The 288358-nt window shown below is 39.8% G+C and overlaps 1 protein-coding gene and 1 long non-coding RNA gene across 3 annotated transcripts; one reads left to right on the forward strand and one right to left on the reverse strand.

The window, feature by feature from the left end:
• Window positions 1–35713: 35713 nt before the first annotated feature.
• On the forward strand, window positions 35714–169133 carry LOC127101976 (uncharacterized). Its single transcript, XM_051039402.1, has 4 exons — window positions 35714–35759; window positions 38209–38580; window positions 40855–41105; window positions 169023–169133. Exons 1-4 carry the CDS (start codon window positions 35714–35716, stop codon window positions 169131–169133), a joined length of 780 nt encoding a protein of 259 aa, XP_050895359.1.
• A 57925-nt stretch (window positions 169134–227058) lies between these two features.
• Window positions 227059–228528, reverse strand: LOC127107323 (uncharacterized). Of its 2 annotated transcripts, none has more exons than XR_007795680.1 (4): window positions 228170–228528; window positions 227929–228070; window positions 227697–227849; window positions 227059–227326 (listed from the first exon to the last, which is right to left on the reverse strand). It is a non-coding gene; the product is annotated as an uncharacterized LOC127107323 (long non-coding RNA). The 2 variants fall into 2 exon arrangements; XR_007795679.1 differs by having other exon boundaries at window positions 227059–227380.
• Window positions 228529–288358: the final 59830 nt, after the last annotated feature.

Genomic DNA, 288358 nt, shown 5'->3' on the forward strand with positions numbered 1-288358 from the left:
ATTCAATCCACATCAACTCAAAAATATTTCAATAAATCCCCAAAACATTCATGGTTCAACAGCATTCATAACATGATATACACACCAAATTTCAAATCATTTGGACCAAGGGAAGCAAGTCAATTAAAATCCATAAGTCAAAGCATGTTCAAACAAGCTCATACAAGGCACCAAATCATGCATTAACTTCAAGCAAGCATAAAACAGAATTGGCATAAGATAAATGAACCAAATCAAAGCCATGGCAAACTTCAAGGTGTCTAGCATCATTCCACAAAATTTCAAGTTCATCCAATAAACAACAAGAATTTCACAAATCATATAAGATCATGACTCACAAAAAGTCCACAATTGGTCAAACAGAGAAGAAAATCTCAATCAAATTGGAAATGCCCTCAAAACATCCACAAAAATTCATATTCAAACTTAACATCCAGAAGATTCAACATGCAAAAATTCAGATCAATTCAAGTTCATATGGCATGGTAATGAAAATCCACAAATTGGACAAGAAATGGTGTGACACAAATTGTCACACCTCTATTCAAAAAATCATATCTCATCAACCAGAAATGCAAAAATCATAAACTATATACCAAAATGCTCCTCAAGGTGTCTAGTTTACACATATAAAATTTCAAGAATTTTGGATTAAGCATCATCATTTCATGATCAAAATAGCAAGCAAGGTGTAAGTAACCACATGTATGAGCAAACCCTAGCCAAAACAGAAATCCACACGTGCACAATTTTTGCAAAAATCATCATAAAATAGTAGACATGGCAAGGATCATCATGGAAAAAATCTCATATTAATTGGACAAAAATTCAAGAAGTTATGAATTTTGGAATGGCATGAAAAAAAATATAAAAAAAGATGAATGAAGCATGGTGAACATGTGAAGCATACAAGAGAAAATACAAAGGCCAAAGTGAGAATGTCTTGAGCGGAGGATCGAACCTCATCCAAATTCAAAAACGCGCGCGTTATGATGAAACGTCGCGTTTCACTAATACAGGTGGCGCAACTCTATTGGACGCATGGCATACAAACACAAAAATCATGCAATCACACGGTAACATGGATCAAATACGAATCTGGAAATGGATTTCTAGGGTTCTTCAATGTTCATACGTTCTTCACCACTCAAGAACACTTCCTCACCAAAATTAACAAACAACATACCGTTGAACTCGTCTTGCAACATATATTAACAATCTAACAACAATTAAACCTAATTCTAATCACATCAACCAAATCGAGCAAAGAAAGTTTTACATCTCAAACTTAAATTCATGATAACTCATTCAATTCTCAATGAAAATCAAAAATATAAAGTTCAGCATGCTCCACAATCAAGGATCTATAAGAACCATAGCATAATTTCATGAATTGAGAGCATCGAATTCCAGCCTCTATGAAGATGCAGAGCTGGAATCGTGAGTTTCAAGGCCTTAAAGGTGAAAACAGATGTTCCTTGATGCTCCAGTAGATGAATGAGTGCAAGAGTTTAGCTCAGCAATGCTCAAACTCGAAGGAATCTCCAACTGCCATGTGAGGTGCTTGATGCAATAGTGCTAGGTTTGGCTCGAAATTGAGGAATCCTTGCTTGCAGAAAGTCCAGTGATGCTTGTAGATGATAGATCAATGGAGAACAATGCAAGTTCTTTGGAAAATTTGCAGAAAAAATCAAGAGAAAAAGTTGAGAGAATTGGTGATTTGGATCTAGATCTGGTGCACAATGAATGTTAATCACAAATTCAGTTAGAATTATCTATTTATATGTGCTGCTAATCAATTTTGTTAATCAAGCTTAGCCAAAACCAAAGTGATTAGTGAAATGAGTTTTTTTGTGCAAAATTGGTCAAGACACCCTCACGCATGGAATGAGCTGCTACAGTGCATGAATTTCTTGCTAAACACACTCCAAATGTGATGTAAGACCAATTGCAAGTGAAAATATGTGTGGAAAATGCATAGTTTTGAAAGTCACTTTTTCCCTCCCTTTTTTAAATTCAAACCACATGGAAAATGCCATTTTTGTGTGATGATTTTTGATGAAATGTAATGAATGATTTAGATAGAGAATGTTAAAAGGAGATTGTAGCAAAAAACCACACATGATTTGGCCAATTGGTTTGAAAGTTATCCCACTTTGAAGTTCAAAATTTCTTGACAATGATTTGATCATAACTTGCCAACCAAAAATGAGAAATGGATGTTCTTGGACTTTTTGGAAAGGTAAGAGCAAGATCTTCAACTTTCATGTTGGACAAAATTCCATTTGAAGCTTTTACGATGATGTAAATTTGAGGAGAAGACCTTTCCATTTTTGGCAGTTTGAAATTACAAGTCACTTACTATTTTTGGAAACTTTTCATCTGACCTCAAATTCTTCAATCTTGATCTTTGAAATGTCAAATGAGACTTGTATGGACATGAATGAGGCCTCTCAAACCATCTCCCACCTTCAAATCCTTGATTTCAGATACAGTTGACCACAATTGACTTTCTAGGGTTTCAGAAGAAATTCAGCTTGAATGTGGAGCTTTGATCATCCAATCTTTGGCCAAACCACTTCAAAATGATCTTTGAATCATATGAACTTGATGAACCAACCATAGGGCTTTGCTTCAATAGGAAATGCACTTGCTTGTTTGCACAACTGATCTCCTGATCATCTTGACCTAATCTTGTCTGATGACTTGCACTTGGGCAAATGGACAATGCAATGTTATGCAGTGGACAATGTAATGTTAATGACCTAATCATGAAAATGTATGTACAAATGGGAGGTGCAAATTTGAGGTGCTACAGTTGCCCCTATTCAATCAACTGGGAACCCGAACGGATGAGAGCAACGGCTGTCATACTTTCAGGGTAAACAGGGATTGAATACCAAGAACCGTAGAAATTTGCACACTGCGGGGATCCACCAACGGAAACGTCCACTGGGATCTGATATTTATCACTGGGTATTTTGTTTTTTCTCTCAAAGGTAAAGCCACATCCAGACATCACAAGACGATGAATGGGAAAGAAATCTCAACTAGATGCCTACGGACAACTAGGAAAAACTCGACGTTTATCGAAACCAACGGAGAGGTAACAGACATCAATGGATGACTGGAAGAGATACAACCACATGTCAGCGGACATAGTGGGAAAAACTCGACGTTTACCGAAACCAACGGAGAGGTAACTCTACTGGGGACGACCAAGAAAAACTCGACGTTTATCGAAACCAACGGAGAGGTGACCAGCCATCAACGGATGACGGGTGAACTGGGAAGACTCGACCAGACGTGAACGGACGAAAGGGAGAAGCTCGACGTTTATCGACACCAACGGAGAAGGAGACTTACTGGGGAAAGTACAACTAGATATCAACGGATAACTAGGAAAAACTCGACGTTTATCGAAACCAACGGAGAGGTGAAGCCACTTCACTAAGGAAGGGGGATGACAACCGGAAACTGAATGGGACGTCCACCGACGACTCTACTGGGGATTCTGGCTGGGAAGCAACCAGACATCAACGAATGATTGGGGAATAGGATATTCAATCAGACGTCACCGGACGAATGAGAAAAACTCAACGTTTATCGAAACCAACGGAGAGGTAACTCTGCATGGGGAAAATGAACGCAACCAATCATCAACGGACGATTGGGAAAAACTCAACGTTTATCGAGACCAACAGAGAGGTAACTCTGAGGGGAATCAACAGCCACTAACGAATGGTCTGTAGGGAATAAGCAACTATACATCAACGGACGCATAGGAAAAACTCAACGTTTACCGAAACCAACGGAGAGGTAACCCTGGGGAGGGTAAGGGATGTTACGAACATCGAAAGATGATGTTTACCGACATCAAAGAAGACCAGACATTAACCGATGACTGGGGTGAGACTCGATGTTTACCGACACCGAAAGATGGTGTTTACCGACACCAAGCAAAGACGACCAGACATTAACGACTGACTGGGAATTACGACTCGATGTTTACCGACACCGAAAGATGGTGTTTACCGACACCAAGCAAAGACGACCAGACATTAACGAATGACTGGAAAATACGACTCGATGTTTACCGACACCGAAAGATGGTGTTTACCGACACCAAGAAAAGACGACCAGACATTAACAAATGACTGGGGAATACGACTCGATGTTTACCGACACCGAAAGATGGTGTTTACCGACACCAAGCAAAGACGACCAGACATTAACGACTGACTGGGAAATACGACTCGATGTTTACCGACACCGAAAGATGGTGTTTACCGACACCAAGCAAAGACGACCAGACATTAACGAATGACTGGAAAATACGACTCGATGTTTGCCGACACCGAAAGATGGTGTTTACCGACACCAAGCAAAGACGACCAGACATTAACGAATGACTGGGGAATACGACTCGATGTTTATCGACACCGAAAAATGGTGTTTACCGACACCAACCAAAGACGACCAGACATTAACGAATGACTGGGGAATACGACTCGATGTTTACCGACACCGAAAGATGGTGTTTACCGACACCAAAGAAATAACACACGCGGGTGTTGACATGACACCGAAAGACCAGTATCACAAAATGACATCTACACATGCCAGGGCAAGGCTAAACACTTGCTGGGATCTCACTGGGTAGAAACAGGCTTTCCTTTTGCCAACGGATGAGGAAATAAACCTCTCTGTGGTATCAATCCTGCATGCTGTCAGGAGCAACTATAGCAAACGTGTCGTACAGATGTTGAACAAAGATCCGCCTCTGCCGGGGATACGGTATGAATGGTTTCAAACACCTGAATGCATATGTTTGAATTTCTCTATGGTGTAATGCTCCATATGAAATGGAAATGCTACGCGATTTTGAGGATGCAATGATCACTATATGCAAAATGCAAAATGATGAACTCTGGCTGGGGAGCCAAACTGATCAGATACTCCGACTCTGTGGGGAGACTCTGCTTGAAGAATACTCTGCGGGGAGAGCACCGACTTCTCACTCATGCTGGAGAAATAACGATGTTGCTGAGGAAAGGATAGACTCCGCTGGGAACATCCTTCACAGGACCCAATCCACTTGGGGACTCCGCTCGGGGAAACAAACAATACAAACTTTGTTGAGGACTACCCAACGGCGACTGGGCCGAGGAACCATCAATACTACTCCACTGGGGGAAGTAAACAAGGCAACTCTCTGGTGAAGTAATGAAACTACTCGCTGGGGAGTAACAAGGCAACTTTGCTAGGATAACCAGGCGACTTCACTGGGGAAAGCCAACCGATCCACCAATAGGATAAACTCTGCTATGGGAAATGAATGCTACTCCGCTGAGGACGACCCATCTAATCCATAAGTAGGATAGACTCAGCTGGGATGCAAATATCATTCCGCTACGGAAAACTCATCCACCACCGGTAGGGGAAATGCTGGAGATAAACTTCTTTGAACCCGCTCCACTCGGGGACTAGCTAGGGAAAAGCAATCAACACAAATCTCTGCTCGGGAGATCTGCTAGGGAAAACAACTCTGTCGGGGAATACACACCATTCTGCTGAGGATGAGCAAAACTCTGGTGGAGAAAGCAAATATACCAGACTCTGTGCTGGGGAGAAATATCCACAACCCTGCTGGGGAACAAGCGCTCACGACCACGCTGGGGGACAACAATACTTCAAACCTGACTGCTGGGGAACAACACTCCACTGATACCTCCGCTGGGGATACCACACCCTTCATACTCAGTGGGGAACTCTCCTGGGGAAATATTCGCTGGGGAATAAACCCACTTCCATGTCTGCTGGGGAAGGCACCATCCACAGATGTCTCTGCAGGGGAAAATGCAGCTCTGATAGCTCTCAAACTTGCTTGGAGAAGTATCTGCTGGGGAAGCATTCTCACAGACAACGACCTGCAAAACAGCACAACAAAATGCCCCAGGGGATACATGGACAAGATACGCTCAAGTGTCCTCAACATTCAAAATGATTTTCAAATGCTTTATCTTTCTGCAAGTTATTGTTCAGCCTTCACGTTTTTATATGCAATGTTTATCAAAAATTCGGACGTTTTTGCAAGCAAAACAGTAAAATAAAAACAAGAGAGCTATTTATCTGAATAACGACTTTTATTGATTGAAAATGTGCCTGAAAAGGCGAATACATTGGGAAGCAATTCCTAGAAAGAGGTAATTGCGCACAAAAGGAAAAAATCTATCCTAATGGCAATGTGAACACGGCATCCACTATTTCCCAATTCTGTTATAACTCATAGATCATCAGCTTTCCTCCCAACTTCCTTGCTTTCTGAGCAGAATGACTGGACCGATCACATCTTTCGAGATGGCAGACGACAAAACACGATGAAGTACATATAACTCAGACTGTAGTCTTCGCTTTAATCCCTCTTTTGGCTGGATCGCCCTTTCGGGTTTTCAATCCACCAGGATACCCATTTTTGCCTAAGCCGCCCTTGCGGGTTTTCGACTTACCGGGTGTACAAATTCTTTTCATTTTTATCCCTAACTTTTGCCCGAACCTTTTCTTTCTGTTTTTTGGTTCGCCGGGATGCCCTTTTTTGCCTGGACTCTTTTATTCTTTTTGTCCAGCGGGTCAATTTATGCGAAGTATTTTTTGACTACATCTGAGTTAACGGGGGACGAAAAATCTTCACCATCCATAGTTGTAAGTATCAAGGCTCCACTAGAGAAGACCTTCTTCACAACATATGGACCTTCGTAATTAGGAGTCCACTTGCCCCTGTTATCTGTACCGGGAGGAAGGATCCTCTTCAAAACTAGATCACCGATCTGATAGCTTCGAGGACGCACTTTCTGATCAAAGGCTCTCTTCATCCTTCTCTGATATAACTGCCCATGGCATACAACTGCTAACCGTCTCTCTTCGATAAGGCTCAACTCGTTAAACCTTGTCTGAATCCACTCGGCTTCGTCCAGCTTGACATCCAACAAAACTCTCAGAGAAGGAATCTCCACTTCAACTGGCAGGACTGCTTCCATACCATACACAAGGGAGTAAGGGGTTGCCCCGGTCGACGTACGTACTGAGGTACGATACCCATGCAAAGCGAAAGGCAGCATCTCATGCCAATCCTTGTACGTCACGACCATCTTCTGCACAATCTTCTTGATATTCTTGTTTGCCGCCTCTACAACACCATTCATCTTCGGTCTGTAAGGAGAAGAATTGTGATGTTCAATCTTGAAATCTTTACAAAGTTCTTTCATCATCTTGTTATTGAGATTCGAACCATTATCAGTAATGATTCTCTCAGGAACTCCATAACGACAGATGATTTCTTTTTTGATGAACCGGGCAACCACTTGTTTGGTAACATTAGCATAGGAAGCTTCTTCCACCCATTTGGTGAAGTAGTCAATCGCAACCAAGATAAAGCGATGTCCATTCGAAGCAGTAGGCTCAATCTTCCCAATCATATCAATGCCCCACATGGCAAACGGCCAAGGCGAATTCATGACATTCAGAGGGCTTGGTGGTACATGCACCTTATCAGCATAAATTTGACACTTATGGCACCTCCGAGCGTATTTGAAACAATCGGATTCCATAGTCATCCAGTAATAACCGGCTCTCAACAACTTCTTCGACATTGCATGACTACCAGCATGGGTACCAAACGATCCTTCATGCACTTCTTGCATCAACATGTCTGCTTCGTGTCTGTCCACGCATCTGAGCAGAACCATGTCGAAGTTTCTCTTATACAACACATCATCCTGATTCAAATAGAAGCTTCCAGCTAGCCTTCTCAGGGTTTTCTTGTCATTCTTTGACGCACCTTCAGGATACTCCTGGCTTTTGAGGAAGTTCTTGATATCATAGTACCACGGCTTCTCATCAATCACAACAGACTCGGCTGCAAACACATACGCAGGCCTCTCGAGTCGATTCACCACAACATGTGGCACATGATTCCACCAATGAACTTTGACCATGGAAGACAAAGTAGCCAAAGCATCAGCCGTCTGATTCTCATCCCGGGGGACATGGTACAACTTCACCTTCTTGAAGAACGTCAGTATTCTTCTGGTGTAATCTCTATAAGGAATCAAATGCGGCTGGTTCGTATTCCAATCTCCATTGACCTGGTTGATCACTAGAGCGGAATCTCCATAAATGTCAAGCGTTTTGATCCTCAAATCAATGGCTTCTTCTATCCCCATGATACAAGCCTCATACTCAGCTTCATTGTTGGTGACGTCAAAAGTCAATCTGGCAGCAAAAGGTATATGAGCACCTTTAGGATTGATCAACACTGCACCAACACAGTTACTATTCACATTCACAACCCCATCAAACATCAATGTCCACTTGTCATCAGGATCCGGTCCTTCCTCGACAAGAGGCTCTTCACAATCCTTCATCTTAAGATACATGATGTCTTCATCAGGGAATTCAAACATCATAGGTTGATAATCATCGATCGGTTGCTCGGCGAGGTAGTCTGACAGAACACTACCTTTGATGGCCTTCTGCGACGTGTACTGAATATCATACTCTGTTAAAATCATCTGCCAACGGGCAACACGTCCGGTGAGAGCCGGCTTCTCAAAGATGTACTTCACTGGATCCATCTTAGAAATCAACAAGGTAGTATGGTTCAACATATACTGCCTCAATCGGCGAGCAGCCCAGGCCAAAGCACAGCAAGTTTTCTCAAGCTGTGAATATTTGATTTCACAGTCGGTAAACTTTTTGCTAAGGTAGTATATGGCATGCTCTTTTCGACCAGACTCGTCATGCTGACCTAATACACACCCCATCGAGTTCTCGGTCACTGACAGGTACATTATCAATGGTCTCCCAGGAACTGGAGGAATCAGGATTGGAGGTTTCTGTAAATACTCTTTTATCTTGTCAAAAGCTTTCTGACAATCATCATTCCACCTGATTGCTTGATTCTTTCTAAGCAATTTGAATATCGGTTCACACGTGGCAGTTAGGTGAGATACAAACCTTGCAATGTAGTTCAATCTCCCTAAAAACCCACGAACCTGGTTTTCTGTTTTCGGTTCAGGCACTTCTTGAATAGCTTTGACTTTTGCTGGATCAACCTCAATCCCTTTCTGATTGACAATGAAGCCTAACAGCTTCCCTGATCTCACGCCAAACGTACACTTGTTTGGATTCAGCCTCAGTTTGAACTTTACCAATCTGTCAAACAATTTCTGCAAATTAACCAGGTGCTCCTCTTCTGTCTGCGACTTCGCAATCATATCATCCACGTATACTTCAATCTCTTTGTGCATCATGTCATGAAAGAGAGTCGTCATAGCCCTCTGATAGGTAGCACCAGCATTCTTCAGCCCAAATGGCATCACCTTATAGCAGAACGTGCCCCAAGGTGTAATGAATGTCGTCTTTTCCATGTCTTCTGGCGCCATCTTAATCTGATTATAGCCCGAGAAACCATCCATGAAAGAGAATACCGAGGATTGAGCCGTATTATCAACCAATACATCAATGTGAGGTAATGGGAAATCATCTTTCAGACTCGCTCTATTCAAATCCCGGTAATCGATACACATTCTGACTTTGCCATCTTTCTTCGGCACAGGAACGATGTTGGCCACCCACGGGGGATAAGTGGTTACTGACAAGAAACCAACATCGAACTGCTTCTGAACCTCTTCCTTGATTTTCACTGCCATATCAGGACTCGTTCTATGAAGCTTCTGCTTGACCGAAGGACAATCATCTCTGAGAGGTAGTCTATGCACCACAATATCAGTATCCAACCCAGGCATATCTTGATAAGACCAGGCGAATATCTCTACGTACTCTCTCAGCATCTCGATCAACCTGCTCTTGACCTCTGTCTTCAATGCAGCCCCGATCTTGATATCTCTTCTGGCGTCCTCAGTACCAAGATTCATAATCTCCAATTCCTCCTGATGAGGTTGGATGACCCTCTCCTCTTGCTTCAACAATCTAACCAATTCCTTAGGGAGTTCACAGTCTTCCTCACTCTCCTCTTCAGCTTGGTAGATGGGATTGTCGAAATCATACTGAGCCATAACAGAACTGTTCATAGTAGATGCCGTGATATCACTTCTGCATGTTTAATGCTTTGTTTTAGAAAAAGAGTTCAATAAAGTCACAAAAACAAAAAACATTGCCATTTTTATTTTTTTTGAAAAAGTGAAAACAAAAATAGGAAGACAGGGATCACAAAATTGTTTGCAAAACGTCCTTTATTAATGATAAAAATTGTAAAACATGATGTGGCCCTACAATGAACCACTACGTCTTGGGCAGAACGTAGGGTTTTGTGCAGAATGAAAAAACAAAAGGAAATTACTCTGTTTGAAGAGTAACTTGGACTACATCCTCTGCTGTCCAATTGCTGATCACTTCCCCTGGTGCACTCGGGCGAACCCAGCAGTCGAGATCACAATCACTGTCACCATCTTCAACATCAGCTGCAAAGACGTCACCGTGATTCATCAGCCCAGCGCTGGTAAAGGTACTTGGACCTGCTCGACCACCCTGCTCTGCTTGCAAAGGTTGATAGCCAATACCAAACTTGTCCTCTTAAACCGGCAAATCCACCATTTTGCCCCAGCCTTCAGCTTTACCGGAGTCAACAACCTCTTTGGCCTGCTTTTACGAAGCAATCGAAGCACCCGGCTTCCTCTGATCAGCATACGCCACCCCTTCGAGAGCAACCGTCTCAAATGCCTGGCATAAAGTTTCGTGGATCTCGCCATCCACCTCGACATATTTGAACGAGGATAGGTGACTCACCAAGATATCTTCTTCATCGTACACGGTCACAATCTGACCGTTCTAGACATATTTGAGCTTCTGATGGAGAGTCGACGAGACTGCCCCTGCTGCATGTATCCACGGACGCCCCAACAAACAACTGTAGGCTGGCTGGATGTCCATAACGTAAAAGATGATGTCGAACACCTCTGGACCTATCTTCACAGGTAAGGTAACTTCACCAAACACAGAACATTTGGATCCGTCAAATGCACGAACTATCAGGTCACTAGGAGTAAGCACAACCCCTTCAACAGATATCTTCTTCAGAATTTGCTTCGGCAAGACATTCAGAGAAGAATCGGTGTCGACCAACACGTGAGACAACACCTCCCCCTTGCACTCCATAGTGATATGCAAGGCCTTGTTATGGTTTCGCCCTTCAGGCGTCAGATCAAGGTCTGTGAAACCCAAGCCATGCCTGGTGCTTACGTTGGCAATAACCCCCTCCAATTGGTTGACGGAAATCTCTTGAGGTACATACGCCATATTCAACATCTTCAACAAGGCGTTGCGATGTGCCTCAGAGCACAGCAACAAAGAGAGAATTGAAATCTTGGACGGAGTTTGGTTGAGTTGATCTACGATCTTGTAGTCACTCTTCTTGATGATTTTCATGAATTCCTCCACGTCCTTTTCAAATGAACCCTCAGGCACTTCCTTCTGAGCAGGTTCCTCGTCAACCACGGCCTGTTTGCCCTTCGACTTAGCAGAAGCCTCAACATTAGCATCTTTCAACGGCTGAGGAGCAAACAGTCGTCCACTGCGAGTAAAGCCTCCCGGTCCACCAACATTGTCCACGACTGGACTCACAACCGTGGGAACTCTACTAGGTGCAACAATAGTTACTGGAGCCTGATTCGACGGCTTGACCCGATTCTCAGCCCTTCGATTATTCCGGTAGGCATTGTCGTACCTCCAAGGCACAACCTTACTATTTTCAACAACAGGTCTTCCACCTGATACAGCAATAGTAGTTGGAGTGTTGACAGTTACTGGTGCGGAGATGGTAACAGGAGTACCACTTGTTGTAGGCGCACTGACCCTCGAACCACGTCCTTCAGACGGTTTGAAAAAGATAGTGACAGTTGACACTGCCCCACGATCTCTATTATCAGCCCGACCAAACTGAACACAACCCTCGTCCATCAGCTTCTGAATACCGGCCCGCAACTGATCACACCCATTATCAGCTTCAACACAGCCCATACAATCTTCATCACAGCCCGGGTAAACACCCCCACTCAGCAAACGGCCCTTTACCACAAGCAGAGAAGTCTGAATCTCATCAACACTGACCATCAGAACCTCGACTTTTTCCCCTTCGACATTGTTCACCCTATGCCCACCATGCTGAGGCATAGGATTTTTCACAACGTTAGGCACTGGAGCGAAGTTGATCGTCTTAGAATCGATCAAATCTTGGACTTTGTGCTGGAAAGCCCGACATTTCTCAGTATGGTGTCCTGGTGCACCAGAGCGAAAATCACAACGGACATTGGCATCGTACCCGGGAGGCAATATTGTCGGAGGAGCCATAGTCCTCAATTCAACGAATCCTAGTCTGAGCAACTCAGGCAGTAGCTCAGCATAGGTCATCGGCAAGGGATCAAAACGTCTGTCGGGCATCCGTTGCCTCGGCTGATACGGACGCTGCTGTTGTTGTTGTTGTTGTTGTACTCTCGGTTGTTGCGGAGGTTGACGTTGTTGAGGTGCAGGAATGGTCACTACAGCGACCTGACGGTACTGATTTCTGTTCTGAACCCGGCGATGTTGAATAGCGTTAGTCTCACCCTCTCTTCTGCGAGGTGCCCCAGCAAAAGGTTTCTTGGAAGACGAGGAACTAGCATCATTGATCTTACCAGCCTTGATCAAACTCTCAGTCCTCTCTCCATAAATGAAGACATCAGAAAAACTACCGAATGGGCAGCTCCCCATCCGGTCCATGAACACACCTTGAAGAGTGCTGATAAACATGTCAGTCAACTCCCTCTCCAGCATAGGGGGTTGAACTCTCGCAGCCAGTTCACGCAACCTCTGGGCGTACTCCTTGAAACTCTCATTGGATTTCTGACAAAGACTCTGCAGCTGAGTCCGGCTCGGCGCCATGTCCATGTTATGCTTATATTGCCTCAAGAAGGCTTCACCCAGATCCCTCCAGCATCGGATCAAATCTCTCTTCAATTCCATGTACCAGTCCAAAGAAGCCCCAGATAGACTATCTTGGAAAAAGTACATCCACATCTTCTCATCATCTGTATACGTAGAGATTTTCCGATAATAAGCCTGCACGTGGGTGCGAGGGCAAGAAGTGTCGTTGTACTTGTCGAAGGAAGGTGCTTTGAACTTATATGGGATTCTCAAACCTTCAACCAACCCCATGTTGGTCACATCGAACCCAAGGGAGTTTTGACATTCCATCGCACGAATCTTCTCAGCCAGGGCATCAACCTTCCGATCCCTATCCTCAACTCTGACCAACTCATCATCTTCACTCAGCAATGTGAACATGTCCTCTTGTCTGTCGACAATAGGAGCTGGATGACGAACCGGAGCCCGGGTAGCTCTAACATTGACAGTCTCAGCAGCAAGAGGCTGTCCATTAATTCTTATTCCTCTCAACTCATCCCCGACGGCATAGTCGTTAGCGGGAGCAGCAACATTGATATTCTCATGAGCAGGTGCAACAACAGGCGAAGCACGGTTGGACGTCTGAATCACGGTCTCCTGTCTCTGAACCAGGGCTCTAAGCTCCTCCTGACCTTGCGCAACCCCTTGCATCATCGTCATAAACTGGGCCATGTTCGCCCTCATCTCAGCCAACTCATTCTGAACCTGATCCATACTTCTCTGTTGATTGAGTCTGGTAGAATACCGGTGCGATCTTCGATCAGCTATCCTGCCTGACACATGAACCAGAGTGAGAAGTCGGGAACGAGAACACCTGTTATGCAAGATGATATGAGTATGATGCTAATGCATATGATGCACATGATATGTTCATTTCTCAGGCATTCAAAGAGCCTGATTCATCTTCAAAAGATGGCAACCTGCAACAAGAATCAACACAGGAAGCATAGAACAACATACAAGAATAATGAGTACAGAGATAAAGCCAACAACCTCATCTATAAATGAGCAACAGGATCAAACAACAATGTCAACAAAGATCCAGATACATCAAAGTACAACAACGAATCCCACCCGACAGGCCTGGGGGTGATTCTCAACATATACATCAGGAATACAAGCTAAGAAAACGACTTCCAAGAATGAGCATCTTCAAGTAGTGACACTGGTCTATCAATAGGTCACACTCTGAACATTCTGGAAAGGGAGTGATCTTCTCCTTCAACTGTCTTCTAAGCTTGACAACTTCTGCTCCAAGTTGGTCTTCTAATGCAAGTCTCTGGTCGACTTCCTTCTTCAACAGGATATCTTTGTCTCTGAGTTGCTTCTCCAAGTCTCTGATCTTCTTCAGATAACTAGCCTCAGCTCTCTGCAATCTCAAACACTCTTGGTGCCCTGCATTCAGCAAGTTCTCCATCTCTGCATAAGATCTCTTCTTGATCCTTACCCCACCCACATCTGCACTCTGGACATCTCTGAGTTGATGAGTTAGGTTCAACCTATCAGCTTTAGCCTGGTACAACTCCATCTGGGCATCTTGCTCTTTCTCCTTCAATCGGCGATTCTCCATCAGGGCTTGCTTGTACTGCTCAGCAGGTACACTCTTAGCAAGGATCAAAGGCGGTTGCACTTGCAACGGATTCATCCTATCGTAGGGCAACAACAAAGTTTCCACTCTCTTCTTGACCCAATCAGTGTAATCAGGCATGGCAATGGCAAACTTCTTCCCTAAGACAGATCCATTCTGGACACCAATAGACTTCCAAGTTCTTCCTATCTGCTCCAATCTATCAGGGTCGCTTCGCTTCTCAAAATACACACTCTCGGCTATCTCGGCATCAAGTGGTCTTCCACTCATCACAAACCCTAACTGGCGAAGAGAAAGAACCGGGTTGTAATTGATGCAACCCCTAGTCCCTACAAGTGGCACATTCCAGAATTCTCCACAACTCATAATAACATCCCGTACGTCCATCCGGTAAGACTGCCATCTGATATCATATGAAGTAAGAGACATAACCCTCTGAGTCCACCTATGAGTGCTCTAGGCATCCACAAACGGTCCACTGACTGGTAGGAGAGACAAGAACCATCTGAGCAAAAGTGGAAGGCAACATCTGATAGCCCCACCCTTACCATGCCTACTGTGGATGGCATAATAAGTGTCAGCTAACAGAGTAGGAACTGGATTTCCTCCAATGAAGATACAAACTGTAACATAGTCCACAAAGTTGGGCATACTTGGAAACAGGACGATCCCAGAGATCATAACAGCTAACTAAGCATGGAAAGCTTCCCAATTCCCTTTCTCTGCTTCTCCTCTGGCTACCCTCAGCAGAAACTTCAAAGGCATACCCACGACATCCCCACTGGACTTCCAACTATCACTGATCTCCTTGATACCCAAACGGAGAGCTCTAGCAACAACTCTGAACTCGACCTCCTTAGGCACGTCCAAGAAAGGAACCTGATGCTGAATCGGGACACTCAACAGAATGGAGTACTCCTCGAGAGTAGGCGCCAACTGGTAATCCTGAAAGGTGAAGCAACGAAGCTCTGGGTCGTAGAACTGAAGAAGAGTCTGCAACGGCACCGGATCAACTACCATCTTCAACAGTGTCAGAATATCCCCATACTGATCCACGAACCCCCTCAGATGATCACTAGTCACAAGGTTGCTCAACTCTATCAGCGATGTCAAAGGCTCACGGTGAAAGCTGTAGGAACAAGTCTTCTGCTTCGGCTCTGGGACTGTTGCCATCTCTATTAGTGAACCGACTCTGGAATGTACCTAAGAAATGACATGCATGCAGGGATTAGTTTTTTCCTTTTCTTCTTTTTTTTTTACAATTTTTTTTTTTTGAAAATAAACATGCTATGATGCAGATGATGCAGACAAGACTGGCAGGCTATGCATCTCAGAACACAGGATCGAAACTTCGGCTCGAACTCGGAGCCACAATTCATCTGAAACCCAAAGTCAACTGATAAACTGTCATTTGAACCCAATCTGAGAAAACCGAGTCACCAACAGGACCACAGGTCACCAACTAGTCACCGACAAGTCACCAACTGTACCTGTTAAAATGATCATTCCCTCCCCACTCACGGGTGTCATCTAGGCCAGGGTAAGGTCGAGAGAAACGCGGCATAAATAACCTTTCGCAGAATATCATCATATACACACCCGAAGTATGTAATGATAATATCCCACCAGGGTCTGACCTGCTCGTGATATCAATGCTCCGCTAAGTGGCGCATACCACCCGCTTCCCATGAATCACTCTATTCCTAGGTTTCCTAGATTTCACTCATAGCCTGGGTATTGGGCCTTTTACCTCGAGTAACTCCCACCCCAAACAGAGAAACACAGCACAGCCAGCACAGATGAATATGGATGAATGCAAACATTAATGCACACATAAATGCAAACAATAAATGAATGAATGCAATAAATAAAGCAGCAAACAGCAACCAAAACCCTAACCTAGAGGGCGCTAGGAGAGACTCGCTTAGGGAAGATGGACCAGCAAGAGGTCAACTTCTCCACTCCCCAGCAGAGTCGCCAGCTATCGCATTACGCGAAAAACCGGCGGGAAAACAAAACAACAGAGCCGCCACCGTGCGTTATTTATCCCAAAAGAGGGAAAGGAAACGCTCGAAGTAAACCTGGGAAAAGACATGGTCTCGCGACCAAAGAGAGATGGGATCGGGAGTCGGTTATGCGAAGGGAAGGTATTAGCACCCCTACGCATCCGTCGTACTCGACGGGATCCACGCACAAAAGGAAGGAATATGGTTGCTAAAACACTGCTCATAAACAAACACACTGGCTGAAAGAGACACAAGAAAACAAGAGAAACTGACTCGGCAGGATATCGCATCCTAGGCCTACTTAGTCTATCATACATAGACATCATAGTCGAAGTAGTTCGGACTGGGAGAAAACATGCTCGCTAGGATGTCGCATCCTATGCATACGTATCTTCTCGGACTAAGAAGAATCTGAGCATCCGTAGCTCGGCTCACGCACGCCAAACACAACAGACACAGGCAAACGTGGAATCTGAATGCCAATCGCTGGACTTACATCAGATTCCGAACCAAAACAACCCACACTGGAAACCAGATGCCACTTGATGGACTTATACCGGACTCCAAGCACACAACAAGAATAGGATACAGAATGCCAATCGCTGGTCTTACATCCATCTCCTAACACACACAAGACAAAACCAAAAGGGCGCCAGGAGAGATCAGCTCATCTCCTGCCTACGTACCTCATCTGGTATGAGGATCAGGGCGACGTAGTTCCCCTACGCAGGGACAAAGGACTAGCCTAACCAGATAACAAAGGGAGACACAACTAGGGAGACTACGACTCGAGCCTAGATGTTATCATGCATATCATCCCTAAGTTAAGGTTGCTATCTAACTTGCACAGGGAGCAAGCTATCCTAAAGCACAGGCAAAAGCAAAGCAAACAATCACAGATAGCACACACTATATACACACCAAGTGGGACTCAAACAAAGGTTAGGCTGCAAGAGCAAGCCAACTGTATCAGGGTGATGTTAGCTCTTAACCCTAACATTGAGAGTTAGGGTGAAGCTGATTAAAGGTGAGTGAAGATGAGACTTCATAGCTCTTATCCCTGGCCTGGGAGAGCTTCAGACAATGAAGTGTGGCTCCAGAAAGTGGGAACCCTTCTACACTTATGACACTGACTCAACTGTACAACTATACAAGGATCTTGGGTTAATATCCCAATGCATCAACACAGTGGTGTGAGCAGAGGGATGACTCAACAAGAATAGCAGGAGATGGATTGCACATCTCTTGTGTCTTCCAATTGCCTTATCAAAAGGTCTTTTCCTGCTTGGGGACAAAAATAAACAAGCACAAACATTGCCTCTTAAGGAGGACTTCAGACAGGTGCCTGGCCAAGTAACAGGCCAGGTCTTCCAGACTACATGGAGTTAGAGTCATTATACCTCAATGCTCAAGCTAGCAAGCAAAGCAAAAGCAAGTTCACAAAGGAACTATAGCAACTAAGGTACCTGAAAACAATCCAACATAATCAGTACTCAGCTCAAACAAAAGCCAAACAGACAATGGTCAACAGTTAACTGTACATAAACAGACAAACAAGCAAAGCAATGCACAAAGGTGCAAGCCACAAGGCCTAAGCTCAAGTCTCAAAGCCTACAAAATAAACTCAAGGTTAATCATAAACAAGCAATAAACCAACTCCAGTTGAGTGCACATCATCAAGTATAAGCAATTGTGCTCTTTGACCTGAAACAAAACTCAAATGTGAGATGCAAACCTCTAGGACAAGGCCTAGGGTCAAAATGAGAGAAATAATTCACAACAGAACATGAAAATTATCCAAAATCAAGATCAATCAAATAAGAAACAAATCCAAGTGGTCTCATATTCATATCATCAACCAATATCATTTCATGAGGCAAAGAGTGCAAAGCATGCAATTTGAAGCTCATAGAACCAAACAGAAAGATTCAATCCACATCAACTCAAAAATATTTCAATAAATCCCTAAAACATTCATGGTTCAACAGCATTCATAACATGATATACACACCAAATTTCAAGTCATTTGGACCAAGGGAAGCATGTCAATTAAAATCCATAAGTCAAAGCATGTTCAAACAAGCTCATACAAGGCACCAAATCATGCATCAACTTCAAGCAAGCATAAAACAGAATTGGCATAAGATAAATGAACCAAATCAAAGCCATGGCAAACTTCAAGGTGTTTAGCATCATTCCACAAAATTTCAAGTTCATCCAATAAACAACAAGAATTTCACAAATCATATAAGATCATGACTCACAAAACGTCCACAATTGGTCAAACAGAGAAGAAAATCTCAATCAAATTGGAAATGCACTCAAAACATCCACAAAAATTCATATTCAAACTTAACATCCAGAAGATTCAACATGCAAAAGTTCAGATCAATTCAAGTTCATATGGCATGGTAATGAAATTCCACAAATTGGACAAGAAATGGTGTGACACAAATTATCACACCTCTATTCAAAAAATCATATCTCATCAACCAGAAATGCAAAAATCACAAACTATATACCAAAATGCTCCTCAAGGTGTCTAGTTTACACATATAAAATTTCAAGAATTTTGGATTAAGCATCATCATTTCATGATCAAAATAGCAAGCAAGGTGTAAGTAACCACATGTATAAGCAAACCCTAGCCAAAACAGAAATCCACACGTTCACAATTTTTGCAAAAATCATCATAAAATAGTAGACATGGCAAGGATCATCATGGAAAAAATCTCATATTAATTGGACAAATATTCAAGAAGTTATGAATTTTGGAATGGCATGAAAAAAAATAAAAAAAAAGATGAATGAAGCATGGTGAACATGTGAAGCATACAAGAGAAAATACAAAGGCCAAAGTGAGAATGTCTTGAGCGGAGGATCGAACCTAATCCAAATTCAAATACGCGCGCGTTATGATGAAACGCCGCGTTTCACTAATACAGGTGGCGCAGCTCTATTGGACGCATGGCATACAAACACAAAAATCATGCAATCACACGGGAACATGGATCAAATACGAACCTGTAAATGGATTTCTAGGGTTCTTCAATGTTCATACGTTCTTCCTCACTCAAGAACACTTCCTCACCAAAATTAACAAACAGCATACCGTTGAACTCGTCTTGCAACATACATTAACAATCTAACAACAATTAAACCTAATTCTAATCACATCAACCAAATCGAGCAAAGAAAGTTTTACATCTCAAACTTAAATTCATGATAACTCATTCAATTCTCAATGAAAATCAAAAATATAAAGTTCAGCATGCTCCACAATCAAGGATCTACAAGAACCATAGCATAATTTCATGAATTGAGAGCATCGAATTCCAACCTCTATGAAGATGCAGAGCTGGAATCGTGAGTTTCAAGGCCTTAAAGGTGAAAACAGATGTTCCTTGATGCTCCAGTAGATGAATGAGTGCAAGAATTTAGCTCAGCAATGCTCAAACTCGAAGGAATCTCCAACTGCCATGTGAGGTGCTTGATGCAACAGTGCTAGGTTTGGCTCGAAATTGAGGAATCCTTGCTTGCAGAAATTCCAGTGATGCTTGTAGATGATAGATCAATGGAGAACAATGCAAGTTCTTTGGAAAATTTGCAGAAAAAATCAAGAGAAAAAGTTGAAAGAATTGGTGATTTGGATCTAGATCTGGTGCACAATGAATGTTAATCACAAATTCAGTTAGAATTATCTATTTATATGTGCTGCTAATCAATTTTGTTAATCAAGCTTAGCCAAAACCAAAGTGATTAGTGAAATGAGTTTTTTTGTGCAAAATTGGTCAAGACACCCTCATGCATGGAATGAGCTGCTACAGTGCACGAATTTCTTGCTAAACACACTCCAAATGTGATGTAAGACCAATTGCAAGTGAAAATATGTGTGGAAAATGCATAGTTTTGAAAGTCACTTTTTCCCTCCCTTTTTTAAATTCAAACCACATGGAAAATGCCATTTTTGTGTGATGATTTTTGATGAAATGTAATGAATGATTTGGATAGAGCATGTTAAAAGTAGATTGTAGCAAAAAACCACACATGATTTGGCCAATTGGTGTGAAAGTTATCCCACTTTGAAGTTCAAAATTTCTTGACAATGATTTGATCATAACTTGCCAACCACAAATGAGAAATGGATGTTCTTAGACTTTTTAGAAAGGTGAGAGCAAGATATTCAACTTTCATGTTGGACAAAATTCCATCTGAAGCTTGTATGATGATGTAAATTTGAGGAGAAGACCTTTCCATTTTTGGCAGTTTGAAATTACAGGTCACTTACTATTTTTGGAAACTTTTCATCTGACCTCAAATTCTTCAATCTTGATCTTTGAAATGTCAAATGAGACTTGTATGGACATGAATGAGGCCTCTCAAACCATCTCCCACCTTCAAATCCTTGATTTCAGACACAGTTGACCACAGTTGACTTTCTAGGGTTTCAGAAGAAATTCAGCTTGAATGTGGAGCTTTGATCATCCAATCTTTGGCCAAACCACTTCAAAATAATCTTTGAATCATATGAACTTGATGAATCAACCATAGGGCTTTGCTTCAATAGGAAATGCACTTGCTTGTTTGCACAACTGATCTCCTGATCATCTTGACCTAATCTTGTCTGATGACTTGCACTTGGGCAAATGGACAATGCAATGTTATGCAGTCGACAATGTAATGTTAATGACCTAATCATGAAAATGTATGTACAAATGGGAGGTGCAAATTTGAGGTGCTACAAAGAGCACTAAGGCTTTTCATTACCAATGGGAGAAAACTCAACCTGAATCAACAATCCACCATGCGAGGACGGCTTCAACATACTAGTGAGGGTTTAACCCTATAATAAGTATGGAAGACTTACAATCAACTCACTAAGGAAAAGGTAAGGTTTACATCAACCACTATGGTAATTGAAACCTATGACTAATGTATGAAAACATATTAACAATGGACGAAGCCACAAAACAATTGAATGGGTGAAGTTAATTGATTATGAGTATTTACAAAATATGGTCAAAGCATGATTAAGATTCAATTCAGAGAAATGTTATGAAATGGAGTTTGAAAAAGTCAAGGACTTAGGGTCCAGGTTTCTAATTTGAAAAGAGATGAGAATGTTTGCACAACATGTATTTATAAGTTTTAAAAGTCAACAAGTGAAAAGGTTTAGGACAAAGAGGGTGTGGATGATGGAGTGTAAAACTTCCTAGAAGTTCACCTCTTGAAATCATATAGAAGATGATTCAAGTGTGTCCTTTGGAATAAGGCAACAAAACAAGCAAGCAAATAAAAAGCAAGGTGATACCGGATGCCATCAATGGACTTATACCAATCTCACAAACAAAGGCGGATACCGGATACCAATCAATGGATTTACACCAATCTCCTAAAACAAAACAATGATACCGGATGCCAATAAATGGACTTATTCCAATCTCACAAAACAAACACGGATATCAGATGCCAATAAATGGACTTATTCCAATCTCCTAAAACAAAACAATGATACCGGATGCCAATAAATGGACTTATACCAATCTCACTCAACAAAACAAAACATGGATGTCAGATGCCAATCTATCTGGGCTTATACCAACCTCCAAAGGATGATCATAGCAGTACAAATGCCAACAACATGGTCTTACAATTGAATCCTCACATACAACAACAAACACAAGCATTAAGCAAAGAGGACATAAGTGGCCAATGAAAAGGTCTTATACTTTATCCCTTCCAAATCATAGGAACAATGGCCAATGAATGGTCTTACTGTTGATTCCTCAATGGGCAATCAAAGATGTGTCACAAAGATATGAAATGATGATCATACAATAATGAACAATTAATGATGATAAATGCACCATGGCAAACAAGCAAGCATGCACAGATGAATCAAGCAAACAATCAAGCAAGGTCAATTAGCACCCACTATATACAAGCAATTAGGCTCAAGCAAGGGTTAGACCTGAAAGTCAACTGGAATGGGGTAAGTGGTGCTCTTAACCTTAACATTAAGAGTTAAGGTGAAGCAGATGAAAGGATATGAGGGGTGTGCCTCATTGCTCTTATCCCTGGTCAGGGAGAGCTTCAAATAATAGAAGGTGTGGGAGTTCAGAAAGTTGGAACTCTCTCCACAAGTTAAGGACTCTATAGATCTTGGGTTAAGATCCACAATGCTACAACATGTAATGTGAGCAAAGGGAAGACACACAAAATAGTAGGAGATGGACTACACATCTCTTTTAGCTACCAATTGCCTTATCAAAAGGACTTTTCCTGCTTGGGGACTAAGATAAACAATCACAAACATTGCCTCTTAAGGAGGACTTCAGACAGGTGCCTGGCCAAGTAACAGGCCAGGTCTTCCAGACTACATGAAGAAGAGATGTTATACCTTAATGCTTAAGCTATCAAGCAAAGCAAAAGCAAGTTCACAATGAACTATAGCAACTAAGGTACCTGAAAACAATCCAACACAATCAGTATACAACTCAAAAAAAGAAAGTCAACAGACAACAGACAATATACTGTACACAGACAATGCATCAAGCAAAGCACAAGCTCAACTCAAGGGAGCTAAAAGCAACCTACAAAACAAGTCAAAGTTAGTCCATAACAATCAAACAAACCAACTCATGCCATGTGAATTAATCTCCTTAAAGCCATATGCTTCTTAACCTGAAAACAAACTCAAACATGAGAAGCAAACCCTTAGGCCAAAGCCTAGGGTCAAAGAAGAAGAAATATTCCAAAACAGAACATGAAAATTTACAAGAATCAAGATTAATCAATCAAGAACAATATCCAAGTGGTCTCATGTCAAAAGCATCAACCAATTTCATTTCATAAACAAATCATGTCAAAGCATGCAAGTTGGAAGCTCAATGATGCAAACAGAATGATCACAAGCATATTAATTCCAAAATGACTCAATAAATTCCAAGAAAAATCATGGCTAAACAGCACACATCCAATGATCAGCACACCAAAAGTCATGGCATTTGGACAAGTATAAGCAAGTCAATTAACATCATCAAGTCAAAGTAAGCATAAACAAGCTCAATGGAGGCACAAATGGATGCATCAACTTAAGGCAATCCTAAAACAGAGATGACAAGTGATAAATGATTCAAACCAAAGCCAAGACAAACTTCAATGTGTCTAGAATCAATGTACAAAATTTCAAGCTCATGTGATAAGGCATGAGAATTTCACAAATCATGAAAGTTCAACACTCAACAAAAAGATGATTGTTGAACTCTGCACGCAGTTCAAAATAAAACACCATAACTCTTCTCCGTACCGGCCAAAGATGAATGGCGCCGTGGAGGCTGCTAATAAGAATATTAAGAAGATCATACAAAAGATGACAGTAACATACAAAGACTAGCATGAGATGTTACCATTTGCTCTTCATGGTTATCGTACTACAATACGTACTTCAACAGGGGCAACCTCATTCTCCTTAGTCTATGGTATGGAAGCAGTTCTGCCCATTGAAGTTCAGATCCCTTCCTTAAGAATCATGAAGGATGTAGGCTTGGATGAAGATGAGTGGATTCAGACTCGACTCGACCAGATAAATTTGATTGATGAGAAGAGGTTGGCAGCTGTTTGTCATGGTCAGATGTACCAGAAACGGATGATCAAAGCTTTCAATAAGAAGGTTAAGCCAAAGGTATATCAGGCTGGTGACTTGGTAATCAAGCGTATCATACTACCACAGGGTGATCCTAGGGGTAAGTGGACTCCTACATATGAAGGACCATTCGTGGTCAAAAGAGTATTCTCAGGAGGTGCCATGATGCTTACTACTATGGATGGTGAAGACTTTCCACAGCCTGTAAACGCAGACATAGTTAAAAAATACTACGCATAAAAAGAGACCCGCTAGGTTGACTGGCCTAGGCAAAAATAAGGGCATCCCGGCAAACCAAAAGGGTTCGGGCAAAAATTAGGGATATATATAAAACAAATATACACCCGGCAAGTCGAAAACCCGAAAAGGCGGCTTGAGCAAAAAAGGGTATCCCGGTGGATTGAAAACCTGAAAGGGCAATCCAGGCAAAAGTTAGGGATTAAAGCGTATGACTATGTCTCGTTTGGATGACTCATGTAACTTCAACTAATGGTGCTACCTAAATCAAGTTCAAACAGATAAAGATCAATCCAATCGTTTCTGTCTCAACAGCAGAAGATGAGATATTTGAAGATAATGGCAATAGTAGAATTGAAACTCAATAGGATCATTTTTCACATAGCTGTTTTCTTTGTTTTATAAAAAATTTACGACGAATTCCTCTTACTAGGATTTCTGTCTCCTTGTACAAACTTGCCTATGTATAGGTCACTTTGTGATATAAATAAAATTTCATCTTTGAATCCAGATTTACTTTTACTCTATTTACATAAGCGAAAACGTCCATTGGTTGTGTTTGAATGTATGTATGCTTTTGAATACGATTGATGTTTACCAGAAATGCATAAAATGCAGTAATAGTATTTACTAAGGACGAACGAGGGTAGTAGTTCAACGAAGCTTCGCCGGTTCATCCCCACTACAAATCCCCAGTAGAGCAAATCTATCTTTATAGATGCTTCGAATTACGTCTCCCCTTGAATTTATGTCCATCTCTTTTATCCTCAGTCGGGATACTCAGGAACTTATTCCTTCAATATAAGTACGAAGAACGAATACGGGAAGTGACAAATACTATACTATCAAACAAGACGGGAACGAGTTCCTCATATTCTTCAGCAACGAATCGGGATTTATTTTCCCTAGCCAGCAGTTGTTATACAAAGATATCCGGACGCTTCAGGCCGCATGATTCATACATACATCATTTACATCATACCATGGCATATCCATAAGTGCATAATACATTTACTTAGATTCACCATGCCATGCATGCAGACATATTGCATAAACTAACCTTTTCCTTGCAGGATGGTTATATACAGATAAAATACTATCAACAATTCACAACAGGTCAGAAATGATCTATACGAAGATCTAGTGCTGATACTTAATCATTACTCAAGGTGTCCTTGGATAGCAGGCAAACGGTCTATACGAAGATCTATTCCCTAGTCCAGGATGTCTTCAGGAGAGTTAATCCTGATACTCTTTTGTCCTCAGATAGTAGGCAAACGGTCTATACGAAGATCTATTCCCTAGTCCAGGATATTTTCAGGAGATTTCATCCTGACACTCTTTTGTTCTTGGATATTAGGCAAACGGTCTATACGAAGATCTATTCCCTAATCCAGGATATTTCCAGAAGAGATAATCATCACGAAGATTTATTTCTATTGGTCTATTCAACAATTCAAAACAGTTCAGAGACGATATATATGAAGGTCTAGTGCTGATACTTAATTCAGAAAGAAATCGCCACGAAGATTTGGTTCTGACACTTAAATTAAAAGTATGTTCTTAGATACGATTCAGAGACGGCCTATATGAAGACCTAGTACTGATATCCAGTATCAACATCAAGATATTATCACCTACTGATATTATGGATGGCATCTATAAGCCCATCTCCAGTTCTTCCAAGTGGCATCTTCAAACCCACTTAAGCATATACAACTAGTCATCAGTGTTACTTTACGCACCGGCGAGTGCAAATTTTTGGGCTTTTGTGTTCAATCCCCTTCAACCTTCCAAGTCACGAATGGCACACAGGCCAATCTAACTCCTCAGGTTTCAGAAAATTGAACAGGGGCAGCTGTTGCACTCCAAAATTTGCCCTCTATTTTTAAACTCTAACCAATTTTTTGTTTCACATTCATTTGCATCATCTTCATAGCATAACATTTTTTTCTGTCTTAATATTAGCCGGAATAATTTCTCGGAATTTACAAACAGACTGGTCAAATTAACTTTTTAACTGTGCCTAAAATTAGTCAACGAAAAAATGTCAAGTTTAAGTTTGCAAATGTCGGTAACATTAATCTGCGGTTCACGTGGTTTAATTTGACATGCTAAAAATATTTTTACGACTATTTTTGGTCATATGTTGATCAGTCTGAGCAGTTTAAACGGTCATAATTTTTATTTCAAAATCCGACTAAACGCTGTATTTTTCCGAGTCATTTATTTCGCGCTGATTATTTTGACGTGTTCATTTTATTTTTTCGAGCATTTTGGTGCCCGACTTTTATTTTTTTTGAGTCTATTTATTTTTATATTGGGTCTAGAATAAATAAATAGGTTAATTAGTTTTTATTTTAATTTTAACTATTTTAATTATTTAACTTTATTCCGTTTTTAATTTAATATTGAGTTTCAAAATAAACTTAGGCTCATTATCATTAACCTAATTTGTTCCTATATATATTTACTAGCATGACTGATAGAGAGAGGCCAAAAGACAGAACCAAAAAGAGAAACTGAGAGTGGCTGATCTATACTATCGTACACACAGTTTGGTAATAGTTTATATATGATATATATTTTATCTATTTTGTTGATATATTTGTTACTGTGTTTCAAATACATGTTCATATGTGTGACTGTGTTATGTATTCCAGATACATGCGGTTTGGTTAAATATATATATATATTTCTATTTTATGTTATAATTTGATTATGTTTTCGGATCGGATCGTGTCAATACGCTGTTTTCACATATACATGTATGAGGCGTGACATTTGTGTTATCCGATCCAATTGCGATGATCGCAATTTTGCGCTAGCAACGCCGTTGTTTTTTTTATTTATTCATTTTTTTTATATACATATATTTAGATCTGCACATTTTTTTTATAACTAACTACCCTGATTTTTCCTAAACCCTGACAATTTCGCCACAAACTCTAAATTTCAAACCTAAAACTTTAACCGTGTTGTTTCCTCTAAACCATAAACCTTTTCTTAAACCTTAACAAACCTTATTATTATTTCCTATTTTCGCTCATATTTATGTTATTCATACATTGTAACTGCTTCGCCCCTTGTAATATTTTAAGTTTTAACTTGTAATATTTTCAGTTTTACTTTTCGCCATCTTTATTATGTAACTGCACCAAAGCGTTGTAACAATTAGGGTTTTATTTTCTCCCATTGATTTTTCTGCCATTTAAATTCCTGACATTGATCCTATATTAACTGCGTGGTTTAGTAATGTAGGGCGTGAAAACCTACTAAATTAATTATTTAATATTTTTCTATAACCTTTATATTTTTTGTAAATAAATAATAAATACTAACTATTTTAATAACTTTTTTTTATTACTTACTTATAATAATAAATCCTTATATATTTTGTAAATAAAATCTAATTGACCATTTTTCTAATTGAATAATAATAATAAACCTATTAATCTAATAATTTGATATTTTCTATAATCTTTATTTATTTTGTAAATAACTAACTTAATATTTTTCATATAACTCTTTTATTTTATAATTTGTACATTAGTGTATTTTAAATTCTTTTATTATTACTAATTTATTTTAAACTCATATTTTTCTAATAACTTCTAAAAAAATCTAACTTGTTTAACCTAAAATAATTTCTTTTAAAATTCTAACCTTTTTATTATCACTTTATTATTATTGTTATTTTATTATTGCTTTATTACCATTGTTTATTTACTATTTTATTATTATTTGCTTTTATCTATTCTATTTTTGCTTCATTATTTTCCTTATTTTAATTTTGTTTTATTTATAATATTATGAACAAATGTATAGGTTGTAAATTTATTCTTTCTCGTCTGATTATTATGTATATGTCCCATAGCCATGTAATAGTTTAGGAATTTATTTTTCTTGCTTTTATTTTTGTAAATATTTATTGCGTGGTTAGTAATTTAGGGAGTGCAAAAAAAACTAACTGTAAATAATTGAACTTAGAAAATTAAATTCAAGACAAATATCTGAAAAATAACACTCACACACGTAAGTCGATCTTTGATCGCCATCTGTACTTCCTAGGGTATTCCTCTTGGTTGCCTTCTTTAAATGGTCAAGTCCCTCGAAAATAGGGGTGTCTTAAGCAAAGTCCCTTCAAACAGAAAAATCATCAAGTCCCTATAAACTTAAAAGATCAAGTCCCTACGAGGTTGTCTACGATATAATGATCTTGTCCCTTCGGTAAATATGATGATAGTCCCTACGAGTTGCTAAAAACACCCCTTATGTTGCCTTCATTGACCATACGATGACCCTACGCCCGTCCCTTAAACACATCCAAGGTAATGACTACCTATTCCTTAATAATAGGGACAGTCTTACCATTGAAAGAATATACGAGAACACGAAAGACTTAATCTAGGGTAGGTATCTCATAGTTACTTGCTCACACTTTTCATAATTACTTTTACACCTCACAATTTCTAAACTAGGCTTTGTATACACCCATACGAGGGTCATTACAAAGTACTTAAAGAAATTTTTTCTAATCACACACTACACTCTTGCAAACAAACAAAGTGAGCTAAGTAACTAAGAGCCCATGGATAACCATGGATATAAAGGGTGCTAATACCTTCCCTTTGTATAACCTACCCCCCGAACTCAAAATCTTTTTAAGGTCTTTCCTGTTCTTTTATGTCCTTTCCTTTTGGATAAAATAAAAGTCGGTGGCGACTCTTGCTATCCGCAACATTTAACTAAAGTCAGTTCTCCCACCGTGTTACAATAAGCAAGTCAATTAACATCATCAAGTCAAAGTAAGCATAAACAAGCTCAATGGAGGCACAAATGGATGCATCAACTTAAGGCAATCCTAAAACAGAGATGACAAGTGATAAATGATTCAAACCAAAGCCAAGACAAACTTCAATGTGTCTAGAATCAATGTACAAAATTTCAAGCTCATGTGATAAGGCATGAGAATTTCACAAATCATGAAAGTTCAACACTCAACAAAATTCCAATTATGACCAACCAGCAAAGAAAATCTCAAACAAATTGGAAATGGATCTAAAAATTCTACAAAAAATCATGATCAATCCTAACATCCAGGAGTAGCATAATGCAAAAATTCAGAGCATTTAGCATTTATTTGGCAAGGTAAATAAAATCAGCAAATTGGACAAGAAATGGTGTGACACACATTGTCACACCTCCATTAATCACATCATATCTCACAAACCAGAAATGCAAAAATAACAAACCATATACCAAAATGACCAGGAATGAGTCTAGTTTATGCATGTAAATTTTCAACTTCATTGGTTCAAGCATCATGATTTCATAAAAGAAATGGCAAGCAATGTGCAATGAATGACATGCAAGAACAAACCCTAGGCAATTTAAAAATCCAACCGAGCACAAATCTTGGAAAAATATCCATAAAAAAGTAGACATTACAAGGAACATTACACAAAAAATCTCATGTGAATTGGATCATTATTTTTAGAGTTATGATTTTTTTTATGGAAAGAAAAATTAAAAAAAAAGTGAAAGGAGCATATGAATATGAATAGCATACAAGAGAAAATACAAAAGCCAAATATGAGAAATGTCCTTGGTCCGGATTCGAACCGTGCTGCATTTGAAATTGTGGCGCTCACTTAATGAAACGCACCGTTTCATTAAGTGAGATGGCAAGACGCGACTGGTGCATGGGAGACAAACAACCAAAAGCATGCAAAACGCGGCCAGGCAGATCAAAATATTTCTGGAAACACAAAACCCTAAGATTCATCGCGTGTTCATCATCATCATGATCCAACTTGCACAGAAATTCATCATACATATATCATTCGATTCATCTTTCATCATACATCAATAATACAACAATAATTTGACCTATCTCTAACTGTAGAAAATGGATCGAGCAAAACAAGTTTCAACATCCAAACTTCAAATCATGATAACTAACTCAAAACAGCATGAAAATCCACGATCTAAAGTTCAACATAATCAGCAATGGAGGATCTACAAGATGCACATCATAATTACATGAATTAGAGCGATCGAATTCTAACCTCTATGAAGATGCAGAGTTGGATTCGCTTGATTCAAGGCCTGGAAGTGTGAAACAGATACTCTATGTAGCTTGGAGAGGTGAATGGATGTAATGAAGTAGCTCAGCAATGCTTGATTTTGATGAAATCTCCAACTGCCATGCGAATGCTCAAGCTTCAACAGTCACAATTCTTCAAGAATTTTTCACAATCTTGCTTCAACAGATCTTCACAATGCTGGTAAATGATGAATAGATCGAAAAACAAGCAAAAGAAATGAAGGAAAATGAAGAAAAAAGTTGAGAGAATTTGAGATGAAAAATTTTGGATCTGAAATTATGGAGTTGTTGTTATGAAATTCCGTTAGAATTAGGAATATATACCCTCTGCTAATCAAACTTGTTAATCCCAATTAGGCTAATGCAAAAAGGATTAGATGAAATGAAGTGTTATGCAACTTGGCCAAAATACCCTCACATGTGCATGGCATGCTACAGTACTCGTGGCTGCATGAAAATGCACTCAAAATGTGATTTTTGAATCAAATGCAATGGAAAAATGTAATGGCAATGAATATTTTTTAAATTGGAGATTTCCCTCCAAAATTCAAAATGAATTCAAGTGAAAAATGCATTATTTTTGTGATGAAAATTTGTGAAATATGATGCATGATTATGATAGTAGAGATCAAGAGTGAAATGCTCCAAAAAGAACCACTTGAATTGGCCTTTTAGTTCAAAAGTTATGCTAGCTTGAAGTCCAAAAATCCTTGCCAATGATTTGATCATAACTTGCCAACCACAAATGAGAAATGGATGTTCTTGGACGTTTTGGAAATGTGAGAGCAAGATCTTCAACTTTCATGTTGGATAAAATTTGATTTGAAGCTTGCTTGATGATGTAAAGTTGAGGAGAAGACCTTTCCATTTTTGGCAGTTTGAAATTACAGGTCACTTACTATTTTTGGAAACTCTCCATCTGACCTCCAATTCTTCAAGGTTGATGTTTGAAATGTTAAATGAGACTTTTATGGACATGAATGAGGCCTCTCTAACCATCTCCCACTTTCAAATCCATGATTGAATGCACAGTTGACTTGTGTTGACTTTTCTAGGGTTTCAGCTGACCGAGCTATGCTCAGATGAAATCCAAGCCTCTTCCACTTGAGATCTTGATTCAAAATGATGTCATGGTTCATATGAACCCTTGTGAATGCTCATGGTGCCCAACTTCTTCAGAATGGCCACCATCTATGGCTCAATGACTGCCTTTGACTGGCTTGACCTAGTGTTGCTTTATCTGCAAGTAACAAGGTTAGATGACAATATTTTTGTACTTTTGGGTTAGTAAACAAATGAAAAGCAATGATATATAAATGCTAAACATGCTTGGTGATCAAGAGCCACACAAAAGACAACCCACCCACAGGGAAGGAGGCAAGGTGCACAAAGATCCTTGAGGTAATGATATGATATGATATGATGCCATGAGGGATCTTAGGGACAAAATTGGGGTCTTACAGATGCCCCTATTTAAGGTCATTCTACCCGGAGAAGTGAAGTTTAGAAATCTTCATCTCAACGCGGTAGAATGGGCTTAAATAACAGTAATGAGACAAATTTTGGTCCCTAAGAGACCTCATGATGCAAATGTATGCATGCAAAAAGACACAAACTCTGTGGGGATATGGTTCACACAGAAGAAAAGACAATCCATCGGAGTAATACACTCACCAGGAACAGAGACTCTAACAGGACTCTTACGGGGACTCTTATTGGGGATAGAAAGAAAAAGAATGCGTGAGCAGGACACGACTCTGATTTAGGGAAAAACAGAAAACAGACTGGAGACTTTACTGGGGGAGTAAAGGACTCAAGCTGGGGATCAGAGGATTTCCAAAGGACGATACATCCATATGGAAAGACACAAGCTGACTCAAACTATCCACAAGGGATACTTCGGATGAAAATCCGGACTCGGACCAGGAAAAGATTCACAAAGAACCTCCCCGCTGGGGAAAAAATCGCATATATTGGGGAAAACACCAATACAGCAAGAGGTAAAATCCCAACAGAAATTCCACCGGGAAAGGTCTAACAAAGAAACTCTCCTGGGGAACAGCAACAAGATGAGGTGTTACCGGTATAAGGGTAACAAACTCAGGAAGAATGAATATCTATGACCGGTATAAGGGTGAGAGATATCAATCAACCAAACATCTGAGAAAGACCTGAAAAAGGTATATCGACTCAGGAAAATCTGACTCCACAGAGGACCAAGGTCATAACAGGGAGCAGAAAGGAAGGAACACCAGGGATACCAAAGTATATAATAGGTGACCGACCGAAGCGTGAATTGGTATTTACTGCCAAAACACTCATCATCCGAAAGGAGGGCTTGAAAAAGCAAATCGACTTACAGGATGGACATTCGAATCCACAACGGGAAGACGAATCTTACTCAACTGGGGACACAAACCCAAAGAGTGCATGAGATATAATATCCATTACCGTCAGAACGTGGATAGAATACTCGCATGAGATATATTATCTATTACCGTCAGAACGTAGATAATACACTCGCATGGTAAGAAACACCAAGGATACCGGTTACTGGGTATATAATAGGTGATCTACCGAAAACATGAATTGGTAAATACTGCCAAAACACTCATCATCCAAAACACAAACTGGTTAAAGGATGGATATTCGATTCTACAAAGAATACGAATCTTACTCTACTGGGGAAAATCAACAAAGGATTCCAACCAAAGAGTGAAGGAGATATATTATTCATTACCTTCAGAACGTGAATAATAAGCTCGAAAAGGAAGAGACACCAGAGATACCGGTTAGGGCATATAATAGGTGACTAACCAAAAGAGAGGCAATCGATACCAAGCATCCGGGTAAATGAAAGACAACCCACAAGGATAAATTGCAAGCATCCGACAATTATCCGAGAATAACAAAGAAAATTCGATTCCGCAAAGGGAAACAACGAATCTTACTCGACTGGGGAAACACAAAAGGCTTCGACTGAAGAGTGCATGAGATATGTTATCCATTACCGTCAGAACGTGGATAACATACTCGCATGGAAGATTATCCACTACCAGTTACTGGGTTAACAAAGGATAAATCGACCGAAAAGAAAAGGCATCGGGATACCAAACTGGGTATATAACGATGACCAATCAAAGAGAGCAACAAACATTACCAAGCAAACGGGTAAATGAAAAACGACTCAACTGGGGATGAATTGCAAGCATCCGGCAATTACCCACAAGAACTAGCTGGGGATATATTGATAAACAATCAATAATCCGGGGAACAAATCACTAGCAAACGGTGAAAGAACCCACTGGCGACTTCAAAAAGGATAAAATTGCAAGCATACAACAATTATCCACAAGACTTGCTGGGGATACAATTGCGAGCATACGGCAATTTCCCAAAAGTAAAGAAGGAATATCAACATCGAATCTGAATGAAGATAACCACAAAGAGTAACCGTCATCGGTTAGGATGAACAACAAGGTTAACTCTGCCAAGGGGAGAAATTAGGGTTTACAACTATCGAATACGGGGTAGAATACCAAAACTCTGGCTGGGGATAAAATTGCTAGCAACCGGCAATTATCCACCTGTACCACAAGGCACAAACTCCGCTGGGGGAGAAAAACACAACATCATAACAATCCGCCATCAATCAGATCGAACCACAAAGGTTACCTCTGCTAGGGGAAAAAAGATAGGACTTACGACTACCGAAAACGGGGTAGTGGCCAAATCAACTCTTGCTGGGGAAAAGGGTATATAACCACAACTTCCACCAAGAAGAGGGAACATAGGACTTACAACTACCGGTTACTGGGTAGAGGCCCCAAAAAGGTTCCGCTAGGGATAAAAGAATTAATGTCGGTTACTGGGCAATTCATTCGTTTATTCCACAGGGAAGCACGAGAAACAGCCGACAAATAGCTAATTCGGGATCAAACCGAAAAGACAGACTGAACCAAGACTCGTCCTATGAGGATATAACTCAATAGGAAGATCCATCCCAATATATATGTTGGGAGGAAACGGAAGAAACCGTCATCCACGAGGATAATCTCAGTGGGGAACTGCATAAGGAAAGACAGACGCTTTCTGCTTATGGGTTGACTCTATATGGAGAGATTTAAACACCCAACATCTGCTTGGGGGAGATCTATTGGAGATCTGTACTACCCATAGCAGGAGAACAACAAACAAAAGATATATGGCAAAAATGCAACATGAATATCTGAATGTTTATGAGTATGCATGAATATGCGTAATTTATGTTTGATGAATGCTGACAAAACAGACATATCTAACACAAACAGGGTACAGGACTCAAACGCCCGGTACTATACTTCCAGGGGAAGAACCAACTAGAAAGCCGATCTGCTGGAGATCTACAAGCTGAGAAGCAAAGATCTGCGGGAGGCAAAAGATCAGAGATATCACCAAATCTCTGAGCAATGGATCAACAATCACCCAACTGGAGTACAGAAAGTCACAACAGGCAACAACGACCACAAAGACAAATCTGTTGGGGAATGGGGGAAATCCCGCGATATCTGCAGGGGAATCCTCAGTATCAAAAGTTCACTGCATAAGCGAGAACTGCTACAAAAGCAAATCCATACAACTCCACTGGGGAACCACCCACTGCGGAAGAACAGACCATCCATGTAGAATCCACTGCACAAGCAACTCTACCTGGGGAGAACACAAGTAGCCATTCCATCGGGAATACAACCCACTGGAGGAAAGAACAGATCACACAAGTAGATTCTGCAACAAGCCACTCTACTGAGGATCAGAACAATCAGGGAATCAACCCAATCTCTGGATGATAGACCACCAACCAAGCTGGGGAAACAGGGATTTCAACAAGCAGAAACTGCCACAAAATCAACTCTGTCGAGAATACCAGTTCTGACGGAGGCTCTGAGGGGATATCACAGATACAATCCTGATTCTGTTGGGGATACCAACCCCAATGGGGATTTTGCATAAATACAATCCTCCAAACCACAAATCTACTGGCAGATCTACTGGGGAAATCCACTGCGGGAACCCACTGGGGATATGGAAGAGATCTGGGGATCAACCACTAAATGCTGACTCTTCTAAAGAGAACATCCACAACTGATGAGGAGGAACACAATCACTGCTCTGTTGTAGGGATAAGCGCACTGATGGGGAGATATAGCAACTCCGCTGGCGACTTGGCCGGGAAAAAGGGTACTGCTGGAGCAAACAAAATCTTCCACAAGTACTCTGCTCTGGGAATATATCACAGATTCCACTAGCGACTGTGCTAAGAAAAGATAGCAACAACCCTGCTTGCGACAATGCTGGGGAAAACGGTAAAGTACCGAGATATCAATCCATCATCCACTGAATCTTTAACAAGAAAGCAACCATGCTGAGGAGAGAACCAACAACTCTGCTAGCGACTGCATTGGGGAGAAACGGAGTACCTGGGTTTCCAACCACTAACTACCGAATCTTCCACAAGGAAAACACCCATACTGGGGAGAATACTGCTGGAGAAGAAAACGAAGTCCTCAACAACATCTGCTTGGGGAACAACCCCAACAAACATTCTGCTTGGGGAACAACCCCAACAACAAAGCAGGAGAAAGAGGATACAACCAAATGCCAGGAATATGAACAAATGTCTTACCTGTTGGAAATCATGCCACCCTTGGGAGAGCACTGAAAAATTCTTGAGTATCCTTTCATCATTGTGAATGTTCACTTTGTTTAAAACAACAATTTGAAAAATTTTATTTGTTTAAAACACTGACATTTTATCAATTAAAACATGCAAAACATTTGTTGAATTGAAACAAATAAGAGTGCAAATAATTGGATAAAAAGCTCAAATTGATTTGATGGAATGGTAGCCTGCAAATGGCAAGACTCCACAGATCTGTACAAATTTGAAATCAGTGATATATATTGGAAGAGGGCTACATTGAACATAATGATCCTTTCTCTACCAATTTGAATCTCGATGTATGCGAAGCTTCAGTCGACGACGAATCGAGAACCTCTGACGAAAAGATAGCTGCGGAACAGAAAGTCTTGTCAGGATGCAGTTACTTGCCGAATCCCTAATTTTTGCCTAGATTGCCCCAGGGTGAGGTACTCAATCTAGCGGGATGCAAATATACTTCTTTTTTCAAGTCTCTAACTTTTGCCTGGATTACCCGTTCGGGTTCTCCACCGAGACGCTCATTTTTGCCTAAGCCGCCCTTTCGGGTTTTCAACTTAGCGAGCTATTCTGTTTTTCATTTGCATATACTTTTTTTTAGGCGAAGTATTTCTTGACTGCATCTGAATTCACAGGACGAGTGAAATCCTCCCCATCCATTGTTGTAAGCATCAAAGCTCCGCCTGAAAAGGCTCTCTTAACAACATATGGACCCTCGTAGTTTGGAGTCCACTTGCCCCTGGAATCGGGCACGAAAGACAAGACTTTCTTGAGCACGAGGTCACCTTCTCGGAATACACGAGGCTTGACCTTCTTGTCGAATGCTTTCTTCATTCTCTGCTGATACAACTGACCATGGTGTCGCACCCTAAAATTTGACTTTGGCTTTGTTGACCACATCTTGATTAATCTCGTTGTCTCGTATTCATCTCAATTTCTTAAACTTCGCGTGACAACTGGTTTGATTAGGTTTTGTATGTTTTCGTTGCTTACCGTGTTGTATTTCGTTGTTTTAGCAAAACCTGGCCGATATCGTTGCCTCGTATTTATCTCGTTTATCTCTTTTGTGTGTGGCATCGCTTCGATTAGGTTTTGTGCGTTTTTATCTATTTAATTGTTTGTTTGTCGGTATTTTGACTGTATTTCGAATATATTAGAGTTTTCGTATTGTCCGATTATTTGTGATTGTGTTTGTCAGCGTTTTCGTGATGTCGTGTTGATTTTATTATTGCCTAGGGTTGTTTATTTAATTACGTGTTGTGCCGTGTGATTTAATCGAGTCTGTTTGAGTCGTGTTGTTGATTTTACTGGTTTACCGGTTTACTGGTTTATTGGTTTTATCAATTTGTCTGTTTTGCTGTGCAAATTGTCATCGTTTTTATCGCGTTCGTGTCGCTCGATTTTATCGTATTTTAATCGTGTGCCGTTTAATATTATTTGTGCTTAATATTAATTGTGTTTAGTTGTTAATTAGTTTATTTAATTAGGATTAATATTATATTAGTTTATTATTATTATTATTATATAATATATAAATTATATTATTAATTTATGTTAGATATTTTTTTAGGTTTCTTATTGTTTAAGTAATCTAAATATATATTATTAATTTATGTTAGATATTTTTTAGGTTTCTTATTGTTTATGTAATCTAAATACATATTATTAATTTATGTTAGATATTTTTTAGGTTTCTTATTGTTTAAGTAATCTAAATATATATTATTAATTTATGTTAGATATTTTTTAGGTTTCTTATTGTTTAAGTAATCTAAATATATATTATTAATTTATGTTAGATATTTTTTAGGTTTCTTATTGTTTAAGTAATCTAAATATATATTATTAATTTATGTTAGATATTTTTTAGGTTTCTTATTGTTTAAGTAATCTAAATATATATTATTAATTTATGTTAGATATTTTTTAGGTTTCTTATTGTTTAAGTAATCTAAATATATATATATATAGATGTGGTTAGTAAGAAAAAGGGAGGAAGGAAAAAGAGGTGGATCAGTAAGGAAAAAACGTGTGTTGAGAGAAACAGAGAATTGAAAAGAAATATTTTTCCAAAAGCATTACCGTATTTCACTTGTTCTTCATTTTCGGTAACCCAAAATCGTCCCGATTATTCACCGAAACACAAAACCGATTTCATATCTTTGAAGTTCGTTGAGTCCAGGTCACAAATATCCAAGGTTCATTTCATTCCGGCGTCGTTTCACCGATCAAAAGCGACGTTGAAGTCAGGTACTCACGAAGGCAGCCAGCACTGCGTCGGTGACAGTTTCCAGCTTTCGGTCGATCATTTGGACGATCAGAAGTTCATCCTCTTCACACAAGGTAATATTCTTCACTTATCTCTGAAATCGACAAAGTTCCGGCTTGCCGACATGTGTTTTAATATATTATTTATCTAAATATACATATATATATATATATATATATATATATATATATATATATATATATATATATATATTATTTTTGTCTATTATATATCTAAATAAATATATATATATATATATATATATATATATATATATATATATATATATATATATATATATATGTATTATCTTTGTCTATTATATATTATTTGTATATATATATATATATATATATATATATATATTATATATATATATATATATATATATATATATATATATATATATATATATATATATTATTTTTGTCTATTATATATTATTTGTCTAAATGTACATATATATTATTTTTGTCTACTATATATTTATTGTCTATAAATAAATAAATAAATAATATATATATATATATATATATATATATATATATATATATATATATATATATATATATATATATATATATATATATATATATTACTTTTGTTTACTAAATATTGTTTATCTTTTATTATTATTTTGCATATATGTTTTATTTAAATGTTAGTTAAATTAATTATTTGTTTAAATGTTTATTTTAATTAAATGTTTATTTTAATTAAATGTTTATTTATATCAAATGTTTATTTTGTCTAAAGTAAATGTTTATATTGTTTTTTTATATATTTGTTTATGTTGTTACTAACCGTTTCGTTTCAGTTTCAGCTCGATTAACTCCACTAACTATTCGTAATACTAACTATTCATAGCTAACTGTGTTGTAATAATTTACTTTCTCGCATTTTTTATGTTCTGTATTGTGTGTTTAATCGTATTGTTCACGTTTTATGTTAAAAAATCGAAAAATCCAAAAAAGAGAAACCCGATGCGATTCCAACGGTCGCCGTTTAAGAAACCCTTTTCACACACTCACAAGCTTACTTTTGGGCTTCCTTATAATGAGCCCATTTATGCATTGTTTCAGGGTTTAGGCTCATTCAAATCTTTTGCCAGCTTTGGCTTTTCAGTTTAAAAACATTTTCAAAAGGACGTGTCAGTCTCGAAGCCTCTCGCCTAGGTCGAGCAAGAGATGGCAAGACACGCCAATCTAAAATCAACAAAACAGACTTTCCCCTTTTCTTTTGGGAGAACTACGTGGATTCTGATTTCTCCATTGCGCCTTAGAGATACGTAGGCATGAAGTCTACGACTTTATCGAGTCCAAAAACAATAAAATCAAGTTCTTTTCTCATCTCCCCAATCAAACGATCAAAGCGAAAAAAGCAAAGCATTCACATAAACATAAGCAAAAAGGTTCCTGTGGAGTACCACAGATGTAGAGGGTGTTAATACCTTCCCTTTGCATAACCAACCCCCGAACCCGTAACTCTAAAGGGATTTATCGTTATTTTTCCCTTCCTCTTTTTGGATAAAATAAAAGACGGTGGCGACTCTTGCATTTAAAATATTTTTCAAACGGGTTAAGTTCAATCAATACTTAATCTCGTGAAAAATCCCGCCGCGACAGAATGGCGACTCTGTTGGGGATACAATGCTTAAACTTATTTGAGGGTTTAGCCTATCTTTGCTTGTTTATATGTTTGCTTTGTGAATATTTGCTAAATTGTATTGTTTGTAATGTTTGTTATTTACGGTTTTGGGGGATACTTGTGATAAATCCTATACCCGGATTTGGGGCACATTTGAGATAGGATGGATGATAATTCAGGTTGACTTGATAGGAGACAATCCTTACCGAGTTGACTTGAGCCTTTGTCCGCTTGGTGGAGGCCTCTTTGAGGGTGATAGTGCTAAAACAAGTCATTTGTGAGGCATTGTTGCTTTCGACGGGCCCGTGAAGCCAAGGACCTTAGTTTACCTTTACCCCATCTTGGCCTTACTTAGGATGTGATGCGGTGACCACTTCGGACCAAAAGTCTGGTTTGGTTGATACGCGATATCACACTCAAGCGAGATTCTTTTGAGAATAATATTGGAAAGCGAGCAGTTGCTTAACCCGGTATTATCCGAAGAAGGATCCATAACCTTGGGAACTTTTAGAACCCGTTTGCCAGGTGAACCTTAGAACTTATCTGGGGGCTTTGTCCTAAACTCCATGCTGGTGATGAACTTTGAACCTTGTATTGTTTGACCATGTTTGTGTTTGTTGCATTCATGCATGACATGCATTCATTCCCATCATTTCAACCTTTTTCCAAGGAACTTAAAGTGAGGATTGCAAATATTGCAGGAAACATGGATTTTGGACGGAGAAGTGTGAAAAGGTACAATCTCATCAATCCAAAGATAGATGAACTAAAGAAACTGGTTTCTTCGATCGCAGATCCTATTGGTTTCAGAGACAAATATGGGGCACTTATATCTTTATTGACACTTAGGATGGAAGAAGGGTTATTGCAGACATTAGTACAGTTCTATGATCCAGTCTATCACTGTTTCACATTCCCAGACTATCAACTCATGCCTACATTGGAAGAGTATGCCCAGTTGCTTCACATCCCAGTTGCTGATACAGTACCTTTCTCTGGTTCAGAAAAGTTACCCGAGCACAGTTCTCTTGCAAAAGTGTTGTACATGAAGAAGTCAGAATTCAAGAATAACTTCACCACCAAAGGAGGACTTCCAGGTTTCACTGCCAAGTTCTTAATGGGGAAGGTTTCTTATTTTGCCAGTCAAGGTTGTGATATTATTGTGGAGCATCTGTTCACCTTGTTGATCTACGGTTTGTTACTATTTCCTAATATTGAAGGTTTTGTGGATTCATATGCTATACGCATCTTCCTAAGTGGTAATCTTGTTCCAACTTTGCTCGGAGACACCTATCATTCCATCCATTACCGTACTTTGAAAGGAGGAGGAACCATAGTCTGCTGTATACCGTTACTCTACAAATGGTTTGTCTCTCATCTTCCTAAGTCAGCTACTTTTTGGGATCGCAAGTCAGGACTTCAGTGGTCACAGAGGATTATGTCTCTTACCCAGTCAGATATTGCATGGTATAGTAGAGTTTTAGACGATGTGAAGATCATTGATGGTTGCGGGGAGTTCCCCAATGTGCCCCTCATGGGCACAAAGGGAATCATTTCTTATAATCCAGTACTGCTAGGAGACAACTCGGTTACCCTATGAAGGACAAGCCTCCTAACATTCTTTTAGAAGGTATTTTCTTGAGGGATAACGAGGAGGACCCTACTATGAAAGAGAGAGTAGTAAGAGCTTGGCATGGTGTTTGTCGCAAAGGGAGACTTGAATTGGGTAAGAAAGATTGTACCTCCTATGAGCCGTACCTCCAGTGGATCAGAGCCAGAGCTATACAGTTGAAAATGCCATACCCACATCATGATCCTATCAAACCCGCTCCGTTGAAGACCCTCTACCTTCCGCTAGATGACAAAGAAGAACTCCAAGCCACCTTGGAGAGGGTCGAGAAAGAGAGAGACGCTTGGAAGGATAAGGCCCAGGTGCTCGAAATGGAAAATGAAGAACTTCAGAGACAGTTAAAGGAGTAGAGTGGAGAAGATCGTGCAGGTAAACGTCCAAGGGTGCAAGAGGATTTATTTTCCTCATGCACAACAGATTACTCCCAGATTCCACAGTCCTCAGGTGCATGGAAAGGTCTTGTAGACAGTTTGGTGAAGGAGAAAGCTTTTATGCAGAAGGCCTATGAAGAAAGAATTGAGAGACTTGAAGGACAACTCCTACTTGTTTATGCTCGTCCTGATGACACATGTCTTTAAATGGTTTTCTTGGTTGTATTTTGGGTTGATAACTTTGTTTTGTTATCAAAAATGTTTGCAATTCTATCTTTTCCTTCACTTAGAGTTCCTTGGAAAATCATTCATTTTGCATATCCATGCATCACGTGCATACAGGTTGTCTGTCTTGGTCCAGTCTTCTAACAGTTGCTTCCCGCCAGCAGATCCATTTCAAGCTGACGCATAATTACAACACAAGAGCCAACTATAAAAGAAGGCCCCAGATTTGTGACACCAGGAGTAGTTATGAAGAACTAGACCGCAGTTGACATCCCACATTGTGTCCACATATCAAAGTAATTAAGCTTTTCAGTTTTCAAAAATCTTCCGCTTTAGCCCAAAGCGCGAAGCATTAATTTTGTAAAATGGGCACTTTTGTCAAAAACGTACTATCCATGAAAAAGATCTTTTGTGTTCCTATACACTTGTGTCCTTTTATCTTTTCAGCTTTTTCGGAAAATGGTAACACAAAAAAACCTTAAAAAGAACACATTTTTGCATGTCATGGTCAGTCCTCTAAAAACAATTGTTTGTACAGGTTACTTAAACCCGTTGAACACAATAACATCATGCCCTCTCCCAAACTTTGAACATTCTGTATTCGAAGCTGAAGAGGAAGAGTGGGATGAGATTCCAGAAGAGGTCGCCCGCCAGCTTGAAAATGAAGAAGACACTATTCAGCCATATAAGGAGCCTTTGGAAACAGTCAACTTGGGTTCGGAAGAAAATGTGAAAGAAGTCAAAATTGGAGCATTGTTATCCCCACAGGTCAAGGAGCAATTGATCAGCCTGTTGAAAGAGTATGTAGATGTGTTTGCTTGGTCTTATCAAGATATGCCTGGTCTCGACACTGACATCGTAGAGCACAAGCTACCTTTGAAGCCAGAATGTCCACCGGTCAAACAAAAATTAAGAAGAACACATCCAGATATGGCCGTCAAAATTAAAGAAGAAGTTCTGAAGCAAATAGATGCTGGTTTTCTTGCCACTTCAGTGTATCCATAGTGGATAGCAAATATTGTGCCAGTTCCTAAGAAGGACGGGAAGGTACGAATGTGTGTCGACTATCGTGACTTAAATAGAGCAAGCCCAAAGGATGATTTCCCCCTGCCTCACATTGACATGTTGGTAGACAATACAGCAAAGTTTGACATATTCTCCTTCATGGACGGATTCTCCGGGTATAACCAGATCAAAATGGCTCCCGAAGACATGGAAAAAACTACATTCATAACACCATGGGGAACATTCTGTTATCAAGTAATGCCGTTTGGGTTGAAGAACGCAGGTGCTACTTACCAGCGAGCCATGACAACGCTCTTTCACGACATGATGCACAAAGAGATTGAGGTTTATGTGGATGACATGATTGCGAAGTCTCGTTCAGAAGAAGGTCACTTAGTAGATCTATTGAAGCTGTTTCAACGATTGAGGAAGTTCCGTCTTCGCCTCAATCCGAACAAATGCACATTTGGCGTCAGGTCAGGTAAACTCTTGGGCTTCATTGTCAGCCAAAAAGGCATTGAAGTTGATCCAGATAAAGTAAAAGTTATCCAAGAGATGCCCGCACCAAAAACACAAAGGCAAGTGAGAGGTTTTCTAGGACGATTGAATTACATATCCCGGTTTATTTCTCACATGACTGCCACTTGTGAACCTATCTTCAAATTGCTGAGAAAGAGTCAGAATTGTGTTTGGACAGAGGATTATCAGAAAGCATTTGACAGTATCAAAGAGTACCTCATGGAGCCTCCTATCTTGTTACCACCTGTTGCTGGAAGACCGTTGGTTATGTATTTGACAGTGCTTGAGAATTCTATGGGTTGTATTCTGGGTCAACAAGACGAAACTGGAAAGAAAGAGCATGCCATTTACTACTTAAGCAAGAAATTTACTGACTGTGAATCACGATACTCCTTACTCGAGAAGACATGTTGTGCATTGGCTTGGGCTGCTAAGAGATTGAGGTAGTATATGTTAAGTCACACCACTTGGTTGATATCCAAAATGGATCCAATCAAGTACATTTTTGAGAAGCCTGCACTCACTGGTAAGATTGCAAGATGGCAGATGCTGTTATCAGAATACGACATTGAGTATCATACCCAGAAAGCTATCAAGAGCAGTGTGTTGGCTGAGTACCTTGCTCACCAACCCGTTGAAGATCACGATGATAATGAGGATGAGTTTCCTGATGAAGATGTCATGTTCCTAAAATCCAGAGATTGTAAAGAGCCACTTCCTGAAGAAGGACCTGAACCAGATTCTCAATGGGGTTTAGTATTTGATGGAGCTTCCAACGTTTATGGACATGGAGTAGGTGCAGTCATTATCACACCAGAAGGTTCTCATATTCCTTTCACGGCAAGAATTTGCTTTGAATGTACAAACAACATTGCTGAATATGAAGCCTGTATCATGGGTCTTGAAGAAGCCATTGACCTCCGCATCAAAAATCTTACTGTTTATGGTGACTCAGCGTTAGTTATCAATCAGATCAAAGGAGAATGGGAAACACGCCACCCTGGCTTGATCCCATACAAAGACTATGCAAGAAGATTGTTGACTTTCTTCACCAAGGTTGAATTGCATCACATTCCTCGGGATGAGAATCATATGGCGGATGCTCTAGCTACGTTGTCTTCAATGTATCAAGTGGGTTTTCCAAGCGAAGTACCCAGAATTGTGATCAAGCGACTTGGTAGACCAGCACATGTGTTTACAGCTGAGGCCAGTTTTGATGATAAACCATGGTACCACGATATCAAGCATTTCCTTCAGACTCAGGAGTATCCTCTTGGAGCAACAGAAAAAGATAAAAAGACTTTGAGAAGATTGTCAGGCAGTTTCTTCCTTAATCAGAATGTGCTCTATAAGAGGAATTATGACATGGTCTTACTCAGATGTGTTGACAAAAAGGAAGCAGAAATGTTGATGAAAGAAGTTCACGAAGGGTCCTTTGGTACTCATGCAAACGACCACTCTATGTCAAGAAAGATGTTGAGAGCTGGTTACTACTGGTTGACCATGGAATCAGATTGCTGCAAATTTGTAAAGAAGTGTCACAAATGTCAGATCTACGCTGATAAGGTTCATGTACCACCAACCTTTTTGAATGTGATTTCTGCTCCTTGGCCATTCTCAATGTGGGGCATTGACATGATCGGTATGATTGAACCCAAAGCTTCCAACGGACACCGTTTCATTCTCGTGTCAATTGATTACTTCACCAAATGGGTGGAAGCAGCTTCGTATGCAAAGGTGACAAAGCAAGTGGTGGTCAGATTCATCAAAAATAATCTCATTTGCCGATATGGCATTCCAAACAAGATCATCACTGACAATGGCTCCAATCTGAACAACAAAATGATGGATGAATTATGTGAAAGTTTCAGGATCGAGCATCACAACTCTTCTCCTTACCGTCCCAAGATGAATGGGGCAGTTGAAGCTGCAAATAAGAATATCAAGAAGATCATTCAAAAGATGGTTGTTACCTACAAAGATTGGCATGAAATGCTGCCTTTTGCACTACACGGATATAGAACATCAGTCCGTACTTCAACTGGGGCAACCCCATTTTCACTTGTATACGGTATGGAAGTTGTGTTACCGATAGAGGTTGAAATTCCATCAATGAGGATACTAATGGAAACTCAGTTGTCAGAGGCTGAATGGTGTCAAAGCAGATACGATCAATTGAATTTGATTGAAGAAAAAAGAATGACTGCCTTGTGCCATGGACAGTTATATCAAAAGAGAATGAAGCAGGCATTTGATAGGAAGGTTAAGCCGAGAGAATTCAAAGAGGGTGACCTTGTGCTCAAGAAGATGATACTATTTCACAATGATTCTAGGGGCAAGTGGACTCCTAACTATGAAGGACCCTATGTTGTCAAGAAAGCCTTCTCAGGCGGTGCTTTAATTCTTACAAACATGGATGGTGAAGAGCTTCCACGTCCCGTGAATACAGATGCAGTCAAGAAATACTTCGCCTAAAAAATGAAAAGAACAGCTCGCTAAGTTGAAAACCCGAAAGGGCGGCTTAGGCAAAAATGAGCGTCTCGGTGGACTGAAAACCTGAAAGGGCGGTCCAAGCAGAAATTAGAGACATAAAAAACCAAAGAGAATATTATCCCGGTAGATTGAAAACCCGAAAGGGCAATCTAGGCAAAAGTTAGGGATTTCAGGCAAGTAACTGCATAATAGAGATAAGATCATTGAAGTATCAGAATATTTTCAACAGTTCTCCAACTTTCTCAAGGTTGCAATACAGATCAAAAGTGGAAGAGAGAATGATGTCATTGTAGTTCAACGTACCCTTTTTCCACGAAATTACCATTTTCCAATTTGTAAAGATCTATGGAATCACGCTGTTGGCTGATTACCATCCTATCAAATCAATTTGAGCCTTTCTATATTTCTTGGCACTCTTAATTTTCATTTCAATTTATGAAAGTTCTTTTACTTTGACAGATATGTTTTGAAACAAAAGTTTTGAATTAAAAACAGTTTTTGAAAAATATAAAGATTATTTATTTTGATTTGTGGACATCAATAAAAGGATTGAGACATGTGGTCCCAGTAATTCTGAAATCATGTAATTCCAACTAGACATGTTCATATTACTATCCTTATATGTATATGATGAAAAAATCTCCACAGGTGTCTTGGCAGTAATATTTCTCCAGCAGAGGTTGTGATTCTGGATATCCTCAGCTATGCTTCCTAGTTTTCCTCAAGAGATCATGCAAGAAATATTTCAAGAAGTTTATTCCCTTCACTTGGGGCATGAAGACTCCCCAGTTAATTGATCATGAAGACTCCCTAGTTTAATTGATCATGAAGACTCCCCGGTTAATTGATCATGAAGACTTTGATCCAGGTTTTAAGTTACAAATTTGGCCTATGGGATTACTACAGGTATTTCCCCAGTAATTTATTAAAGCGGGATCAGCAATGTCCCCAGCAGAGGATGAGAAGGAAGATTTGATTTCCCTGAGCAGGAGTAATACAGAGGTCTCCATCCCTCAGCGAGTGAAGAAAGTTGATATTCAGAAACTACAGGGAATCTCCTGTTGTTCTCTGTCCATTCAATAGAAGGATATGTCTCCTCCTCAGTAATGTTTTGTAGTAAAAGAAGAGTGTGTTATGGATTTTAAGCAAATTCAAGAATTGCAGGATTTCTCCTAAATTCTCATTTATATTCAAAGGTCAGACATCACTGTTCCCCGGCAGAGTCTCCTAGAGGAAAGATCTCGTAACCAGATATCAGACACCATTATCCCCTGCAGAGTCTTCAGATACAGAAAGTCTCCATGATAATTAAAGCAAAAAAATCAAGGATAGATTTCCCCTATATTCTTATTCCCTGGAAAGATACCACCTATCCCCAGCAGACTTTATCCCCAGCAGAGTCTTCCAGAAGAATAATCCCTTCTGCATTATCAGCAAATTCAAGAATTGCAGGACTTCTCTTACAATATCATCTTATTTCCAGAGGATAACACCTTGTATCCCCAGCGGAGTCCTCAGAAAGGTCCAATCCTCATATACCTCACAAATTCAAGAACCACAGGGAATCTCCTGCATTTTTGAAGTAGAAGGCATCTCCATTCTTCTATGGAATCCTCAGCAAAGACAAACTTTTAAAGAAACCTGGATATGGTGCTCTTGTACCAATTCCCCAGCAAGTCTTTGTACTACTCCCTAGCGAGTCTTAGTGCAAATCTCCAGCAAGTCCTTATGCAGCTGTTAACATTTTCAGTTATTCCTAGTTTTGTCTGTCCATCATGCATTCATTACTAAATATTCATGCATATCTATGACATATCATGCTTGCATTCATATGCACCTTGTTTCCTTGTTTATATTGTGGGTTGAGTCAATCTATCCATATAGAGTATCCTCATAAGCAGCAAAATACCTTTTATTGGTCATGTTCCCCACAGAGATTTATGCCTCGTGGAAGATGGTTGTTTCAGTTGTAAATCCTGATGAGTTCATTCCTCTTCAGTTGAAGTCTTGTTTGACCGTTTCATTCTAGTTATATCCTAGTTTGAACCTCGTGTCTCCAGATAAAGCTCAGAAATTGCCAGTAAAAGAAGGCAATAATATAGTCTTTGTGACTCTCATTCAGTAAAACAGACATGACAGATATTGTGTCCAAGTCCTTTATACCTTCATCTTTGAGTTGGTACCCATTACAAACTTGAGTTACCTACATCCATGAGTGGTAACCTTTGTTATCCCTCGGATAAATTAATTACTATCTCCATCTATGAGTTGATAACATCCTCACAGAAAGTTCCATGGTTCTACCTGCAACTTTGAGCTGGTAGCGTGCTTTCGTCTTTGAGTTTAGCACAGATTCCTTTTGATTCCACCTTCGTCTTTGAGTTGGTGAAGTACCTGCAACTTTGAGCTGGTAATATGCATTCATCTTTGAGTTAGCAAGATTTCTTTTGATTCCACCTTCGTCTTTGAGTTGGTGAAATACCGTCATCTATGAGCTGGTAGTGTGCATTCATCTTTAAGCTTGCACAGTTTTCTTTTGATTCCATCTTCGTCTTTGAGTTGATGGAATGCCTTCATCTATGAGTTAGGTACACTTTATCCTGTTACCTTCATCTTTGAGCTGGTAACGTGCTTTCGTCTTTGAGTCGGCACAACTTTCTTATGTTTCCATCTCCGTCTTTGAGTTGATGGAGTACCTTCATCTATGATTTAGGTACATAGTGAGCCCTCATCTATGAGCTGGTAGTATGCATTCATCTTTGAGTTCGCACATTTTCCTGTGATTCCATCTTCGTCTTTGAGTTGATGGAGTACCTTCATCTATGAGTAGGGTATGTTTGATCCTTGTTGAACTGATAGTGTGCTTTCATCTTTGAGTCTGCACAGATAACTTCTGATTCCATCTTCGTCTTTGAGTTGATGGAGTACCTTCATCTATGAGTTAGGTACATTTTGTCCTTCCACCGTCATCTTTGAGTCGGTAATGATAAACATCTCCAGGAGAATATGTTCTAAATTCTTTTAAACACCTTTGTCAATGAATCGGTGGTTGCCTTCAACTTTGAGTCGGCATTTCTCTGTCTACCTCATCAATGAGTTGGTAGTGTGCATTCAATTGTAAGTCTGCACAATGATCCTTAGATCTGATTCTTCATCTACACCATTTTCCCTAGCAGTGTTATTATCAATCTTTTGAAGCTTGCCTTCAACTTTGAGTTGGCATGTCCTGTTTACCTCATCAATGAGTGGGTAGTGAGCTGTCAACCATGAGTCAACGCAGTTCGATTCTTATTATGCCCTTGTTATACCTTCATCCTTGAGTTGGTATTCATCTTTTCTGTTACCTCCATCTTTGAGTTGGTAATGTACTGTCACATCAGTACTCTTGTTATATTGATCTTTTCCCACTTTCATCTATGAGATAGTGATGTATCGTTAGCATTGAGTCGATATCTCTTTTCCTCCTATTTTCCATCTATGAATAGGTAGTGAATCTTCCCCAGCTGAGTGTTCTCAATGTTTACCTTCATGCATTGAGTCGGTGTATGTCCTTCCCTAGTAGAGTTTGCACTCTTGTGTCTCTGTGTCTGTCTGTCTTTTGCATCATGCATACATGCATTTGCGGTCAAATTTTGTGGCGTTTGTCATATTTAATTACCTTACGCCATTCGATAGCCTCCGGCTATCTGGCCTAAGTTAATTAAATAGGGGCATCTGTCGCACCCCAAAATTTGACTTTGGCTTTGTTGACCACATCTTGATTAATCTCGTTGTCTCGTATTCATCTCAATTTCTTAAACTTCGCGTGACAACTAGTTTGATTAGGTTTTGTGTGTTTTCGTTGCTTACCGTGTTGTATTTCGTTGTTTTAGCAAAACCTGGCCGATATCGTTGCCTCGTATTTATCTCGCTTATCTCTTTTGTGCGTGGCATCGCTTCGATTAGGTTTTGTGCGTTTTTATCTATTTAATTGTTTGTTTGTCGGTATTTTGACTGTATTTCGAATATATTAGAGTTTTTGTATTGTCCGATTATTTGTGATTGTGTTTGTCAGCGTTTTCGTGATGTCGTGTTGATTTTATTATTGCCTAGGGTTGTTTATTTAATTACGTGTTGTGCCGTGTGATTTAATCGAGTCTGTTTGAGTCGTGTTGTTGATTTTACTGGTTTACCGATTTACTGGTTTATTGGTTTTATCAATTTGTCTGTTTTGCTGTGCAAATTGTCATCGTTTTTATCGCGTTCGTGTCCCTCGATTTTATCGTATTTTAATCGTGTGCCGTTTAATATTATTTGTGCTTAATATTAATTGTGTTTAGTTGTTAATTAGTTTATTTAATTAGGATTAATATTATATTAGTTTATTATTATTATTATATAATATATAAATTATATTATTAATTTATGTTAGATATTTTTTTAGGTTTCTTATTGTTTAAGTAATCTAAATATATATTATTAATTTATGTTAGATATTTTTTAGGTTTCTTATTGTTTAAGTAATCTAAATATATATTATTAATTTATGTTAGATATTTTTTTAGGTTTCTTATTGTTTAAGTAATCTAAATATATATTATTAATTTATGTTAGATATTTTTTAGGTTTCTTATTGTTTAAGTAATCTAAATATATATTATTAATTTATGTTAGATATTTTTTAGATTTCTTATTGTTTAAGTAATCTAAATATATATATATAGATGTGGTTAGTAAGAAAAAGGGAGGAAGGAAAAAGAGGTGGATCAGTAAGGAAAAAACATGTGTTGAGAGAAACAGAGAATTGAAAAGAAATATTTTTCCAAAAGCATTACCGTATTTCACTTGTTCTTCATTTTCGGTAACCCAAAATCGTCCCGATTATTCACCGAAACACAAAACCGATTTCATATCTTTGAAGTTCGTTGAGTCCAGGTCACAAATATCCAAGGTTCATTTCATTCCGGCGTCGTTTCACCGATCAAAAGCGACGTTGAAGTCAGGTACTCACGAAGGCAGCCAGCACTGCGTCGGTGACGGTTTCCAGCTTTCGGTCGATCATTTGGACGATCAGAAGTTCATCCTCTTCACACAAGGTAATATTCTTCACTTATCTCTGAAATCGGCAAAGTTCCGGCTTGCCGACATGTGTTTTAATATATTATTTATCTAAATATATATATATATATATATATATATATATATATATATATATATATATATATATATATATATATATATATATATATATTATTTTTGTCTATTATATATCAAAATAATATATATATATATATATATATATATATTATATTATATATTATTTGTCTATATATATATATATATATATATATATATATATATATATATATATATATATATATATATATATATATATATATATTATTTTTGTCTATTATATATTATTTGTCTAAATGTACATATATATTATTTTTGTCTACTATATATTTATTGTCTAAAAATAAATATATATATATATATATATATATATATATATATATATTACTTTTGTTTACTAAATATTGTTTATCTTTTATTATTATTTTGCATATATGTTTTATTTAAATGTTAGTTAAATTAATTATTTGTTTAAATGTTTATTTTAATTAAATGTTTATTTATATCAAATGTTTATTTTGTCTAAAGTAAATGTTTATATCGTTTTTTTATATATTTGTTTATGTTGTTACTACCCGTTTCGTTTCAGTTTCAGCTCGATTAACTCCACTAACTATTCGTAATACTAACTATTCATAGCTAACTGTGTTGTAATAATTTACTTTCTCGCATTTTTTATGTTCTGTATTTTGTGTTTAATCGTATTGTTCACGTTTTATGTTAAAAAATCGAAAAATCCAAAAAAGAGAAACCCAATGCGATTCCAACGGTCGCCGTTTAAGAAACCCTTTTCACACACTCACAAGCTTACTTTTGGGCTTCCTTATAATGAGTCCATTTATGCATTGTTTCAGGGTTTAGGCTCATTCAAATCTTTTGCCAGCTTTGGCTTTTCAGTTTAAAAACATTTTCAAAAGGACGTGTCAGTCTCGAAGCCTCCCGCCTAGGTCGAGCAAGAGATGGCAAGACACGCCAATCTAAAATCAACAAAACAGACTTTCCCCTTTTCTTTTGGGAGAACTACGTGGATTCTGATTTCTCCATTGCGCCTTGGAGATACGTAGGCATGAAGTCTACGACTTTATCGAGTCCAAAAACAATAAAATCAAGTTCTTTTCTCATCTCCCCAATCAAACGATCAAAGCGAAAAAAGCAAAGCATTCACATAAACATAAGCAAAAAGGTTCCTGTGGAGTACCACAGATGTAGAGGGTGCTAATACCTTCCCTTTGCATAACCAACCCCCGAACCCGTAACTCTAAAGGGATTTATCGTTATTTTTCCCTTCCTCTTTTTGGATAAAATAAAAGACGGTGGCGACTCTTGCATTTAAAATATTTTTCAAACGGGTTAAGTTCAATCAATACTTAATCTCGTGAAAAATCCCGCCGCCACACATGGCACATGGCAGTCAATCGCTTCTCTTCAATCAAATTCCACTGGTCGTAACGACTCTGAATCCATTCAGCATCTGTCAACTTGGCTTCCATCAAGACTCTCATTGATAGGATCTCCACCTCTACTGGGAGAACAGCCTCCATGCCGTAAACAAGAGAGAAATGGGTTGCCCCTGTTGAAGTGCGGACAGATGTACGATAACCATGCAAAGCAAATGGTAGCATCTCATGCCAATCTTTGTACGTAACTGTCATCTTCTGGATAATCTTCTTGATATTCTTATTAGCAGCTTCAACAGCCCCATTCATCTTAGGTCTCTAGGGAGAAGAATTATGGTGTGCAATCTTGAATTCAGCGCATAACTCATCCATCATCTTATTATTTAGATTAAATCCTATATCAGTAATATCTTGTCTGGCACACCATAACGGCAAATCAGTTGGTTCTTGATAAACTTCACAACCACCTGCCTGGTCACGTTCGCATACGAGGCGGCTTCAACCCATTTGGTGAAGTAGTCAATTGCTACGAGAATAAATCTGTGTCCATTGGACGCTTTCGGTTCAATCATGCCGATCATGTCAATTCCCCACATAGAGAAAGGCCATGGTGATGAAATCACATTCAGAAGTGTCGGAGGAATATGAATCTTATCCGCATAAATCTGACACTTGTGGCATTTCTTCATATATTTGCAGCAGTTAGACTCCATTGTCAGCCAATAGTAGCTTGCTCTCAACATCTTTCCAGCCATGGCATGTCCATTGGAATGAGTACCAAATGAACCCTCATGGACCTCAGTCATTAGCAGGTTTGCTTCGTGTCTATCCACGCATCTGAGCAAAACCATGTCAAAATTTCTCTTATACAGCACTTCACCACTGAGGTAGAAACTGCCTGACAACCTTCTCAAAGTTTTCCTATCTTTCACAGATGCCCCAGGCGGGTAAACCTGGTTCTGGAGGAAATTCTTGATATCAAAATACCAAGGCTTGTCATCATTCACTTCTTCAACTGCAAACACGTGAGCTGGTCTATCCAAGCGCATCACGGAAAGATTGGGAACTTCATTCCAATACTTGACAACAATCATGGAAGCAAGCATAGCAAGAGCATCTGCCATCCGATTATCCTCTCGAGGAATATGATGAAAATCAACTTCTGTGAAGAACGTTGAAATCCTCCTTGCATAATCTCTATATGGAATGAGCCCTGGCTGATTCGTCTCCCATTCTCCCTTGATCTGATTAACAACCAGGGCCGAATCACCATACACATCAAGATGCTTGATTCTCAAATCAATGCATTCTTCCAGTCCCATAATACAGGCCTCATACTCAGCCATATTATTCGTGCATTTGAAAGTTAGCCTTGCTATAAGCGGAATATGTGTGCCATGAGGAGTAATGATTACTGCCCCAATTCCATTTCCGTACTGATTCACAGCGCCATCAAACACCATCGTCCATCTGGAACCAGGTTCCAGACCTTCATCAAGTGTAGGCTCATCACAATCTTTCATTTTCAAATACAGAATCTCCTCATCAGGGAAGTCATACTGAACTGATTGATAATCTACAATTGGCTGGTGCGCTAAATGGTCAGCCAAGATACTACCTTTGATAGCTTTCTGAGCTCGATACTCAATATCATACTCAGACAACAACATCTGCCAACGGGCAATCCTCCCGGTTAATGCAGGCTTCTCGAAAATATACTTGATTGGATCCATTTTGGATATCAACCAAGTTGTATGATTTATCATGTACTGGCGCAAACGCTTAGCAGCCCAAGCCAAAGCACATCACGTCTTCTCAAGCATAGAGTACCGAGACTCACAATCAGTAAACTTCTTACTGAGGTAGTATATAGCAGATTCTTTCTTCCCTGATTCATCTTGTTGACCGAGTACACAACCCATCGAGTCTTCAAGAACAGTCAAATACATAATCAGAGGTCTTCCTTCCACAGGCGGAGACTGTAAGAACAAAAATAGTTCTACAATAGATTCCATGATTTTGATGATAACAAAGGATGAAACCAAAAGTGGCACCCTAACGAAAAGTTTCTAAGTGTGCAGGGTTCTAAAGAAAGAAGAAATAAATCTGATGATGTCATCAGATGTACAACAAGATCAGATGCAAAATCTCAAGTATCAGAAGCATCTAAAGTGGAATCTCATTCAAGAAGCTCTAACTCTGGACAAAACTGCAAGTATCAGAAGCATCTGAACATGAAGTAAAGTCTAGAAGCTCTGACTCTGAACAAATGCCTTCTGCAAACTCTGAAGTTTTCAGCGCCATCTGAACATTCAAGAGATAACATCAGAAGCCAGTTTCTCCAGATACACAAAGACTCTAATCAGAATTGTTAATCATGATGAAGTAACGTTTAAGCCAAGTTAAAGTTCTGCAAATGGATTTCCTCAATTAGAAAGAGACGTTAATCTCCTCTTCCAAGAGAAAAGATACTAATTGTGGTAAGTAGTCACTTCTAAGTGAAAAAGTCTACTGCAGAAGCTATTAATGGAATGGCGTAATTACATCTCAATATCCAACAGATTTCAACGCTACTTCAACTCTACTTCAACTCCTATAAATAGAGAAGAAATCTCATTCAGTACATACGAAGAAATCACTAGCCAAAACTATACTGAAATCATATCACGCTCAAGAAAATCATCTTTGTTCTTCAAAGATTTTCACTAAGCTGTTGCTTATCAAGTGAAAAATTTGTTCTTAAGTTTGTAATATTTGCTTTCTTAGAAGCACTCTAGATTACACATCTTGTATCTTATTTCTATTTGATTTCCTCAAGTGACTCTTTGTAGTCTGTAGACTTGAGAGGACTAAGAGATTTTCTTCTCTCTTAGGGGTTGTTTGTAATCTTTCAAGATTAGTGGATTAAGTCCTTGTTGAAGGCGAAATCACCTTGGCCGGGTGGACTGGAGTAGCTTTGTGTTATAAGCGAACCAGTATAAAATCATTGTGTGATTTCATTTTGCAAAAGCGCTTATTTTTCAAACAATTCAAACCCCCCTTTCTTGTTTTTCTCACCTTCAATTGGTATCAGAGCTCCGGCTCTGTTATTGATTTTCAAATCAAACACTTAACCGTGTAGAGAGATCCAGTGCGAGAAAAACAAATGGCCCACTCAAATGAGAAAGATTCTTACAATGCCAAGCCTCCTGTTTTTGATGGAGAAAAGTTTGATTACTGGAAAGATAGAATCGAAAGTTTCTTTCTGGGTTATGATGCTGACCTCTGGGACATTGTCACAGATGGATACAAACCTCCAACCTTAAATGGAGCTGAAGTTCCCAGAAGCAAAATGTCAGAAGATCAGAAACGTGAGTTCAAAAATCATCACAAGGCCAGAACAATACTTCTAAATGCTATATCTTACAACGAATACGAAAAGATCACCAACAGAGAGACGGCTAAAGATATACTTGACTCTCTGAAGATGACCCATGAAGGAAACTCCCAAGTCAAGGAGACGAAGGCTCTGGCGTTGATCCAGAAATATGAAGCCTTCAAGATGGAAGATGACGAAGCTATAGAAGCTATGTTTTCCAGATTCCAAACTCTTATTGCAGGTCTTAAAGTGCTAGACAAGGGATATACGACTGCAGATCATGTTAAGAAGATTGTCAGAAGTCTGCCAAAGAAATGGAGACCAATGGTTACTGCTCTGAAGCTATCAAAGGATCTGAACAACATCAGCCTTGAAGAACTTGTTAGCTCTCTCAGAAGTCATGAGATAGAACTAGAGGAGGATGAGCCTCAGAAAAGGAACAAGTCAGTGGCGCTGAAGTCCAGACCTGAAAGACGGAAGTCAGACAGAACCAAAGCTCTCCAGGCAGAAACTGCAGATACTGACGACTCTGAACCTGAAGACTCTGATGATGAAGAAGAACTGTCCTTACTAACCAGAAGAGTTAAGCAACTCTGGAAAAGAAGGAACAACAACAACTTCAGAAGATCAAGACCCAGAGGGGATAGATCAGAGTCAACTTCAAAAGGTAAACCTAATAAAGATATTACCTGTTTTGAATGTAAAGAAACAGGTCATTATAGAAATGAATGCCCCAAGCTGAAGAAAGATAACTCTAAGAAAGAAAGCTTCAAGAAAAATGCCTTCAGAACAAAGAAGGGATTAATGGCGACCTGGGACGATAGTGAATCAGGATCATCAGAATCTGACTCTGATGAACAAGCCAACGTAGCATTTATGGCTACCACATCCAGCAGCTCAGATGAAGAATCTGAAGAGGTATTTTCTGAACTTTCTAGATCTGACTTAGAATCATGTTTATCAGAAACTCTTACCTCTCTTCAGAAATTAAAACAAAAAATTAAAAGCATTAAAGGCCTTCTTAAAGCAAAATCTGAAGAATGTAGTGAACTTGAGACAACAATTCTAGCACATGAAGATATAATCAAATCTTTAACGTTAGAAAGAGATGGAGCTAAAACAAAAAGCTTAAAATTAGAAGAAGTGTTGTCTCAAGCACCACAAACTTCAAATGAAATTATTTATAAATATGAAGAAGCCTTTCAACAATTTCTGAAGAATGGGATAAATAGGAGTATTATGGCATCCATGATTTATGGAGTAGGTCAGAATAATAAAAGGGGAATTGGGTATGATTCTGATTCTGATAAAACTTCTACCAGTAACCAAATTAAATCACCTTTTTCATACCACTATACACACACACAAGAACACAAATTTAAAAATGCTAGAAGACCCAAAGTTGTAAGAAACTCTGGGAAAACTAATCTGAAAGGACCCAAGAGATTCTGGGTACCGAAAGATAAGATTATCTATGTTGCAGATATCCTATGCAGCAAAGTTCAGACACCAGTCATGGTACCTGGACTCTGGATGCTCGCGACATATGACGGGAAGAAAGTCTATGTTCCAAAGCCTGGAACTTAAAGACGCTGGCTTTGTAGGCTTCGGAGGAGATCAGAAAGGAAGGATCAGAGGCTCCGGAACTATTGGTAATGGTACTCTTCCCTCAATATCTGATGTTCTTTATGTAGAAGGTTTAATGCATAACTTGTTATCCATAAGTCAATTAAGTGATAACGGTTATGATGTAATCTTTAATCAAAAAACGTGTAAAGCCATTAATCAGAACGATGGCTCTGTCCTTTTCACAGGCAAGAGGAAAAACAACATTTATAAAATAAATCTTTCTGATTTAAAAGATCAAAATGTTAAATGTTTAATGTCAGTTCACGAAGAGCAATGGGTATGGCATAGACGCTTAGGCCACATTAGCATGAGGAAACTTTCTCAGCTAACTAAACTTGAGTTAGTCAGAGGCTTACCTAAACTGAAGTTTTCTTCAGATGCTCTGTGTGAAGCTTGTCAGAAAGGAAAGTTCTCAAAAACATCTTTTAAAAAGAAAAATGTTGTTTCTACCTCCAAGCCTCTGGAGCTTCTTCACATTGACTTATTTGGTCCTGTGAAAACAGCATCAGTCAATGGAAAGAAGTATGGACTTGTAATCGTTGATGATTACAGCCGCTGGACATGGGTAAAATTCCTAAAGCACAAGAGTGAGTCTCACTCTGTATTCACCAGTTTCTGTTCTAAAGTGCAAAAAGAATTTGACTCTAAAATTATTAGAGTCAGAAGTGATCATGGTGGAGAATTTGAAAATAAAGATTTTGAAGAATTATTTGATTCTAACGGAATATCCCATGATTTCTCCTGCCCTAGAACTCCACAACAAAATGGAGTTGTAGAGAGGAAGAATAGGACACTCCAAGAAATGGCCAGAACCATGATCAATGAAACAAATGTAGCAAAGCACTTTTGGGCAGAAGCTGTAAATACAGCGTGTTACATTCAGAATAGAATCTCTATTAGACCTATTCTGGATAAGACTCCCTATGAACTGTGTAAGGGAAGAAAACCCAACATTTCATATTTTCATCCTTTTGGATGCCTTTGCTTTATATTAAATACTAAAGAACATCTGAACAAGTTTGATTCCAAAGCACAGAAAGGTATTATGTTAGGATACTCAGAACGCTCTAAAGGCTACAGAGTATACAACACAGAAACCAAAATTGTGGAGGAATCAATTCATGTTAGATTTGATGATAAGCTTGACCCTGAAAAGTCAAAGCTAGTTGAAAAGTTTGCAGATTTAGAGATCACTCTGGTAGAATCTGAGAAAACTCCAGAAGCACCTGTCACTCCAGACTCTGAAGAAATTAAATCTCCAGAAATTCCAAGGAAAGTCAAGAGTCGTAGCAACGTATCTGAAGATTTGATTCTGGGAAACAAAGATGAACCTGTTAGAACCAGATCTACCTTCAGAACTTCTGAAGATATTCCTCTGGGACTAGTGTCTCTGATTGAGCCTACGTCCTGTGATGAAGCTCTTCAAGATAACGATTGGGTGGCAGCTATGCAAGAAGAGTTAGATCAATTCTCCAAGAATGATGTCTGGGATCTTGTTCCTAAACCCAGAGGCACTCATGTCATTGGAACCAGATGGGTTTTCAGAAACAAACTGAACGAGAAAGGAGAAGTTGTCAGAAACAAAGCACGACTGGTAGCTCAAGGTTATAGTCAACAAGAAGGTATTGATTATAATGAAACTTTTGCTCCAGTCGCAAGGTTAGAGTCTATTCGTCTTCTTGTATCATTTGCTATTAATCACTCTATAAAATTATACCAAATGGATGTCAAGAGTGCATTTCTAAATGGTTATATTTCAGAAGAAGTGTATGTAAATCAACCTCCTGGTTTTGAAAACTCAAATTTTCCAGAACATGTTTTCAAACTTAAGAAATCCTTATATGGACTTAAACAAGCTCCCAGAGCTTGGTATGAACGCTTAAGTAATTTTCTTCTGGAACAAAATTTTATCAGAGGGAAAGTTGATTCTACACTCTTCTGTAAAAATCATAAAAATGATCTCATGATATGCCAAATTTATGTTGATGACATTATTTTTGGTTCTGCTAATATCTCTGTTTGCCAAGAATTTTCTAAGTTAATGCAGGCAGAATTTGAAATGAGTCTAATGCAAGAACTAAAGTTCTTTCTGGGAATTCAAATCAATCAAACTCCAGAAGTCACGTACATTCATCAAAGCAAGTACATTAAAGACGTTCTAAAGAAGTTTGATATGTCTGAATGCAATTCTGCAAAGACTCCCATGCATCCAACTTGCATTCTGGAGAAGGAAGAGGTAAGCAACAAGGTTTGTCAGAAGCTCTATCGAGGTATGATAGGCTCTCTTCTCTATCTGACTGCTACTCGTCCTGATATTCTCTTTAGCGTCTGTCTTTGTGCCAGATTCCAATCAGATCCTAGAGAATCTCATTTAACAGCTGTTAAGAGAATTCTTAAGTATCTGAAAGGAACCCCTAATCTGGGCCTGATGTATGAGAAAACATCAGAGTATAGGCTTTCTGGTTATTGTGATGCAGATTATGCAGGAGATAGAATAGAACGAAAAAGTACATCTGGAAATTGCCAGCTTCTGGGAAACAATCTAATCTCCTGGGCTAGCAAAAGACAGTCAACTATCGCTCTATCAACTGCAGAAGCAGAATATATCTCAGCATCACTGTGCACAACTCAGATGCTCTGGATGAAACATCAGCTAGAAGATCTACAAATCTTTGAGAGTAACATTCCTATCCTTTGTGATAATACTGCTGCTATTTGTTTAAGTAAGAATCCCATTCTACATTCCAGAGCCAAACACATAGAAATAAAACATCATTTTATTAGAGACTATGTTCAGAAAGGGATAGTAACGCTGAAGTTCATTGATACAGAACATCAATGGGCAGATATCTTTACTAAGCCTCTAGCTGAAGATAGATTTCGTTTCATCTTAGAAAATCTGAACATTAAAAATTGTCCTGAGTAAAATTTGGCTCTGAACATGTAAAATGAGACTCTGATAAAAACAAATATACTTCTGCCTCTGACTCTGATACTTCTACCAAGTTAAGAAGATATCTGAGTTAGAAATCTTCAGAAATCCTTTGGTATTCCTGAAGATCAGATACATCAACACGTGGGGAACATGCGTCTAAACCTTAGAACTTCTAGACAGCTGTCAAGAGAAATCAAAGGTCAGAACGCTTGAAATCTCCTCGAGCAGTGTGCTTACTGTTGGGATTAGACATTCATTTATTAGCTATAATCATTTTTCCTCCCCTAGCGTGCAAATCTTGTGTTCTGTTCCAACGCAATTAAATGTGTCGTTTTGCATGTGTTTTTACCCTTAGTATATAAACACTTTTCTCACATTTCACACACTTATCACTCTCACTCACTCTTAAACCCTAAACCCTCTCTCGAAGTTTTCTCTGCAACCTTCTCAGTTCTTCATTTTCTTCATCATCTTCATCATGAATCCTCAAGAACAAGCAGTTTTTAACTTCTCCCAACAAATGGAAGCTGCTTCTAACCCCCAAACCTCAAACACTCAAACACCCATGGTTGTAGATGTCACCACGACCCCAGTTTACAAAGAACCTCACATTTTGGAACGCGAACAACACATAAACCTTTCAACTCCCTTTGAAGGTTTGGATGTTCTATGTGAATCGCTGGTAGATTTTGAAAATTTAAGAAGAAATGGCGTTGATTTAACTGAAGATCTTTGCAAGCAAGGTTGGGAAAACTACTTCAACAGATTGTATGGTCCAATCTATCCTCTTCTGGTGAAGGAGTTCTGGAGATGTGCAGATGCTGATGACCAGTTCATCGTTTCTTTTGTTCTGGGTGTGAAGATTGTCATCACTGAAGCATCAATTGCTTCCTTGCTAAACATGGAGAGAACTGGAGGTAAAAGGATTTACAACATTCCTCCAAGGTCCAAGCGCATCACAGAAGTCATTAACCCTACAATCTTCAAAGCAAACGTTGAAGGAAACCCCTCTAAGAACAAGGAGCTTCATCAGAACCTCCGAGTTTGGTTGAAGATTATTCTGGGAACAATCCATCATCGTCCAGCCTCCAACTCTTCAGATTATATCAACGCTGATCAGAAATGCATCCTCTACTGTATTCAGAAGGGTATTCCGATCAACCTCCCTGTTCTTCTCTTCAGATATCTGAGGGATTCAGTCAGAGAAACCAGGAATAATATGAAGCCCAGATCCTACGTTCCTCTGGGAAGATTGCTCTCTGACATCTTCATTGAGCATGGACTGGTAGATGCTCTGGAGAAGACCAGATGTATGGATGATCTGGCAATTGACGTTGGAAAGCCTCTGAATGCCAAAAATCTGAGGAGTATGGGAATCATCAAAGACATCAGAGTCAAGCCCACTATGAATGTGACCTGGGAAGCTCTGAAGGATCAGAGGAAGATGCCTCATGGCCTTGAAAGGTTCTTCAAGAATGAACCCAGAGATGCCATTGCCATCTACCTTCAGGATCGTCTGGATGAAGGCATTGATGTTTCTGATTTCCGCCTAGAAGACTGTCTGGACTCTGTAGAAGATCTGGTCAGATACAAAAGAGGCCTTTCTGAGAAGAAGATAGCTGAGGAAGCAAGGAAGGCAAAGAAACCCAGAATTGGAGAATCCTCTGGAACCAAAGCTCCTCTGAAAGTCTCTTCTTCTTCTGGTAAGTCCATTCCTCCTGTCTCTTCTGAATCTGTAATGGCTTCCTCTAACCCTCTCTCCTCTCAACCAATATATACCACCTCTGAAATACCACCCTCAATCACCAGAACCTCTCAACCTCCACCTGTTCTAAAAATTGCCCGCAATTTCACAACAACCTCTGACCCTAACCAACTATATCACCACAGCTCCTCTTCATCCTCTGAGTATGAATCACCCCCTTACCTTTCTCCTTCTTCTAACCAAGAGTCTTCTGATCATGAGTCCTCTGATCAAGAACACTCTGACCCAAACTCCCCAACAATAGCTGAAATTTATGCTAAAAATTTCGCCCCACAAACTCAAACACAAACTGAAGTAACCTCTCCCCTCCAAACTTCTATTCCACAACAAACAACCACCATTACCTCTGAAAATCAAACTTCCCTTCCACCACAAACAACCACCACACCCTCTGAAACTCAACCATCTGTAATTCGCCCATCTGAACCTTATATCACTCCACCATTAATTCCCGCTGTACCTAGCCCAGACTCTGACCCATTAGATGTAAACCCACTCTATGCTTCATCCCCCAGTCTTCAACCAGACCCAGATTCTGAACTTCAACCAGAAGCAGAATCTGAACCCCAGCCAGAACCAGAAACTGAACCTCAACCTCTAAATCTCAGCCCTCAAAACTCTCCACCTCATTCACCTGAACCTGAACCTAAAATTATCATACCTACCCTTGAGGAGGCCATTATACAGGTTGCAGAATCCTCAGTCCAGAAGATCAAGTCTCTGGCTAAAAATTCTGAAGTCAGTGATGATCCTAAATCTGTTAGGACACACTGGAACAGAGTTATTAGTTGGATGACCTCTGAGTCTTATAGGCTGAAGAGTATCTCTGAACAAGTCAGAAATGGCTACATCAGAGACTCTGAGGAAAGACTTCAAGAAAGACTGGCTAGAGAAGCTGAGGCCAGAAGGTTAGAGGAAGAGAGACTGGCTAGAGAAGCTGAGGCCAAGAGATTAGAAGAAGAAAGGTTGGCTAAGGAAGCTGAAGAAGAAGCTAAGAGGTTGGAAGAAGAACGCCTGGCAAAGGAAGCAGAACTTCTGAGAATTCAGGAAGCTGAAGCCAAGGCTAAGGCAGATGCAGAAGCCCAAGCTGCTGCTGAAGCTGAAGCTCAGCAGGCTCTGATTCAGGGGGAGTCTTCCTCTGCGATCCCTCTGATTCTTAACACTCTGAAGGAGATCAAGCAAGATCAGAAAGAGATCAAGCAAGATCAGAGTGAGCTCCGGGCAAGGATGGACAAGCAAGACGCTCTGAATGAAAACCTCCAGAATATGTTTGCTATGCTACTACAGAGACTTCCTCCTCCTCCAAACCCTTAGGCACTTAGGATCTCTTTTGTTTGCCTAGTGTTTCTGCTTCTGTTCTTTTCTTTTTTTAGCTCTGATTTTCTTTGAATCTGTTGTTTTTGACTGCTGTTTGCCTTTGTGCTTTTTAATGAAGTGTTTTTCTCTCTATTATTCTTTTTATTTTTTATGCCTTTTTGATTATGCCAAAAAGGGGGAGAAATTATTAAATAGCTCTGATGAAAATTATGTCTAAAACCTTAAGCATTCTGCAAACAATTATAGAAATAGTTCTGATATAAATAGCTCTGATTAAATAATAGCTCTGATTAAATAACTCTAACTTTAAAGTTAAGCATTTGCAGAAAGTTTTCAGAAACCTAATTACTTGGAAAGCTCTGGTAAGAACTTCTGAACTCCCTAGTACTAACTCAGGGGGAGCTTTTGTCTATCTGATCTAATATTTTTCATGTTTCATCTGATAATTTTTATTTGTTTTGTCATCATCAAAAAGGGGGAGATTGTAAGAACAAAAATAGTTCTACAATAGATTCCATGATTTTGATGATAACAAAGGATGAAACCAAAAGTGGCACCCTAACGAAAAGTTTCTAAGTGTGCAGGGTTCTAAAGAAAGAAGAAATAAATCTGATGATGTCATCAGATGTACAACAAGATCAGATGCAAAATCTCAAGTATCAGAAGCATCTAAAGTGGAATCTCATTCAAGAAGCTCTAACTCTGGACAAAACTGCAAGTATCAGAAGCATCTGAACATGAAGTAAAGTCTAGAAGCTCTGACTCTGAACAAATGCCTTCTGCAAACTCTGAAGTTTTCAGCGCCATCTGAACATTCAAGAGATAACATCAGAAGCCAGTTTCTCCAGATACACAAAGACTCTAATCAGAATTGTTAATCATGATGAAGTAACGTTTAAGCCAAGTTAAAGTTCTGCAAATGGATTTCCTCAATTAGAAAGAGACGTTAATCTCCTCTTCCAAGAGAAAAGATACTAATTGTGGTAAGTAGTCACTTCTAAGTGAAAAAGTCTACTGCAGAAGCTATTAATGGAATGGCGTAATTACATCTCAATATCCAACAGATTTCAACGCTACTTCAACTCTACTTCAACTCCTATAAATAGAGAAGAAATCTCATTCAGTACATACGAAGAAATCACTAGCCAAAACTATACTGAAATCATATCACGCTCAAGAAAATCATCTTTGTTCTTCAAAGATTTTCACTAAGCTGTTGCTTATCAAGTGAAAAATTTGTTCTTAAGTTTGTAATATTTGCTTTCTTAGAAGCACTCTAGATTACACATCTTGTATCTTATTTCTATTTGATTTCCTCAAGTGACTCTTTGTAGTCTGTAGACTTGAGAGGACTAAGAGATTTTCTTCTCTCTTAGGGGTTGTTTGTAATCTTTCAAGATTAGTGGATTAAGTCCTTGTTGAAGGCGAAATCACCTTGGCCGGGTGGACTGGAGTAGCTTTGTGTTATAAGCGAACCAGTATAAAATCATTGTGTGATTTCATTTTGCAAAAGCGCTTATTTTTCAAACAATTCAAACCCCCCTTTCTTGTTTTTCTCACCTTCAGAGACAAGATCAGAGGTTCAGACAGATACTCTTTAATACTGTCGAAAGCTTTCTGGCAATCCTCGGTCCAATCATGAGACTGATCTTTCTGAAGGAGCTTGAATATCGGCGCACATGTGGCAGTCATGTGGGATATAAATCTGGAAATATAGTTCAAGCGGCCAAGAAAACCTCGGACTTGCTTCTCAGTTTTGGGTGCAGGCATTTCTTGTATTGCTTTGACCTTTGCAGGATCAACCTCAATACCTCTCTTGCTAACAACAAAACCCAACAACTTGCCGGAACGCACTCCAAATGTACATTTGTTCGGATTCAAACGAAGTCTAAACTTCCTCAGACGCTGAAAAAGCTTCAACAAATGCTCAACATGTTCAACTTCCGTTCGGGACTTAGCAATCATATCATCAACATAGACCTCTATCTCCTTGTGCATCATATCATGAAACAAGGTAGTCATAGCACGTTGATACGTGGCTCCGGCGTTCTTCAAACCGAAGGGCATCACTCGATAACAGAATGTTCCCCAAGGTGTGATGAATGTTGTCTTCTCCATATCTTCGGGTGCCATCTTGATTTGATTATATCCGGAAAATCCGTCCATAAACGAAAAGACTTTGAATTTAGCTGTATTGTCTACCAACATACCAATGTGTGGTAGAGGGAAATCATCTTTAGGACTAGCCTTATTCAAATCACGGTAATCAACACACATACGGACTTTTCCGTCCTTCTTAGGCACAGGCACAATATTGGCCACCCATTGAGGATATGTAGAAGTCACCAGAAACCCCGCATCAATTTGTTTCTGAACTTCCTCTTTGATCTTCACTGCCATATCTGGATGAGTTCTTCTGAGCTTCTGCTTCACAGGCACGCACTCAGGCTTCAAAGGCAGGGAATGTTGCATAATATCTGTATCTAGACCCGGCATGTCTTCATATGACCAAGCGAAGATATCGAAATATTCTCGTAGCAACTCAATCAATCTCTTCTTGACAGACTCTTCAAGAAGTGCCCCAATCTTCACCATACGAACACAATCCTCAGACCCCAAGTTGACTGTTTCCAAATCTTCAAGGTGCGGCTGAATGATCTTCTTATCGTGCTCAAGGAGACGGGTAATCTCATCAGGAATCCCTTCAACATCATCTTCCTCTGCCTCGAATACAGGGAATTCAAAATTGGGAGATGGCGTTGGATCATTATGCTCAATGGGTTTTAGGATCAACCTGCATAATGATTTTAGTTAATAAAAAACTTTAGAATTTAAACAAGCAAATCATTATGCAGATGAAAAATGTTGCTTTTATTCTTGTTTTTTTTTATGGGTTTTTTGTGATCACTGATTTCATGCAAAAGCAAAAAGTGAAAACAAATGGAAAAACAAATGTTTGACAATGCATTAATTGAATGAAAACATCATTGTATATATGCTGCCAACAATGTCATCACTTCTCCTTTTGGCGTGGGAGAAGGGTTTTAAACAAAGTGAACAATTACTCTGATCTATGGATGACTGTAGGAACATCTACAGCGACCCAATTATGGCAGACACCACCAGGTATGATGAAGATGTTCAGGTCCTCTGCATCCTCTTCCAAGATAGCAGCAGCCTCTTCAGGTTGATCAGCATGGATGAATCCCCCACTCTTGAACAGCCCAAGCTCGTTAAATGCCCCAAAGGAATAGCCAATGCCAGCCCGGGATCTGTTGTCTTCAAGCTCAATCATCTTCCCCAAACCAGCAACTGCACCACATTCAATGGCCAGTTTTGCATCACGGTAGGAAGCAAATGAAGGAGACTTCTTCTCAATTGGTTCATCAATAGACAAAGCTTGGAAAGGAGTTCCAACTTCATCCTCGGCATCAATATACGAGAAATAAGACAAGTGGCTAACCAGGAGAGCCTTTTCTCCCCCTACCACAACCAGTTTCTTATTCTTGACAAATTTCAGCTTCTGGTGTAGGGTGGATGTCACGGCGCCAGCCTCGTGAATCCATGGTCTACCAAGGAGACAACTATATGACGGGTGGATATCCATAACCTGGAAGGTAACCTGGAAATCACTAGGTCCAATCTTGATTGGGAGATCAACTTCCCCAATCACAGTCTTACGCGATCCATCAAAAGCTTTCACAACAACACCACTCTACCTCATAGGAGGACCCTGATATGACAATCGAGAGAGTGTGGTCTTTGGCAATACATTAAGAGATGATCCAGTGTCCACTAGCACGTTGGACATGGCATCAGACTTGCAGTTCATAGAAATGTGTAAAGCCATGTTGTGGTCTCTTCCCTCCTCAGGGAGATCAGCGTCACAGAAACTCAAAGTGTTGCAAGCAGCAATGTTTGCAACGATACTATCAAATTGTTCTATTGTGACATCGTGATCGACATAAGCCAGATCCAATACTTTCTGCAGAGCCTCCCTATGGGGTTCTGAATTTCAAAGCAGAGATAAAACGGAGATCTTGGATGGCGTTTGTAGAAGCTGGTCTACAACATTGTACTCACTCTTTTTGATGAGCCTCAGCATCTCATCACATTCTTCATTCACGGTGCCACCCGGGCCAACAGAAGAATCAGGAGTCTTTTGTACAGAGGAGGGTTTGGCAACAGGTGCCGGATTCTGAACATTAACAGCCGTCCCAACCGGACGCTCAACAGTATCAGAAGCAACAACTCTAGCCTGAGGCTTAGGCGCAGAAAATACACGACCACTCCGGGTCAACCCACTTACGTCAGCAATATTGGTGACAGAGGTAGAAGGCAACGACACTTCTTTCCCATCTTCAACAGCAACGGGGTTATATCTGAACGACACAGCTCGGTCAGAAGAATAAGGCACAGGGCCTGCAGGCTTAATTGTTAGAGAAGGAGAGACCTTCAGCTTGTTGCCATCATAACGAATGACAACAGGCTCAGGCAGTTTGAACACAGGAGAAATAACGTTGACTTCTGGTTCATCTTCATCAACGTTGCGGTTCTGAAGAATCTCTATGGTTCCTTCGTCTAACAGCTCTTGAAGCTCTCTTCGCACTTGGCGACAACCCAAACGGTTAACCGAACAGATGCGGCAACTATCATGGTCATGCTCCATATGGCTGTATTGACACAGCAAACGATGTAATTCGACCAATGATTGTCTAATATGACTGACATATTTGACTTTATACTTCCCAGGGCACCCCTGGACCATATTCACAGATTTCCCATGCTCGGGCAATGGGTTCTTGGTAACATTGGGGCCTGAGTCCTCGAAGCTCAGGATACCGCACCGCATAAGGTCTTGAACCTTGGTCTTCAATGGAAAGCAGTTTTCGATGTTATGACCCGGAGCACCGGAGTGATACACACAGTGTTGGTCTGGCTTATACCACCACTGAGGATTTGCAGGAACAACTGGAGGATCCCTGGGACTAACCAACTTCCTTTCCAACAAGGAAGGATACAACTCGGCGTATGAAATAGGAATCGGATCGAAACTGATCTTCTTCCTATCATAATTCAGATTAGCTTGGTTGGTATTACTGCTACGAGGCTGGTAAGCCTGTTGCTGTGGACGGTGCTGCTGCTGATATTGAGTTTGCTGATGCTGATGCTGATTGGGCTGCTGATATTGAGCATTATCCCTGAAAACAGGTGCTATGTGAGCCACCTGGTGCTGATTATTTGCACGGCGTGCAGGCTTCCTCTGAACAGAGGGTCTTCTGGATTTAACATGGGACTGCACAACATGTGCCTCCCCATCTTTCTTCTTAAACGCCTCATACCGTTTAGAAGAGCTCTCATCTTTAGCCAATCGTCCTTCACGAACTCCTTCCTCAAGACGCATCCCCATGTTCACCATCTCGGTGAAGTCAGAGGGAGCATTTGCTACCATCCGCTCATAATAGAATGAGCTAAGAGTCTTCAAAAAGATCTTAGTCATTTCTTTCTCTTCTAGCGGAGGAGTGATCTGAGCAGCCAACTCTCGCCACCTCTGGGCGTACTCCTTAAATGTCTCCTTATCCTTCTGGGACATAGCCCTGAGTTGATCACGGTCAGGCGCCATATCAACATTGTATTTGTACTGCTTGACAAAGGCTTCGCCAAGATCATTGAAGGATCGGATGTTCGCACTATCAAGGCTCATATACCAACGAAGAGCCGCACCAGACAAACTATCCTGGAAATAATGGATCAGAAGCTGATCATTATCTGTTTGTGTAGACATTTTTCTGGCGTACATGACCAGGTGAGCAAGAGGGCAGGTGTTCCCCTTATACTTTTCAAAGTCAGGCACTTTGAATTTGATCGGAATTTTCACATCGGGAACAAGGCAAAGTTCAGCAGCAGACTTGCCAAACAGATCCTTCCCTCTGAGGGTCTTCAATTCCTTTCTCAGCTCAAGGAATTGGTCGTTCATCGCTTCCAACTTCTCATTAACATCTGGGCCCTCAGACGGCTCAGAATGATAGAAGGTGTCGTCTACCCTCGGAATGGTATGCACGACAGGAGGAGCAGCAGCAAGGACCGGGCTAGATGCCGGCATAGAAGAAAAAGTCGGCGCAGGAATATCTGGCATGAAACCCGGAGGCATACCCCAAGGAAACCCGGCTGGCATGGCATTGGGCACAAAATGGGCACTGGCAGCTGGCACAGTCGGAGCTACAATCTCTGAAATAACCGTCCTCTGGACAGGAGTTGCAGGCGGTTGAGCAGGTTGATTCTGGGCAGCAAGGAGTTGCTCCATCAAAGCGCCAAGTCTGGCGACCTCTTCCTTCAGTTCACGGTTCTCTTGTTCCAACTGATCCATCACTCTGGCAGAATTGGCTCTTGTATAGTACCGGTGAGTCAGCTTGTCTTCAAAATAAATGAAGAGCACAGAGTTAGGCCACAGACAAGAAGACCAAGAACGACACCTGCTTATGCAAAATGATGCATGCAATGTTCGTGCATATGCTTTATTTTATTTTCAAGGAACTTTTAGGGCATTTATTTGCAAATTTTAATCATTTAAAGAATTTTGATCTCATATGGAAAATATCTCATTCAATATATTTTGAACAAAGAAGTACAACATTTTTTATCATTATAAAGAGAAAAGGAAAATAAACATCCTATGGATCCCTAGAAGCTCGGGATGCTGGAAGACGAGATGCACACAGCTTCTTGATCTCTCTCTCATAGGCTGCTTCCATGTCCGCTTTCTCCTTCGCAAGTCGGTCGTACTTCCTCTTCCAGAACTTGGAAGACTGAGGAAGCAGAGAAGTCCAAGTATCATTCGGATCGTCGATCACCTGATGCTCGAGAAACTCAATCAGAGCGTCCTTCTCCTTCAGCTGATGAAGCAACTCCTCTCTTTCACGGATCCAAGCACGTGAAAGGTCTTCTTCTCTTAACTCCTCTACATCTTGGGTGGGGAGGGTTGAAGGCCCAGCCACATCCATAGGTGTAGGTCTCGGATGATCATACGGCATCAAATATACAGCAGCTCTCTGTCTGACCCAAGAGGTGTATGGCTCCAAAGCGATGCAGTTCTTCGGACCCAATTCATTCCTACTCTTCTTGCAGATCTTGCGCCAAGCGCGGACAAATCTGGCTTTCAGGCCTTGGGGATCTTTACCCTCCTGAAAGAATACACCCTCTAACAGAATGTTATGAGGTTTATCCTTTAGGGGGAACCCAAGCTGACGACGTGCTAGGATAGGATTGTAGTTGATCCCACCACATGTACCAAGAAGAGGCACATTAGGGAATTCACCATAATAATCAATAATCTGCACAGTATGATACACGCGATCATACCAAGAGATATCATCTTTAGTGAGAGACATGAGTCTCTGAGACCACCGTAGACATCCCTTGTTCTCCTTGAAAGCAATTGTCTGCGGTAAGTGCGAAATAAACCACTTATACAGCAGAGGCAGACAGCACACAATAACTCCTCCGCCCTTTGCATTCCTCAGATGCAAAGAGAAATAGGCATTACCCAACAGAGTCGGAACGGGATTAAGAACTGAAAAGATCCTAATGGCGTTCACATCCACAAATTTGTCGATGTTGGGGAATAAGACCAATCCATAGATGAGCAGCACAAATAAAGCCTCAAAGGCATCCTCACTCATGGCCTTCCCATAAACGGTAGCTTGAGCAATGAGGAAATCAGAAGGAAGACCCTGAATTCCACCTTTGGTAGTCAGATTAGCTTTAATCAAGGCTTCATCTATGTGCAACAAGTCTGCGATCTCTCGAGCAGTCGGAATACTCTCTAAGCCACTGAACGGCACCTGATCCAGAATCGGGATCCCAATAAGATGAGAATACTCCTCCAAAGTAGGCAACAACTGGAAGTCCGGAAAAGAGAAGCAGTGATACAGAGGATCATAAAACTGAGCCAAGGTACTCATCAATCCCTCATCAACCTGAGTAGTCAACAGAGGCAGAAGCTTCCCATAGCGAGCTTTGGAACCCAAGGGATCTAATACATAAGATGTCAGATTCCTTAACTCTTTCACATCAGGTTGTCTAAAGCTGTACTTCTTTGTATGCCTTTTTGGTCTTTCCATGTCTGAAAATTTTGCAAATAAACCCTTTAAGTTCCTTGAAAATTTTCTTTTTTCTGATGACATGAATGCAGATGAATGCATGAATGCATGAATGCAACAACCACACTCAAGGATCAAGCAAGTCACACCAGACAAAGGTCATGGGAAAGCTCGTTGTATCCCTAATATCAATCATCCATTTTGGTGGATTTTGGTTTTCACCTTATCAACACCCAAGTTCCATTGATATTAACGGTACATGAACCGGCTCAATCATCCTTAATATCAATCATCTATTTTGGCAGATTATGGTTTACACCTTATCGACGCCCAAGTTCCATTGATATTAACGATATTTGAACGACTCAACCACGAATCACGGGTTTGCTGAGAGTCACGAGCATGGAGTCTCGGTTAAGAACCACCCAAAGGGAGTGTACTAGGGTTTAAACCTGCCGAACATGTTCTACCAGAGGTTCCCATAATCATCGTCCCATCTTTCGGATATTATCGGAGGAACGAATACTCGTATTCCAAAAATATTCTCAAGAGAGACTCTTATGAGTGTAGTATCGCATAACAGTCGCATCAGATCTGACATCTGAACGACCTCCGCACTACGTCCTAAAAATAGGCCAAGATGGGCTTGGTAAACTAAGGTCCTTGGCTTCTAAGGCACATGATTGAAAGAATAATGCCTAACCACAAATAACTTGTGTGACATTATTAATCCAACATGACCTCCACCAAGTGAATGGACTCGCAAGTCAACTGGCTAAGGAATACTCCACACCAGTCAACAAGACTACGCCATTCTCCTATCCTAGAGTGCACTCGAGTTCGGGTATAGAACTCATCTCACAGAGATCACCAAAGCAAACAGCAATTGTATATCAAGCAAATCAAACATTACAATCAATACAGTTATCCCAAATTGTACAAAAATATGTCAAATAACAAATAACAATATCATACAACAAGGATGAAAAGTAGGCAAAACCACCAAGGAAGGTCTAACGTTTTTCCCCAGTGAAGTCGCCACTTTTCTGTAGCGGTGTATTCGTCACTTTATGATTTATTGACTAAATCAAAAGCAAAGCATACAAAGAATCGAGTCGCCACCGCACTTTTATTTATCCAAAGGATTGGCTAAAAAGCGAACAAAAGCCTAAGAAGTTTTACACATAGAAAACTAATGAAAAGATCAGAGAATCTGGGTAAGGGGTTAATTACGCAATGGGAAGGTGTTAGGCACCCAAAACGTCCTAGGTACTCCTAGGGAGCCCTTTTCACACTTGTTGTATAAAAATGTTTATTTGTTTATGACATATTGTGCAAACATGAATGGGAAGATGAGAAAAGAATATACAAGTTATTATTTTTGTGTTTGAACAGATGAACCCGTTGCCTACGTACCTTTCCATAAGAAGGTAAAGGATCAAAACGCCGAAGTTCGGCTAAAAAATTTCCAAAATATGAGTGGGTTCATTTTAAAACAAGAGCACTAAGGCTTTTCATTACCAATGGGAGAAAACTCAACCTGAATCAACAATCCACCATGCGAGGACGGCTTCAACATACTAGTGAGGGGTTAACCCTATAATAAGTATGGAAGACTTACAATCAACTCACTAAGGATAAGGTAAGGTTTACATCAACCACTATGGTAATTGAAACCTATGGCTAATGTATGAAAACATATTAACAATGGACGAAGCCACAAAACAATTGAATGAGTGAAGTTAATTGATTATGAGTATTTACAAAATATGGTCAAAGCATGATTAAGATTCAATTCAGAGAAATGTTATGAAATGGAGTTTGAAAAACTCAAGGACTTAGGGTCCAGGTTTCTAATTTGAAAAGAGATGAGAAGGTTTGCACAACATGTATTTACAAGTTTTAAAAGTCAACAAGTGAAAAGGTTTAGGACAAAGAGGGTGTGGATGATGGAGTGTAAAACTTCCTAGAAGTTCACCTCTTGAAATCATATGGAAGATGATTCAAGCGTGTCCTTGTAACACCCCAAAATTTGCCCTCCTCATTCATGCATTCATTTAGCATTTCATATTGCATTTCATCATGTCAATCAGAATTAGATCCGAAAAAAAAAAAAAAAAAAAACGAAAAAAAAAAAAAAAAAAAAAACGAAAAAAAAAAAATTTACAAAAAAATAAATAAATAAAAATAATAATAAAAAAATAAATAAAATATAATAAAAAATTTTGGACTTGGGTCTCTCTCATTTGAGCCCACAAAACCATGAAATTCAGTCTATAAATACCAAGGCTTCACTTGAGAAAAGAGAAGAGAAGCAAAATACTCTGAGGTTTCCTTGGAACAAAACCCTGAGGAAAAAGATAGTGAGAGAAGACCTAACGGAGTTCAGAGCAGCCTCCAAACCCTGAAGGGAACTCAACTGCACAGAATCACCTCTGCCTCAAATAAACCCTAAAGATTGTTTTGTAAACCTCACGGGTGCAACTCAATTTCAATCAAGCTCTCCAATCAGGTTTGCCCTATTCCCATTGTTTTACGCCTTCAATTTGAATGTTTTAAATGTGTGATGTATTATGAATGGGTGAAACCTATGCCTTGAATGTTTAATCACATGATTTCTGAAGTGTATGCCACAGGGTTTGAGGTTTCTGAAACCATACCGTTATCCATGAAAAAAATGCTTATGGTGTTTCACTAACCCTTTTGTTGAGTTTTTGTGAGGGCTCACATGACTTTTGTAGGGATAACTTGCGTGGTTTCCCACTTTATTTGTGGGATAACCCCTGGAGATTCATTCCGATTACCTGTACTGACCCACTTTCTTTGATGATGTTAGCTTGGAAGGATCTCAGGGTTTCCCATTCCTCTAATTGCTGTTACTTCGGATCATTATCCGCGTGGTACTTTTACATTTTTCCCGCATTTTACTGCTTTCCTAGCTGGAAGACCTCGATAGGAGGCAATGTTTTTGTGTTTACTTTATGCAGGTTCCTTTGTCCAGGGTTAAGAGCTATGAGGTCTTATCCTCATTACCCTTTTGCATGCGCGTTCCTACAATGCAAACAAACCCTTCATTGATTTTTCTTCTCCATAACACACGTTTACTCCTTCTACTACAGGCGAGTAAGTCTCCAAAGGTCGAGCATCCGGTAGATTGCGTAGTGACGTCGTTCGTCCAAAACCCAATCCACAACCCCGTAGTTAGCCGAACTACGACTTGCTCTGATTCTCATTCCAGATGAGATACGTAGGCATAAGACGCGATGTCTTAGCGAGCACACATCCCCCAACCCATAGGTCAGCCGAACTACGGCTTGCTCTGATTCTCAGGCCAGATGAGATACGTAGGCATAAGACGCGATGTCTTAGCAAGCACACATCCCCCAACCCATAGGTCATCCGAGCTACGAAGACTCTGATTCTCATATTCAGATGAGATACGTATGCAGTGGATGCGACATCCGCGCGAGTCATTTTCATTTAACCCTTTTTTGTTTTTTTTGGTAAACAGCACAAGATAAACTCACACCCTTTAGACAAAAACTACAAAAGTGGATCCCGTAGAGTACTACGGATGCGTAGGGGTGCTAATACCTTCCCTTCGCATAACCGACTCCCGAACCCAAGATTTGGTTGCGAGACCCCGTCTTGTCCTTTCCTTTTTCAGGTTTACTTCGAGCGTTTCCTTTCCCTCCTTTGGGATGAATAACGCACGGTGGCGACTCTTCTGTCATTTTCTTTCGCAGGTTGTTTTTTTCGCGCACTGTATTTTTTAGGTTGCGACAGCTGGCGACTCTGCTGCGGATTAACAAGTTGACCTCTTGCTGGTCCATCTTCCCTAAGCGAGTCCCTCCTAGCTTGTGTGGTTTCTTGTTTATTGGGTGTTCATGCTTTTGTACATTTATTTGCTTACCTGCTTGCATGCATCTGTTGTATCTATTGGATCTGTTTGTTTGTTTGTTGGGATGGGATGTTCTATGAGAGATAATCCCATTACCCAGGCTTGAGTGTACACACAGGTTTTAGAGTGGATGATCATGAGGCTTGCGTGGCATGTTGCTACGTTAAGTCGTTCGTGAAGAACCACACCCAGACGAGGTTTCTTTTGGATATATTATGTCCTACGGATGTTCCGTAACGACATGGTGTTCCTTTAGAAATCGTCGACTCTGGTGACCATTTCCCGAGAACTCAGTCGAGGCCTCTCCTCCGAGACGTGATTATGTTAGCTCTGGTGGGCGCATTCTCGCTGATCAATCCGAGGACCCCGAGACTGGGAACTTGCTTTAGGATGTCCTGTTGAGGGGAGTCAGTGGAGGTCTTTTATCCCGTAATAATGCCAAACCTTCAGTGGTAAACGTATTATTCGCGACTGAAGGGCTGAAGCTGACGAACTTCTGTTCTTAGAACCTACCAGTGAGGGGTGGGCTAAATTCAGGAAACCTTAAGCTCCAACCAACCCGGTTTTCTGGAGCAGAGTTTTGGTCTTGTATTATATTCCTCAGTGAATTTCTCTCCAGGAAGTGCAACCTGACAGATGTTCAAGCGGATCCATCAATTCTGATTGACATGCCTTTGCATTTCATAACATCATCTGCATATTTGCATCCAACATCTCATGCTTATTCATTTGCAGGGTATTCCCTTTCAAAACGGGGGTGCCTTAAAACTGAACAAGCAGTGCATCGCATACCATGCATATTAACCCTTGTCTGTTTTGCAGGTGTCACCGCAGTGTCTAATGTTTGTTCCCTGTATCAGGCAGTTATTGGTCCCAAGCGAGTCCACAGGTACCCGACAAAGGAAAATCGTCCACGACTAGCGATGGACCAAGTACAGAAAGAGCTGGCTGATATGCGTGAAAGGATGGATCAGTTCATGACATTGATGACTGGTATGGCAGCAGGTCAAGAAAAGCTTAGGGAATTGGTTGAGCAACCGAGACCCGATCCGGAGGTGGAGATACCAAATGCTGAGGGAAACCCTAGTAACCCTGGGAACGCTGATAACCCTGTGAACACTGGTAACGCGGGTAACGAAAATGCTGATGGAAACCCGGGTAATGTTGGCAACACAGGGAATGTTGGAAATGGTATTGGCGGAAGGTACAATGTGAATCAAGGAATTCGGATTAACGGGCACCCCGTTACTGAAGATTATCAGTATGATCAATTTTCTTTGCACGACGAGGCCCTCGAGACCACTCGCCGTATGGATGAGCTTGCTGAGAAGCTCAAATCTTTGGAGTCTCAAAATTCCTTAGGCTTTGATGTCACAAATCTTGGTCTGGTTCAGGGAGTAAGGATTCCTCACAAGTTCAAACCCCCTACTTTTGAGAAATACAACGGGGCTTCTTGCCCACGCACTCATCTCCAATCTTATCTGGGAAAGTTGTGGATGTACTATTTTGAAGACAGTCTAACTGGAGCTTCTCGTGAATGGTATTCTCATTTGTCTCGTACTACCATCAAGAGCTGGAAAGACTTGGCGGAGGCTTTTGTCAAGCAGTATCAATACAACTTGGACATGGCTCCAAATCGGACCTTGTTGCAAGGTATGTCCCAAACTGCCAAGGAGACCTTTAGAGAATATGCTCAGCGTTGGAGACAGATTGTTGCGTCCGTCCAACCCCCTATGTCTGAAAGGGAGATGGCGGACATGTTCATGAACACTCTTCAAGGCAATTATATTGAGAGATTGGCTGCTTGCCCGTCAATCAGCTTTGCAGAGATAGTAATTGCTGGAGAAAGAATCGAGAGTCTGTTGAAGATGGGTCGAAGTCAAGACAATAGTGTTTCCAACCCATCAGGTCCCAAGAGACCGTTTGCTGGTAACGGTCAGCGAAGAAAAGAAGGCGAGGCAAGCATTGTGTATGCCGGCAGAGGCAGGAGTAAAGGACGCCCTAATTATTGTCAAGATCAAGTGGCCGTAGTCACTATTCCAACACCTGTTCCTCAACCACAAAATCATCTGCAACAACAACCCAGGTACAACAATCAACAACAAGGAGGTAATCCGGGTCAGCAGAGACACTATCAACAACGTCCAAGGCAGACGGACTGGGTCATCGAGCCAATCCCAATGCCTTATTCAGTATTACTTCCCAAGCTGATTGACATGAATCTGGTTACATTGAGAACTCTGGCCCCACCAATCGATCCCAATAATTTGCCTAGAGGTTATGATGTCAACGCCAGATGTGCTTTTCACTCCAACGCACCTGGCCATACTACAGATAATTGCATGGCTCTCCAGTTAAAGGTACAAGATTTGAGAGATGCCCAGGCTATCAATTTTGCTCCGGTGCCTAATGTTATCCAGAACCCGATGCCGGCTCACGGCGGGCAGAGGATTAATGCTGTTGACAGTGGGGAAACTTTGAATTTGGTTTTTGATGTGACTAAGGTGAAGACTTCGCTATCGGTGGTTAAAGACCGACTTCTGAAAGGACAGATTTTCCCGGGCTGTGGGGAAGAGTGCAGAAATTGTCAAGCTGCCAAGAACGGATGTGACAGTTTGAGAAGGGGTATTCAGCAGCTGATAGATGAAGGTTGTCTTCAGTTCGATCAGGCCCGTCCGGTGAAGAATGATGTATCGACGGTGACGTTTTATTTCACTCCTGAAGAAATATATGTTCCCGAGAGACTTGCTCCGACAACAATATATTTCCCAGAAAGTACAGAACCAGCAGCGGTGAACATCGAAAGTTCAGCACCAGTTGCAATTTACTCTGACAGCCCTCAACCGACTTTGGTTGGTCCAATCACCATCACGGTACCAGGACCTGTTCCGTATGAGAAAGACAGTGCTATCCTGTGGCACTATGGGGCTGATATCTACTGCCAGGGGCAGAAAGTTAACGAAGAAGACATTGACATTGGTAGCTCCGCTGTAGACAATGTTGGAGGGGTTGGTGGCTTCACTTGCAGTGGACGCCTATTTGCACCATCAACATTACGCGCGAATACTGAAGCCGAGGCAGCTGCCAAGGCTAAAGGGAAACAGGTATCCACCGAAGAGGTTACTACTGAGGAAGATCCTCCTAAGACCGCATTCGAGAAGGAAGTGGATGAGTTTATGAGGATTATTAAGAAAAGTGACTACAAGGTAGTCGACCAGCTAAATCAGACACCCTCAAAGATCTCCATTCTCTCACTATTGCTGTGCTCTGAGGCGCACAGAGCAGCCTTGTTGAAAGTACTGAATATGGCCTATGTTCCACCGGAGATAACTGTTAACCAACTGGAGTCGGTAGTTTCCAATGTAAACGCTAGCCGGGGGCTAGGTTTCACCGATAATGACCTGACACCTGAGGGCAGGAATCACAACAAAGCCTTGCATATCACAATGGAGTGCAAAGGGGTGGTTCTTTCCCATGTTTTGGTTGATACAGGCTCTTCTCTGAATGTTCTTCCAAAGAAAGCCTTAATGAAGTTGGATTGCGATGGCATCATCCTGAGGCCAAGTAACTTAGTTGTGAGGGCTTTTGATGGCTCTAAGAGAGTTGTTTTTGGCGAAGTTGAGTTGCCAGTTAAGATTGGACCGCAGGTGTTCAAGAGCACCTTTTATGTGATGGATATCCAGCCTGCCTACAGCTGTCTGCTAGGTCGGCCTTGGATTCATGCTGCCGGTGCTGTTACTTCTACCCTCCACCAGAAGCTCAAATATGAACTAGAAGGTCAGATCGTCACTGTATGTGGTGAAGAGGATATTTTTGTTAGCCACTTGTCTACATTTAAGTATGTAGAGATGGATAGCGAGATGCATGAGATGCTGTGTCAGGGCTTCGAAACTACAAACATCAATGAGGTCGTGCCCGAAGCTGTCTTTTCACCTGAGTTTGAGAAGGTCGGGATTTCTATCTCTTCATACAAGCAAGCTGTCGAAGTGGTTAAAGCTGGTAATGCCCAAGGCTGGGGAAAATTTGTGGAGCCAGTCATCAAAGAAGACAAGTTTGGATTGGGGTATGCTCCGGGATCTCAGAAGAATGAAACCGGTACTCTCTCCAGCGGGGGTTTGGTTTCCCCCCACATCGTCAATGCTGCAGATGAAGACAAGGCTGACAGCGACTGTGACTTAGATAGCTGGATTTGCCCGTGTGTCCCGGGAGAAAAGCTCGACAATTGGTCGTCTGAAAAAACCGTTCGGGTTACTCTGCTGAAAGAGTGATTTTTATTGTTTTCCTTTATTACATGCATAATAAAGTCTTACACTTTGCCCAAGGTGTAACGGCTCATTTGTAGGGCCATCCATTTAGTTACGTTTCGCAATTATTTTTATCATCAATAAAGGACGGCTTTTGCAAACAATTTTGTGTTCTCTTTCTTTCAGTTTTTTTTACTTTTTACAAAAAAAATGGCAATGTTTCTTTTTTCGTTTTTCCTTTCTTTCAAAAAAAAATCTCTCATTCTAAGGTAAAGCATGATCCTCCATCATGCAGAGCCGACCACTCGGATCTCACTGCTAACGACACTGCTATGGCCAAGTATGACTTTGACAATCCTATCTATCAAGCCGAAGAAGGGGCTGAGGAAGATTGTGAATTTCCTGAAGGGTTAGCCAGATTGTTGAAACAGGAGGATCGAGCTATTACACCTTATCAGGAGGTGGTTGAGACCATCAACGTTGGTACCGAAGACGACAAGAAAGAGATCAAGATCGGGGCAAGTCTACAGGCCGAGAGGAAAGACCGTTGATCATGTACTTGACTGTGTTAGAAAGGTCAATGGGTTGTGTGCTCGGTCAGCATGACGAGTCAGGTCGAAAAGAGCATGCAATATACTACCTTAGCAAAAGTTTACCGATTGTGAACAAAGATACTCATTGCTCGAGAAAACTTGTCGCGCTTTGGCATGGGCTGCTCGCCGACTAAGACAGTATATGTTGACTCACACGACTCTATTGATATCAAAAATGGATCCAGTCAAGTATATTTTTGAAAAGCCATTACTTACCGGAAAGGTTACTAGGTGACAAATGATACTGACAGAGTATGACATCCAATACACTTCACAAAAAGCCATCAAGGGAAGTGTCTTGTCAGACTATCTTGCAGAGCAACCGATTGATGATTACCAACCTATGAGGTTTGACTTTCCTGATGAGGACATCATGTTTCTCAAATCGAAAGATTGAGAGGAACCACTCCCGGAGGAGGGGCCTGACCCTGAATCCAAATGGGTTATGATGTTTGATGGGGCGGTCCACGTCAATGGTCGCGGAGTTGGTATAGTGTTGATCACACCGGAAGGGGGTTCATATGCCATTTGGTGCCAGAATAACTTTTCCCTGCACCAACAATGAAGCCGAATACGAAGCTTGTATCCTAAGACTTGAGGAAGTCGTCAATATACAGATTAAAACCCTGGATGTATACGGGGATTCAGCTTTGGTCATCAATCAAACCAACGGGAAATGGTGCTATGCTGGAACTACGTACCCAGAATTGACGTATCTCGGTCAGAGACGAATGAAGAAAGCATTTGGTCAGAAAGTGCGCCCTCGGGGGTATCAAGTCGGTGAATTGGTACTCAAAATATTTCTTCCTCCCAACACAGATCACAGGGGCAAATGGACACCAAACTATGAGGGTCCGTACGTGGTTAAAAGGATTTTCTATGGCGGAGCTTTGATGCTAACAACCATGGATGGCGAAGGATTCCCGTCCCCTATTAACTCAGACGCAGTTAAAAAAAATACTTCGCATAAAATAGACCCGCTGGACGATAAAAAGAATAGTCCATGCAAAAAAAAAAGGCATCCCGACGAACCAAAAAAAAGAGAATAAAGAGGTTCGGTCAAAAATTAGGGATATAAAAAAAGAGTACACCCGGTGAGTCGAAAACCCAAAAGGGCGGCTCAGGCAAAAATGGGTATCCCGATGGATTGAAAACCCGAAAAGGGGGCGATCCAGGCAAAAGTTAGGGAATAAGCGAATGATTGTGATCTGAGTTCATCAGTGTTATATCACCGTTTCATTCAATCCGGCAATCTTCGAAGGTTAAAGATCGACTAATCATCCACTTCAGAAAGCAAGATGAGCAGAGCGTCTTGAGGACATACGAGTCATAGCAGAGTCGAAACTCAGTGGGACCCCGTATCCCCGTTGTCATTAGGATAGTTCTCTTTTTATAGCGATCACCTCTTTTCAGGGATCAGCTTCCTGATACCCTCGCCTATTCCTGGCACAAATTTTCTCCCCATTAAGAGTCGAATAATTCAGTTAAAGAGCCTCTTTATTTTTCATTTATCAGTTTGTTTGCAAAAATGTCCGAATTTTTGATAAAACACATTGCATATGAACATAATGGTGGCTTTTGCAGATGATTTGCACAGGAAAACATTTAAAATTGCTTTGTTCAGCAGAGCATGTTCCCCAACAGAGTTGACAGTATCCAGACTGTCTATCCCCAGTAGAGTTGACAGTATCCAGACTATATATCCCCAGCGGAGTTGACAGTGTCAGACTGTATCTTCCTAGCAACAGCGGAGTGGTTGCATAACCAACAGATGAGAGGGTGGCGTTCCCATTGTTCATCTCATTCCCCAGCAGATTATTTTTAACAGATTTGTTAATCCCCAACTTGAGGGCGATTAGCAAGTTCATATCCCCAGCAAAGGCCGTTTCCTACGACATTTCCCCAAGAAGTGTTTTCCCCACAGACTCTCCTCACAGAGCCTCGCCGAACAAAGTTTCCATAGTTGATACTCCCCCCGCAAGGTCAACTTTTCAAGCAGTCAATTTATTTTTGGTGGCTCATTGGTCCCGGCAGACGGATCATTCCCCACAGAGCATTCTAGGATTGATACAGCGATCTGTTCCCTACCGAAGTTTGCTTCCCCAAGCAGATTTCTTTTTACACCATACATAACATTTGCATTTGCATGCATATCATATCAAGCATACACATAAGCTGATAAACAGGTTCTTCCAAGCAGACTGAAGAATTACTTTACAACCAAGGTCATGAGATCCAGCCAGAGGATCAAGCGTGAGTGATCCAGCCTGAGGGTCGTTTTGAAGATTCAGCCTGAGAATCGTTTTCCAGTGATCCAGCCTGAGGGTCATTTTGAAGATTCAGCCTGAGAATCGTTTTCCAGTGATCCAGCCTGAGGGTCATTTTGAAGATTCAGCCTGAGAATCGTGTTCCAGTGATCCAGCCTGAGGGTCATTTCAAAGATTCAGCCTGAGAATCGTGTTCCAGTGATCCAGCCTGAGGGTCATTTCGAAGATTCAGCCTGAGAATCGTGTTCCAGTAAGCCAGCCTAAGGCTCAATTTGAAGATTCCCCAATGAAGTCGCCTACAAGCTTTATTTCCCCAGCAAGCCCAAGTCTAATTGAGGAGTCGTTACAATATGTTCTAGCCCGAAGAATATGTACGAAGCCCAAAAGTGGAATATTCTCGAAACTGCATATCTAATATGAAGGTTGGGTGTAGATTTCAAAAGAGGGTCAACCAGCGCATGCCTCAGATGCGGGATCCTAATGACGGGAATTTATCATCAAAACAATCCAGATCTAGCCAGAAGATCGAAGTAGATTCAGCCAGAGAATCGAAAAAAAGAAGATCTAGCCAGAAGATCGAAAATCGCAACAATTCAGATCTAGCCAGAAGATTGAAGTAGATTCAACCAGAGAATCAAAGGAAATAGATTCAGCCAGAGAATCGAAACGGAGGAGATCTAGCCAGAAGATTGAAGAAGATCTAGCCAGAAGATCAAAATCGTATCCAGCCCGAGGATCAAAATTAATATCCAACCAGAGGACTAAATTGAGTATAGGTTCAGCCAGAGGATCGAAACTCCAGATTAAGCCAGAGGATCGGAAGAAAAATAAACAGCACGGTGTATTTCCGTGTTTTTGTGGTGTTCTTAGAGCGCAAATTTTCGGTCTGTCTTTGGTATTCAATCACAGCTCACTCCGTTTTTCTGATAAGCTGTTCGCTTTCATCCTACTCGGTTTAGCTGATGATTGAATAGGGGCAGCTGTAACACCCCAAAATTTGCCCTCCTCATTCATGCATTCATTTAGCATTTCATATTGCATTTCATCATGTCAAATCAGAATTAGATCCGAAAAAAAAAATTTACAAAAAAAATAAATAAATAAAAATAATAATAAAAAAATAAATAAAATATAATAAAAATTTTTGGACTTGGGTCTCTCTCATTTGAGCCCACAAAACCATGAAATTCAGTCTATAAATACCAAGGCTTCACTTGAGAAAAGAGAAGAGAAGCAAAATACTCTGAGGTTTCCTTGGAACAAAACCCTGAGGAAAAAGATAGTGAGAGAAGACCTAACGGAGTTCATAGCAGCCTCCAAACCCTGAAGGGAACTCAACTGCACAGAATCACCTCTGCCTCAAATAAACCCTAAAGATTTTTTTGTAAACCTCACGGGTGCAACTCAATTTCAATCAAGCTCTCCAATCAGGTTTGCCCTATTCCCATTATTTTACGCCTTCAATTTGAATGTTTTAAATGTGTGATGTATTATGAATGGGTGAAACCTATGCCTTGAATGTTTAATCACATGATTTCTGAAGTGTATGCCACAGGGTTTGAGGTTTCTGAAACCATACTGTTATCCATGAAAAAAATGCTTATGGTGTTTCACTAACCCTTTTGTTGAGTTTTTGTGAGGGCTCACATGACTTTTGTAGGGATAACTTGCGTGGTTTCCCACTTTATTTGTGGGATAACCCCTGGAGGTTCATTCCGATTACCTGTACTGACCCACTTTCTTTGATGATGTTAGCTTGGAAGGATCTCAGGGTTTCCCATTCCTCTAATTGCTGTTACTTCGGATCTTTATCCGCGTGGTACTTTTACATTTTTCCCGCATTTTACTTCTTTCCTAGCTGGAAGACCTCGATAGGAGGCAATGTTTTTGTGTTTACTTTATGCAGGTTCCTTTGTCCAGGGTTAAGAGCTATGAGGTCTTATCCTCATTACCCTTTTGCGTGCGCGTTCCTACAATGCAAACAAACCCTTCATTGATTTTTCTTCTCCATAACACACGTTTACTCCTTCTACTACAGGCGAGTAAGTCTCCAAAGGTCGAGCATCCGGTAGATTGCGTAGTGACGTCGTTCGTCCAAAACCCAATCCACAACCCCGTAGTTAGCCGAACTACGGCTTGCTCTGATTCTCATTCCTGATGAGATACGTAGGCATAAGACGCGATGTCTTAGCGAGCACACATCCCCCAACCCATAGGTCAGCCGAACTACGGCTTGCTCTGATTCTCAGGCCAGATGAGATACGTAGGCATAAGACGCGATGTCTTAGCGAGCACACATCCCCCAACCCATAGGTCAGCCGAGCTACGAAGACTCTGATTCTCATACTCAGATGAGATACGTATGCAGTGGATGCGACATCCGCGCGAGTCATTTTCATTTAACCCTTTTTTGTTTTTTTTGGTAAACAGCACAAGATAAACTCACACCCTTTAGACGAAAACTACAAAAGTGGATCCCGTAGAGTACTACGGATGCGTAGGGGTGCTAATACCTTCCCTTCGCATAACCGACTCCCGAACCCAAGATTTGGTTGCGAGACCCCGTCTTGTCCTTTCCTTTTTCAAGTTTACTTCGAGCGTTTCCTTTCCCTCCTTTGGGATGAATAACGCACGGTGGCGACTCTTCTGTCATTTTCTTTCGCCGGTTGTTTTTTTCGCGCACTGTATTTTTCAGGTTGCGACAGTCCTTTGGAATAAGGCAACAAAACAAGCAAGCAAATAAAAAGCAAGGTGATACCGGATGCCATCAATGGACTTATACCAATCTCACAAACAAAGGCGGATACCGGATACCAATCAATGGATTTACACCAATCTCCTAAAATAAAACAATGATACCGGATGCCAATAAATGGACTTATTCCAATCTCACAAAACAAACACGGATATCAGATGCCAATAAATGGACTTATTCCAATCTCCTAAAACAAAACAATGATACCGGATGCCAATAAATGGACTTATACCAATCTCACTCAACAAAACAAAACATGGATGTCAGATGCCAATCTATCTGGGCTTATACCAACCTCCAAAGGATGATCATAGGAGTACAAATGCCAACAACATGGTCTTACAATTGAATCCTCACATACAACAACAAACACAAGCATTAAGCAAAGAGGACATAAGTGGCCAATGAAAAGGTCTTATACTTTATCCCTTCCAAATCATAGGAATAATGGCCAATGAATGGTCTTACTGTTGATTCCTCAATGGGCAATCAAAGATGTGTCACAAAGATATGAAATGATGATCATGCAATAATGAACAATTAATGATGATAAATGCACCATGGCAAACAAGCAAGCATGCACAGATGAATCAAGCAAACAATCAAGCAAGGTCAATTAGCACCCACTATATACAAGCAATTAGGCTCAAGCAAGGGTTAGACCTGAAAGTCAACTGGAATGGGGTAAGTGGTGCTCTCAACCTTAACATTGAGAGTTAAGGTGAAGCAGATGAAAGGATATGAGGGGTGTGCCTCATTGCTCTTATCCCTGGTCAGGGAGAGCTTCAAATAATAGAAGGTGTGGGAGTTCAGAAAGTTGGAACTCTCTCCACAAGTTAAGGACTCTATAGATCTTGGGTTAAGATCCACAATGCTACAACATGTAATGTGAGCAAAGGGAAGACACACAGAATAGTAGGAGATGGACTACACATCTCTTTTATCTACCAATTGCCTTATCAAAAGGACTTTTCCTGCTTGGGGACTGTAGCACCTCAAATTTGCACCTATCATTGTACATACATTTTCATATTAGGTCATAGCATATCATGGTCCATTGCATAGCATTGCATTGCCTCTTTTGCCTCAAGTGCAAGCCAATCAAGAAATTAGGTCAAACTGATCAGGAGATCAGTCAACCAAGCAAGCAAGCACAATTCTCAAGGAGCCAAGGCCTTAGGGTTTGTCTAACAAGTTCACATGACTTGGAGGTCCATTTTAAGTGTTCAAGTCAAGGGTTGAAGGCTTGGAGGTCATCAGTTCATACACAGACAGTCAAAAACCCTAAAAGTCAACTGTTGGTCAACTGTCCATTTAATCAGTGATTTAATGAATGGAAATGGTTTGGGAGATCTTATTCATGTCCAAATAGTCTTCATATATCATGTCAAACACCATCATGGAAGAATTTGAAGCCAGATCAGAAATTTCCAAAAATGGAAACTGGACCTGTAACTGAAACTTACCAAAAATGGAAAGTCTTGATCCTCAAACTTACATCATGATACAAGCTCCAAGTGAATTTTTGCCCAACATGAAAGTTGAAGATCTTGTTCTCCCATTTCCAAAAAGTCCAAGAACTCTCAATTTCCATGTGTGGTTGGCAAGTTATGATCGAATCGATTTCAGAAATTCTTGAACTTCAAAAGGCCATATCTCTCAAACCATTTGGCCAATTTTGGTGGGGTTTTTTCCTACAAGTCACATTTGATCCCCTCTTTCCAAAAATATAAATTTCATGAGCCAAAACTTCACCAATCAAAATGGCATTTTTTGACTTATCTCATTTAAATGCAAGTTTGACCAAGGGTTGACTTTTTGATTTATCATTCTTTAAACCACTTGGCCAATTGAAATAGCTCAGAAATGTCATTTAAAGTATGTTTGCAAGCTCAAATTATGCAGTACACATGGCCATGCTTAACTTGCTTGGAATTTGGCTAAAGGTACATTTTCACCCATGTTACTCCATGCTTCCATAAGCCATACCTTGTACATCAAAACAGAAGATTTTCTGTCATTTGTAAACCAGAATTGGAACCTCATTTGCAGCCCATAACCAACAAAAAAAAGGGGCCATTCCTTGCTTGCTTGAATTTTGGAAGAAAGTACATGTTTTCACCAAATTCATCTCACAAACCATGCTTTGTACCATGACATAGCAGCCTTGTTCATCAATTTTTCTGTCATTGGAGTACACTACTAGCAGCAAAACCAACAGAAATTCATTCATGCTAAAAATCACTTTTGGCCATTTTCTAAAAAACCTGTCAAACTCCAAAGAAAAAGCATGGCAAACAATACCAAACAGCACACCTTTTCATCATTTTGAAAGAAGCTAGCAGTGATACACAGCAGACCAACCAACTTCATTCATTCTCAAAAAAACATCATCTTGGATGCATTTCTATTTTTCTGTCCAAAACTTCCAAAAAGACCAAGCATTGCCTTACCACAACAACATCAAACAGCAGATAAAAACATGACTTCCTGTCAATTGAAACACTAGCTGCAGCCATCAAAGAAGAACTCATTCATTTCTCTCACATTCACTAAAAACTTCACTCTTAGCATTTTTCCAAAACAGTCCAAACTTCAAAGGAACCTGAGCCTGGCACTTGTTTTTTCAACATTCATTCATCACTTTCTGTCAAGTGAGAGCCCTGCTAGCAGCCACTTGGTCAAGAGAAAAAAATAGAAAAAACTCACTCAAGGAGCATCTCATTTTCTGGACTGTTGAGCCTCTCCCCCAAAAACTCCAAAAGCATTCAAGTCCTGGTCCTTGCATCGTCATATATCAGCATTCAGGAAGCAGTCTTGGAGCATTGTTCTTGACAGTAGGCCAAGGAACCCCCACTGCATCAACAGCCACCCTTCCATGGCAGAAGTTGCTTGAGACCATTTCAAGCTACTGCAAGCCAAAGCACCTTCATCATTCATCATTTGAAGGCCTAAGGTGCAACTGTTTCACTTCAAAACAACCAAACAACATCAAGAACACAACTGTCCTTCAATTTTTGGTATGGATTCGACCCCCCCCCCTTTTGTTAAATCAATACATGCTTTTAAAAGATCTTTTGATGCTGAGTTCAGTGGTGGTTTTAGTTTTAAGAATGGTCAAGTAATGGTTGAGATATTTTGAAATGAACATTGATGATCCAAACATGTTTTGCTTATTCCTTCTAGCTTAGCTCGATTTAAGAAAAATCAATGCTGGATTCTTGTTGTTGGTTGATTGATGAGTCTTTTGGTGTATTCAATTGAGTTTTCTGGGAAAAAATGTTGAGCACGATTTTGGGAGGGATGAAGATGATTCACTATTCATAAAACCCTAGCTGCCCAGATTTTTCCCCCCATTTTCACGTGCATGCGTGGCTTTGAACTCAACAACCAATCAAAACATTTCCAGCCATGGCCCAAAACGGCATCGTTTCAATTAGTGGATTCAAATATTACAACTTTGCCATTCTTGCTTTATTAATTCAAATTAATTTCTTCATTTTATTTCACTTTGATATCCAATCTTCCAAAAATCATTGTGCCTTCAATTTTAATCCAAAAATCATGGGGTTTTTTGCATCATCTTCATCATGATCCCTAGTTTTTTATCATTGTTTTTCCAGAATTTTGGATGAGTGGTTTTTAAATGGCCTTAGGGTTTGTGACATGTGACCAATTTTTGTACACTTTGCCAAATCAATTGTGAAATGATGAGAATGTATCCAATGGCTCCCAAATTTTTTGTGCTCAAACTAGACACAATCATGGTGATTTTTGTGTAGAGTTTGTAAATTTATCTTATGTGGTTTGTGAGTTATGATTTTTTGAATTAGGGTGTGACAATTTGTGTCACACCATTGATGTCCAACTTCATGATTTTCATTACCATGCTTCTTGACCTCCAATTGATCCAATTTTTTGCATGAACCTGCTCTTGTAGGTCTAGTTTACATGTGAATTTTCTTGGAATTATTTGTCGCATTTCCTAATTGTTTGAGATTTTCTCCCCTGCCTAGTCAAATGTTGACTTTTTGTGACACATGTTCCCATTTCATTTGTGAAATTCTCATACTTTATTAGATGGACATGAAATTTTACATGAGATAACTAGACATCCTCATCTTTGCCATGGTTTTGATCCCATTCATTTATCATATGCTATCACTGATTTATGAATTTTCTAAGTTAATGCATGTTTGGTTGACTTCTTTGAACATGTTCAAAATTGCTTTGACTTTCTGATTTTCATAGACTGCCTTCCACTTGTCCAAATGAGATGAAATTTGACATGCTTACCATGCTATGTGTTAGGATTGATCATGATTTATTTGGTGATTTTTGGAAATGTTTAGGATTGCTTTTGAGTTAAGTCTTGCTGTTGACTTCTATGAGCTTCTAAATGCCATACCTTGACCTAATTTGTTCATGAAATGATGATAGTGATTGATATGAATGTGAACCCAATTGAGTTTGTTTCTTGAATGTTTAAACTTGACTTTGATTGGATATCCCTTGCTGTTTTGACTTTCTTATTCCCTTTTGACCCTAGGCTTGCCCTAGTGGTCCTGTTACTCACCTTTGAGCTTGTGTTTTCAGGTTGACCAACAAATGACCAATGAGACCAATTCTTTTTATTGAGCTTGCTCAAATATCATTGTCTAACTTTGTTTGTTTTGTAGGTGGCTTGGCTCACATGCCTTAAGCTTTGTGCCTTGCACATTCACTTGCTTGTGTTGACTGGTTGATGTCTGTTTCATTTTGATTTAACTCTGACTTGTATACTAACTGTGCTTGACTGATTTCAGGTACTTTAGTTGCTTTTAGTTCCTTGTGAACTTTTGCTTTGCTTTGCTTGTATAAGCAATTTGCATTGAGGTATGTCTCTTTTTCTTCATGTAGTCTGGAAGACCTGGCCTGTTACTTGGCCAGGCAACTGTCTGAAGTCCTCCTTAAGAGGCAATGTTTGTGGATGTTTAATTTTGTCCTTGCATAGAGTCAAAGTCCTCCTAAGTGAAGAGGCAATTGGTGGAAGGTAGGGATATGCAATCTATCCCCCACTATTCAGTGTGTCATCTGCTTTGCTCACACCACTGTGTTGATGCATTGCGGATACAAACCCAAGATCTTGTGCAATTGCACAGTTGAGTCAGTCTTAAATGTGTAGAAGGGTTCCCACTTTCTGAACCCACACATTCTTGTCTTAAGCTCTCCCAGGCCCGGGATAAGAGCTGTGAAGTCTTATCTTCACTCACCTTTCATCTGCTTCACCTTAGCCCCTCAATGGCAAGGTTAAGAGCAACCTTTGACCCTATTCCAGTTGGCCTCAGTGCCTAACCCTTGTGTGAGCCTCTTGTGTGCATATAGTGTGTGCTACTTGTGCTCGTATGTTTGTTTGACTTGCTTCCTGTGCAAGTTAGGGTTAGTTTAGACTTGCTTCCTGTGCAAGTTAGGTTTTGCTTGGCTTGCTCCCTGTGCAAGTTGAGTGTGTGTGTGGCTTGCTTCCTGTGCAAGCCATGTTTAGGATAGTTTGGCTCCCTGTGCCAGTTAGCTAGAAACCTTAACTTAGGGTTGATTTTTGCATGACAACATCTAGGCTCGAGTCGTAGTCTCCCTAGTTGTGTCTCCCTCTGTTATCTGGTTAGGCTAGTCCTAGTTCCCTCTGTAGGGGAACTACATCGCCCTGATCTTCATACCAGATGAAGTATGTAGGCAAGAGATTGAGCTGATCTCTCCGGGCGCCCTTTTTCTTTTTTGTGTGTGTTTGACAGTTATAGGCTGAGTCCCCGACTCCCTATTAACTTGTTTTGTGTTGTTGTGTGCTTGGAAGCTGATATAAGTCCATCAAGTGGCATTCGGGTTCCAGTGTGGGTTTGTTTGGTTCGGATGCTGATGTAAGTCCAGTGATTGGCATTCGGGCTCCACGTTTGCCTTCTTGTGTGTGTTTTGGTTCGGATGCTGATGTAAGTCCCGTGATTGGCGTTCGGGCTCCACGTTTACCTTTGCCTGTGTTTGTTGTGTGCGTGTCAGCCGAGCTACGAATGCTCTGATTCTTCTCTCGTCCGAGAAGATACGTATGCATAGGATGCGATATCCTAGCGAGCATGTGTCGTTTCCCCAGTCCGAACTACTTCGACTCTGATGTCTATGCCTGATAGACTAAGTAGGCCCAGGATACGACATCCTGCCGAGTCTGTTTCAGTCTGTTTCTTGTGTCTCTTTCAGCCAGTGTGTGTGAGTATTTAAGCAGTGTTTAGCAACCAATTTTCCTTCCTATTGTGCGTGGATCCCGTAGAGTACTACGAATGCGTAGGGGTGCTAATACCTTCCCTTCGCATAACCGACTCCCGAACCCATTCTCTTTGGTCGCGAGACCATGTTCTTTCCTAGGTTTACTTCGAGCGTTTCCTTTCCCTCTTTTGGGATAAATAACGCACGGTGGCGGCTCTGTTGTTCTTGTTTTCCCGCCGGTTTTTCGCGCGATGCGACAGCTGGCGACTCCACTGGGGACCATATAGAGAAGTTGACCTGTGCTGGTCCATCTTCCCTAAGCGAGTCTCTCCTAGCGCTCTCTAGGTTAGGGTTTGGTTGCTTTGTGCTGTGTTTATTTATTGCATTCATTATTTACTGTTTGCATTCATTGTCTATTTGTTTGCATTTATGTTTGTAATTATGTTTGCATTCATATTCATCTGTTCACCTGGCTGGTTGTCTGTTTCTCTCTGTTGGGGTGGGAGTTACATGAGGTAAAAGGCCCAATACCCAGGCCATGAGTGAAATCTAGGATACTTAGGAATAGAGTGATTCATGGGAAGCGGGTGGTATTGCGCCACTTAGCGGAACATTGATATCACGAGCAGTTCAGACCCTGGTGGGGCATTATCGTTACATACTTCGGGTGTGTATATGATGATGTTCTGCGAAAGGTTATTTATGCTGCGTTTCTCTCGACCTTACCCTGGCCTAGATGACACCCGTGAGTGGGGAGGGGATGATCATTATTACAGGTACTTGTTGGTGACTTGTTGGTGACTTATCGGTGACTTGTGATCCTATTGGTGACTATTGGTTTAGAATTTTGGGGTCCCAGATGACTTTGGGTTTCAGATGAATTTGTGGTTCCGAGTTCAAGCCGAAGCTTTGATCCTGTGTTCTGAGAGACACAGCCAACCAGTCGTGTCTGCATCATTTGCATCATAGCATATTTATTTTTCAAAAGAAACGCAATAAAAAAGATACAAAAAAAAAAGAAGAAAAAGAAAAAAAGGGAAAAGAAAAAAAACTAATCCCCGCATGCATATCATTTCTCAGGTACATTCCAGAGCTTGTTCACTGATAGAGATGGCAACAGTCCCAGAGTTGAAGTGGAAGACTTGTTCCTACAGCTTTCACCGTGAACCTTTGACGTCTCTGATTGAGTTGAGCAACCTTATGACCAGTGGTAGCCAGAAGGGGTTTGTTGACCAGTATGGAGATATTCTGACACTGTTAAAGATGGTAGTCGATCCGGTGCCGTTGCAGACTCTTCTACAGTTCTACGACCCAGAGCTTCATTGTTTCACCTTTCAAGATTATCAGTTAGCGCCTACTCTTGAGGAGTATTCCATTCTGCTGAGTGTCCCGGTCCGGTATCAGGTTCCTTTCTTGGATGTGCCCAAGGAGGTTGATTTCAGAGTTGTTGCCAGAGCTCTCCATTTGGGTATCAAGGAAGTCAGTGATAGTTGGAAGTCCAGTGGGGATGTTGTGGGATTGCCTTTGAAGTTTCTGTTGAGGGTAGCTAGAGAAGAAGCAGAGAAGGGAAGTTGGGAAGCCTTTCATGCTCAGTTGGCCGTCATGATCTATGGGATCGTCTTGTTTCCGAGTATGCCAAATTTTGTTGACTATGCTGCAGTCAGTATTTTCATCGGAGGAGATCCAGTTCCTACTCTGTTGGCTGACACTTACTATGCTATTCACAGTAGGCATGGTAAGGGTGGGGCTATCAGATGTTGTCTCCCGCTTTTGCTCAGATGGTTCTTGTCTCTTCTGCCAGTCAGTGGACCCTTTGTGGATGCTCAGAGCACGCATAAGTGGACTCAGAGGGTTATGTCTCTTACCTCCTATGATATCAGATGGCAATCTTACCGGATGGATGTGCGTAAAGTCATTATGAGCTGTGGAGGATTCCGTAATGTGCCACTCGTAGGGACTAGGGGTTGCATCAATTACAACCCGGTTCTTTCTCTTCGCCAGTTGGGGTTTGTGATGAAGGGAAGACCACTTGAGACTGAGGTAGTTGAAAGTGTGTTTTTTGAGAAGCAGAGTGACCCGGCTAGATTGGAGCAGATAGGGAGAGCTTGGAAGTCTATTGGTGTGAAGGATGGATCTGTCTTAGGGAAGAAGTTTGCCGTTGCTATGCCTGATTACACTGATTGGGTCAAGGAGAGAGTAGAAACTTTGTTGTTACCCTACGATAGGATGGAGCCGTTGCAGGAGCAACCACCTTTGATCCTTGCTGAGAGTGTGCCTGCGGAGCACTACAAGCAAGTCCTGATGGAGAATCGCCGTTTGAAAGAAAAGGAGCAAGATACCCAGATGAAGCTGTACAAAGCCAAAGCTGATAGGTCGAACTCAGCTCATCAACTCAGGGAAGTGCAAGGAGAGGATGCTAGCAGAGCAAGGAACAAGAAGAGATCCTACGAGGAGATGGAGAGCATGTTAGATGCAGAACACCGGGAGTGCCTGAGGTTGCAGAGAGTTGAGGCCAGCTATCAGAAGAAGATCAGAGACTTGGAGAAGCAACTCAGAGATAAAGACATCCAGTTGAAGAAGGAAGTAGACTTGAGACAGGCATCAGAGAACCACCTTGGAGGAGAAGTGGTAGAGCTTAGACGACAACTGAAGGAGAAGATCACTCTTTTACCAGAATGTTCAGAATGTGACCTGTTGATAGACCAGTGTCAGTACTTGAAGACTCTCATTCCGGGAGGCCGTTTGTCTTAGTTTGTATCTTTGATGTGTATGTTGAGAATCACCTCCAGGCTTGTTGGATGGGATTCATTGTTGTACTCCGATTGTTTGGATTTTCTTTGTCAACTTTGTTGTATGATCCTGTTACTCATATAGATGAGGTTGTTGGTTTCACCTTGTACTCATCACCCTTGTGTATGTTGTTTCTGTGCTTCTGTGTTGTTCCGGCTGCAGGTTGCCATCTTTTGAGGATGACTCAGGCTCTTTGAATGCCTGAGGAGTGAACATATCATGTGCATCATACGCATCATTAGCACCATACTCATATCATTTTGCATAACAGGTGTTCTTGGTCGTGACTTCTCACTCTTGGTTCCTGTACAAGCAGGATAGCTGATCAACGTCCGCACCGGTACTCAACAAGACTGAATCAACAGAGGGGTATGGATCAAGTTCAAGCTGAGTTGGCCGAGATGAGGGCAGACATGGCCCAGTCCACGACAATGATGCAAGGAGTTGTTCAGGGGCAAGAGGAGCTGCGTGCCTTAGCCCAGAGACTGGAAGCCGTGATTCCACCAGTCCACCGTGCTCCACCAGTGGATGTACCCGCTCATGAGGATGTTGTTGTCACCATTCTCGTCGATGATTATGCCGTGGGTGATGAATTGAGGGGGATCAGAATCAGTGAACAGCCTCTTGCTGCAGAGACTGTTAATGTCAGAGCAACCCGTGCTCCGATTCGCCATCCTGGCTCTTCAAGTTCTTCCGGTTCTAAGAAGACATACTCTGGGGCACCCAAAAGGGGAGAGTTTGAAACAAATGCTGTGCACCGACGGAGGAGTGTGAACAGAGGACAGTATCGTCAGGCTGTTGGTGTGACTATTCCAGCAACTCAACCTCAACAACAGTAGAGAAGGTCAATTCAGCAATATCAGCGTCAACAACATCGTCCTCAGCAGCAGGTTTCCCAGCCTCACAATGGTAATCAAGCCAATACAAGTAATGAGAGGAAGAAGATCATTTTTGATCCAATCCCCATGTCCTACGCCGAGCTGTATCCCTCGTTGATAGAGCGGAACTTGATTACTCCCAGAGACCCGCCACCCATACCCGTCAACCCTCGGTGATGGTATAGGCCTGAACGACATTGTGTGTATCATTCGGGTGCTCTTGGTCATGATGTGGATAGTTGTTTCCAGCTGAAGATGAAGGTTCAAGACCTCGTGAAGTCAGGTATTCTGAACTGTGAAGACTTGGGTCCCCGTGATAATCAAGCTTGAAGATAACAAGTCCTGGGCTGGCGCCGACTTTTTTTCTTCAGAAGGGTTGTTCAGAAAACAGAAGCTGCTGATGCAAAGGATACTGACAGTTGTCATCCTCGGTGGGATCTATCACAATTGGGTCACTGTGGGCTTTTCTACAGTTGTTCATAAGTCAGAGTAATAATCACTTTGTTTAAAAACCCTTCTCCCATGCCAAAAGGAGAAGTGATGACATTGTTGGCAACATTTTGTGCAATGATATTTTCATTCAAATAATTCATGTTAAACATTTGTTTTTCCATTTGTTTTCCCTTTTTGCTTTTTGCATGAAATTGGTGATCACCAAAAAAACCTTAAAAACAAGAATAAAAGCAATCTTTTCATCTGCATAACGATTGTCTTGTTTGATTTTCAAAGAGCTTTTCATCTCTAAATCATTATGCAGGTTGTTTCTCAAACCCATTGAACGTAATGATCAGACGTCATCTCCCAATTTTGAATTCCCTGTATTCGAAGCGGAAGAAGATGATGTTGAAGGGATTCCTGACGAGATTTCCCGACTCCTTGAGCAAGAAAAGAAGATCACTCAGCTGCATCTCGAGAATCAGTAGAACAGCCAGCTGGGGCATCAAAAAAAAAAAGAGAGAAAAAGAAAAAAAGAGAAATAGGAGGGTGCAAAATCAAAAAAATCAATCAAAAGAAATCAAAAGAAATCAAAGAAAGAAAGAAACAAAAGAACAAAAGCACCCTCGAAGTCCCAAGTTGACTGATGTTGAATTCGATCAACTGCCATGTGTTATGGTCAGTCATATCAGCAGAGAGTGAAAAAGCATTTGATAAGAAGGTCAACCCTCGTGTGTTCTGAGAAGGTGACCTTTTGCTCAAGAAAGTCTTGTCTTTTGTGTCCGATTCCAGGGGCAAGTGAACCCCCAAGCTATGAACGTCCGAACGTTGTCAAGAGAGCCTTTTCAGGCGATGCTTTAACACTTACTACAATGGATGAAGAAGTTCACTCGTCCTGTGAATTCCAGATGCAGTCAAGAAATACTTCGCCTAAAACAAAACAAAAAAAGCAAAAGCTCGCTAAGTCGAACACCCCAAAGGGCGACTTAGGCAAAAAGGAGCGTCTCGGTGGATTGAAAACCCGAAAGGGCGATCCAGGCAAAAGTTAGAGACATTGAAAAAAAAAGAATTTGCATCCCGCTAGATTGATCACCTCACACTGGGGCAATCTAGGCAAAAATTAGGGATTTGGCAAGTAACTGCATCTTGACAAGACTGTGCTCTATATCTGTCATCCGTCAGGGATTCTCGATTCATCGTCGACTGAAGCTTTGAATACATCGAAAATTCAGAATGGTAGAGGAAAGGTCATTATGTTCAACGTAGCCCTCTCCAATATATATCACCGATTTCAAACTTGTACAGATCTATGGAGTCTCGCCCTTTGCAGACTACCATTCCATCACATCAATTTGAGCTTTTCATCCAATTATTTGCACTCTTATTTGTTTCAACTCAACAAACGTTTTGCATGTTTTAATTGATAAAGTATCATTGTTTTCAAAATACACAAATTTTTCAAAAAAATTGTTCTTAAACAAAGTGAACATTCACGATGATGGAAGGATACTTAGGAGATCCGCAGTGCTCTCCCGGGGGTGGTATGATCACCAACAGGTAAGACAATTGTTCGTATCTCGAGCGTGACTGTATCTTTGTCCTACAGAACCTCGTATGGTCTTTCCTCAGTGAAGTTGCCCGACGCAGTGTTGTTTGAAGATGTTCATCTTCATGTCCCCAGTAGTGCAACACTTCTCCCTCCAAGTCCCTATTAGCTCTATTGTGGGGCATCCCCAGTAGAATGCTGTTTGAGCCCTATCATGGGGCATATCTGGGGCACGTTTTTTTATCTAACGATCTCTTGTGCAAGTACTGTTGGATATATTCATTCACTTGTCGGTGGTGATGTGAAGCCTTTATGACAAGAGATCCCTGCAGAGCCAAATCAGGGGCAAGGGATAGTTGAACGGTGAAAAGACAGTGAAGGATTACGACGACGGTCCTGGAAAATTAATCAAGAAGACTCTTCAAAATCTGATGATTGGAAAGTTTGTATGAATACCAGGAGCTCGATCCCCGTGGAGTACGGACGAGAGTTGGAATACAAGATGATGGAGCAGAAAAGTCCAGAAGAGTCTGGGAGTTCTTAAAAGTGGAAAGGTCAACACTATGGGTGGATGATGGATACCAGTGTTCGACGAGTCGACCGACATCCCTGTCAAACAAGCTGTATCTCCCCAGAGGATTGAGAGTGTGATCTCCCTGGCAGATTCGAGATCGTTGTCTCCTCAGCAAGCCTGAAGGTTGTCACGTCCCCAGCAGGGGCAGGGGCAGGATGTTTCTCAGGGTGGAGGACGTCCCCAGCCCAAGCCAGTATTGAAGCTATCAGAATTATTTTCCCCTGCAGAGATACCTGTGGACAATACCTTCTTTCCCCAGCAGATCCAAGGATTGCTTCTCCCCAGCAGGCCTATGCTTGCAGATTTCCCCAGTTGAGAATCCCCGCTGAGCGCCTGGCAGTTATTTCCCTCGGGAGCACCCCAGTGGAGTTTTTCTGTAGACCGTTGGTGTGTTCCCCAACAATTGGTTTTGTGATGCTGTTATCTCCAGTATGGCCGTGAGTGCTTATCCCAAGCAGGTTTGTGGGAATTCATCTCCAGTATGATATGACGTGTTATCATCCTCAACAGAGTTGTTACTCTCACCATTATGGTTGTTCTCTCCACTAGGATCGTTCTCCCCAGCAGAATGGAAGTTGACGTGGTTATAGGATCCCCAGCACAGTTCTTGGAGTTCCCCGGTGTTGTCTCTAAAGGAGACGTGTGTTTATGCATTCATCATTTAGATAAGCATAGCATATCGCATCATTAGTGCATAGCATTTCCATAATCATGGGGCATTGTGTAAAGCAAGAAAAGACTCATGCATCAACATAGCAAGCATATCCATTAGCCCTAGGCCGTGGCGACCAGCCGAGGTTGGGTTGTTGGAAAGAGTTTAGCATCGCGCCATTGGATCGGCTTCAGGATTGGGTTCATCAGCATGGTTGAGAGGTTGGTGTTTTCCCAACAAGTGATTCCTCAGTCGAGTGGGTTTCCCCAGCAGTGTTACTCCCCAATTGTTAGCATCTTGCGAGCTTGGATCTTTTTTCCTTAAGCAGATATGGGTGTGTCTGATCTCTCCATGTAGAGTCTACCCCTTAAGCAGAAAGTGTCAATCTTTTCCTGCCATTTCCCCACTGAGATACATCCTCGTGGATGACGGTTGCTTCCGTTCCCTCCCTAATGGGATGGGTTTTCCCTATTGAGTTCTTTCCTCATTAGGATGAGTCTTGTTTCAGTCTGCCTTTTTGGATCGATCCTAAATTGGCCTCTTGTTGACTATCTCTTGTGCTTCCCTGGGGCATAAATGAATAGTCGCTCACTAACCGGCACTCATTCATTTCATCCTCAGCGGAATTTGTTGGCTTCTACCCACAACCCGGTAGTTGTAAGTCCTATCCTTGTGGTTTTCTACCTACAAGCTGGTAGTTGTAAAATCCCACTTTCACCCCCTTGATTGAAGTTAACCGTTTGTGCTCATCCTATCGATGACTGGTTACCTTTCTGTGGTTTTCTGCCTACAAACCGGTAGATGTAGTCCCCTCTTTGCAGTTATCAGTATCCGGTTCGTGATATTGACATTCTTTCCCCTCTGGATACCTGCCTTGATCAAGCAGTATTGTCCCCATTGGGTCTTCCCCTTCTTTTTGGATACTTGCTCCGAATAAGCAACTTTATCCTCTTTTGATTGGTCATCTTTTGCATACCTAGTCTGGTACCCAGATGCCTTTCTTTTCGGTCGATTATTCATTTAACAACCTACAACCCGGTTATGGATAATCTTCCATGCGAGTGTATTATCTACGTTTTGACGGCTATAGATAATATGTCTTATGTTTTCCGGTATTCAGACCGAAGGAGTTTCCGACGATCAGGTCGATGTACTCATGGCACTCAGGCCAATTTTCCGGTATTCAGACCGAAGGAGTTTCCGGCGATCAGGTCGATGTACTCATGGCACTCAGGCCAATTTTCCGGTATTCAGACCGAAGGAGTTTCCGACGATCAGGTCGATGTACTCATGGCACTCAGGCCAATTTTCCGGTATTCAGGCCGAAGGAGTTTCCGACGATCAGGTCGATGTACTCATGGCACTCAGGCTAATTTTCCGGTATTCAGACCGAAGGAGTTTCCGACGATCAGGTCGATGTACTCATGACACTCAGGCCAATTTTCCGGTATTCAGACCGAAGGAGTTTCCGACGATCAGGTCGATGTACTCATGGCACTCAGGCCAATTTTCCGGTATTCAGACCGAAGTGGCGTTCAGGCCAATCCGATTTTCAAATCGAAGTAGAGTTTCCTCCTCTCCGTTGGTGTCGATAAACGTCGAGTTTTTCCCGATCATCCGTTGATGATTTGGTTGTGTCCTTCTTCCCTAGTGAAGTATTCCTCCTCTCCGTTGGTGTCGATAAACGTCGAGTTTTTCCTATGCGTCCGTTGGCGTATAGTTGATGTCTTTCCCCGCAGGGCCGTCCCCAGTTAATTCCTCCTCTCTGTTGGTGTCGATAAACGTCGAGTTTTTCCTATTCGTCCTATGACGTCTAGTTGTACCTATCCCCATGTGGATTTACCTCTCCGTTGGTCTTGGTAAACGTTGAGTTTTTCCCATTTCGTCTGTTGACGTATGGTTGTATCTTTTCCAGTCATTCATTAATGTCTGGTCACCTCTCCGTTGGTCTTGGTAAACGTTGAGTTTTTCCTAGTTGTCCGTTGGCATCTAGTTGTGATTTCTTTCCCCCATTCATCGTCGTTGCGATGTCTGGATGTGGCTGTACCCTTTAAAAACAAAACCAAAAAATATATACCCAGTAATAAATATCAAATCCCAGTGGACGTTTCCATTGGTGGATCCCTGTATTGTGCAAATTCTACGGTTCTTGGTATTCAATCCCTGTTTACCCTGAAAGTCTGACAGCCGTTGCTCTCATCCATTCGGGTTCCCAGTTGATTGAATAGGGGCAGCTGTAGCACCTCAAATTTGCACCTATCATTGTACATACATTTTCATATTAGGTCATAGCATATCATGGTCCATTGCATAACATTGCATTGCCTCTTTTGCCTCAAGTGCAAGCCAATCAAGAAATTAGGTCAAACTGATCAGGAGATCAGTCAACCAAGCAAGCAAGCACAATTCTCAAGGAGCCAAGGCCTTAGGGTTTGTCCAACAAGTTCACATGACTTGGAGGTCCATTTGAAGTGTTCAAGTCAAGGGTTGAAGGCTTGGAGGTCATCAGTTCATACACAGACAGTCAAAAACCCTAAAAGTCAACTGTTGGTCAACTGTCCATTTAATCAGTGATTTAATGAATGGAAATGGTTTGGGAGATCTTATTCATGTACAAATAGTCTTCATATATCATGTCAAACACCATCATGGAAGAATTTGAAGCCAGATCAGAAATTTCCAAAAATGGAAACTGGACCTGTAACTGAAACTTACCAAAAATGGAAAGTCTTGATCCTCAAACTTACATCATGATACAAGCTCCAAGTGAATTTTTGCCCAACATGAAAGTTGAAGATCTTGTTCTCCCATTTCCAAAACGTCCAAGAACTCTCAATTTCCATGTGTGGTTGGCAAGTTATGATCGAATCGATTTCAGAAATTCTTGAGCTTCAAAAGGCCATATCTCTCAAACCATTTGGCCAATTTTGGTGGGGTTTTTTCCTACAAGTCACATTTGATCCCCTCTTTCCAAAAATATAAATTTCATGAGCCAAAACTTCACCAATCAAAATGGCATTTTTTGACTTATCTCATTTAAATGCAAGTTTGACCAAGGGTTGACTTTTTGATTTATCATTCTTTAAACCACTTGGCCAATTGAAATAGCTCAGAAATGTCATTTAAAGTATGTTTGCAAGCTCAAATTATGCAGTACACATGGCCATGCTTAACTTGCTTGGAATTTGGCTAAAGGTACATTTTCACCCATGCTACTCCATGCTTCCATAAGCCATACCTTGTACATCAAAACAGAAGATTTTCTGTCATTTGTAAACCAGAATTGGAACCTCATTTGCAGCCCATAACCAACAGAAAAAAGGGGTCATTCCTTGCTTGCTTGAATTTTGGAAGAAAGTACATGTTTTCACCAAATTCATCTCACAAACCATGCTTTGTACCATGACATAGCAGCCTTGTTCATCAATTTTTCTGTCATTGGAGTACACTACTAGCAGCAAAACCAACAGAAATTCATTCATGCTAAAAATCACTTTTGGCCATTTTCTAAAAAACCTGTCAAACTCCAAAGAAAAAGCATGGCAAACAATACCAAACAGCACACCTTTTCATCATTTTGAAAGAAGCTAGCAGTGATACACAACAGACCAACCAACTTCATTCATTCTCAAAAAAACATCATCTTGGATGCATTTCTATTTTTCTGTCCAAAACTTCCAAAAAGACCAAGCATTGCCTTACCACAACAACATCAAACAGCAGATAAAAACATGACTTCCTGTCAATTGAAACACTAGCTGCAGCCATCAAAGAAGAACTCATTCATTTCTCTCACATTCACTAAAAACTTCACTCTTAGCATTTTTCCAAAACAGTCCAAACTTCAAAGGAACCTGAGCCTGGCACTTGTTTTTTCAACATTCATTCATCACTTTCTGTCAAGTGAGAGCCCTGCTAGCAGCCACTTGGTCAAGAGAAAAAAATAGAAAAAACTCACTCAAGGAGCATCTCATTTTCTGGACTGTTGAGCCTCTCCCCCAAAAACTCCAAAAGCATTCAAGTCCTGGTCCTTGCATCATCATATATCAGCATTCAGGAAGCAGTCTTGGAGCATTGTTCTTGACAGTAGGCCAAGGAACCCCCACTGCATCAACAGCCACCCTTCCATGGCAGAAGTTGCTTGAGACCATTTCAAGCTACTGCAAGCCAAAGCACCTTCATCATTCATCATTTGAAGGCCTAAGGTGCAACTGTTTCACTTCAAAACAACCAAACAACATCAAGAACACAACTGTCCTTCAATTTTTGGTATGGATTCGACCCCCCCCCCTTTTGTTAAATCAATACATGCTTTTAAAAGATCTTTTGATGCTGAGTTCAGTGGTGGTTTTAGTTTTAAGAATGGTCAAGTAATGGTTGAGATATTTTGAAATGAACATTGATGATCCAAACATGTTTTGCTTATTCCTTCTAGCTTAGCTCGATTTAAGAAAAATCAATGCTGGATTCTTGTTGTTGGTTGATTGATGAGTCTTTTGGTGTATTCAATTGAGTTTTCTGGGAAAAAATGTTGAGCACGATTTTGGGAGGGATGAAGATGATTCACTATTCATAAAACCCTAGCTGCCCAGATTTTTCCCCCCATTTTCACGTGCATGCGTGGCTTTGAACTCAACAACCAATCAAAACATTTCCAGCCATGGTGTCGCATCCTGCGAAAAATCAACCGGCGAGCTAAAAATAAAAAAAACACAGAGCCGCCACTAAACGTTATTTATCCCAAGATAGGGAAAGGAAACGCTCAGAGAAACCTGGAAAGACATGGTCTCGCGACCAAAGAGAAAAGGTTCGGGAGTCGGTTACGCGAGGGGAAGGTATTAGCACCCCTCACGTCCGTCGTACTCGACGGGATCCACGTTCTAAGAAAAGAAAAGGTTGCTAAACATCACGCACACACACGGGGAACACAGGTGGGGTTAAGAGAAACGGGCTCGATAAGGCGTCGCACCTTATGCCTACATATCTTGTCTGGAACAAGAATCAGAGCCACTGTAGTTCGGCTTACGCACGCCAAACAACACAAAACAACACAAACATGCAAGGGTGGCAAACATGGAGCCCGACAACCACTGGATGGAATTATGTCAGCATCCGAACCAAAACACACTCAAAACGGCAAACGTGGAGCCCGACTGCCAATCACTGGGTTTACGTCGGCATCCGAACCCAAACATACAGTCAGATAACAAGTAAACACACGCAAAAAAGAAAAAGGTTGCCCGGAGTGGTCTCGCACGACCACCTGCCTACATACCTTGTCTGGAACAAGGATCAGGGCGATGTAGTTCCCCTGAACGGGACTAAATTGCTAACCAGAAACCGGGGAAAGACACACAACTAGGGAGCTGAGACTCGAGCCTAATGTTGTCATGCATCGTTAACCCTAAGTTCGGTTTTCCATCCTACTTGCATAAGCAACTAACCTAACCAGGAAAGAAGCTAGCACACAAGCATACAAGTATATCAACATTAAATGAGAACAGGCATCTCAAACAAACATGTCAATCAAATAATCACAAAACACCCACTATAGCCAAACAAGGGGCTCAATCAATCAGGTTTGACTGCCTAAGCAATCGTCTGTACAGGCTGTGTTTGCTCTTAACCTTGCCATTACGAGGCTAAGGTGAAGCAGATGAAAAGGCGAAGTGAGGATCAGACCTCACAGCTCATATCCCTAACCAGGGAGAGCTGACAAATGAGCATGGGTCCAGAATGGGGGAACCCTTCTATACTCGATGACTCTGACACAACAGATCTTGGGCTTTTGATCTCAATGCTACAACCATGTAATGGGAGCAAGGAGAAGACTCAACTGAATAGTGGGGGACAGACTGCTTGTCCCTAACTTCCACCAATTGCCTTCTTTGAAGGGCTTTTCCTGCTTGGGCTTAAAAATAAACATACACAATCATTGCCTCTTAAGGAGGACTTCAGACATTTATTTGCCCGACCCGGTAACAGCCGGGTCTCCAGACTACATGAAGCTTAGGAAGTTACCTCAATGCAAGTTGCTTAAGCAAAGCAAAGCAATAGTTCACAAGGAACTGAGCAACTAAAGTACCTGGAAACAATCAAACTCAGTCAGTATTCAATCAGACAAACTATACAGCAAACAATCAAACAGTTTAAACAATACAACACAAAGCAAGCTCAAGGCTTAAGCCCAAGCTCCAACACCTACAAAACAATGTTATGTTAGTGTGCAAACATCCACAACATCAATTAAAACCAACTTGTATCATTCTCCATGTACATTGCTTTTTTGATCCTGAAAAATCAAGCAAATATTAGCAACTAGACCACTAGGCCAAGCCTAGGGTCCAAAAGCAAGAAAAAAGTTAAAACAGCAAGGTATCCACCATCCAACATCAAATTATCATCAAACAAGAGCAAACATCATTGGTCTCATGTTTATATCATCCATCATGCTCAATTCATGCACAAAACAATCCATATGAGGTCAAATGAACCACCAAGCATACAAACAGAAGTATTGCATTCAAATCCCTATCAAAATAAATCCAAAAATTCTCAAATTAAATACACCTAAACAGGGGATAATCAAGGTCTACCATGTCAAATTTGAGCTTAATTGGGCAAATGGAACCATGTTAATGAAAATCAACAAAAACAGACACAATTTCATGCTCCAATTCACACCATCAATGCATACATCCACTTCAAAAATTCATATCTCATTGAAAACAAAAAAGAAATGGATGGGACCAAAACAGGAATGTCACATTATGTGTCTACAACATGCATATCAAATTTCATGACCATACAATTCCATATGAGGATTTCCCAATCATTCTACCAACCTATGTCATATGAGCTTGCAATTTCAACCACCAGAAATGAAAAATCATGATCAAATTGAAAATGCAATGTAAAATTCCACAAAAATTCATACAATACCTCAACATGCTAACTAACCATCATGCAAAATTTCAGCCAATTCTAACATGTATAGGTCACTCAAAAAAAATCCTGCAAGTTGACATAATGAGGTGTGACACAAATTGTCACACCTAAGTTCCAGAATTTGCTGCTCTCTAACCAGGTATCCAAAATTCATGAAATTTACATATAAATAATCCTCAATGAGTCAAGAACCACCACAAAAATTTTCAAGAATTTATTCTACATTATGAGCATTTCATGATCAAATTACAAACATGTATCAAAATGTGACATACATGAGAAAACCCTAGGTCAACTAAAATATTTGCCAAGCACAACTTTGACCAATAGGTCAAAAAAATCCTACACAAGTCAACAAAGTCAAGGAAAAAATCTCCATATTTTTAGGAATTTTTTACTATTTTTTATGAATTTTTTAATGTGTTAAAATATTTTTTAGAAATTAAATGAAATAATTAATTAAACCAATAGCACTTTTGCAATTATTTTGAGCGGGAGCGGGAAACTCCCTATTCGAATTTTCAAACCACTTTTTGGATCAAACAGCCTTTCTATCATCACTTTCAACTCAGAAATTTCCAGAAAATGAGAAAAACGATGAACATCAAAAGTTAACGAAAATGGACATGGCCATATCCGTTCGAACCGTCTCTTCAAGAGGAACATGAATATCATGCTATTACATCCTAAAAGTTCCTAAATCTCTCGAATCGACTCACTTAGGGTTTGTGTTCATACTTTCAATTCAAGATTTCTCCCTACTCAGTTCACTATTTCATAAACCACAAGCATATTCGTGACCTACGTGACTAGCACTTTCAAACGCATATGAACAATCAAAGAAACATGAGATTCGAAAAACCTTCAAACCTGGATATGGCAGTGTAATTCGCGCGCTTTTAGAGCTCAATTCATGAAAACAGCAATAGTAGAGGGATATAGAAGGTGATTGGAGATGCTAGCTTCAATTGCCATGGCTTCCATTGCTTGAAATCATCATTTCACCATGGATGCTCTTGAAAATGCAGTCACGATTCCATCCTTCTCCACCTTCGAATTCCAAAAACAGTCCAAGGTAATGATGCAAGGAGTCCAAATCAAAAAGAATCACGAAAAATGGTTGAGAATTGATGAAGAATTTTGAGATTGAAAGTGTTGTGTTCTTGATGAAAATGGAGAGAATGAAGAGTTTCTAGATCCAATCTTGGAGAATGTGTTTTTCTGTTATGATTAGAATGTGTTTAGGTTTATATATGTGAGCTTAATCATTCCTTAATCATGTAATTAGCCAAATTGGAATTGTTAGTGAAAATGTGAAATTTCAAGTGAGGGCAAAAATGGAATTTCCATAGGACAGCTCATGCCAGCTCACAATTGGTTTCAACATGTCCAAAACACCATATGTGAAGTGTAGAAACAATTCCCATTGCAATTGGTCATGTATTTCTCAAACTCACCATGTATTTGCAAAATGTCCATTTTTGTCATTTCCATTTTTCATGCCAAAACTCAAACCATGTGCATTAACCATGAAATGAATATTCAAACACACTTAAAATGCCATTCCTGAGGTGTTGGAAAAAGTCCCATTCAAAAATTCCCAATATTTTGACATTTGGACAATTTTGCCCCTGGTCCAATTCAGCTGTCCAGTTGAAAAGTGACTTTTTGCCTGGGCCATTTTTGGGAAAATCCAATGATGCACCCTCAAAGTACATGTCAAATGGAGTTTGTGCATATAAAGAACTTGCAATTTGGACAAACCGTGTGGAAGTTATGGCCTCCTGATTACGGTCTTTTCTGAAATTCACTGAGCCATATCTTGCAAACCGTACATTGGATTTTCAAGTTCTTGGACTTTTTGGAAAGGTGAGAACAAGATCTACATCTGTCATGTTGAACAATTTTTCATTTGAAGCTTCCTTGGACTTCTGTTTTTGAGGTCAAAAACTTTCCATTTTTGGAAACTTCAGTTACAAGTCGCTTTCTATTTTTGGCAGTTTTTGTCCTGACTTGATTTTCTTCATTTTTAAGCTTTGAGATGTCATATAACACTTGTTCCAACATGAATGAAGTGTGTCTAACTTGTTTCCACCTCCAAATCCATCAGATCATGTACAGTTGACCACAGTTGACTTTTCCATCTGATAGATGAATTTGGCAATGCATTGATCAATTTAAGCCCCAATCTCCAACTGAAATGGCTCAAGGGTGACACCCTAGCCTCAATAATCACAATATAATCACAAAATTATCCTCATCTCCTTCACAAACCCCATCTCCTGATCCAGCCCTGATTGGCCCAATACAACTGATTAGGGTTGACCAGTGGTCAAAACCCTAATCTCAAGGAATCTTCTTCAATCTTCTGATGATACCCAACCATGATGATGATGATGATGTATCAATTCAATCAATATGAAGACCAATACCCTTGGGAATCACAAAACCCTAATTCACAGTCCAATCCTCAGATGGCCCATGATCAATCAATAAAACCCTGGCTTGCACCTTCTGACTTCCTATCTCCTGATTAAGACTTGGGAAGATGGCTTGCACACTGTAACCACATGATATGCAATATGAAATGCCTAATGTCCTAAAATGATATGCAAATATGTTAATGCTAGTCCCAAGAGAGGAGGGCAAATTTTGAGGTGTTACAGCTGCCCCTATTCAATCCACTGTGAACCTGTCGATACGAAATAGCCTCGGATTTCGGATGATCAGGATGAAGAGTGATTGAATACCAAGAACAGACGAACAATTTGCACTCTGATGGGATAATAATTAACAACGCCTGTCAGCATCGGCGAAGAAAAACTCGAAAAACCGACGACCTGGATGCCAAAATAAATGGTAACGCAGGGATGACCATGGTCTGAACACCACATCCACTCGGGATTCTCATTCTTTTTTTTTTATGCTTTTCTTGAACCCCGAAATTTCTGCTTGTGCAAACGATCCTCAGACCTCTGCATTTGAACCCCGGAAAATGCCTCAGCACTCCTCTTTTTGCCAACATAATGAACCCCGATCTCCAGTTTGAACCCCAGTCGCCTGACGATGACTCGCGATCGCCAATATGAACCCCGTTCTCCAGAAAATGCCGCAACACTTCCTTTTCTCCATTTGAACCCCATCTCCAGAAAATGTATCCACATTTCCTTTTCTCCATTTGAACCCCGTCTCCAGAAAATGTATCCACATTTCCTTTTCTCCAATCTCTCGTGATAATTCCGTTGGCAACGTCGGAAATAACACCCAACCACTCTGAGGGCGACATATCAGAGGGTACACCTTCACAAAAGGAAGGTGACATGTGCATCTCTTCTTCCGAAGACACCCGTAATGACCTCCACTGGCATCCGCCAAAGTCTAAGGTGACACATGAACAGAAGATAATCCTAAGGACCTCATCCCGGATATAATCTTCAACTCCATCTCCATTTGAACCCCGGAACATGCCTCAGCATATACTCTTCTCTGATCGAACCCCGATCTCCAGAAAATGTCGCAACATCTCCTTTTCTCCATTTGAACCCCGGAATCGCGCTGATCGCGTAACGTCTTCTGATATCATTTCCATCTCTGTCCGACGGAAACATTTCCTCCAATATCGCACTACTGGGGAACACTACTGATCTGACGTCATGGTACCACACTCCTCAGAGTAACACTTTCAACCAGACACTGACTGATGACTGGGAAGAAACTCGACGTTTACTGGACATCGAACAATGATGTTAACAGGACATCGAACAATGATGTTGACAGACATCGAACAATGATGTTGACAGACATCGAACAATGATGTTGACAGGACATCAAACAAGGATGTTGACAGGACATCAAACAATGATGTTGACAGGACATCAAACAATGATGTTGACAGACATCAAACAATGATGCGGACAGACATCAATCAATGATGCGGACAGACATCAAACAATGATGCAGACAGACATCAAACAATGATGCGGACAGACATCAATCAATGATGCGGACAGACATCAAACAATGATGCAGACAGACATCAAACAATGATGCGGACAGACATCAAACAATGATGCGGACAGACATCAAACAATGATGCGGACAGACATCAAACAATGATGCGGACAGACATCAAACAATGATGCGGACAGACATCAAACAATGATGCGGACAGACATCAAACAATGATGCGGACAGACATCAAACAATGATGCGGACAGACATCAAACAATGATGCGGACAGACATCAAACAATGATGCGGACAGACATCAAACAATGATGCGGACAGACATCAAACAATGATCGACCAAACACTTACTGATGTCTGGGAAGAAACGGTGGTTCCAAACTCACAATGCTGAACTCCTCGGAGTATCGTCTTCGCTGTCAGACAAAACCAAACCTCAAGCGGTAATCACGGCTTGAATCGCGCTGATCGCGTAACGTCTTCTGACTGTATCCCCATCTCTGTCCAACGGGAACATTCCCTCCAGTATCGCACTACTGGGGTACATCTCTGATCCAATCATGAGGCTAAACTCTTCGGAGCAACACTTTCATTTTCTGGCAAAATACCTCTCAAACAGTAACCACGGCTTGAGACTAGCTGACGTTTGCAATGATGCATGCTTGATTTCTTCTGCGTAATGCTCCATAATTATGGAAATGCTACGCGATTATTTATTTTTCTATGCAATATGCCATGTTATTTTTTTTCATGATGAATGCATAAAAATAAAAACATCCCCCTCAAGGGACTCTTCTGGGGGAGTACGAGACACTCTGCTGAGGAACTCGCCATTGCTCCGATTTCCACCCTGCCGGGGATAGCACTGCTGCTAGGAAATAGACAACCCTTGCTGGGGATACAGATCCTTTGCACCCAACCCTCTCGAGGACATGCTGAGGAATACCTCCTTTGCACCCCACCCTCTCGAGGACATGCTGGGGATACAGATCCTTCACTGCACTCTGTGGGAATACCACAGTCTTTGACTTGCTGGGGATATAGATCCCAACTCTGCTTTGGGAACCCTCACAGATACTCCCGCTGGGGAAAAGAGCAATCTTCAACCTGCTGGGGGAATACCATCCAGACCCTGCTAGGGGAACGACAACTACTCCGCTGGGGAGGACCCAATCAATCCACATGTAGGATACCCTCGGCTGGGGATGCAGATATTCGTCTGCTACGGAAACTCGTTCAATCCACTGGTAGGATGAACACTGTTGGAGAAATATGTCATTGAAAAAAACCCGCTCCACCCGGGGAATAGCAACCTTCTGGCCTGGCTGCTGAGGAAACACCGTTGCAAACCTGCCGAGTATAACCATACTGACTCGGCTGGGGAAGCACAAATCTGGAATCTGCTGGGGAGTTGGCTCCCTAAACTCTGCTTGGGGGACTAGCTGGGAAATGAGAAAAGTTGGCACAGAACACCCGTCGACTCGTCGAACCACGGTATCCACCTCTACTACTCGTATTCGCTTTCCACTTTTGAGAATTCCCAGACTCAACTGGACCTTTTCTGCTCCATCATCTTGTATTCCAAATCGCCCCGCGCTCGACGGAAAGCATACTCCTGGGATTAATACAGAAATTTCAATTTTCCGACTTTGAAGTGTCTTCTTGGTTAATTTCAAGGGTCGTCGGACGTCCCTCCGTCGTTTCCCCGTTCCTCCTTCGTCCCTGATCGAACTCTGCGGGGAATCTCTACAAACTTTCAAATCTTTCGACTTTGAAGAGTCTTCTTGATTAATCATCAAGGATCGTCGTACGCCTCAACGCCTTCGTCATTTTTCATACACTCGTCCCTGACCGGACTCTCTGGGGATTTACTACAAAGCTTCCACATCACGACCTGCAAGTGAGTGAAAAGTATCTAACAGTTCCTGCAAAACAGATCGTTAGATAAAACCGTGCCCCAGGCGTGTCAAGATTTCAACACTTGGGTCACTCAACCTTCCAAATAAGATTTCAAGCATTCAATCTTATAAACATGCATTGGAAGGAACCTGTATGTATAAAAATGCAAAATTCTTTATCAAAATAATCGGATGTTTTTGCAATCAAAGCGGTAATGAAAAACAAAAACAGAATTATTTGACCGAATGTGCATTTTGTTGATTTGAAAAGTGTGGCTCAAATGAGCAATACAAAAGGAAGCAATTCCTGAAAAGAGGTAATTGCGCACAAAAGGAAAAATCTATCCTAATGGCAACGTGAAACCCGTGATCTCATCAAGTTCCAACTCGGTTACACCCCATATGTCCTCAGACTCTCCGTGCTTTCTGCCTTCTGAACAAGACAATTCCAACTGATCCCTACCGGGTATTATCCATGATGCTTCAATCAAAGCGCAAACGATCATGCTGGACGCAGTTGTTCATTTCAATCCCTCTTTTGCCTGGACCGCCCTTTCGGGTTTTCAGTCCACCGGGATACCCATTTTTGCCCAAGTCGCCTTCTCAGGTTTTCGACTTGCCGGGTGTACATTTTTTCATTTTTATCCCTAATTTTTGCCCGAACCTTTCTTTCTGTTTTTTGGTTCGCCGGGATGCCCATTTTTGCCTGGACTATTTTGTTCTTTTCGTCCAGCGGGTCTCTTTTTATACGAAGTATTTTTTAACTGCGTCCGCATTCACAGGGGATGGGAAATCTTCACCATCCATGGTCGTTAACAACAAGGCTCCGCCAGAGAAAACCTTCTTGACCACGAATGGACCTTCATAATTCGGTGTCCATTTGCCCCTTCGATCGTTTTGAGGAGGAAGGATCCTTTTCAGCACCATATCACCCACATGATACACCCGAGGTCGCACCTTCTTGTCAAAAGCACGCTTCATCCTCTGCTGGTACAACTGCCCATGACAGATGGCTGCTAGCCTCTTTTCCTCTATCAGGCTCAACTCTTCGTACCGGGTCCTTACCCATTCAGCCTCTTGCAATTTCACGTCCATCAGGACTCTCAAAGAGGGAATCTGAACCTCGACAGGTAGTACAGCCTCCATCCCATATACCAACGAGAACGGAGTTGCCCCAGTAGATGTGCGTACCGACGTTCGATACCCATGCAATGCGAACGGCAACATCTCATGCCAATCCTTGTAGGTTACCACCATTTTCTGCACAATCTTCTTTATATTCTTGTTGGCTGCCTCAACCGCCCCATTCATCTTCGGACGATAGGGAGAAGAATTGTGATGCTCAATCTTGAATTCCCGACACAGTTCTGCCATCATCTTATTATTCAAGTTAGAACCATTATCAGTAATGATTCTCTCGGGAACCCCATATCGGCAAATGATGTCTCTCTTGAGAAATCTGGCCACAACCTGCTTCGTCACGTTCGTATAAGAGGCTGCTTCTACCCACTTAGTGAAGTAATCAATAGCCACTAATATGAACCGGTGCCCGTTCGAAGCCGTAGGCTCTATCTTTCCAATCATATCAATGCCCCACATAGCAAACGGCCACGGAGACGACATTAAGCTCAATGGATTTGGAGGCACGTGCACCTTATCAGCATAAATCTGGCATTTACGACACTTCCGCACGAAATTAAAACATTGGGCCTCCATTGTCATCCAATAATAACCTGCTCTCAGCAGCTTCTTTACCATGGCATTCCCACTGGCATGGGTACCGAACGATCCCTCATGAACCTCTTTCATCAATTGGCTTGCTTCTGCATCATCAACACATCTGAGCAAGACCCAATCAAAATTTCTCTTATATAAAACCCCATCCTTATTCAGGTAGAATACCATGGCCAACCTCCGCAGAGTCTTTCTATCTTTCTTAGATGCTCCCTCAGGATACTCTTGCGTCTCAAGATAGCGCTTGATATCGTAATACCACGGCTTCTCATCATCAGGCGCTGTATCAACAGCAAACACATAAGCCGGTCTATCCAGACGTCCCACTTCAACACTGGGGAACTGATTCCACCTCTGCACCTTGATCAAGGCAGCCAGAGTAGCCAAAGCATCTGCCAAAGGGTTCTCCTCTCTGGGCACGTGATGCATCTTCACCTTGGTGAAAAACGTCAACAATCTTCTCGTATAATCTCGGTACGGAACCAAATGAGATTGATGCGTATACCATTTTCCGTTAACCTGATTTATCACCAAAGCTGAATCTCCATATATCACAAGGTTCTTGATCCTCAAATCAATCGCCTCTTCGATACCCAATATGCAAGCTTCGTATTCAGCTACGTTGTTGGTGCACTCAAATGTTAGCCGGGCAGCAAAAGGAATGTGGGATCCTTTCGGCGTAACCAAAACAGCACCAACACCGCTTCCATTCACGTTAACGGCCCCATCAAACATCAGAATCCATTCGGATTCAGGGTCGGGCCCCTCCTCCGGGATCGGTTCCTCACAATCTTTCGATTTGAGAAACATGATGTCCTCATCAGGGAATTCAAACTTCATTGGTTGATAATCATCAATGGGTTGCTGAGAGATGTAATCAGACAACACACCCCTTGATTGCTTTCTGAGCGGATCACAAATCAGTCAACATTCTTTTGCACTCTCGCAACCCGTCCGGTCAATGCTGGCTTTTCAAACACATACTCGATCGGATCCATCTCGGAAATCCACAAAGTGGCATGAATCAGCATATACTGTCTCAGTCGGCGAGCAGCCTATGCCAAAGTACATCAAGTTTTCTCGAACAGTGAATGTATTGTTTCACAGTCGGTAAACTTTTTGCTAAGGTAAATTGCATACTCTTTTCGACAAGACTCGTCATGCTGACCCAATACACCTCGTAGACCCCTCGAAGGCCGTCAAGTACAGATTAACAATTGTTCATTCCACATGAGACATCGGAATCAGAGGTTCCTGCAACTTTTCTTTTATTTTTCAATGCCCCTTGGCAATCATTATTTCACCTGACCGTTTGATTCTTTCTTGAATTGGTTCCCACATGGATGTTAGATGAGATGTGAACCATGACAGGTAGTTCAATCTATCTATGAAACCACGAACCTCTCCTTTATGTTCTCGGTCCAGGCGTTTTTTTTTTTTTTTTTTTTTTTTTTTTAAGCAGGATCAACCTCGATTCCTCTCTTATAATGACCCCCCAACATCTTACCGGATCGCACTCTGATAGTGCACTCATTCTAATTCAACCTCAGTCTGAATTATCTCCACTGGTCAAACGACTTGCCCCCAGTCTGCCAGATGCCCCTCTTCTGACTGGGACTTTGCTATCATGTCATAGCATCTGATTCCATGATGAATCATATCATGAAACAAAGTCACCCTGATACGCGGCATCGGCGCCCTGCTTCTCAAGAGGACAGTCTTCTCTCCGTGGTAGCTTGTGAGCAACGATATCGGTGTTCGACCCTGGCGTATCCTGACACGACCAAGCGAAAATATCCACATGCTCTTTTAACAGGGCTACCATTCTGCTCTTGACTTGCCTCTGAGGCGGCTCCAATTTCAATTCCTTCCTGACCTCGGCGGTGCGTGGAATAACAATCTCAATCCGCTTCGCCTGCGGCTGAATCACCTTCTCCTCTTGTTTCAACAACCTGGCTAATTCCAGCAGATCACAGTCTTCTTCGCCTTCTTCTTCAGCCTGATTGCTCGGATTGTCGAAATCATACGAGGTGTAACCAAATTGTTATCAACGAGATCCGGAGAATTATTTTTCGAAGTCGGGACGAGACAAAACAAAAAGATAAAAAATGAAAATAAACATTGCCATTTTTATTTGTTTTTAAAACTGCAAAAATAAATGAAAAACAGGGAACACCGCTTTTTGACTGAAAAACATCCATTTATTAATGATGCAGAAATGCAAATTTAAACATGAGGTGGCCCTTACAATGGACCATTACGTTTTGGGCAAAACGTATGGCTTTCATGCAAATAAAATTGAAAACAGGAAATCATTACTCTTCAGGACGAGTGTCAGTGCTGATCCTGTTTAAGCCTTCCAGCTTCCTGGTACGCACGGCTTTATCCAACCACTGAACTTGCAGTCACTGTCAGTCTCTCCACCTACCGCACAGGCGCGATCTAAATTTTCAGCAATTGCACCCACCATCGCCTGACCATGTGCCGGCATGGGATTAGCATTAACATTCGGTGACGGTGCAAAATTAATAGCCTTGGAGTCTACCAGATCCTGTACAACATTCTTGAATGCTCTACAGCCCTCAATGTTATGCCCCGGTGTTCCAGAATGAAATTCGCACTGGGCGTTCTCATCATAGTTAAGCGGCCTCTGATCTGTTCTCATCGAAACCATCGCCCTCGGCTGAACCAACCCAAGATCCATCAGCTTCTTGAACAAAACAGCATATGTCACAGGCGGCTTGTCAAAATGGCGATCAACTCCTTTCCCTTTCACCTGGTACCCGGCTCTCGATTGCGGTGGCTGACGTTGCTATCGTACTGACTGATTACCAGCAGGGATGGTTACAGCAGCAATGTGCTGGTAGTAACGATCCCTATTGCGTCCTCTCTGGGCATACACAGCACTCGAGTCACCCTCATTCTTGCGCTGACCGTTCCCGAATGGTTTCTTCGATGCTGATGACAAAGCACTACCTTGAATCTTCCCCATTTTCAGCCAACTTTCAATTCTTTCTCCAGCCACCACAATGTCGGCAAAGTTGGTAACCGGGCATCCAACCATCCTTTCAGCGAAAACCCCTTGCAGGGTACCCATGAAGAGATCAGACATCTCTCTGTCCACTAGAGGAGGTTGCACTCTGGCAGCCAACTCCCTCCATCTTTGCGCATACTCTTTAAACCCTTCGCTTGACTTCTGAGACATACCCTGCAGCTGGGTACGACTAGGAGCCATGTCAGCATTGAACTGATACTGTTTAAAGAATGCATCTCCCAGATCCTGCCAGTTCTTGATGTCAGCCGATTTCAACTTGGTGTACCACTCCAAGGATCCTCCAGACAGACTGTCCTGGAAAAAGTATATCCACAGTTTCTGATCAGTCGTGTATGCAGAGATCTTGCGGACGAAAGCTTGAAGATGAGTCTCTGGGCAAGAACTCCCGTTGTACTTGTCAAATGCGGGCGCTTTGAACTTTTGTGGGATCACAATCCCCTCAACCAGCCCCATGTTGGACATGTTGACAAATCCCGGAGTGGCATGGCTTTCCAGAGCCCTTACCTTCTCTGCCAGCAACTGAATCTCTTTGTCTTGTGGTTGACCACCATATTGACCCAATGGCTCGTTGTGCATGGAGAATTGATCAGCTTCTCGGTCCTCCTCCCTATCCTCATCGAAGCCATAAAATGGAGGTACAAAATTATCCTTCGGATTCTGCCCCAGACCGGGTCCAGGTTGACCACCAGCACCAAAACCAGCAGCATTATCATTCACCAAACCCACGGTCGCTCTTTTTTCACCGTCTTTGGATCCACCCAGCCCCTGATTGGAAACACCATCCAGGTTAACAACACTGTTAGCTGCAGAAGCCCGCTCGAGCTTCTCAACCTTGTCTGCCAGAGCCTTCTGATCAACTGCAAAACCCTTCATGATGTTGATCAGCTCAGTCATCTTATCTTTCAGCTCGAGGATATCTGTGTTGGGAAGATCCATGAGTCTAGGAGTATTGCGTCTGGTGAAGTATCTGTGAGGACGGGTCGAGTGCAAAGGTACAGTTCTGCGAGCGCGAGCGATGATTCCTGCAAAACAGCAAACAGGTTAATATGCATGAATGCGACGTCCGTCCATATGAGGAAGCTTCTGTCCTTTGATTCTGGTTTCATCGAGACAAATAACATTTCACCAATAACATTTTGACATCTGAGATGTCTCTCGACCAGATTCTCAATCCATAATATTCCCCATATGGCTAGACGTGGGTTTGGTGCCGATGAATGCAAAATGAGAATGATGCAGATGAATGAATGCAATGGGCCATCCTCCCAGTCATCTGATCATCAACGGTACAGAAGCCTGGTCTCTGAACTGTTCATACCCATCTGAGGAAACTGTAACCACAACTCTGACCCTCGGGTTCCGAAATAAACGGAAGACAGATACATCATCATCATCACTGAACCAAACCATCTTTAAGCAGATATTCGCGACCATCTGAATCGGCCCGGGGAATCCAGAAATAAACGGATCCCCACTGATAAATATCTCGGCCCGGGGAATCCTGAAATAAACGGATCCCCACCGATAAATCACGGACAGCACTCCGGCGTCTCTGAAATAAACGGCCATAAATCCGACTTATAAATAAGACTCTGATCCACGGAACAAAAAGTCACCATCTGAGTCACCATCTGTACCTGTGATAAAGATCATTCCCTCCCCACTCACGGGTGTCATCTAGGCCAGGGTAAAGTCGAAAGAAACGCAGCATAAATAACCTTTCGCAGAATACCATCATATACACACCCGAAGTATGTAACGATAATATCCCACCAGGGTCTGAACTGCTCGTGATATCAATGTTCCGCTAAGTGGCGCCATACCACCCGCTTCCCATGAATCACTCTATTCCTAGGTTTCCTAGATTTCACTCATAGCCTGGGTATTGGGCCTTTTACCTCAACTGACTCCCACCCCAAAACAGAGGAACCACCTGTACAGAGGACGGCAACAATATGATAGTATGATGCATGCAGACATTAATGCAAATATATACACAGGTTAGAATAATAAATGCAATAAATAGAACACAACAAGCAACCTAAACTAATCCTAAAACGCTAGGAAGGACTCGCTTAGGGATGATGGACCAGCATAGGTCTACATCGGAGATCCCCAGCAGAGTCGCCAGCTGTCGCATCCTGCGAAAAATCAACCGGCGAGCCTAAAAATAAAAAAAACACAGAGCCGCCACTAAACGTTATTTATCCCAAGATAGGGAAAGGAAACGCTCAGAGAAACCTGGAAAGACATGGTCTCGCGACCAAAGAGAAAAGGTTCGGGAGTCGGTTACGCGAGGGGAAGGTATTAGCACCCCTCACGTCCGTCGTACTCGACGGGATCCACGTTCTAAGAAAAGAAAAGGTTGCTAAACATCACGCACACACACGGGGAACACAGGTGGGGTTAAGAGAAACGGGCTCGATAAGGCGTCGCACCTTATGCCTACATATCTTGTCTGGAACAAGAATCAGAGCCACTGTAGTTCGGCTTACGCACGCCAAACAACACAAAACAACACAAACATGCAAGGGTGGCAAACATGGAGCCCGACAACCACTGGATGGAATTATGTCAGCATCCGAACCAAAACACACTCAAAACGGCAAACGTGGAGCCCGACTGCCAATCACTGGGTTTACGTCGGCATCCGAACCCAAACATACAGTCAGATAACAAGTAAACACACGCAAAAAAGAAAAAGGTTGCCCGGAGTGGTCTCGCACGACCACCTGCCTACATACCTTGTCTGGAACAAGGATCAGGGCGATGTAGTTCCCCTGAACGGGACTAAATTGCTAACCAGAAACCGGGGAAAGACACACAACTAGGGAGCTGAGACTCGAGCCTAATGTTGTCATGCATCGTTAACCCTAAGTTCGGTTTTCCATCCTACTTGCATAAGCAACTAACCTAACCAGGAAAGAAGCTAGCACACAAGCATACAAGTATATCAACATTAAATGAGAACAGGCATCTCAAACAAACATGTCAATCAAATAATCACAAAACACCCACTATAGCCAAACAAGGGGCTCAATCAATCAGGTTTGACTGCCTAAGCAATCGTCTGTACAGGCTGTGTTTGCTCTTAACCTTGCCATTACGAGGCTAAGGTGAAGCAGATGAAAAGGCGAAGTGAGGATCAGACCTCACAGCTCATATCCCTAACCAGGGAGAGCTGACAAATGAGCATGGGTCCAGAATGGGGGAACCCTTCTATACTCGATGACTCTGACACAACAGATCTTGGGCTTTTGATCTCAATGCTACAACCATGTAATGGGAGCAAGGAGAAGACTCAACTGAATAGTGGGGGACAGACTGCTTGTCCCTAACTTCCACCAATTGCCTTCTTTGAAGGGCTTTTCCTGCTTGGGCTTAAAAATAAACATACACAATCATTGCCTCTTAAGGAGGACTTCAGACATTTATTTGCCCGACCCGGTAACAGCCGGGTCTCCAGACTACATGAAGCTTAGGAAGTTACCTCAATGCAAGTTGCTTAAGCAAAGCAAAGCAATAGTTCACAAGGAACTGAGCAACTAAAGTACCTGGAAACAATCAAACTCAGTCAGTATTCAATCAGACAAACTATACAGCAAACAATCAAACAGTTTAAACAATACAACACAAAGCAAGCTCAAGGCTTAAGCCCAAGCTCCAACACCTACAAAACAATGTTATGTTAGTGTGCAAACATCCACAACATCAATTAAAACCAACTTGTATCATTCTCCATGTACATTGCTTTTTTGATCCTGAAAAATCAAGCAAATATTAGCAACTAGACCACTAGGCCAAGCCTAGGGTCCAAAAGCAAGAAAAAAGTTAAAACAGCAAGGTATCCACCATCCAACATCAAATTATCATCAAACAAGAGCAAACATCATTGGTCTCATGTTTATATCATCCATCATGCTCAATTCATGCACAAAACAATCCATATGAGGTCAAATGAACCACCAAGCATACAAACAGAAGTATTGCATTCAAATCCCTATCAAAATAAATCCAAAAATTCTCAAATTAAATACACCTAAACAGGGGATAATCAAGGTCTACCATGTCAAATTTGAGCTTAATTGGGCAAATGGAACCATGTTAATGAAAATCAACAAAAACAGACACAATTTCATGCTCCAATTCACACCATCAATGCATACATCCACTTCAAAAATTCATATCTCATTGAAAACAAAAAAGAAATGGATGGGACCAAAACAGGAATGTCACATTATGTGTCTACAACATGCATATCAAATTTCATGACCATACAATTCCATATGAGGATTTCCCAATCGTTCTACCAACCTATGTCATATGAGCTTGCAATTTCAACCACCAGAAATGAAAAATCATGATCAAATTGAAAATGCAATGTAAAATTCCACAAAAATTCATACAATACCTCAACATGCTAACTAACCATCATGCAAAATTTCAGCCAATTCTAACATGTATAGGTCACTCAAAAAAAATCCTGCAAGTTGACATAATGAGGTGTGACACAAATTGTCACACCTAAGTTCCAGAATTTGCTGCTCTCTAACCAGGTATCCAAAATTCATGAAATTTACATATAAATAATCCTCAATGAGTCAAGAACCACCACAAAAATTTTCAAGAATTTATTCTACATTATGAGCATTTCATGATCAAATTACAAACATGTATCAAAATGTGACATACATGAGAAAACCCTAGGTCAACTAAAATATTTGCCAAGCACAACTTTGACCAATAGGTCAAAAAAATCCTACACAAGTCAACAAAGTCAAGGAAAAAATCTCCATATTTTTAGGAATTTTTTACTATTTTTTATGAATTTTTTAATGTGTTAAAATATTTTTTAGAAATTAAATGAAATAATTAATTAAACCAATAGCACTTTTGCAATTATTTTGAGCGGGAGCGGGAAACTCCCTATTCGAATTTTCAAACCACTTTTTGGATCAAACAGCCTTTCTATCATCACTTTCAACTCAGAAATTTCCAGAAAATGAGAAAAACGATGAACATCAAAAGTTAACGAAAATGGACATGGCCATATCCGTTCGAACCGTCTCTTCAAGAGGAACATGAATATCATGCTATTACATCCTAAAAGTTCCTAAATCTCTCGAATCGACTCACTTAGGGTTTGTGTTCATACTTTCAATTCAAGATTTCTCCCTACTCAGTTCACTATTTCATAAACCACAAGCATATTCGTGACCTACGTGACTAGCACTTTCAAACACATATGAACAATCAAAGAAACATGAGATTCGAAAAACCTTCAAACCTGGATATGGCAGTGTAATTCGCGCGCTTTTAGAGCTCAATTCATGAAAACAGCAATAGTAGAGGGATATAGAAGGTGATTGGAGATGCTAGCTTCAATTGCCATGGCTTCCATTGCTTGAAATCATCATTTCACCATGGATGCTCTTGAAAATGCAGTCACGATTCCATCCTTCTCCACCTTCGAATTCCAAAAACAGTCCAAGGTAATGATGCAAGGAGTCCAAATCAAAAAGAATCACGAAAAATGGTTGAGAATTGATGAAGAATTTTGAGATTGAAAGTGTTGTGTTCTTGATGAAAATGGAGAGAATGAAGAGTTTCTAGATCCAATCTTGGAGAATGTGTTTTTCTGTTATGATTAGAATGTGTTTAGGTTTATATATGTGAGCTTAATCATTCCTTAATCATGTAATTAGCCAAATTGGAATTGTTAGTGAAAATGTGAAATTTCAAGTGAGGGCAAAAATGGAATTTCCATAGGACAGCTCATGCCAGCTCACAATTGGTTTCAACATGTCCAAAACACCATATGTGAAGTGTAGAAACAATTCCCATTGCAATTGGTCATGTATTTCTCAAACTCACCATGTATTTGCAAAATGTCCATTTTTGTCATTTCCATTTTTCATGCCAAAACTCAAACCATGTGCATTAACCATGAAATGAATATTCAAACACACTTAAAATGCCATTCCTGAGGTGTTGGAAAAAGTCCCATTCAAAAATTCCCAATATTTTGACATTTGGACAATTTTGCCCCTGGTCCAATTCAGCTGTCCAGTTGAAAAGTGACTTTTTGCCTGGGCCATTTTTGGGAAAATCCAATGATGCACCCTCAAAGTACATGTCAAATGGAGTTTGTGCATATAAAGAACTTGCAATTTGGACAAACCGTGTGGAAGTTATGGCCTCCTGATTACGGTCTTTTCTGAAATTCACTGAGCCATATCTTGCAAACCGTACATTGGATTTTCAAGTTCTTGGACTTTTTGGAAAGGTGAGAACAAGATCTACATCTGTCATGTTGAACAATTTTTCATTTGAAGCTTCCTTGGACTTCTGTTTTTGAGGTCAAAAACTTTCCATTTTTGGAAACTTCAGTTACAAGTCGCTTTCTATTTTTGGCAGTTTTTGTCCTGACTTGATTTTCTTCATTTTTAAGCTTTGAGATGTCATATAACACTTGTTCCAACATGAATGAAGTGTGTCTAACTTGTTTCCACCTCCAAATCCATCAGATCATGTACAGTTGACCACAGTTGACTTTTCCATCTGATAGATGAATTTGGCAATGCATTGATCAATTTAAGCCCCAATCTCCAACTGAAATGGCTCAAGGGTGACACCCTAGCCTCAATAATCACAATATAATCACAAAATTATCCTCATCTCCTTCACAAACCCCATCTCCTGATCCAGCCCTGATTGGCCCAATACAACTGATTAGGGTTGACCAGTGGTCAAAACCCTAATCTCAAGGAATCTTCTTCAATCTTCTGATGATACCCAACCATGATGATGATGATGATGTATCAATTCAATCAATATGAAGACCAATACCCTTGGGAATCACAAAACCCTAATTCACAGTCCAATCCTCAGATGGCCCATGATCAATCAATAAAACCCTGGCTTGCACCTTCTGACTTCCTATCTCCTGATTAAGACTTGGGAAGATGGCTTGCACACTGTAACCACATGATATGCAATATGAAATGCCTAATGTCCTAAAATGATATGCAAATATGTTAATGCTAGTCCCAAGAGAGGAGGGCAAATTTTGAGGTGTTACACATGGCCCAAAACGGCATCGTTTCAATTAGTGGATTCAAATATTACAACTTTGCCATTCTTGCTTTATTAATTCAAATTAATTTCTTCATTTTATTTCACTTTGATATCCAATCTTCCAAAAATCATTGTGCCTTCAATTTTAATCCAAAAATCATGGGGTTTTTTGCATCATCTTCATCATGATCCCTAGTTTTTTATCATTGTTTTTCCAGAATTTTTGGATGAGTGGTTTTTAAATGGCCTTAGGGTTTGTGACATGTGACCAATTTTTGTACACTTTGCCAAATCAATTGTGAAATGATGAGAATGTATCCAATGGCTCCCAAATGTTTTGTGCTCAAACTAGACACACTCATGGTGATTTTTGTGTAGAGTTTGTAAATTTATCTTATGTGGTTTGTGAGTTATGATTTTTTGAATTAGGGTGTGACAATTTGTGTCACACCATTGATGTCCAACTTCATGATTTTCATTACCATGCTTCTTGACCTCCAATTGATCCAATTTTTTGCATGAACCTGCTCTTGTATGTCTAGTTTACATGTGAATTTTCTTGGAATTAGTTGTGGCATTTCCTAATTGTTTGAGATTTTCTCCCCTGCCTAGTCAAATGTTGACTTTTTGTGACACATGTTCCCATTTCATTTGTGAAATTCTCATACTTTATTAGATGGACATGAAATTTTACATGAGATAACTAGACATCCTCATCTTTGCCATGGTTTTGATCCCATTCATTTATCATATGCTATCACTGATTTATGAATTTTCTAAGTTGATGCATGTTTGGTTGACTTCTTTGAACATGTTCAAAATTGCTTTGACTTTCTGATTTTCATAGACTGCCTTCCACTTGTCCAAATGAGATGAAATTTGACATGCTTACCATGCTATGTGTTATGATTGATCATGATTTATTTGGTGATTTTTGGAAATGCTTAGGATTGCTTTTGAGTTAAGTCTTGCTGTTGACTTCTATGAGCTTCTAAATGCCATACCTTGACCTAATTTGTTCATGAAATGATGATAGTGATTGATATGAATGTGAACCCAATTGAGTTTGTTTCTTGAATGTTTAAACTTGACTTTGATTGGATATCCCTTGCTGTTTTGACTTTCTTATTCCCTTTTGACCCTAGGCTTGCCCTAGTGGTCCTGTTACTCACCTTTGAGCTTGTGTTTTCAGGTTGACCAACAAATGACCAATGAGACCAATTCTTTTTGATTGAGCTTGCTCAAATATCATTGTCTAACTTTGTTTGTTTTGTAGGTGGCTTGGCTCACATGCCTTAAGCTTTGTGCCTTGCACATTCACTTGCTTGTGTTGACTGGTTGATGTCTGTTTCATTTTGATTTAACTCTGACTTGTATACTAACTGTGCTTGACTGATTTCAGGTACTTTAGTTGCTTTTAGTTCCTTGTGAACTTTTGCTTTGCTTTGCTTGTATAAGCAATTTGCATTGAGGTATGTCTCTTTTTCTTCATGTAGTCTGGAAGACCTGGCCTGTTACTTGGCCAGGCAACTGTCTGAAGTCCTCCTTAAGAGGCAATGTTTGTGGATGTTTAATTTTGTCCTTGCATAGAGTCAAAGTCCTCCTAAGTGAAGAGGCAATTGGTGGAAGGTAGGGATATGCAATCTATCCCCCACTGTTCAGTGTGTCATCTGCTTTGCTCACACCACTGTGTTGATGCATTGCGGATACAAACCCAAGATCTTGTGCAATTGCACAGTTGAGTCAGTCTTAAATGTGTAGAAGGGTTCCCACTTTTTGAACCCACACATTCTTGTCTTAAGCTCTCCCAGGCCCGGGATAAGAGCTGTGAAGTCTTATCTTCACTCACCTTTCATCTGCTTCACCTTAGCCCCTCAATGGCAAGGTTAAGAGCAACCTTTGACCCTATTCCAGTTGGCCTCAGTGCCTAACCCTTGTGTGAGCCTCTTGTGTGCATATAGTGTGTGCTACTTGTGCTCGTATGTTTGTTTGACTTGCTTCCTGTGTAAGTTAGGGTTAGTTTAGACTTGCTTCCTGTGCAAGTTAGGTTTTGCTTGGCTTGCTCCCTGTGCAAGTTGAGTGTGTGTGTGGCTTGCTTCCTGTGCAAGCCATGTTTAGGATAGTTTGGCTCCCTGTGCCAGTTAGCTAGAAACCTTAACTTAGGGTTGATTTTTGCATGACAACATCTAGGCTCGAGTCGTAGTCTCCCTAGTTGTGTCTCCCTCTGTTATCTGGTTAGGCTAGTCCTAGTTCCCTCTGTAGGGGAACTACATCGCCCTGATCTTCATACCAGATGAAGTATGTAGGCAGGAGATTGAGCTGATCTCTCCGGGCGCCCTTTTTCTTTTTTGTGTGTGTTTGACAGTTATAGGCTGAGTCCCCGACTCCCTATTAACTTGTTTTGTGTTGTTGTGTGCTTGGAAGCTGATATAAGTCCATCAAGTGGCATTCGGGTTCCAGTGTGGGTTTGTTTGGTTCGGATGCTGATGTAAGTCCAGTGATTGGCATTCGGGCTCCACGTTTGCCTTCTTGTGTGTGTTTTGGTTCGGATGCTGATGTAAGTCCCGTGATTGGCGTTCAGGCTCCACGTTTACCTTTGCCTGTGTTTGTTGTGTGCGTGTCAGCCGAGCTACGAATGCTCTGATTCTTCTCTCGTCCGAGAAGATACGTATGCATAGGATGCGATATCCTAGCGAGCATGTGTCGTTTCCCCAGTCCGAACTACTTCGACTCTGATGTCTATGCCTGATAGACTAAGTAGGCCCAGGATACGACATCCTGCCGAGTCAGTTTCAGTCTGTTTCTTGTGTCTCTTTCAGCCAGTGTGTGTGAGTATTGAGCAGTGTTTAGCAACCAATTTTCCTTCCTATTGTGCGTGGATCCCGTAGAGTACTACGGATGCGTAGGGGTGCTAATACCTTCCCTTCGCATAACCGACTCCCGAACCCATTCTCTTTGGTCGCGAGACCATGTTCTTTCCTAGGTTTACTTCGAGCGTTTCCTTTCCCTCTTTTGGGATAAATAACGCACGGTGGCGGCTCTGTTGTTCTTGTTTTCCCGCCGGTTTTTCGCGCGATGCGACAGGGACTAAGATAAACAATCACAAACATTGCCTCTTAAGGAGGACTTCAGATAGGTGCCTGGCCAAGTAACAGGCCAGGTCTTCCAGACTACATGAAGAAGAGATGTTATACCTCAATGCTTAAGCTATCAAGAAAAGCAAAAGCAAGTTCACAATGAACTATAGCAACTAAGGTACCTGAAAACAATCCAACACAATTAGTATACAACTCAAAAAAAGAAAGTCAACAGACAACAGACAATCAACTGTACACAGACAATGCATCAAGCAAAGCACAAGCTAAAAGCAACCTACAAAACAAGTCAAACTTAGTCCATAACAATGAAACAAACCAACTCATGCCATGTGAATTAATCTCCTTAAAGCCATATGCTTCTTAACCTGAAAACAAACTCAAACATGATAAGCAAACCCTTAGGCCAAAGCCTAGGGTCAAAGAAGAAGAAATATTTCAAAACAGAACATGAAAATTTACAAGAATCAAGATTAATCAATCAAGAACAATATCCAAGTGGTCTCATGTCAAAAGCATCAACCAATTTCATTTCATAAACAAATCATGTCAAAGCATGCAAGTTGGAAGCTCAATGATGCAAACAGAATGATCACAAGCATATTAATTCCAAAATGACTCAATAAATTCCAAGAAAAATCATGGCTAAACAGCACACATCCAATGATCAACACACCAAAAATCATGGCATTTGGACAAGTATAAGCAAGTCAATTATCATCATCAAGTCAAAGTAAGCATAAACAAGCTCAATGGAGGCACAAATGGATGCATCAACTTAAGGCAATCCTAAAACAGAGATGACAAGTGATAAATGATTCAAACCAAAGCCAAGACAAACTTCAATGTGTCTAGAATCAATGTACAAAATTTCAAGCTCATGTGATAAGGCATGAGAATTTCACAAATCATGAAAGTTCAACACTCAACAAAAATCCAATTATGACCAACCAGCAAAGAAAATCTCAAACAAATTGGAAATGGATCTAAAATTTCTACAAAAAATCATGATCAATCCTAACATCCAGAAGTAGCATTATGCAAAAATTCAGAGCATTTAGCATTTATTTGGCAAGGTAAATAAAATCAGCAAATTGGACAAGAAATGGTGTGACACACATTGTCACACCTCATTTAATCACATCATATCTCACAAACCAGAAATGCAAAAATAACAAACCATATACCAAAATGACCAGGAATGAGTCTAGTTTATGCATGTAAATTTTCAACTTCATTGGATCAAGCATCATGATTTCATAAAAGAAATGGCAAGCAATGTGCAATGAATGACATGCAAGAAGAAACCATAGGCAATTTAAAAATCCAACCGAGCACAAATCTTGGAAAAATATCCATAAAAAAGTAGACATTACAAGGAACATTGCACAAAAAATCTCATGTGAATTGGATCATTATTTTTAGAGTTATGATTTTTTTTATGGAAAGAAAAATTAAAAAAAAAGTGAAAGGAGCATATGAATATGAATAGCATACAAGAGAAAATACAAAAGCCAAATATGAGAAATGTCCTTGGTCCGGATTCGAACCGTGCGTGCATTTGAAATTGTGGCGCTCACTTAATGAAACGCACCGTTTCATTAAGTGAGGTGGCAAGACGCGACTGGTGCATGGGAGACAAACAACCAAAAGCATGCAAAACGCGGCCAGGCAGATCAAAATATTTCTGGAAACACAAAACCCTAAGATTCATCGCGTGTTCATCATGTTCATCATCATCATGATCCAACTTGCATAGAAATTCATCATACATATATCATTCGATTCATCTTTCATCATACATCAATAATACAACAATAATTTGACCTATCTCTAACTGTAGAAAATGGATCGAGCAAAACAAGTTTCAACATCCAAACTTCAAATCATGATAACTAACTCAAAACAGCATGAAAATCCACGATCTAAAGTTCAACATAATCAGCAATGGAGGATCTACAAGATGCACATCATAATTACATGAATTAGAGCGATCGAATTCTAACCTCTATGAAGATGCAGAGTTGGATTCGCTTGATTCAAGGCCTGGAAGTGTGAAACAGATACTCTATGTAGCTTGGAGAGGTGAATGGATGCAATGAAGTAGCTCAGCAATGCTTGATTTTGATGAAATCTCCAACTGCCATGGGAATGCTCAAGCTTCAACAGTCACAATTCTTCAAGAATTTTTCACAATCTTGCTTCAACAGATCTTCACAATGCTGGTAAATGATGAATAGATCGAAAAACAAGCAAAAGAAATGAAGGAAAATGAAGAAAAAAGTTGAGAGAATTTGAGATGAAAAATTTTGGATCTGAAATTATGGAGTTGTTGTTATGAAATTCTGTTAGAATTAGGAATATATACCCTCTGCTAATCAAACTTGTTAATCCCAATTAGGCTAATGCAAAAAGGATTAGATGAAATGAAGTGTTATGCAACTTGGCCAAAATACCCTCACATGTGCATGGCATGCTACAGTACTCGTGGCTGCATGAAAATGCACTCAAAATGTGATTTTTGAATCAAATGCAATGGAAAAATGTAATGGCAATGCATATTTTTTAAATTGGAGATTTCCCTCCAAAATTCAAAATGAATTCAAGTGAAAAATGCATTATTTTTGTGATGAAAATTTGTGAAATATGATGCATGATTATGATAGTAGAGATCAAGAGTGAAATGCTCCAAAAAGAACCACTTGAATTGGCCTTTTAGTTCAAAAGTTATGCTAGCTTGAAGTCCAAAATTCCTTGCCAATGATTTGATCATAACTTGCCAACCACAATTGAGAAATGGATGTTCTTGGACTTTTTGGAAAGGTGAGAGCAAGATATTCAACTTTCATGTTGGACAAAATTTGAGTTGAAGCTTGCTTGATGATGTAAAGTTGAGGAGAAGACCTTTCCATTTTTGGCAGTTTGAAATTACAGGTCACTTACTATTTTTGGAAACTCTCCATCTGACCTCCAATTCTTCAAGGTTGATGTTTGAAATGTTAAATGAGACTTGTATGGACATGAATGAGGCCTCTCTAACCATCTCCCACTTTCAAATCCATGATTGAATGCACAGTTGACTTGTGTTGACTTTTCTAGGGTTTCAGCTGACCTAACTATGCTCAGATGAAATCCAAGCCTCTTCCACTTGAGATCTTGATTCAAAATGATGTCATGGTTCATATGAACCCTTGTGAATGCTCATGGTGCCCAAATTCTTCAGAATGGCCACCATCTATGGCTCAATGACTGCCTTTGACTGGCTTGACCTAGTGTTGCTTTATCTGCAAGTAACAAGGTTAGATGACAATATTTTTGTACTTTTGGGTTAGTAAACAAATGAAAAGCAATTATATATAAATGCTAAACATGCTTGATGATCAAGAGCCACACAAAAGACAACCCACCCACAGGGAAGGAGGCAAGGTGCACAAAGATCCTTGAGGCAATGATATGATATGATATGATGCCATGAGGGATCTTAGGGACAAAATTGGGGTCTTACACTTGTATGCTTGGTGATCTTTGTGAGATGAGTTCTATACCCGAACTCGAGTGCACTTAGGATAGGAGAATGGCATAGTCTTGTTGACTTGTCTGGAGTTATTCCTTAGCAAGTTAACTTGCAAGCCCATTCACTTGGTGGAGGTCATGTTGGGATCAATAATGTCACACAAGTAGTTGTGGTTAGACATTACTCTTTCCAATATAGACCTTAGAAGCCAAGGACCTTAGTTTACCAAGCCCATCTTGGCCTATTCTTAGGATGTAGTGCAAAAGTCATTCAAGTGTAAGATTTGATACGATTGTTACGCGATACTACACTCATAAGAGTCTCTCTTGAGTATATTTTTGGAATACGAGTAGTCGTTTCTCCGATAATATCCGAAAGATGGGATGATGACTATGGGAACCTCTTGTAGAACATGTTTGGCAGGTTTAAACCCTAGTACACTCCCTTTGGGTGGTTCTTAATCGAGACTCTATGCTCGTGACTTGCAACAAACCCTTGATTCATGGTTGATCCGTTCTTGTATCCTTAATATCAATGGAACTTGGGTGTTGATAAGGTGTAAACCATAATCCACCAAAATGGATGATTGATATTAAGGATGACATGATCCATCCCATGACCTTTGTTTGGTGTGCTTTTCTTGATCCTTGAGTGTGATTGTTGCATCCATGCAATCATGCACCCATTTGCATCCATATAATCAAGAATGAGGAAATTTTCAAGGAACTTAAGAGGTCTATTTGCAAATTTTTAAACATGGAAAGACAAAGAAGGAATACAAAGAAGTACAGTTTCAGACAACCCGACTTGAAAGAGCTAAGGAATTTGACATCCTATGTATTAGATCCCTTGGGTTTCAAGGCTCGTTTTGGGAAGCTTCTATCTATTCTGACTACTCAAGTGGGCAAAGGATTGATGAGTGTATTGGTGCAGTTTTATGATCCCTTGTACCGTTGCTTCACATTTCCGGATTTTCAGCTTTTGCCCACACTTGAGGAGTATGCCTACCTTGTGGGTATACCTATTCTAGACCAGTTGCCGTTTAGTGGCTTAGAGAGTGTTCCTATTTCTCAAGAGATAGATGATATGTTGCATATAGATGAATCTCTGGTTGGTGCTCATATGACTACCAAAGGTGGAATTCAAGGTCTCCCTTCTGAGTTCCTCATCACTCAAGCTACTATGTATGGAAAGGCCATGAGTAAGGATGCCTTTGAGGCCATATTTGTACTTCTCATCTATGGGCTAGTGTTATTCCCCAACATCGACAAGTTTGTGGATGTGAACGCTATTAGGATTTTCTCTACTCTTAATCCCGTTCCAACTTTGTTGGGTGACACTTACGTTTCTTTGCATATGAGGAATGCAAAGGGTGGTGGTACCATTGTGTGTTGTTTGCCTCTGTTGTACAAGTGGTTTATTTCGCACTTTCCATAGACGGTCGCCTTCACGGAGAATAAAGGATGTCTATGGTGGTCCACGAGACTTATGTCTCTCACTAATGATGATATCTTTTGGTACAACCGTTTATATGATGGTGTGCAGATTATCGACTCTTATGGTGAATTCTCCAATGTGCCTCTTCTTGGTACATGTGGTGGGATTAACTACAACCCTATTTTGGCACGTCGTCATCTTGGGTTCCCCCTAAAGGATAAACCAAATAACATTCTGTTAGAGGGTGTGTTCTTTCAGGAGGGTAAAGATCCCCAAGGCTTGAAGCGCAGGATGGTCCACGCTTGGCGCAAGATCCATAGGAAAGGAAGGAAGGAGCTAGGTCCGAAAAACTATATCGCTTTGGAGCCTTATACTTCTTGGGTTATGAGGAGAGCTTCCGAGTACCTCATGCCTTATGAGTATCCGAGACCTACACCTTTGGTTGTGGCTGGGCCTTCAACCCTCCCCGACCAAGGAGTAGAGGAGTTGAGAGACGAAGACCGTTCGTGTGCTTGGATCCGTGAACGAGAAGAGTTGCTTCAGTAGATCAGAGAGAAGGATGCTTTGATAGAGTTCCTTGAGCACCAGGTTATTGACGATCCTGATGATGCATGGACTTCTCTACTTCCTCAGTCTTCCAAGTTTTGGAAAAGGAAGTACGATCGACTCGCCAAAGAGAAAGCAGACATGGAAGCAGCCTACGAGAAGGAGGTGAAGAGGCTTCGTGCATCTTATCTTCTAGTCTCCAGAGCTTTAGATGATTACTTCTAGGGTTTCATAGGATGTTCATTTTCCTTCTCTCTTGTATTGTATTCGGTTACCAAGACTGTACTTCTTTGGTGTAAAAATATTTTCCAGATATTATTGATGAGACATTTCCATATGTGTCTAAATGATTAATATTTCCAATATTTGCAAATAGGACTCTAAAGTTCCTCTGATATAAAAATTAAATCATATGCATTGCATGCATCATGTGCATAAGCAGGTTTTACTCCAGGCTTCTTGTTCTATGGTCTAACTCTGTGTTCTTCATTTATTTGGAAGACAAGCTGACTCACCGGTACTACACCCGAGCCAACGCATCAAGACTAATGGATCATTTGGAACAAGAGAGTCGTAAGCTTAAGGAGGAAGTAGCCAGATTGACTGCCCTGATGGAGTCATTCATGGCTGCCCAGAGCCAATCGTCTCCGACACCTTTAACTCCTCCCCAGAGGACAGTCATCTCCGAGATTGTCTCTTCAACAGTGTCTGCGGCCAGCGCCCACTTCGCACCAACAACCATGTCATCCGGGTTTCTGTGGGGAATGCCTCCCAACTTCATGCCTGAGGGTCCTGCACCCACCTTTTCTTCTCTGTCGGCATCTAGCCCGGTCTTCGCCGTTCCTCCTCCTGTCGTGCATACTATGCCCAGAGTAGACGACACCATCTATCATTCTGAGTCGTCTGAGGGCCCAGATGTCTACGAAAATATGGATGCATTGAATGACCAATTTCTTGAGCTCCGCAAGGAATTGAAAACTCTTCGAGGAAAAGACCTTTTCGGCAAGTCTGTTATTGAACTCTATTTGGTCCCTAATGTGAAAATCCCTGTAAAGTTCAAGGTACCTGACTTTGAAAAGTACAAGGGAAATACTTGCCCTCTCAGCCACCTGGTCATGTATGCCAGGAAAATGTCGACTCAGACCGACAATGACCAACTTCTCATTCACTACTTCCAGGACAGTTTGTCCGGTGCTGCCCTAAGATAGTATATGGGCTTGGACAATGCAAACATCCGATCCTTCAATGACCTTGGTGAGGCCTTCGTCAAGCAATATAAATACAACGTGGATATGGCTCCCGATAGGGATCAATTGAGAGCCATGTCCCAGAAGGACAAGGAAACTTTTAAAGAGTACGCCCAGAGGTGGCGAGAGGTAGTAGCACAGATTGTGCCCCCGCTGGAGGAGAAAGAAATGACCAAGATCTTTCTGAAGACCTTGAGTTCTTTTTATTACGAGCGGATGATTGCCAGCGCTCCTTCCGACTTCATCGAGATGGTGAACATGGGGATGCGTCTGGAAGAGGGAGTCAGGGAAGGGCGCCTGACCAAAGAAGAAGGCTCTTCTGCCAAACGGTATGGGACGTTTAGAAAGAAGAAAGATGGCGAGGCACATGTTGTGACCTCCCATGTTAAACCAAGAAGACCCTCTGTGAGGAGGAAGACCGTGCGTCCTGCCGTTAACCAGCACCAAGTGGCTCACATAGCACCTGTTTTCAGAGATAATCAACAGTATCAGTATCACAATAATAATCAGCAACAACAACATCCGCAATATCAACAACAGCAGCACCGTCCTCAACAGCAGGCCTACCAGCCTCGAAATAGTAATCAAGCCAGTACAAGCTACGAGAGGAAGGGGGTCAACTTCGATCCTATTCCTATGACATATGCTGAATTGTATCCCGCTTTGATAGAGAGGAAGTTGATTACTCCATGAGACCCACCGGCTATACCTGCCAACCCTCAGTGGTGGTATAAGCCCGAATTACATTGTGTTTATCATTCTGGTGCTCCCGGACATGACGTGGAAAATTTCTACCCACTAAAGACCAAGGTTCAAGACCTTGTGAGATGTGGTATTCTGTGTTTTGAGGACGTAGGTCCTAATGTGAAGAAGAACCCATTGCCCGAGCATGGGAAATCTGTCAACATGGTCCAGGGCTGCCCTGGTAAATACAAAGTCAAATATGTCAGCCATATTCGACAATCTCTGGTCGAGATGCATAGATTGCTGTGTGAGTATAGTCATTACAAGCACGACCACGATAGATGCCGAGTTTGCACTGTCAATCGAAGAGGATGTCGCCAAGTTCGCAAAGATGTTCAAGAATTGCTAGATGAAGGAGTCATTGAGATACTTCAAAATAGAAATGTTGATGAAGATGCTGATGAAGTCAATGTAATTTCTCCAGTATTTCGGATCCCTGAGCCTATTATTATCGAGTACGATGGTAGCAAGCAAAAGGTTTCTCATTCTTTGACCATTAAACCAGCTGGCCCTGTGCCATACTCTTCTGAGAAAGCGGTTCCCTATCGCTACAATGATGTAGCATTAGAGGATGGGAAAGAGGTTCCCTTGCCCTCTACCTCTGTTGTTAATATTGCCGACGTCAGCGGCCTGACCCGTAGCGGTCGTGTCTTCTCGGCTCCGCCGAAACCTCAAGCTGATGTTCGAAGGGCTGATACTGCTGATTATGCTGAACGCCCGATTGGGATTGCTGTGAATGCTACGAATCCGGCACTTGTTGCCAAACCTGCCTCTACAATGAAAACTTCTATCTCTGTTGGCCAGAGTGGCAACGCGAAAGAAGACTGTGATGAGATGCTAAGGCTCATCAAAAGAAGTGAGTACAACGTGGTAGATCAACTTCTACAGACGCCATCAAAGATCTCTGTATTATCCTTGCTGATGAATTCAGAACCACACCGAGAAGCTTTGCAGAAGGTGTTGGATGTGGCGTATGTAGATCATGACGTCACAATAGAACAATTCAACAGTATTGTTGCAAACATCACCGCTTGTAACAATTTGAGTTTTTGTGATGCTGATCTCCCCGAGGAGGGAAGGGACCACAACTTGGAATTACACATATCTATGAATTGCAAAGATGATGCCATGTCCAATGTGCTGGTGGACACTGGGTCATCATTGAATGTGTTGCCAAAGTCCACTCTTGCAAAATTGTCATATCAGGGGCCTCCCATGAGGCAGAGTGGAGTAGTGGTGAAAGCTTTCGATGGGTCCCGTAAAACTGTGATTGGAGAGGTTGAACTCCCAGTCAAGATTGGGCCAAGTGATTTCTAGATCATCTTCCAAGTCATGGACATTCACCCATCGTATAGCTGCCTATTGGGCAGACCATGGATTCACGAGGCAGGCGTCGTGACATCCACCCTTCACCAAAAATTGAAGTTTGTCAAAAACAAGAAGGTGGTAAGGGGAGAAAAGGCTCTCCTGGTTAGCCATTTGTCTTCCTTCTCTTATATAGGTGCTAAGGATGAAGTTGGAACTCCGTTCCAAGCTTTATTGCTGAGCCTATCAAGAAAGGAACTTCTTCATTTGTGTCCTATAAAGATGCTAAGTTGGCCATTGAGCATGGTACAACTGCTGGATTGGGGCAAATGATTAAGCTAGAAGATAACAAATCCCGGGCTGGAATAGGGTATTCTTCTGGTGTCTTCAACAAGCAAGGGTTGTTCAAGAGTGGTGGATTCATCCACACCGGTCAAAACGAGGAAGAGGCTGCTATTTTGGAAGAGGATGCAGAGGATTCTGGCAACTTTGTCATCCCTGGAGGGGTCTGCAATAATTGGGTCGTTGTTGATGTCCCAAGAATTATCCATAAGTCAAAGTAATGTTCATTGTGTTTAAAAAACCCTCCTCTCATGCCAAAAGGAGGAGTGATGACATTGTTGGCTCATAAATACAATGATATTTTCATTCAATAAATTCATGTTAAATGTTTGTTTTCCAATTGTTTTCACTTTTTGCTTTTTGAATGAAATCGGTGATCACATAAAAACCCTAAAAATAAAATAAAATCAATCTTTTCATCTGCATAATGATTTGCCTTATTCGAATTCTAAAATCTCTTTTATATCCAAAATCATTATGCAGGTTGATCAAACCCATTGAACATAATGATTCAACACCATCTCCCAACTTTGAGTTCCCTGTATTTGAGGCAGAAGAAGATGATGTTGAAGAGATTCCTGATGAGATTACTCATCTACTTGAGCATGAAGAGAAGATAATTCAACCACATCTTGAGAATCTGGAAACAGTCAACTTGGGGTCTGAAGATTGTGTTAGAGAAGTAAAGATTGGGGCACTCCTGGAAGAATCTGTTAAGAAGGGGTTGATTGAATTGCTACGAGAATATGTCGACGTCTTTGCCTGGTCATATGAAGACATGCCTGGTCTAGATACAGATATCGTGCAACATTTCTTGCCTTTGAAGCCTGAATACATGCCTGTGAAGCAGAAGCTCAGAAGAACTCATCCTGATATGGCAGTGAAGATGAAAGAAGAAGTTCAGAAGCAAATTGATGCGGGGTTTCTGGTGACTTCTACATATCCTCAATGGGTGGCCAATATTGTGCCCATGCCTAAGAAAGATGGAAAAGTCTGAATGTGTGTGGACTATAGAGACATGAATAAAGCTAGTCCGAAAGATGATTTTCCTCTACCACATATTGATATGTTGGTAGATAATACAACTAAATTCAATGTCTTCTCGTTTTTGGACGGATTTTCCGGATATAATCAGATTAAAATGGCACCTGAGGATATGGAGAAGACAACATTCATCACACCTTGGGGAACATTCTGTTATCGAGTGATGCCCTTCGGTTTAAAGAACGTCGGAGCCACGTATCAACGAGCTATGACTACCTTGTTTCATGATATGATGCACAAGGAGATCGAGGTATATGTTGATGACATGATTGCAAAGTCAAGAACGGAGATTGAACATGTTGAGCACTTGTTGAAGCTTTTTCAGCGTTTGAGGAAGTATAAGCTTCGTCTGAATCCTAACAAGTGTACATTTGGAGTCCGTTCCGGAAATTTATTGGGCTTTATTGTCAGCGAGAGAGGTATTGAGGTTGATCCCGCAAAGGTCAAAGCAATACAAGAGATGCCTGCTCCCAAAACTGAGAAGCAAGTCCGAGGTTTTCTTGGCCGCATGAATTATATTTCCAGATTTATATCCCACATGACTACCACATGTGCGCCAATATTCAAGCTCCTCCGGAAAGATCAGTCTCATGATTGGACCGAGGACTGCCAAAAGGCCTTTGACAGTATTAAAGAGTATTTGTCTGAGCCTCCGATTCTATCTCCACCTGTGGAAGGGAGACCATTGATTATGTATCTGACAGTTCTTGAAGACTCAATGGGTTGTGTCCTTGGTCAGCAAGACGAATCAGGGAAAAAAGAGTATGCTATCTACTACCTGAGTAAGAAGTTCACCGAGTGTGAGTCTAGATACTCGATGCTTGAGAAAACATGTTGTGCTTTGGCTTGGGTTGCTAAGCGCTTACGCCAGTATATGTTGAATCATACATATCCAAAATGGATCCAATCAAGTATATCTTTGAGAAGCCTGCTTTAACTGGGAGGATTGCCCGTTGGCAGATGTTGTTGTCTGAGTATGATATTGAGTATCGAGCTCAGAAGGCTATAAAAGGTAGTATCTTGGCTGACCACTTGGCACATCAACCAATTGAGGATTATCAGTCTGTTCAGTATGACTTCCCAGATGAGGAGATTCTGTATTTGAAGATGAAAGATTGTGATGAGCCTATGCTTGATGAAGGGCCAGAGCCTGGTTCCCGATGGAGCATGGTGTTTAATGGCGCTGTGAATTAATATGGAAATGGTATTGGGGCAGTAATTATTACTCCTCAGGGCACACATTTTCCTTTTACAGCAAGGCTAACTTTCAAATGCACGAATAATATGGCTGAGTATGAGGCTTGTATCATGGGATTGGAAGAATGTATTGATCTTAGGATCAAGCATCTTGATGTTTATGGTGATTCGGCCCTAGTTGTTAATCATGTTAAGGGTGAATAGGAGACGAATCATCCTGGCCTCATCCCATATAGAGATTATGCGAGGAGGATTTCAACATTCTTTATTGAAGTTGACTTTCATCATATTCCTCGAGATGAGAATCGGATGGCGGATGCTCTTGCTACACTTGCTTCAATGACTGTGGTTAGACTTTGGAATGAAGTTCCCAATATCACTGTGATGCGCTTGGACAGACCAGCTCATGTATTTGCAGTAGAGGAGGTGCAAGATAACAAGCCGTGGTATTATGATATCAAGTGTTTTCTCCAAAGTCAGATTTACCCGCCTGGGGCATCTGTGAAAGATATGAAGACTTTGAGGAGATTATCTGGCAGTTTTTATCTCAATGGCGATGTACTTTATAAGAGGAATTTTGACATGGTTATGCTCAGATGCGTGGATAGACACGAAGCAGGCCTGTTAATGAGTGAGGTCCATGAGGGTTCGTTTGGTACTCATTCCAACGGACATGCCATGGCTAGAAAGATGTTGAGAGCAGGCTACTATTGGCTGACAATGGAGTCTGACTGCTGCAAATATGTGAAGAAATGCCATAAGTGTCAAATTTATGCGGATAAGATTCATATTCCCCCGACACTTCTGAATGTGATTTCATCACCATGGCCCTTCTCCATATGGGGAATTGACATGATTGGCATGATAGAGCCGAAAGCGTCGAACGGTCACAGATTTATTCTCGTAGCAATTGATTACTTCACCAAGTGGGTTGAAGCGGCGTCATATGCAAATGTGACCAGACAGGTGGTTGTGAAGTTTATCAAGAATCAACTCATATGCCGTTATGGTGTGCCGGATAAGATCATTACTGACAATGGATCTAACTTGAACAACAAGATGATGAAAGAGCTGTGTAGCGAGTTCAAGATTGCACATCATAATTCTTCTCCTTATAGACCCAAGATGAATGGGGCTGTTGAAGCTGCTAATAAAAATATCAAGAAGATTATCCAGAAGATGGTTGTTATGTACAAGGATTGGCATGAGATGCTGCCATTTGCTTTGCATGGATATCGTACATTTGTCCGTACTTCAACAGGGGCAACCCCTTTTTCTCTTGTTTACGGCATGGAGGTTGTGCTCCTAGTAGAGGTGGAGATCCCATCAATGAGAGTCTTGATGGAAGCCAAGTTGACTGATTCTGAATGGGTTCAGAGTCGATATGACCAACTGAATTTGATAGAAGAAAAGAGATTGGCTGCCATGTGCCATGGTCAGTTATATCAACAAAGGATGAAGAAAGCCTTTAATAATAAGGTCAAGCCTCGTGTATTCCGAGAAGGTGACCTTGTGCTCAAGAAAGTCTTGTCTTTCGCACTCGATTCCAGGGGCAAGTGGACTCCAAACTACGAAGGTCTATATGTTGTTAAGAGAGCCTTTTCAGGCGGTGCTTTGATACTTACAACTATGGATGGGGAGGATTTCACTCGTCCTGTGAATTCAGATGCAGTCAAGAAATAATTCGCCTAAAGTAAAAATAGAATAGCTCGCTAAGTCGAAAACCCGAAAGGGCGACTTAGGAAAAAATGAGCGTCTCGGTGGATTGAAAACCCGAAAGGGCGATCCAGGCAAAAGTTAGAGACATAAAAAATGAATATCTATCCCACTAGATTGAGCACCTCACCCTGGGGAAATCTAGGCAAAAATTAGGGATTTGGCAAGTAACTGCATCCTGACAAGACTTTGTTCTACGAGCTGTCATCTGTCAAAGATTCTCGCTCAGTCATCATCAACTGAAGCTTCAAATACATCGGATTCAGAGTTGGTGGAGAAATGGTCATTATGTTCAATGTAGCCCTTTTCCAATATATATCACCAATTTTAAATTTGTAAAGATCTATGGAGTCTCTCCATTTGCAGACTACCATTCCATCAAATAAATTTGAGCCTTTATCCAATTATTTTGCACTCTTATTTGTTTCTATTCAACAAATGTTTTGCATGTTTTAATTGAGAAATATCATTGTGTTAAAATAAATAAATTTTTCATAATGTGTTTTAAACAAAGTTAACATTCACAATGATGAAAGGATACTTGGGATGTCTTCAGTTCTCTCCCAAAGATGGTATGATTCCCAACAGGGTGAGACATTTGGTCCTATTACCAACATGATTGTATCCTCTTTTTTTGGAGCCTGTTTGTGTTTTTCCTCCCGAAGCAGAATGGTTGATAAAGGTATTCATCCTTCTTTCCTTCAGTGGAATAATGAACCTTCCTCCTCACAGATGTGATTTTGTTAGTAGTACGATATATGGGGGTGACCCTGGAGACTTCTGATTGGTGGTTGTTCCCCACAGAGTTCCATCTTCCCTTCTGATAAGTTCCCTAGTAGAGTTGCTTCCATGACGGATTTTATCCATGTGTGGCCCCTGCCCCCAGCTGGGATGACTGATGCTCATTCCCCAGAGATCTTTGTTTCCTAGTATCTCTTGCCCCCATCAGATTGGATGTTCTCCAGTGGGCCTGGCTTCCTCTCTTAAGATGTAGTACCGGATGTTTAATTTATGGACATGTTTGTGTTAGATATGTCTGTTTTGTCAACATTCATCATACATAAACCACGCATATATGCATAATTTCAACATTCAAATATTCATGTCACATTATTTGCCATAAATACCTTTGTTTGTTGTCTCCTGCTATTCGGTGATAAATATTTCACCAAGCAGATGTTTGTGTCTAATCTCCCCATGTAGAGTCAGCTCCATAAGCAAAAAGCGTTTATCCTTTCTTCCATATTCTCCACTGAGTTATGCCCTCGTGGATGATTGTTGTTTCTGTTTCCTCCCAACACATATATTGGGATGGAGTTCCCTAATGAGTTATATCCTCATAGGGATGAGTCTTGTTTTATCGTGCCTCTCTGGTTTGTTCCTAGATTGGCTTCTCGTGATTTTCCCTGCGCTTCCCCGTAGTTTAGATGAATGATTGCTCAGTAACCAGTAATTGTCCATCTTTTCCCCGGCGGAGTCTGTGGCTTTCTACCCTCATACCGGTAGTTATAAGTCTTATTGCTGTGGTTTTTCTACCCTCATACCGGTAGTTATAAACCCTATTTCTATCCCCTTACAGAGTTAACCTTATCTTTGGTCATCCTAACCGATGACGGATACTCTTCCGTGGTTGTCTACCTAGTATCCGGTAGATGTAATCCCCTCTTTGATGGTTATCTTTATCCGATATTTGGTATTGATATTCCTTCACCTTTTGAGTATATCTCCCGGATCATTGCCTTTGTCAATGTATCCCCGGCGGGTCATCTTTCATTTACCTTTTATTGGCAATGATTGTTTCTCCCTTTGATTGGTCATCATTTTATACCTAGTATTTGGTATCCTGATGCCTTTCTCTTTCGATCGATTTATCCTTTTTTAACCCAGTAACGGGTTATGGATAATCTTCCATGTGAGTATGTTATCTACGTTCTGACGGTAATAGATAATGTATCTCATGCACTCTTTGGTCGAAGTCTTTTGCTCTTCCTCAATCGAGTAAGATTTGTATCCCCTTTACGGAGTCGAATGTCCATCCTACAATCGAGCTGACTTTTTAGCCCTCTTCTGGATGATGAGTGTCTTGGAAATATCCCCCAATTCACGCTTGGTCGGTCACTTATTATATGCCCAGTAACCGGTATCCCTGGTGTTCCTTCCTTTCCTACTCCCTATTATGACTTTTGGTCCCCTATGGAGTCAGATTTCCTGAGTCGAGTATACCTTTTAGGTTTTCCTCAGATGATTCTGGATGTTTGATATCTCTCACCCTCATACCGGTCTTAGATACTCATTCTCCCCGAGCATGTTGTTCTTTCACCCTTATATCGGTGTTTCGATCACATGTCTCCTTGAGCTTATTACCCAGTAACCGGTAATACCTCATCCTGTTTTTCCTCAGATGAGTCATGTTTTGAACATTCCCCAGTTAGGTCCCTTAGTGGATTTTCCCCATCTGAGTCCGGATTTTTGTCCGAAGTATCCTCTATGGATAATCTTGTTGTATTGGCATATTCCCCAATACTTGCATCTTTGAGTCAGCTCGAGTCCTTCCATTGATTTATTTTTCATGGAATTCCTCCTGTGTCTCTCGGTAAAGTTTTAAGTCGTGACCTGCTCACGCAATTTATTCCCTTTCTTATCCCCATTAGAGTCCCCAGAGTCTTTATCCCATTGAGTGTATTACTCATATGGATTTTCAGTCTCTTCTGATTTATTTTCTCCTTTGTGGACACAGATATCCACAGAGTATTATCTTTTGCATACATACATTTGCATCATGAGGTCTCTTAGGGACCAAAATTCGTCTATTTGTTATTATTTAAGCCCATTCTACCTCGTCAAGACGAAGATTTTAACCTTCACTACTCCGGCTAGAATGACCTTAAATAGGGGCATCTGTAAGACCCTAATTTTGACCCTAATATCCCTCATGGCATCATAGCATTGCATTTACATTGCCTCAAGGATCATAAGTATCTTGGCTCCTTACCTTTGGGTGGGACCTCTTGTGAGTTGGTTTGAGATCACCAAGCATGTTTGAATTATATATCATTGCTTTTCTCATTTGATTTACTAACTAAAAGCACAAAAATATGTCACTAACCTCTCTTGTTTGTAGCTTGAGTAGTCACAAGGTCTAAAAACTTCTAGGAGACCCTATGTGCATTGATATGGCCAAAAGAAGATGAAAGCAAACATGGAAATGGTTCCCAAAGCTCATCATCCATAAAATATGCCTCCTAGTGTCTCAATTCATCATTTTTGATCAAATCAAATCAAAGGGCTTGAGGTTTGTTTCCCAAGGAAACCCTAATTCATCTGTTCATCGACTGTGCCTTGCTCATGAAGCAACCTCAACCCATGGTCAAAAACAATCAAGGGAAGTTCTTTAATTCATCATTTTATGCATATTTGAACTTATTTGAGTACCCTCAATCATCAACTCATCAAGATATGAGTTTTGGACTTGGGAAGTTGATTAGTCAATTCATCTGACTATTTTGAACTACACTTAGACCTAACTTTTGATGCGTTTGTCAAATGGAGATGACCCCAAGATCAAAACGGTTCTCAAGAACCATATGAACAACTTTCATGTTCATCAAAAATTTATTTGAAGCTTGGAAGGTCATCATCCATTCCAAGACATCATAGGTCATTTTGACTGAAACCCTAATTTTGGGTCAATTTCCCAAGGACATAACTCCTTCATTTTTTATGATTTGGAGGTGAGATCAAATGAATTGGAAAGATTAAGATGTCTACTTAAAATGTTATGTTGAGTAAAAGTTCAAAATCTCAACAGAAATACATGTGATAATGCAAAACATTATAGGTCACTTTGGACCAAATGCATTGAAATGTGAAAAAGTCCAACTTCAAGTGCCCATAACTTCTTCATAAAAATTCCAAATGATGCAAAATTTAAGTCCAAATTGATTTCCTTGAAAAGATCTACAACTTTCATGTTGAAGATTTTGTCATTTTGAGCTTACATCGATGAGACAGAAGGGCTTGAACTTTGATCAATTTTGAAAATTCCACATATGCATGTTTTGCACCCTACACTTCAAGTTCAATTTTCACTAATTTCCAAGGCCCAAATGGAGTTTTTATCAACATAACATTTGTTCCTTATGCAATAAGCTTTCCAACCATTACTCATAAGGTTGCATTTCAATTTTGGACATGGCATTTTCGAAGACTTCAAGGTAATAGAGCATTTTTTGGAAAATCATTTCAATTGCCATGCATGAGCTGAAACAATTCAATATGCACGTCCATTCTACTTACATCATGCATAAGCTTTCATTTCCAGTTGGAATTGGGCCCTCCATGCACCCTTACAGGCCCATGCATGGAGGCCCTTTCCATCCATGCACACGATTTGATCATGCAATTCAGCCTTGCTCAGCTATAAATACAATGCCTTGGCCTCTCATTTTGGTAACATGAAGGTGCCCCAATTGCTGCTGAATTGAAATCCTAGCTATCACTAAAGGAACTATCTCATTTCTCTTCCAATTTTTCAGATCTGAATTTTGATTTCATTGATCAATCTTCAGATCTCAAAGTTCCTAAACCTTCTCTACTTAATCCATAGTCCTAACTGTTTGCAAAAGAATCCAAAGATCTTGACTCAAATCCTTGCAATTCAAAGGTTTACTTCAACTTTTATTTGCTTCGAACCAGCTTGCATATTGCTCTATTTGCTTTGTTCTTGTGTGATCTGAAGTCCTCTGCATAGAGGCAACATTGCTATGCTTTCAATTTTTGAAAATCATTAAGTTCACTTGAACAGCACAAAATTTCCACTTCTGATTTCTCTCAATCTAGAGATCTAGAATGGAATTGAGTGGTACAGGGGTGATGTACATCACCCCAGCTTTCGAATGATGCCTGGATCGTGCATTTTGATTACTATTTTAAGCTCTGCATTTTTTGGCTTGGCCAGAAGTTGGTCGGAGAAGACGGTGGCGCTGGACACCGTCTGTTCTCCAGATTTCATCAGGACTGTTTGTTCATGTTTCCAGATGCAATCTCACGCGTCCCTTGTTATGACTTTTTTTAATGTTCCATGTATCTCCCTTGACTCATGTGTTTTGTGAACGCGCGCTTCTAGGTCATGTGATGATCCACGTCAATTAATGAAGGATGATCCAATGGCTCACGCTTTTTCCTATTTTTGATTTTCTGATTTTTATTTCTTTTATTTCTTTTAATTCCATTTTATTTCTAAAATTCATATTTCTCTCATTATTGGTCCAAAAATTATGGGACCAATTTCATTCTTCTCCTTTTAATTTCTACTTTCTAAAAATGATTTTTAATATTTTTTAGTAATTTTCTCTTTTCTGGTTATTTTTAATTCATTTAAAATAGTTTTTGATATTCAAAAAATACAAAAATATTTTTCTAACCTCTTTGAATGATGATAGATCTATGAAAAATATTCTCATCAATTTATTAATTGATTTGAGATTTATTTGAGATTTTAGTTCAATTAGGTTATTTTTATGCATTTTTAATTGATTTAAAATAGTTTCTGACTTTTAAAAATGCTGAAATTTTTTGTCAAACTTTGTTTGACCATGTTGAACTTGGGATAATTCACTTGGACTTTTCAAAGTTGATTTGAAGTGAGTTTGAAGTTTGACCTTTCTTTATTATTTTAATTCAAGTTTTATTTTAATATTAAAAATGCCAAAAATATTGTATTTGTTTCTTGACTTCTAATTCTCATTTTACTTCTGTTTTCTATTGTTTGACATTGATCTTCTCTATCTTTGGTCAATACAAGATCATTTCTCATCTTCTTTTTGGCATGGCAAGTTGTTGGAGTTTGATTCACTAATCAAGACCTCTAACTTGTGTTGTTGCCTACATTATTATTGACCGGCCTCAGATAGTTGTGACTTCTACATAAGTCCAATTACGATTGCTTAACATAGCGCTAAATTTGCCTTATGGCACACTAACTATTAACATTAACCATTAACCATTAACATTTAATTCTTCCTCTTTACATTTATGCAATTTACTATTCTTGTACATATTATTCATTTGTTTTGCTCTTTGCTCACTTGAGCACATGTTTATGTTAATGTAATTTGCCTTTTGCTCACTTGAGCACATAATTGTGTATATATTATTGTGCTTGTGTTTTATTTTGATTGTTGTGGACCAAATGCAAAGAAATGGAAATGGACTTAGTTTTTAGGACTTTCCCTATGCAAATTGGAGTAAGAGGACCTTAATGTTGAAGATGGATTAGAAGGACCAAACCTCTAAACTCACTCTTGTCCATTCTTGATTTGCTTCATAAAACTCTTTGATGTGTGTGTGCTTTTGTGCTAGGGGATCCTATGAGAGATCAAATTGAAGAACCATTGCCATGTCCATCCAAAGTGAAAGATACAAGAGAATTGGGGATCTTCTAAGAGCTTGTTTGATTATGTTGATTACTTGAGCTTTCTATTATTCTGCTTGCATATTCCAAAGGTTGGGAGCTACTTGGATCATCAATATGATCTCAAGAGAGGAACTCCATTTGTGGTCTTATTTCTTATCCCTCATCTCTTGTATGATTAGGACTTTAGCCATTCTTCTTCTTCCCTCCACTCTAACCCAAGCCAAAACTTTTGTGCAAACATTAACACTTGTTTTCAAACATTAGAAACCTAAGCATTATGCTTTTGATTTTCAAACTTTCTTTTCATAACACTTATTTTGAATTGAATCCTAAGTCAACTTTGACCACATTTTGCAAATACTTTTCATTGGTAAATATAACTCATTCAAATACTTTTGTGGTTTCAATGACCACCTCCTTAATCAAAACTTTTCATAACCTTTAGCTATTAGGTTTGAGTTATCCTTGAGGTAGATGTAATACTCACCTATATCCTTAGTGATGGACAATGAGTCTTCCATGCTTATTATAGGGTTAACCCCTCACTAGCATGTTGAAGTTATCCTCACATGGTGGATTTGTGGTTTTTAGGTTGAGTTTTCTCCCTTGGATAACAAAAGACCTTAATGCTTTTGGACCAATTAATTCACCAACTTGTTTTGAGATTTTTACCCCGAACTACGAGGTTTTGATCCTAATCTTTTTTTAAGATGGTACGTAGGCAATGGGTTTATCCATCCAAACACAAAAATGTAAATAACTTGTATATTATCTTCTCATCTCTTCAATCATGTTTGCACAAACAAATTTTCACAAAATACCAACCTTACAACAAATGTGAAAAGGGCTCCCTAGGAGTACCTAGGATGTTTTGGGTGCTTAAAACCTTCTCATTGCATAACCAACCCCCTTACCCCAATCTCTGACATTTTTACTAGTTTTTGATTTGATAAAACTCTTAGGTTTTTGTTCACTTTCTAACCATTCCTTTGGATAAATAGAAGTGCGGCGGCGACTCGACTTGTATGGTTTACCTTAGATTTAGTCAATATCTCTAATGGTAACGAATACCCCGCTACAGATATCAACCAAGTGGTATGATTCAACATATACTGACGCAGATGCTTAGCAGCCCAAGCCAATGCGCAATAAGTCTTTTCAAGCATTGAGTACCGAGTCTCACAATCGGTGAACTTCTTACTGAGGTAATAGATTGCAAATTATTTCTTCCCAGTCATGTCTTACTGACCAAGAACACAACCCATACTATCTTCTAGCATAGTCAAATACATGATCAACAGTCTTCCTTCAATATGTGGAGACAAGATCGGAGGTTTAAGCAAATATTCCTTGATAATATCAAATGCTTTTTGGCAGTCTCCGGTCCAATCAAAAGACTGATATTTCTGAAGAAGCTTGAATATAGGCGCACATGGGGCAGTCATGTGGGAAATGAATCTCGAAATATAATTCAAGCGACCGAGAAAACCTCTGACTTGCTTCTCAGTTTTGGGCGCAGGCATCTCTTGTATTTCTTTGACCTTGGCAGGATCAACTTAAATACCCTTCTCGCTGACAATAAAGCCCAACAATTTACCAGAACGAACACCAAAAGTACACTTATTGGGATTCAAGCGGAGTTTATATTTCCTCAAACGCTGGAATAGCTTCAACAAATGCTCAACATGTTCCTCTTCATCAATTGATTTAGCAATCATGTCATTGACATATACTTAAATCTCTTTATGCATCATATCATGAAAAAGAGTAGTCATTACTCTCTGGTAAATTGCACCAACATTCTTTAGACCGAAAGGCATCACTCTATAACAGAATGTTCCCCAGGGTGTAATGAATGTGGTCTTTGTAGTGGGGTTTTCGTCACCTTTAGGTTTATTGACTAAACCAAAAGTAAACATACAATTCGAGTCGCCACCTCACTTTTATTTGTCCAAAGGAAAGGCTAAAAAGAGAACAAAAGCCAAGGTAAGAAGTTTTTCAAATCAAAAACTAATAAAAATGTCAGAGATCTGGGTAAGGGGGTTGGTTATGAAATGGGAAGGTTTTACGTACCCAAAACATCCTTAGTACTCTAAGGGAACCCTTTTTGCAGATATGTGTTATAGGTTTATATTTGTGTAAATATTTGTACAAATTATTGGAGGGATGAGAAGAGAATAAATTATATTTACAAGTTTTATTGTTTGAATGGATGAACCCATTGCCTACGTACCATCACAAAGGAGGATCAAAACCTCATAGTTCGGGGTAAAAATATCAAAAGATTAGTGAATTGATTTGATCAAAATCCTTAAGGTCTTTTGTCATCAAAGGGAGAAAACTCAACCTAAACCAATAATCCCCCATGTGAGGAAGGCTTCAACATGCTAGTGAGGGGTTAACCCTATAATAAGCATGGAAGTCTTATAGTCCAATCACTAAGGATGAGGTGAGATTTACATCAACCACTATGATAACTCAAACCTATGACTAATGTTTTTGAAAAGGTTTTATAAGTTGGCCATTGGAACCACAAAAGCAACTTAAAGTGAGTTATATTTACAAGTTAGATTTATTTACAAAATGAAGTCAAAGTTGGATTAGTGTTTATTCACAATATGTATTTATAAAAATAGTTTTGAAAAGTCAAAGGCTTAAGGCCTAGGCTTCTAATTTGAAACAAAGTCAAAGTTTAGAAAATATTTTGGGCTTGGTTAGAGTGGGGAGAAGAAGAGAAGGGCTATTCCTAAAGCATACAAAGATAAGAGGGGAAAGATAAACCCTTGGAGTTCCTTTTCTTGAAGTCATAGAGATGACTCAAGATGCTCCTTTCCTTTGGACTTAGCACACAAACAAGCAATCACACAATTTGAACTCAAGCTCCTAGGATCTCCATTTGGCTTGTCTCTTAACTTGGCTAATCATGACAATGGTCCTCTTTTCACAATCTCAAGGTGGGATCCCTATCACACAAAAGCAAACAACAAAAAGTTCACAACACAATAAGGGGAATGGACAAAGAATAAGTTTGGATGAGAAGTCCTTTGAGATCAACTTTGGATTTTAGCATTTTAAAGGCATGAGGCCTAGTTGCTCTTCAAAAATTTAGCATTCTAAAGGCATGAGGCCTAGTTCCTCTTGAACTCCTTTAGGCATAGTTAAGTCCTAATTCTAAGTCCTTTCTCCTTTTGCATTTGGTTCACACAAGACAAACACAAAGCAAACACATGATAGCAATATATTCATATACAATAATGGGCTTAAATGAGCAAAAGAAAAATGACATAAACATAAAATATGTGCTCAAGTGAGGAAAGGGAAAAGCAATATGAATAAATGAGCAAGAAATAAATGGCATTAAAAGTAAAGGGGAAGAAATTAAATGCTCAAATTAAAGTTAGTAATTAGTGAAGTCATGTTAGCTTGTCATAAGACAATGTAGCGCTATGTTAAGCAATTGTAAGTGGACTAATGTAGTAGTCACACCTATCTGAGGCCGGTCAATAAAAATATAGGCAAAGAACACAAGTTAGAGATCATGACTAGTAAGCCAAGCTCCACAAACTTGTCATGCCAAAACAAAAGGGGAAGGGTCTTGCATGGACTTTAGGTTATTTGCTTGACCAAGAAGCAACCTATCTTGGACACAAAACAACTCACTTGATCATGGATCAAGTTGTGTTTGGTTTGGATCAAAGAAGGTTAAACCTCTCATTTGTCAAGACCAACCATAAGACATTAACTCATTGACCATTGATGGAAAGAATGGGATGAAGATGAAAGGGATGGAAAAAGAATACATCAATCAATTTCAATTGGTCAAATATGAATCAAATCAACATCAATCAATACCAAACAGAAAAGAAATGAAGATAACAAGTCAACAAGTCAACAATATTTTTTTGGTATTTTTTTGAATTAAAATAAAATGCAAATAAAAAATAATCAAATAAGGTCAAACCTCAAATTCAATTCAAATCAACTTCAACAAGTCCAATTAAATTCTCATAAGTTCAACATGGTCAAACAAGCTTTGACTAATTTTCTCAACAATTTTGGAAGTCATAAAGTATTTAAAAAAAAATTAAAAACAATTAAAAATAGCACAAAATGGATTAAAATCTCAAATCAAATAAGAAATTGATGAGACTATTTTTCATTGATTTATCATGATCCATAAATGCTAGGAAAATATTTTTGGATTTTTCAAATATCAGAAAAGTATTTTAAAATAAATTAAAACTATTAAAAACCAAATAATTCAGAAAAAAATATTAAATGAAGTCTCAAAAGTAATTAAAAATCAAAATATGAAACCAAATTTGCTTGACCAAGAAGCAACCTATCTTGGGATGAGACTATTTTCTTTTATTTTTATGACTTCAAATAAATTTTTTATGAACTTTTGAAAATCAATTGATTTAACTGAAAATAAAAGAAAATAGAAATAAATGAAAAATGCGCAGCCACGGGATAGACTTCATTAATTGACGTGGCAAGGAGAAACGGTCCAGATCATGAGGAACACGGTACAACCAAGTCAAGCGCGCCACAATGTGAATTAGATAAAGTAAGCATAATGGATGAATGAGATTAGAACGTGGCATTCAGATCTAAGGGCCAGGAAGTAAGACACGTTGATGGTGGTGGTGGAAACCACCGTCTTCTCCGGCGAGCCAACAGAATCCGGCCACCAGTTGTAGAGAAAAAAGTTTAACAAAAGTGGAAAGTAAGGACATGGAAATGAAGCTCGTATGATGGAGATCAACACTATATCCATGGATCTTCCTCACTTTTCCTATATTGAGAGAAATGTGAAGTGGAAGATCATGGTGTTCAAACTGAAAGTACACGAAATGGAAAATTGAAACCACCATTGGCTTGCCTCAAGTGTGAGGACTTCAGAAAACCACACAAATAAGAGAATACTATATTGAATTGAGAGTTTTAGATCCAAAAAGTTTGAAGGTATACCTCTGAATTGAAGCTCTTTAGGCCACGAAACCTTCAAGATCTTGGCTCCTCTTTGCTCTATGGATGTAGTGGAGATGAAAGGTTAAGGAATTGAGCTTTAAAGATCAACTAATGATGTTGAATTTCAAGCTCGAAAATGAGAAAAAAATCTGAAAAATGCCTTTGGTATGGTTATGGGTTCAATGCTGCAGCGTTTCAGATCTCCAAAAGGTTGATGAATGAATGAGAATGAGTGTTTATTTATTGCTGAAATTGGCTGTGCATCATGCTTCCCTCGTGTGCATGGAATTTGAAATTGGATATGCATGGGCCTGTACAAGCGCATGTGAGGCCCAATGATGGGTGAAAAATTATGCTGAGTTCATATGGAGTGGATTTGGACGTTCAATTTGGAGGGAACTGGCTTGCATACACAAATTTCATCATGAAAAACCAAAATGCACATAAATGAAGAGCTCTTCGAAACTCACCAATGGCAAGTCCAAAAAAGTAATGTGAGTAATGGTTGGAAAGCCCTTGAAATAAGGAAAAAAGTCATGTTAGGAAAAAATTCATTTGGCATGTGCAAATTAATGAAAACTGACCTGGAAGATCCAAGTACAAAACATGTTTAAGTCACCTTTGAAAATTTTCACCAAAAGTAAGCCCAATCAAACCCCTCTGTTTTCATGATGCAAGCTTCAAATGGAAAAACCTCCAACATCAAAGTTGTATATCTTTTCAAGATGATCAATTTAGACTCAAAGTTTGTATCATTTGGATTTTCTATGATAAAGTCATGGGAATTTGAAGTTGGGTACTTTTTCAAATTCATTGACTTAGGTCCAATGTGACATATAATGTTTTGCATTATCACATGTATTTATTTTAGTATTATGAAATTTTGTCCAACATAAAATTTGAATTAGAAATCTAAATATTTCCAATGCATTTAGTCTCACCTCAAAATCATAAAAATTAAGGAAGTTATGTCCTTGGTAATTTGACCCAAAATTAGGGTTCCAATCAAAATGACCTATAATGTTTTGAAATGAATGATGACCTTCCAAGTTTCAAATGGATTTTTGATGAACATGAAAGTTGTTCATATGGTTCTTAAGAACATTTGTTATCTTATGGTCATCTTCATTTGATAAACACATTAAAAGTTATATCTCAATGGTGCTCAGCTTAGTCAGATGACTTGACTGGTCAACTTCTCAAGGCCAAACTTCCAATCTTGATGAATAAATGATTGAGGATCCTTAAATAGGCTCATAAATGAATAAAATGATGAATTAAAGAACTTCCCTTGATTAAATTTGATCATAGGTTGAGGTTGCTTAATGGGCAAGGCATAATCAAAGCACAGTTGAATTAGGGTTTCCTTGGGAAACAATCCTCAAGCCCTTTGAGTTATCTTGATCAAATTGGAAAATTGAGATACTTGGGAGACATATATGATTATTAGGAGCTTTGTGGACCATTGTCATGCTTTTCCTCATCTTCATCTAGCAATTTCATTGGGCTTAGGAGCCTCCTAGGAGCATTGGAGCACATGATCACTTGAGCTTCAAAACAAAAAGAGTTAGTGACATATTTTTGTGCTTTTGGTTAGTAAACAAATAAGAAAAACAATAATATACAGTACAAGCATGCTTGGTGGTCTCAAACCACTAACACAAGTCCCACCCCTAGGGTTAAGGAGCCAAACATGTTATGATCCTTGAGGCAATGCACTGAGCAATGATATGATGCCATGAGGGATATTAGGGTCAAAATTAGGGTCTTACAGTCTTCTCCATATCCTCGGGTGCCATTTTAATCTGATTATATCCAGAGAATCCATCCATAAATGAAAATACTTTGAATTTAGCAGTATTATCTACAGCATATCAATGTGTGGCAGAGGAAAATCATCTTTCGGACTGGCTTTATTCAAATCTCTATAGTCAACACACATGCAGACTTTTCCATATTTCTTCAGTACTGGCACAATATTGGCCACCCATTGCAGATACTCAACAGTTACAAGGAAACCATCATCAATTTTCTTTTGAACTTCCTCTTTGATCTTCACAGCCATATCAGGATGCGTTCTTCTCAAATTCTGCTTGACTGGCGGGCATTCTGGCTTCAACGACAATCTATGCTCCACAATCTTAGAATCCAAACCAGGAATGTCTTGATAGGACCAAGCACACACATCTGCATACTCTTGAAGAAGATCAATCAACCCCTTCTTAGCATCTGGACACAGTCGAGATCCAATCTTGACTTCCTTCATCTTCGGAACCCAAGTTGACTAGCTCAATCTGCTCTTCAAACGGCTGAATAATCTTTTCATCTTGCTCAAGAAGACGAGACAATTCTTCACTCACTTCTACATCACTTTCCTCTCCGGCTTCAAACACTGGGAATTCAAAAATCGGAGAAGGAGAAGGATCATTGTATTCAATGGGGTTAGGAATAACCTGCATAATGATTTGATATTTTGATTTTAGAGAAGTGAATTTGTGACCAAATATTATGCAGATGGACAATTATATTGTTTATTCATGTTTTTTGTGATTACCATTTTCAGAATAAAGCAAAAAGTAAAAATAAACAACAAAGATGTGGATGAATAGAATTAATTTTATTGATGATCAAATCAAAATGCCCAAACAATGTTCACTTCTCCCTTAGGCATAGGAGAAGGATTTTAAAATATAAAAGAAATTACTTAGATCGATACAAAATAACAGGAATATCAACAGTAGTCCAATTGTTGCATGTATGTCCATGCGTCACAAAGTTGGTGCAGTCTTCCTCTTTATTGTCCTCTAGCACAGCAGCTAAGTGTTATTCATTCCCATGAATGAACCCTCCGCTACGGAAGCTGAGTTACATCTCTTCTGATCTAACGATTGACGAGCCCTTCTGGAACCCCAAACCAGTTCTTCCTCTGTTGTTGGAGACCTCTACCACGCGCCCCCACTGATCAACAGAACCTTCTTCAACAATCTTATGCGCATCTTTCAGAGAGGACATAGGTGTCCTAACTCTCTTCTCAACAGCAATAGATAAGGCTTGGAATGGAGTTCCAACCTCATCCTCATCTTCCACATAAGAGAAAGATGACAGATGGCTTACCAACAACGCTTTCTCACCTCCCACAATCACCAACTTGTCATTCTTGACAAATTTGAGCTTCTGATGCAGAGTGGAAGTAACAACTCCTGCTTCATGAATCCATGGCCTTCCCAAAAAACAGTTGTAGGTCGGGTGGATATCCATTACTTGAAAAGTAATCTGAATCACTCGGACCTATCTTGACTTGAAGGTCCACTTCTCCAATAACCGTCTTGCGCGAGCCATCGAAAGCTTTGACAATCACCCCATTGTACCTCATGGGAGCTCCTTGATAAGATAACTTTGACAATGTTGACTTTGGAAGCACATTGAGTGACGACCCAGTGTCAACTAGCACATTTGACAAAGCATCTTCTTTGCAATTCATAGAAATGTGCAAAGCCAGATTGTGATTTCTTCCATCCTCAGGGAGTTCTTCATCGCAAAAGCTCAAATTATTGCATGAAGTGATGTTAGCCACAATATGATCAAATTAATCCACAGTAACATCTTGCTCTACGTATGCCTGTTCAAGAACTCTCTGGAGTGCTTCTCTGTGTGCTTCGGAATTCAAAAGCAGAGACAACACGGAAATCTTTGAGGGGGTTTGGAGCAACTGCTCAACCACATTGAATTCACTCCTTTTAATTAGTCGAAGTACCTCATCATCATCATTGGCTTTAAAATTGATGGATTCACCAGACTTATTCTTTGAACAACCAACTGGATCTATATTAGGTATCTCCACTTGCTTACCAACAACTGTTTCTTCTTTATTCTCTGGGAACACCGGTCCAAAAACTCGACCACTGCGGGTCACCTTCGTTACATCTGCAATGCTCACTACTTAACTGGTCGTAGGCAATGGGACCTCTTGACCATTCTCTAACATTGTAGTACTTTATTGATACGGTACAGCCTTATCAGATGCATACGGGACTGGGCCCGCTAACCGTACTACCAACGACAAAACTGATTTATTGCTGACGTTCTTGCTGCTATCATACTAGATCACCAACCACTCTGGTTGCTTGAAAATGGGCACTATGACATTAACATCGTCATCTACATGATGGGATTGAACAATCTGGATCATGCCTTCATGCATCAGACGCTGGACGTCCCTTTTCACAACAACACACCCTCTTGGGTTCACACTACAAATATCACAACTATCATGATCATGTTCACAGTCACTCACCAAATAGATATCTTTATGCATTTTCACCAAAGATCTTCGGATAAACCGGACATCGAAAACTTTAAATTCACCTGGACAGCCGTCCACCATGTTCACTGAAGAATTCCCATGAGCGGGCAAAGGATTAGCTTTCACATTGGGCGCGCGGTCTTCAAAAGACACCATGCCACTCTTCATAAGCTTTTGCACCTCATACTTCAGCGGATAACAATTCTCAATAAGGTGCCCAGGTGCACCCTGGTGAAAAGCACAGCGAAGTTCGGTTTTATACCACCAAGGAAGTGGTTCTGGGATCTGCGGTGGATTCCTTGGTTGAATCAAATTTTTAAGGACTAATGATGGGTACAATTCTGCATATGACATAGGAATTGGGTCAAAAGAGACCTTCTTCCTCTCGAAGTTCTGTTGCTGGTGATGATTGTTGATGGAATTGTTGTTGGTGTAGGTGTTTGTTCTTTGTTGCGGTTGTTGTTATTGACGTTGATTTTGATACTGATGTTGTTGTTGTATTGGTGTTGTTTGCTGATTAGAGAATACTGGAATGACAGAAGATACTTGATGATGATGATGTTGACGGGGTGGTGGATTTCTTCTTGCTTGAGGCCTCCTCTGCCTCCCACTAGAAATTGCGTTTGTCTCATTATCCTTCCTATTGCTGAAACTACTCTCATACTTCTTGCTTGCCAACGCCTCATCTTTCGACAATCGTCCTTCACGGACCCCTTCTTCAAGTCTCATCCCCATATTTACCATTTTAGTAAAATCACTGGGGAACTAGCGATCATGCGTTCATAGTAAAATGAACTCATGGTTTTCAGAAAGATTTTTGTCATCTCTTTCTCTTCCAAAGGAGGAGTGATCTGGGCAGCCAACTCCCTCTAACGATGGGCGTACTCCTTGAATGTCTCCTTATCTTTCTGAGACATGGACCTTAGTTGGTCCCTATCTGGTGCCATATCCATGTTGTACTTGTACTGTTTCACAAAAGCCTCACCTAAGTCATTGAAAGTGCGGATGCTTGCACTATCTAACCCCATATACCAACGGACTGCAGCACCTATCAGGCTATCCTGGAAATAGTGAATCAGCATGGGGTCATTATTTGTCTGGGTTGACATCTTGCGGGCATACATCACAAGATGACTGAGTGGACAGGAATTCCCTTTGTACTTCTCAAAGTCAGGCACTTTGAATTTCACTGGGATTTTAACATTGGGCACTAAGCACAATTCAGCAGCACTCTTCCCAAACAGATCTTTATCTCTCAGCGTTTTTAATTCCTTACGCAACTCAAGAAATTGGTCCTTTATCTCATCCATATTCTCATAAACATTTGGGCCCTCAGATGGCTCAGAATGATAGATGGTGTCCTCTACACGAGGCAAAGTGTGCACAACAGGAGGTGGTACGGACATGACCGGGCTAGATGTCGACATGGAAGTGTCGCATCGCACGAAAAACCGGCGGGAAAAGAAAGAACAACAGAGCCGCCACCGTGCGTTATTTATCCCAAAAGAGGGAAAGGAAACGCTCAGAGTAAACCTGGAAAAGAACATGGTCTCGCGACCAAAGAGGATGGGTTCGGGAGTCAGTTATGCGAAGGGAAGGTATTAGCACCCCTACGCATCCGTAGTACTCTACGGGATCCACGCACAAAAGGAAGGATAATTGGTTGCTAAACACTGCTCAAATACTCACACACACTGGCTGAAAGAAACGCAAGAAACTGACTGAAACTGACTCGGCAGGATGTCGCATCCTGGGCCTACTTAGTCTATCAGGCATAGACATCAGAGTCGAAGTAGTTCGGAATGGGGAAACGACACATGCTCGCTAGGATATCGCATCCTATGCATACGTATCTTCTCGGACGAGAGAAGAATCAGAGCATTCGTAGCTCGGCTGACACGCACACAAACAAACAAGACACAGGCAAACGTGGAGCCCGACTGCCAATCACTGGACTTATATCAGCATCCGAACCAAACACACGCACACTGGAACCTAACTACCATTCGATGGACTTACATCAGCTTCCAAGCACACAACAACACAATAAGTTAATAGGGAGTCGGGGACTCGAGCCTATAACTGTCAAGCACACACTCAAACAGACAAACAACAAATTGCTAAGGAGTCAGGCACTCGAGCCTAGCAATTGTCAGACAACACACACAAAAGAAAGAAAAGGCGCCCGGAGAGATCAGCTCAATCTCCTGCCTACATACTTCATCTGGTATGAAGATCAGGGCGATGTAGTTCCCCTACGCAGGGATAAAGGTTCTAGCCTAACCAGATAACAGAGGGAGACACAACTAGGGAGACTACGACTCGAGCCTAGATGTTATCATGCAAATCAACCCTAAGTTATGGTTTCTAGCTAAATGGCACAAGGGCCGACCTATCCTAAGCATGGCTCACACAGGAAGCAAGCCACACACACTTAACTTGCACAGGAAGCAAGCCAAGTAAAACCTAACTTGCACAGGAAGCAAGTCTAAACTAATCCTAACTTGCACAGGAAGCAAGTCAAACAATCCTATCTTGCACAGGAAGCAAGTCAACCAATCCTATCTTGCACAGGAAGCAAGTCAAACAATCCTACAAGCACAGATAGCACACGCTATACACAAACAAGTGGCTCAAACAAGGGTTAGGTTTTAGTCAAGGGGTCATATCAACCTCGACAAACAAACCTCTGGAACTGGGTGAATGTGCTCTTAACCTTGCCATTGAGGGGCTAAGGTGAAGCAGATGAAAGGATGAAGTGAGGATGAGACCTCACAGCTCTTATCCCTGGCTAGGGAGAGCTCAAGACAAGAATGTGTGGGTTCAGAAAGTGGGAACCCTTCTACACATTTGAAACTGACTCAACTGTACAGTTGTACAAGATCTTGGGTTTGTATCTGAAATGCATCAACACAGTGGTGTGAGCAAAGCAGATGACACACTGAATAGTGGGGGATAGATTGCATATCCCTACCTTCCACCAATTGCCCCTTCACTTAGGAGGTCTTTGACTCTATGCAAGGACAAAGTTAAACATCCACAAACATCGCCTCTTAAGGAGGGCTTCAGACAGTTGCCTGGCCAAGTAACAGGCCAGGTCTTCCAGACTACATGAAGACAAAGAGACATACCTCAATGCAAATTGCTTATACAAGCAAAGTAAAGCAAAAGTTCACAAGGAACTAAAAGCAACTAAAGTACCTGGAACCAGTCAAGCACAGTTAGTATACAAGTCAAAGTTAAATCAAAATGAAACAGACATCAACCAGTCAACACAAGCAAGTGAATGTGCAAGGCACAAGGCTTAAGGCATGTGAGCCAAGCCACCTACAAAACGAACAAGTTAGACAATGATATTCAAGCAAGCTCAATCAAATTGTAATGATCTCTTTGAAGCATTTGTAGCTTAACCTGAAAACATAAGCTCAAAAGTGAGTACCAGGACCACTAGGGCAAGCCTAGGGTCAAAAATAAATGAGAAAGTCAAAACAGCAAGGGATATCCAATCAAAGTCAAGTTTAAACATTCAAGAAACAAACTCAATTGGGTTCACATTCATATCAATCACTATCATCATTTCATGAACCATTTAGGTCAAAGTATGGCAAACAGAAGCTCATAGAAGTCAACAGCAAGACTTAACTCAAAAGCAATCTAAACATTTTCCAAAAATCACCAAATAAATCATGATCAAACCTAACACATAGCATGGTAAGCATGTCAAATTTCATCTCATTTGGGCAAGTGGAAGGCAGTCAATGAAAATCAGAAAGTCAAAGCACATTTGAACATGCTCAATGAAGTCAAACAAACATGCATCAACTTAGAAAAATCATAAGTCAAGAATGGTGTATGATAAATGAATGGGACTAAAGCCATGGTAAAGATGAAGATGTCTAGTTATCTCATGCAAAATTTCATGTCCATCCAATAAAGTATGAGAATTTCACAAATGAAATGGGGACATGTGTCACACAAAGTCAACATTTGACTAGGCAGGGAAGAAAAATCTCAAACAAATGGAAAATAGTTCAATTAAATCCAAGAAAATTCACAAGTAAACTAGACATACAAGAGTAAGCTCATGGAAAAAAAATCAAGTCATTTGGAGGTCAAGAAGCATGGCAATGAAAATCATGAAGTTGGACATCAATGGTGTGACACAAATTGTCACACCTTAATTCAAAAAATCATAACTCACAAACCACAAATGATAAATTCACAAACTCTATACCAAAATCACCATGAGTGTGTCTAGTTTGAGCACAAAAAATTTGGAAGCCATTGGATACATTCTCATCATTTCACAATTGATTTGGCAAGGTGTACAAAATTTGGTCACATGTCACAAACCCTAAGGCCATTTAAAAACCATTCATCCAAAAATTCTGGAAAAATAATGATAAAAAAGTAGAGATCATGATGAACACAACACAAAAAATCCCATTCAATTTGGATCAAAAATGAGCAAGTTATGAATTTTGGAAGATTGATGAAATAATTGAAGAAATAAATTGGAATAAAATTGAAAGAATGGCATTTTTGTAAATAACCCTGTCACTTATCAAAACGACCGTGTTTTAGTCCAGAAAATGAAATATTTTCATTGGCTCGTGGGGGGATGGTACAGTAACAGCATACAAAACACATTCAAATGCAGAAAATCTGGGCTTCTAGGGTTTGTGAACAGTGCTTCATCCCTCCCAAAATCGAATTTCCCAATTTCTCCCAAAAATGCCAATTGATTACACCATTGTAAACATTAAACAACACACAACAACATCCTAACATTGGTTGTCATTAATTTGAACTACACAACAAGAAATCGATGGAAATATTTTCAAGCACCAAACTTCATCTCATCATATCTTCATGAATACACAACTATTTTCAAAAAGGAAAGCATCATGACACTCAGCATTGAAAGACCTTTCCAAAGTATATGTCAATTTGAGAAAATGGGAGGGTCGAATCCATACCTTTTTTGAAGGGCAGTTTGAAAAACAGTTGTCGTTTGGTCCTTTTAGCCTGAAACAGATGCTCCTTAGGTCCTCTAGTGATGGATGATGATTGGTGTTTGGCTTGAAATGGCCTGCAATAGCTTTAAAAGAAACTCTGCCATAGATGAAATGTGAGGAAGAACAGCCATGGAAAAGGTTGTACAGTTGGAGAATGATGGTGAGAATAGGTTTACAATGTAGTTTGGAATGATGTCTAGGCAAGGCAAGGTTTTGTCCCTTGAGAGTTTCTGACAGAAAGTTGAAAAATGCAAAAATGGATTTTTAGAGAATGAGATGAAGTTGGCTTGTGTCTGTGTTATGAGGCTGCTTCTGGTTTCATTGCTGACAAGAAATGATGGAGGGATGTTGAAGCATCAATGCAAAGGTTAGCTCTTTGGAAGTTCTTTTACTGCTTTTTTAGAAAATGCACCAAGATAGTTTTCAGCATGAGTGAATTTTTTCCATGCCAATGTGTTTGATGGTGTTTGATGACTATCTCAAGCCAGGCCAGGTCAGGTTCATTGCGTGTTTGGATAGCTTGTGGACAGAAAATGCAAGTGAGGTTTTTGTTTGAATGAATGAGGTCTGTTGGCCTGCTATGTCATGTTGGTGTGGTCTAGTGATGCTTGGCCATGGCAAGAAAAATGAGGGAAAGGCATACTCTTTCTGTGGTGTTTGACAGGATTTTTCTTGGCAAAATGCAAGTGAGGTGGTTGGAATAAATGAGGTTTGTTGTTGGTTTCTGTTGCAAGGCAGGATGGATGCTTGTTCTGCTGTTTTGATGACAGGAAAATGAGGTCCTTTGCCTGCTGCTAGGTTGTTGTGACAGGTTTTTAGAGGAATGGCCAAGTGAAGTTCAAATGCAAGTAGCAAGGTGTGATTTGGGAGGGTGTGGCTGGTTTTTCATGGCAAGGTTGGTTTGTTGTGTTTGTAAGGTTTTGAAGGTGCAGTGTAGGGTTGGACTGGCTTGTGGCAAGGTTTGGACAGGAAATGCACAAGCAAGGTGAGTGGATTTTTGATGAGTGAAGCTCCTGATTTTCTCTCTGTGTTGTAATGTTGTCCCAGGATTTTTTGATCATCCGAGGCCAAATAGCTAGGTCCAGTTTTTTAGAGAGTGTATGAAGTTGGTCTTGGTTTTGGCAAATGCAAATGGGGGAGCTTGAATGAATGAGGTTAGGTCATGCCATGTTGGTTTGTAGCTGCCATGACAGAAAATGTTGGAGGGTATGGTTTGAGCAATTGCCAAGGGTTGTTCTTGCTGCAGACAGGTTTTGATAGGCCCAAGCAAGGCAAAATGAATGCAGTTAGGAGGAGTCCTTTTTTGCTGCAAAATGTGTTTCCTTTTGATGAAAAAATGGATCTCTTGGTTCTCTTGTTTTTTGTTTTGTTATGACAGGCAATGTGAAGCATAAACTGCTATGCTGTGGTACAGGGCATGGCCAGGTCCTCTCCTTTTGGGAAGTTTTCTTGACAATCCCCTTGAAATGCACAGCAGGGTGAGGTTTTGAGAGAGTCAGTGGTCTGCTGCTATGTGTGTGTCCAAACAGAAAATGATGGCCAGGTTTTTTGACAGAAAAAATGTGCCAAAGGGTAAGAGCATGGTTGGCCAAAGAGTGAAGGTTTGAGAATCACCATCAAAAAATGAAGTGCTGGTGTTGGTTTTATGACAGGAAAAATGCAGTTTTTTTGATGTTCTTCTTTGAAGCAGGGCCAGGGTTAGTTCATTTTGTGAATTTTGGAATCATTTGGTAGATGCAAAGATGCAGTCTTTTGGAGAGTGAGTGAATGAGCCAAGGCCTTGTTGCTGTGTATGGTTGCTGTTTGGAATGAATGCAAGGTCTTTTTGCTAGTTCTTGACAGTGTTAAAAGATGAGGTTTTAGAGAGTGAAAGAACCATGGTCTTTTGTTGGTTTGTGTTGCAAAGCAAAGTTGAATTACTGGGAGTTTTTTGACAGAACCATTGGAATGCAAAATAGCAGGGCCCTCTTTCTGTCGGATGCCAGCCTGAATCAATTTCAATATATCAAAGTGAGTGAGTCTTTCTTGGAGAGTGAGTTGTATGCCATGCTGCTGCTAATGCTCTTGTCCTTGATAGCAGAAATGGTGGATGAAAAATCTGCTGTGGACAGTACAAATTATTGTTGGAAGTATGGTAGCATTTGTCCTTTTGCCTAATTTTTAGCAACTAAGCATGGCCTTCTATTGTTGTTGGTTTAGGCTGCAAGATGAGGTCTCAAATGACAGAAAAAGGCCTCTAAGAACTCTGTTTTGATGAGTACAAGGCATGGTTGTGGAAGCATGGACAAGTATGGTGAATTTGTACCTTTCTTACAATTCAAGCAACCAAGCAATGGCCTTATGTACTGCATATTTTGACTTTGCAAACACATTCTAAATGACATTTCTGAGCTTTCCCAATTGGCCAAATGTTGAAAAAATGTTCATATCAAAAAGTCAACTCTTGGTCAAACTTGCATTTAAATGAGAAATGTCAAAATATGCCATTTTGATTGGTGAAGTTTTGGCTCATGAAATTTATATTTTTGGAAAGAGGGGATCAAATGTGACTTGTAGGAAAAAAACCCCACCAAAATTGGCCAAACGGTTTGGGAGATATGGCCCTTTGAAGTTCAAGATTTTCTGAAATCGATTCGATCATAACTTGCCAACCATACATGGGAATTAAGAGTTCTTGGACTTTTTGGAAATGGGAGAACAAGATCTTCAACTTTCATGTTGGGCAAAAATTCATTTGAGGCTTGTATCATGATGTAAGTTTGAGGATCAAGACTTTCCATTTATGGCAAGTTTCAGTTACAGGCCCAGTTTCCGTTTTTGGAAATTTCTGATCTGGCTTCAAATTCTTCCATGATGGTGTTTGACATGATATATGATGACTATTTGGACATGAATGAACTCTCACAAACCAATTCCAATCATCCAATCACTGATTAAATGGACAGTTGACCAACAGTTGACTTTTAGGGTTTCTGATTGATTGTGCATTGACTGATGACTTCCAAACCCTAATTCCTTGAGGACTTGACTTCAAATGATGTCCCAAGTTGTATGAACTCTTGATTATTGATCATGGTGCCCAAATTCCACAAGAATGACCACCATCCACTACTTTGACTGACAGTTGACTTTTTTAGGGTTTTTTACTGTCTGTGTATGAACTGCTGACCTCTGAGCCCTCAACCCTTGACCAAAATACTTCAAATAGACCTCCAAGCCATGTGAACTTGTTGGACAAACCCCAAGGCCTTGATTCAATGAGAAATTCCTTTGCTTGCTTGGTTGACTGATCAGGAGATTAGTTTGACCTAATTCTTGATTGCTTGCTCTTGAGGCAACTGAGGGACAATGCAAATGCTATGCAATGGATCATGATATGCTATGACCTAATATGAAAATGTATGCATAATGATAGGTGCAAATTTGAGGTGCTACAGCTGCCCCTATTCAATCAGCTGGGAACCCGAATGGATGAGAGCAACGGCTGTCAGACTTTCAGGGTAAACAGGGATTGAATACCAAGAACCGTAGAATTTGCACAATACAGGGATCCACCAATGGAAACGTCCACTGGGATTTGATCTTTATTACTGGGTATATAGATTTTTTTGGTTTTTGTTTTTAAAGGGTACAGCCACATCCAAACATCGCAACGACGACGAATGGGAATAGAAATCACAACTAGATGCCAACGGACAACTAGGAAAAACTCGACGTTTACCAAGACCAACGGAGAGGTAACCAGACATTAATGAATGACCGGAAGGGATACAACCATACGTCAACGGACGAAATGGGAAAAACTCAACGTTTACCAAGACCAACGGAGAGGTAACCAAATATTAATGAATGAATGGAAGGGATACAACCATACGTCAACGGACGAAATGGGAAAAACTCAACGTTTACCAAGACCAACGGAGAGGTAAATCCACGTGGGGACAAGTACAACTAGACGTCATAGGACGAATAGGAAAAACTCGACGTTTACCAAGACCAACGGAGAGGTAAATCCACGTGGGGACAGGTACAACTAGACGTCATAGGACGAATAGGAAAAACTCGACGTTTATCGACACCAACGGAGAGGAGAATACTTCACTTGGGAAGGAGGACACAACCAAATCATCAACGGATGATCGGGAAAAACTCGACGTTTATCGACACCAACGGAGAGGAGAATACTTCACTTGGGAAGGAGGACACAACCAAATCATCAACGGATGATCGAGAAAAACTCGACGTTTATCGACACCAACGGAGAGGAGAATACTTCACTTGGGAAGGAGGACACAACCAAATCATCAACGGATGATCGGGAAAAACTCGACGTTTATCGACACCAACGGAGAGGAGAAATACTCTGCACGGAGAGGGGTACAACTAGACATCATCGGATGACTAGGAAAAACTCGACGTTTATCGACACCAACGGAGAGGAGAATACTTCTTCGGTCTGAATACCGGAAAATTGGCCTTGTGCCATGAGTACATCGACCTGATCGTTGGAAACTCCTTCGGTCTGAATACCGGAAAATTGGCCTTGTGCCATGAGTACATCGACCTGATCGTCGGAAACTCCTTCGGTCTGAATACCGGAAAATTGGCCTTGTGCCATGAGTACATCGACCTGATCGTCGGAAACTCCTTCGGTTTGAATACCGGAAAAACGTGAGACATATTATCTATAGCCGTCAAAACGTAGATAATACACTCGCATGGAAGATTATCCATAACCGGGTTGTAGGTTGTTAAATGAATAATCGACCGAAAAGAAAGGCATCTGGGTACCAGACTCGGTATGCAAAAGATGACCGATCAGAAGAGGATAAAGTTGCTAACTTGGAGCAAGTATCCAAAAAGAAAGGGGAAGACCCAATGGGGACAATACTGCTTGATCAAAGCAAGTATCCAGAGGGGAAAGAATATCAATATCACAAACCGGATACTGATAACTGCAAAGAGGGGATTACATCTACCGGTTAGTAGGTAGAAAACCACGGAGAAGTAACCAGTCATCGATAGGATGAGCACAAAGGGTTAACTCCACCAAGGGGAGAACGTGGGATTTTACAACTACCAGCTAGTAGGTAGAAAACCACAAAGATAGGACTTACAACTACCGGGTTGTAGGTAGAGGCCAACAAACAGCATGAACCACAAAGGTTACCTCTGCTAGGGGATGAAAGTGGGATTTTACAACTACCAACTTGTGGGTAGAAAACCACAAAGATAGGACTTACAACTACCGGTTTGTAGGTAGAGGCCACAAATCCCGCTGAGGATAAGATGAATGAGTGCCGGTTAGTGACCAACTATTCATTTATGCCCCAGGGAAAAACAGGAGACAGCCACAAGGAAGCCAATTCAGGATCGATCCAAAAAGGCAAACCGAACCAAGACATCCTAATGAGGAAAGAACTCAATAGGGAAAACCCATCCCATTAGGGAGGGAACGGAAGCAACCGTCATCCACGAGGATGTATCTCAGTGGGGAAATGGCAGGAAAAGATTGACACTTTCTGCTTAAGGGGTAGACTCTACATGGAGAGATCAGACACACCCATATCTGCTTAAGGAAAAAGACTCAAGCTGGCAAGTCACCCACAATTGGGGAGTAACACTGCTGGGGATACCCATTCGACTGAGGGATCACTTGTTGGGAAAACACCAACCTCTCAACCATGCTGATGAACCTAATTCTAAAGCCGATCCAATGGCGCGATGCTAAACTCTTTCCAACAACCCAATCTCGGCTGGTCACCACGGCCTAGGGCTAATGGATATGCTTGCTATGTTGATGCATGAGTTTTTTCTTGTTTTACACCATGCCCCATGATCATGGAAATGTTATGCACTAATGATGCAATATGCTATGCTTATCTAAATGATGAATGCATAAACACACGTCTCCTTCAGAGACAACACCGGGGAACTCCAGGAACTGTGATGGGGATCCTATAACCATGTCAACTTCCATCCTGCCGGGGAAAGACAAACCTTGCTGGGGAAAAACCACCAACACAACCTCTGCTGTGAAGACAACTTCAGACTTGGAAAATAGTCACAACCCCGCTGGGGATACAGATATCAGTCTATTACAGAAACCCGTCCAATCCACTGGTAGGATGAACTCTGCTGGAGAAATAAATGCTACTTCACTAGGGACGACCCAACCAATCCATATGTAGGAGAATCAATGCTGGAGATGTATTTCATGAGACCCGCTCCGCTCGGGGATCTATCTGAGGGAATGTCGGATTACGGGGATGTCGATCCACCAGATACTGAATCTTCAAAGAAAAACACCCATGTTGGGGGAGAGAGGAAGACTGCTCTGCTGGAGAGGCGAAAGTTGGAGTCTTCAGTAAACACTCTGCCAGGGGAGCTGCCCCACAATAATGTCCGAAACAGCAAACTTGCTGGGGATGCCCCACGATAGGGATTTGGAGGAAGAATATGTACTGCCGGGAACATGAAGATGAACAACTTCAAACGACACTGCATCGGGCAAATTCCCTGAGGAGAGACCATACGAGGTTCTGCAGGACAAAGATACAGTCATGCTCGGGATACGAACAATTGTCTTACCTGTTGGTAATCATACCACCCCCGGGAGAGCACTGTGGGTCTCCTAAGTATCCTTCCATCATCGTGAATGTTCGCTTTGTTTAAGAACAATTTTTTTTGAAAAAATTGTGTATTTTGAAAACAATGATACTTTATCAATTAAAGCATGCAAAACATTTGTTGAGTTGAAACAAAAAGGAGTGCAAATAATTGGATGAAAAGCTCAAATTGATGTGATGGAATGGTAGTCTGCAAAGGGCGAGACTCCATAGATCTGTACAAGTTTGAAATCGGTGATATATATTGGAGAGGGCTACATTGAACATAATGACCTTTACTCTACCATTCTGAATTTTCGATGTATTCAAAGCTTCAGTCGACGATGAATCGAGAATCCCTGACGGATGACGGATATAGAGCACAGTCTTGTCAAGATGCAGTTACTTGCCAAATCCCTAATTTTTGCCTAGATTGCCCCAGTGTGAGGTGCTCAATCTAGCGGGATGCAAATTCTTTTTTTTTTCAATGTCTCTAACTTTTGCCTGGATCGCCCTTTCGGGTTTTCAATCCACCGAGACGCTCCTTTTTGCCTAAGTCGCCCTTTGGGGTGTTCAACTTAGCGAGCTGTTTGATTTTTTTTCTTTTTGTTTAGGCGAAGTATTTCTTGACTGCATTTGGAATTCACAGGACGAGTGAACTTCTTCATCCATCGATGTAAGTGTTAAAGCACTGCCTGAAAAGGCTCTCTTGACAACACATGGACTTTCATAGCTTGGGGTTCACTTGCCCCTGGAATCGGGCACGAAAGACAAGACTTTCTTGAGCACAGGGTCCCTCTGAACACACGAGGCTTGATCTTCTGGTCGAATTCTTTCTTCACTCTCTGCTGATATGACTTGACCATGACACATGGCAGTTGATCTCTTCTTTTCGATCGAATTCAGCATCAGCCAACTTGGGACTTTGAGGGTGCTTTTGTTCTTTTGTTTCTTTCTTTCTTTTTCCTTCTTTTGATTTCTTTTGATTTCTTTTGATTTCTTTTGATTTTGCACCCTCTCTTTTCTCTTTTTTTTTTTTTTTTTTACTTTCTTTTTTTTGATTTTTGATGCCCCAGTTGGCTGTTCTGCTGATTCTCGAGATGCAGCTGAGTGATCTTCTTTTCTTGCCCAAGAAGTCGAGAAATTTCGTCAGGAATCCCTTCAACATCATCTTCTTCCGATTCGAATACAGGGAATTCAAAATTGGGAGATGACGTCCGATCACTATGTTCAATGGGTTTGAGAAACAACCTGCATAATGATTTGATATGAAAAGCTCTTTGAAAATCAAACAAGACAATCGTTATGCAGATGAAAAGATTGCTTTTATTCTTGTTTTTAAGGTTTTTTGTGATCACCAATTTCATGCAAAAAGCGAAAAGGGAAAACAAATGGAAAAACAAAAGTTTTAACATGAATTATTTGAATGAAAATATCATTGCACAAAATGCTGCCAACAATGTCATCACTTCTCCTTTTGGCATGGGAGAAGGGTTTTTTAAACAAAGTGATTATTACTCTGACTTATGAACAACCGTAGGAAAGCCCACAGTGACCCAATTGTGATAGATCCCACCGAGGATGACAACTGTCGGTATCCTTTGCATCAGCAGCTTCTGTTTTTTGAACAACTCTTCTGAAGACAAAGTCGGCGCCAGCCCAGGACTTGTTATCTCCAAGCTTGATTATCACGGGGACCCAAGTCTCCACAATTCGGAATACCTGACTTCGCGAGGTCTTGAACCTTCATCTTCAGTTGGAAACAACTGTCCATATCATGACCAAGAGCACCCGAATGATACACACAATGTCGTTCAGGCCTATACCGTCACCGAGGGTTGACGGGTATGGGTGGCGGGTCTCTGGGAGTAATCAAGTTCCGCTCTATCAACGAGGGATACAATTCGGCGTAGGACATGGGGATTGGATCAAAAAATGATCTTCTTCCTCTTATTACTTGCACCAGTTTGATTATCATTCTGAGGTTGGTAAGCCTGTTGCTGAGGATGATGTTGTTGATGTTGGTACCGCTGAGTTGACCTTCTCTACTGTTGTTGAGGTTGAGTTGCTGGAATAGTCACACCAACAGCCTGACGACACTGTCCTCTGTTCGCACTCCTCCGTCGGTGCACAGCATTTGTTTCACTCTCTCCCCTTTTGGGTGCCCCAGAGTATGTCTTCTTAGAACCGGAAGAACTTGAAGAGCCAGGATGGCGAACTGGAGCGCGGGTTGCTCTGACATTAATAGTCTCTGCAGCAAGAGGTTGTTCACTGATTCTGATCCCCCTCAACTCATCACCCAAGGCATAATCATCGACGAGAATGGTGACAGCAACATCCTCATGAGCGGGTACATTCACTGGTGGAGCACGGTGGACTGGTGGAATCACGGCTTCCAGTCTCTGGGCTAAGGCACGCAGCTCCTCTTGCCCCTGAACAGCTCCTTGCATCATCGTCATAAACTGGGCCATGTTTGCCCTCATCTCAGCCAACTCTGTCTGAACCTGGTCCATAATCCTCTGATGATTGAGTCTGGTTGAGTAGCGGTGTGGACGACAATCAGCAATCCTCTCTCAGTCAGGAACCAAAGTGAGGAGTCTTTCCAAACATGTCTGTAATGCAAGGATGTGCATGATATGCATGATGTGCATGATATGGGTACTATTTCGTCATGAATGATCCTGATAAAGGATATGCGTATGCGAGTTAACTTTTTTCATGCATTACTATTTTTTGGAAAATAAACATGCTATGATGCAAATGATGGGAACATGACTGGTCAGGCTGTGCATCTCAAGGCACAGGGTCAAAGCTTTGGCTTGAATCCGGAGTCACAATCCATCTGAAACCCAAAGTCATCTGAGGAACTGTCATCTGAACCCAAGTCTGGAGAGTTGAGTCACCATCTGAGCGAGTGCCCTCAAATTCAGCCCAGGGATCCGAAATAAACGGAACCCTCTTGATCAATACCAGGGTCAAACCTCCGGCGTCCAGAAATATAACTCGTAGTCACTATCAGTACCAGGAGTCACCAACTGTACCTGTTAAAATGATCAAACCCTTCCCCACTCACGGGTGTCGTCTAGGCCAGGGTAAAGTCAAGAGAAACGCAGCATAAATAACCTTTCGCAGAATATCATCCTGTGCACACCCGATGTATGCACCAATAATATCCCACCAGGGTCTGAACTGCTCGTGATGTCAATGTTCCGCTAAGTGGCGTACACCACCCGCTTCCCATGAATCACTCTATTCCTAGGTTTCCTAGATTTCACTCATAGCCTGGGTATTGGGCCTTTTACCTCGAGTAACTCCCACCCCAAACAGAGAAACACAGCACAACCAGCAGATGAATATGAATAAATGCAAACAATAATGCAAACAATAAATGCAAACAGTAAATGCAAATATATACAAATGAATGCAATAAATAACAGCCAATAGCAACCAAACCCTATCCTAGAGAGCGCTAGGAGAGACTTGCTCAGGGAAGATGGACCAGCACAGGTCAACTTCTCGGATGTCCCCAGCAGAGTCGCCAGCTGTCGCATCGCGCGAAAAACCGGCGGGAAAAGAAAGAACAACAGAGCCGCCACCGTGCGTTATTTATCCCAAAAGAGGGAAAGGAAACGCTTAGAGTAAACCTGGAAAAGAACATGGTCTCGCGACCAAAGAGGATGGGTTCGGGAGTCAGTTATGCGAAGGGAAGGTATTAGCACCCCTACGCATCCGTAGTACTCTACGGGATCCACGCACAAAAGGAAGGATAATTGGTTGCTAAACACTGCTCAAATACTCACACACACTGGCTGAAAGAAACGCAAGAAACTGACTGAAACTGACTCGGCAGGATGTCGCATCCTGGGCCTACTTAGTCTATCAGGCATAGACATCAGAGTCGAAGTAGTTCGGACTGGGGAAACGACACATGCTCGCTAGGATATCGCATCCTATGCATACGTATCTTCTCGGACGAGAGAAGAATCAGAGCATTCGTAGCTCGGCTGACACGCACACAAACAAACAAGACACAGGCAAACGTGGAGCCCGACTGCCAATCACTGGACTTATATCAGCATCCGAACCAAACACACGCACACTGGAACCTAACTGCCATTCGATGGACTTACATCAGCTTCCAAGCACACAACAACACAATAAGTTAATAGGGAGTCGGGGACTCGAGCCTATAACTGTCAAGCACACACTCAAACAGACAAACAACAAATTGCTAAGGAGTCAGGCACTCGAGCCTAGCAATTGTCAGACAACACACACAAAAGAAAGAAAAGGCGCCCGGAGAGATCAGCTCAATCTCCTGCCTACATACTTCATCTGGTATGAAGATCAGGGCGATGTAGTTCCCCTACGCAGGGATAAAGGTTCTAGCCTAACCAGATAACAGAGGGAGACACAACTAGGGAGACTACGACTCGAGCCTAGATGTTATCATGCAAATCAACCCTAAGTTATGCTTTCTAGCTAAATGGCACAAGGGCCGACCTATCCTAAGCATGGCTCACACAGGAAGCAAGCCACACACACTTAACTTGCACAGGAAGCAAGCCAAGTAAAACCTAACTTGCACAGGAAGCAAGTCTAAACTAATCCTAACTTGCACAGGAAGCAAGTCAAACAATCCTATCTTGCACAGGAAGCAAGTCAAACAATCCTATCTTGCACAGGAAGCAAGTCAAACAATCCTACAAGCACAGATAGCACACGCTATACACAAACAAGTGGCTCAAACAAGGGTTAGGTTTTAGTCAAGGGGTCATATCAACCTCGACAAACAAACCTCTGGAACTGGGTGAATGTGCTCTTAACCTTGCCATTGAGGGGCTAAGGTGAAGCAGATGAAAGGATGAAGTGAGGATGAGACCTCACAGCTCTTATCCCTGGCTAGGGAGAGCTCAAGACAAGAATGTGTGGGTTCAGAAAGTGGGAACCCTTCTACACATTTGAAACTGACTCAACTGTACAGTTGTACAAGATCTTGGGTTTGTATCTGAAATGCATCAACACAGTGGTGTGAGCAAAGCAGATGACACACTGAATAGTGGGGGATAGATTGCATATCCCTACCTTCCACCAATTGCCCCTTCACTTAGGAGGTCTTTGACTCTATGCAAGGACAAAGTTAAACATCCACAAACATCGCCTCTTAAGGAGGGCTTCAGACAGTTGCCTGGCCAAGTAACAGGCCAGGTCTTCCAGACTACATGAAGACAAAGAGACATACCTCAATGCAAATTGCTTATACAAGCAAAGCAAAGCAAAAGTTCACAAGGAACTAAAAGCAACTAAAGTACCTGGAACCAGTCAAGCACAGTTAGTATACAAGTCAAAGTTAAATCAAAATGAAACAGACATCAACCAGTCAACACAAGCAAGTGAATGTGCAAGGCACAAGGCTTAAGGCATGTGAGCCAAGCCACCTACAAAACGAACAAGTTAGACAATGATATTCAAGCAAGCTCAATCAAATTGTAATGATCTCTTTGAAGCATTTGTAGCTTAACCTGAAAACATAAGCTCAAAAGTGAGTACCAGGACCACTAGGGCAAGCCTAGGGTCAAAAATAAATGAGAAAGTCAAAACAGCAAGGGATATCCAATCAAAGTCAAGTTTAAACATTCAAGAAACAAACTCAATTGGGTTCACATTCATATCAATCACTATCATCATTTCATGAACCATTTAGGTCAAAGTATGGCAAACAGAAGCTCATAGAAGTCAACAGCAAGACTTAACTCAAAAGCAATCTAAACATTTTCCAAAAATCACCAAATAAATCATGATCAAACCTAACACATAGCATGGTAAGCATGTCAAATTTCATCTCATTTGGGCAAGTGGAAGGCAGTCAATGAAAATCAGAAAGTCAAAGCACATTTGAACATGCTCAATGAAGTCAAACAAACATGCATCAACTTAGAAAAATCATAAGTCAAGAATGGTGTATGATAAATGAATGGGACTAAAGCCATGGTAAAGATGAGGATGTCTAGTTATCTCATGCAAAATTTCATGTCCATCCAATAAAGTATGAGAATTTCACAAATGAAATGGGGACATGTGTCACACAAAGTCAACATTTGACTAGGCAGGGAAGAAAAATCTCAAACAAATGGAAAATAGTTCAATTAAATCCAAGAAAATTCACAAGTAAACTAGACATACAAGAGTAAGCTCATGGAAATAAAATCAAGTCATTTGGAGGTCAAGAAGCATGGCAATGAAAATCATGAAGTTGGACATCAATGGTGTGACACAAATTGTCACACCTTAATTCAAAAAATCATAACTCACAAACCACAAATGATAAATTCACAAACTCTATACCAAAATCACCATGAGTGTGTCTAGTTTGAGCACAAAAAATTTGGAAGCCATTGGATACATTCTCATCATTTCACAATTGATTTGGCAAGGTGTACAAAATTTGGTCACATGTCACAAACCCTAAGGCCATTTAAAAACCATTCATCCAAAAATTCTGGAAAAATAATGATAAAAAAGTAGAGATCATGATGAACACAACACAAAAAATCCCATTCAATTTGGATCAAAAATGAGCAAGTTATGAATTTTGGAAGATTGATGAAATAATTGAAGAAATAAATTGGAATAAAATTGAAAGAATGGCATTTTTGTAAATAACCCTGTCACTTATCAAAACGACCGTGTTTTAGTCCAGAAAATGAAATATTTTCATTGGCTCGTGGGGGGATGGTACAGTAACAGCATACAAAACACATTCAAATGCAGAAAATCTGGGCTTCTAGGGTTTGTGAACAGTGCTTCATCCCTCCCAAAATCGAATTTCCCAATTTCTCCCAAAAATGCCAATTGATTACACCATTGTAAACATTAAACAACACACAACAACATCCTAACATTGGTTGTCATTAATTTGAACTACACAACAAGAAATCGATGGAAATATTTTCAAGCACCAAACTTCATCTCATCATATCTTCATGAATACACAACTATTTTCAAAAAGGAAAGCATCATGACACTCAGCATTGAAAGACCTTTCCAAAGTATATGTCAATTTGAGAAAATGGGAGGGTCGAATCCATACCTTTTTTGAAGGGCAGTTTGAAAAACAGTTGTCGTTTGGTCCTTTTAGCCTGAAACAGATGCTCCTTAGGTCCTCTAGTGATGGATGATGATTGGTGTTTGGCTTGAAATGGCCTGCAATAGCTTTAAAAGAAACTCTGCCATAGATGAAATGTGAGGAAGAACAGCCATGGAAAAGGTTGTACAGTTGGAGAATGATGGTGAGAATAGGTTTACAATGTAGTTTGGAATGATGTCTAGGCAAGGCAAGGTTTTGTCCCTTGAGAGTTTCTGACAGAAAGTTGAAAAATGCAAAAATGGATTTTTAGAGAATGAGATGAAGTTGGCTTGTGTCTGTGTTATGAGGCTGCTTCTGGTTTCATTGCTGACAAGAAATGATGGAGGGATGTTGAAGCATCAATGCAAAGGTTAGCTCTTTGGAAGTTCTTTTACTGCTTTTTTAGAAAATGCACCAAGATAGTTTTCAGCATGAGTGAATTTTTTCCATGCCAATGTGTTTGATGGTGTTTGATGACTATCTCAAGCCAGGCCAGGTCAGGTTCATTGCGTGTTTGGATAGCTTGTGGACAGAAAATGCAAGTGAGGTTTTTGTTTGAATGAATGAGGTCTGTTGGCCTGCTATGTCATGTTGGTGTGGTCTAGTGATGCTTGGCCATGGCAAGAAAAATGAGGGAAAGGCATACTCTTTCTGTGGTGTTTGACAGGATTTTTCTTGGCAAAATGCAAGTGAGGTGGTTGGAATAAATGAGGTTTGTTGTTGGTTTCTGTTGCAAGGCAGGATGGATGCTTGTTCTGCTGTTTTGATGACAGGAAAATGAGGTCCTTTGCCTGCTGCTAGGTTGTTGTGACAGGTTTTTAGAGGAATGGCCAAGTGAAGTTCAAATGCAAGTAGCAAGGTGTGATTTGGGAGGGTGTGGCTGGTTTTTCATGGCAAGGTTGGTTTGTTGTGTTTGTAAGGTTTTGAAGGTGCAGTGTAGGGTTGGACTGGCTTGTGGCAAGGTTTGGACAGGAAATGCACAAGCAAGGTGAGTGGATTTTTGATGAGTGAAGCTCCTGATTTTCTCTCTGTGTTGTAATGTTGTCCCAGGATTTTTTGATCATCCGAGGCCAAATAGCTAGGTCCAGTTTTTTAGAGAGTGTATGAAGTTGGTCTTGGTTTTGGCAAATGCAAATGGGGGAGCTTGAATGAATGAGGTTAGGTCATGCCATGTTGGTTTGTAGCTGCCATGACAGAAAATGTTGGAGGGTATGGTTTGAGCAATTGCCAAGGGTTGTTCTTGCTGCAGACAGGTTTTGATAGGCCCAAGCAAGGCAAAATGAATGCAGTTAGGAGGAGTCCTTTTTTGCTGCAAAATGTGTTTCCTTTTGATGAAAAAATGGATCTCTTGGTTCTCTTGTTTTTTGTTTTGTTATGACAGGCAATGTGAAGCATAAACTGCTATGCTGTGGTACAGGGCATGGCCAGGTCCTCTCCTTTTGGGAAGTTTTCTTGACAATCCCCTTGAAATGCACAGCAGGGTGAGGTTTTGAGAGAGTCAGTGGTCTGCTGCTATGTGTGTGTCCAAACAGAAAATGATGGCCAGGTTTTTTGACAGAAAAAATGTGCCAAAGGGTAAGAGCATGGTTGGCCAAAGAGTGAAGGTTTGAGAATCACCATCAAAAAATGAAGTGCTGGTGTTGGTTTTATGACAGGAAAAATGCAGTTTTTTTGATGTTCTTCTTTGAAGCAGGGCCAGGGTTAGTTCATTTTGTGAATTTTGGAATCATTTGGTAGATGCAAAGATGCAGTCTTTTGGAGAGTGAGTGAATGAGCCAAGGCCTTGTTGCTGTGTATGGTTGCTGTTTGGAATGAATGCAAGGTCTTTTTGCTAGTTCTTGACAGTGTTAAAAGATGAGGTTTTAGAGAGTGAAAGAACCATGGTCTTTTGTTGGTTTGTGTTGCAAAGCAAAGTTGAATTACTGGGAGTTTTTTGACAGAACCATTGGAATGCAAAATAGCAGGGCCCTCTTTCTGTCGGATGCCAGCCTGAATCAATTTCAATATATCAAAGTGAGTGAGTCTTTCTTGGAGAGTGAGTTGTATGCCATGCTGCTGCTAATGCTCTTGTCCTTGATAGCAGAAATGGTGGATGAAAAATCTGCTGTGGACAGTACAAATTATTGTTGGAAGTATGGTAGCATTTGTCCTTTTGCCTAATTTTTAGCAACTAAGCATGGCCTTCTATTGTTGTTGGTTTAGGCTGCAAGATGAGGTCTCAAATGACAGAAAAAGGCCTCTAAGAACTCTGTTTTGATGAGTACAAGGCATGGTTGTGGAAGCATGGACAAGTATGGTGAATTTGTACCTTTCTTACAATTCAAGCAACCAAGCAATGGCCTTATGTACTGCATATTTTGACTTTGCAAACACATTCTAAATGACATTTCTGAGCTTTCCCAATTGGCCAAATGTTGAAAAAATGTTCATATCAAAAAGTCAACTCTTGGTCAAACTTGCATTTAAATGAGAAATGTCAAAATATGCCATTTTGATTGGTGAAGTTTTGGCTCATGAAATTTATATTTTTGGAAAGAGGGGATCAAATGTGACTTGTAGGAAAAAACCCCACCAAAATTGGCCAAACGGTTTGGGAGATATGGCCCTTTGAAGTTCAAGATTTTCTGAAATCGATTCGATCATAACTTGCCAACCATACATGGGAATTAAGAGTTCTTGGACTTTTTGGAAATGGGAGAAAAAGATCTTCAACTTTCATGTTGGGCAAAAATTCATTTGAGGCTTGTATCATGATGTAAGTTTGAGGATCAAGACTTTCCATTTATGGCAAGTTTCAGTTACAGGCCCAGTTTCCGTTTTTGGAAATTTCTGATCTGGCTTCAAATTCTTCCATGATGGTGTTTGACATGATATATGATGACTATTTGGACATGAATGAACTCTCACAAACCAATTCCAATCATCCAATCACTGATTAAATGGACAGTTGACCAACAGTTGACTTTTAGGGTTTCTGATTGATTGTGCATTGACTGATGACTTCCAAACCCTAATTCCTTGAGGACTTGACTTCAAATGATGTCCCAAGTTGTATGAACTCTTGATTATTGATCATGGTGCCCAAATTCCACAAGAATGACCACCATCCACTACTTTGACTGACAGTTGACTTTTTTAGGGTTTTTTACTGTCTGTGTATGAACTGCTGACCTCTGAGCCCTCAACCCTTGACCAAAATACTTCAAATAGACCTCCAAGCCATGTGAACTTGTTGGACAAACCCCAAGGCCTTGATTCAATGAGAAATTCCTTTGCTTGCTTGGTTGACTGATCAGGAGATTAGTTTGACCTAATTCTTGATTGCTTGCTCTTGAGGCAACTGAGGGACAATGCAAATGCTATGCAATGGATCATGATATGCTATGACCTAATATGAAAATGTATGCATAATGATAGGTGCAAATTTGAGGTGCTACAGGAAGCAAAAGTGGGAGCGAAACCTTCTGGCACAAAATTGGGTGGCATTCCCCAAGGGAATCCAGCAGGCAGGTTGGGCGCGAAGTGGGCATTGGCAGCAGGCACAGTAGAGGTAACCACTTCAGAAATGACAGTCCTCGCGGGAGAAGTTTCAGGTGTCGGAGAAGCTTAGCTCGGGGCAGTAAGAACTGACTCCATCATGGCAGTCAGCTGGGCAATCTCCTCTTTCAAGTCTCGGTTCTCTTGCTCAAGGTGTTCCATGATCTTTGGACAATTAGCTCTGGTGTTGTACCGGTGAGTCAGCTTGGCTAAAGCATAGAAGAAAACCAATCAGACACCTGGCAAAAACCTGCTTATGCAAATGATGCATGAAATGCAATGCTTGATTATTTTTATTTCCAAAGAACTTACTGTATCATTTGCAAAGATATAATATTTAAATGACAATTGCAACAATTTGATATGACCAAAATATCTTTTTATTTATATAAATTAGAAGGATTACACTTAGTACATTTTCAGAAACCAAAAATAAAAAGATACAAGAGAAAAGGAGACTAGTCATCCTAAGGATCCCTAACAACAATGTCAGAAGATCTGGCTGAAGGCGCGTACTTCCTTCGAATGCGACGGATCTCGGTCTCAAAAGAATCCTTCATCTGAGTCTTCTCGAGGACAAGCTGGTCAACAATCTTCTTCCAAGCAATGGAAGGCTGAGGCATGCTAGAAGATGAAACCTCTGGCTCTCTCTGTCTCTTCGTCACTCGGTCTTCAAGTAGCTCAATTAGTGCATCTTTGTCGTTAGACTCCAACTGCAGCTCTTCATGCTTCTTGCTCAAAGCATGGAAACACTCTTCCCACATATCCTTCTCTTGCTTCATCTTGGCGAGCGCGTCTTCCAACTCCTCTACATCTTGGTTAGGGAGATTTAGTGGCTCAACCACAACCATAGATATAGGTCTTTTGCAAGGATAAGGCATCTCCAACTCCATAGCTCTCTTCTTCACCCAAAAGAGTGTAAGCTTCCAAAGCTACACAATTGCGTGGACCAAGCCCGGATCTTCCTTTCCTATGCACATTATGCCACGCATGCACAATATTCTGCTTCAAATGTTGGGGATCTTTACCCTCTTGATAGAAAAGACCTTCTAACAACATGTTATTAGGTTTGTCTCTCAAGTGGAACCCAAGTTGACGACGAGCCAAAGCAGGGTTGTAGTTAATTCCTCCTTGTGTACCAATGAGAGGCATATTAGAGAATTCACCACAACTATCAATAATCTCCAAACTGCTTAAGGACGGATCATACCAAACTATATCATCATTAGTGAGAGACATAAGTCTGTGAGACCACCTTAGACATTGTTTATTCTCCACAAAAGCAGGTGTCTGAGGCAAGTGCGAAATAAACCACTTGTACAGAAGAGGAATGCAACAGACAATCATTCCACCACCTTTAGAATTTCTTAAATGCAAAGAGAAATACATATCGCCCAATAAAGTAGGCACAGGATTCCCAATCAAGAAAAGTCTAATGGCGTTAACATCAACAAAATCGTCAATGTTAGGGAACAAAGCTAATCCATAGATGAGCAACACAAAGATAGCTTCAAAAGCGTCCACACTACCAGCTTGAGCAAAAGTGGTAGCTTCCTTGATGAGGAAAACAGATGGTAACCCAAACAACCCTCCTTTCTTCACCCAATGAGCCTATATCTCAGACATCTTCAAGTGAAGAGCTTCAGCAATAATACTAGACAAGGGATTCTCCTTCAATCCACTAAAAGGCACTCTTGTAGAAATAGGTATCCCCAAAAGATGAGAATACTCCTCTAATGTAGGTACAAGCTGAAAATTTGGGAAAGTGAAACAATGGTAGAGAGGATCATAGAACTGCACCAATACACTCAACAATCCTTCAAGTACATCAGCAGACAAGATGGATAGAAGCTTCCCATGATGTTTTTTGAAGTCCAACGGAACTAATACAAAAGATGCTAGCTTCCTTAACTCTTTCAAGTCGGGACATCTGAAACTGTACTTCTTAGTGTTCCTTCATCCATAATCCATGGTCTGAAAATATTTGCAAATGATACCTTAGTCCCTTGAAATTTTCGTGTGATGAATGTTATGATGCGCATGAATGCATGAATGCAACAATCACAAATAAGGGATCACACACAAGGAAAAACAAAGGTCAAGGGATGAATCAAGTCACTTTCAAGATCAATCATCCATTTTGGTGGATTATGGCTTTCACCTTATCAACACCCAAGTTCCTTTGATATTGATAAGACTTTATTGGATCAACCAAGAATCAAGGGTTTGTTGCAAGTCACGAGCATGGAGTCTGGGTAAGAACCATCCCAAAGGAGTGAACTAAGGATAAAAACCTGTAGATCATGTTCTAAAAAGTTCCCAGAGTCTTAATTCCATCTATCGGATATTACAGGTTAATATGACTGACTCATCGATCCATAATATTCTCAAGAGAAACTCGTCTGAGTGTAGTATCGCGTAACAACTGTTATCAAGTCTACACTTGAACAGTTTCCGCACTACGTTCTAAATAGGCCAAGATGGGTTAAATGTTCTAAGGTCCTCAGCTTCTCGGACCCAATTAGAGAGGGTAATGCCTAACCACAAATACTTGTGTGACATTTCCAAATCCAAAGGAGTCTCCACTAAGCAGATGGATCTCAATCCAACTTGTTAAGGACTACTCCACACAAGTCGAACATGACTATACCATCCTCCTACCTTAATTGCACTCAAGTTCGGGTTAGAACTTATCTCACCACTCAGAGATCACCAAGCACAACAAGCAGATTATATCACACATACAGATATACAAACATCACATATATACAAATATACACACAAAAAGTAGGCTAAACCCACTGGAGACTACTCCTCAACAGAGTCGTCACTTAATTTCTATAGCGGGAAATTCATGATCATTAAGCTATTGACAAGCTAGAGATCAATTGACAAGAGTCGCCACCGCGCTTTTATTTTTTCCAAGGGAAAAGGGAAAAAGTACGAACAAAACCCAAATAGTAAGAAGTTTTCAAATAAAAACTAATAAAAGTCAGAGATCACAGGTAAGGGGGTTGGTTACACAGAGGGAAGGTATTAGCACCCAAAGTGTCCTAGGTACTCCTAGGGAGCCCTCTTTGTGTGCATATGTATTTTTGTACAAAGTGATGTTTTACAAACAAATAGAATGGGGGGATAAGAAAAGAATTCATTAATTACATTTTTGTGTTTGACAAGACCTTTGGACTTGTGCCTACGTATCAACATAAAAATGAGGGATCAAAACCTCGTAGTTCGTGCTAGAAATTTCAAAATGAGTGTGTTGGTTTTAACAAAATTTAAGTTTGAAAGGCACAAAGGTCTAAAATGGTTTGAATGAGTTAGTTATTTTTGGCTTTTTGAAAGTTTAAGTCAAGTATAGTTAAGTTTATTTACAAGTTTTATTTAAGAAAATAAGTTTGAAAATGCAACGGCATAAGGCTAAAGTTTCTATCTTTTGCAAAAAAGTGGTCAAAGTTTAGAACAAAAGTAGTTCACACAAAGAAGGTTTTCAAAATGGAGGGAGAGATTTTGAAATTAAAGAAATGGGGAAGAGATGAAGAGACTATCCTATATACAAGAATTTCAAAGTTTAAAGTTGAAAAGATCTGACCAAATGGGTAGCAATCCAATAGACAAGTATGTCAATAGAAACCCAGAATTCCCTTGGACATTTAGAATCAAGCAACACACAAATGCACAATTATATCAATCTTGAAGAGCAAAGGCATCAATTAAAGATGGCCTCATCCAAGCTTATCCATTTCCAATGATCTTCTTTCAAAATAGCCCATGCAACAGATGAATTCCACAAGTCACAAGTTCAACATAACAGCTTAACAATGATCAATGTTGCAGATGAATCTGGAGAGATCTAGAATGATGTATCAGATGAATTTCAAACTTGCAAGCACTTGGTTCTTCAACAAATTGGCATTGGCCAAGTCCATTAGCAAAGGAATGTTGCCTAAGTTCTAATTCCTATTGGGAAAGATCAAACCAACAGTCCACTCAAAAGTCTTTTAGGATTTTTGTTATTATCATGTACATTAATGGTCAAAGACCACACAAACAAGCAAACAAAATAATATCACACAATATGGTCCAAGTGGACAAAGTGAAAATTATATTAACATAAACAATTAGAATGATATGTATAATGGCAAAGGATATAAAGTGCTAAAAGTGAATTGCATTAAAGTAAAGACTTGAAATTAAAAGTTAATGGTTAGTAAGTTAGTAGTTAGTTTTGTTTTGCTTTTGATTTCAAGATATTCTTTGGAGAACACTCAACCCACTTGCCACAAGCATAGATCCTTGAACCAAAACATCTTCCAAAGGAAGGAAATAAGGCCAAGTTTCCACACAATACCATGGAAGAGGGGAGACTTACAATCTCACTAACTAGAATGCTTATGCCTTTTATTTTACAAATTTAGCGCTAGGTTAAGAAATCGTAATTGGACTTATGTAGAAGTCACAACTATTTGAGGTCGGGCAATAGACTCTTGGTGTTAATGCATGTTGGAGACATAGTATTATGAACTGTGCTCATTAAACATGCCACACACAAAAAATATGCAAACGATGTGGCCTAATCTCATCCATACTCATGTTAATCTTTCAATCAACTAGCATTAAGACTTTGAGATGTCATTGGCCAAAGGGAAATGAATGGATGAAGAAAGGGAATTAGATGAAGAGGGAAAGGGATGAATGAGATCACAAATTTGTAAGAACAAAACCGGTTCTACAATAAATTTCTAAGATTTTGATGATAACATAGGATGAAACCCAAAATGGCACCCTAATGAGATTTTTTCTAAGTGTGCAGGACTCTGATTATTCATGCAGGACTCTGAACATTCATGCAGGACTCTGAACACTCACGGAGGATTCTGACCATACATCATATATAAACTTATGTCAGATATAAAGTATTAAATGATCAGACGCCGCTAAGAAAGGAATACATCCAGGACGCTCTGGATCTGATCAAAGAGAGACAATAAAAAGTCAGAAGCTCCAACAGACTACTGGCTTTAGACTCTGATAATTTTAGAGACTAGAACACTGAGAAGCTCTGATGAAGTCAGACGTAATCATCCTCTAAAGATTGACTCTGGTACATCAAGACTCTGATGAAGATTCACAAGTCCAGAACGCGTAACGGAAAGAAATCTCACTATGGAAAGGAAGTATTTTAAGAAAGAATTAAAGAGGCGGACAAAATGGTTATAGAAAGAAACAACAGAGGTAATGACATTAAATACTCATCAATGACCAAGATTCTGTCATCACTCCAACGGTCCTTCTCAACTACTATATAAAGGACAAATTACTTCTCTAGAGAGACCTGAGACACACATAAACATTATTCACACTCTCTCTTATTTTTTCACGAGCTGCTGCTCTTACGTGAAAAGCTTTTGCTTTAATACTTTTCTGTAATACCTGCTTGCTGTTAGAAGCACTTTACATTACAATTCAATTTTTGCTTAAATTATTTCCTCAGTGACTCTACATAGTCTGTATACTTGAGAGGGCTAAGAGATTATTCTCTTAGACGATTGGTTGTGTAATCTTTCAAGATTAGTGGATTAAGTCCTTTTTGAAGGCGAAATCACCTTGGTCAGGTGGACTGGAGTAGCTTTGATTTTCAAGCGAACCAGTATAAAATTCTGTGTGTCCTTATTTCTGAAAAAGTTTTTATTGCCAAAACAATTCAAACCCCCCTTTCTTGTTTTTCTCAACCTTCAGTTGGTATCAGAGCTTCTGCTCTGTTATTGATTTTCTAATCAAACATATAACAGTGTAGAGAGATCCAGAGTGAGAAAAACTATGGCCAACACCAATGAAAGAGATAGTTACAACGCTAAACCTCCAATCTTTGATGGAGAGAAATTTGATTATTGGAAAGACACACCACCTGTGACAGACGCTGGAGTTGCTATTCCCATAAGCAAAATGTAAGATGATCAGAGATGTGAATTCAAGAACCATCATAAAGCCAGAACGATACTACTCAACGCCATTTCCTACAATGAATATGAAAAGATCACCAATAGGGAAACAACTAAAGAAATACTTGACTCTCTAATGATGACTCACGAAGGAAATTCTCAAGTCAAAGAAACAAAGGCTCTGGCTCTAATCCAGAAATATGAAGCCTTTAAAATGGAGGACGATGAAGTTGTAGAGGTAATGTTTTCTAGATTCCAAACTTTAATTGCAGGACTCAAAGTGCTAGATAAAGGATATACAATTGCGGATCATGTCAAAAAGATCGTCAGAAGCTTGCCAAAGAAATGGAGACCTATTGTCACAGCCTTAAAACTATCAAAGGATCTGAACAACATCAGCCTTGAGGAAGTCGTCAGTTCACTCAGAAGTCACGAGATAGAACTGGAGGAAGATGAGCCTCAAAAGAAGATCAAGTCTGTAGCACTAAAGTCCAGATCAGAAAGACGTAAATCTGATAGAAACAAAGCCTTCCAGGCTGAAGAAGAAGACATTGATGACTCTGAAAAGGAAGACTCTGACGATGAAGAAGAATTATCCCTTTTAACCAGAAGAGTAAAACAACTCTGGAGAAAAAGGAATAATAACTTCAGAAAACCAAGACCCAAAGAAGATCGATGAGAATCAACTTCAAGAGGTAAATCTAACAAAGATATAATTTGTTATGAGTGTAAGGAAACAAATCATTACAGAAACGAATGTCCCAAGTTGAAGAAAGAAAGATCTATAAGAGAAAATTTCGAGAAAAGTTCCTTCAGAACCAAAAAGGGACTGATGGCTACCTGGGATGACAGTGGATCTGATTCCTCAGAATCAGAATCTGATGAACAGGAAAATGTTGCACTCATGGCTACCACCTCCAGGAATACATCATATGGAGAATCTGAATCCGAAGAGGTATTTTCTGATCTCTCTTGCTCTGACCTCGAATCATGTCTCTCTAAATCTCTAAACTCATATCAGAAACTTAAACAAAAATTTAAAGTTGTAAAAGAGGTTCTTGAAGAAACCCTCGAAGAATGTGGTAAACTTGAGATAACAGTTTCAGATCTAAAAGATGAAAATAGAATTTTGACATTAGAAAGAGATTCCACAAATAAACAATGTTTAAAACTTGAAGAAGCATTATCTCAAGCTCCACAAACTTCAAACACAGTAATTTATGAATATGAAAAATCTTTTCAAAAGTTTCGGAAGAATGGGATAGAGAGAAGCAGAATGGCATCCATGACTTATGGGGTCAGTCAGAACAATAGAAGAGGAATTGGGTATGATCCTAGTTGTAAGACCCCAATTTTGTCCCTAAGATCCCTCATGACATCATATCATATCATTGCATTGCCTCAAGGATCATTGTGCACCTTGCTTCCTTCCCTGTGGGTGGGATCCTCTTTTGAGTGGTTCTTGATCACCAAGCATTCCTTGCATTTATATGTCATTGCTTTTCTTTTGATCACTAACCAAAAGTACAAAAATATGTCATCTAACCTTTGTCTTGCAGATGAAGCAATAACAGGTCAAAGTAGTTAAAGGCATTCATTGAGCAATAGATGGTGGTCATTCTTGATATTTGGACCCCACAATCATTCACAAGAGTTCATATGAGTTATGATGTCATTTTGAAGCAAAATCCCAAGTGGTAGAGGCTTGAATTTCATCAGAACACTTTCAAGTCATCTGAAGACCTAGAAAGTCAACTGCAAAGTCAACTGTGGATTTGGAGGTGGGAAGTGATTGGAAATACTTCATTCATGTTCAAACAAGTCTCATTTGACATTTCAAATACTCATATTGAAGAATTTGAGGTCCAGTCAAAAATTTCCCAAAATAGAAAGTGACCCATAATTTGAACTTTCCAAAAATGGAAGGGTTTTGGACCAACTTCAACTCAATCTTACATCATCAAAAAGGCTTCAAATGAAATTTTGTTGAACATGAAAGTTGTATATCTTTCTCTCCCATTTCCAAAAAGTCCAAGATCATGAGCATATGATGTGTGGTTGAGGAGATATGATCCAATCATGGCAAAGTGTGCTTGAAACTTCAAATGGGCATAACTTTTGAACCAAGGCTCCAATTTTGGTGGTTCTTTTTGCATTTTGTTCATCATGACATGCACTTTCCAAATATCTCATTACATGGCATGAATTTCACTTGCATGATCATATGCTCATTCATGAAGTTTTTTGAAGGAAAATTGCTAAAATCATTTTGGTTGATCATATGCATAAAATACCACTTCCAAAGTGTGCATGGGTTATTTTTAAGTGGATTTGGGTCAGCATAATGCACTGTTCACGCATGTACCTCATGCATGAGGTGAAAACACCAATTTGTGCACACACCTTGCAACTTGCTAATTTCACTTAGCTTTGGCTTAAACATGTTTTCAGAATGATTAGCAAGGCATATATAATGATAATCACAACTGCATTTGGCATTAACAACAGTTTTCAGATCTAGGTCTCAAAATCAACCAAAATTTTCTCTCATCAAGAACTTGCAATTTTCTCACACAAAAGCATTTTCTCTTATTGGAATCATGATCATGAAGCATTTCTAAGCAAGATTGGACGTGGACTTAGAGCAATTCGTGCCATATTTGATCATACATGAAGCTTGAAGGTTCAATGGAGATTTCAAAATCAACTGGATTCGTGCTTGTTTGAGCTTCAATTTTTCCATCAATCATCTCCACAAGCATTATAGAGGAGCTTTGGATCATTACCAGCCTTGGATAGTGCAGTTCAAAGGTTCTGCTCTTCAAGAGGTTAATCTTCGACCTCACTTAATCTCAAATTCATTATGATATTCATGTAGATCTTTGCTTGGTGATGATTCTGATATAAAAATTGATTGAAATGGCGCATTATTCATGAAGATACATGTGTTTGAAGTTTTGATGTCATTTTTGATTTTCTTCGATTCAATCTGGTTATGACGTTTTGGCATGATTCGTTGCTTGATCTTGCATGTGCATGAAATGATGATTCGAATGGTGTAATTGATTTTGATTTCTGGAGTTTTTTTGGATTTTCTGGAATTTCGTATGAAGTTCATCTTCATCTTCATCTTCAACCTATGAAGATCATGAGTTTTCCAGAATTGCTATGGATTAGCTACGAGTTCTTCATGAATTTGCTACGACCTTCATCATTTGCTACGAATTCTGGAAATTGCGCCAGGCTTAGGGTTTTAAGGCCAAAACGTTGTCGTTTTGGAAGCGCGCGCTTCTTTTTGAATCCATACCGGATTCGATTCCCAGCGAGGGGATTTATTTCAAATGCTTCATGATTTTTGCCTTTCCCTCCTTATTTTCACATGCCATGCTTATTTTCATTTTTTATTTTTTCATCAACTTAGAAAAATCATATAAAATTGAAAAATCATCCAAATCAATCCCAATTTATTGCAAAATGCTCCTTATTCTGTCTAGTTTTTTATGATCATAAATTTGCAAATTGTGCACGGCTGGATTTTATTTGGTGCTAGGTTATTTGATCATATGTCTAATTGTGACCTTGCCTTGCTTATCTCATTGTGAAATGCTTGTTTTTAATCCAATGAACTTGAAATTTTGCATGTTGATTCTAGATATATTGCTGGACATTTTGGTTTTGGTTTGACATTTTTCTCAATTACCATTTCTGTTTTATGCTTGTGTTAACTTGGTGTGACAATTTGTGTCACACCTTTGATTGTCCAACTTGTGCCATTCAATTTCCATGCCAAATGATCTTTGTTGCTTATGATTTTTTGTATGTTGATCATGTTAGATGTATTGAGTGTGCATGAATTTTTCCAGATTTATTTGAATCATTTCTGTTTTGATTTGAATTTTTCATTCATGATGATCACATATGAGCTTTGAAATTGTCTTGGACTTCTTTTGATCATGAAATGCTTTTGGTGATTGATTTTGATGTGAGCCTTTTTAGGATATATCAATATGTGTTTGAGGTTGCAATGTGTTGAATTTCAGCTCTTGTTTTGAATATTTTTCTCCATCTTTGACCCTAGGCTTTGACCTAGTGGTTTGTTGCTTACATGTGAGCTTTGATTTCAGGTTTAAGCATCCAAGTTCCATAGTTGATGATGCTTCATCATGTGAATGTTGATGTTTGCAATTGATTACTAACATTGTGTGTTTTGTAGGTTGATGCTAACTCACTTGAGTTTTCTTTATGGCTTACACATTTTGTACATTGGGATTGTCTGTTGCTTATTGACTGTTGTCTGTTTGTCTAAGTATTGTACTGATTTGTTTAGCTGTTTCCACAGGTACCTAAGTTGCTTTAAGTTCATTTGAACTTTGCTTTGCTTGGTTGCTTAACCACTTAGGTATAATCCCTAATCTTCATGTAGTCTGGAAGACCTACTGTTATTGGTAGGCACCTGTCTGAAGCCCTCCTTAAGAGGCAATGCTTGTGATTATTTAATTTTGTGCCAAGCAGGTAAAGTCCTCTTAAGAGGCAATTGGCAGATAAAAGAGATGTGTAATCCATCTCTTGCTACTCAGTGTGTCATTCACTTTGCTCACACCATGTGTTGATGCATTGTGAATAAGAACCCAAGATCTTATAGAGTCAATCATTTGTGGAGAAGAGTTCCTACTTTCTGAACTCCCACACTTTCCATTGTTTAAAGCTCTCCCTAACCAGGGATAAGAGCTATGAGGCACACCCCTCATCTCCATTTCATCTGCTTCACCCTAACTCTCAATGTTAGGGTTAAGAGCTCAAAATACCCTATTCCAGTTGGTTGTAAAGCCTAACCTTGCTTGAGCCTAATTGATTGTGTATAGTGTGTGCTAATTGACTTGATTGTTTGCTTACTTGATTCATCTGTGCATATTTGCTTGAGTGTGCCTTTGTGCATTTATCATCATTACTTGTATATCATTTCATAAACATTGTTCATCACTTTGTAACATTTTGTTTTGTCCATGGAGGAGGCAAGCATAAGTCCATTGATTGGCAGTTGTTTCCTGTGATATGGTAGGAGACTAGTATAAGTCCATTGATTGGCATCTGGTATCCTTGTTTCTTTGCTTTGTGAGACTAGTATAAGTCCATAGATTGGCATCTGGTATCCATGTTTCTCTTTGTTTTAGGAGATTGGTGTAAGTCCATTGATTGGCATCTGGTATCCATTTTGTTTTAGGAGATTGGAATAAGTCCATTGATTGGCATCCGGTATCCATTTTATTTGGTGAGATTGGAATAAGTCCATTGATTGGCATCCGGTATCCATTTACTTTGTTCATCTGTTATTTGCTTGTTGCCTATTCCAAAGGAATCACTTGAATCATCTACATATGATCTCAAGAGGTGAACATCTAAGAAGTTTTACATCACTTAACCCTCCCACCTTTTGTTTCTTTAAACCTCCATTTGCATGTTAACCCAAAACTTGAAAAATATTGTGCAAACATTTTCATCTGTTTTTTTTCAAATTAGAAACCTAGGCCTTAAGCCTCTGATTTTCAAACTCCATTTTCACAATACTTCTTTTGAATTGAATTCTAATCATACTTTGACTTCATTTTTGTGAACACTCCTAAATGGTTAATTTCACTCACTCAATTGCTTTTGTGGCCCAAGTCCACTTCTTAATCAAGTTTTCATACATTAGCCATAGATCTCAATTATCTTAGTGGTTGATGTTAATCTCGCCTTTTGTCCTTAGTGATCGAACCGTAAGACTTCCATACTGAAAACAGGGTTAACCCCTCTAGTATGTCGAAGTTATTCTCACATGGTGGACTTGTTGTTGATATAGGTTGAGTTTTCTCCCGTGGATAATGAAAGACCTTAGGGCTTTTGTTTAAAATCAATCCACTCACTTACTTTTGGAAATCTTTTAGCCGAACTACGGCGTTTTGATCCTTACCTTCCATGGAAAGGTACGTAGGCAACGGGTTCATCCTTTCAAACACAAAAATAATAACTTGTATATTCTTTTCTCATCCCTGCAATCCATGTTTGCACAATAAATATTTCATAATCAAATAACATTTCATACAACAAGTTGTGAAAAGGGCTCCCTAGGAGTACCTAGGACGTTTTGGGTGCCTAACACCTTCCCATTGCGTAATTAACCCCTTACCCAGATCTCTGATCTTTTCATTAGTTTTCTATGTGTAAAACTTCTTAGGCTTTTGTTCGCTTTTTAGCCATTCCTTTGGATAAATAAAAGTGCGGTGGCGACTCTATCTTTGTATGTTTTGCTTTTGATTTAGTCAATAAATCATAAAGTGACGAATACACCGCTACACTAGTGAAGATAAATCTTCCACTAATGACAAACCTAAATCTCCGCTCTCTTATCACTACACACATACACAAGCACCACGTTTTGATAATGCCTGAAAACCCAAAGTGTTAAGAAACTCTGGGAAAACTAATCACAAAGGACCCAAAAGATAAGATTGTTTATGTTGTAGATATCTTATGCAGCAGAGTTAAGACACCAGTCATGGTACCTGGACTCTGGATGCTCGCGACATCTGACGGAAAGAAAGTATATGTTCCAAAGCCTGGAACTTAAAGATGCTGGCTTCGTAGGTTTTGGAGGAAATCAGAAAGGAAGGATCAGAGGCTCCAGAACTATTGGTAATGGTACTCTTCCCTCTATATCTGATGTTATCTATGTAGAAGGATTAATGCATAACCTGTTATCAATAAGTCAATTAAGTGATAACGGCTATGATGTAATCTTTAATCAAAAAACATGTAAAGCAATTAATCAGAACAATGGAACAATCCTATTCACTGGCAAGAGGAAAAACAATATTTACAAAATAAATCTTTCAGACTTAAAAGAACAAAATGTAAAATGTCTAATGTTTGTTCATGAAGAGCAATGGGTATGGCATAGACGCTTGGGCCACATTAGCATGAGAAAGATATCTCAGCTAAATAAACTCGAGTTAGTCAGAGGTCTACCCAAGCTGAAGTTTTCTTCAGATGCTCTGTGTGAAGCATGTCAGAAAGGAAAATTTTCAAAATCATCTTTTACAAAGAAAAATATTGTTTCTACCTCTAAGCCTCTGGAACTTCTTCACATTGATCTGTTTGGTCCTGTCAAAACAGCATCAGTCAATGGAAAGAAATATGGACTAGTTATTTTTGATGGTTTTAGTCGCTGGACATGGGTGAAATTCTTAAAGCACAAGAGTGAGTCTCACTCTGTATTCACTAGCTTCTGTTCTAAAGTGCAAAACGAATTTGACTCTAAAATCATCAGAGTCAGAAGTGATCATGGTGGAGAATTTGAAAATAAATTTTTTGAGGAACTTTTTGATTCTAATGGAATATCCCATGATTTATCCTGTCCTAGAACTCCATAACAAAATGGAGTTGTAGAAAGGAAGAATAGGACACTCCAAGAGATGGCCAGAACCATGATCAATGAAACAAATATGGCTAAGCACTTTTGGGCTGAAGCAGTAAATACAACGTGCTATATTCAGAATAGAATCTCCATAAGACCTATTCTGAAGAAGACTCCCTATGAACTGTGTAAAGGAAGAAAACTCAACATTTCTTATTTTCATCCTTTTGGATGCTCGTGCTTTATTCTGAATACTAAAGAACATCTGAACAAGTTTGACTCAAAAGCACAAAAAGGTCTTATGTTAGGATACTCAGAACGCTCTAAAGGCTACAAAGTATACAACACAGAAACCAAAATTATGGAAGAATCAATTCATGTCAGATTTGATGATCAGCTTGACCCTGAAAAGTCAAAGCTAGTTGAGAAATTTGCAGATCTGGAGATTACTCTTGCAGGTTCCGACGAAAAGATCAAAGCACCAGAAGTACCTGATATACAAAGTTCAGAAGGAACTAAAACCCCAGCGATCCAAAAGAAATCAAAAAGTCGCCTCAACATCTCTGAAGATTTGATTCTGGGAAACAAGGATGAACCTATCCGAACTAGGTCAACATTCAAGGTACCTGAAGAAATTCCTCTAGGACTAGTATCTCTGATTGAGCCTACTTCCTGTGATGAGGCACTTCAAGACGATGACTGGGTTCTATCCATGCAAGAAGAGCTAGATCAATTCTCAAAGAATGACGTCTGGGATCTTGTTCCCAAGTCCAAAGGCACTCACATTATTGGAACCAGATGGGTGTTCAGAAACAAGCTAAATGAAAAGGGCGAAGTTGTCAGAAATAAAGCTCGACTGGTGGCACAAGGGTACAGTCAACAAGAAGGCATTGACTACAACGAAACCTTTTCCCCAGTCACCAGGTTAGAATCTATTCGCTTACTTGTTTCATTCGCTGTAAATCATTCTATCAAACTATATCAAATGGATGTCAAGAGCGCATTTCTTAATGGTTATATATCAGAAGAAGTGTATGTCAATCAACCTCCAGGTTTTGAAAACTCAAATTGTCCAGAACATGTTTTTAAACTTAAGAAATCTTTATACGGATTAAAACAAGCTCCTAGAGCTTGGTATGAAAGGCTAAGCAATTTTCTTTTGGAACATGACTTTATTAGAGGGAAATTTGACCCTACAATCTTCTGTAAAAACATTAATAATGACCTCATGATATGCTAGATATATGTTGATGACATCATTTTTGGTTCAGCTAACCCTTCTGTATGTCAAGAATTCTCTGAGCTAATGCAGGCAAAATTTGAAATGAGCTTAATGTAAGAACTAAAGTTCTTTCTAGGAATTCAAATCAATCAAGCCTCAGAAGCCACCTATGTTCATCAAAGTAAATACATAAAAGACATTCTGAAGAAATTCGAAATGGCGGAATACAAACCTGCCAAGACACCTATGCATCCAACTTGCCTTCTGGAAAAAGAAGAAGTTAGTCAGAAGGTTTGTCAGAAGCTCTATCATGGTATGATAGGCTCTCTTCTCTATCTGACTCCTACATGTCCTGATATTCTGTTTAGTGTATGTCTTTGTGCCAGATTCCAATCAGATCCTAGAGAATCTCATTTAACAATTGTTAAAAGAATACTCAGATATCTGAAAGGAACTCCTAACATGGGCCTGATGTATGAGAAAACATCAGAGTATAGACTCTCTGGTTATTATGATGCAGATTACGCAGGAGACAGAATGGAACGTAAAAGTACATCTGGAAATTGTCAGCTCTTGGGAAAGAATCTGATATCCTGGGCCAGCAAAAGGCAATCAACCATAGCTTTGTCCATTGCGGAAGCAGAATATATTTCAGCATCGTTATGCACTACTTAGATGCTCTGGATGAAGAATCAATTAGAAGATCTTCAAATCTTTGAGAGTAACATTCCTATCTTTTGTGACAATGTTGTTGCCATCTGTTTAAGTAAGAATCCTATTTTGCACTCCAGAGCTAAGCACATAGAAATAAAACATCATTTCATTAGAGACTATGTTCAGAAAGGGATAATGATGTTAACATTTATTGATACAGACCATCAATATGGCTGACATTTTTACCAAACCCCTTGCTGAAGATAGATTCTCTTTTATCTTAAAAAATCTAAACATTCAAAATTGTCCTGAATGAAATGTGCCTCTGAGTTAGCAAAATAAGACTCTGAAGTAAACAGCTGGATTCTATATCTGACTCTGATGCTATTACCAATTAGAAGTCATCTGAGTTAGAAATCTCCAGGAACCAACCCTTTGGTATTCCTGAAGATCAGGTAAAGTAACACGTGGAACATCATGCGTCTGACCTTGGAACTTCTAGACAGCTGTCTAGCAATAATCGAGAAATAGTCTCTTGAGATCTCCTCGAGCAGTGTGCTGATTTTGGGATTAGACATCATTTATGAGCTGTAATCATTTTCCCCTCTAGCATGCGTACTTGGTTTATGTGCTAAACTCCCACTTTTATGTTGTTTTGCATGCGCCCTATTTTGGGTATATATACTCTTCACATTTCACAACTGCACATTTTTACACTCACAAATTCACCTAACCCTCTCTCTCAATTCTCTCCTCTCTCAAAGGCCTTTCTGCAGTTCTTACTCAAGTTCTTCAACCTTCATCTCAAGTTCTTCAACAATCTTCATGGATTCTCAGCAGCAGTCTGTATACAACTTCTCTCAACAGATGAACTCAACTGAGCAAGCTCCAAGTTCCAGTCATCAAAACCCTGTAGTCAACGGCGTCGTCTCCACTCCCATCTACAAAGAACCCCACATATTTGATCGTGAGCCTCACATTCATCTGGCAACTCCGTTTGAGAAACTGGAAGTGTTGTGTGAAACCTTGGTGGATTTTGACAACATGAAAAGAAATGGTGTCGACCTCATTGATGAACTGAAGAAGCAAGGGTGGGAAAACTACTTTCAACGCCTCTATGGCCCAGTATACACAAATCTAGTAAAGGAGTTCTGGCGGTTTGCTGACTCTGATGATCACTACATTGTCTCCTACGTTCTGGGAGTCAAGATAGTTATCATAGAGAAATCAATTGCTGCTCTTCTGAACATGGAGAAGACTGGAGGAAGACGCATATACAACATCAACCCTAGGGCAAAGTCTCTGTCCCATGAGATAAACCCTACAATATTCCAACAAAATGCTAAAGGCAAGCATTCCAAGAACAAGGAACTGGATCAGAACCTCCGGGTATGGATGAAGATTATTCTAGTCACCATCTATCACCGTCCAGCTTCTAACTCCTCAGACTACATCAACACAGACTAGAAATACATCCTCTACTGCATTCACAAGGGTCTAAAGCTCTGTCTTCCCGCACTTCTCTTCAAGTATCTCAGAGACTCCGTGAAAGATACCAGAAACAACATGAAGACAAGAAACTACATTCCTCTGGGGAGACTTATATCTGACGTGCTGATTGAAAGTGGCCTCATGGACCATCTGATTCAGCTCAGACTCATGGAAGACGTAATGATAGATACTGGCAGACCTCTGAACGCTCGCAATCTAAAGAGCACGGGAATCATTAACCAAGTGAGGGTCAAACCAACACTGGACACCTCCTGGGAAGCACTTAAAAATCAGAGGGAGATTCCAAATGGACTCTACCTTTTCTCCAAGATCGACCCTCCAGAGGTAGTCGTATACTATCTAGAGGATCTGCACAAACAAGGAGTGGATATCTCAGATTTCTCATTAGACTGGCTGCCCGAATTTCCTCCAGACTTCCAGAAGAGGACACGAGAGCCCTCTGAGAAGACCAAGCAGGCAAAGAGAACGAAGCTGGGAGAAACATCTGGATCAAGACCTCCAGTGCCTCTGGCTGGATCACCTGGTAAGTCTGTATCTCCCCCTCCCTTTGTAAAAATTAAACCTGTTGCTTCCTCACTTCCTCAACCAAAACCTATATATACAACCTCTGATACTCCTCCCTCAACCACCAGACCCTCTAACCTACCATCCCAAAAATTCAATCTTGCCACCACAACTCTACCTGTTTCAGAAGCAGAAATGCTAAATGAAACCACTTCACCATCTTCATCACCATCTCCATAATCCCCACCTTACTATGACCTCTCATCTGACCCTGAACCCTCTGATCCTCACTCCCCAACTCTGGCTCAGATCCAAAACCGTGCTCTGGCCTCTCACAAGCCACCACACTCTAACCCTGAACCTGAAGTCACTTCCCCACTCCCAGAAAACCCACACACAACAACCTCTGAACCTCCACCATCAGAACCAATCCACTCTGAATCACAACCATCCAAACCACTACACTCTGAAATACCCCAACCCACTACCTCCGCTGACCCAACAACTCGCACACTTAACCTAAGCCCCCCACCACTCCCTCCCAAGCCTCTGAACCAGAAACCACCCTTCTGACCCTTGAGGAAGTAATTACGGTTTTTGCAGAGTCTTCAGTTGACAAGGTCAAGTCTATGACCATCAACTCTGGCATCAGTGATGATCCCTCCGCTGTAAGGACTCACTGGAACAGAGTGATAAGTTGGATGACCTCTAAAGCCTTCAAGCTAAAAGGCCTCTCTAAACAAGTCCGCAATGACTTCATTAGAGACGTTGAGATCAGACTCCAAGAGCATCTAGCCAGAGAAGCTGAGGAGCGGGCAAGACAGGAAGCTGAAGAGAAATCAAGACAAGAAGAACTTCAAAGAATCAGAGAAGCTGAAGCCAAAGCTCTTGCTGATGCTGGTGCTGCTGAAGCTGAGGCAAAAGCCAAAGTTGACGCTGAAAAAGCAGCTCGCCTTGCTGAAGAGTCTGCTGCCAAACCCAGTAATGATGCACTGACTCAGGGGGAGTCCTCCAACTCTGGATTCGTCCCTCTGGTCCTGAAGACCCTTGAAGAGCTGCAGAAAGAACAACAGGTAGTTCGAGCCAGACTGGATCAACAGGATTCTGTCAATGTCAACATTCAGAACATGTTGTCCCAGCTGCTCCAGAGGATGCCTCCACCTCCAAACCCTTAAAGACGTAATCATCCTCTAAAGACTGACTCTGGTACATCAAGACTTTGATGAAGATTCACAAGTCCAGAACGCGTAACGGAAAGAAATCTCACTATGAAAAGGAAGTATTTTAAGAAAGAATTAAAGAGGCGGAGAAAATGGTTATAGAAAGAAACAACAGAAGTAATGACATTAAATACTCATCAATGACCAAGATTCTGTCATCACTCCAACGGTCCTTCTCAACTACTATATAAAGGACAGATTACTTCTCTAGAGAGACCTGAGACACACAGAAACATTATTCACACTCTCTCTTATTTTTTCACGAGCTGCTGCTCTTACGTGAAAAGCTTTTGCTTTAATACTTTTCTATAATACTTGTTTGCTGTTAGAAGCCCTTTACATTACAATTCAATTTTTGCTTAAATTATTTCCTCAAGTGACTCTGCGTAGTCTGTATACTTTAGAGGGCTAAGAGATTATTCTCTTAGACGATTGGTTGTGTAATCTTTAAAGATTAGTGGATTAAGTCCTTTTTGAAGGCGAAATCACCTTGGTCGGGTGGACTGGAGTAGCTTTGATTTTCAAGGGAACCAGTATAAAATTATGTGTGTCCTTATTTCTGAAAAAGTTTTTATTTCCAAAACAATTCAAACCCCTCTTTCTTGTTTTTCTCAACCTTCAAAGTTGGTCAAAGGAGGACTTTTACCAAATTAATATTATTCATTCATTTTGGGAGATGGAATGTACATTCTGTTGGTTCTAAGTGTTGGCAGCAATTTTGGTAAAACAAAGAGTGTTCACAAGATGTTACATGTGATGTCTTAACATAAGATATCTTGTACCTGTTGGAGGTTTAAAATATGATTATGCAGGATTGTTTCAGGATGTCATACCCGATGTCATAACATCTGATATAATGTACCTGCTGGATATTTAAAATGGAATTATGCAGGATTGTTTCAGGATGTCAGACCCGATGTCATGACATATGTACACCGAACATTCAGTCTGAATTTTATGGGTTATGTGATTACGCTTTTAATGGTAATCTATGTTTGATTGATGAGTTAATTGCAAACGTTATCAATCAATGATTACGACGTGATTTAACTTATTTTCCAAAGAGATCTAACCAACTATCATAAGAAGATTTGAATGGAAAATAGTTTTAGGGTTTTATAATGTCCAAGCCCAACAAATTGCTTCTATAAAAAGGACATGGAAAACCTGATTTGATACACAAGAAATACAGAGCGAAATATTGAGAGAGAATAAGGGTTTAAGTCTTGTGTGGTCGTGTGACTTGTAAGCAATTCAATTCATCCATAGATGATTGAATCGGTCTGATTTTTGAGTTGTAATTTGTCACTCAAAGCTTTTAAGCATGAGTGTGTGTCTACTTGATTGAAGCTGCTAAGTAAGATCAAGTGTGTGTCTTTGAAGAGTGTCTTCTTTTCATAGTAATTCTTGTTTAATATCACTGGTGTGATTGAGGGGGAGTGAGTGGGATCTCATATCTAAGAGTTCTTAGGTAGAAGTCACACGGATAGAGATTAGGTGAAAAAGACTGTAATTTGTGTAGTTTACTAAGAGTCTTTGAACTGATTCTATTTAGTGGATTTCCTTCCTGGCTTGGTAGCCCCCAGACGTAGGTGAGTTGCACCGAACTGGGTTAACAATTGCTTGTGTCTCTTGCATTACTATTCTTTATTTTTATCCTGTTTATATTGTTCAGATATCAGTGTCGTGACATTACCTTCGACATCTCATATCTGATACCAGAATTTCACATTCCATCAATCCCCTAAATCCAATAATATTAACTTGACAAATTCAAATCAACCTTGACCAAGGCCCAACAACAAATAAGAAACTCAATTAAGTCAATACAAATGGTCAACATAATTTAAATGGCACTTATTCAATTAAAAATATTAAAATAATGCATTAAATTCAAATATATTTTGTCCAAATCCTAAAATCTCATCAAAACACCAAAGAAATTGTCATGATATTTATCATAGGTCAAACAAGGTTAAAGGACCTTTGAGAAAAAAATTCATAATTTTTGGACATTTAAAAATATTTTTAAACAATTAAAAACAAATAAAAAATCAATTAATTCATGAAAAATATTAATAATGATCCAAAAAATAATTTTAATTCAGAATATGAAAGATAAAAATATTTGAATTTTTTTGGTGAAAGTCCCATATTTTTTGGATCAATATTAAATTTATTATGAATTATTGAAGAAAATGGAATTAAAATGAAATTCAGAAAATCCAAAAATACGTGGACCATCAGATCTACCTCATTAATTGAGGTGGCAAATCTGATGATCCAAAACACGCGTTCCATGTGTTCCTTAGTCAAACGCGCTGTGCACATGGTATTCACAAGGCACAATCAAGATTAAAACGTGAGAATTAGATCCCATGGTCCAGATGTAAGCCACATCATTGTCGGAGCCAGAGCTCCGGTCATCTTCCCCGGTGAGCTCTGTAAGACCCCAATTTTGGGCCCTAAGATCCCTCATGGCCCATATCATATCATGTCATAGCCTCAAGGATCACTGTATGCCCTAGCTTCCCTCTTAGTGGGTAGGTTGCCTTGTGGTTTGGTTCTTGATCACCAAGCATGTCTTGCATTTGTATATCTTTGCCTTTCATATGTTTATTAACCAAAAAGTACAAAAATATTGTCAGTCTAACCTTGTTGCTTGCAGTTGAAGCAATCATCAGCAATTAGGTCAAAGACAGTCAACAGTCAGTCAAAGCAGTGGATGGTGGCCATTCTTGCAGAATTTGGGCACCATGATCCATAATCAAAAGTTCATACATCTTGGGACATCATTTGAAGTCAAGTTCTCAAGGAATTAGGGTTTGGAATTCATCAGAAGTGCTTCAGTCATCCAAAACCCTAGAAAAGTCAACAGAAAGTCAAACTGGGTCAACTGTGGATTTAATCAGTGATTTGATGGATAGAATTGATTTGAAGGAGTTCATTCATGCTCATACAAGCCTCATGTATCATGCCAAAACTCATCATGGAAGAATTTGAAGTAAAATCAGAAATTTTCCAGAAATAGAAAGTGGACCTGTAATTTCAACTGCCAAAAATGGAAACTTCTTGATCCTAAACTTACATCATGATACAAGCTTCAAATGAATTTTTGCCCAACATGAAAGTTGAAGATCTTGTTCTCCCATTTTCAAAAAGTCCAAGAACTCCCAAATCCCATGTGTGGTTGTCAAGATATGATCAATTCAATTTCAAGAATTTGTGAACTTCAACAAGCCATATCTCATGAACCATAAGGCCAAATTTGGTGGGGTTTTTTCCTACAAACTCCATTTAATCCCCTCTTTCCAAAAATGCATTCATCATGTGCTAAAACCTTGCCAATCAAAATGGCATTTTTTAAGCTAGACTTTATTCATTTCAAGTATGACCAAATGTTGACTTTTTAAATTAAGGCTTTTCAGCATATTTGGCTATTTGGAACTTGGTTTAAATGACATTTGAGACTTGTCTTAAAGCCCAATTCGTGGCAGACCTCACACCCTCCATATGCTTATGTACAAACTTAGCAAAATGTGCAAATGGTTCATTTTGAGCTAAACAAGCTTAGCATTTGTTAAACCAAGTTAAAACAGACATATATATTCTCATTTTCTGCATTTCAGAACCCTAGTGACAGCAGCCATAACAGAAAAAACCCTTGTTCTCTCCTTCTTGCATTTTTTCACATTTTTGCCATTTCTGCTAAAACTCCAAAACACTCGAGCAGCTCTTGGTTTCTCCATCATCCAAGCATCATTTGGACCCCTGTTGCAGCATCATTTACCAACTGGAAATCCATTTTCAAGTTCTGTTTCACCAAGACATTTCCATGGCAAGTTTGGATTTAAGGGGGATTCGGTTTGTTTGAGCTGAGTTTCTTCAAGCAATCATCATTATCAACCATCAGCATCATCTGTTCGAGCACAACAACATCAATCCATCACTGTTTTCATTTTTCTCCAAAAAACAAGTAAGGTTTCGACCCTAACCATTCACTATGCCATGATATGTTTTAGATAGCTCTTGTTATGCTGATTTTAATGAGTTTTAAATGGTTAAAAATGGTCCAGTATTCATTAAGATATGCTGATCTGAAGTTTAGTGTTCATGTGTGTTTTTGCTCGAATCTTGGTTGTTTGTGCGTTTTGATGAAAATAGATCATGGATTATGTATGTGCAATGTTTACTGTTTCGATTGCCATGATTACTTGCTGTTTCTGGGCATGTTGGTTTGCTGTGATTCTTGGAGAAGATGATGAATACTGCTGTTTTAAAACCCTATGGATTTGCCAGAAATTTACATGAATCGTGTTTGGGATTATTGTTTGTTTGATGTGCATGAACAGTGTTGTATCATTGCCATGATGTTTGCATAAAGCTGTTTGATTTTCGATTAATGATGAACATGAAGATGATGCCCTGTTGTTCATGAACTCTACGAATCTGCCCAGAATTTGCTTGATTAGTGTTTGGTTTACTGTTGTTTGAACATCACTATCTCACTGCATTGCTGCTTGTATGATGGTGTTTGAATTTTGTTTTTGATGTTGGTGATAACACGAGTTTGCCTTGCCATGCTGCTAAAACCCTAAGTCTCCAAAACCCTAAAACATTTCCAGAACTCCCATGCGATTGGCTGCTGATTGGTTTTTCTGCTTGTTGGTACTGTTCCATTGGTTTTAACCAATGAGAACATTTCATTGCCCATACCCTAAACGCATAGTTTTGATTAATGAAGGTGGTATTTACAAGCGTGCCATCGGTCAACATGTTTGACTCACCCATTCCATGTTATTTTGTTCATGTTGTCTCAATTGATTCATCAACTTATAAAATTCCTAATTCATTCATTTCACATCCAAAAATCATGGGATTTTTTGCATTATGACTTGTTGAATGTCTACTTTTTTATCATGATTTTTATTGAATTTTTGGTTGGCTGGATTTTAAATGGCTCTAGGGTTTTTAACATGTATGCTTATTTGACACCTTTGGCCATTCCTTTTGTGAAATGATGATGATGTATCCAATGGTTCTGAAATTTTTTGTGGTGAAACTAGACTCATTCATCTTTGTTTTGATGTAGAGTTTGTGCATTTATCATATGTGATGTGTGAGATATGAATTTTGGAAGTAGGGTGTGACAATTTGTGTCACACCAATGATATGCAAATTCATGATTTTTGTTCACATGCTTCCTGGCTTCCAAATAATGTGAAATTTTGCATGAGCCATCTCTTATATGTCTAGTTGATGTGTGATTTTTCCTGGAATTATTTGAGCCATTTCCTAATTGTTTGTGAATTTTCTTCCCTGCCTAGTCAATTGTTGACTTTGTATGATACATGTTGCCAAATCCTTTGTGAAATTCTCATATCTTATTGTATGATCATGAAATTTCATATGTGCATACTAGACATCTTGAGCTTTGCATTGGTGTTAATCCCATCCATTTCTCATCTGTTTTCATTTTGTTATGATTTTTTGAAGATGACACATGTTTTGTTGACTTCTTGGTGCATACTTGAAAATGTGTTGACTTCCTGATTTTAATTGACTATCTTCCCATGATCCAATTGAACTGAAATTTCATATGCATGCTATGTTATGGATTGTGATTGAGTATGAATTATTTCATAATTTTTGGAATTAATTATGTTTGGGTTTGAGCTTGGTCTTGCTGTTGACCTTTTGTATGCTCCCTCTTGCCATGTTTTGACTTCTTTGGTCTATAAAATGACGTTGATGCATGATATAAACTTGAATCCAATTGTGCTTGATTCTTAAATGTTTGAACTTGACTTTGGTTGACTATTGTTTGCTGTTTTGACTTTCCCTTTTGTTTTTGACCCTAGGCTTGTCCTAGTGGTCTTTTGGACTTATGTTGAGTTCATTGTTTCAGGTTAAGCATCAATGCTTCAAAGAAACCATCCAAATTTGATTGAGCTTGACTATATTATCATGTGCTAACCTTGGTTTTGTAGGTGTAACTCATATGAGTTTGGTCTTGTGCTTTGGCACATCTGTTTACTGTTAACTGTTTGTTCCCTTTCTTTCTGATTTAATTGTGGAACTGTGAACTGATTTGTTTGATTTTTCTCAGGTACCCTTTAGTTGCTTTATTTGCTTGCTTTGCTATTTAGCAATTGCTTTTGAGGTATAATTACTTCTTCTTCATGTAGTCTGGAGACCCGGCTTGTTATTTGGCCGGGCAAACTGTCTGAAGTCCTCCTTAAGAGGCAATGCTTGTGTGTGTTTAAAATTGTCCCAAGCAGGAAAAATCCTTCAAGTAAGGCAATTGGTAGATCAAAGGGATAAGTAACCTATCCCCTACTATTCAGTGAGTCCTCTCCTTGCTCCCATTACATGGTTGAAGCATTGAGATAAAAACCCAAGATCAATCGAGTCAATAATATGTGGAGAGAGTTCCTACTTTCTGAACTCCCACACTTTCTGATAATGCTCTCCCTGATCAGGGATAAGAGCAATGAGGCACACCCCTCATCTCCTTTCATCTGCTTCACCTTAGCCTCTCAATGGCAAGGTTAAGAGCAACTTTTGACCCTATTCCAGTCGGCCTCAGTGCCTAACCTGTTGTGTGAGCCCCCTTGTTTGGCTATAGAGTGTGCTGTTTGATATTCATTGATTGATTGATTGCTTCATATGCACCTGTTTGCTTATATGTTATGCATTTATCATCATCAATTGCCATTAATGCATGATCATCTCATTTGTCTTTGTGATGCTATCATTGTTGTTTACCCATTGAGGACAATTGTAAGTCCATTGCTTTGGCCTTTGCTCCTATGATATGGAAGGATAGAGTGTAAGACCTCATTGGTCACTCATATCTTCTGTTGCTTTGTTTGTTTGCTTGTGAGGATACAGTTATAAGTCCCTGTAAGTTGGCATCTGTTGTCCTGTGATCATAATTTGTTCTATCTGTTTGTATGTGAGGTTGCAGTTATAAGTCCCTGTAAGTTGGCATCTGCTTTCCTGTGATCATAGTTTGTTTTATCTGTTTGTATGTGAGGATCCATTGTAAGTCCCTGTAATGTGGCATTGGTATTCCTATGAGCATCTGTGGAGTTAACCTAAGTCCAGATAGATTGGCAGTTGACTTTCCATGTTTCATCTTTGTTTTCTTTTGAGGAGATTAGTGTAAGACCATTGAGTGGCTTCTGATATCCTGTTCTGTTTTAGGAGACTGGTATAAATCCATCTATTGGTATCCGGTATCCGCCTTTTATTTCTTTGTTTGAGGAGATTAGTGTAAGACCATTGAGCGGCCTCTGATATCCCGTTTTGTTTTAGGAGATTGGTATAAGACCAGTGATTGGCATCCGGTATCCGCTTTTCTTTTGTTTGTTACTATTAATTGCTATTCCAAAGGACACACTTGAATCATCCTCCATATGATTTCAAGAAGTGAACCTTCTAAGAAGTTTTACTTTCCATCTTCATCCATTCATCATTCATTATGTCCTAAACCTTTTCACACTTTACCTTTCAAATTTGACATAAGTGTTGTGCAAACTTCTTCATGTTTTCAAAATCTAAAAACCTGGACTCAAGTCCTTGACTTTTTTCAAACTCCATTTCATAATACTTATTTGAATTAATCTTAATTATACTTTGACTCCATTTTCATAATCATAATCAGTAACTTCACCCATTCACTTGTTTTGGCTTTGTCCATTGTTAATCTTTTCATACATGAGCTATAGGTTTGATTTATCTTAGTGGTTGATGTTAATCTCACCTTCTGTCTTTAGTGATTGAATTGTAAGTCTTCCTTGCCTATTATAGGGTTAACCCTTCCCTGGCAAGTTGAAGCTGTTCTCACATGGTGGACTTGTTGTTTGTATAAGGTTGAGTTTTCTCCCGTGGATAACGTAAAGCCTCAGTGCTTGTGTTTAAAATTGAATCCACCAACTTTTGGAAATCTTTTAGCCGAACTACCGCATTTTGATCCTTACCTTTGATGGAAGGTACGTAGGCAGCGGGTTCATCCGTTCGAACACAAAAATAACTAATTTGTACATTCTTTTCTCATCATCCCAATCATGTTTGCACAATACTTATGTCATAACAAATAACAATCTTTTACAACAAGTGTGAAAAGGGCTCCCTAGGAGTACCTAGGACGTAGTGGATGCCTAACACCTTCCCATTGCGTAATTTACCCCTTACCCAGAATCTCTGATCTTTTATTAGTTTTCTACGTGTAAAACTTCTTAGGCTTTTGTTCGCTTTTTAGCCAATCCTTTGGATAAATAAAAGTGCGGTGGCGACTCGAAATTTCATTGTATCTCTTGCTTATGATTTAATCGATAGATCATATAGCGACGAATACACCGCTACAGAAAAGTGGCGACTCTGCTGGGGATCGAACCCAGAATCTCTGGTTGGTATTGCCTACTTTTCACCCTTGTTGTGATATATTATTATCTGTTATATGACATATTTTTGTACAATTTGGGATGACTGTATTGATTGTAATGTGTGAATTGCTTGATATACATTTGCTGTTTGCTTTGGTGATCTGTGAGATGAGTTCTACACCCGAACTCGAGTGCACTCTAGGATAGGAGAATGGCATAGTCTTGTTGACTGGTGTGGAGTAGTCCTTAGCCAGTTGACTTGCGAGCCCATTCACTTAGTGGAGGTCATGTTGAACTAATAATGTCACACAAGTTATTTGTGGTTAGGCATTATTCTTTCAATCATGTTCCGCAGAAGCCAAGGACCTTAGTTTACCAAACCCATCTTGGCCTATTTTTAGGACCGTAGTGCGGAGGTCGTTCAGATGTCAGTTCTGATACGATTGTCACGCGATACTACACTCATGAGAGTTTCTCTTGAGAATATTCTTGGAATACGAGTATTCGTTCCTCCGATAATATTCGAAAGATGGAACGATGATTATGGGAACCTCTCATAGAACATGTCTGGCAGGTTTAAACCCTAGTACACTCCCTTTGGGTGGTTCTTAACCGAGACTCCATGCTCGTGACTCTCAACAAACCCGTGATTCGTGGTTGAGTCGTTCAAACATTGTTAATATCAATGGATCCCGGATCAGGTGTAAAACCTAAAATCCATCAAAGCGGCTGGTTGATATTAAGAATGTTTGAACCGACTCATGTACCGTTAATATCAATGGAACTTGGGTGTCGATAAGGTGAAAACCTAAATCCACCAAAATGGATGATTGATATTAGGGATACAATGAGCTTTCCCACGACCTTTGTTTGGTGTGCTTTGCTTGATCCTTGAGTGTGTTTGTTGCATTCATGCATTCACGCATTCATCCGCATTCATGTCATCAAAAGAGAAAATTTTCAAGGAACTTAAAGGGTTATTTGCAAAATTTTCAGACATGGAAAGACCGAAAAGGCATACAAAGAAGTACAGCTTCAAGCAGCCCGATGTAAAAGAGTTAAGGAATCTGACATCATATGTATTAGATCCCTTGGGTTTCAAAGCTCGCTATGGGAAGCTTCTGCCTCTGCTCACCACTCAGGTTGACGAAGGATTAATGAGTACTCTGGCTCAGTTCTACGATCCGTTGCATCACTGCTTCTTATTTCCGGACTTCCAGTTATTGCCAACTTTGGAAGAATACTCTCACCTTATTGGGATTCCGATCCTGGATCAAGTGCCGTTCAATGGCCTAGAGAGTATTCCATCTGCTCGAGAGATTGCTAGCTTGTTGCACATAGATGAAGATCTGATTAGAGCTAATCTGACTACCAAAGGCGGAATTCAGGGTTTTCCTTCCGAGTTCCTCATTGCCCAAGCTACCTTTTATGGGAAGGCCATGAGTGAGGATGCCTTTGAGGCTCTATTCGTACTGCTCATCTATGGATTGGTGCTGTTTCCCAACTTTGACAAGTTCGTGGACATGGATGCCATTAGGATCTTTTCAGTTCTTAATCCAGTTCCGACTTTGTTGGGTGATGCGTATGTCTCCATGCACCTAAGGAATATGAAGAATGGAGGAGTCATTGTCTGCTGTTTACCCCTGCTGTACAAGTGGTTTATTTCGCACTTGCCGCAGACAGTTGCTTTCAAGGAGAACAAGGGATGTCTACGGTGGTCTCAGAGACTCATGTCTCTCACCAATGATGATATCACCTGGTATGATCGCGTGTATGATACCGTCCAGATCATCGACTATTGTGGTGAATTCCCTAATGTGCCTCTTCTTGGTACATGTGGTGGGATTACCTACAATCCTATTCTCGCACGTCGTCAGCTTGGGTTCCCCCTAAAGGATAAACCTAATAACATTCTGTTAGAAGGTGTGTTCTTTCAGGAGGGTAAAGATCCCCAAGGCCTGAAAGCCAGATTTGTCCATGCATGGCGCAGTATCCGCAAGAAGAGTAGGAATGAATTGGGTCCAAAGAACTGCATTGCTTTGGAGCCATACACCTCTTGGGTCAGACAGAGAGCTGCCACCTACCTGATGCCATATGATCATCCGAGACCTACACTGTTGGATGTGGCTGGGCCTTCAACCCTCCCTACCCAACGTGTAGAGGAGTTGAGAGAAGAAGACCTTTCGCGTGCCTGGATCCGTGAAAGGGAGGAATTGCTGCAGCAGCTCCAGGAGAAGGATGCTATGATTGAATTTCTCGAGCACCGAGTGATCGACGATCCGAACGACACTTGGACTTCTCTGCTTCCTCAGTCATCCAAATTCTGGAAGAGGAGGTATGATCGACTTGCTAAGGAGAAAGCTGATATGGAGGCTGCCTATGAGAGAGAGATTAAGAAGTTGTGCACTTCTCGTCTTCCAGCATCCCGAGCTAATAGGGATCCATAGGATGTCATTTACCTTTTCTCTTTGTAATAAATCAAAAATGCTGTATTTCTTTGTTTTGATATATTGAATGAAATATTTTCCATGAGCAATTAAAATGTTTAAAAATTCAAAATATTGCAAACAACACCCTAAGGGTTCCTTGAAAACAAAGCATTTGCACAAGCATTTCATGCATCATTCTTGCATAAACAGGTACTCCTTTTTCTGGTCTTCTGGTTCTAACCTTTGCTCTTCATTTATTTTGAAGACAAGCTGACTCACCGGTATTATACAAGAGTCAACTCTGCCAGAATCATGGAGCAGTTGGAGCAAGAGAACCAAAGTCTAAGAGACGAGGTCGCCAGACTTGGCGCTTTGATGGAGCAACTCCTTGCTGCTCAGAATCAGCCTGCTCAACAGCCAGCAACTCCGGTTCAGCGGACGGTTATTTCCGAAGTGGCTACTTCAACGGTGCCTGTCAGCGCCCATCAGCCCAATGCCATGCCTCCCGGTTTTCCTTGGGGGATGCCTCCAGGCTTTATGCCTGATCTGCCAGCTCCAACATTTGCACAAATGCCGGCATCTAGCCCGGTCCCTGTTCCCGCTCCTCCTGTCGTGCATACCATGCCTAGGGTAGACGACACCATCTATCACTCTGAAGCTTCTGAGGGCTCAGATGTTCATGAAAAGATGGACGCAATGAACGATCAATTCCTTGAGCTGAGGAAGGAATTGAGGACTCTTAGAGGCAAAGATCTCTTCGGCAAGTCAGCAGCCGAACTTTGCTTAGTTCCCGGTGTTAAAATACCGATCAAATTCAAGGTCCCGGACTTTGAAAAATATAAGGGGAACACCTGTCCATTGGCTCACCTGGTCATGTACGCCAGGAAGATGTCAACACAAACTGATAATGATCAACTCCTGATCCATTATTTTCAAGACAGTTTGTCTGGTGCCGCGCTCAGATGGTACATGAGCCTGGACAGTGTCAACATCCGATCTTTCAACGACCTTGGCGAAGCTTTCGTCAAGCAATACAAGTACAACGTCGATATGGCGCCTGACCGAGATCAACTCAGGTCCATGTCGCAGAAAGACAAAGAGTCGTTCAAGGAGTACGCCCAGAGATGGCGTGAGCTGGCAGCTCAAATCACCCCACCGTTGGAAGAGAAAGAGATGACCAAGATTTTTCTGAAAACTCTTGGTTCATTTTATTATGAACGAATGGTGGCAAGCGCTCCCTCTGATTTCACCGAGATGGTGAATATGGGGATGCGTCTTGAAGAAGGTGTCCGTGAAGGAAGGTTGGCCAAAGATGATGGTTCTTCCTCTAAGCGATATGGAGCGTTTAAGAGGAAAGAAGGTGAAGCCCATGCCGTGCAATCTCAGCCGAAACATAGAAGACCCTCTGTTCAGAGGAAGCCTGCACATCGTGCCAGACATCAGCACCAGGTGGCTCACGTAGCACCTGTTTTCAAAGACAACACTCCTCAACCTCAACAGTATCAGCATCAGCAGCAATATCAGCAACCACAGTATCAACAACAATCTCGTCCACAGCAACAGGCTTACCAGCCTCGTGGAAGTACAACCAATCAAGCTAACATGAACTATGATAGGAAGAAGATCAGCTTCGATCCAATTCCTATGACATATGCAGAGCTTTATCCCTCCTTGTTGGAGAGGAAATTGGTTTCTCCCAGGGATCCTCCTGCTATTCCTGCAAACCCGCAATGGTGGTACAAACCAGACCAGCATTGTGTCTACCATTCCGGTGCTCCGGGCCATAATGTAGAAAACTGTTTCCCGCTGAAGAATAAGGTTCAAGACCTTATGAGAAGTGGAATTCTGAGTTTTGAAGACTCAAACCCGAATGTCACCAGGAACCCATTGCCGTCGCATGGGAAATCTGTCAATATGATTCAGGAGTGCCTTGGGAAGTACAAGGTTAAGTACGTCAGCCATATCCGGCAGTCGTTGGTTGATTTACATAGAATGCTGTGTCAGCACAGTTATTTGGAGCATAACCACGACAAGTGCCGCGTCTGCTCGGTCAATCGCTTGGGTTGTGACCAAGTTCGTAAGGAACTTCAGAAGCTGTTGAATGAAGGTACCATTGAGATTCTCCAGAATCGCAATGTTGATACAGTTGAACCTGAGGTGAATGTCATATCACCAGTGTTCAAACTACCCGAACCCGTTGTTATTCGCTACAATAGCAACAAGCCCAGGGCTTCACCTTCTTTGATCATCAAACCGGCAGGCCCTGTGCCTTATACATCTGATCGAGCTGTGCCATTCCGGTACAATCCTGTTGCTGTCCAGGATGGGGTCGAAGTGCCTTTGCCTTCAACTGCTGTAACTAATATTGCTGATGTCAGTGGGTTGACCCGCAGTGGTCGTGTGTTTTCCGCACCTGCTAAAGCCCCTGTTGCTTCTGAATCTGTTGAGCGCCCGGTTGGGACCACTGTGAATGTTCAGAATCCGGCACTTGATGTTGCCAAACCCTCCTCGTCCGTACAAAAGACTCCTGTTTCTTCAGTTGGCCCAAGTGGCATTGTTGATGAAGAATCTGATGAGATGCTGAGGCTCATCAGAAAGAGTGAGTACAATATCATAGACCAGCTTCTACACACGCCCTCCAAGATTTCTATTCTTTCCCTGTTGCTGAATTCAGAACCCCATTGGGAGTCTCTGCAGAAAGTCTTGGATCTAGCGTACGTTGATCATGATGTCACCCTGGAGCAGTTTGATAGTATAGTTGCAAACATTACCGCTTGCAACACTTTGAGCTTTTGTGACGCTGATCTCCCTGAGGAGGGAAGAGACCACAACATGGCTTTACACATCTCAATGAATTGCAAATCTGATGCAATGTCCAATGTGCTGGTGGACACTGGATCGTCTCTTAATGTATTGCCAAAATCCACGCTCTCCAGATTGTCATATCAAGGTCCTCCTATGAGGCAGAGTGGGGTTGTTGTAAAAGCTTTTGATGGGTCGCGCAAGACCGTGATTGGGGAAGTTGATCTCCCAATCAAGATAGGACCAAGTGATTTCCAAGTTACTTTCCAAGTAATGGATATCCACCCATCTTACAGCTGTCTCTTAGGCAGACCATGGATTCACGAGGCTGGCGCCGTGACATCCACCCTACACCAGAAGCTGAAGTTTGTCAAAAACAAGAAATTGGTTGTAGTAGGGGGAGAAAAGGCTCTCCTGGTCAGTCATCTGTCTTCTTTCTCGTACATTGACGCAGAGGATGAAGTTGGAACTCAATTCCAAGCTTTATCTATTGATGAACCAATCGAGAAGAAGTCTCCTTCATTCACTTCCTCCGTGATGCAAAGCTGGTCATTGAATGTGGTGCAGTTGCTGGATTAGGGAAAGTGCTTGAACTTGAAGACAACCGATCCCGGGCTGGCATTGGCTATGGTTCTGGGGCATGCAATGAGCAAGGTCTGTTCACAAGTGGAGGATTCATCCATGCTGGTCAACCTGCAGAAGACGAAGCTGCTGCTATCATTGAAGAAGAAGATGCAGAAGACTTGAACAATTTTGTTATTCCTGGTGGTGTCTGCCACAATTGGGTCGCTGTAGATGTTCCTACAGTCATCCATAGATCAGAGTAATTGTTCATTTTGTTTAAAACCCTTCTCCCATGCCAAAAGGAGAAGTGATGACATTGTTGGCAAAGCATATATACAATGATATTTTCATTCAATTTTTGCATTGTTAAACATTTGTTTTCCCTTTGTTTTCACTTTTTGCTTTTCTTTATGAAATCAGTGATCACAAAAAACCATAAAAACAAAAACAAAAAGCAATAAAAGCAACATTTTTCATCTGCATAATGATTTGCTTGTTTAAATTCTGAAGTTTTTCTTTAACCAAAATCATTATGCAGGTTGATCCTAAAACCCATTGAACATAATGATCCAACGCCATCTCCCAACTTTGAATTCCCTGTATTTGAGGCAGAAGAAGATGACGTTGAAGAGATTCCTGATGAGATCACCCGTCTCCTTGAGCACGAAGAGAAGATCATTCAGCCGCATCTCGAAGACTTGGAAACAGTCAACTTGGGGTCTGAGGATTGTGTTCGTCTGGTGAAGATTGGGGCACTTCTTGAAGGGTCTGTTAAGGAAGATTTGATCAGCTTGCTACGAGAATATTCAGATATCTTTGCTTGGTCCTATGCAGACATGCCGGGTTTAGATACAGATATTGTGCAACATTTCCTGCCTTTGAAGCCTGAGTGCGTGCCTGTGAAGCAGAAGCTCAGAAGAACTCATCCAGATATGGCAGTGAAGATCAAAGAGGAAGTTCAGAAGCAAATTGATGCGGGGTTTCTGGTGACTTCGACATATCCTCAATGGGTGGCCAACATTGTGCCTGTTCCTAAGAAGGACGGAAAAGTCCGTATGTGTGTTGATTACAGAGATTTGAACAAAGCTAGCCCAAAAGATGATTTTCCTCTACCACACATTGACATGTTGGTAGACAATACAGCTAAATTCAAAGTCTTTTCCTTTATGGACGGATTTTCCGGATATAATCAAATCAAGATGGCACCAGAGGATATGGAGAAGACAACATTCATCACACCTTGGGGAACATTCTGTTATCGAGTGATGCCCTTCGGTTTGAAGAACGCCGGAGCCACGTATCAACGAGCTATGACTACCTTGTTTCATGACATGATGCACAAGGAGATAGAAGTCTATGTTGATGATATGATTGCTAAGTCCCGAACGGAAGTGGAACATATTGAGCATTTGTTGAAGCTTTTTCAGCGTTTGAGGAAGTTCAAACTTCGCCTGAATCCGAACAAATGTACATTTGGAGTCCGTTCCGGCAAGTTGTTGGGTTTTGTGGTAAGCGAAAGAGGTATTGAGGTTGATCCTGCAAAGGTCAAAGCAATACAAGAGATGCCTGCACCCAAAACTGAGAAGCAAGTCCGAGGTTTTCTTGGCCGCTTGAATTACATTTCCAGATTTATATCCCACATGACTGCCACATGTGCGCCGATATTCAAGCTCCTCCGGAAAGATCAGTCTCATGATTGGACCGAGGATTGCCAGAAAGCTTTCGACAATATCAAAGATTATCTGTCCGAACCTCCGATTTTGTCTCCGCATGTGGAAGGAAGACCTCTGATTATGTATTTAACAGTTCTTGAAGACTCGATGGGTTGTGTACTCGGTCAACGAGATGAATCAGGGAAGAAGGAGTTTGCTATCTACTACCTCAGTAAGAAGTTTACTGATTGTGAGTCTCGGTACTCAATGCTTGAGAAGACGTGCTGTGCTTTAGCTTGGGCAGCTAAGCGTTTACGCCAGTACATGATAAATCATACAACTTGGTTGATATCCAGAATGGATCCAATTAAGTATATCTTCGAGAAGCCTGCTTTAACTGGGAGGATTGCCCGTTGGCAGATGTTGTTGTCTGAGTATGATATTGAGTATCGAGCTCAGAAAGCTATTAAAGGTAGTATCTTGGCTGACCATCTAGCGCACCAGCCGATTGAAGATCATCAGTCTGTTCAGTTTGACTTCCCGGACGAGGAAATTCTGTATTTGAAGATGAAAGATTGCGATGAGCCTACATTTGATGAAGGTCCAGAACCTGGTTCCAGATGGACGATGGTGTTTGATGGCGCTGTTAATCAATATGGAAATGGAATTGGGGCAGTGATCATTACTCCTCAAGGTTCACACATTCCGTTTACAGCAAGGCTAACCTTCAAATGCACGAATAACATGGCGGAGTACGAAGCCTGTATAATGGGACTTGAAGAATGCATTGATTTGAGAATCAAGTATCTTGATGTCTATGGTGATTCAGCTTTGGTTGTCAATCAGATCAAGGGTGAATGGGAGACGAATCAGCCGGGTCTTATCCCGTACAGAGATTATGCAAGGAGAATTTCAACTTTCTTCACAGAAGTTGAATTTTATCATATTCCTCGAGAGGATAATCGAATGGCAGATGCCCTTGCTACGCTTGCTTCTATGATAGTTGTCAGATGGTGGAATGATGTTCCCAACATTACTGTGATGCGCTTGGACAGACCCGCTCACATATTTGCAATCGAAGACGTGAAAGATGACAAGCCTTGGTATTTTGATATCAAGAATTTCCTCCAGAACCAGGTCTACCCGCCTGGGGCATCTGTGAAAGATAGGAAAACTTTGAGAAGGTTGTCAGGCAGTTTCTACCTCAGTGGTGAAGTGCTGTACAAGAGAAATTTTGATATGGTTTTGCTCAGATGCGTGGATAGACACGAAGCAAACCTATTGATGACTGAGGTCCATGAGGGTTCATTTGGTACTCATTCCAATGGACATGCCATGGCTAAGAAAATGTTGAGAGCAGGCTACTATTGGCTGACAATGGAGTCTGACTGTTGCAAGTATGTGAAGAAATGTCACAAGTGTCAAATTTATGCGGATAAGATTCATATTCCTCCGACACTCCTGAATGTGATTTCATCACCATGGCCTTTCTCTATGTGGGGAATCGACATGATCGGCATGATTGAGCCGAAAGCGTCCAATGGACATCGGTTTATACTCGTAGCAATTGATTACTTCACCAAATGGGTTGAAGCCGCTTCATACGCGAATGTAACCAGACAGGTGGTTGTGAAGTTTATCAGGAACCAGCTGATTTGCCGTTATGGTGTGCCAGAGAGGATCATTACTGATAATGGATCCAATCTGAATAATAAGATGATGGATGAGTTGTGCGCTGAATTCAAGATTGCACACCATAATTCCTCTCCCTACAGACCTAAGATGAATGGGGCTGTTGAAGCTGCTAACAAAAATATCAAGAGGATTATCCAGAAGATGACTGTCACGTACAAAGATTGGCATGAGATGCTGCCATTTGCTTTGCATGGATATCGTACATCTGTACGCACTTCAACAGGGGCAACCCCTTTCTCTCTTGTTTATGGCATGGAAGCCGTTCTCCCAGTAGAGGTGGAGATCCCATCAATGCGAGTCTTGATGGAAGCCAAGTTGACTGATGCTGAATGGATTCAGAGTCGTTATGACCAACTGAATTTGATTGAAGAGAAGAGATTGACTGCCATGTGTCATGGTCAGTTATATCAGCAGAGAATGAAGAAAGCATTCGACAAGAAGGTCAAGCCTCGTGTGTTCCGAGAAGGTGACCTTGTGCTCAAGAAAGTTTTGTCTTTCGCGCCCGATTCCAGGGGCAAGTGGACTCCAAACTACGAGGGTCCATATGTTGTTAAGAGAGCCTTTTCAGGCGGTGCTTTGATGCTTACAACAACGTATGGGGAGGATTTCACTCGTCCTGTGAATTCAGATGCAGTTAAGAGATACTTTGCCTAAAAAAAAAGTATATGCAAATGAAAAAACAAATGAAAAAACAGAATAGCTCGCTAAGTTGAAAACCCGAAAGGGCGGCTTAGGCAAAAATGAGCGTCTCGGTGGAGAACCCGCAAGGGTAATCCAGGCAAAAATTAGAGACTTGAAAAAAAAGAATATATTTGCATCCCGCTAGATTGAGTACCTCACCCTGGGGCAATCTAGGCAAAATTAGGGATTTGGCAAGTAACTGCATCCTGACAAGACTTTCTGTTCATCAGTCGTCATTTCGTCAGAAGATTCTCGATTCGTCGTCAACTGAAGCTTCGGATACATCGAGATTCAAATTGGTAGAGAAAGGATCATTATGTTCAATGTAGCCCTCTTCCAATATATATCACTGACTTCAAATTTGTACAGATCTATGGAGTCTTGCCATTTGCGGACTACCATTCCATCAAATCAATTTGAGCTTTTTATCCAATTATTTGCACTCTTATTTGCTTCAATTCAACAAATGTTTTGCATGTTTTAAATTGATAAAATATCATTGTTTTAAACAAATAATTTTTCAAAATTTTTGTTTCAAACAAAGTGAACATTCACAAGATTGAAAGGATACTCAAGAATATCTCAGTGCTCTCCCGAGGGTGACATGATTTCCAACAGGTAAGAAATTTGTCCATATTCCCGGTTGGGTTGTATCTTCTTTCTTCGGATCGTTGTTGAGGTTGTTCCTCAAACAAAGTTGTTGGTGGGGTTGTTCCCCAGTACAGTCGCAAGCAGAATGTTGTTGAAGACTTCGTTTTCTCCAGCAGCAATTTCCCCCAGCATGGGTGTTTTCTTGTAGAAGTTTCGACGGTTGATGGTTTGTCATCTTGGTGCCCCGTCACTTTCTCCAGTGGGTCGTATCCCCAGACTTTATTTGTATCCTCGGCGCAGTCATGAATATAACTGATTGATTGATATTCCCCTCGGAGTCGCGAGTAGAGCTGTTATTGATATCCCCATCGGATTCGCAAGCAGAGTTGTTATCACTCTTCCCAGTGCAGTTGCCAGCGGAATTGTCTGTTTCCTCAGCATGATCGCTTTCTTTTTGAAGACTTGGTAAGTCAGTGGTTTGATACCCGGTACTTTACCCTCCTCCCCGGCGAAGTCGTCTGCGGAATGGTTGCTATCTCTCCATCAGAGTTGTTCTCTTCAGCAGAGCAGGATTTATTTTCCTACTCAGTGGTTGATTGGGTTGACATCCCAATATTTTCAACCATCTTTTCCTCAGCTTAGTCTGCAGAACGTTTGTTGTGGCAGTTTTGCCTGTTGAATGCTCCTTCAATCTCCGGTATGGTCGGATGACGGCTCTAGCATCCAGTGAACGGATTGATTTCCTGACTGTTTGTGATCCCCAGTAGAGTGGCTTTTATTGCAGAATCTACTTGTCGTGATCAGTTTGCTGTCTATATTCTCCCCAAGTGGAGTGGTTCGTTGCAGAATCTGCTTGTTTGATCTGTCCTCCCTCAGTGGTTCGTGCCCCAAGAGAGTAGCCGACAGTTTTTCCCCAGTAGAGTTGCTTATGCAGTTAGATTCTATTTGGATGATATCATTCTCCCTCAGTGGGTTATTCCCCAGCGGAGTTATGTGGATTTGCTTCTACAGCAGTTTGTGTTTGTGCAACGCACTTCTTTGTTTCTCATTTGACACTGGGATCCCCTGCAGATACTTTGGGACTTCTCTTGTTCCCCTACAGATTCGTCTTGGTGGCTGTTCTGCCCGTTGTGACTTTCTGTACCCTGATTGGGTTGTTTCCTGATATCTCTGATCCTCTGCTTCTCCAGCAGTACTTGCAGATCTTTGCTTCTCAGCATGTAGATCTCCGCAGATTGGCTCTCCAGCTGGTTTTTCCCCTGGAAGTATAATACCGGACGTTTGATTCTCGAACCTGTTTGTGTCAGAATTGTCTGTTTTGTCAGCATTCATCAAACATAAATTACGCATATTCATGCATATTCATAAAACATTCAGATATTCATTTTGCATTTCTTGCCATATATCTTTTGTTTGTCGTGTCTCCTGCTATGGTGATATAGATCTCTTTACAGATCTCCCCAAGCAGATGTCGGGTGTTAAAAATCTCTCCATATAGAGTCAACCCCATAAGCAGAAACTATTGTCTTTCCTTCTGCAGTTCCCCACTGAGATATACCCTCGTGGATGACGGTTTCTTCCGGTTCCTCCCAACACATATATTGGGATGGATTTTCCTATTTGAGTTACATCCTCATTAGGACGTGTCTTTATTCAGTCTGTCTTTTCGGATTATTCCCGAATTGGCTATTTGTCAAAAGTCTTGTGCTTCCCAGTGGGTTGTTCCCCAGCGGAATGTTTTTGGGCCTCTACCCTCATAACCGGTAGTTATAAGTCCTACTTTTCCTGGCTTTCGTGACAGAATTTGTGGTTATACACCTTTTATTCTCCAGCCAGAGTTTTTTGGTTTTCTACCTATTACCCGGTAGTTGTAAACCCTATCTTCCTGCTCTTCAGCAGTTTGTGGTTTGTTATAAACCCTATTTTGGTTTCCCGTGCGGATTTGTGATTTGGTTCTATCCCCACGCGGAGTTTTTTGGTCTTCTACCCCGTATTCGGTAGATGTAAACCCTAATTTTGTGGTTATCTCCATCTAGTCTTTGATGTTGATTTTCCTTTGCTTGGATAAGTTGCTCAGATCAGCACTTATATCCCTAGCAAGTCTTTTGTGGATAATTGTCGTATGCTAGCAATTTTATCCCCAGTGGGCCCTCTCACCGTTTGCTAGTGATTGTGTTCCCTGGATCATTGGTTGTATACCAATGCATCCCCAGCTAGTCTTCTGTGGATAATTGCCGGATGCTTGCAAATTATCCTCAGCAGATCGCCTTTCATTCACCCTTTTGTTGGTAATGTCTGTTGCTCCCTTTTGATTGGTTATCATTATATATCTAGTTTGGTATCCCGATGCCTTTCTTTTCGGTTGATTTATCCTTTATTAACCCAGTAACCGGTTGTGGATAATCTTCCATGCGAGTATATTATTCACGGTCTGCCGGTAATGAATAATATGTCTCATGCACTCTTCAGTCGAAGCCTTTTGCGTTTCCCCGGTCGAGTGAGATTCGTTTTTTCCCTTTGTGGAGTTGAATATTCTTGTTGTTGGATAATTGCCGGATGCTTGCAATTTATCCCTTTGAGTTGTCTTTCGTTTACCCGGATGCTTGGTATCGATTGTCTGTCTCTATTGTGGTTAGTCACCTATTATATACCCAGTAACCGGTATCTCTGGTGTCTTTTCCTTTCGAGTGTATTATTCACGGTCTGCCGGTAATGAATAATATGTCTCATGCGCTCTTTAGTTGCAATCCTTTGTTGATTTTCCCCAACTGAGCAAGATTCGTATTCTTCGTAGAATCGAATATCCATCCTTTAACCAATTTGTGTTTTGGATGATGAGTGTTTTGGAAGTGGAATCCAATTCACGTTTTCGGTAGATCACCTATTATATGCCCAGTAACCGGTATCTCTGGTGTTTCTTACCATGCGAGTTTATTATCTCATATCTGATACCAGAATTTCACATTCCATCAATCCCCTAAATCCAATAATATTAACTTGACAAATTCAAATCAACCTTGACCAAGGCCCAACAACAAATAAGAAACTCAATTAAGTCAATACAAATGGTCAACATAATTTAAATGGCACTTATTCAATTAAAAATATTAAAATAATGCATTAAATTCAAATATATTTTGTCCAAATCCTAAAATCTCATCAAAACACCAAAGAAATTGTCATGATATTTATCATAGGTCAAACAAGGTTAAAGGACCTTTGAGAAAAAAATTCATAATTTTTGGACATTTAAAAATATTTTTAAACAATTAAAAACAAATAAAAAATCAATTAATTCATGAAAAATATTAATAATGATCCAAAAAATAATTTTAATTCAGAATATGAAAGATAAAAATATTTGAATTTTTTTGGTGAAAGTCCCATATTTTTTGGATCAATATTAAATTTATTATGAATTATTGAAGAAAATGGAATTAAAATGAAATTCAGAAAATCCAAAAATACGTGGACCATCAGATCTACCTCATTAATTGAGGTGGCAAATCTGATGATCCAAAACACGCGTTCCATGTGTTCCTTAGTCAAACGCGCTGTGCACATGGTATTCACAAGGCACAATCAAGATTAAAACGTGAGAATTAGATCCCATGGTCCAGATGTAAGCCACATCATTGTCGGAGCCAGAGCTCCGGTCATCTTCCCCGGTGAGCTCTGTAAGACCCCAATTTTGGGCCCTAAGATCCCTCATGGCCCATATCATATCATGTCATAGCCTCAAGGATCACTGTATGCCCTAACTTCCCTCTTAGTGGGTAGGTTGCCTTGTGGTTTGGTTCTTGATCACCAAGCATGTCTTGCATTTGTATATCTTTGCCTTTCATATGTTTATTAACCAAAAAGTACAAAAATATTGTCAGTCTAACCTTGTTGCTTGCAGTTGAAGCAATCATCAGCAATTAGGTCAAAGACAGTCAACAGTCAGTCAAAGCAGTGGATGGTGGCCATTCTTGCAGAATTTGGGCACCATGATCCATAATCAAAAGTTCATACATCTTGGGACATCATTTGAAGTCAAGTTCTCAAGGAATTAGGGTTTGGAATTCATCAGAAGTGCTTCAGTCATCCAAAACCCTAGAAAAGTCAACAGAAAGTCAAACTGGGTCAACTGTGGATTTAATCAGTGATTTGATGGATAGAATTGATTTGAAGGAGTTCATTCATGCTCATACAAGCCTCATGTATCATGCCAAAACTCATCATGGAAGAATTTGAAGTAAAATCAGAAATTTTCCAGAAATAGAAAGTGGACCTGTAATTTCAACTACCAAAAATGGAAACTTCTTGATCCTAAACTTACATCATGATACAAGCTTCAAATGAATTTTTGCCCAACATGAAAGTTGAAGATCTTGTTCTCCCATTTTCAAAAAGTCCAAGAACTCCCAAATCCCATGTGTGGTTGTCAAGATATGATCAATTCAATTTCAAGAATTTGTGAACTTCAACAAGCCATATCTCATGAACCATAAGGCCAAATTTGGTGGGGTTTTTTCCTACAAACTCCATTTAATCCCCTCTTTCCAAAAATGCATTCATCATGTGCTAAAACCTTGCCAATCAAAATGGCATTTTTTAAGCTAGACTTTATTCATTTCAAGTATGACCAAATGTTGACTTTTTAAATTAAGGCTTTTCAGCATATTTGGCTATTTGGAACTTGGTTTAAATGACATTTGAGACTTGTCTTAAAGCCCAATTCGTGGCAGACCTCACACCCTCCATATGCTTATGTACAAACTTAGCAAAATGTGCAAATGGTTCATTTTGAGCTAAACAAGCTTAGCATTTGTTAAACCAAGTTAAAACAGACATATATATTCTCATTTTCTGCATTTCAGAACCCTAGTGACAGCAGCCATAACAGAAAAAACCCTTGTTCTCTCCTTCTTGCATTTTTTCACATTTTTGCCATTTCTGCTAAAACTCCAAAACACTCGAGCAGCTCTTGGTTTCTCCATCATCCAAGCATCATTTGGACCCCTGTTGCAGCATCATTTACCAACTGGAAATCCATTTTCAAGTTCTGTTTCACCAAGACATTTCCATGGCAAGTTTGGATTTAAGGGGGATTCGGTTTGTTTGAGCTGAGTTTCTTCAAGCAATCATCATTATCAACCATCAGCATCATCTGTTCGAGCACAACAACATCAATCCATCACTGTTTTCATTTTTCTCCAAAAAACAAGTAAGGTTTCGACCCTAACCATTCACTATGCCATGATATGTTTTAGATAGCTCTTGTTATGCTGATTTTAATGAGTTTTAAATGGTTAAAAATGGTCCAGTATTCATTAAGATATGCTGATCTGAAGTTTAGTGTTCATGTGTGTTTTTGCTCGAATCTTGGTTGTTTGTGCGTTTTGATGAAAATAGATCATGGATTATGTATGTGCAATGTTTACTGTTTCGATTGCCATGATTACTTGCTGTTTCTGGGCATGTTGGTTTGCTGTGATTCTTGGAGAAGATGATGAATACTGCTGTTTTAAAACCCTATGGATTTGCCAGAAATTTACATGAATCGTGTTTGGGATTATTGTTTGTTTGATGTGCATGAACAGTGTTGTATCATTGCCATGATGTTTGCATAAAGCTGTTTGATTTTCGATTAATGATGAACATGAAGATGATGCCCTGTTGTTCATGAACTCTACGAATCTGCCCAGAATTTGCTTGATTAGTGTTTGGTTTACTGTTGTTTGAACATCACTATCTCACTGCATTGCTGCTTGTATGATGGTGTTTGAATTTTGTTTTTGATGTTGGTGATAACACGAGTTTGCCTTGCCATGCTGCTAAAACCCTAAGTCTCTAAAACCCTAAAACATTTCCAGAACTCCCATGCGATTGGCTGCTGATTGGTTTTTCTGCTTGTTGGTACTGTTCCATTGGTTTTAACCAATGAGAACATTTCATTGCCCATACCCTAAACGCATAGTTTTGATTAATGAAGGTGGTATTTACAAGCGTGCCATCGGTCAACATGTTTGACTCACCCATTCCATGTTATTTTGTTCATGTTGTCTCAATTGATTCATCAACTTATAAAATTCCTAATTCATTCATTTCACATCCAAAAATCATGGGATTTTTTGCATTATGACTTGTTGAATGTCTACTTTTTTATCATGATTTTTATTGAATTTTTGGTTGGCTGGATTTTAAATGGCTCTAGGGTTTTTAACATGTATGCTTATTTGACACCTTTGGCCATTCCTTTTGTGAAATGATGATGATGTATCCAATGGTTCTGAAATTTTTTGTGGTGAAACTAGACTCATTCATCTTTGTTTTGATGTAGAGTTTGTGCATTTATCATATGTGATGTGTGAGATATGAATTTTGGAAGTAGGGTGTGACAATTTGTGTCACACCAATGATATGCAAATTCATGATTTTTGTTCACATGCTTCCTGGCTTCCAAATAATGTGAAATTTTGCATGAGCCATCTCTTATATGTCTAGTTGATGTGTGATTTTTCCTGGAACTATTTGAGCCATTTCCTAATTGTTTGTGAATTTTCTTCCCTGCCTAGTCAATTGTTGACTTTGTATGATACATGTTGCCAAATCCTTTGTGAAATTCTCATATCTTATTGTATGATCATGAAATTTCATATGTGCATACTAGACATCTTGAGCTTTGCATTGGTGTTAATCCCATCCATTTCTCATCTGTTTTCATTTTGTTATGATTTTTTGAAGATGACACATGTTTTGTTGACTTCTTGGTGCATACTTGAAAATGTGTTGACTTCCTGATTTTAATTGACTATCTTCCCATGATCCAATTGAACTGAAATTTCATATGCATGCTATGTTATGGATTGTGATTGAGTATGAATTATTTCATAATTTTTGGAATTAATTATGTTTGGGTTTGAGCTTGGTCTTGCTGTTGACCTTTTGTATGCTCCCTCTTGCCATTTTTTGACTTCTTTGGTCTATAAAATGACGTTGATGCATGATATAAACTTGAATCCAATTGTGCTTGATTCTTAAATGTTTGAACTTGACTTTGGTTGACTATTGTTTGCTGTTTTGACTTTCCCTTTTGTTTTTGACCCTAGGCTTGTCCTAGTGGTCTTTTGGACTTATGTTGAGTTCATTGTTTCAGGTTAAGCATCAATGCTTCAAAGAAACCATCCAAATTTGATTGAGCTTGACTATATTATCATGTGCTAACCTTGGTTTTGTAGGTGTAACTCATATGAGTTTGGTCTTGTGCTTTGGCACATCTGTTTACTGTTAACTGTTTGTTCCCTTTCTTTCTGATTTAATTGTGGAACTGTGAACTGATTTGTTTGATTTTTCTCAGGTACCCTTTAGTTGCTTTATTTGCTTGCTTTGCTATTTACCAATTGCTTTTGAGGTATAATTACTTCTTCTTCATGTAGTCTGGAGACCCGGCTTGTTATTTGGCCGGGCAAACTGTCTGAAGTCCTCCTTAAGAGGCAATGCTTGTGTGTGTTTAAAATTGTCCCAAGCAGGAAAAGTCCTTCAAGTAAGGCAATTGGTAGATCAAAGGGATAAGTAACCTATCCCCTACTATTCAGTGAGTCCTCTCCTTGCTCCCATTACATGGTTGAAGCATTGAGATAAAAACCCAAGATCAATCGAGTCAATAATATCTGGAGAGAGTTCCTACTTTCTGAACTCCCACACTTTCTGATAATGCTCTCCCTGATCAGGGATAAGAGCAATGAGGCACACCCCTCATCTCCTTTCATCTGCTTCACCTTAGCCTCTCAATGGCAAGGTTAAGAGCAACTTTTGACCCTATTCCAGTCGGCCTCAGTGCCTAACCTCTTGTGTGAGCCCCCTTGTTTGGCTATAGAGTGTGCTGTTTGATATTCATTGATTGATTGATTGCTTCATATGCACCTGTTTGCTTATATGTTATGCATTTATCATCATCAATTGCCATTAATGCATGATCATCTCATTTGTCTTTGTGATGCTATCATTGTTGTTTACCCATTGAGGACAATTGTAAGTCCATTGCTTTGGCCTTTGCTCCTATGATATGGAAGGATAGAGTGTAAGACCTCATTGGTCACTCATATCTTCTGTTGCTTTGTTTGTTTGCTTGTGAGGATACAGTTATAAGTCCCTGTAAGTTGGCATCTGTTGTCCTGTGATCATAATTTGTTCTATCTGTTTGTATGTGAGGTTGCAGTTATAAGTCCCTGTAAGTTGGCATCTGTTTTCCTGTGATCATAGTTTGTTTTATCTGTTTGTATGTGAGGATCCATTGTAAGTCCCTGTAATGTGGCATTGGTATTCCTATGAGCATCTGTAGAGTTAACCTAAGTCCAGATAGATTGGCAGTTGACTTTCCATGTTTCATCTTTGTTTTCTTTTGAGGAGATTAGTGTAAGACCATTGAGTGGCTTCTGATATCCTGTTTTGTTTTAGGAGACTGGTATAAATCCATCTATTGGTATCCGGTATCCGCCTTTTATTTCTTTGTTTGAGGAGATTAGTGTAAGACCATTGAGCGGCCTCTGATATCCCGTTTTGTTTTAGGAGATTGGTATAAGACCAGTGATTGGCATCCGGTATCCGCTTTTCTTTTGTTTGTTACTATTAATTGCTATTCCAAAGGACACACTTGAATCATCCTCCATATGATTTCAAGAAGTGAACCTTCTAAGAAGTTTTACTTTCCATCTTCATCCATTCATCATTCATTATGTCCTAAACCTTTTCACACTTTACCTTTCAAATTTGACATAAGTGTTGTGCAAACTTCTTCATGTTTTCAAAATCTAAAAACCTGGACTCAAGTCCTTGACTTTTTTCAAACTCCATTTCATAATACTTATTTGAATTAATCTTAATTATACTTTGACTCCATTTTCATAATCATAATCAGTAACTTCACCCATTCACTTGTTTTGGCTTTGTCCATTGTTAATCTTTTCATACATGAGCTATAGGTTTGATTTATCTTAGTGGTTGATGTTAATCTCACCTTCTGTCTTTAGTGATTGAATTGTAAGTCTTCCTTGCCTATTATAGGGTTAACCCCTCCCTGGCAAGTTGAAGCTGTTCTCACATGGTGGACTTGTTGTTTGTATAAGGTTGAGTTTTCTCCCGTGGATAACGTAAAGCCTCAGTGCTTGTGTTTAAAATTGAATCCACCAACTTTTGGAAATCTTTTAGCCGAACTACGGCGTTTTGATCCTTACCTTTGATGGAAGGTACGTAGGCAGCGGGTTCATCCGTTCGAACACAAAAATAACTAATTTGTACATTCTTTTCTCATCATCCCAATCATGTTTGCACAATACTTATGTCATAACAAATAACAATCTTTTACAACAAGTGTGAAAAGGGCTCCCTAGGAGTACCTAGGACGTAGTGGATGCCTAACACCTTCCCATTGCGTAATTTACCCCTTACCCAGAATCTCTGATCTTTTATTAGTTTTCTACGTGTAAAACTTCTTAGGCTTTTGTTCGCTTTTTAGCCAATCCTTTGGATAAATAAAAGTGCGGTGGCGACTCGAAATTTCATTGTATCTCTTGCTTATGATTTAATCGATAGATCATATAGCGACGAATACACCGCTACAAGCTCCACCGGACTGGTTAAGATGAACCATCACTAAAATTCAAAAGAGGGACATGATTTTAAAGAGAAAACATCACTGAGCACGAATATCACCTCCAATTCCTCCAATTCCAAATATATTAAGAGATACGTGGGATTGAAAAATGAGGTTCATGATCTGAGTTGCTTCGATTTGGCCGCAAAACAACTCAATCTTCTTGCCTACATTGGTAGGACTTCAGACAACTCAAGAATCAATGGAATTGAGCAACAATTTAAGAGAATCGAAGAGTTTAAAATTTCTGCAAATTACCTTCAATGGAGGTCTGAGCTTGCTAGATCTTGATCTGAACCGTGCTTGGCTTCACTTCACTTGCTTGCAGGAGAGGAATGGAAAGGTTTAGAAGCAATGGACTCCTGGAGAATTGAATTCCAAAACAATGGAGATTCAAGCTCAAATTCAAATGAATTTATCAGGGTTATCCTCTTTGAGTGAAGGGTTTTCAATGGAGATTCAAAGCTAGCGCAATGTGTGTGTGAATTCTGAGCATAAGGGCCTCAATTTATAGGGAAATCAAATTATGTTTGCACACTCTTTCCACTTTCCAAATTTGGTAAAATGATGATGCTATGCTGCATGGGCGCGCATATGCCCATGGAATGATGGTTTGAAAGTCCAAATTGAAGATCAAATGCTTTGAAGATGGATTGGATTGCAAGGTACATGTGCATTGTCACTTAAAGATTGATCCATGCCAAATGATATCATCCTGTTTAAGCCATGCATAGCCTATGCATTTCTCATCCAAAATGAATGAATTTGAGCTCTTTGGAAAGGCGATATCAAGAGGAACAAGTTTGATGTTGAACACTTTTTCATTTGGAGCTTGGAACTTGGAGATATTTGAGGTGGAAGTTTGGAAAAATTTGACATATCAAAAATTTTCTAAGTGTCAAGCCATATGTCTCAATATTCCACCTTGCTTAACTTTTTATAGGAGCTTCAAATGAGAAAAGTGTCTTCATAAAAGTTGTAGCTCTCTCAAATACCTTCAAAATGGTCACCAATTTCATGTTATTTGGATTTGAAATGATAGAGTTATGCATTTTTGAAGTTTGGAAAAGTTACTTGATCAATGGTATAGGTCAAAAGTGACCTATAATGTAGCCTCATATCACATGTTCAAAGAAGTTGAATTAGCTCCCACTCCAAACATCAAAGTTGAAGTAGACACATTGAATTTTATTTTGCAACTTGGAAATATTTCATCTCATAAAAATTGAGCAAGTTATGGACTTGGGAAGTTGACTTTCAAATTAGGGTTTAGACAAAATGACCTATAATGTTTCAACATAGAAAATGATTTTCCAAGCAAAACTAGCTCTAGGTCTCAACATGAAAGTTGTTTATAATGTCATTTATAGTAAGTTTTATATTGGAATAATTTTTATATGGTGAAAATTGTAGGAGATAGGGTCTAGGGAGACCCAATTTTGATCAGATGAATTCATCTGGCCAACCACCATCAACCAACTTGCTAACTTCCAATTCTCTTGACTTTCTTGGCTTATGGTAGATCATATATGCATAAGATGATGAATTTTCAAGTGCCCTTTGATAAATTTGATCAATTGGTGAGATAGCTTGTTGGAGAAGTTACTCAAGATACACAGTCAAACTAGGGTTTCCAAGGCAAATCACCCTTAAACTCTTGAAGAAAACTTGATCAAAATAACATGTAGAGATCATTGGGACTCATATATGATGTTCATAACCACTCTTGAATCAATTTCTGGTTGTGCTCCTTGTTCATGAGGGTCTCAAACCCTAAATGTGATCAATGAATCAATGAGATCATGCCCTACCTACAAAAGAGTTAGGCAAATACAAAGACATATTTTTTTGGTATTTTGGTTAGTGAAATGATAAAATACAAGTATGATATAATCACAAAGTGTTTGGTGATCTCTCCTAAAACCATCCCAATGAAGGAGGGGTAAGGATGATGCCAAAGTATGATCTTAATACTTATGTTTATGATAGAATGCATGAGGGATCTTAGGGTCAAAATTAGGGTCTTACAGTAGCCCATTGGTCAGATCTTTTAAACTCCCAACTTTTAAATTTATGGTTAGGATTAGTCTTTTCATCTCCCCCACGCTTTTTTAATTTCAAAATCTCTCTCCTTTCAAACATATTCTTTGCTTGTATTTGTAGATTTTCAAACTTAGACCCTTTGCAAAATTAGAAACTTTGGCCTTATGCCATTGCATTTTCAAAATTCTTTTCTTAAATCAAACTTGTAAATAAACTTAACTATACTTGATTTAAAATTTTCAAAAAGCCAAAAAGAACTAACTCATTCAAACCATTTTCTAAGCCTTTATGTCTTTCAAATCTAATTTTTGTTAAAAGCAATGCATCCACTTTGAAATTTGTATCACGAACTACGACGTTTTGATTCCTCATTTTTTATGTTGGTACGTAGGCACAAGTCTGAAGGTCTTGTCAAACACAAAAATATAATTAATGAATTCTTTTCTCATCCCTCATTCTATTTGCTTGCAAACATTATTTTGTACAAAATACATATGCACACAAAAAATGGCTCCCTATGAGTACCTAGGACACTTTGGGTGTTACCACCTTCCCACTGTGTAACCAACCCCCTTACTTGTAATCTCTGTAATCTCTGGAAACAATAAAAGCGCGGTGGCGACTCTTGTTATTTTATGTCTTACTTATCCGTAGCTTGATGATCATAAATTTACCGCTACACGAACAAAAGACAAACAACAACATTAGACGTCTTCAAGTATCATTACCCCTGCAGCAAATAACCATTTCAATAACAATAAGTTTTCACTTAAAATGGTTAACAAAATTATTGTGCTAGCAAAATAAAACCAAGATAACTAATTTAACAAATTACTTACTAAATTAAAACAATTAACTTTAGTTCGTAATTTCCTAACAATATAACATCTTTACCAAATTAACTCATTCATAACATCCATAACAGAAAATCAACCAACTTAACAAACCTCTAACTAACTCTATCCAATCCTTAACAACCTAACTAAATTGAAAACTGAAAATCCATAACAGAATGAGAAGAAGTTCAGAAATCTATAAAAGCATACCTAACTCTCCATTCTTTGGTCCATTTTTTTCTTCACCATTCATCTTCTCCACCCTCCTAGAATCGATTATTCATTCTTCATGGCTTCATGTTCTGCAGAATTTCACACCAGAGTTGTAACAGAAGTTGCAGATAGAAGAGCAGAAGAAGAAGCCTGAACAACAAATAGGAAGGAGAAGAAGAAATCAGAAACAGAAACGCATAACAGAAGAAAGAGGAGAATTGATTCTTACATGTTCCCATTTCTTTGGAAGTATGAAATGGAGTATCTCCGCCATCATTCACTCAACACGATGAGGCAAAACGCGAATCTGAAAGGAACATCTTCATCTTCGTTTTGCAAATCAACAACGTTCCACTCTTCATATCGATTCGCTGCGCCAAAAATCAGAAAATTAAGAAGCTCATCACTATACAACAGAAAACAAAAGCTCAAGGCCAAAGGGGGAATTAGGGATTGGTTTCAATAGATACCTTCACCTTCATCACGACGGATTCACCCGAAGAGTAAAAACGATTCTCTTCATTCTTCAGTGCAGGGACGATAATCATCCCAAATCAACAACGACAAGGCACGAGTTAGAGAGCTCCATCCTTCATTCTTCGCCGTTATATCTCCCTTTGTCGTCTCCTCACGAATGGATAAACAACCATTCATTCTTCAATCTCCATCTCAAGGAAACGAGAATAGACTCGTGCATCCTTCTGAGGGACCCTCGTCGGTGTTTCAAAGGTGAGTCCGTGTTCTCCCCTAGACTTGATCTCCACTTACCATTCACGGTGTTTTTCTCTTCCGGCGCTGATGTCAATTCACGAGGTGGATGTATTGTGCATCCATGATAAATCGAGTAAACCTGGTCTTGGCTGTAAGGGGACTTGGGCCTTCGGCCCAAGCAGGCTCTTGTCTCCATACACACCCCCATTCGGGCCAACACCCCCTTTGTAACCAGGCCCATTCTCATCTTTTGATTTTTTGCTTAGTTTAGGTTTTGATTTAGCTTTAATGTTGGTTAGTCAATAATTAGAGTTTGTTTTAATTAGGTTAGTTAAGGTTATTTATTTAGAGATTTTAGATTTTAGATATTGATTAGGAATATTCTTGATTTTAGTTAGTTTAACAAGGTTTTAGAAATAGTAGAAACATCCTTTGGATTAATGATTAACAGTGATTAGAGACTAATTAGTTTTAATTGATTAAAATTAATTAGAGCTAATTGGATTTGATTTATAGAGTTTAATTTGAATTTTCATGATTAGGAATTAATTCAATATCCATAATTTATGCATTGACCATTTTATCCATTAGGGGTGATTTTGGTGTTTTAGTCATATAATCACATGCTCCCTTAGTATTTTAACATAAAGTTTTTTAATCAACTTCGATTAACTATATCATGTACCCTTATATTAGCTTGATTAATTATAACCATTAGATTAGGTTTTAACCTAGTTTTCTAATCAAACTTGAACCCTCCAATTAAATTGATCAAAAGAAATTTTGATCGATTAAATCCTTTGAACTTGTATAATTCCATAGTCTAAATCGAGTGACCAAAAGACCCTTGGTCACTTAATAAGACTTTTTTCTAAGCTGTTGAGCTTGAAGCCTCAAGTCAAGATCTTCAATCAAGGCATCCTCAATCACATCAAGCAGCGGATTATACAAGATAAATCAAAGGTCAACACTTGGCAAATACGATTCAAATTGTACGAAACGAGCCTTAAGTAGTAAGGAATGATGAGACGGAGTCTCTCCTATCCTTGTCTAGAGCGACTTTTTGTATGGGGCGTAGGCCCCAAATATTAAAAGCGTTCTCCCTTATTCATAGACTTTAGTGCAATACGAATCGACTAAACTACTAAGTATTCTTCATGCAAAATCAACATCAACACAAGGATCAACAATGAAGATTCTTCACCAGCAACTTGTCAGTTAAGAGAAGTATCATGCGCTACGAGCCTTAAGTAATAGGGAATCGTGAGACGGAGTTTCTCCTATCCTTGTCTAGAGCGACTTTGCGTATGGGGCTGAGGCCCCAAATATTCAAATTGTTCGCCCTTATTTATAGACTTTAGTGTAATTCCTATCAATCGACTGTCAAGTATCTCAATTCATCTCTCCATTCTAATCATTTCAAATTAATCATTCAATCATTCGTTTGCCTTAATCACCTTACTTTCATCCCTAGTGGGTTGAACTACGAAAGCTCTGATTTCCTTATTGCACTATAAGGATACGTAGACAGGAGAACCCAGTTTCTTCGCGAGCTACCCTATTTATCAATCAATCATTCTTCATTTATTCAATCAATACCATCTTTTTGAGATCAATCATACTTCTCCTTGGACTCCTTGTCTATTATTTTAGGAGGATTTAACGACAGTCCATCTCATCAATCGGGAGTTGTTTGGGACTTTACCCAAACACTTAATTCAGTCTTTCTTTTTGGCTTTTCCTTATAGTGGCGGCCTTGCTAGCCCACATACTGGTAAATTCCTACCTTGCTCTTTGATTTAAAGTATATCTCATTCTTGGATCCAAGATACTATTCTTATTTGATCTCGAACTATTTGTTCCCCATCTAGTGATACACTATTCCTTGTACTACAGTATTGCAATCATTCCTTGAATTGGTATTTGTCTTGTGAGTCCCCGTTGCTTAGATAAATATCTCTCTCTTGTTCCATGGAAGTTAACCTCTGAAATTGGGTTTGTCTTGTGACTCCCCGTTGCTTGGACAAATACCTTTTGATACCATTCTGTTGGTACAAGTCCTACTCTTCATCATTGTATCTCTCTCTCTCTATTCTTGTGGTTATGAACTACGATTACTCTGACTTTCTCATTGCACACTGAGAATACGTGGGCACGAGGATGCGAATCCTTGGCGAGCATACTTCTAATTATTCCTTCTTCTGCCTTAGGGCATCATCCATCTCTTTCACTATTCACTACCTACCTTCGATCATAAATCGTTCACCCAGTGACATATTATTCATTTGACATTGTAAGACCCCAATTTTGACCATAAGATCCCTTATACTATTCTCATCATATTCATTAACATTGAGATCACACCTTGGCATCCTCCTTACCCCTTATTCACTAGTTTTGCATTGAGAGAGATCACCAAGCACATTTGATTGTATCATACTTCATTTTTTCTTTATTTACTAATAAAAATACCAAAAATATGTCATTATATAGTTTAACTCTTTTGTAGGTAGTGCACGTGCTCACCTATCCTCTATCAAGTTCATATCTAGGGTTTGAGACCCTCATTGCAAGGATCTCAATCAAGAAATGGTTTACTATGGCTCTAAGTATCATATATGAATCCCCATGATCTTCACATGTTCTTTTTATCAGGAAATCATCAAGAGTTTGGAGTTGGTTGGCCTTGGAAACCTAATTCATCTGGGTATCTTATGTGACTTCTTCAACAAGTTTCTTCACCATTTGATCAAATATTTCAAAGGATACTTCACATTTCACCATCCTATGAATATATGATCCTCCATGAGTCCCAAAAGTCAAGATAATATCAAGATAGCAAGTTGGTTCATGGTGGTTGACCAGAGGAAGTCAACTGATCAAAACTGGGGTTCCCTAGACCCTATCTCCTACACTTTTTATCATATGAAAATGCTTCCAAGAGCAAAGTTACTCTAAATGACATTCCAAACAAATTTTATTTTTAGGTCTAGATCCAGTTTTGCTTGGAAAGGCATTTTTTATGGTGAAAGATTATATGTCATTTTATCTAAACCCTAATTTGGAGGTCAACTCAGGAAGACCATAACTTACTCAATTTTAATGATATGAAATCCATTAAAGTTAAATGATCAAATTCAAGATGCCTAATTCAATGTTTATGTTTGTAGGAAGTGCGAATTCAACTTTTAAATGCATGTGATATGAGGAGACATTATAGGTCATTTTGGGCCAATACCATTGAACAAGTGATTTTCCTCAACTCCTAAAATGCATAACTCCTTCATGCTAAATCCAAATGAGGTCAAATTTGTGACCCATTTTAAGGAATTTGTGAGATCTACAACTTTTATGAAGGAACCTTTCTCATTTGTAGCCCATAGAAAAAGTTACTCAAGGTGGAAGAAGTGAACATATGGCTTGGTACTTAGAATGTTTTTTGATATGTTTGATTTTACAAACTATCATCTCAAAATTAATCATGATTCAAGCTTCAAATGAAAAAGTGTTCAACATGAAAGTTGTTCCTATTGATCTAACCTTTCCAAAAAGTATAAATTCATCTAATTTGGATAAAGAATGAATAACTTATGCATGGCTTAAAGTTGAAGGACCATTTGGAAGATTTGAAGTTCCATTTCTCATACACGATTGCATGGCCTTTCCACCTGACTTCAGCATTGCTTACACTCATTTTTGGACCTGAATGCATCATTACATGTGCCTATCACACGCCCATGCATCCATGCAAAAGGAATTTTCTATTTTTGGAATTTTGAAAGAAGTATGCAATTATCAATGACCTTGGCTATAAATAGAAGCCCTCTCACTCAGAATTAAGGACCCTTGCACGCCAGCTTTGATTCAACAACCCTAAACCCTTCCATTCAAAGGATAAGCTTGGTGATTTTCATTGGAAATCGAGTTTTAAATCTCCCATTGTTTTGAGATTCAAACTCCAAGAGTCCTTCTTCTTCCTTGATCCATTTCCACTCCATCAAGCATCCAAAGCAAGGCCAAGCACAATTGAGAGCAAGATCGTGTCCATCTGAACCTGCAATGAAGGTGAATTTCTGAATTTTTCATCTCTTCGATTCTCACTCAATTCTCCGCTATTATTGTAGATTTTTGGTTGTATTTAGTCCTACCAATGTAGGAAACAAGACTGAGTTGCTTAGAGGTTAAATTGAAGCAACTCAGATCATGATCCTCAAAATTCAACTCCCTGTATCTTTTAATATACTTGGAGTTAGGTGAAATTGAGGCCAGATTCGAGCTCCCGAGCATTTTTACTTTAAATTCATGTCCTCCTTTTCTATTTTGGTGATGGTTGAAGGTGGACCAGTCCGGTGTGGTCCACAGGAGAAGAAGACCGGAGCTCTGGCTCCAATGATGTGTTGGCATGTCTCCAGACCATATGATCCTTCTATTTTGTTTTAATCTTGAGCGTCCAAATTGATTACCACGCGTGTGGAACATTGACTGAGTTTCACCATGGATAGATCGCTCTGATCCACTTGATCTGCCACCTCAATTAATGAGGGAGATCAAGTGGTCCACGTTTTTTAGCATTTTCTGATTTTCATTTTAATTGCTTTATTTTCATTAATTCATATTAATTTTAATATTGATCCAAAAAATATGGGACTTTCACAAAAAAAAATTCAAATATTTGTCTCTTTCATTTTGTAAATTAAAATAATATTTTGGATCAATATTAATATTTTTCATGATTTAATTGTTTTTGTGCATATTTTTAATTGCTTAAAAATACTTTTAAGTTTCCAAAAATAATGAATTTTTTTCTCCAAGGTCCTTTGACCTTGTTCGACCTATGATAAATCTCTTAGTCATTTATTTGGTGTTTTGAAGAGGTTTTAGGATTTTGACCAACCATAATTTAATTTAATGCATTTTTAATTGATTTTAATTGTTTAAATGTGAATAAATTGTGTTGAGCTATTTTTGTTGACTTGTTGAGTTTGACTTTTGTTATTTGGGCATTGGTCAAGGTTGATTTGACTTTGTTGGATTAAAATCATTGGATATAATTTGTGTTTGTCTCATTTCCCCTCCCTCTTCATCTACAATCCCATTTTATCCTATCCATTTCATTGACCTGTGATATCTCTATATCCTAAGGCTAGTTGATTGCAAAATCAACATAAGTATGGATGAGATTAGGTCCACCCTTTTGCCATTATCTTTTAAGTGTGGCATGTTTTAGGAGTATGGTTCATAATACCATATCTCTAACATGCATTAACACTAAAATTTCTATTTCCCGGTCTCAAATAGTCGTGACTTCTACATAAGTCCAATTACGATTGTGTAACATAACGCTAAATTTTGACCCGAAAGCATAGCATTCTAGTAGGTGAGATTGCAAGTCTCTCCCCTTTCATGGTATTGTGTGGAAACTTTGCCTTTTTTCCTTCCTTTGGAAGATGTCTTGGTTCAAGGATCCATGCTTGTGAATAGAGGGTTGAGTATTCTCCAAAGAATGACTTAAACAATGAAAAAGCAAAAGCACTAGTAACTTCTAATCAACTAACATTTGACTAACTTTTAATTTCAATTCATTTACTTTTTGCACTTTAAATTCAAGTCTTTATTATTTGCCATTATTCATACCATTTAACTTGTTTACTTTAATGTCATTTTCACTTTGCTCACTTGAGCCATATCTTGTGATTATATTGTGAGTGTATATACTTGTTTGTGGATTTTGTTTGTGTTTGTGGTCTTTTGACCTTAATGTACATAATAACAACAAAAAAACCTTAAAAAATGTTTGTGTGGACTGTTGGACTTGATCTGAGACATTGGACTTAGAATTAGGCAACATTCCCTATGCAAAAGGACTTGGCCAATGCCAACTTTTTTTAAGCCATTCATTGTGAAGTGAACTTTCATATGAAGCAAGTATTTAGATCCCTTTTGAGTTCATCTGCTACATGGTCTTGATGCAATTGTTACTTCGAACCTATGTCCATTGCCTTATTCTGAGCCATTCAAGGAGTATGTCATCTGATACATGGGGAAACTTATGAAGAGGATCATGGAGTTGATAAGCTTGGATGTGGCTATCTTTATTTGTTGCCTTGATCTTCACCTTGCTATTGTGTGTATTGATATTGCTTGACTCTAAAGTCCAAGGGAAAATTGGGTTTCTATATGACATTCTTGTATATTGGGTTGCATCCCATTGGTCAGTTCTTTTTAACTCTTAACTTTTAGTTTTTGATTAGGATTAGTCTCTTCATCTCCTCCCACTTCTTAAATTTCAAATCTCTTCCCCTTTTCAAAATCTTTTTTGCTTGTGATTTCTAAACTATGACTTGTTTGCAAATTAGAAACTTTGGCCTTATGTCATTGCATTTTCTAACTCTTTTTCTTGATCAAACTTGTAAATTAACTTAACCATACTTGACTTATAATTTCAATAGACAAAAAGAACTAACACTCATCCAAACTATTTTAGGCCCCTTTGTGCCTCTTTCAAACTTAAACTTTTGTTAAAAGCAACCCACTCACTTTGAAATTGTTACCACGGACTATGAGGTTTTGATCCCTTATTTTATGGTCAATCAAATTGTTATAATTTCTATTATATATTTGCAAATAAAATAGTATGTTCCTTGAAAATAAAAAATTATAACATTGCATTTCATGCATCATTTCCATAGCAGGGTTTTCTTCCGCCAGATGTCTTATTGGTTATTCTTCTGTGCTTTAGCCAAGCTGACTAATCGATACAATACTCGCGCCAACACAATCGCCCGCCTGACTGCCATGATGGAGTCAGTGTTAGCTGCTAAAAGTCAATCTTCTCTAACGCCTGCAATCCATCCTCCTCAGAGGACTGCCCTTTTAGAGGTTGTGACTTCAACCGTGCCTTCCACTCAGTTTGCTCTTACCATGCTTGCCGGATTCCCATGAGGAATGCCGCCCAACTTTGTGCCTGAAGCTTTTGCGCCTACATTTGCTTCCATGTCAGGATCTAGCCCGGTCATGTATGTTCCACCTCTAGTTGTTCACACGTTGCCTCGTGTTGAAGATACCATCTATCATTCCGATGCGTCTGAGGGTCCAGATGTTTATGATAAAATGGAAGAAATGAAAGACCAATTCCTTGAGTTGCGAAAGGAGTTGAAAACCTTGAGCGGAAAAGATTTGTTTGGTAAGAGTGTTGCAGAACTCTTCTTGGTTCCCAATGTCAAAATCCCGATTAAGTTCAAAATCCCTGACTGTAAGACCCTAATTTTGACCCTAAGATCCCTCATGGTATCATGTTATTGCACAAGTGCATTGCCTCAAGGATCATAGCATGTTTGGCTCCTTAACCCTAGGGTTGGGACTTGTTTGAGTGTTTTGACACCACCAAGCATGCTTGTATTGTATATTATTTATTTTCTTATTTGATTACTAACCAAAAGCACAAAAGTATGTCACTAACTCTTTTTGTTTTGAATCTTAAGTGATCATGTGCTCCAATGCTCCTAGGAGGCTCCTAAGCCCAATGAAATGGCCAGATGAAGATGAGAAAAAGCATGACAATGGTCCACAAAGCTCTTAATCATCATATATGTCTCCCAAGTGTCTCAATTTACCAATTTGATCAAGATAACCTGTAAGACCCTAATTTTGACCCTAAGATCCCTCATGGCATCATATCATTGCATATGGCATCTGCCTCAAGGATCATAGCATCTGGTTCCCTTTACCCTAGGGTTGGGACTTGTGTGAGTTGGTTTGAGACCACCAAGCATGCTTGAATTGTATATTATTGCTTTTCTTATTTTCGTTTAATAATCAAAAGCATAAAAATATGTCACTAACCTCTTTTGTTTTTGAAGCTCAAGCAGTCATGTGACCCAAGGCTCCTAAGAGGCCCCTATGCTCATTGAAATGGCAAGATAAAGTTGAAAGCAAGCATGACAATGGTCCACAAAGCTCTCAATCATCATATATTTCTACCAAGTATCTCAATTTGTCAATTTGATCAAGATAAACCAAAGGGCTTGATGATTGTTTCCCAAGGAAACCCTAATTCAACTGTGCATTGACTGTGCCTTGCTCATGAAGAAACCTCAACCTATGATCAAATTCAATCAAGGGAAGTTATTTCATTCATCATTTTATTAATATATGAGCCTATGTGATTATCCTCAATCATTCATTCATCAAGGTTAGAAGTTTGGACTTGAGAAGTTGATCAGTCAAATCATCTGACTATTTTGAAATCCACTGAGACCTAACTTTTGATGTGTTTGTCAAATGAAGATGACCCCAAGAGAAAACATGTTCTTAAGAACAATATGAACAAATTTCATGTTCATCAAAAATTCATTTGAAACTTGTAATGTCATCATTCATTTCAAAACATTATAGGTCATTTTGACTGAAACCCTAATTTTGGGTCAACTTCCCAAGGACGTAACTCCTTCATTTTTTACGATTTTGAGGTGAGACCAAGTGCATTGGAAATTTTAAGATGTCTAATTCGAATTTTATGTTGGACAAAATTTCACAATCCTAAAATAAACACATGTGATAATACAAAACATTATAGGTCACTTTGGACCAAAGCCATTGAATCTTGAAAAAGTCCAACTTCAAGTGCTCATAACTTTCTCATTAAAAATCCAAATGATGCAAACTTTAAGTCCAAATTGATTGTCTTGAAAAGATATACAACTTTTAAGTTTGAGGTTTTGCCATTTGAGGCTTGCATAATTGAAACAGAAGGGCTTGAAGTTGGTCATTTTTGGCAAATTTCTCAAATACATGTTTTGTACCTTGAACTTCATGGCCAATTTTCACAATTTTGCAAAGTCCAAATGGATTTTTGTTCAACATAGATTTTTTTCCTTATGTCAAGACCTTTCCAACCATTACTCACATGCCTATGTTTGAATTTTCTAATTGGGACTTTCGAAGAGATGAATATTTGTGACCATTTATGGAATCCAAGCAAAATCTTCATGCACAATCCAATACCATGCAATCTGCACGTCCAATTCAACTTGGTTGATGTTCAGCATTCATTTGCAATTGGTTTTGGGCCTCACATGCGCATGTACATGCCCATGCATGGAGGACCCAATTTCATGCACACGAGTTCTCCACCTCTTTGCATCAGCTCCATCTATAAATAAAATGCATTGCCTCACTCAAACCTCAACCTGAAGGCGCCTGAATCCCTGCTGAATTCATTTCCCAACCTCTCACCAAAGGAATTTGAATTTTCACTTTCATTTTTCAAGTTTGATTTTCAACAACATCAGTTGAATTTCAATACTAATTCCTAAGCCTAGCTCTCATATCATACATCAAGATCAAGCTGCAAGCAAAGGATTGGTTGAATTGAGCTCTTAAAAGATGCACTACAGTGGTTTATACCTCAACTGTTTTGTTTCGAATCTCACTGAATATTGTGCATTGCTTGTGTTGGTTTGGTGTTCTGAAGTCCTCATGTGAGAGGCAAGCCAATGGTGGCTTTAATTTTGTGAATTGTTGAACTTCAGATTGAACACCTAGTTTTTCAACCTCAGATTTCTTCTTCCATAAGGATCTTGAGTGAAAACTAAGGTCACAGGGGTGATGTATATCACCCCAGCTTTAATATGGTGTATAGATCGTGTGGTTTGGTTAAAGTTGCAAAACCTGCAACTGGTGGCCGGATTTTGGCTTCTCACCGGAGAAGACGGTGGTTTCCACCACCGTCTACACTTGGCTGACCTCATAGCCCTTGGATCCATTAACCACGATCTAATCTTGACCTTTGCTTATGTTAACTTTTTTAAATACAACGTGTTATGTTGTTGACTTGTCCACGCCATGCGCGCGCGTCTCATGACCTTTTGATCAGCCACATCAATTAATGAGCTCTGATGAGACGCCTGTGGATTTTTCTAATTTCTTAATTTCTTTTTTAATTTCTTTTATTCCATTTATTTTCAATTTTTCATAACTTCTTTATTTGGAATAACAAAAATATGGGACCAATTGCAAAAAATTTCTCTTAAATTCTAGTTTCATAAAATGATTTTTAATTATTTTTGTGATTCCATTTAATATTTTTTATGAATTATTTCATTTCTGATTATTTTTAATTCATTTAAAATACCATTTGATATTCAAAAATGCCAAAAATATTTTCTTAACATCTTTGGATAATGATAAGTCTATGAAAAATATCCTCATCAATTTCTTAATTGATTTGAGATTTATTTGAGATTTTAGTCCAATTATGTTATTTTTTCTTCATTTTTTAATTGTTTAAAATTAGTTTCTGTTTTAAAAAAATGCTGAGAAAATTTGTCAAACCTTGTTTGACCATGTTAGACTTATGATGGTCCAATTGGACTTATCCAAGTTGATTTGAATTGGATTTGAAGTTTGACATTTATTTGTTCATTTTATTTTATGTATTATTTTAATTCCAAAAATTACCAAAAATATGTTTGACATTTCTTGACTTCCAATCTTCATTTCACTTCTATTTACCATTGATTGATGTTGATTCCATTTATGTTTGATCAATATGTTTTGGTTATGTCATTTGGATTTTCATTTTGTACATTCCATTTCCATCTTCATCTTCTTCTTTTCCTATGACCAATGAGTCAATGATTTGTGGTTAGCCTTGACGTATGAGAGGCTTAACCTTCTTTGGTCCAAATCAAATTCATCTTGATCAAAGATCAAGTGAATTGCTGTGTCCAAGATAGGTTGCTTCTTGGTCAAGCAAAGAACCTAAAATCCATACAAGGTCATTCTTCTTTTCTTTTGGCATGATAAGTTGTAGGAGCTTGGCTTACTAGTCATGATCTTTAACTTGTGTTTATTTTCCTATAGTTTTATTGACCGGCCTCAGATAGGTGTGACTACTATATTAGTCCACTAACGATTGCTTAACATAACGCTAAATTGCCTTATGGCACACTAACACTAACTACTAATTACTAACTTTTAATTCAAGCATTTAATTCTTGCAATTTACTTTAATGCAATTTAATTTCTTGCTCATTTATTCATATTGTCTTTTCCTTTTGCTCACTTGAGCTCATGTTTATGTTTATGCCATTTGCCTTTTGCTCACTTGAGCACACTATTGTGTAAATATATTATTGCCTTGTGCTTGTTTTGTTTTTGTTTGTGTGAATCCAATGCAAAAAAAGGAGAAATGACTTAGAATTAGGACCTCACCTATGCTTAATGGAGTTTCAAGAGCAACTAGGCCTCATGCCTTTAGAATGCTAAAACCGTTGAAGAGCAACTAGGCCTCATGCCTTTAGAATGCTTAATCTTAAAGTTCAATTGAAAGGACCCCTAATCTAAACTCTCTCTTTGTCCATTTCTATTATTGCATTGTGGAACTTTTTGATTGTTTGTTCTTGTGATAGGGATTCCAAACTTGAGCTAGTTAGAAGGACCATTGTCATGAGCATCCAAGTTAAGAGAGACAAGTCCAATTGGAGGATCCTAGGAGCTTGATTGAATATTTGTTTGATTGCTTATTGCTTGCTAAGTCCAAAGGAAAGGAGCAACTTGGATCATCTTTGTGATCTCAAGAAAGGAACTCCAAGGGTTTTATTCTTTTCTCTCATCCTTGCATGTTTAGGACTAGCCCTTCTCTTCTTCTCTCCACTCTAACCCAAGCCAAATTCATTTTGTGCAAACATTGACATTGTTTTCAAAATTAGAAACCTAGGCCATATGCCTTTTATTTTTTCAAACTCTTTTCATTAATACTTATTTTGAATTGAATCTTAAGTCAACTTTGACTTTACTTTGTGAATACTTCTAATTTGTAAATACAACTCACTCAAATGTTTTGTGGTTCCAATGACCATCCTTGCCAAAGATTTTCATAAACATTAGTTATTAAGTTTGAGTTATCATAGTGGTTGATGTTAACCTCACCTTATCCTTAGTGATTGAACTATAAGTCTTCCATACTTATTATAGGGTGGATCCATCACTAGTATGTTGAAGCTCTCCTCACATGGTGGATTGCGGTTTAGGTTGAGTTTTCTCCCTTTGATAACAAAAGACCTTAAGGCTTTTGACCAATCAACTCACCAACTTATTTTGAGATTTTTACCCCGAACTACGAGGTTTTGATCCTACCTTTGTGATGGTACGTAGGCAATGGGTTCATCCATTCAAACACAAAAGTTGTAAATAACTTGTGTATTCTTTTCTCATCTCCCCAATCATGTTTGCACAAATATTTTCACAAATACCAACCTATCATACAATTTTGCAAAAAGGGCTCCCTTAGAGTACTAAGGATGTTTTGGGTGCTTAAAACCTTCCCATTGCATAACCAACCCCCTTACCCAGATCTCTGACATTTTTATTAGTTTTTGATTTGATAAAACTTCTCGGTTTTTGTTCGCTTTCTAACCTTTCCTTTGGATAAATAGAAGTGTGGTGGTGACTTGAATTGTATGGTTTAATTTTGATTTAGTAAATAAATCTAAAGGTAACGAATACCCCTCTACATAACCCAAGAGGCTTGAGGATTGTTTCCCAAGGAAACCCTAATTCCATTGTGCTTTGACTGTGCATTGCCCATGAAGCAATCTCAACCTATAATCAAATTTAATAAAGTTAAGTTCTTTCATTCATCATTTTATGCATATGTGAGCCTATTTGAGGCCCCTCAATCATTCATTCATCAAGATTAGAAGTTTGGCCTTGAAACATTGACCAGTCAAGTCATCTGACTAAGCTGAGCACCATTGAGATATAACTTTTGATGTTTTTGTCAAATGTAGATGATCCCAAGATAAAATATGTTCCTAAGATCCATATGAACAACTTTCATGTTCATGAAAAATCCATTTGAAACTTTAAAGGTCATCATTCATTTCAAAACATTATAGGTCATTTTGACTGAAACCCTAATTTTGGGTCAACTTACCAAGGGCATAACTTCCTTAATTTGTATTATTTTGAGGTGAGACAAAATGAATTGGAAATCCTAAGATGTCTAATTAAAATGTTATGTTGGATAAAATTTCATAATCATAAAATAAATACATGTGATAATACAAAACATTATAGGTTATCTTGGACCTAATTTATTGAATTTGAAAACGTACCCAACTTCAAGTACCCATAACTTTGTCATAGAAAATCCAAATGATGAAAACTTTGATTCTAAATTGATCATATTGAAAATATCTACAACTTTGATGTTGGAGATTTTTTCATTTGAAGCTTTCATCATAAAGATAGAGGGGTTTGATTAAGCTTGCTTTTGGTCAAATTTTTCAAAGTGTTTTGAATATGTTTTGTACTTGGATTTTCACAGCCAGTTTTCATCAATTTCAAAATGTCAAATGAATTTTTTCTCAACATAACTTTTGTTCCTTATTCCAAGGGCTTTCTAACCATTACTCACATTACTCATTTGGATCTACCATTTGTGAGTTTCGAAATTATCTTCATTTAGGTGCACTTTGTATATTTCATGTTATAACTTGGTATGCAAGCTGATTCCATTTCATGTACACGTCCAAATCCTTTCCATGTGAACTCAGCAAGTTTTTGTAGCCATCATTGGGCCTTCCACACGCCTGTACATGCCCATGCACATCAAAGTTCAAATTGCCATGCACATGAAAGAAGCGTGTGATCTGATACTTTCAGCTATAAATAGAGGTCCCCTCTCATTCATTTGGTAACCTTTTGGAGATCTGAATTGCTACAGTATTGAAACCATAGCCATACCAAAGGAATTGTTCAAATTTTGTTCTTACTTTCGAGCTTGAAATTCAGCATCATTAGCTGATCTTCAAAGCCTAATTCCTTAGCCTTTCATTTCCCCTACATCCATATATCAAAGAGGAGCAAGGAACTTAGAGGATTCGTGGCCAGAAGTGCTTCAATTCATAGGCATACATTCAAACTTTTTAGCAGTGAAGATTAAAGATGCAGGGTTTCTGGTGACTTCTACATATCCTCAATGGGTGGCCAATATTGTGCCTGTACCTAAGAAAGATGGAAAAGTACGAATGTGTGTGGATTACTGTGACTTGAATAAAGCTAGTCTGAAAGATGATTTTCCTCTACCACACATTGATATGTTGGTAGACAATACGGCTAAATTCAATGTCTTTTCATTTATGGACAGATTTTTCGGTTATAATCAGATTAAAATGGCACCCGAGGATATGGAGAAGACAACATTCATCACACCTTGGGGAACATTCTGTTATCGAGTGATGCCCTTCGGTTTGAAGAATGCCGGAGCCACGTATCAACGTGTTATGACTACCTTGTTTCACGATATGATGCACAAGGAGATCGAGGTATATGTTGATGATATGATTGCAAAGTCGAACACAGAAGTTGAGCATGTAGAACACTTGTTGAAGCTTTTCCAGTGTTTGAGGAAGTACAAGCTCCGCTTCAATCCGAATAAGTGTACAATTGGAGTCCGTTCCAGCAAATTATTGGGCTTTATTGTCAGCGAGAGAGGTATTGAGTTTGATCCTGCCAAGGTCAAAGCAATACAAGAGATGCCTGCGCCCAAAACTGAGAAGCAAGTTCGAGGTTTTCTTGGCTGCTTGAATTATATTTCGAGATTTATATCCCACATGACTGCCACATGTTCGCCTATATTCAAGCTCCTCCGGAAAGATCAGCGTCATGATTGGACCGAAGATTGCCAAAAGGCCTTTGACTCTATCAAAGAGTATCTGTCCGAGCCTCCGATTCTGTCTCCGCCTGTTGAAGGGAGACCATTGATTATGTACTTGACTGTGCTTGATGATTCCATGTGTTGTGTCCTTGGTCAGCAAGATGAATCAAGAAAGAAAGAATATGCAATATACTACTTGAGTAAGAAGCTCACTGACTGTGAGTCTTGGTACTCAATGCTTGAGAAAACATGTTGTGCTTTGGCTTGGCCTGCTAAGCATTTACGCCAGTATATGTTGAATCATACAACTTGGTTGGTATCCAAAATGGATCCAATCAAGTATATATTTGAGAATCCTGCTTTAACTGGGAGGATTGCCCGCTGGCAAATGTTGTTATCTGATTATGATATTGAGTATCAAGCTCAAAAAGCTATTAAAGGTAGTATCTTGGCTGACCATTTGGCGCATCAACCAGTTGAAGATTATCAGTTTGTGCAATACGACTTCCCTGATGAGGATATTTTGTATTTGAAGATGAAAGATTGTGATGAGCCTACGCTCGATGAAGGGCCAGAGCCTGGTTCCCGATGGGGTATGGTGTTCGATGGTGCTGTCAATCAGTATGGAAATGGTATTGGGGCAGTGATTATTACTCCTCAAGGCACACATTTTCCTTTTACAGCAAGGCTAACTTTCAAATACACGAATAACATGGCGGAGTATGAGGCTTGTATTATGGGTTTTGAAGAATGTATTGATCTTAGGATCAAACATCTTGATGTGTATGGCGATTCGACCCTTGTTGTTAATCAGATTAAGGGTGAATGGGAGACGAATCAGCTTGGCCTCATCCCATACAGAGATTATGAGAGAAGGATTTCAACTTTCTTTACTAAGGTTGACTTCCATCATATTCCTTGAGATGAGAATCGGATGGCGGTTGCTCTCGCTACGCTTGCTTCAATGATTGCTATTAATTATTGGAATGAAGTCCTGAATATTACCGTGATGCGCTTAGATAGACCAACTCATGTGTTTGTAGTGGAGGAAGTGAAAGACGATAAGCCGTGGTATTATGATATCAAGTGTTTTCTTCAAAGTCAAACTTACCCGCCTGGGGCATCTGTTAAAGATAGGAAGACTTTGAGGAGATTATCTGGAAGTTTCTACCTTAATGGTGATGTGCTTTACAAGAGGAATTTTGACATGGTTCTGCTCAGATGCGTGGATAGACACGAAGCAGACCTGTTGATGACCGAAGTCCATGAGGGTTCATTTGGTACTCATTCCAATGGACATGCCATGACAAAGAAGATGTTGAGAGTAGGCTACTATTGGCTGACAATGGAGTCTGACTGCTGCAAGTATGTGAAGAAATGCCACAAGTGTCAGATTTATGTAGATAAGATTCATGTTCCCCCGACGCTTCTGAATGTTATTTCCTCACCATGGCCTTTCTCCACGTGGGGAATTAACATGATTGGCATGATCGAACCTCAGGCGTCGAATGGTCACCATTTTATTCTCGTATCTATTGATTACTTCACCAAGTGGGTTGAAGCGGCATCGTATGCAAGTGTGACCAGGAAGGTGGTTGTGAGGTTTATCAAGAACCAACTCATATGCCTATATGGTGTGCCTGAAAAGATCATTATTGATAATGGATCTAACTTGAACAATAAGATGATGAAAGAGCTGTGTAGCGAATTCAAGATTGCACATCATAATTCTTCTCCATATAGACCCAAGATGAATGAGGCTGTTGAAGCTGCAAACAAGAACATTAAGAAGATTATTCAGAAGATGGTTGTTACGTACAAAAACTAGCATGAGATGCTGCCATTTTCTTTGCATGTCTATCGTACATCTGTCCGCACTTCAACAGGGGCAACCCCTTTCTCCCTTGTATATGGCATGGAGGTTGTGCTCCTTGTAGAGGTTGAGATCCCGTCAATGAGAGTCTTGATGGAAGCCAAATTGACTGAGGCTGAATGGGTTCAGAGTCGTTATGACCAACTGAATTTGATTGAAGAGAAGAGATTAACCACCATGTGCCATGGTCAGTTATATCAACAGAGGATGAAGAAAGCCTTTGATAAGAAGGTCAAGCCTCGTGTGTTCTGATAAGGTGACCTCTTGCTCAAGAAAGTCTTTTCTTTCGTGCCCGATTCTAGGGGCAAGTGGACTCCAAACTATGAAGGTCCATACGTTGTTAAGAGAGCCTTTTTAGGCGGTGCTTTGTTGCTCACAACTATGGATGAGGAGGATTTCACTCGTCCTGTGAATTCAGATGCAGTCAAGAAATACTTCGCCTAAAAATAAAAACAGAATAGCTCGCTAAGTTGAAAACCCGAAAGGGCGGCTTAGGCAAAAATGAGCGTCTCGGTGGATTGAAAACCCGAAAGGGCGATCCAGGAAAAAGTTAGAGACATGAAAAAATGAATATATATATATATATATATATATATATATATATATATATATATATATATATATATATATATATATATATATATATATATATATATATATATATATATATATATATATATATATATATATATATATATATATATATATATAATATATATATATATATATATATATATATATATATATATATATATATATATATATATATATATATATATATATATATATATATATATATATATATATATCCCGCTAGATTGAGTATGTTGATTCCTTAGGATTGGCAGAGATTTTAGAAAACAAATAATGTAATCATCTCTGTTGTTTTAATATGTTGGGTTGAAGAAATTCAACATCTGGACCAACATGTCATGTACGATGTCACGACGTCAGGTCTGTGACATCGCACATGTGTAGGAAACTGAATTAATTAATTCAGTATATGTCATGGGATCAGCAAGGATATCTGGTGAATATCCTAACTCCCATGTGGAGGTCTTGAAGACTAAATCAGAATATATATAGGCTCTAAACATGGAGATATATATGGAGAGAGTTTAGGAACTTGAAGACCTTGTTTGTAGCAGAATTTTCTGCTGAAGTTGCAACAGCAAAGAACAAGTCTGCTGCAATTTTCTGAAGGCCCAAATCCAGTTGGGTGATTAGGTTATAAATAGCTGATTGTAATCTAGTTTTTGTAAGCCTCTTAGAATGAATTTTTAGGGGTGTGTGTAAGGTAAACCTCCCAATCTGTGGGAAGGTTACCATGTGTTTCTCAGTGGTAAACCTGAGAGTGATTGTTACTCAAAGCCTGTAGGCAAGAGTGATTATGTTCTTGAATGAAGCTGTGAAGCAAGTTCAAGGTGTTTGCACATTACATTGTATTTGTAGTGATAGGAATGGAAACTGGAGGTTTCCATCTAGGAGTTCCTAGGTATAGATTGCATTGGGTAGGGATTAAGTGATGAGTTGTAAACGGGGGAGTTTAACTCTGAATTGATACTACTAATAGTGGATCTTCTTCCTGGCTTGGTAGCCCCCAGATGTAGGTCATGTTGGACTGAACTGGGTTAACAATTTCCTGTGTTTGTTTCCCTTCTGTATGATATAATCATGTCTGCCATAACTAAGCATGTAATCCAGTCTGTTCATCAAGATAATAGCAGACCTGATACATAGCCTTCTGTTGGAATGTCAATCAGAATGTTTTGACATTCATCAACAACAGCACATACTGTTTAATAAGCTGATGAATTCAGTTCAGTATGTAGTAAAGTCTGGAGTTCAAAAGCACAACAGACATGGCTAAAAGATCATTGTGAAACTGTCAAACTGGATGTCTTGACAGTTCTTCCAGTAAGCTGATATTGAAGTAGAGACTGGTTGGTCTTTTACAGTACAACAAATTTAGCACAGTCTGTTTTCAGGAACCAAACAGACTTAGCATATGGTTCTGGTCATGGATGTCAAACGGAATGTTGTGACATTCACTCATGACTGCATATGCTAAATTGTTGGATGGTTAGTTTTCTGTTTCAGGATTTTTCTCAAGCTATTCTTCAGGAATTCACCAGCTAATCTAAAATCTAGGAAACTAACTACTAAGCTACAATTAATGAACCTGGCAAATAATCTATTTGTTAGCTCCTTAATAAGTGGAGAGTAGTTTAACTTGTTACAACCTTTAATTTAGGAAATACAAGTACATGACCAACAAACTGGTACAATGTAACAGATAATGTCCAAGACAGGATTGAGACATCTTGCTGATATCTGTGTAGGAAAACAACAGAAGGGAATGGTAAGGTGCACATAACTAGGTGTCCCTCCATTCTAGGATGACATAGAAGGAGAGGTCGTGACACTGTGAAAAGGTGCACATTAGTACAGAGTGTAATAACTGTCTTGCTGTAATAGGTACAATGTTAGATCAGATGTCATGACTTGGAGTAGAACATCTGAATACTGACTACGCCAGAATTTCAATTGGTATCAGAGCAGGCATCCTGTTCTGTCTCTGGATGAGATCCATGGGTGATACTTTCTGGTAGCTGGCAAGGAGTTAAGTTAGTACTGAAGCTGGAACCTGGGTAAGGTTCTGTAATTCCCTGAATGGTCCCTTGAAGTAGGTGGATGGACTGTTCATAACAGGAATGGTGTGTACCTGTCTTTGGAGGTTGGCAATTGGCCTGTGTGTGAGACAACTGTGCCAGTACTAAATCACATCCAAACCTGGTATGGTCTTGGAGGCCAATCTGGTGAAGTGTGTGTTCATAGGTTGAGTTGTATTATGATTTCCGCTGCATAATACTTGGCAAAACTCAAACTCTGATGTAGTTTTCCCTCATGTGGATGAAAGGCTGCTGTGTTCAAGATCTCATCATAATCTACTGAAGATGTCAAAGATACTTGAGTCTCCTCAAGTCCACTCATCATGACGATCTCACTTCAGGATGGTAAGAGTCACTTAATCACTGATTCTCTTACTCTCTTGAGTAGTGTATATGAAGACCTTGAAGACCTTCAAGGAAGGGTTGTTCCAAGGAGGTGGAACCAATGTTCTAGGTGATGTTAGAACATGGTGTTCAACAAGTATGCAGCTACTGGTTGAAAAGCAGATGTTTTTAGGGTTCAAACAAAGGGATAATTCTGTTTGGAACCTACTCCTGACCTGGAAGAGGAGACATCTGTGTGTGCTAAGTTGACAAGAGCAGGGTCAACTATGTGTGTGCTCAACAAGGTCATCCCTAGAAGTTGAGCTGGTTGAGATGTGACATTGTACAATCTCCTGCTGTTAGGCATCTTCCTGCAGTTTGATCAGGATTGGATAGTTGTTCCTTGAAGTACTAGGGTGTGTTGGAAGACAAGTCTCCCGGATGTTAGCAGTCAATAATGGGGTAACCTGATTGTGATATCATTAAAGGGGGTTGGAACCATGAATCTTGCTATTCAAACACCACGTTCAGAAGTGACAGTTCTTACTAGGAGTGAGAATATGAAGATTCAGAGGTTGGTTGAGGTAATATGCTCTGGCAATGCATATCTACTATTGACTGGTGTTGTTTGTCTCACTAGTACTTATGGTCAGCTGAAGTCTGATTGGTGTGATTGGAGGAGTTAGTTGCCACTGGTAAGGGATAGTGTATGTCATGTTGAGACATATGTGTATAATGCATGGATATTGGTGTGGAGTATCCATGATGGTTAAGTTGAGGGGGAGTTATGGTTAACCTCCTCAAGTCTGGTCAGCCTAGGGTCTGGTTGGCTGTTGACCTGTGTCACATGGGTTCTGGTGGTTGTGTGACACATTTGCAAGGAAGAATTCATCTCTCTCATTCCTAAGGGTGAATTTAATCTGGGAAGACTTTCAAAATTGTCTAGGTGCTTGCAAGCAGAAGATGTTGACACAAGAAGAGTATTTTCAAAGTATTCTTATGGTGGAAGTATCTGAAGGGATGTTTGGGAAAGGATTTAAGATCAATGTCTACTTGTGCCAAGTGCAAGTGTTTAATTGATTATCCTTGGAGCTCAAGATAACTGATGTTCTTAAAGATGTTGGAACATCACTTCTTCAAGACCCTGTGCAGAATCACAGGAAGGACAGTACATTGGCTTATGATCTATCTCTTTGGTGGCAGCAAAAGCATATGATCTCTGAAAAGGTTTCCTGGCAAGAAACATGTTCAGCCTTGGTATGTACAAGAAGAAGAAGACATCATAGTCTTGATGGTGGTTACTTGGATCAGTTTATTTCTGATCTAGGTAAGGAAGTGCATTAGCTTATGCACACTGTGAAGTCAAGAACAAGTGGCAGCAGTCTTGACATCATGGAAACAGCCTTGCCTTAGGATGTGGAATCCTTGGTAGAGCTGAAGGGTTAGTTTCTAACTGGTCCTTCTGAAGACTCATACATCAGAGTGTCTGATGTCTTTGGAGAAGAAGCAGGGATTCATCAAGGTGTGAGCTTGGATAACTTAACTGCAAACCTGCAGGATGGAGGTTGTTTACTCAAACTTGGTTCCACAATCAAGTCTATGAGAACATTGAACTCTTGTTCTGTGAAGGGAGGAAGTTCTTTCAAGTGGCAGAAGAAGGAGCTGAATTCAACAGCTGGATGTCAAAACACAATGTTGTGACATTTGGTTCAACATCAGATTCTTAGTTGGTGAAGTGGCACATCAACTTGAGATAGAAAGGTCTACAGGGTTGTAGATTGGATACTTCAAAAAGCTTGAAGTTCAAGTCTCACTTGGAAGGTCAGAATATCTTTGGAAGAAGTCTGATAAACTTGGGGAGGTCAAAAAGCAGCATTTGACCTTTTCATATGAGGATTCATGAAGGAGGTAATCAACCAGTGGCATTTGGTCTATCTCAGAAGTGAGTTCGAAGAATCAAGGTAATCAACATAAGGGAGCTGATTACTCTTGAAGAAAGTCTGAGACAAATTACTTTTGAACAGAAAAGTATTAAGTTGAAGACAAAAGGAGGTGTTCTCTATTCATCTCTTGGAGCTTGTGGTAGAAGTTCTGAGCTATCTATGGAAGACTGTCTCTGGTAGTGGGATGAGAGTGTATATATCCCAATGTATGTCTGGGTTCCTGTGGCCCAAGCTGAGGACTCAGTAATATCTGAAGTCTATCAGATAGTGCTCCTTGTGATGCTGTGAAGGAAGTCCCAGCTGATGTTGAAACATCTTGTGAAGTGATCTTCTGTTCTGGTTAGAAGAGAAATTGACACAGAGTGTGGATGTGTTCAGCCAAGAGGGTTGGACAGAGGGTGCGCTCTTGAAGACATGAAGATGCGTCTTATGTTTTCCTTTCATAAAGTGGTCTGAAATCTCTTTGAATCAGGAAGTTGTGAAGGTCCAACCTTGGGGTGTTGGATATGATCATGTGTGACCTCCAAGAGAGTAGGTTGTCCATGACAGGGGGAGTTGTGCCTCTGTGCTGCAAGCAATCACCAAGCTTGTGGTCTATGTGCTCTCAGATGACTAGACAGTTATCAGGATGCTGTGATGTATGTCAAGGCTGAGTGAGCAGAAGAATGTCTGACCGGATGTCATGACATTGCCCTGGACATTGCTGTCAATTCCTTCTGAATCTTAAAGTCATTAGGAATTATGAGGGTGAAGTGGCTAAGTCTGATAAACCAGAATAAGCCTGATGACTACAGCTGTGTGGTACAGGGGGAGTAACCATCAACAGAGTGTGAAAAGTTGGCTGTAGCAGTGCTAGGTGTCAAGTCTCTACTGGAGGTATGACAGAGGTCTTGTTGAATACTGGCTGAATGCAGGAATGTTAAGACATCGCGTGCAACGTGTCTGACTGCATATATGGAATGGTCTCCATGCACTGGAACGACTGTTTTGGAAAAGAAACAGTCAAGAGCTATAAAAGGTATTCAAAGATAGTCTGAGATTTTGTTGGTGATTCTCTGACTGTTTCTCAGCAAAAATAAATGCATCTCGACCTAGCATTTATTTCTACCGGAGATTCCTAGGCACAGGTAGGGCTATTTAAAGGATGCAATAGCCCTCTTCCTCTCACAAGAAAAACACTCCATTCTCAGAATCATGGGGTATGTTAAGGTTTGGGCAAGCTGCGCCTGGATCTGGTTTTGTGAAGGGTTCCTTTACAAATGTTTAGCTAAAAAGGGGGAGAGAAATACAGTCCTAGGGCTGAGAATGTACCAGAAGAAAGCCAACTGTGGATGTGGCAGCAAACAGAAGTTGGCATCAGGCACAAAATCCACCAACTGGGGTTTCCACTTGTGTCCTGTGATCTGAGTTAAGAAGACAGTTGTGCCTTGTGATCTGAGTTACATTGTCTATGTACTCAGCATTACATATTCTTCTGGAAGCTCTCCGGTTGAGGGGAAGGGTTCTGGTACAACTGAGTATTGTCCCTCTTCTTCCCCATGTACACCAACTTTGGTGTTTGTGGTGGTGGAGCCAATGACGGAGATGAAGAGCATTCCCAAATTGGGATGTTTTGTCAAGTATATTGCTTATTTGTTTTAGCTAAAATTTGCCAAAGGGGGAGATTGTTGATTCCTTAGGATTGGCAGAGATTTTAGAAAACAAATAATGTAATCATCTCTGTTGTTTTAATATGTTGGGTTGAAGAAATTCAACATCTGGACCAACATGTCATGTACGATGTCACGACGTCAGGTCTGTGACATCGCACATGTGTAGGAAACTGAATTAATTAATTCAGTATATGTCATGGGATCAGCAAGGATATCTGGTGAATATCCTAACTCCCATGTGGAGGTCTTGAAGACTAAATCAGAATATATATAGGCTCTAAACATGGAGATATATATGGAGAGAGTTTAGGAACTTGAAGACCTTGTTTGTAGCAGAATTTTTCTGCTGAAGTTGCAACAGCAAAGAACAAGTCTGCTGCAATTTTCTGAAGGCCCAAATCCAGTTGGGTGATTAGGTTATAAATAGCTGATTGTAATCTAGTTTTTGTAAGCCTCTTAGAATGAATTTTTAGGGGTGTGTGTAAGGTAAACCTCCCAATCTGTGGGAAGGTTACCATGTGTTTCTCAGTGGTAAACCTGAGAGTGATTGTTACTCAAAGCCTGTAGGCAAGAGTGATTATGTTCTTGAATGAAGCTGTGAAGCAAGTTCAAGGTGTTTGCACATTACATTGTATTTGTAGTGATAGGAATGGAAACTGGAGGTTTCCATCTAGGAGTTCCTAGGTATAGATTGCATTGGGTAGGGATTAAGTGATGAGTTGTAAACGGGGGAGTTTAACTCTGAATTGATACTACTAATAGTGGATCTTCTTCCTGGCTTGGTAGCCCCCAGATGTAGGTCATGTTGGACTGAACTGGGTTAACAATTTCCTGTGTTTGTTTCCCTTCTGTATGATATAATCATGCCTGCCATAACTAAGCATGTAATCCAGTCTGTTCATCAAGATAATAGCAGACCTGATACATAGCCTTCTGTTGGAATGTCAATCAGAATGTTTTGACATTCATCAACAACAGCACATACTGTTTAATAAGCTGATGAATTCAGTTCAGTATGTAGTAAAGTCTGGAGTTCAAAAGCACAACAGACATGGCTAAAAGATCATTGTGAAACTGTCAAACTGGATGTCTTGACAGTTCTTCCAGTAAGCTGATATTGAAGTAGAGACTGGTTGGTCTTTTACAGTACAACAAATTTAGCACAGTCTGTTTTCAGGAACCAAACAGACTTAGCATATGGTTCTGGTCATGGATGTCAAACGGAATGTTGTGACATTCACTCATGACTGCATATGCTAAATTGTTGGATGGTTAGTTTTCTGTTTCAGGATTTTTCTCAGGCTATTCTTCAGGAATTCACCAGCTAATCTAAAATCTAGGAAACTAACTACTAAGCTACAATTAATGAACCTGGCAAATAATCTATTTGTTAGCTCCTTAATAAGTGGAGAGTAGTTTAACTTGTTACAACCTTTAATTTAGGAAATACAAGTACATGACCAACAAACTGGTACAATGTAACAGATAATGTCCAAGACAGGATTGAGACATCTTGCTGATATCTGTGTAGGAAAACAACAGAAGGGAATGGTAAGGTGCACATAACTAGGTGTCCCTCCATTCTAGGATGACATAGAAGGAGAGGTCGTGACACTGTGAAAAGGTGCACATTAGTACAGAGTGTAATAACTGTCTTGCTGTAATAGGTACAATGTTAGATCAGATGTCATGACTTGGAGTAGAACATCTGAATACTGACTACGCCAGAATTTCAATTGGTATCAGAGCAGGCATCCTGTTCTGTCTCTGGATGAGATCCATGGGTGATACTTTCTGGTAGCTGGCAAGGAGTTAAGTTAGTACTGAAGCTGGAACCTGGGTAAGGTTCTGTAATTCCCTGAATGGTCCCTTGAAGTAGGTGGATGGACTGTTCATAACAGGAATGGTGTGTACCTGTCTTTGGAGGTTGGCAATTGGCCTGTGTGTGAGACAACTGTGCCAGTACTAAATCACATCCAAACCTGGTATGGTCTTGGAGGCCAATCTGGTGAAGTGTGTGTTCATAGGTTGAGTTGTATTATGATTTCCGCTGCATAATACTTGGCAAAACTCAAACTCTGATGTAGTTTTCCCTCATGTGGATGAAAGGCTGCTGTGTTCAAGATCTCATCATAATCTACTGAAGATGTCAAAGATACTTGAGTCTCCTCAAGTCCACTCATCATGACGATCTCACTTCAGGATGGTAAGAGTCACTTAATCACTGATTCTCTTACTCTCTTGAGTAGTGTATATGAAGACCTTGAAGACCTTCAAGGAAGGGTTGTTCCAAGGAGGTGGAACCAATGTTCTAGGTGATGTTAGAACATGGTGTTCAACAAGTATGCAGCTACTGGTTGAAAAGCAGATGTTTTTAGGGTTCAAACAAAGGGATAATTCTGTTTGGAACCTACTCCTGACCTGGAAGAGGAGACATCTGTGTGTGCTAAGTTGACAAGAGCAGGGTCAACTATGTGTGTGCTCAACAAGGTCATCCCTAGAAGTTGAGCTGGTTGAGATGTGACATTGTACAATCTCCTGCTGTTAGGCATCTTCCTGCAGTTTGATCAGGATTGGATAGTTGTTCCTTGAAGTACTAGGGTGTGTTGGAAGACAAGTCTCCCGGATGTTAGCAGTCAATAATGGGGTAACCTGATTGTGATATCATTAAAGGGGTTGGAACCATGAATCTTGCTATTCAAACACCACGTTCAGAAGTGACAGTTCTTACTAGGAGTGAGAATATGAAGATTCAGAGGTTGGTTGAGGTAATATGCTCTGGCAATGCATATCTACTATTGACTGGTGTTGTTTGTCTCACTAGTACTTATGGTCAGCTGAAGTCTGATTGGTGTGATTGGAGGAGTTAGTTGCCACTGGTAAGGGATAGTGTATGTCATGTTGAGACATATGTGTATAATGCATGGATATTGGTGTGGAGTATCCATGATGGTTAAGTTGAGGGGGAGTTATGGTTAACCTCCTCAAGTCTGGTCAGCCTAGGGTCTGGTTGGCTGTTGACCTGTGTCACATGGGTTCTGGTGGTTGTGTGACACATTTGCAAGGAAGAATTCATCTCTCTCATTCCTAAGGGTGAATTTAATCTGGGAAGACTTTCAAAATTGTCTAGGTGCTTGCAAGCAGAAGATGTTGACACAAGAAGAGTATTTTCAAAGTATTCTTATGGTGGAAGTATCTGAAGGGATGTTTGGGAAAGGATTTAAGATCAATGTCTACTTGTGCCAAGTGCAAGTGTTTAATTGATTATCCTTGGAGCTCAAGATAACTGATGTTCTTAAAGATGTTGGAACATCACTTCTTCAAGACCCTGTGCAGAATCACAGGAAGGACAGTACATTGGCTTATGATCTATCTCTTTGGTGGCAGCAAAAGCATATGATCTCTGAAAAGGTTTCCTGGCAAGAAACATGTTCAGCCTTGGTATGTACAAGAAGAAGAAGACATCATAGTCTTGATGGTGGTTACTTGGATCAGTTTATTTCTGATCTAGGTAAGGAAGTGCATTAGCTTATGCACACTGTGAAGTCAAGAACAAGTGGCAGCAGTCTTGACATCATGGAAACAGCCTTGCCTTAGGATGTGGAATCCTTGGTAGAGCTGAAGGGTTAGTTTCTAACTGGTCCTTCTGAAGACTCATACATCAGAGTGTCTGATGTCTTTGGAGAAGAAGCAGGGATTCATCAAGGTGTGAGCTTGGATAACTTAACTGCAAACCTGCAGGATGGAGGTTGTTTACTCAAACTTGGTTCCACAATCAAGTCTATGAGAACATTGAACTCTTGTTCTGTGAAGGGAGGAAGTTCTTTCAAGTGGCAGAAGAAGGAGCTGAATTCAACAGCTGGATGTCAAAACACAATGTTGTGACATTTGGTTCAACATCAGATTCTTAGTTGGTGAAGTGGCACATCAACTTGAGATAGAAAGGTCTACAGGGTTGTAGATTGGATACTTCAAAAAGCTTGAAGTTCAAGTCTCACTTGGAAGGTCAGAATATCTTTGGAAGAAGTCTGATAAACTTGGGGAGGTCAAAAAGCAGCATTTGACCTTTTCATATGAGGATTCATGAAGGAGGTAATCAACCAGTGGCATTTGGTCTATCTCAGAAGTGAGTTCGAAGAATCAAGGTAATCAACATAAGGGAGCTGATTACTCTTGAAGAAAGTCTGAGACAAATTACTTTTGAACAGAAAAGTATTAAGTTGAAGACAAAAGGAGGTGTTCTCTATTCATCTCTTGGAGCTTGTGGTAGAAGTTCTGAGCTATCTATGGAAGACTGTCTCTGGTAGTGGGATGAGAGTGTATATATCCCAATGTATGTCTGGGTTCCTGTGGCCCAAGCTGAGGACTCAGTAATATCTGAAGTCTATCAGATAGTGCTCCTTGTGATGCTGTGAAGGAAGTCCCAGCTGATGTTGAAACATCTTGTGAAGTGATCTTCTGTTCTGGTTAGAAGAGAAATTGACACAGAGTGTGGATGTGTTCAGCCAAGAGGGTTGGACAGAGGGTGCGCTCTTGAAGACATGAAGATGCGTCTTATGTTTTCCTTTCATAAAGTGGTCTGAAATCTCTTTGAATCAGGAAGTTGTGAAGGTCCAACCTTGGGGTGTTGGATATGATCATGTGTGACCTCCAAGAGAGTAGGTTGTCCATGACAGGGGGAGTTGTGCCTCTGTGCTGCAAGCAATCACCAAGCTTGTGGTCTATGTGCTCTCAGATGACTAGACAGTTATCAGGATGCTGTGATGTATGTCAAGGCTGAGTGAGCAGAAGAATGTCTGACCGGATGTCATGACATTGCCCTGGACATTGCTGTCAATTCCTTCTGAATCTTAAAGTCATTAGGAATTATGAGGGTGAAGTGGCTAAGTCTGATAAACCAGAATAAGCCTGATGACTACAGCTGTGTGGTACAGGGGGAGTAACCATCAACAGAGTGTGAAAAGTTGGCTGTAGCAGTGCTAGGTGTCAAGTCTCTACTGGAGGTATGACAGAGGTCTTGTTGAATACTGGCTGAATGCAGGAATGTTAAGACATCGCGTGCAACGTGTCTGACTGCATATATGGAATGGTCTCCATGCACTAGAACGACTGTTTTGGAAAAGAAACAGTCAAGAGCTATAAAAGGTATTCAAAGATAGTCTGAGATTTTGTTGGTGATTCTCTGACTGTTTCTCAGCAAAAATAAATGCATCTCGACCTAGCATTTATTTCTACCGGAGATTCCTAGGCACAGGTAGGGCTATTTAAAGGATGCAATAGCCCTCTTCCTCTCACAAGAAAAACACTCCATTCTCAGAATCATGGGGTATGTTAAGGTTTGGGCAAGCTGCGCCTGGATCTGGTTTTGTGAAGGGTTCCTTTACAAATGTTTAGCTAAAAAGGGGGAGAGAAATACAGTCCTAGGGCTGAGAATGTACCAGAAGAAAGCCAACTGTGGATGTGGCAGCAAACAGAAGTTGGCATCAGGCACAAAATCCACCAACTGGGGTTTCCACTTGTGTCCTGTGATCTGAGTTAAGAAGACAGTTGTGCCTTGTGATCTGAGTTACATTGTCTATGTACTCAGCATTACATATTCTTCTGGAAGCTCTCCGGTTGAGGGGAAGGGTTCTGGTACAACTGAGTATTGTCCCTCTTCTTCCCCATGTACACCAACTTTGGTGTTTGTGGTGGTGGAGCCAATGACGGAGATGAAGAGCATTCCCAAATTGGGATGTTTTGTCAAGTATATTGCTTATTTGTTTTAGCTAAAATTTGCCAAAGGGGGAGATTGTTGATTCCTTAGGATTGGCAGAGATTTTAGAAAACAAATAATGTAATCATCTCTGTTGTTTTAATATGTTGGGTTGAAGAAATTCAACATCTGGACCAACATGTCATGTACGATGTCACGACGTCAGGTCTGTGACATCGCACATGTGTAGGAAACTGAATTAATTAATTCAGTATATGTCATGGGATCAGCAAGGATATCTGGTGAATATCCTAACTCCCATGTGGAGGTCTTGAAGACTAAATCAGAATATATATAGGCTCTAAACATGGAGATATATATGGAGAGAGTTTAGGAACTTGAAGACCTTGTTTGTAGCAGAATTTTTCTGCTGAAGTTGCAACAGCAAAGAACAAGTCTGCTGCAATTTTCTGAAGGCCCAAATCCAGTTGGGTGATTAGGTTATAAATAGCTGATTGTAATCTAGTTTTTGTAAGCCTCTTAGAATGAATTTTTAGGGGTGTGTGTAAGGTAAACCTCCCAATCTGTGGGAAGGTTACCATGTGTTTCTCAGTGGTAAACCTGAGAGTGATTGTTACTCAAAGCCTGTAGGCAAGAGTGATTATGTTCTTGAATGAAGCTGTGAAGCAAGTTCAAGGTGTTTGCACATTACATTGTATTTGTAGTGATAGGAATGGAAACTGGAGGTTTCCATCTAGGAGTTCCTAGGTATAGATTGCATTGGGTAGGGATTAAGTGATGAGTTGTAAACGGGGGAGTTTAACTCTGAATTGATACTACTAATAGTGGATCTTCTTCCTGGCTTGGTAGCCCCCAGATGTAGGTCATGTTGGACTGAACTGGGTTAACAATTTCCTGTGTTTGTTTCCCTTCTGTATGATATAATCATGTCTGCCATAACTAAGCATGTAATCCAGTCTGTTCATCAAGATAATAGCAGACCTGATACATAGCCTTCTGTTGGAATGTCAATCAGAATGTTTTGACATTCATCAACAACAGCACATACTGTTTAATAAGCTGATGAATTCAGTTCAGTATGTAGTAAAGTCTGGAGTTCAAAAGCACAACAGACATGGCTAAAAGATCATTGTGAAACTGTCAAACTGGATGTCTTGACAGTTCTTCCAGTAAGCTGATATTGAAGTAGAGACTGCTTGGTCTTTTACAGTACAACAAATTTAGCACAGTCTGTTTTCAGGAACCAAACAGACTTAGCATATGGTTCTGGTCATGGATGTCAAACGGAATGTTGTGACATTCACTCATGACTGCATATGCTAAATTGTTGGATGGTTAGTTTTCTGTTTCAGGATTTTTCTCAGGCTATTCTTCAGGAATTCACCAGCTAATCTAAAATCTAGGAAACTAACTACTAAGCTACAATTAATGAACCTGGCAAATAATCTATTTGTTAGCTCCTTAATAAGTGGAGAGTAGTTTAACTTGTTACAACCTTTAATTTAGGAAATACAAGTACATGACCAACAAACTGGTACAATGTAACAGATAATGTCCAAGACAGGATTGAGACATCTTGCTGATATCTGTGTAGGAAAACAACAGAAGGGAATGGTAAGGTGCACATAACTAGGTGTCCCTCCATTCTAGGATGACATAGAAGGAGAGGTCGTGACACTGTGAAAAGGTGCACATTAGTACAGAGTGTAATAACTGTCTTGCTGTAATAGGTACAATGTTAGATCAGATGTCATGACTTGGAGTAGAACATCTGAATACTGACTACGCCAGAATTTCAATTGGTATCAGAGCAGGCATCCTGTTCTGTCTCTGGATGAGATCCATGGGTGATACTTTCTGGTAGCTGGCAAGGAGTTAAGTTAGTACTGAAGCTGGAACCTGGGTAAGGTTCTGTAATTCCCTGAATGGTCCCTTGAAGTAGGTGGATGGACTGTTCATAACAGGAATGGTGTGTACCTGTCTTTGGAGGTTGGCAATTGGCCTGTGTGTGAGACAACTGTGCCAGTACTAAATCACATCCAAACCTGGTATGGTCTTGGAGGCCAATCTGGTGAAGTGTGTGTTCATAGGTTGAGTTGTATTATGATTTCCGCTGCATAATACTTGGCAAAACTCAAACTCTGATGTAGTTTTCCCTCATGTGGATGAAAGGCTGCTGTGTTCAAGATCTCATCATAATCTACTGAAGATGTCAAAGATACTTGAGTCTCCTCAAGTCCACTCATCATGACGATCTCACTTCAGGATGGTAAGAGTCACTTAATCACTGATTCTCTTACTCTCTTGAGTAGTGTATATGAAGACCTTGAAGACCTTCAAGGAAGGGTTGTTCCAAGGAGGTGGAACCAATGTTCTAGGTGATGTTAGAACATGGTGTTCAACAAGTATGCAGCTACTGGTTGAAAAGCAGATGTTTTTAGGGTTCAAACAAAGGGATAATTCTGTTTGGAACCTACTCCTGACCTGGAAGAGGAGACATCTGTGTGTGCTAAGTTGACAAGAGCAGGGTCAACTATGTGTGTGCTCAACAAGGTCATCCCTAGAAGTTGAGCTGGTTGAGATGTGACATTGTACAATCTCCTGCTGTTAGGCATCTTCCTGCAGTTTGATCAGGATTGGATAGTTGTTCCTTGAAGTACTAGGGTGTGTTGGAAGACAAGTCTCCCGGATGTTAGCAGTCAATAATGGGGTAACCTGATTGTGATATCATTAAAGGGGGTTGGAACCATGAATCTTGCTATTCAAACACCACGTTCAGAAGTGACAGTTCTTACTAGGAGTGAGAATATGAAGATTCAGAGGTTGGTTGAGGTAATATGCTCTGGCAATGCATATCTACTATTGACTGGTGTTGTTTGTCTCACTAGTACTTATGGTCAGCTGAAGTCTGATTGGTGTGATTGGAGGAGTTAGTTGCCACTGGTAAGGGATAGTGTATGTCATGTTGAGACATATGTGTATAATGCATGGATATTGGTGTGGAGTATCCATGATGGTTAAGTTGAGGGGGAGTTATGGTTAACCTCCTCAAGTCTGGTCAGCCTAGGGTCTGGTTGGCTGTTGACCTGTGTCACATGGGTTCTGGTGGTTGTGTGACACATTTGCAAGGAAGAATTCATCTCTCTCATTCCTAAGGGTGAATTTAATCTGGGAAGACTTTCAAAATTGTCTAGGTGCTTGCAAGCAGAAGATGTTGACACAAGAAGAGTATTTTCAAAGTATTCTTATGGTGGAAGTATCTGAAGGGATGTTTGGGAAAGGATTTAAGATCAATGTCTACTTGTGCCAAGTGCAAGTGTTTAATTGATTATCCTTGGAGCTCAAGATAACTGATGTTCTTAAAGATGTTGGAACATCACTTCTTCAAGACCCTGTGCAGAATCACAGGAAGGACAGTACATTGGCTTATGATCTATCTCTTTGGTGGCAGCAAAAGCATATGATCTCTGAAAAGGTTTCCTGGCAAGAAACATGTTCAGCCTTGGTATGTACAAGAAGAAGAAGACATCATAGTCTTGATGGTGGTTACTTGGATCAGTTTATTTCTGATCTAGGTAAGGAAGTGCATTAGCTTATGCACACTGTGAAGTCAAGAACAAGTGGCAGCAGTCTTGACATCATGGAAACAGCCTTGCCTTAGGATGTGGAATCCTTGGTAGAGCTGAAGGGTTAGTTTCTAACTGGTCCTTCTGAAGACTCATACATCAGAGTGTCTGATGTCTTTGGAGAAGAAGCAGGGATTCATCAAGGTGTGAGCTTGGATGACTTAACTGCAAACCTGCAGGATGGAGGTTGTTTACTCAAACTTGGTTCCACAATCAAGTCTATGAGAACATTGAACTCTTGTTCTGTGAAGGGAGGAAGTTCTTTCAAGTGGCAGAAGAAGGAGCTGAATTCAACAGCTGGATGTCAAAACACAATGTTGTGACATTTGGTTCAACATCAGATTCTTAGTTGGTGAAGTGGCACATCAACTTGAGATAGAAAGGTCTACAGGGTTGTAGATTGGATACTTCAAAAAGCTTGAAGTTCAAGTCTCACTTGGAAGGTCAGAATATCTTTGGAAGAAGTCTGATAAACTTGGGGAGGTCAAAAAGCAGCATTTGACCTTTTCATATGAGGATTCATGAAGGAGGTAATCAACCAGTGGCATTTGGTCTATCTCAGAAGTGAGTTCGAAGAATCAAGGTAATCAACATAAGGGAGCTGATTACTCTTGAAGAAAGTCTGAGACAAATTACTTTTGAACAGAAAAGTATTAAGTTGAAGACAAAAGGAGGTGTTCTCTATTCATCTCTTGGAGCTTGTGGTAGAAGTTCTGAGCTATCTATGGAAGACTGTCTCTGGTAGTGGGATGAGAGTGTATATATCCCAATGTATGTCTGGGTTCCTGTGGCCCAAGCTGAGGACTCAGTAATATCTGAAGTCTATCAGATAGTGCTCCTTGTGATGCTGTGAAGGAAGTCCCAGCTGATGTTGAAACATCTTGTGAAGTGATCTTCTGTTCTGGTTAGAAGAGAAATTGACACAGAGTGTGGATGTGTTCAGCCAAGAGGGTTGGACAGAGGGTGCGCTCTTGAAGACATGAAGATGCGTCTTATGTTTTCCTTTCATAAAGTGGTCTGAAATCTCTTTGAATCAGGAAGTTGTGAAGGTCCAACCTTGGGGTGTTGGATATGATCATGTGTGACCTCCAAGAGAGTAGGTTGTCCATGACAGGGGGAGTTGTGCCTCTGTGCTGCAAGCAATCACCAAGCTTGTGGTCTATGTGCTCTCAGATGACTAGACAGTTATCAGGATGCTGTGATGTATGTCAAGGCTGAGTGAGCAGAAGAATGTCTGACCGGATGTCATGACATTGCCCTGGACATTGCTGTCAATTCCTTCTGAATCTTAAAGTCATTAGGAATTATGAGGGTGAAGTGGCTAAGTCTGATAAACCAGAATAAGCCTGATGACTACAGCTGTGTGGTACAGGGGGAGTAACCATCAACAGAGTGTGAAAAGTTGGCTGTAGCAGTGCTAGGTGTCAAGTCTCTACTGGAGGTATGACAGAGGTCTTGTTGAATACTGGCTGAATGCAGGAATGTTAAGACATCGCGTGCAACGTGTCTGACTGCATATATGGAATGGTCTCCATGCACTGGAACGACTGTTTTGGAAAAGAAACAGTCAAGAGCTATAAAAGGTATTCAAAGATAGTCTGAGATTTTGTTGGTGATTCTCTGACTGTTTCTCAGCAAAAATAAATGCATCTCGACCTAGCATTTATTTCTACCGGAGATTCCTAGGCACAGGTAGGGCTATTTAAAGGATGCAATAGCCCTCTTCCTCTCACAAGAAAAACACTCCATTCTCAGAATCATGGGGTATGTTAAGGTTTGGGCAAGCTGCGCCTGGATCTGGTTTTGTGAAGGGTTCCTTTACAAATGTTTAGCTAAAAAGGGGGAGAGAAATACAGTCCTAGGGCTGAGAATGTACCAGAAGAAAGCCAACTGTGGATGTGGCAGCAAACAGAAGTTGGCATCAGGCACAAAATCCACCAACTGGGGTTTCCACTTGTGTCCTGTGATCTGAGTTAAGAAGACAGTTGTGCCTTGTGATCTGAGTTACATTGTCTATGTACTCAGCATTACATATTCTTCTGGAAGCTCTCCGGTTGAGGGGAAGGGTTCTGGTACAACTGAGTATTGTCCCTCTTCTTCCCCATGTACACCAACTTTGGTGTTTGTGGTGGTGGAGCCAATGACGGAGATGAAGAGCATTCCCAAATTGGGATGTTTTGTCAAGTATATTGCTTATTTGTTTTAGCTAAAATTTGCCAAAGGGGGAGATTGTTGATTCCTTAGGATTGGCAGAGATTTTAGAAAACAAATAATGTAATCATCTCTGTTGTTTTAATATGTTGGGTTGAAGAAATTCAACATCTGGACCAACATGTCATGTACGATGTCACGACGTCAGGTCTGTGACATCGCACATGTGTAGGAAACTGAATTAATTAATTCAGTATATGTCATGGGATCAGCAAGGATATCTAGTGAATATCCTAACTCCCATGTGGAGGTCTTGAAGACTAAATCAGAATATATATAGGCTCTAAACATGGAGATATATATGGAGAGAGTTTAGGAACTTGAAGACCTTGTTTGTAGCAGAATTTTTCTGCTGAAGTTGCAACAGCAAAGAACAAGTCTGCTGCAATTTTCTGAAGGCCCAAATCCAGTTGGGTGATTAGGTTATAAATAGCTGATTGTAATCTAGTTTTTGTAAGCCTCTTAGAATGAATTTTTAGGGGTGTGTGTAAGGTAAACCTCCCAATCTGTGGGAAGGTTACCATGTGTTTCTCAGTGGTAAACCTGAGAGTGATTGTTACTCAAAGCCTGTAGGCAAGAGTGATTATGTTCTTGAATGAAGCTGTGAAGCAAGTTCAAGGTGTTTGCACATTACATTGTATTTGTAGTGATAGGAATGGAAACTGGAGGTTTCCATCTAGGAGTTCCTAGGTATAGATTGCATTGGGTAGGGATTAAGTGATGAGTTGTAAACGGGGGAGTTTAACTCTGAATTGATACTACTAATAGTGGATCTTCTTCCTGGCTTGGTAGCCCCCAGATGTAGGTCATGTTGGACTGAACTGGGTTAACAATTTCCTGTGTTTGTTTCCCTTCTGTATGATATAATCATGTCTGCCATAACTAAGCATGTAATCCAGTCTGTTCATCAAGATAATAGCAGACCTGATACATAGCCTTCTGTTGGAATGTCAATCAGAATGTTTTGACATTCATCAACAACAGCACATACTGTTTAATAAGCTGATGAATTCAGTTCAGTATGTAGTAAAGTCTGGAGTTCAAAAGCACAACAGACATGGCTAAAAGATCATTGTGAAACTGTCAAACTGGATGTCTTGACAGTTCTTCCAGTAAGCTGATATTGAAGTAGAGACTGCTTGGTCTTTTACAGTACAACAAATTTAGCACAGTCTGTTTTCAGGAACCAAACAGACTTAGCATATGGTTCTGGTCATGGATGTCAAACGGAATGTTGTGACATTCACTCATGACTGCATATGCTAAATTGTTGGATGGTTAGTTTTCTGTTTCAGGATTTTTCTCAGGCTATTCTTCAGGAATTCACCAGCTAATCTAAAATCTAGGAAACTAACTACTAAGCTACAATTAATGAACCTGGCAAATAATCTATTTGTTAGCTCCTTAATAAGTGGAGAGTAGTTTAACTTGTTACAACCTTTAATTTAGGAAATACAAGTACATGACCAACAAACTGGTACAATGTAACAGATAATGTCCAAGACAGGATTGAGACATCTTGCTGATATCTGTGTAGGAAAACAACAGAAGGGAATGGTAAGGTGCACATAACTAGGTGTCCCTCCATTCTAGGATGACATAGAAGGAGAGGTCGTGACACTGTGAAAAGGTGCACATTAGTACAGAGTGTAATAATTGTCTTGCTGTAATAGGTACAATGTTAGATCAGATGTCATGACTTGGAGTAGAACATCTGAATACTGACTACGCCAGAATTTCAGAGTACCTCACCCTGGGGCAATCTAGGCAAAAATTAGGGATTTGGCAAGTAACTGCATCCTAACAAGACTTTGTTCTACAACTATCGTCTGTCAAAGATTCTCGCTCAGTCATCATCAACTGAAGTTTCAAATACAGTGGATTCAGAGTTGGTGGAGAAACGGTCATTATGTTCAATGTAGCCTTTTTTCCATGTATATCACCAATTTCAAATTTGTAAAGATCCACGGAGTCTCGCCATCTGCGGACTACCGTTCTATTAAATAAATTTGAGCCTTTATCCAATTCTTTGCACTCTTATTTGTTTCTGTTTAACAAATGTTTGCATGTTTTAATTGACGAATATCATTGTTTTAAACAAATAAAGTTTTCATAAATAAATTGTTTTAAACAGAATGAACATTCACAATGACCGAAAGGATGAGTGGAATATCCTCAGTGCTTTCCCTAGGATAGTATGATCCCCAAAGGGTAAGACATTTGTTCATATTCTGGCATTCCTATAACCTCTTCATCAGCTTTCAAGTTGTCTCCTCGGCGAACGCAAAAGGAATCATACATCATCAGCTTCCCAGAGAGTCTGGTACGAGAGGTTCTCTTTGATGACAGTGGATTGATCTATCTTATTGGATTGCTTTCCCCTAGCAGAATTTGTGGATGTTCATCCAACGCATTCCCGGATAGTTTGTTTGTGCATACATGCTTGTTTCCCCCCGCGGAGTCTTAAAATCCATGATTGGTTGTATGGTTGATCTGTGGATGATCCCTTCTGTTCCAGTTCTTGCTTTGATCTTTTAGAGACATGTATCCCTCTATATCAAGCACTAGCATTTGTGTTTTATCAATTATATGGTTGTCATTCCTTGTTTGGACCGACCTAAAATCCCTTATAGATTGATGAAAGTTGATATGCTATCTACTCACGAGGAAGTTTGTCTTTCCCCAACATGAGTAGAATTCCCCAGCGGAGTAAGCACGTGTTCCCTGCAGAGCTATCTTTCCAGATAATTGTCTCCTCAGCAGGAAGTTGCCTAGAGAAATCGATGAAGGGCTGTTTCCCTTTTCATCCCTAGCATGTCGCTTGTTGACAAAGGATTCATTTCCGATTTCCTCATCCAGGGTAGTTCCGTCGAGAACATTTGCAGCTTGTCCCCGGTAGGGTTGCCTGATCCGAGTTTGATGATTGGTATCTTCTCCAAGTCTGAAGATTTCTTCTAGAATTGAGAGCTGGTGTGGAAGATGTTTATTTCCTTCCCCAGTGGAGCAAAATGTTATTCCTCCCCTTAGCGGAGTTTCCTCTCCAGCAGATAGAAGGGAGTGTTTTGATTGATGTGCATTTGGTTGGTAGTTGTTCCCCACGGAGTTTTATATCGTTCCTTGATAAGTTTCCCCAATAGAGTTTCTTCTCCGGCGGATCTTATCGTTATTAACCACCTATCCCCATCAGAGTTGAGTTCTCTGTTTGGTAATCTTCTTTCGCTGCTCCTGAATACATCTTCTTTGTATCCTCAGCAAGTGTAGCTCTGGGATAGGGTTTGATATCCCCGATGATCTATTTTCATCCTGCTCGGGTTGTTCCCAAAATGAGCTCTCCAGTAGGCTTTGTCCTTCTTGTTGAGATGTTGTGTCGGGTGTCCGTTCATGATTCTCGGACTTGTTTGGGTTAGATATGTCTGTTTGTCAACATTAATCATACACAAATCATGCATATACATGCATAATCATAGCATTCATATATTCATGATTGCATTTCTTTGCCATATATCTTTGCTTGTTATCTGCTGCTATTGGTGAAATGTTCTTCCCCAAGCAGATGTTTGTGTTTGATCTCTCCATATAGAGTCAGCCCCATAGGCAGAAAGTGTCTATCGTTTCTTCTTTCTTCCCCACTAAGTTATGTCCTCGTGGATGATTATTGTTTCAGTTTCCTCCCCAGTTGTGTACCGGGATGGAATTACTCCCCTGAGTTATATCCTCATCAGATTGAGTCTTGTTTGATTGTGTCTTTCTAGTTTGTTCATAGATTAATTCCTTGCTTGTTATTCCCCTGCAGTTCCATGTGGTTTAGTTGTTCAATTGTTTAGTAACCAGTAGTTGTTCATCTCTTCCCCGGCGAACCTTGTGGCCTTCTATCCAGTAACCGGTAGTTGTAAGTCCTATTTCTGGGGTTTTCTACCCAGTAACCGGTAGATGTAATCCCCTATTTGTTGGTCATCTTTACCCAGTAACCGGTATTGATATTCCTTCATTTTTTAGTATACCACCCAGTAACCGGTGATATATCTCCAGGATGATTGCTTTTGTTAAGCAATTTATCCCCAGCGAGTCATCTTTCATTTACCCTTGTTTGGTAATGATGGTTTCTCCTTCTATTTGGTCATCAATTTATACCCAGTAACCGGTATCCCGATGTCCTTTCTTTTCGGTCGATTTATCCTTCATTAACCTAGTAACCGGTTGTGGATAATCTTCCATGCGAGTATGTTATCTATGTTATAACGGTAATAGATAATATATCTCATGCGCTCTTCAATCGAAGTCTTCTTCTTCCCCAGTCGAGTAAGATTCGTATTTCCTTGTGGAATCGAATGTCCATCCTGTAAGTCGAGTTTGCTTTTTCAGCCCTCCTTTCAGATGATGAGTGTCTTGGATATGTTCCCAATTCACGCCTGGTTGGTCACCTATTACATACCCAGTAACCGGTATCCCTGGTGTTCCTTCCTTCTGCTCCCTATTATGACTTTTTGTCCCTTGTGGAGTCAGATTTTCCTGAGTAGAGATGTGCCTTTTGGGTCTTCCTCAAGTGTTTCGGAGGATTGATATCTTTTCACCCTTATAACGGTCTTAGATATTCTTTCTCCATGAGCTTGTTGTTCTCTCACCCAGTAACCGGTGTTTTGATGACATGTCTCACTTTGAGTTTATTACCCAGTAACCATTAATATCTCATTGTTTCTTTCTCAGTTGGGTCCTGTGTGGACATCCCCGTCCGAGTCCGAATTTTTATCCGATGTATCCATTGTGGATAGTTTTTCTATATTGGAATTTCCCCAATACATGCATCTTTGCGTCAGCTCGAGTTTTTCCATCGATTTATTTGCATGGAATCCCTTTGTGTCTCCCAACAAGTTTTCAAGTCGTGACCTGCTCACGTATTCTTACCTTATTTCCCCCCAGAGTCTCTGTCTCCCTAGTGAGTGTGTTACTCCAATGGATTTTTCAGTCCCTTCTGATTTCTTTTCCTTTGTGGCAATTATTCACCATGAAGATTTTATTTTGCATGCATACATTTGCATCATAAGGTCTCTCAGGGAGCAAAATTCGTCTCTTTGTTATTCTTTAAGCTCATTCTATCTCGTCGAGAGGAAGATTTTAACCTTCATATCTCCAGCTAGAACTACCTTAAACAGGGGCATCTGTAAGACCCTAATTTTGACCCTAAGGTCCCCCATGGTATCATGTTATTTCACAAGTGCATTGCCTTAAGGATCATAGCATGTTTGGCTCCTTAACCCTAGGGTTGGGACTTGTTTGAGTGTTTTGAGACCACCAAGCATGCTTGTATTGTATATTATTGATTTTCTTATTTGATTACTAACCAAAAGCACAAAAATATGTCACTAACTCTTTTTATTTTGAAGCTCAAGTGATCATGTGCTCCAATGTTCCTAGGAGGCTCCTAAGCCCAATCAAATGGCTAGATGAAGATGAGAAAAGCATTACAATGGTCCACAAAGCTCCTAATCATCATATATGTCTCCCAAGTGTCTCAATTTACCAATTTGATCAAGACAACCTAAGAGGCTTGAGGATTGTTTCCCAAGGAAAAACCATAATTCCATTATGCTTTAACTGTGCCTTGCCCATGAAGAAATCTCAACCTCTAATCAAATTTAATCAAGGGAAGTTATTTCATTCATCATTTTATGCATATGTGAGCCTATTTGAGGCCCCTCAATCATTCATTCATCAAGATTAGAAGTTTGGCCTTGAAAAGTTGACCAGTCAAGTCATCTGACTAAGCTGAGCACCATTGAGATATAACTTTTGATGTGTTTGTCAAATGAAGATGACCCAAAGAGAAAATGTGTTCCTAAGAACAATATGAACAACTTTAATGTTCATACAAAATCAATTTGAAACATGGAAGGTCATCATTCATTTCGAAACATTGTAGGTCATTTTGACTGAAACCCTAATTTTGGGTCAACTTACCAAAGGCATAACTTCCTTAATTTTTATGATTTTTAGGTGAGACTAAATGCATTGTAAATATTAAGATGTCTATCTCAAATGTTATATTGGACAAAATTTCATAATCATAAAATAAATACATGTGATAATACAAAACATTATAGGTCATCTTGGACCTAATTCATTGAATTTGAAAAAGTACCCAACTTCAAGTGCCCATAACTTTGTCATAGAAAATCCAAATGATGAAAACTTTGGGTATAAATTTATCATGTTGAAAATATATACAACTTTTATGTTGGAGGTTTTTTCATTTGAAGCTTTCATCATAAAAACAGAGGGGTTTGATTAAGCTTGCTTTTGGTCAAATTTTTCAAAGTGTTTTGAATATGTTTTGTACTTGGATTTTCACAGCCAGTTTTCATCAATTTCAAAATGCCAAATGAATTTTTGCTCAACATAACTTTTGTTCCTTATTCCAAGGGCTTTCTAACCATTACTCATTTGGATCTACCATTTGTGAGTTTCGAAATTATCTTCATTTAGGTGCACTTTGTATATTTCATGTTATAACTTGGTATGCAAGCTGATTCCATTTCATGTACACGTCCAAATCCTTTCCATGTGAACTCAGCAAGTTTTTTCAGCCATCATTGGGCCTTCCACACGCCTGTACAGGCCCATGCACATCAAAGTTCAAATTGCCATTCACATGAAAGAAGCGTGTGATCTGATACTTTCAGCTATAAATAGAGGTCCCCTCTCATTCATTTGGTAACCTTTTGGAGATCTGAATTGCTACAACATTGAAACCATAGCCATACCAAAGGAATTGTTCAAATTTTGTTCTTACTTTCGAGCTTGAAATTCAGCATCATTAGCTGATCTTCAAAGCCTAATTCGTTAGCCTTTCATTTCCCCTACATCCATATATCAAAGAGGAGCAAGGAACTTAGAGGATTCGTGGCCAGAAGTGCTTCAATTCATAGGTATACATTCAAACTTTTTGGATCTAGAACTCTCAATTTAATGTAGCATTCTTGTGATTGTGTGGTTTTCTGAAGTCCTCACACTTGAGGCAAGCCATTGGTGCTTTCAATTCATCATTTCATGAGCTTACAGTTTGAACACCATGATCTTCTTCTTCACGTTTCTCTCAATATTGGAAGAGTGAGGAAGACCCAATGGTACAGTGATGATCTCTATCACATGAGCTTCATTTCCATGTCCTTGTTTTCCATTTTTATTAAAACTTTTTTCTCTACAACTGATGGCCGGAATTGGTTGTCTAGCCAGAGAAGATGGTGGTTTCCACCACCACCACCATGTGTGCACACTTGAATCATTGGATCACCTTGCCACATTTTAATCTTGTTCATTCATTGTGTTTACTTTATTTAATTCATGTTGTGGCGCGCTTGACTCAGGCATACTGTGTTCCCTATGATCTGGATCTTCCATTAATGCCACGTCAATTAATGAGTTACATCCTGTGGCGCTGGTTTTTTCCGTTTATTTTATTTTCATTTTATTTTCAGTTAATTCCTTTTATTTTCAAAAATTCATAAAAAATTCATTTGAAGTCATAAAAATATGAGACCAACTCCAAAAATTTTCTTGAAAAATATAGTTTCATATTTTGATTTTTAATTATTTTTGTGACTTCATTTGACATTTTTTTAGGGATTATTTGATTTTTATTGGTTTTAATTCATTTTAAAAGACTTTCTGACTTTTAAAAAATCCAAAAATATTTTCATAGCATTTATGGATCATGATAAGTCAATAAAAAATAGTCTCATGAATTTCTTATTTGATTTGAGATTATTTGAGATTTTAATTCATATTGTGTTATTTTTAATTGTTTTTAATTGATTTTAAATACTTTCTGGTTTCAAAAATTTGTGAGAAAATTAGTCAAAGTTTGTTTGACCATGTCGAACCTATGAGAATTTAATTGGACTTTTTGAAGTTGATTTGAATTGAATTTGAGGTTTGACCTTATTTGTTTATATTTTATTTGCATTTTATTTAATTCAAAAACTACCATTGACTCTTTGACTTGTTATCTTCATTTCTTTTCTGTTTGGTGTTGGTTGATGTTAATTTGATTCACATTTGATCAATGGGATTTGGTTCTGGTCTTATTTTCCCCTCCCTTTCATCTTCATCCCTTTCTTTCCATCAATGGCCAATGAGTTAAAGTCTTATGGTTGGTCTTGACAAATGAGAAGTTTAACCTTCTTTGATCCAAACCAAACTCAACTTGATCCATGATCAAGTGAGTTGTTTTGTTTCCAAGATAGGTTGCTTCTTGGTCAAGCAAATAACCTAAACTCAATACAAGGCCCTTCCCCTTTTATTTTGGCATGGCAGGTTTATGGAGCTTGGCTTACTAGTCATGACCTCTAACTTGTGTTATTTGCCTATATTCTTATTGACCAGCCTCAGATAGGTGTGACTACTACGTTAGTCCATTTACGATTGCTTAACATAGCGCTACATTGTCTTATGACAAGCTAACATAACTTTACTAACTACTAACTTTAATTTGAGCATTTAATTTCTTGTCATTTAGTTTTAATGTCATTTATTTCTTGCTCATTATTCATATTGATTTTCTCTTTGCTCACTTGAGCACATATTTTATGTTTATGTCATTTTTCTTTTGCTCATTTGAGCCCATTATTGTATATAAATATATTATTATTTTGTTTTGCTTTTGTTTTTGTTTTGAGTGAACCAAATGCAAAAGGAGAAAGGACTTAGAATTAGGACTTACCTATGCTTAAAGGAGTTCAAGAGAAACTAGGTCTCATGCCTTTAGAATGCAAAATTGTTGAAGAGAAACTAGGCCTCATGCCTTTAGAATGCTAAAGTTCAAAGTTGATCTTAAAGGACTTCCCCTCCAAACTTATTCTTTGTCCATTCCCTTTATTGTGTTGTGAACTTTTTTGATGTTTGCTTGTGTGTGATAGGGATCCCATCTTAAGATTGTGAAAGGAGGACCATTGTCATGAGTAGCGAAGTTAAGAGCCAGGCCAAATGGAGATCCTAGGAGCTTAAATTCAAATTGTTTGATTTCTTATTTGTGTGCTAAGTCCAAAGGAAAGGAGCATCTGGATTCATCTCTATATGACTTCAAGAAAAGGAACTCCAAGGGTTTATCTTTCCCCTCTTATCTTTGTATACTTTAGGACTAGCCCTTCTCTTCTTCTCCCCACTCTAACCAAGCCAAAAATCATTTACAAAACTTTGACTTTGTTTCAAATTAGAAACCTAGGCCTTATGCCTTTGACTTTTCAAAACCATTTTCATAAATACTCATTTGTAAATAGATGTTAATCCAACTTTGACCTCATTTTGTAAATAAGTCTAACTTGTAAATATAACTCACTTCAAGTTGTTTTTGTGGTTTCAAGGGCCACTTGTTAAATCTTTTCAAAAACATTATCCATAGGTTTGAGTTATCATAGTGGTTGATGTAAATCTTACCTCATCCTTAGTGTTGGATTATAAGTCTTCCATGCTTATTATAGGGTTAACCCCTCACTAGCATGTTGAAGCCTTCCTCACATGGTGGATTGTTGGTTTAGGTTGAGTTTTCTCCCTTTGAGAACAAAAGATCTTAAGGCTTTTGATAAAATCAATTCACCAATCTTTGAGATTTTTACCCCGAACTACGAGGTTTTGATCCTCCTTTGTGATGGTACGTAGGCAATGGGTTTATCCATTCAAACAACAAAATTTGTAAATATAATCTATTCTCTTATCATCCCCTCAATCTTTTGTACAAGTCTTTTCACAAATATCAATCTATAACACATATTTGCAAAAAGGGTTCCCTTAGAGTACTAAGGGTTTTTTGGGTGCGTAAAACCTTCCCATTTCATAACCAACCCCCTTACCTAGATCTCTGACATTTTTATTAGTTTTTGATTTGAAAAACTTCTTACTTGGCTTTTGTTCAATTTTTAGCCTTTCCTTTGGATAAATAAAAGTGCGGTGGCGACTCGAATTATATGTTGACTTTTGGTTTAGTCAATAAACCTAAAGGTAACAAAAACCCCGCTACACTGACTTTGAAAAGTATAAGGGAAACATTTTCCCGCTCAGCCATCTCGTCATGTATGCTAGAAAGATATCGACGCAAACTGATAATGATCAGTTACTAATTCATTACTTTCAAGATAATCTGAGTGGTGCCCGTCTAAGGTGGTACATGGGTTTGGATAGTGCGAGTGTCCGCATGTTCAATGATTTGGGTGAAGCTTTTATGAATTAGTACAAGTATAATGTTGATATGGCGCCAGATAGGGACCAGTTGAGGTCAATGTCTCAGAAGGACAAGGAGACGTTTAAAGAATATGCCCAGAGATGGAGAGAGCTAGCCGCTCAGATTACCCCTCCATTGGAAGAAAAGGAGATGAATAAGATTTTTCTCAAGACCCTGAACTCATTTTATTATGAGCGAATGATTGCTAGTGCCCCTAGTGATTTTACCGAAATGGTAAACATGGGGATGAGATTAGAAGAAGGAGTCCGTGAGGCACGTTTCTCTAAGGAAGAGGTATCTTCAAGCAAGAAGTATGGTAACAGTTTCACTAGGAAGAAGGAAGTTGAAGCCAATGCAATGCCAGTTGGGAGGCAGAGGAGGCCTTATGTCAGAAGAAGTCCGTAACCCCGTCAACACCATCATCAAGTATCATCGGTTATTCTAGTATTTTCCAATAATCAATCAATTCCAGTTCAACAAAAACGTCAACAACAGCCACAACAAAGAACAAACAACAACAACAACAACACCAACAATAATCAACAACAAAAGAACTTTGAGAAGAAGAAGGTCTCTTTAGACCCGATTCCTATGACTTATGCTGAATTGTAACCATCTTTGGTTCTCAATGTAAGACCCCAATTTTGACCCTAATATCCCTCACGCACTTTCATCATAATCATTATGTAAGACCCCAATTTTGACCCTAAGATTCTTCATGGAATTTAATCATAAGCATTAGCATTGGGATCATGTCTTGGCATCCTCCTTACCCCTCCTTCATTGGGTTTGTTTTGGGAGAGATCACCAAGCACTTTGTGATTATATCATACTTGTATATTATCATCTCACTAACCCAAATACCAAAAATATGTCTTTGTATCTATCTAACTCTTTTGTAGGTAGGGCATGATCTCATTGATTCATTGATCACATCTAGGGTTTGAGACCCTCATGAACAAAGAGAACAACCAAGAATTGATTCAAGAATGGTTACAATCATCATATATGAGTCCCAATGATCTCTACATGTTATATTGATCAAGTTTGCTTCAAGAGTTTGAAGGTGATTTGCCTCGGAAACCCTAGTTTGACTGGGTATCTTGAGTAACTTCTCCAACAAGCTATCTCACCCATTGATCAAATTCTTCAAGGTACATTTAAAAATTCATCATATTATGCATATATGATCTACCATGAGCCAATAAAGTTAAGAGAATTGGAAATTAGCAAGTTGGTTGATGGTGGTTGGCCAGATGAATTCATCTGATCAAACTGGGTCTCCCTAGACCCTATCTCCTACAATTTTAACCATATGAAAATGATTCCAAGAGAAAAATTACACTAAATGACATTATAAACAACTTTCATGTTGAGACCTAGAGCTATTTTGTCTTGGAAAATCATTTTCTATGTTGAAACATTATAGGTCATTTTGTCTAAACCCTAATTTGGAAGTCAACTTCCCAAGGCCATAACTTGCTCAATTTTTATGAGATGAAATATTTCAAAGTTGAAGAATCAAATTCAATGTGTCTACTTCAACTTTTATGTTTGGAGTGGGAGCTGATTCAACTTCTTTGAACATGTGATATGAGGCTATATTATAGATCACTTTTGACCTATACCATTGATCAAGTGATTTTTCCAAACTTCAAAAATGCATAAATCTATCATTTCAAACCCAAATGACATGAAATTAGTGACCATTTTGAATTTCTTTGAGAGAGATACAACTTTGATGAAGACACTTTTCTCATTTGAAGCTCCTATAAAACGTTAAGCAAGGTGGAATATTGAGACATATGGCTTGACACTTAGAAAATTTTTGATATATCAAATTTTTCCAAAGTTCCACCTCAATTATCTCCAAGTTCCAAGCTCCAAATGAAAAATTGTTCAACATCAACCTTGTTCCTCTTGATCTCAACTTTCCAAAGAGCTAAAATTCTGGCATTTTGGATGAGAAATGCATAGGCTGCGCATGGCTTAAACAGGCTGAAATCATTTGGCATGGATCAATCTTCAAGTGACAATGCACAAGTGCCTTGCAATCCAATCCATCTCCAAAGCATCTGATAATTCATTTAGACTTTCAAACCATCATTCCATGGGCCTATGCGCGCCCATGCACCATGCTTTCATCATTTTTCCAAAATTGGAAAGTGAGAATAGTGTGCAAATATCACATGGATTTGGCTATATATACAGCTGCATTTGCTCAGAAATGACACACACACACTGCGCCAGCTTTGAATCCCCATTAAAAACCCTTCATTCTAAGAGGATAACCCTGATAAATTCATTTGAATTTGAGCTTGAATCTCCACTGTTTTAGAATTCGATTCTCCAGGAATCCATTGCTTCTAAGCCATTCCATTCCTCTTTTACAAGCAATTAAAGTAAAGCCAAGCACAATTCAGATCAAGATCTAGCAAGCTCAGACCTCCATTGAAGGTAATTTGCAGAAAATTTAAACTCTTCGATTCTCCTTGATTCTTGCTCAATTCCATTGATTCTTGTGTTGTCTGAAGTCCTACCAATGTAGGCAAGGAGTTATAGTTGGAATTGGAAGAATTGGAGGTGATATTCGTGCTCATTGATGTTTTCTCTTTAAAATCATGTCCCTATTTGGAATTTTGGTGATGGTTCATCTTGACCAGTCCGGTGAAGCTCACCGGAGAAGACAGCCGGAGCTCTGGCTCCGGTGATGATGCGTCTTTGGTATAAACCGTGTGATCCAACTTCCACGTTTTAATCTTAGACGTGCATTGTGATTACTCATGTTACAACACTGTTGACTAGGACATTGGTGGAACGCGCGTTGTGGATCATCAAATCTGCCACCTCAATTAATGAGGGAGATCTGATGATCCACGTATTTTAGCATTTTCTGAATTTTCATTTAATTCCATTTTCTTCAATAATTCATAATAAATTTAATATTGATCCAAAAAATATGAGACTTTCACCAAAAAATTTCAAATATTTTTCCCTTTCATATTCTGAATTGAAATTATTTTTTGGATCATTATTAATATTTTTCATGAATTAATTGATTTTTCATTTGTTTTTAATTGTTTAAAAATATTTTTAAGTGTCCAAGACTTATGAATTTTTTTATCCAAGGTCCTTTGACCTTGTTTGGCATATGATAAATCTCATGGCCATTTATTTGGTGTTTTGATGAGATTTTAGGATTTGGACAAAACATATTTGAATTTAATGTATTATTTTAATATTTTTAATTGAATAAATGTCATTTTAATTGTGTTGACCATTTGTATTGACTTAATTGAGTTTCTCATTTGTTGTTGGGCCTTGGTCAAGATTGATTTGACTTTGTCAAGTTAATATTATTGGATTTAGGGGATTGATGGAATGTACATTCCATCTCCCAAAATGAATGAATAATATTAATTTGATAAAAGTCCTCCTTTGACCAATTTGTTATCTCATTCATCCCTTTCCCTTTTCATCTATTTCCCCTTCTTCATCCATTCATTTTCAATTGGCCAATGACATCTCCAAGTCCTAATACTAGTTGATTGAAAGATTAACATGAGTATGGATGAGATTAGGCCACACCTTTTACATATTTTTTATGTGTGGTATGTTTAATGAGCATAGTTCTTAATACTATGTCTCCAACATGCATTAACACCAAAAGTTTATTGCCCGACCTCAAATAGTTGTGACTTTTACATAAGTCCAATTACGATTTCTTAACATAGCGCTAAATTTGTGACATAAAAGGCATAAGCATTCTAGTTATTGAGATTGTAAGTCTCCCCTCTTCCATGGTATTGGGTGGAACTTGGCCTTCTTTCCTTCCTTTGGAAGATGTTTTGGTTCAAGGATATATGCTTGTGGAAAGTGGGTTGAGTGTTCTCCAAAGAATGTCTTGAAATAAAAAAAAACAAAACAAAACAAAACAAACTACTAACTTACTAACCATTAACTTTTAATTTCAAGTCTTTACTTTTATGCAATTTACTTTTAGCACTTTATATCATTTGCCATTATACATATCATTCTAATTGTTTTTGTTTATGAAATTTTCACTTTGTCCACTTGGACCATATTGTGTGATATTATTTTATTTGCTTGTTTGTGTGGTCTTTGACCATTAATATACATAATAATAACAAAAACCCTAAAAGACTTTTGAGTGGACTGTTGTTTTGATCTGCCCCAATTGGACTTAGAACTTAGGCAACATTCATTTGCTAATGGAATTGGCCAATGCCAATTTGTTGAAGAACCAAGTACTTGCAATTTGAATTCATTTGATACATCATTCAAGAGCTCTCCAGATTCATCTACAACATTGATCATTGTGAAGTTGTTATGTTGTACCTGTGACTTGTGGAATTCATCTGCTACATAGGCTATTTTGAAGAAGATCATTGAAGTGGATAAGCTTGAATGAGGCCATATTTATTTGATTCCTTTGCTCTTCAAGATTGATATAATTGTGAATTTGTATGTTGCTTGATTCTAAAAAGTCCAAGGGAATTCTGGGTTTCTATTGACATACTTGTCTATTGGATTTCTGCCATTTGGTCAGATCTTTTCAACTTTAAACTTTTAAATTTTGTGCATAGGGTAGTCTCTTCATCTTCTCCCTATTTATTTAATTTCAAAATCTCTCCTTCCATTTTCAAAACCTTCTTTGTGTGAACTACTTTTGTTCTAAACTTTGACCACTTTTGCAAAAGGTAGAAACTTTGGCCTTATGCCATTGCATTTTCAAACTTACTTTCTTAAATAAAACTTGTAAATCAACTTAATCATACTTGACTTAAACTTTCAAAAAGCCAAAAAGAACTAATCCGTTCAAATCATTTTAGGCCTTTGCGCCTTTCAAACTTAAAATTTTGTTAAAACCAGCACACTCATTTTGAAATTTATAGCACGAACTACGAGGTTTTGATCCTCATTTTTATGTTGGTACGTAGGCACAAGGCCGAAGGTCTTGTCAAACACAACGATATAATTAATCAATTCTTTTCTCAACGTCAAGATCTCGGTGAAGTTCAAAGTGCCTGACTTTGAAAAATATAAGGGGAATACTTGTCCGCTCAGTCATCTAGTGATGTATGCTCACAAGATGTCTACTCAGACCGATAATGATCAACTGTTGATTCATTATTTCCAGGACAGTCTGACCGGTGCTGCGCTCCGTTGGTATATGGGGTTGGATAGTGCAAGCATTCGTACTTTCAATGACCTGGGAGAGGCTTTTGTCAAGCAATATAAGTACAACATGGACATGGCGCCTGATAGAGACCACCTGAGGTCTATGTCTCAGAAAGATAAGGAGACATTTAAAGAATATGCACAGAGATTGAGGGAATTGGCTGCGTAGATCACCCCTCCTTTGGAGGAAGAAGAGATGACAAAGATCTTTCTAAAGACCCTGAGTTCATTTTATTATGAACGAATGATTGCTAGTGCCCCTAGTGACTTTACTGAAATGGTAAACATGGGGATGAGGCTTGAGGAAGGAGTCCGAGAGGGACGTTTGTAAAAGGATGAGGCGTCAACGAGCAAGAGGTATGGCAGTAGTTTTAGCAAGAAGAAGGACAATGAAGTGAATGCAATAAGCAATGGGAGGCAGAGGAGGCCTCAGATCAGAAGGAATCCAGTATCCCGTCAACATCATCATCAAGTATCTTCTGTTATCCCATTATTTTCTAATCAACAATCAACACCAATTCAACAACAACAACGTCAACAACAACAACCGCAACAACAAACGAACACCTACAACAACAACAATACCAACAACAATCATCATCAATAAAACTTTGAGAGGAAGAAGGTCTCTTTCAACCCGATTCCTATGTCTTATGCAGAATTGTATCCATCCTTGGTTCTCAAGAACCTGATCCAACCCAGAGACCCGCCACAAATTCCAGAGCCACTTCCTTGGTGGTATAAACCTGAACCCCGTTGTGTTTTTCATCAAGGAGCACCCGGACATGATATAGAGAACTATTACACACTCAAGTATGAGGTTTAGAAGCCGATCAAGAGTGGAATGGTGTCCTTCGAGGACCGTGTGCCGAATGTGAAAGCAAATCCGTTTCCCGTCCATGGGAACTCTTCTGTGAATATGGTGGATGGTTTTCCTGGAGAATTCAAAGTTTTTGATGTGCGTTTTATCAGGAGGTACTTAGTGCAGATGCATAAGGATGTTTGTTTGGTAAGTGATTGTGAGCACGACGATGATGGTTGTGTTGTTTGTAGTGTTAACCAGAGGGGTTGTGAAGCAGTGAAAATGGACATCCAGCGACTAATGGATGAAGGCATGATTCAAATTGTTCAAACCCGTCATGTAGATGATGATGTGAATGTCATAGTGCCCGTTTTCAAGCAGCCAGAGAGATTGGTAATCCAATATGATAGCAACAACAGTAACAGTGTCTGCAACAGACCAGTATCGTCGTTGGTAATACGGTTAGCGGGCCCAGTCTCGTATTCATCTGATAAAGTTGTACCGTATCAGTATAATGCTACAATGATAGAGGTTGGTCAAGAGGTTTCGTTGCCTACGACTAGCTTTGTGGTTAGCATCGATGATGTTACTAAGGTGACCTGCAGTGGTCGAGTGTTTGGGTCGGTGTTCCCAAAAGATAAGGAGGAATCAATTGTGAGTAATAAGTTAGAAGTGCCTGTTGCAGATCCAGTTGGTGTTTCAAAGGGTAAGTCTGGTGAATCCAGCAATTTGAAGACCAACGGTGATGATGAGGTACTTCGGTTGATTGAAAGGAGTGAGTTTAATATGGTGGATAAGCTGCTCCAAACCCCCTCAAAAATCTCAGTGTTATCTCTGCTCATGAATTCCAAAGCGCACAGAGAAGCACTACAGAGAGTTCTAGAACAAGCTTTTGTAGAACATGATGTTACAGTGGATCAATTTGATCATATCGTGACTAACATCGCTTCTTGCAATAATCTCAGTTTCTGTGATGAAGAACTCCCTGAGGAGGGTAGAAATCATAATCTGGCTTTGCACATTTCTATGAATTGCAAAGAGGATGCTTTGTCAAATGTGCTTGTTGACATCGGGTTGTCACTGAATATGCTTCCGAAGTCAACTTTGTCCAAGCTATCATACCAAGGAGCGCCTATGACGTATAACGGTATAATTGTCAAAGCTTTTGATGGTTCACGCAAGACAGTTATCGGTGAAGTGGACCTTCCAGTTAAGATAGGTCAGAGTGATTTTCAGATTACTTTCCAAGTAATGGATATCCAACCGGCCTACAGTTGCTTGTTGGGAAGGCCACGGATTCATGAGGTAGGAGTTGTTACCTCCACTTTGCACTAGAAACTCAAATTTGTGAAGAATGGCAAGCTAGTGATTGTTGGTGGAGAGAAGGCGTTGTTGGTTAGCCATTTGTCATCTTTCTCTTACATGGAAGCTAAGGATGAGGTTGGAACTCGATTCCAGGCCTTATCTATTGCTGCTGAAAAGAGATTTGGGGCACCTATGTCCTTATTAAAAAATGCTAAGAAGATTGTGGAAGAAGGCAATGTTGATCAGTTAGGGCGCATGGTAGAGGTCTCCGATAACAAAGGCAGAACCGGTTTGGGGTTCCAGAAAGGTTCATCAACTGCAAGGACTAAAGATATGCAACTTAGCTTCCATAGCGGAGGGTTCATTCATGGCAATTAACAACACTTAGTTGATGTGCTAGAGGATGACGAAGAGACTGCACCAATTTTGTGACGCATGGAAAGGCTTGCAACAATTGAACTGTTGTTGATATTCCTGTTATTTTGCATCGATCTAAGTAATTGCTTTTATATGTTTTAAAATCCTTCTCCTATGCCTAAGGGAGAAGTGAACATTGTTTGGGCATTTTCAAATTGATCATTAATAAAATTAATTCTATTTATCCACATCTATGATGTCTTGTTTTTACTTTTTGCTTTATTCTGAAAATGGTAATCACAAAAAACATAAATAAACAATATAATTGTCCATCTGCATAATATTTGGTCACAAATACACCTCTCTAAAATCAAAATATCAAATCATTATGCAGGTTGGTTCCTAACCCCATTGAGTACAATGATCCTTCTCCTTCTCCAAAATTTGAATTCCCTGTGTTTGAGGCCGAGGAGGAAAGTGATGCAGAAGTGAGTGATGAATTATCTCGTCTTCTTGATCAAGATGAAAAGACCATTCAGCCGTTCGAAGAGCAGATTGAGTTAGTCAACTTGGGTTCCGAGGATGATGTGAAGGAAGTCAAGATTGAGTCTCGACTGTGTTCAGATGTCAAGAAGGGGTTGGTTGATCTTCTTTGAGAATATTCAGATGTGTTTGCTTAGACCTATAAAGACATGCCTGGTTTGGATTCTGAAATTGTGGAGCATAGATTGTCGTTGAAGCCAAAATGCCCTCCAGTCAAGCAGAAGTTAAGAAGAACGCATCCTAATATGGCTGTAAAGATCAAATAGGAAATGCAGAAGCAGATTGATGTCGGTTTCCTTGTAACCGCTGAGTATCCGTAATGGCTGGCCAATATTATGCCTGTGCCGAAGAAAGATGGAAAAGTCCGCATGTGTGTCGATTATAGAGATTTGAATAAAGCCAGTCCGAAAGATGATTTCCCTCTACCACACATTGATAGGTTGGTAGACAATACGACTAAATTCAAGGTCTTCTCGTTTATGGATGGATTTTCCGGATATAATCAGATCAAGATGGCACCCGAAGATATGGAGAAGACCACATTCCTTAAACTTTGGGGAATATTCTGTTATAGAGTGATGCCTTTCGGTCTAAAAAATGCTGGTGTGACTTACCAGAGAGCAATGGCTACTCTTTTTCATGATATGATGCATAAAGAGATTGAAGTATATGTCAATGACATGATTTCCAAATGATTGATGAAGAGGAACATGTTGAGCATTTATTGAAGTTATTCCAGCGTTTTAGGAAATATAAACTCCGCTTGAATCCCAATAAGTGTACTTTTGGTGTTCGTTCTGGTAAGTTGTTGGGCTTTATTGTCAGCGAGAAAGGTATTAAAGTTGATCCTGCCAAGGTAAAAGTAATACAAGAGATGCCTGCGCCCAAAACTGAGAAGCAAGTCAGAGGTTTTCTCGGCCGCTTGAATTATATTTCCATATTCATTTCCCACATAACTGCCACATGTGCGCCTATATTCAAGCTTCTTCGGAAAGATCAGTCTTGTGATTGGACCGAAGACTGCCAGAAAGCTTTTGATAGTATCAAGGAATATCTGCTTGAGCCTCTCCATCTGTCGAAGGAAGATCGTTGATCATGTATTTGACGGTGCTTGGAGACAGTATGGGTTGTGCTCTTGGTCAGCAAGATGAGACTGGAAAGAAAGAATTTGTGATCTACTATGTCAGTAAGAAGTTCACCGACTGTGAGACTCGGTATTCTATGCTTGAGAAGACTTGTTGTGCATTGGCTTGGGATGCTAGGCGTTTGCGTCAATATATGTTCAATCATACCACTTGGTTGATATCCAAAATGGATCCGATCAAGTATATATTTGAGAAGCCTGCTTTAACTGGGAGGATTTCCCGTTGGCATATGTTGTTATCAGAGTATGATATCGAATACCGATCTCAGAAAGCGATCAAAGGTAGTATCTTGGCCGACCATTTGGCTCACCAACCAATTGAAGATTATCAGTCAGTACAGTATGACTTTCCTGATGAAGAGATTTTGTACTTGAAAATGAAAGATTGTGATGAACCATTGCTTGAAGAAGGGCCAGAACCTGGTTCTCGTTGGGGTATGGTATTTGATGGAGTTGTTAATCAATATGGAAATAGCATTGGGGCAATGATAATTACTCCTCAAGGCACGCATCTATCCTTTACGACTAGATTGACTTTCAAGTATACCAATAACATGGCAGAATATGAAGCTTGCATTATGGGGCTCGAAGAGACCATGAATCTCAGAATCAAGTATTTAGATGTCTTTGGAGATTCAGCTTTGGCGGTGAATCAAATCAAAGGTGATTGGGAGACAAATCAACCCGGTTTAATACCATATATAGATTATGCGAGGAGGATTTCAACTTTCTTTACAAAGGTTGAGTTTCATCATATCCCTCGAGATGAGAACTGGATGGAAGATGCTCTTGCAACGTTGGCATCAATGATTGTAGTAAAATATTGGAATGAGGTCACCAATTAGTCTGTGATGCGTCTTGATAGGCCAACTCATGTGTTTGCTGTTGAAGAAATTAAAGACGATAAGCCGTGGTATTACCATATCAAATGTTTCCTCCAAAGTCAGATTTACCCGCCTGGGGCGTCTTTGAAAGATAAGAAGACTTTGAGAAGATTAGCCGATAATTTATACTTGAATGGTGATATACTGTACAAGAGAAACTTCGATATGGTTTTGCTCAGATGGGTGGATAGACACGAAGCAGACTTGTTGATGATTGAAGTGCATGAAGGTTCCTTTTGTACTCATTCCAATGGACATGCAATGACAAAGAAAATGTTGCGAGCAGGTTACTATTGGCTGACAATGGAATATGACTATTGCATGTTTGTGAAGAAGTGCCACAAGTGTCAAATTTATGCTGATAAGATTCATGTTCCTCCGACACTATTGAATGTTATCTCTTCCCCATGGCCCTTCTCCATGTGGGGAATTGATATGATTGGGATGATTGAACCCAAAGCTTCGAATGGACTTCGTTTCATTTTGGTGGAAATTGACTATTTCATAAAATGGGTTAAGGCGGCATCATATGCAAATGTAACCAAGCAAGTTATTGTGAGGTTTATCAAGAATCAAATAATATGTTGTTATGGTGTGCCAAGTAAGATCATTGCTGATAATGGATTGAACTTGAATAACAATATGGTGGAAGCTCTTTGTAAAGACTTCAAGATTGCACATCATAATTCTTCTCCCTACAGACCTAAGATGAATGGGGTTGTTGAAGCTGCGAACAAGAACATTAAGAAGATTATTCAGAAGATGGTTATAACATACAAGGATTGGCATGAGATGCTCCCATTTGCTTTGCATGGATATCGTACATCCGTTCATACTTCAACAGGGGCAACCCCTTTATCTCTTGTATATGGTATGGACCCCAATTTTGACCCTAAGATCCCTCATGCAATTCCATCATAAGCATAAGCATTGGGATCATACCTTGGCATCCTCCTTACCCCTCTTCCATTATGTTTTTTTTGGGAGAGATCACCAAGAACCTTGTGATTATATCATACTTGTATATTATCATTTTACTAACCGAAATACCCAAAATATGTCTTTGCATATATCTAACTCTTTTGTAGGTAGGGCATGATCTCATTGATTCATCAAGATCACATCTAGGGTTTGAGGCCCTCATGAACAAAGAGCACAACCAAGAATTGATTCAAGAATGGTTATGAACATCATATATGAGTCCCGATGTTCTCTACATGTTATATTGATCAAGTTTGCTTCAAGAGTTTAAGGGTGATTTGCTTTGGAAACCCTAGTTTGATTGGGTGTCTTGAGTAACTTCTCCAACAAGCTATCTCACCAATTGATCAAATTTCTCAAGGTAAACTTCAAAATTCATCATCTTATGCATATATGATCTACCATGAGCCTAGAAAGTCAAGATAATGGGAAATTAGCAAGTTGGTTGATGGTGGTTGGCCAGATGGGTTCATCTAATCAAAATTGGGTCTCCCTAGACCCTATCTCCTACCATTTTCACCATAGGAAAATAATTCCAAGAGAAAAATTACTATAAATGAAATTATAAACAACTTTCATGTTGAGACCTAGAGCCAGTCTTGCTTGGAAAATCATTTTCTATGTTGAAACATTATAGGTCATTTTGTCTAAACCCTAATTTGAAAGTCAACTTCCCAAGGTCACAACTTGCTCAATTTATATGATATAAAAGATTTCCAAGTTTCACAATCAAATTCAATGTGTCTACTTCAACTTTTATGTTTATAGTGGGAGCTAATTCAACTTATTTGAACATGTGATATGAGGCTACATTATAGGTCACTTTTGACCTATACCATTGATCAAGTGATTTTTCCAAACTTAAAAAATGAATAACTCTATCATTTCAAATCCAAATGACATGAAATTGTTGACCATTTTTAATGTCTTTGAGATAGCTACAACGTTTATGAAGACACTTTTCTTATTTGATGCTCCCATAAAAAGTTAAGCAAAGTGGAATATTGAGACATATGGCTTGACACTTAGAAAATTTTTGACATGTCAAATTTTTCCAAACTTCCACCTCAAATTTCTCCAAGTTCCAAACTCCAAATGTAAAAGTGTTCAACATCAAACTTGTTCCACTTGATCTTACCTTTCTAAAAAGCTCAAACACATTCATTTTGGAATTGAGATGCATAGGCTGCGCATGGCTTAAACAGGATGATATCATTTGGCATGGATCCAACTTCAAACAACAATGCTCAATTTCCTTGCATTCCAAGCTTGCTTTAACACATCTGATCATTCATTTTGGACTTCAAACTATCATTTCATGGGCCTATGCGCGCCCATGCACCATGCTATCATCATTTTCCAAATTTGGAAGGTTGAAAAGAGTGTGCAAATATCACATGGATTTGGCTATATATACAGTTGCATTTGCTCAGAAATCACACACACATGGCGCCAATTTTGAATCTTCAGTGAAAACCCTTCACTCTAAGAGGATAACCCTGATAAATTCATTTGAATTTAAGCTTGAATCTCCATTGTTTTGGAATTCAATTCTCCAGGAATCCATTGCTTCTAAGCCTTTCCATTCCCCTCCTGCAAGCAATTGAAGTGAAGCCAAGCACAATTCAGATCAAGATCTAGCAAGCTCAGACCTCCATTGAAGGTAATTTGCAGAAAATTTAAACTCTCCGATTCTCTTAAATTGTTGCTCAATTCCATTGATTCTTGAGTTGTCTGAAGTCCTACCAATGTAGGCAAGAAGATTGAGTTGCTTTTAGGCCAAATCGAAGCAACTCAGATCATGAACCTCATTTTTCAATTCCACATATCTCTTAATATATTTGGAATTGGATGAATTGGAGGTGATATTCGTGCTCAATGATGTTTTTTCTTTAAGATCATGTCCCTGTTTATTATTTTGGTGATGGTTCATCTTAACCAGACCGGTGGAGCTCACCGGGGAAGATGACCGGAGCTCTGGCTTCGGCGATGAGGTGTCTCACCTCTGAACCACTTGATCCAAGTCCCACGTTATAATCTGGAGCGTTGATGTTGATTACCTCATTTGCGACGCAGTTGACTAAGGAACACATGGAACGCGTGTTTTGGATCATCAGATCTGCCACCTCAATTAATGAGGGAGATTTGATGGTCCACATAATTTACAATTTTCTGATTTTTATTTTAATTCCGTTTTCTTCAATAATTCATATTAAATTTAATAATGATCCAAAAAATATGGGACTTTCACCAAATATTTCCAAATATTTTTCTCTTCCATATTTTGAATTAAAATTATTTTTTGGATCATTATTAATATTTTTCATGAATTAATTGATTTTTCATTTGTCTTTAATTGTTTAAAAATATTTTTAAGTGTCCAAAAATTATGAAATTTTTTATCCAAGGTCCTTTGACCTTGTTTGACCTATGATAAATCTCATGGCCATTTCTTTGGTGTTTTGATGAGATTTTAGGATTTGGACAAAACATATTTAAATTTAATGCATTATTTTACTATTTTTAATTGAATAAATGTCATTTTAATTGTGTTGACCATTTGCATTGACTTAATTGAGTTTCTTATTTGTTGTTGGGCCTTGGTCAAGGTTGATTTGAATTTGTCAAGTTAATATCATTGGATTTAGGGGATTGATGGAATGTACATTCCATTTCCCAAAATGAATGAATGATATTAATTTGGTAAAAGTCCTCCTTTGACCAATTTGTGATCTCATTCATCCCCTTCCCTCTTCATCTAATTCCCTTTCTTCATTCATTCATTTCCATTTGGCCAATGATATCTCAAAGTCCTAATGCTAGTTGATTGAAAGATTAACATGAGTATGGATGAGATTAGGCCACACCTTTTGTATATTTTGTGTGTGTGGTATGTTTAATGAGCATAGTTCTTAATACTATGTCTCCAACATGCATTAACACCAAAAGTTTATTGCCCGACCTCAAATAGTTGTGACTTCTACATAAGTCCAATTACGATTGCTTAACATAGCGCTAAATTTGTGACACAAAAGGCATAAGCATTCTAGTTAGTCAGATTGTAAGTCTTCCCTCTTCCATGGTATTATGTGGAAACTTGGCCTTCTTTCCTTCCTTTGGAAGATGTTTTGGTTCAAGGATCCATGCTTGTGGCAAGTGGGTTGAGTGTTCTCCAAAGAATGTCTTGAAAATCAAAAGTAAAACAAAATTAACTTCTAACTTACTAACCCTTAACTTTTACTTTCAAGCTTTTATTTTAATGCAATTTACTTTTAGCAATCTATTATCATTTTCCATTGTACATATCATTCTAATTGTTTATGTTGATGCAATTTTCCCTTTGTCCATTTGGACCATATTGTGTGATATTATTTTGTTTGTGTATACTTTGTTTGCTTGTTAGGTTTTTGACCATTAATGCACATAATAATAACAAAAACCCTAAAAAGAATTTTGAGTGGACTGTTGGTTTGATCTTGCCCATTAGGACTTAGAACTTAGTCAATATTCCTTTGTTAAAGGACTTGGCCGATGCCAATTTGTTGAAGAACTAAGAGCTTGCAATTTGAATTCATATGATACATCACTCTAGACCTCTCCAGATTCATCTGCAACATGATCATTGTGAAGCTATTATGTTGAACCTTGTGACTTGTGGAATTCATCAGTTGCATAGGCTATTTTAAAGAAGATCATTGAAGTGGACAAGCTTGGGTGAGGCCATCTTTGTTTGATGTTTTTGCTCTTCAAGATTGATAGAATTGTGCATTTGTGTGTTGCTTGATTCTAAAAAGTCCAAGGGAATTCTGGGTTTCTATTGACATGCTTGTCTATTGGATTG

Source organism: Lathyrus oleraceus, chromosome 7 (assembly GCF_024323335.1).
Source record: "Lathyrus oleraceus cultivar Zhongwan6 chromosome 7, CAAS_Psat_ZW6_1.0, whole genome shotgun sequence".
Classification (NCBI taxonomy): domain Eukaryota; kingdom Viridiplantae; phylum Streptophyta; class Magnoliopsida; order Fabales; family Fabaceae; genus Lathyrus; species Lathyrus oleraceus.

Coding starts and splice junctions, on each gene's coding strand:
- LOC127101976 (XM_051039402.1), top strand. CDS start 35,714: ATGGGGAGATATAGCAACTCCGCTGGCGACTTGGCCGGGAAAAAGG. Junction 35,760..38,208: donor CGACTTGGCCGGGAAAAAGG/GTACTGCTGGAG, acceptor ATATATATATAG/ATGTGGTTAGTAAGAAAAAG. Junction 38,581..40,854: donor GTTCATCCTCTTCACACAAG/GTAATATTCTTC, acceptor CAAATATTGCAG/GAAACATGGATTTTGGACGG.